The sequence below is a fragment of the Carcharodon carcharias genome, chromosome 20 (assembly GCF_017639515.1).
Source record: "Carcharodon carcharias isolate sCarCar2 chromosome 20, sCarCar2.pri, whole genome shotgun sequence".
NCBI lineage: Eukaryota > Metazoa > Chordata > Chondrichthyes > Lamniformes > Lamnidae > Carcharodon > Carcharodon carcharias.
This window is the reverse complement of record NC_054486.1, coordinates 74,157,197-74,445,554: the sequence shown is the minus strand read 5'-3', so window position 1 is coordinate 74,445,554 and position 288,358 is coordinate 74,157,197. Positions and strand designations below refer to the sequence as shown.

The 288,358-nt window shown below is 42.0% G+C and overlaps 1 protein-coding gene across 4 annotated transcripts; it reads left to right on the top strand.

Annotated features, from left to right (window-relative positions):
- The first annotated feature begins 88,800 nt into the window (after positions 1 to 88,800).
- rcor1 (REST corepressor 1) lies at positions 88,801 to 239,933 on the top strand. Of its 4 annotated transcripts, none has more exons than XM_041214393.1 (12): positions 88,801 to 89,271; positions 89,398 to 89,454; positions 140,729 to 140,809; positions 202,142 to 202,194; positions 206,961 to 207,122; positions 214,214 to 214,335; positions 217,515 to 217,599; positions 219,152 to 219,346; positions 223,704 to 223,781; positions 226,134 to 226,191; positions 226,304 to 226,533; positions 237,658 to 239,933. In XM_041214393.1, exons 1-12 carry the CDS (start codon positions 89,079 to 89,081, stop codon positions 237,697 to 237,699), a joined length of 1,356 nt encoding a protein of 451 aa, XP_041070327.1. In that variant the 5' UTR covers positions 88,801 to 89,078; the 3' UTR covers positions 237,700 to 239,933. The 4 variants fall into 4 exon arrangements, with proteins under 4 accessions (XP_041070327.1, XP_041070330.1, XP_041070326.1 ...); XM_041214392.1 differs by having other exon boundaries at positions 88,803 to 89,271; positions 219,149 to 219,346; XM_041214396.1 differs by lacking the exon at positions 140,729 to 140,809 and having other exon boundaries at positions 88,802 to 89,271; positions 219,149 to 219,346.
- The last annotated feature ends 48,425 nt before the right edge of the window (positions 239,934 to 288,358 follow it).

The window sequence follows — 288,358 nt, the reverse complement described above, 5'->3', positions numbered from 1 at the left end:
TGCCTGCGTCACCCGCGAATGTGCGGCGCCCCTTCCTTGATGTCCTATGGATGATGCTTACGAGCGCTGCGCAAGGCTGTGTGCAGTTAGCTCCGAATTCCTCTCAAAGTTCAGCTCACCAGGCGCACGCCTTTTAGAGGCAATTGTGACTCACAGCATTCTGAAGTCACGCCAACGTGGGCAGTAAATTTGACGTGGTGGGGGGGCTGATTCTGGCGTGAGGGCACAGTGGGGAGATGCAAATGCATTAAAATTAAGTTCCTGATGTTGGACGGTGGGAAACACGGCCCGCCATTGACAGGCGGTGCGGACAATCACAAACTGGTTTCACCACGGCATGAAACCGATTTTTGGCCTTCTCGCCATATTGCCTGCTCACATCTGCCATGAAACCCACCGCCAATGGAACCGGACGATTCCGCCCTATAACACTTCTAGCTCCTGGTTGTATCCAAATAATCATAAGATGATATTAAAGCCTGTGAAAGAATAATGAGATGAACAAAAAAGATAATTCTGGATAACATGCCTTTAAGTTATAAGGGAATATTACAAAAGTTCATTGTGTTCTCTTTGGCGAATTGGAGGTTTTGAAGTGAAGTTTTCAAATTTATGAAGTCACTTGATAAAATTGTAGCAGGAAAATGAATCACTATGGCAAAGGATTCAAATACCAAGGGCTGCTGTTAAAAATGAAAAAGTTGGGAATAAGAAAGAAGTGTCTGTTCCAATCACCTTAGATTGTGTATGGTGTTTACGAATGGTGCTGGCACTCTTATAAACTGGTTGTTTAATCTTCTCAAGATTTATCTTCAGCTGTTTGACAGCATAGCTCTATATAATGGGAATAAAAAACAAGCATAGCCTGAAATTCAGGAATGGGTTCACATCAAGAATCATACAGGCCAAAGTCAGACCATTGCAAACAGTAACTTCTTGTAGACGAGCTCACTGAAGTAGACAAGGCTAATGTACAATTTCTTTTGAAAACAGAATCAATGGGATAGATTCTGATTTTGTGTAATAGTGGATGACCTTGAATCAGCAGCCTCTTTATATTTATTTCTACTGAAGTCAGCATGTTCACTGAAATATATTTTATTTAGATTTTTTTTTGACAGCTGAATAATCCCTTACTGACAAGAAACCTCTGAGTGTATTGTATGCTCAAACCCTATCATCAGCTGCAAAACATTACTGGCTGTATAAAGAGTAAAACTGAGTGTTGGTAACAATGTGCATGTGTTAGGTCATTGACAAAAACCTGGGACTGGATTTAACTCTCCCCCGCTGGCAGGTTTGCAGGCAGCCACCTACCTACCCACCCCTGCCCCCACACAAATTTTACCAGTGGTGAGTGTGGCACTGAGTGGCCCGCCTGTCAATGAACCAATTGAGGCCCTTAAGTAGGCAATTAATGTCCACTTAAGGGCCTAATTCTGCCACTGCAAGACATTAAACCAGCTGAGGGAGAGACCTATACCAAGCAGCCAGCCCGACAAGCTTCCTTGCACAAGTGGGCAGGGTGGGGTGGGGCGCCATCTTAACTGGACCCCCCACCGGCTCCATCAGAGAGGGCTTCCCCCCCACCCCACAAGGTATAACCCCCCTCCCACCTGCAGTTTCCCCTCCCGTATGGCCTCTCTAATCCCGACAGCCACCCTCCCTCGCTGACACACCTCTCACCAAGTAGCTATTAAGTGACTGCGGGGCAGCCCTTCTTCCTTTGGGAGGGGCTTCCCCTTATTTTAGCAGGTGGCCCCCGGTTGCACTGTTTCAATCAGATTTTATTGGATATCTCAATTAACTCTAAATACTGATACATATTTGGTCACATGGTAATGGTTTGGTATTATTTGTGAATGGCTAAACTATGCCTCCAAAGCAAATGAGAATCAGGAGAGATTGAAACAAGCATCTGATCCAATATCACCTAAATTTAAAATTACCCCCATTGAGGGGAGATGGTGGCATAGTGGTAATGTCACTGGACTAGTAACCTGAAGGCCCAGGTTAATGGTCACAGCAGCAGGTGGAATTTAAATTCAGTTCATAAAATATTAAAATCCAGACCTGGATTTCCACCACAACCCAAAGGTTGTCCATCGTGTCGAAAATCCTGGAAATGAATGAAAATCCTAAGTCCCGCCCCCGAACCTGGCTTTTCCCATCTTTGCGGGGGCAGGACTGGAGTCAGGCCAGGGATCATGCGTGCGCAATTCCAGGAGGCAGCTGGCCATTTAAGTCACCAGCTGCCTCCACTGAAATGGGATTTTGAAAGACCAGGAGTGCGGAACCCAGAGTGTACAAATTAGAACGGGTAAGAGAGGGACTGATCTAGGTGGATGCATTTGAATAGCCAGAGTACCCCTTTGGAGAGGTAAAGTACCCTTCTGGATGGGTTCCGGGACACCTTTGGGAGACATAAGGCATCCTTTGGGATTGTTAAATGTGAACATGATTATGCACTTTTTACACCACAAACTCATTGGAACTGTCAAAATGTCAAAGAGCTGTTCAACTGTTAAGGAACTGTTAAAGAGCTGTTCAGCTGTCAAACCTGTCGAAGCTGTCCAGGAAGTGTCAAAGCTGTTAAGGAACTGTCCAAGGATACCAGGTGAGTTGGAAAGGAAGAGTAAGGGCAAAGGGTGGTGGGTGCAGGGCATGAGAGGCACTAAGTTGGCATAGGGGTTCTGGGGGCCATGGGGGTTTTGTGGGGCCGTGCATTGACATAGGTTGGCATGGATGGGGCAGAGGGAGCGTGTGGGGGGTGTGAGGGGGTGGTGAATTGGTGGTGAGGGGTGAGGGCTGGAGGAGTGTTTTATTATTTTTTTTAAATTATTTAAACACAGCGCTGGAGCATAGAGGCAGGCCCAGTGCCCAGCCCGCCTCTGCACCTGGCAGCCTGTGCCTTTGTTCCAGATTCACCCACCCCGACTCCTGTTTCACAATAAAACAAGACACTCCTCCAGCCCTCACCCCTCATTGGTTAACGGGAAGAAGCTTCAAAGCGAGAGATTCAGAAACTGCAGGGAGGCCAGGCCCCAACCCCCCACCTACCTTGGGGCTCAGGAACTGAGTGAATGGCTCCAGGATTGTCTCCCTACAGACCACTGACAGCTTAATTAAACAACCCTTTAACTTCCGAAAGTCTGCAAGCAATAAGTGCTCGATAGAGCAGACAGGTTTCGTAAAAAAACAGCAAAACTTTATTATGGAGACATCTAGGAGTGCTTGCACCTAGACCCAATCCCTTGTCCGAAAGACCCCGCCCCCGGAATGCCCATGCTAAGAGCTCACTGGTCGAAGCCCCCGCCCCCCCACCGCCATACATCACCTGACCCGCAATTGACAGGAGGGAGAGACAGTACATGCAGTTACCACAGTACCTTTAAACAAAATGCTTTTATATTTCATAAAACTTTATTTAAAAAGACGCAATGAAACCATTTCAAATTTCCTCTTTAAAAATGGACAATGCTGTGTTGATTTGAGCGGTGTCATCTTTTGTCCTGGCTGACTGGGTCGCTCTCAAGGATGTAATGCAGTAATACAGTCAAACTGCGCATGCAATGCATTGGCAGGAAATGCAGCCTTTGATGTGTGATTTGGGGAAGTTACTGTTTCAGCCTGTCCCAATAAAATTATTTCCCTCCTTTTGGTTCTGAACATGGAAGTTGATATCCAGAGAAAATTTGAATGAAGCTAGAGTTTGAGTCGGTGTTTCCCAACCTGTGCCTTGATTAAACGCTTTGTACAGCTGTAATTCATTTATTGCTGTTTATGATGCTTTGAAATCAGTTCCATTAAATAGTGATCAGTCTGCCAGCACCGTCGAGGCCTTCTGTGCCTGGTGGGCACCACAGGGGCTGGGGTTTTATCAACCCTCTTAATCACATTTTGGTTTGATGTTTGTAAGTTTTCTTTAAATTTTGTCTTTGGTTTTACAGTGACCCTAACTTAGGGGCTGTGTTTATTTTATCCCTCATTTTGTTAATTTAGTTTATTTGGTGGACTCTGAAAGAGTTAAATAGTGATCACCCAGAAGGAAAAAAATAGTTTGGATCAGTTCTCTTATTTCCCAGTTTTTACTGGTGTTCCATTTTAAGGTATACAAGACCAGTTCGGACCAGTTCTCTTATTTCCCAGTTTTTACTGGGGTTCCATTTTAAGGTGTACAAGACCAGTTCGGACCAGTATTCTTATTTCCCAGTTTTTACTGGTGTTCCATTTTAAGGTATACAAGACCAGTTCGGACCAGTACTCTTATTTCTCAGTTTTTACTGTATTTTCGTTTTGGGCAGTAGATGGCATTTTTAAAATTTCTTAAATCTAACCAGGAATGGTAATAAGAGATGTCATGAGAGAATAGACCCTCCATGACCCCATGGTTTGTTTCCCTTTCATCAGGAATACACCTACAAGTAATAGGCTTCTGCAGAAAGATCTGAAAATATTCAAGGTATGCTATCTTAAAAACATGGTCGTACAATTCAATCAGATTTAGTCACATCAGGTAATATTGATTGACTCTCCCTGTTTAACCACACAGATGATACTTAATTATGAAGTTGCTGGAAGTGCACAAGAATCGATTACCAAATGGTAAGGGAGTTAATGAGGAACAATATGTGACTCCTGTATTGTGTTGCTGTTCTTTCTCAGCTGCCTGGCAACTAATTTTATGTTCCCAAGGTACTTGGCTTGAATGATTCCTTCATTAACTCTCATTATGCCCCTTAAGGGAGTGAATATATTACATTTGAGGTTTTGTCTTTGTCAGCTGCAACTTTACCACACACTCATATAATGGCAGATTTTTAGAAATTACATAGATCTATGGTTCAGTGAATTCAATGATTAATTATTTCAAAGTTCACCAATTAACAAGCTGTGTTAAAAAACAACTACTGTGTTTCAGGGTGCAGAAGTATTATAGCATTAGTATCACATCCTCAAGGACTGGAGTACATCAATTAAGCTAGCCAAGAGAGTGAAACTAAAGCAATGGACAGTCTAAATAGGAATAGGTGTGTAAATCCGTTTAACAATGTTTGGAGATGATCTTCATCTAAGGCATATATTGGGCTGCCAGCCCAGCCAATGATATGATCTAGTGCTGGATGATAAAGAAAGTAATTGCGGGGGTGTTGTTGGAAGTGCTGGGGATGAAGAACTGCAGCCATATGTTGTAGGATATAGGAGAGACAGAGAAAGGTAAGGGCAATCAGATGATGGTTGTGGAGACAGTCATGATACCTTCATCTTGTGAAGTCCTCTGCCCTATATCCCAGCCAGGCTATCACAGACTTGTCAACCCTTTGTGACAAGGGATACCCCCTTCTGACATGGCTTATAGCTTCTGCCAGGAACTGGGCACAGGTGCAGAGTCACCTTACAATGAAAGCCAGTAGAAATCTTATTGAGTCGACCACTGGCATGTTCAAACAGTGTTTTCACTGCCTAGAACATTCAGAGGAACTCTTCAGTTTACCCTCCTTTTTCTCTGAGCTGATCTTGCTCACTCCTGTCTTCCTCGCTACTCCCCCCTCCCCCTACATCCACAACAGCAGGCCTACCAGATCACACATTAGTGAAATTAAATATTCCCGAGGCAAAAAAGCTGTCCAGCAGCAGCAAAATGTTGTTGCCATTATTTGCAAGTCAGTCATGAAATTAAACAAATAGCCAAAAGAACAGGCTCAGTAGTTGTCAAGCAGTCTAACAGGACAAACAATGCAACTAACCAAATATAGAGCAATGAGTCCTTCCCAGCAGAGCCTTTGCTGACTGAAAGCGCTATAATTTACCTGGTGATTTTATTACATGGCAAGTCAGGCATTAGGGCAGACCAGTGTAGGACCCTTATTTTAATACAATTAAAGGCTTTTTTTAAATACATCCAGCATGTGCCCTAGACATCTATGGCATGTAGTTCACCTTCGGCCAGGACAACCTCTGCCAGATTGGACCCTTAGGTGGCTATTTCATGTCTAAAAAATGGGCAGGCTCAATCCAATTCCTATGCCAACATGCCAGGGCACAAGAGTGCATCACCTCAATCAACAAGGATTAGAATCATAAAGCTAGTATGTACAGTGCATCAGTAAAATACAGGATAGTGTGTGAGTCAGAGATTTGGATTGTTGCTTTTCTTATACCTTTCTGCACTTCTCGCCTCCAGTACAGTGCAGTGTGTAAAGGTTTTAAACTAGGGATGGGCCAAAAACACTGCTCCTTTGGAACTTTGCCAACAGCATTGCGTTAAAGGATAATATGATGGCTCTGGAACTTTGTCATAGAATAATTGAAATTCAGTGGCAATCACAGTTTTATTGCAGCCAATTCTTCTTTACAGGAAGCAGAATTTTAACAGCAAGCGCTCTGGTCTTAATGGAAGTTTAGCACTTTCCAAAATTACTGATTGATTTTTTTTTAACAATGTGCGTATAGTGTGAATAAATTGCTCCGTACCTTTAAATGCTTTAAATTTTCAATGAGGTTTAAATCAATTGTATACCAGACAGAAAATGGGTTAAGAATTTAGGATTAAAATTGTCAGTACAAGCATAAATATAGGTTAATGCCATCTGTTTGGCACTGTTCATTTTTTCCTTCCTCATCTTATGAAATTACTTCTGGACTTTGCACTGTATAATTAAAAGGCGGGTGTTGTGAATATTTAGTTCATAATTCATGTTTTAGAATTTAACTTTTAGTTAAAAGCAAGGGGGACAATGGCTCCCTGGTGCATTTGCCATGGTAATGTGTCAACCAATCAGAGCCAACTTGCTAACCAATCAGCACCCCTTTTCTCATGCAGTATTCTTGCATCTGTTCTGATGAGCATGAGGCAAAAAGCTTCAGCAAAATGTCTCTTTTTTCAGCAATACATAACATTTAATTTCATGAATGTAACTTCTAAGTTGGAGGTTAAAGTGATAAGTGTAAGATAAGTGGACATCTGACTGAGAAACTGATAAACAACCCTAAAGTAAAGACAAATCAAACAAGCCTAGGTTTAATTAACCTGTGTTTATATTACAAGGTCAGAGTTGATAGTGAAAAAGAACTGAACAATGAATGATCCATCTGTAAGCTCCTAATGGATCCAGATGTCTGAAGAAACTCAAATTCCATTCGCAATATAAATTGTTCGTATGGTTTACAGAATCAAAGAGTAAAATGGAAGGTAAAATAATTTGTTTACATTTCTGTTTGAGGACATCCCAAAACATATTGCGTTCTCATAGAGATGGGCTAAGGGGGTGTAAGGTTCTTTTGTTTAATTTATCTGTGTGTCTGCTGACAGAAGCAAGCAGTTCAGTTTGGTGAACAGATAGATGCAGTTGCAGCTTTGCTTTGGTGTAGATTGCATGTTACAGGATTGAGAGAGCCAAGAGGAGATAGTCAAGTACTTCAAGCAGAGAAAATACTAACTTCATCGTGCTCCCACATGGAATATTGTAGGGCTCAATCTCACTTTGGATTTCGTGAGGGAAAAGCAGCTGGAAGATTTGTTCTAGCTTTCTGCCAGTGGAAGAAATCTACAGTGGTCCTCAAGAGCTTTGTGGCAGAAAGCAGTCAGCAGAGTTGGCTAGGAAAGCTCTGGGAAGGCAGTTGGGTATCTGCTGGCATCCCGAACAAGCTGCTGAGGCATTCACAGTTGTGAGGTCTGTAAATGAAAGGTGGAGAGCTATGTAGCCAAAAGAGCTAATGGAAGGACCCCCATAGAATAGCACTTTGGAAGATAGCTGGAAAACTGAGGAGAATTAAAGTGGAGTCCAGGGGGCTATGGCATACCTTTGGGTTGGTCTCTAGAGAATTGAATGCACTTTCAAGATTGTTATAATGTATAAAGGAATTCTTGGGAGAGAAGTAAAAAGTAAAACGGAGTTCATAAAATATGTAGTTGTAAACTATAATGTTAAGTTAATAGTGTTTACTTTGTTTAGAAATACAATCAGATTGATTTTTGTTTAAAAACGTGAAATCTTGTGGCGTATTCTGTTGGTTAATTGCTGGGTGTTCGGTTTTCTTCTTTAAACATTAACAGTACCTAACAGAATAGTAACACTGGATACAAATTCTTTATCAATCATTATGTGATGGCTCTTGGGATGTGCAAAAGACTGAACCAGGTGATTTCTTTTGCTTTGATTTTGTTCCACCCTGTTATTGGGTGTGAACCAAGCTTCTGATTGGTGCCTTGGAATGATATGATCAGATTCAGATTTTTGCCATGTTATGAAGTATGAACACAAACATGGATCATGTTTGCCCACGGTGGAGGTTACATAGGCCTGAAGTTTCAGCTGGGTGGGCAAGCGTGATCAGCAGACCCGGGAGCAGTCGGCAAATGGACCACCGACTGCGATTTCACGCTAGCTGGCCAATTAACGTCCAGCCAGTGTGAAGCAGGCACTGAAAAGCTCAGCAGTGCTGGGGTGGGGGCAAGAGGAGGGAAGGAATGGGGGCGAGCGCTGATAGAAAGCTCCCTGAAGGCAGAGAGCTGCCTCAGGAAATAAAGTTTTTAAAATGAGGAAAAAAATGTCCTAGCATCACAACCAGGCACCTGAACATATAGATTATAAAAATGCTGTCCACAGATTTCTATTTTTTTTTTATTTTATAGCAGAAAACTCATCCTGCCCTTGGATGAGGTTTCATGGAAAATATAAAGGCAGCCTGGCCGATTCGCCCATCCGTCAACCGTAAGGTCGGACGGGCTATGTAAAATGACAGACAATTGCGCTGTTAATAGAATTACATTGGACTAATCGGCTTCAGAGCTCATTACAGCCTTGACCCAAACATAGACATAGGATCTGAATTCCAGAGATAAGGTGAGAGTGACAGCCTTTGATATCAAGGAAGCATTTGACTGAGAGTGGTATCAAGGGCTCAATGGGAATTAGAAGGTAAACTCCACTGGGTGGGATCATCCTAACACAAAGCTGAATTGGTTAAAATAATTGTAGTTTCTGGAGGTCAATTTCTAAACCCAGGACATCGTTGCCCTGAGGAACTCCTGCAGTGTCCTAGAACCAACCATCTTCAGCTGTTTCATCACTGACTTCCCCTCCATCTTAAGGCCAGAAGTGGGGATATTGGCGGATAGCACAGTGTTCAGTAACATTCACAGGCCCTCAGATAATAAAACAGTTTGTTTGTGCACACAGCATGAAGTGGACAATTTTTAGGCCTGGGTTGATAAGTGGCAAGTAATATTCATGTCACACAAGAGAGAATCTACCCATCACCCTTTGATGTTCAATGGCGTTATCATCACTGAATCCCCCATTATCAACATCCTGGGGATTACTATTGGCCAGAAACTGAACTGTGCCAGACGTACAAAAACTGTGGCTACAAGACCAGGTCAGAGACTGGGAAGTCTGCAGTCCTCAAAGCCTGTTCACCATCTACAAAGCATAAGTCAGAAGTGTGATGGAATACTCTCCACTTTCCTGGATACGTGCAACTCCAACAACACTCAAGCAGTTCAACATCATCCAGGACAAAGCAACCTGCTTAATTGGCCCCTATCCACCACCTTAAACATTCACTTCCTCTACCATTGGTGCAGCTTTGTGTACCATATACAAGATGCTCTGCAGCACTTCACCAAAGTTCCTTTGACAGCACTTTCTAAACCCATGACTTCTACCACCTAGAAGAACAAGGGTAGCAGATGCAAGAGAACACCACGACCTGCAAATTCCCTTCCACTTCTGCATTTTGTTTTCGCAGGATACCATTCAGGTGTCCATTCATTTGGAATATTAAAGGGGAATTTTCAAAACGGTACATGCTAACTCTATTTGAGTCCTGGAAAGATAAGCTGAAAAGCTGAAATAAGGTAGATGGAATGGGAGGAGACACATGTGGTGTATAAACACCAGCACAAATTAGTTGGGCTGAATGGCCTGTTTCTGTGCTATATATTCTTTGCAATTCTATGAAAAGCCACAAACCATACTGCCTTGGAAATATATTACCATTCATTCATAGTCACTGGCTCAAAATCCTGGAACTCCCTCCCTCTCTAGGTGTACCTATCCTACATGGACTGGACTGCAATAATTAAAGAAGATGACTTAACACCACCTTCTCATGGGCATCTCGAGATTGGCAAAAAATGCTGACCTTGCCATTGAAGTCCACAACTCATGTACATAGAAAAAAAATCATGATTTTGCAATTTGAAAAAGATCACCTGATATGTCAACTTGTGAATATTGTTTACATATACGGAATGGAGATCATTCTTTTATAAGGTTAATATGCATCCTTAAGAGTCTTGCTGAGGAGATTTACTAGATTGATACCAGGATTGGGGAACTTCAGGAGACACTGGAGAAGCTGGGATTGTTCTCAGGAAGGTTGATAACCAAAGGCCACAGATATAAGATAATTGGCAAGAAATTCAGAAGGAAGATGAGAATTATTTTAGACAGCGAGTTATTATGATGTAGACAAAATTCATTTCATGAAAGAGGGATGGACGCAGATTCAACAGTAACTTTCAAAAGGAAATTGGATGTATACTTGGAAAGAAAACATAGCCGGGCTATGGGTAAAAAAGCAGGGTAGTGCAAATAATTGGACAGCTCTTTTAAAAAGCAGGTAGAATGGCCTGCATGGCCTCCTTCTCTATTGTATGATCCTATGATTAACAAGTCTGGCTATGAACAAAGGATGCAAAGGCACATTACAGCCTGTTTATACTGTGAGCTTCAGATGATTGCACGCACACCAGGTCATCATGACCCCAACTGAATGCGGTCTGTTTGGTTTTGTGCTGAGGGTTGGTCTGTGTCAGGAGGTCTATTGACACACCTGATGCATAAACTAGGGTGATTTAAAGCAGAAAAATCACCAGGAGTGTCAGATTGGACTATTTACACCAACCTGAATTGAATCTCCTGCTTCACTGCCCAGATCCATGTCAACGACAAAGGCATGAGAGTTATTTTTCTGATTTGCAATTGGAGTAAATAACCATATTGTACACACTGAGCTTCATAAAGCACGTCAACTGCTTCAATACAGCTGTCAATTAGCAGCTGTTACATTAATGGGCTCCTGTTTATATGGATATCTCCGTCAATGCTAAAAACCATTATATGGGTTGAATATTCAAACTCACATAGAAACCTTTTGTCAACTGCTCAGTTTATTTAAAATAGTATCAGAATATGCAGGTTGCAATGTACAGGCATTTGCTTTTTCTTTAAAAAGTCTGTTGCTACATGGTTCCAAAAGGCCCTTGATACTTTGCCCAAGTGATAATTCTTCAGTAAAATAAAAGCAAAATACTGCGGATGCTGGAAATGTGAAACAAAAACAAAAATACCTGGAAAAACTCAGCAGGTCTGACAGCATCTGCGGAGAGGAACACAATTAACGTTTCGAGTCCGTATGAATCTTCAACAGATGACTGGGAGGTTCTCTGATCAAGGGACAGTTGAACTTGATCCTTACCTCACTCAGTGGGTGCATGCACACACCTTTCACTCCTCTCCAGCTCTGGGAGGCTGAGGCGTTACCATCCCCCCACTCCACCACAACCCCCCTTCCCCCGATCCCTGTCCCAGTACAGACTAGGGATTGAACTTGCTTTGCATAAATCAGTGCAGGAGACTGTCAGGGAAGCCTTTTAATTTTAATGCTAAGATTAATATTTATGCATCAAATGCATAATGAATGTATGTTTTAAAGGAAATTTTCTCTCATACCTGCAACAAGAAACTGATGATGTTACAAGATGATGGAAAACGGAGAGGGGAAAATGGATTCTCAGACAATGTCACTTTTCTCTTCAAATTGTACATTGCGCCTGTAGGTAGCAGACATGTTGCAGGTGAATAAGTGATCAGTTGTCACTGTTTGGACTCAGTATAAATGCTACCTACTCATCTCATCACAGATCAGAAGATTCAAATGGAGAGGGGAAGCAGAAGCTATGTGTGTTATAGCAAATTATGATTTAGCTCCTGGCTTTGTTGAAGTCAACCATTGTTTCTGACTGATCAGCAAATCATAAGCAGTCCAAGTGGCTTTCCAGCACACCCAGAAGAGAGATAGTTTACCTGGAGATTATATCACAGTTGAAAACTTGCAATCAAAAGCAATCCTCTGTCTCAGATGATGCTTAGTATCACATAGAAAACACTTCATCGAAGACTTTACAGGAGTTAAATCTAATAATTCAATGTAAATCCTCTGGGGAAGAGTATGATGTGCACAGTCACAGAGAACAGGAGGATCCAAGGTTTGATCTGTGGTCTATGAGTTAGTTGACCAGGTAGGATGGGGAAGAACTACAGTTAACCTATTACCCCAAAGCTGGGAAAGGGAATACTATCCAGGATTCCCAGTCCTTTTCACTACCTAGTAGCCCATTCTAGAAAGGAAAAGTATTTTTGGCATGAAATTCTGATCAGTAACATTTGCTGTTTGGGCACTAAGGGTGTTATCTGGTGTCCAAAATATTGGCCTTGACACATAAACACTATTACACCAGGCACCATATTGGTGAGGGCATGCTCAGTGAACAGCCAGTGGTAGTTGAACCAAGGCGATAGTATGCAGTGTAAACAGATCATGATGTCATTCAGTGTGCAAAGCTCGTTTGACACTAGTGGTGCCATTTTGTAGCTCACTGCTCCAGCTGAACCCTCTCTTATAATCAAGTGAGGCTGAACACACATTCAGCCACGAGAAGTATTCCCCACCAGGGAATAATTAAAAGGAACATCAACTACCTCTAGCTTAGTTGCTGGTCAGTTTCTGGCTGTTGCTTCAATCCTACATGTACTTTGGTGCTTTTTGTAGTTGATTTAATTAGCAAAGGTCTACAGGGAGTGGTGTGGCTGGTGTTGAACAAGTTTTCACTGACTTCACGTATTCTGCACAAACCCGCTACTGCCAGATGTTGGAAGGGGGTTGGTTACAGAACAGACTCTTTTAAAAAAAAGTCTTCATAATCTTCAGTAGGTTAACTGTAAATCTTTATTAACAAGTAGAACTATTTACACATGTACAGTAAAGGGTGCAGTCTAGGAGCTATCTCCATGCTTAGGTCTTAACCCATTTCTGCTCAAACAACACTGACCCCTGGGTCTGGGTCATGTGCCCTCTTACATCACTTTGCAGGCGGTACTGTACTCACTCCCACATTAATCCTGTATGCGGCAGATCCTTATACGACACCAGACATGGGTGCAATGGTAGCCATTTCCCTTTGATATTCAATGGTATTACCATCGCTGAATCCCCCAATATGGGGTTTGACATTGCCTAGAAACTGAACTGGACCAGTCATACAAATACTAGGGCTACAAGAGCAGGTCAGAGGCTAAGAATCCTGCAGCAACTTTGCATCTCCTCACTCCCCAAAGTCTGTCTGCCATCTACAAGGCACAAGTCAGAAGTGATGGCATACTCTCCACTTGTCTGAATGACGGCAGCTCCAACAACGCCCAAGAATTTTGACACCATCCAGGACAAAGCAGCCTGCTTGATTGGCACTCCATCTGCCACCTTAAACATTTACTTTCTCCACCAACGATGCACTTGGCAGCAGTGTGTACCATTTTCAAGATGCACAGCAGCAACTCGCCAAGGGTCCTTCAACACCTTGTAAATCTGCGACCTCTATCACCTGGAAGGACAAGTTCAGCAGATGCATGGGAACACACCACCTGCAAGTTCCCCTCCAAGTCACACACCATCCTGACTTGGAGCTATATCACCATTCCTTCACTGTCACTGGGTCAAAACCCTGGAACTCCATCATGGGTATTCCTGCACCACATGGACTGCAGTGGTTCAAGAAGGCAGCTCGCCACCACCTTCCCAAGGGAAATTAGGGATGGGCAACAATTGCTGGCTTAGCAGCGATGCCAACATCCTGAGAAAGAATAAAAAAAGGAGCTGCATGCCTTGGAAAAATAGCAGGGTCTATGGAGAGCAGGAAAAGTTGCTGAAAGAGGGAAGAGGTAGAGAGATAGAATAGGTCTTAGCTGGAGGCCATATCCCACCTAGGGTTTTCAAGGAGCATGGTTCCTGCCCAAACCTCAGCAAGGAACACTGTGTGAGACATCTGTACATTTACAAGGATGACCACACTGAAATCTGCGACTTGCTGCAGTCACACCTGCAACTTCAGAGAGTGGCAAGGACCATATTACCAGTGAATGTGAAGATGATCATGGGGATGACCTTCTAGGTATCTGCCATCTTCCAGGCTGGAATTGGAGATATTTGCAACACCTGGTCAACCCCAGGTGCCCCAGGTGAACAGTTAGGTAGGCCAGGGGTAGAGGATGGTTTGTTTGCCAGCTCATCGGAGGGTGAAGTTACAGATGAGTGCAGCTACAGAGGATTCGGATGAGGATCTTGTTGGGGTGGCATACAGGAGAACTCAGATGGCATGCGCACTGAGATGCTAGGTGGATTGGTTGGCCTCCTGTCACTGTCAAGAAGAAATGAGGAGTCTGGCTCCAAGTTGGCAGTGAGCATCACTCACAGCTTGTCCTCCCTGCAGGTTCTACTGCATTTCCCTGTCGTGCTGCAGGCTTAAGGCACAGCCACTGCTGCACCCATATCTGTTGCCGCTATTGTGTACACAGGTCACCTACACCATTGCCATCTCTGTGGGGTTGAATCAACACTCTCTGGCAAAGCCAGTAACTCACCAAACCACCTCTCAAAACCATTCCAGAGCACTTCCGGACACTTTGCAATTTAAAAAAAATCTTATAATTGCTATCTGGCCCTCTAAATAACACTAGTGTAGATCCCATCTTGCAGCAGAATGCTTGTTATTTGTAGAGTGACTTTCAAAGAAGTTTTCTTGAGTGTTGTTGTCCAAATGTGGGATCCTGGCTTCACAATAACTGTGACGTCAGGATAGCATTGATTTAAAGCCTTCTGGGGAACACAGGAGACACCCCTATGTGCACCCTTCTCCATGTCAAACTCCGTGTGGACCACACAGGAAGCAGCTGCTGGCGAATGGTAACCACAAAAGCAGCAGCAAGCCTCCAAATGGCCCCCTTCAGGGTTACACAAAGGAATTTCACTCCCACCTGGTTTTAGCCTGCAATTTAAGGGCTAATTGATTATTACAATGATTTAAACTTGGTGCTAAAACAGAAACCTGCAGATGTAACACTAAGTGCTGGTTAGAAACAATTTCCCTGAAGCAATATATACACAGCCTCCTGTTCCATTGAAGGGGTGAAATGAGCTGGCTGACACACAATGGAACAATTCAGGGTGGCTCAAGGTTGGAGGGAGGAGGTGCACAGTTCTTAGGCATGGCACTGGGGGCCCTGATGGAGAAGGAGGGCCATCACCATCCTTAATAAGGAGGGAAGAAGCCCACCTGGCCCTGCCGTCCCTCTTGCCCCTATTCTGTTATCATCGCTCTGCATCTTAGATGGGGTCGTCCATGATCTGCATTTACAGATACTGCTGGAGGCAAGGCTGTTGGTAGACTCTATCTTTTATTGAACATAATACTCATTATGTAAAATACAGATTCAGCTTGAGGCTCTACATAGAACTATCTGTGTCCAGTCCATGCTCTGTTGTCATGTGATCTTACATCACTGATAATGTAGACTATATATTTAACGTTAACCCTTTATACTACACCTCTCTTCTGCAGCAATTGGTGTTGCTCTAACTGGCCTCATGCTCGCCTCCCATTCCTCCTCCTGACCAAGGGAGACCCTTAGGTGACTCCTATAAGACCTCCAATGAAGTAGAGAAGCATAACATTTACTTTCTTTAGTTGAAGTCCTCAGAATTTCCAAACAAATTTGTTCTTTTTTTGTTTTGTCAAATTTGTGCTGATAGAGTGTTGGTGAAGTCTTGAAAAGGTGTTTTTTTATTCATACGTTGGATGTGGGCATCACTAGCTAAGCCACCATTTATTACCCATCCCTAATTGCCCTTGAGAAGGTGGTGGTGAGCTGCCTTCTTAAGCTGCTGCAGTCCATGCGGTGTAGCTACACTCACAGTGCTGTTAGGGAGGGAGTTACAGGATTTTGACCCAGTGACAGTGAAAGAACAGCAGTATATTTCCAAGTCAGGATGGCGAGTGGCTTGGAGGGGAACTTGCAGGTGGTGGTGTTCCCATGTGGCTGCTGCCTTTGTCCTTCTAGATAGTAGTGGTCATGGGTTTGGAAGATGCTGTCCAAGGAGCCTTGGTGAATCCCTGTCTATGAGCCTCAATTTTGTTAACCAGCCTTTAATGTGGTACTCTGTCAAATGCTTTCTCAAAGTCCTGGTTTCTCTCATGATTTTACTTTTCAGAGATCGTGATTAATGGGCGGGCAATGCAATGATTCAGTCTGCAGTCTTCCTGACCCTCAGTCTAATATATGCCGATTAGGTACACAGGGATTTGACAGGTAGATTGTGGAGAAGGAGGTTCAAATTCCACATGATCTATTTTGAGGCAGAATGGCTGGACAGCAACACAAGTTGCCTTAAATTAATGCCACTTAACTGCCAGGATTAGCATAGCATTTTTGAGGCAATTATGCATATAAAATGAATGCAGCGGAAACTTTCCCCCAGGGCAGTTGGTGTTGTATTTCAAATAATAGTCATTTGTGCATAAGTGTAGGACAAATACTTGGCAGTAATGTTTATGTGGGTATTTTAAGGATAACTTGATTGGAAGGAAACTTGATTACCCTGGCATTCTTATTAATGCATTGGTTTGCATAACTGTTACTGCTAGTGAGCTTCAGCATTGCCACACCAGTTAGACTGGTTATCAAAGCTAACATTAGTCATATACCAGCAACATGCAAATGAATAATTGGCTGAGTTAAGAAGTAGTCAGTGATTCCAGGATTGTCAACTGGAAGATCAATAAGGTATAATTAAGGATTCAGTTTTAATTTTGAATTCCATCTTTTTTCCACTTCAGCTGTTGAATGTTGCTCTCAGCGCTCCAGCTGGTTCAATCTTTTGCCTGTTGGATATGAGTAAAATAGTTCATTACAATCTTGGCCCTTTGAGTAGCATTGGTACAAAGTAATATGCCTGCAATTGAGCATTTAGTGTGGCATATTTTCTTGGCACCTCCCCACCTTTCAGGCCTTCACCTTCGTTTCATTTTGCTTTCTTGTTTTTCACCATTGATCCTGTCCAGCCTGAGCTGAGGCAGGTACTAACTAAATGTTAATTGGCTGTAAAGTGCTTTGGATGTCCTAATGTTGTGAAAAGTGCTATATAAATGTAAGTCATTTTTGTTAATATCCACTGGGTTGCTACTTTGGTACTATGGGCTGGATTTTACATTTCTTGGTAGGCTGAGGGAGGCAGAATGGAAAGTGAGAGGTCCACTCGCTCCCACCCCCAGATCGTTGAATCAAGCACCAGATGGCCGATTAGTGACCATCCAGCGGAAAGGTGGCCAGTTAGACATTCAAATTGGGCTCCATGACCAATTGGGAGGCAAAGCCAGGACATCATGCGGCAGGAGTATTAAGCTGCAACTAATAAGTCTGCCATGGTTACACATTTAAAGGATCCATGTTCTCAGAATCTCTGGCCAGAATTTTTCACTCAGCATGTGGGCGTGCACCCGACACTCTCGAGCGTAAAGTGACGCGCGATGACGTCGGGCGAGTGTCCGGACATCATCACGCGCTCACGCGATATTTCAGTCGGCGCATGTGCACAGGAGTCAGCAGTACGCCCGCTGACAATTAAGGGGCCCATTAAGGCCCTTAATCAACTAATTGTTTGGAATTTTTCACTGCCTGTCCAACCATCCATGGGCAGGATGAGGTTACGACAGTGATTAAAAAAATAAAAACTTTTATACTCATATTTAACATGTCCCTGTTCATGTGAGAAAGTCACATGAGGGGACATGTTTTCTTTATTTTAAAAATCTTTATTTTTATTGGTAAAAATCTTCAGCTCCTTGAGGTGGCTCTGTGCCTCAGGGAGCTTTTCCTGCGCGCACCCACATGCATGTGCGAACTTCAGCGCTTGCACTCCTCCTGCCCCCACCCCGGCAGCATTGAGCGCTGTAGCGCGCGTTTCACGCTGGCTGGTTGTTAATTAGCCAGGCAACGTGAAATTGTGGTCGGGGCCCGATCATGGCCCGTGGTCAGTTTCCCGGCCGCTCCTGGGCCCGCCCGCCCAGCAGGGCAAAATTCCGTCTATTTTTTATTGGAGGCTCAAAAAAGATTTTTTTTCTTAAAGAGCTAAAAAGACACATAGATGCTGCCACCTTCATCAGCAGAATCTGCCACTACATTCAGCCATGGTCCTCATGACAGGCCTTTACTTGCGCTCTTGAGCTGCCTCGTCGTAACTGCTGTAAAATACTCCTATGTTTTTCAGGCCCAAAAAATATTGTGGACGATTGGGTTGTTGACAAGCTCAATAGCTTGTTAATTAGTCATTTCAAAATGGCGAGTGGGATTCCGAGACTGAAATTTAAGACACTGACGTGATGATGTTGTATTGCCGGCCTTTTTGCAGACGTAGACGTACAATCCAACCATATAATTGCTAAACTACTATACCTAATTAATTATATGCATAGTGAAGCCTGGTGAAATAGGCCATGTAAAAGTATTGTTGGAATTGGTTCCAGGATTTTGCAACATGCAAACCTGTAGCCTGGCATGTAGTTGCAACAAACCTATTTTCATTTTATCCTGTCCTGAATGTTGATTTTTCAATGAGGTTCCAGTAGTGTCGATTCCTATTCCAAAAACTCACACATGTAATCATTATTCATAAGTGTATCTTGACAGTGAGTGTAAAGCAAAGCATTCAACTCTAGCAGGCATCAAATATGTTCCAGTTTTTGCTTTGTAACTATAGGTGTGTACTTTCAGCAAGGGTTTCTGCATAGTAATCAGGAACAGGAACCTTTGTTATATCCCTCACCCTCTAATCAGCAGCACTAACTTCATGGTAGGTTTACAGACCAATTGTCGATTACTTTTAGTTTCCTTTTTCAATCTCTGTTGAACATTTACATATTTCTTTATGGTATGCCAGATCAGGAGGGTCTGGGGTTGGGCTTATTGCTAAATAGCAGCAAATTGCAACATTCAAGAATGAACCTAACAAGGCTTTTTGTAGAAATGTGCTAATGCTCAGTCTACTTGCTTAAAATTTTAGAAAAGAGAATTTACATGTACTGAAGATGAGTTGCTAACTTACTCAAAGGTATCAGTTTTTACCATATTACTGCCAATAAAAAATGTTGGGATCCTTTAAGTTTCCAGTGGTGAAAGTTAGGTTCCCTGAGTGGCTAGCTGATGGCTGCCCATGCCTTGTACGTTACCTGACAGCCATTTTGAGTTGGGTGATTTATACGTGCTGTGTTAACCACAATAGGCTCCTTTTACCTGTGACAGATATAAGAAAATCATTTCTAACAATGGGGGCAAAATTAACCCCACATATTTGGGGAACCTTCTACATGTATTTAATTTTTTAGTTTAAAAACAAAAATATATCTATAATTAGTATTCGCTATTGTTTTCTGATCAGGTTAATTTTAAAATATTCTTTGCACACTGAGTCTGATGTAAAATTACAATTATACTTAATATTTGTTTGTATCCTTATAAGCAGTCTATCTGCAATGCTGTTCAGCTTATCAGAATTTTAGCCTAAACCTATATAACAATGATTACATTCATTCAAGTATAGCAGGCAATTTTAGTCATAATAAAACACAACTCCTGCCTAATGAGATCTTTACTTAACAAACCAGTTAAATATTAATGTAGCCCTTAACAATGAAGCAAATAGTGTAGTAGCTGGTAATTCAATCTCCACCCCCCCAACCCCCGCCTCCCCTTTCCAGTCTGCTTTTCATATACATTTATAATATTAAAAGTTCCACTGTATTGATGTAGAGAGCAAAATTAAGTAAAGCTTTTGTCACTTAGTGGAGAGTGAAATATTCCTTGCAGCATCTGCTTTGAGCTTTATCCCTCACAGCTTTTCATTTTCATGTGGTCAGTAAAAGCAAGTTTAAAAGGCAGTACTCTCCTTTTTTCACTTACCTGATAACAGCCTGCTATCTCTCTGCCTTGCGGAAGTTGTTAATTGAACATCCTCACCAGATGATTCAGCTCTCAGCCCAAAATACATCAGGATTTTGAAAGATTACGCGGAAATTGATTTTCTCATTTATCTGGAACTGCACACAAATAGATTTCCCCATTAAAAAATTCTGAATTGCGTTTTCTTGGGATTTTCTTGAGCTGTACTGTGAAGAAATTGTTCAGTCACCAGTTTTTATGCACAATAAGTTGAGAGTTAACTATTTCATAAGCTACAAATTTAGGCAGATATTAAACTATGCAGGTGATTTCTTTCATATTATTATTGAAATGAAATGTTTTTGGCATGATAGACGTGAAGTATAATAGAAATATAAAATGTTTCAGGAAGCTGACTTTCCTGACCTTTGCCCTCAGGTAAGGATCAGTTCCTTGGTCAATGACTAACCTGAAGAACTCTTGCAGCAGTATCCTGGGGCTGAGATGATTGACCTCCAATAACAGCCAAAATCATCTTTCTTTGTGCTGCCATGACTCCAACCAGTGGAGTTTTCAAACAAAAACAGAAAATGCTGTGAAAGAGCAGAAGAAAAGTCATACAGACTCGAAACGTTAACTCTGTCTCTCTCTCCACAAGTGCTGTTAGACCTGCTGACTTTTTCCAGCATTTCCTGTTTTTGTTTCAGATTTCCAGCATCCACAGTATTTTGCTTTTATCTTAGTGAAGAGTTTTCCTCTGGCTCCCATTGACTTTAATTTTGCTAGGACTTTTTGATGCCATTTTCTGTCAAATGCTGTCTGGATGTCAAGGGCAGTCACTCTCATGTCATGTGTTAATTTTAGCACTTTTTTGTTCGTGTTTGGATCAAGGCTGTAAAGAGGTCTGATTCATTCAGAGTGGCCCTGGTGGAACCCGAATTGAGTAGTGGTGAGAAGGTTATTGCTGAGTAAGTGCTGCTTGATCGCATTGTTGTCAACACTTTCCATCACTTTTCTGGTGACTGAGAGTAGACTGATGGGCTGGTATTTGGTTGGATTGGATTGGTCCTGCTTTTGGTGGACAGAACATAACTGGGCAGTTTTCCACATTGTTGGACAGATACCAGTGTTGCAGCCATACCAGAATGGCTTGGTTAGGAGCGCAGCTAGTTCTAGAGCGCAAGCCTTCAGGGCTACTGCTACAGCCTTTGCTGTATCCAGCTATTTCTTGATAACAGTAGAATGAATCGAATTGGTTGAAGACTGGCATTTGTGATGCTGAGGACCTCATGAGGAAGCTAAGATGGATCATGCACTCGGCACTTCTGGCTGTATAGGGTTGCAAATGCTTCAGCCTTGTCTTTGGCACTGACATAGCATTTATCAGCTGAATTTATTGTCACAGCTACCGACACAGACACATCATTGCTACTAGACAGAATAGTTCCAGGTCAGTATGAAAATATCAATAAGAATAACTCTGCCGGGATGAAAGTGACATAGATAAAGCTGCATTGTGGAGGCCCAGTTGTTTGACGTTTTCCCTGTAAATTCTCTAGAAAGTGCTATTGCTCCCCCCCCCAAATTCTTTTCCACTGCATAATAACTGCCATATGCCTGGTGCAAAGCCAAATTAACAACTGCAGCACTCATAGACTGGTAAACACCATTTAGACGACCGGTTTTAATTTAACTACGACGTGTATTGACAAATTCACCAAATTAAATGCAGTATTTAAATGGAAATAATGTGGAGGACAGAAATCAAGAATTGGAATTTAAAAAGCTCCATTTTAGATTTGGAGGAATTTTACAGCTGTTTACATTGAAACAGAATATGGTCATACAGTCCCCTGTGCCTGTTCCACCAATCCAATAGATCACAGTCTAACTCACCTCAACTCAATTTTTCTTGGATTTGTTCCATATTCCTTGACACCTTTACCTAATAAAAATCTGTCTTCTCAGTCTTGAAAATTTTAACTGATCCGGCATCCACTTCCTTTCAGAGAGAGAATTCCACATTTACACTACCCATTGTGGAAAAAGTGCCTCATAGTTTTAATCCTAAAGGACCTAGCATAATCCTGGATTCTGGATTCACCAGATGATAATAACCAGTAACCTGCCCACAAATTATGTTAAGTTGACAAGTCTGTAGTTCCCTGGTTTCTCCCTCTCCCCACTCCCTTCTTAAATAATGGTGATGTTTGGAATTTTTTAACCCAATGGCTCAAATCCCGAATCTAGAGAACTTCAGGTACTGACCTCTGTCTTTTAAAGCTAGTATTGTCAACCTCTTCTCAAAGTCTAACCTCTCCCCTTGCAGCTTACTTGGACATCCCTAAGCTCTCTCTTTCTTCAATGTCCTGGAACAACTCCAGGTTTGATTTGCTCCAGTTTGAAACTCTCCTCAGGTTTCTGCACTTGCTACAGCTTTGAATTGATCCTAATCAGTCAAACATGACATCCTCAAAGATCGTAGGCATTGTGAGTTTCCCCTTTAACTCCTCCTTGGTGTCCCTGCAACCTTTGATACGGTGGATCAGATCATCTTCATCTAATGCCTCTCTACTGTTATTCAGCTTAGTGGGACTACCCTCACTTGATTCTACACTGACCTATTCAATAATAACTAGAGTCAGCAACAACTTCTCTTTCCATCCCAGCACCAGTAACTCCTGGAGTCCCTGAAGCATCTAACCTTAGCTACTATACCTTCCAGATTTAGATGCTACCCCGTGGCAACATCATGCAAAGACATGAAGGTCAACTTCCACATGAATGCTGATGACGTCTGACTCTACATGTCTGCCAACTGCCTCTGTGCTTTCAGCTGCTTGTCTAACATCCAGTATTAGATAAGCCACTTTGACTTCCAAATAAATATCGATAAGACCAAAGTCATTGGACAGAATTCTCCCATGACCCCGTCGGCAGGCTCAATGGCTGGTTGGGGGGCGGGGGTGGTGGTGGTGGTGGTGGTGGGGGGGGGGGGTGGGGGGGGCGGGCGGCTGTGGAGATGGTGAGAATTCAGCAGGAGGTCAAAAAATCGGTTTCACGCCAGCACAAAATGATAGCGGGACCTTCTGTTACTGCCCACCTTGGCAATTCCCACCAGAGGCCAGTGTGAAACCAATTTGCCCCACTAATGGGATGCAGATGAAAGCCCAACCAAAATTGCCCCCCCACCATTATGCGCTTCCTGTGCGGGGGGGCGGGGGGGTGATTCCCCAACTGTCAGAGTATGCTCTTTCACGCATGTGCGCGAAAGATTACACACCTCCCTGAGGCAAAGTGATGCCTCAGGGAGATCGCTGAAAGACTGGCAAATATAAAAAATAGAACAATAAAAAATTCATTAACATGTCCCCCTCATTTGAAAATGTCACACAAGATGGGACATGTCAATGAAATAAACAAAAATTTTATTAAACATTTTTAAAACTGCTATCAAACCTCATCCCGCCACTTGATGAGGTTTGTAAAAAAATCACTTACCCGCCTGCCCATTGGGCCCATGCGCCGAGCTGAAGTTCAAACAGGCCCCTCAAAATCATCAACGATTGGCAAGTTAACCGAAGCTGAGAAAACTCACTTTGAATTCTACTGTCCAGGGTATCATGTAACTTTGCCTGTATTGTTTAAATTTTTTTTAAACTATTGCCTTATTGGAGGTGTAACTGGGGGCCAGATTAATTAGGGGTTTTAGGGGTTATAGTAGTAGATCTATGTATGTACTTGAAATCTTTTCTTTTGTTAATAAATGTTTAATTTAGTTTTCTAAAAACCTCTGAAGTCGTGGTAGAAACTATCCAAACCCCACTATTGATATTGTTGTGATTTATTGTAAGGGTAGTTTATGAGAATTATTATATTTTCATGATACCCCCAGCTTAAGAGAAAATGAACCGTCATAATTTAAAAAGACTGCTTCATTTTCTTAACCCATCTTCTATTACCTCCCATGCTTATCTATATACTCACACCATTACATTACTAGATGCGTGCATTAACATAATATATATATATATATAAATCCTTGGTATCAACAGAAATCATTCAAGTCTAGTGTCCAGGTTTTTAAATGTCCAATTTTCCCTTTGAGCTTCAAACTCTTGACAATGCATCTGTGATTAGATTTTCTCATCCACCTAATCCGTAGATTAAATGGTTGCATTAATAAACTCCATATGAACAGCCTTGCACTTCTGTCTCAAAATTTGTCCAGAAACTTTAAAGGGTTGCGGTCGGTATAAACAATTGTTTATGACAAATTGTTTGCAATGTAAATCTCAAAATTCTGCAATGCTAATGCCAGACCCAGAGTCTCCTTTTTGATCATTGAATATCTTTTCTGTTGAACATTCAATTTCTGTGAAAAATGCCCTATCGGTTTCTCAATTCCAGTTTCATCTTCTTGTAACAGCATGGCCCCAATGCCTATATCACTTGCGTCAATGACCAACTTAAATTGCTTGGCATAATTGGCTACTGCCAAAACTGATGTCGTAGTCAATAAAGTTTTTAATCTGTCAAATGCCTTCTGATACTCCTGTGTCCATTGAAATTTCTTGTTCTTTTTTAATAGTTCAGTCAATGGAGCAAATTTCTGATACCCATTCATGCCCAGAAATCTCAAAACTTCTGGTTTTGTTGTAGGCACTGGAATTTCATGATAGCCTTGACTTTCACATCTCTCAGAGCCACCTTACCATGTCCAATTGTATGGCCTAGATATGTAACTTGTGCTTTTGCAAATTCACTTTTAGCCAAGTTCATCACCAAATTAGCTCCTTGTAATTGACTAAATAATTCTTCCAGATATTATAAATGCTACTCCGACATTGGGCTGAAAACTATCAAGCCATCAATATAAACAGTCCTGCAATTACTTTGTTTGTCAGTCTTTGAAATGTTGCAGGTGCATTTTTCATACCAAATAGCATGACTTTAAACTGATATAGTCCATCTGGTATCATAAAAGCCAATATCTCCTTTGCTCTCACCGATAATGGTACTTGTCAATTTCCTATTAGCAAGTCAATCTTTGTGATAATTTTTGATTGGCCCACTTTCTCAATGCAATCTTCCAACCATGGTATAAGCTATGAATCTGCTTTTGTCACTGCATTCACCTTTCAATAATCCACACAGTCTTTGTGTTCCATCCGGTTTTGGTACCATCACAATAGGCGAACTCCAGTTACTGCAACTATGGTGTCGTTTTGAAGCATGAATTCAATTTCTTTCTGTACTTGTGATAACTTTGTCAGATTTAATCTATAAGGATGTTGCCTTATCAAAGATGAAACTTCTACACACACATCATGTATTGCTAAATTCATCCTCTCCAGGTTATTCCCACAAATAGATCTGTGTGACTGCAATAGCTTCTCCAAATCACTTTGACATTTGTCTGGAAGGTAACTCAATATTACATTTAAATTTTCAAATACTCCCTTATTATCCAATTTGATTAGAGGAAAATCAATTTCAGAATCCTTCATTTCTATCTCTTTCTCTTTATCTTTACCAGCACTAACACATCCTTTTGTTCCTCTTCCCTGTCAAAATACTTTTAAGCATATTTGCATGACACACGCTCTGCTTCTTCCTTCTACCTGGAGTATTTATTAAATAATTTACTTCACTCAGTTTCTTGTCAAGCCTGCACCTTGCCTTTAATGAGTCACCCAGTACTGGTAACAGAACTAGCACTTTTTCCCCAGCCTCAAAAATATGGGCTGTAGCTTTCCTGTCTGCCTTCACTTTCATCATTTGCTGTGATATCTTTAAATGTTCCCTAGCTAACTCATATGCTCTGTCCAAACTTTTTCTGAAGTTTTGCATCATAATCTAGGAGAGTACTTTTGGAATTTTGACCCATCAATTTCTCATGAATCAATTTCAGTGCTCCTCTTACTTTATGACCATAGACTAGTTCAAAAGGACTAAATCCAGTCAATACATTAGGAGTTTCCCTAATGGCAAATATCAAGAATGGAATTCTCCATCCCAATCTGTGGATAGTCCTGACTATACGGGTCATCATAACTTTTAATGTTTGATGCCATCTTTCCAAAGCTCCTTGTGATTTAAGATGGTAAGCTGTTGACTTAAATGGTTTTATCCCCAAACTGTTCATTACTTTCTTAAACAGCTGTGACATGAAATTTGAACCCTGATCTGATTGTATTTCTTATGGTAAATCATATCTAATTAAAAATTTAGTCAGCCCTTACATTGTACTTGTATTATTTTTCAAAGGCATTGTTTCAGGAAATCTTGTAGAAACACCCATTGTCAGTAAGTACTGATTCAGAGTCATTGAGTCATAGAGGTCTACAGCACAGGAAAAGGCCTTTCAATCCATTGAGTCTGCGCCGGTCAAACAAGTACTTAACTATTCTAATCCCATTTTCCAGCACTAGGCCCATAACCTGTATGTCATAGCATCGCAAGTGCACATCCAAATACTTCTTAAATGTTATGAGGGTTTCTGCCTCTACCACCCTTTCAGGCAGTGAGTTCCAGATTCCCACCACCCTCTGGGTGAAAAAATTCTTCCTCACATCCCCTCTAAACCTCCTGCCCTTTACCTTAAATCTATGCCCCCTGGTTATTGATCCCTCCACCAAGGGGAAAAGCTCCTTCCTATCTATGCCCCTCATAATTTTATACACCTCAATCATGCCCCCCTCAATCTCTTCTGCTCCAGGGAAAATAACCCCAGTCTATCCAATCTCTCCTCATAACTAAAACTATCCAGTCCAGGCAACATCCTGGTAAATCCCCTTGCACTCTCTCTAGTGCAATAACATTCTTTCTATGCTGCGGATTCCAGAATTGCACACAATACTCTAACTGTGGCCTAACCAGTGTTTTATACAGTTCCAGCATAACCTCCCTGCTCTTATATTCTATGCCTCGGCTAATAAAGGCAAGTATCCCATATGCCTTCTGAAACCACCTTATCTACCTGTCTTGCTACCTTAAGGGGCCGGTGGACATGCACACCAAGGTCCCTCTGATCCTCAGTACTTCCCAGGGTCCTACCATTCATAATGTATTCCCATGCCTTGTTTGTCTTGCCCAAGTGCATCACCTCACACTTATCCAGATTAAATTACATTTGCCATTGATCAGCCCATCTGACCAGCCTGTCTATATCCTCCTGTAATCTAAGGCTATCCTCCTCACTATTTACCACCCCACCAATTTTCGTGTCATCCGCGAACTTACTGATCAACCCTCCTACATTCAAGTCTAAATCGTTTATATATACCAAAACAGCAAGGGACCCAACACTGATACCTGTGGAACCCCAATGGACACAGGCATCCAGTCACAAAAACACCTCTCAACCACCACCCTCTGCTTCCTGCCATTCAGCCAATTCTGGAACCAATTTGCCAAAATGCCTTGGATCCCATGGGCTCTTACCTTTGTTATCAATATCCCATGTGGGACCTTATCAAAAGCCTTGCTGCAGTCCAAGTAGAATACGTCAAATGCATTGCCCTCATCTACACACCTCGTCACCTCTTCAAAAAATTCAATCAAATTGGTCAGACTTGACTTCCCCTTAACAAAACCATGCCAACTGTCCTTGATTAATCCCTGCCTCTCCAAGTGTAGATTAATTCTGTCCCTCAGAATTGCTTCCAATAGCTTCCCCACCACTGGGGTTAGACTGATTGGCCTGTAGTTCCCTGGTTTATCCCTTCCTCCCTTCTTGAATGTAATTTAATTGAAATGTAATTTAATCTGGATAAGTGTGAGGTACCACATTGGTTGTCCTCCAGTCCTCTGGCACCTCTCCTGTGGCCAGAGAGATATTGAAAATTATTGCCAGTGCCCCACTATCTCCTCCATTGCCTCACTCAACAGCCTGGGATACATTTCATCCAGGCCTGGAGAGTTATCTACTTTTAAGCCTGCCAGACCACTTAGAAACTCCTCCCTTTCTCTGCTAATTTCTTTAATTATATCACAGTCCTTCTGCCTCATTTCCATACCCACATCATCCCTCTCACTTGTGAACACTGATACAAAGTATTAAGTTCCGCCCTACACATTCTATACTCCTCTGGGGCTTCCGCTGTTTTGTGCCCTCAGTATCTGCCATAAGCCTCCTTTTACCTTTTTATCTAATCCTGTATATCCCCCGACATCCAGGGTTCCCTGGATTTGTTAGTCCCACCTTTTATCTTTACTGGAATATGTTGGCCCTGAACTCTCCCTATTTCCTTCTTGAATGAGTCCCACTGCTCTGACACAGATTTACCTAAATATAGCTGCTCCCAGTCCACTCTGGCCAAATCATATCTGATCTTATTAAAATTGGCCTTCCCCCAATTTAGAACTCTGATTTCTGGCCCATCATTGTCCTTTTCCATAACAATCTTGAATCCAATGGAGCTATGATCACTATCTGCAAAATGCTCCCCCATTGATACCTCTAACTTGCCCGGCTTCATTCCCTAGAAAGTGGAACCTTCTATGTACTGATTTTAAAAGCTCTCCTGGATGCATTTTAAGAACTCCATTCCCTCTAAACCAATCACACTATGACTAACTGAGTTAATGTTGGGGGAGTTGAAATCCCCCACTATTACTACCCTATTATTTTTACACTTCTTTGAAATTTGCCTACATATCTGCTCTTCTATTTCTCTCTGACTGTTTGGGGGCCTATAGTACTTTCCACTTTAAGTCTTAGGGAGGGGTCCTCCACAATCAATCATGACCCTCATAAAATATTCTTCAAATGCTTGAATTGGAATGAAAGGTGCTGGCTTAATCATTGCTTGTGGTTTCCCTATTACCTGACTTGTGTGACATGTTCTACATAACTTGACTACATCTCTGTGTATTCCAGGCCAAAAAAATATTTTTGTAATTTTGCCTGTGTCTTTCTAATTCCTAAATGTCCCCCCATTGGAATTTCATTAGCTATTCTCAGGATCTCATTTCTGTATCCAATTGGTACAACAATCTGACGCACTTCCCTCCAGTTTTCATCTTCTGAAACATGATACGGCTGCCACTTTCTCATTAACACATTACCCTTAAGGTAATAACATTCTGGAATATATTCTGCCTCTGTTTCTGAGTAAGCTGTTTGATATAACTATTTTATTTGTGTATCCTTTTTCCTGTAACTCTACCAACTGCCTTGAGCCAATACCTCAGATGTATTATCCTCCATTCTTTCTTCCTGAACAATCTTATCAAAAACTATGTCAGCTGATTGGACTTCAACACCTTCTCCATACCTCTTAACTTCCTGCTTCAACCTGTGAGCCTGTGATCTTGTGACCACACAATCTGGAAACAATCCAGAGTGCTCTTCCTGCAACACTTCTGTTGAAAACACGTTTACAGGGTGCTCAACTACCACAGGCATCAACCATATCTGTGGCCCAACTATATCATTACCTAAAATAAATTAAACACTTGCAATGGGCAATTTTTCCACTATTCCAACAATCATCTCACCTGTTTCCCACTTACTCTTTAAATTTACCTTCCACAATAGAATAGGTTAAGTTCTCTATGAACCCCACTTATGAACCCTGCTCCTGCAATACTCCCTTTGAACAAAAAATGTCACTATCCCACAACATTAAGGATTGACTAGCCCTTGTGGCTCTAAAAATTTTAATATCTTTACCTACTCCACCCTGTACACATGGAAAGACTTAATCTTCACATGCAAAATCTTTAAACATTTCTGCAACCTGCTCCTTAGAACTCCCTTGATTAAATTCTGAACACATTCCCACTCTTTACCTATCATTGCTTCTTCCTGTTTCACCTGCACACAAAGCACTGGTTTTTCCTGTGTCTAAACTGTCTGAAGTTCAGATTTTCATGGGGTGACCTTTTAATTCATATGGGGATGAGTTTCCTGTGCAAATAAAGTGACTGGGAGCAGGAATAGAGGTGGGTTTCAGTCTCTCAAAGCAGCCATCACTAAGGCTGCTGGTTATCTTGAGGGAGAAAGTTTGGGCTGGATTTTCATCACCGAGGTGAGTAGCAGGTGTTGATAAAATTTCCGGCTCAGCCTACTCACCTCAGGAGAAAATTTCAGGAAGGATGGAATCTTCATTCCGTGGTGGGAGGTGGGAAGATGGCAGGTGCAAGCTACAGTCAGGCCAGCTGACCTGGTAGAAAGTCAGAGGCAGCCACAGGTGCTGCAGGCTGTGCAGAGGTTCTAAAGACCCACCTCAGTGCTTTTCTGTTAATGAAACCAATTAAACTAACCCATCAGTGCTGTGGGACTTGGTTCCAGTTATAATCAAAACAGAAATGGGCTCCAGCCCTGACCTTCCCCATGGTACCCATGCCCCATCCATGCCACCTCATGCCCCTCACCCACACCCCCATGGCCTTCATGCATTTCATGCCAAGGTATGCCCCCAACCAATCTCTATGGCTCCTCATGCCCCCATGCTAAGCTGTGGCACTTACAAGCCCATTCACTAACCATACACTTTATAGGACCAATGAACCCTATAGTGACAATATGATGTGCAAAAAGTGCTTTAATAACATAATCATTCATTGATAAGTCATTGTTTTCTTAAAAAGAACTCCTCTTTACTACAGCCCAATAAAAGTGTCAATCATCCAGACCATTTAAAGTATCAAAAGCTGAAACTGCAAGCACTTGAATCTCTTTATGTGGTGTAAATAAACATTGCGCAATTGACAGTATAGATCAGAGACCTGTCAATCAAGCAATATTTTCTCTGGGGCTCAGATGCTGCAGTGTCCTAATAGATGTCTGGGTCTCAGCCAGGAATGCATATTGAGGTTCAGCTGAGAGCACAATGGTAGTCACAGAGTCACAAAGGGCTCACTGGTGGCAGGTGTGAATGGTGGCATGCACGGAAAATATGGCGCAACCTGCTTCATGGTGATGTGAAGGCAGGTCGCAATCGTCCACTCAGCCATCTAACAGTGGGCCATGTTTCCTGCCATTGGTCGGTGGGGACCTAATTATAATACATCAGCATATAATTAAAAGGCCATTTCTCCAGACGCTTGGAGGCCCATTGTATCGTCCGTCCATGTCAGTGGGAAAGCACGCCAATGTGTTTCACAACAGCATGCAGGTGACGTGCACTTGGCAGCCTTCACTTTGGGGGAACTGAGGTGAGTGAGCAATAGCATTCTCCACAGTTCGCCTGTTGTTTACAGGCCTCAGCAGTGCCGGGGGTGGGGACAATTGATGCTCAGCCCTGCAGACAACAGCTGAGGGAGGCGGGGGGTCCGGGAGCAAGTGTTGGCCAGCCTTGGAGGCGACTGCTAAGGGAGGGTATCCGGGGGCAAGTGCTGGCCAGCCTTGGAGGCCACTACTGAGGAGGGGGGGTCAAGTGCTGCCCTGGTGCTGCATCCCATTACAGGCAATTGAGGTAGGGTTCAGAGTAAGCGAGGGAAGTGGCCACGCATTATGGACACCTGTTTAAACTGACCATGCCTCTGCAACTGAGACAGATCAGGCACAGCCACAGTGATATAATTGGGGTCGGGCTCCCAGCCTGCCCATCCATGCAAGCAACACAGAGGCACCAAAGGGCCACCAAGCACTCCATACCTTACCCCACCCCACCCCCCCACACCGCCCCTGCACAGACCTTCGAGTCCGCTACCACTTTATTGGACTGCGGAGCAGTTGGACTACACACGTTGTACCATCTCTTCGCCAATGCTGGCCATTTAGCAGTCACCGCTGGAGCCACTCAGCCCCTTGCAATCTCAGTATCCTGGTTTGGACTAGTGTCCTCCATGTTGTAGGTTGACAGGGCAGTCATGCAGGGCACTCATCCGAGGGGTGACCAGCACTCTCCAGGAAGCATTAAGGGGTGGTCACACAGAGCTAGGAAAGGTGCTAAGTACAGCAATGATAATCAGGTCTCTCTCTCTCTTTCATGCTGCAGGAGGGCCACATCAGGATCATGGATCCTGGTGACCTTGCTGTATGCCTGATGGCCTTCAGAGACCATAGAAGACTGAGGAGAGAGCGACTGAGGCTCCTGGCTGCGCAAAGGCAGGAGCAGCAATCTCATGAAGAAGAGGCAGCAGGGGCTCCGAGACATACTGCCCAGGAGCAACAGCAAGCTGTGACTGGTCGGTGCCTGGAGACACCCAGGGTCTATTGATGCCGCCTGCCATTCCTGCAGATGACTGAGAACCAGTATCGCTGACAACTGCGCATGTATAGGGACCTGGTGGCTCCCATTTGCCACTTACTGCAGGACTTGGCGCCAAGGAGACATGGAGGGCATCCACTGCCAGTGGCTGTGAAAGTGAACGCGGCCCTTAATTTTTATGCTAGTGGCTCCTTTCAGGTCTCCACAGGTGACCTCTGTGGGATTTCACAATCCTCCACCCACAAATGCATCCATGAGGTCACGGACGCCATCTTCTCCATGGCACACAACTTTGTGCATTTCACCCGAGACACCAGGACAGCCAGGATGCAAGGGCCATTGGATTCGCCCCAATCTCAGGATTCCCACAGGTGCAGGATACAATTGACTGCAGCTCACAACTTAGTGGAGTAGACCCTTGGGATGCTGAAGATGTGGTTCCGGTGTCTGGACTGGTTTGCTGGAGCCCTGCAATACAGCCCGCAAAGGGTGTCACGCATTGTCATCATCTGCTGCGCCCTTTACAACCTGGCGCTCCAACGGGGAGATGAGCTGGCTGAGGAGGAGATGGAGGAGCTGGAGGTCTTGGATGAGGAGGGCGTCAATGGGGATGAGGCTCTCGCACTGGCTAGACGAGGCAGGCGCGCTCAGGAGGCCCTATAGCTGCCAGATTTGTGGAGGATGATGATGACATGCAGTGAGGCGTCCCCATAGATCCTCACATTGCATCTGTGAATGTTTGACTCCAGTCTGGCTTATGGCAGCACAAATACCCTCTGAGATAATGCTCTAGTCATGGAGATGCAGTGGAGGTCCTAATAGTCACTCGATCGCAAGAGGATGATGACAACATGCAGTGAGGACACTCCATAGATCTTCACATGGCTTCTGAGAATGTCTGACTCCTGTTTGGCTGAGGGCAGCTCACTTGCGCTCCATGATCAGGGCCATCTCAGAGACGCAGCCATGAAGCTTTAGATACATCTGATGCTGTGTCCGCCTTCAGCACCTCAGTCCTACAGGAGCTGGTGCACAGCATCACTGGTCGCAGAAGCTGGTGTGATGGGGCCAGCCCCACCTTAAAGGTGCTGAGAGCACACAGAGAGAATGGGAGAACTCTGTGGTGCCTACCCACTACATTCTGGCAGCAATGACCAGCACCACTGAGGTGCAGGCATCAGTAATGTTTCCAGGGAGTGTGAGGTTGGAACATCACTGCAGTCTGAAGGCTGCACACAGCACAGGGTAGAGGTCCTGGACTGAAACACCTGCCTATTATAATGTGCAGAAAGGTTTCACATCTGAGTGACAAGAACACTGCTCATCACACAAGGAGCCATAGGCAGGGAGACATCCTAAGGAGTTTATTGACAATAGTGAACAGTTTGTACAACTGATCAACACCCATGCCCAGGCTGTGCAACTACTTTTACTTAACTTTCCTAACCCTGCCACTACATTTGGTGCTCCCTGGACATCCACAGCAGAGGTGGAGGCAGCCTGCTGACTGCAACACCCTGTCTGTGATGACTTTGGCCTCTGGAGGGCGGAGACTTGAAGGGCCCCAGCCTGTTTTTGGGTTCCTGCTGTGTGTCAGTGACGCCCTCTTCAGCCTGTGAACCTGGAGCTGCGGAGATCACAGAAAGAGAGTATTTGGATGCGTTGGTCACTCCGAGGGTCACCTGGGTGGATAGCCCAGAGCATACACCTGCTGATCCTCCTCTCTATGGGTGCCTGAGGGCTCCTGCCTGGCTCCATGAGTGGAAGGGTAGCTGGAGTGAGATCAAGCAGCCTAGCACCCCTCTCACGTACACAGTGTTGGAGGCCAACTATGGCATCAGCGATGAAGTTAAGCCCACGCAGCAGTGCAGGACCAGTGTCTTGGACCAAGGTCTCCATGGTGGGGGCCACCATCCTGCCAGCATTGACGTCGGTGCATTGCGATGCCGGCGCTATCACCTCAGCCCTGAAGATGGATGGACTCCTCCATCGTGCCTTGCAATCTGAGGAGTGCAGCGGACATCCCTTCCTGATGTTCCCAAGGTTGCCTTTGCAGCTCCAGCAACTGTGACATGACCGAGTCCAGAGGCTCGTCATCTGACTCGGACTCAGCAATGTTCTGGTCTCCAGCGGTCCTCCGACTGTCGGGAATCTGGGAAGTCCCTGCCTCTGCCTGCTGTGGATCAGAAAATGTGATGTTCTCACCAGATTGTGATCCTGAGGCTACTCGAAAGCTAGGTCCCACTGAGGTGTGTGTCTCTGTGCTGGTGGAGGCTGTGGGTGAGCGCTGTGATGGGAGGGTGCCTCCAGATTCCTCTTCGGGGTTTGATTGGAGGCCCTGGATCATGGACTCTGTTGGTTGTTTGGCAGGTGTGCCTGCAAAAGCAAGAGGAGATAATTAGTGCATAGCAGTGGCCTGTGAAAGAGGACACATCACTCAGGGCATGGTTGTCTGATAGATGTTGCACTGCTGGATCCTCACTTGGTAGAGCAGCGCCGACCTCACTGTCAGTGCAGGACCGGACCCAGGCATCGCCAGCTGGCTGGATGGCTCTGTTTTCGAATTCTGTCAGAACTTTGATCTCCGGCATCTCTCCACCTGCCTGCGTCCTTTCCCTCCTGTTGTGTGCCATTTATCCTGCATGGATAGAGATGGGGAGGGTGTATCAGGACACCTGCCAGGCGAGATGATAAGTATGTGTGGGTGATGAGTGGTCCCATGGACGGGAAGAGGACAATGATGGTATGTATGAAAGAGTGAATGGTGATGCCCCTTGCACTGGCAGTGAGTGAGATCCCTGTGGATGTGTGATGGGTTTGTGAGTGTGTGAGTTGGAAGTGATGAAAAGAGTGACTTACCCTTGAGGAACGGAAGAGATCATTCATCCTTTTGCGGCACTGGGCCACTGTACTCCTCTGCAGGTTGTTGATGCTGACCACCGCTGCCACCACCTCCCAAGCCGGGTTGATGTCTTTGCTGCCCATCCTACGGCCAAAGCCCGGTTAGAGCACATCCCAGTGGGCCTCCATGGCATCCAGCAATCGCTCAAGGGACCCGTCATTGAAATGGGGGGGGGCTGCAGTCTTTTTGCTTTGCTGGCCATGTCTCCCCGGCAGCAGTGGTGAGCTGGTGGCGATGTGCATGTTGCTGGAAGCTGCCTTTTAAAGATGGCAGCGGGCGTGATGTAACAGCAGGGTGGTGGCGGGCGGGCAAATGAAAGCTCGCCCGCCATGGGAACAGTGTGTTTCGCGGGAGTGAATAAATAATGAGACGGGTTCAGGGCGATATGGCGTGAAAACCTGCCATTTTCGTCGGCAAGTAGGATTCCATTTTATCCACTCGTTACTGCAATTAGTGCAATTCAGGGAAAATTGCGCCCAGAATCTTTACAGTGCAGAAGGAGGTCATTTGGCCCATCGAGCCTGCACTGGATCTCTGAAAGAGCATTCTATCTAGTCCCACTCCCCTGTCTTATCACTGTAACCCTGCACATTCTCTCTTTTCAGGTAGCAATTCAATTCCCTTTTGAACATCTGGATCAAAACTGCCTCCACCACCCTCTCAGGAAGTTTGTTCTAGACTCCAACCACCCTTCGGGTGAAAAAAATTTTCCTTGAATCATTTTTACTCTTTTTGCCAATTATTTTGAATCTGTGCCCCTTAGTTCTTAATGCTCTCTTAAATATGAACAGTTTCTCACTATTTACCGTGTCCATACCCCTCAGGATCTTGAATATCTCTATCAAGTGTCCTCTCGATTTCATTTCCCCAAGGAAAACAGTCCCAACCTCTCCAATCTATCCTCATAGCTACAGTTCTTTGTCCCTGAGTAATTCTTGTGAATTTCCTCTGTACTCTCTATTGTCTTCACATCCTTCCTCAAGTATGGCACCCAGAACTGGACGCAGTACTCCAGATGAGGCCTAACTAGCATTTATACGAGTTCAACATGACCTCTTTACTCCTGTACTCCTGTATTAATAAAGTCTAAGATACTTTATTATCAGCTCTCTCAACATGCCCTGCCACCTTCAATGACTTATGTACGTTCATATACACTGAGCTCCCTCTGTCTCCTTTAGCGTTTCTCCCTTTATTTTATACTGTCTCTCCATATTCTTCCTGACAAAATGAATCACCTCATACTTTTCTGCATTGAACCTCATCTGCCACCTGTCTGCCCAATCCACCAACATGTCCACATCCTTTTGAAGTTCAAGACTATCCCCATCACAGTTGACAACATTTCCAATCTTCATGTCATTGCAAATTTTGAAAACATGCCCTGCGCACCGCAGTCTAGGTCATTAATATATATAAGGGAGAGAACGGGTCCTAACACTGACCCCTGGGGAACTCCACTACAAACCTTCCTCCAATCTGAAAAACAACCATTTATCACTATTCCTTTTCCTGTCACTCAGCCAGTTTCTTATCCAAGTGCCTATTTTCCCTTTTATTCCTAGAATTTTGCTCACAAGTCTGTAGTGTGGTACTGTATCAAATGCCTTTTGAAAATCCATATACACCACATTAACAGTGTTTCCCTTATCAACCTTCTCTGTTGCCTCCTCAAAAAACTCCAGCCAGTTAGTTAAACATGATTCTACCTAATGAATCCATGCTGGCTTTCCTTAGTTATCCTGCACTTGTCTAAGTGACAATTGATTTTGTCCCAAACTATAGTTTCCAGAAGTTTCCCTACCACTGAATTCAAACTGACTGATGCGTAGTTGGTGGCTTTATCCTTACACCCACTTTTTAACAAGGGCGTAACATTTGTAATTCCCCAGTCCTCTGGCACCATGCCTGTGTCTGAGGAAGACAGGAAGATTATCACTAGTGCCATACAGGATTATCACTAGATTATCACTAGTGCCACACAATACCATGGAGGAGTGTTTTCAGTGTGAAGACAGGACTTTGTCTCCACGAGGTTTCTGTGACAGTCACTCCTACCAATACTGTCATGGTTAATACATCTCTGACAGGTAGATTGGGTAAGGATAGGGTCAAGTAAGTTTTTGCTTCATGTTGCTTCTCTCGCCAGCTACTGCAGGCCCAGTCCGGCAGACCTGTCCTTCATGACTCAGCCAGCTTGGTCAGTAGTGGTGCCACTCTTGGTGACGGATATTGAAGTTTTCCGACCAGATTGCATTCTGTGTCCTTGCCACCCTCAGCGCTTCTTCCAAGTGGTGTTCAATATCAAGGAGTACTGATTCATCAGCTGATGGAGGGTGATGGGTAGCATTCAGCAGGAGGCTTCCTTGCCCAAGCTTTATCTGATGCTATGAGACTTCATGGGGTCGGGAGTCAATGTTGAGGACTCCCAGGGCCATTCTGGTGGGTTTGTTCAGTGGAACAGGACATACCCAGGGATGGTGATGGCGAAGTCTGGGACTTTGGTTGATTTATGATCCTGCGTGTATGACGAGGTCAGGCTAGTCTATGAGGCAACTCTCCCAATTTAGGCTCAAGTCCTAGGATGTTATTGAGAAGAACTTTACAGAGTTTTCTGGGCTGGATGTGCCTTTGTCATGCCCAGTCTCTATATTAATGTCAGGTAGTCTATCCAGTTTTATTCTTAGATTTTTTTCTGTAGTGGCTTGATACAACTGGTGTGCTTGGCCACTTCTGAGTCAATGACATTGTTATGCGGTCCTGGAGTCACACATGGACCAGACAAGGTAAGGATGACAGATTTCCTTCCCTAAAGGACATTTGCAGACCAAATGGGATTTTACTATAATCCAATAATTGTGAATATTAGATTTTTTAAAATTTAAACTTACCAAACCTGTTGAAGCTTTTTTTCTGACACACCCTTTTTGTTCTTATGTGCTTAACTCTTTCTCACCCAGACCCAAGACAAGTTCAATACTTTCACAGCCATTTCTTGCTGTCTTAACTGAAAACGAGTTACGTGTGCATGTTTGTTATTTCTGTATTGTCACATCCCTGGAGGGAATGAAGTTGCCATCATTCAAATTCCTTGTCAGCACCTGTCTCCATGCATTTCAGATAAAAAGGGAAAACTGAAGATGTTGGAAGTCTGAAGTAAAACAAAAGGAAATGTAGGAAAAGCACAGCAAGCCTGTCAGTACCTGAAAAGAGAAAAGGTAGTTCAGCATTTCAGGTGTGGAACCGTCATGAGTATATTTTTCTCTTATGCTGAAGGAGGACTTGCAGTGAATCCATATTTAATAACCACCAATCAAAATGTCTGGTGTTCCCATTGGCTTTAGCCAATTTGAAAACACGGTTAACAAAAACCAGCCAATTACAGTGCTCTTGTAAAAATGTTCATTTCACACTTCTCAAGCAACTGAATTGGAAAGTAAATAACAATTTGTTTCAGTTATTTGCTTTTTAGCTTTTCACAGCATCAACAAAGCACGGAATAGCACAAAGTGGAACTTTTGACCTGGTTCTACTTCCAACTAGTCCTGCTTACCTCTTTACTCAACTCCACTTCCTCTTTCACTTTGCACCAATGAAATCTAAATTTTACTATGTTATGACACTAAAAATTACACACATTTTGTATAATTATGATGAATCACATGATCAATTTTATTGAATACACTAAAGCTACAATATTGTTGCAATTATGTTTTTGTAACACAACCATCTTTCTGGTTTCACATTATAGGCTAGAGGATACTTGTGAAGTTCTGTCAAACCAGGACTCTGGAGAACTGAGGTCTATGTGACAGAGCATGAGGGTAGACAGTGTGTGTGTGGGTAGAAATAATAAGGAACTTGGAGTCAGTTCAGAGCAGTTGGATCTTCAAGCCAGGTGAAAGTATTTACAGACAAAGTGCAATTGGAGATATTTGTGAACTGCAATGCTGGTTCTGCAGTCAGTCAGTTTCATCTGCTATTTTCAAATCATGGGGTGTATATCAATCATGCCATTTTTTCTCTTTATGCACAGATTTTCTCATACATTTTACACAATTAGTATGCCTCATTTTATTTTGTTTGGTGAATTTCAGCAATAGCAATTATGCAGCAGTGAATGTCGAAAGTAAATTGTAATAGCTGAGCATTAAAAAGTAGAGCAGGCATAAACTCTATATTTGGAATACACAGGATATGCAGAAATGACTGGGCACTTAATATGTTCAGAGTTCTCACTGTATGTGATTAATTGTTTCACTTTAGAAATGCAAAGGTGTGGCCATAGGGTGCACCTGCACAGAAATTCAAAGAAACAAAGATTATTTTATGAACATTGCACAATTTTCATCACTGACTCTTTTTTTTTTGAGAACATAGGTGTGTTTGCTTATTTTGGAATGTCGATCAAAACATCTGGGTAGCTAGTTATAAACTTGCACTTCCTGTGCATGCTAACTTCCAGCTTTTAGCTGCTCCATGTGCTGTGGCATTGTTTTACTTCCATATTCCATTGAATAAGGCTTGATCCAGAATCCTTATTTATTCATTGAATAACAGCTTTTGATGCATGTCTTATTTTCCTTACTTAATTGCACCTTTTTCCAATTATAATTTGTTTTTTCTCCAATTAAATGCCCTTGACTTTTTTTTTATCCTTTTCTAATCTAATAGTAAATGTATTAGTATTTTGGTCACTGTACCTCTCATAGATGGCTATATGCGTGTCTATGTTAGCAGGTAAACTCCTTTTCTATGAGCCAATTCTTTTTTTTTTACAAGAATTCTCCTATTGCACATGTTTCTGTTGTAACTTTTTCTCCGTATATGCGTATTTCTGTACGCACCATTCACTATGTACTCTCATATGTCTCTTTCCCAACTTGTGTCTTTTTTCATTGTGTTTTTCAGTTTTGTGTGAAGGAAACCACTTTTTCTCACATGCCCATGGATGGAGATTTCATGCCTTGAAGGACAACTGAACGTGGTTTGAGATGATTCATTGAAAGGGATCTGCTGCCTTGTGGTTTTATTGCCTTTGGTAGTATCCTGAGTTATACTGCCCCTTTTACCTTGGTGTACATCTAATATGACTGTGGCAATGTAACTTCATGAATGTACTACCCCTTTCTTGGGCTGGGTCTTACCAGTCCACTGTAGATGGGCTCAGAGGTGGGAGAGATGGTAAAGTGGCCCACTGTTTAAAAATAAGGTGTTGCCCATTTAGGACAGGGATGAGGAGAAAACTTTTCTCTCAGAGTGTTGTGAATCTTTGGGACACTCTTCCTCAAAAGGCAGTGGAAGAAGAGTCTTTGAATATTTTTAAGGCAGAGGTAGATAGATTCTTGCTAAGCAAAGGGGTGAAAGGTTATCAGGGTAGATGGGAATGTGGAGTTGAGGTTACATTCAGATCAACCATGATCTTATTGAATGGCTGACAAGCTCAAAGAGCTGAGTGGCCTACCCCTGCTCCTAATTCGTATGGTCAAGAGAAGTCTGCCTCCCAGGATACTCTGAGTGGCAGGACTGGCAGCAGCTTGACCACCTGCCAGCTGGTGCTGGACAGCCAATTAATTCAATTAATTGGCCTGCTGGTGGCAATTTTAACACAACACCAGGATTTTATCAGCATTGGTACAGCACCCCCCATCCCCAACCTGGGAAGTGCCATTTACATAAAAGCCTCCCAGCAGCTTCCTGGACAGGGCCTCCTTTCCTGACAGCTCCGTGGCCTACAGAGGCTCATGAATCCCTGGAATCCTCTGCCCAGGGAGCTGTGGCAACTGGGTCACTGAATATATTCAAGGCTGAAATAGATGGATTCTTGAACAATAATGGACCCAAGGGCTATGGGGAACAAGCAGGAAAGTGGATTTGAAATCATGATCAGATCAGCCAAATCTTATTGAATGGTGGTGCAGGCTCGAGGGGCTGTGTGGCCTACTCCTGCTCCTATTACAGACGTTCTTATGTTCTCTTAATTGGCTGCAGCCAGTAAAATTACTACTTGTGATCCTGCCGTCTTTGCATGCTAACTCGGGACCCACGTTTGGTCCAAGCAGTGGGAGGCATGGTGTGCCAGTAAAATTCCAGCCCTGGTGTTCCTTTGCTCTTTCCCTCCCTATTTCTTTCTCCTTCCTATAGCTTTGTCCTTTGCTTTCTCATTGTCATTCTAATTGTGATTAAATATCGTTCTCTGTGTCATTTTCACACCCGCAGTGTTTCTTTCTCGTTGTGTTTCTTTCTTTCACTGCATTTTTCTTTCTTAAGTCTCCCACTTTTCTTTGTATTTACTTATTCTTTTTTTCTCGCTGGGTATCTCTTTATCACTAAGACAGTTTTTCACTCGCCATGTTTATCTCGCTAATGTTCTCACTGAATATTCGCATGTGTGTCTTTCCCTCTCTTCATTCCCCTATATGTGTTTGTGTATTTCTTTTACTGTGTTTGTATGTTTCATTGTGTACACCTCCCACTTTTACTGTATTTGTGCAAATATACCTTCCTCTCCTCTTTATTTTTGTATATTTCTGTCTTTCTTAGTTATCACTGACGGTATATGTTCTTTTGATAGAAATAAATACTTTTTTGTTTTTATGCCTTTCATTTTTTTTTGTGCTTCAGTTTCCACATACAACACATTTTCTGATGAAAGGTTCATCTTAAAGCACAGAGCCATGATGATCTGTGACAATTATTAGTAGAACGTTTGATGTTTAAACACCTGAAAAATGGCAATCATTGTATCTCACTCTAAAATCTGAAGCACTCTTTCTTGCTGATTTGGGTTTTCTCTTGTAATTCTTTCTTCATACAGTGTCCCTAAATTGGATATGAATTCTTATGTGCTAATGGAGTGTATCCTGTGTTCCAAGCGCATGACTGAAGATTCTATTCACAGACTCTAGTATTAACATTACAAAAGAAATTGGAATAAAATTTTATTGACCTGCATAGCTCTTCTGAAAATCATAAAAATAGGACATTGAATTTCACTAAAATGCAATTTAGTCTTTAGAACATTCCAATCTATTTTAGCACGGTACCTGGCATGTTTGACCTTGCAAGTGGGACATGAAAGCCCTAAACATCGACTATCATGCCTGGGAGTCACTAGCTGGTGAAAGAGGGGAATAGCAACACCTCCTGTGAGCTGCTGTGCACTACCACAATAACCAATGGCTACAGCAGCTTGGCAACAGGTCGAATATCAAAAACAACAACGCACAATGTCACTTGGCGGCTTCATGTGCGACGCTTGTGGCAGAGCCTGCCTTTCGAGGATTGGCCTTTACAGTAATCAGCAAAGGTGCCCCAAATGAAGACACCCCACCCAAATGGGACTGTTTGCTGTGTATCCATTATCTCTCATAGATGAAAGGATGCCAACATTGGCAACTTCACCACTGACTGAACTGACTGAGTCCTGAAGCCACCAAACTGGGCTGTAGCAGGTGCTAAGAGGACAGACATGAGAGAGAAACTCACTTAAACTCATCCTTGCCAAAATACCTGCCACAGATGCATCTACCCATGATGATATAATTGGACTGACCATTGCACATTCCATCTGGAGACCAAGTCCAGTCTTCACTGTGAGGACACTCTCTGGCAAGGAATGTGACACTGCCACCTTGCTAAATGGGATAGATTAAGAGTAAATCTAGATTTTCAAAACTGGGCATGCATAAGATACTGTAGGCCGTCAGCAGAGGCAGAATTGTACTCCATCACAATATGTAACATTGTCACTTGTAATAGTGCTCAGTCCTCCATCAACATCAAGCTAGATGAACAACCCTGATTCAATAGGCAGGCTGGAATAAGCACCAGATGTACCTGAAAATGAGGTACCAGCCTGGTGAAGCAACAAGACGGGACTACATGCATTTTAAATAGTGCAAGAAACATATAATAAAGCTAAATGATCCAGGGATTAGGTCAAAACTGTGCGTTCCTGCCACATCCAGTCCTGAATCATTGTGGGCAATTAGACTCTAAAAGGAGGAAGAGAAGGCTCCACAAACATTCTCAATGATGGTTGAGATTATGAGTACAACAAAAAAAGCTGAAGTGTTCACAACCATTTGTGTGTGTATGTGTGTGTGTGTGTGTGTGTGTGTCTGCCTGTGGCTGCATGTGTGTGTGTTTTCAGGAAGTCTGTATCTCTGAAGTCATCTCAAATGAAGATGGTGACCTTCATAATTCTTGCTTGTTTCCCCCACAGGTAAAACCCCTGCAGCACCAGCCACCAGCCCTGAGGGCAGACCAATGTTAACCTCTGAGGTGGAGGAGGGAGTCTCAAAGATTGCACCGTCACATCCTTGCACAGCACCTAGCACCAGCACTGGTATATTCATCTCGGTGGGTATGAACAACTCAGCTGTAAGGGATCCACACAGTGGTGCTGTCAGAAACAGGGATAGCGCAGGCCCCTGGCGCTCGGAAGATTTCTGCAGGTGACCTAGTTACTGAGCTCCAGGCTGATGATGGATCTCTGGAGTCTTCTGTCAGGTGACAGATGTTAGATGTACAGGGGAAGCGGTGGCATTGTGGTATTGTCACTGGATTAATATTCCAGAAAATCCAGGGAAATGCTCTGGGGACCTGGAATCTCACCACAGCAGATGGTGAAATTTAAATTCAATAAAAATCTGGAATTAAAACCATTGCTGATTTCATTTAAAAAAAAACCCCATCTAGTTCACTAATATCTTTTCCAGAAGGAAATCTGATGTCCTTACTTGGTCTGGCCGACAAGTGACTCCAGACCCACAGCAATGTGGTTGGCTCTTACGTGCCCTCTGAACAAGGGCAATTAGAGATGAGCAATAAATTCTGGTCTAGCCAGTGATGCCCACATCCCATGAACAAACACAAAATAAATAAGTCACATGGAGATGTGACAGAGCTCCAAGGAGATTACATGAATTGGCATGGAGAGTGAAGGAATCTGTTGTGATATCACTTTCAGAGACAATAGGCTAATGATTAAGTAGCCAGAATTTAAACCATGCAACCAGCAGGTATTGTTCAGAGTAGCTTTCAGTTTAGCTAGCAGCATGTGGTATGAAGGAATTGCTGCTATACTTTCTTGTTAACAATAGCTGTTGAATCTTGATAGTAAATCTGTCTGCTGAGGAATCCTGTATTATATCATCAAATACACCAAACCTACAATTGGTAACTTTGTATTAAGCAGCAGTGGTTCCTATTAAACAAATGATGCAGATTTAAATATCACAGGAAAAGCCACAGACAAGTTTTTGTGCCATACAAAGGTTGTATATACATTGAAGAAACAGGGAGGCTGTACAGACAGTGTTTTACAGAGCAGTGAGTACCTGATTTGTGGGATAGTCAGATCAATGGTCAATCAGGCAGTCCATTTTGAATCGGCAGCTGATTTTGAGTCATGCGGTACAAGTTGCAGGGCCATCACAATGTTCTTGCGTGACATGCAACCAATAGAAAGCAGGCGAAACAGAAAAAATCTTGAGCTCCAGCCAAAAAAAAGAGGGGGAGAGGAAAAGAAAAACACGCAGCTTCTGCATTGCTGAGTTTTCCCACTGAGTAGAGAAGCTACAAATCCCCTACACATTGACAGCATTCATAAAAGACAGGAAACATCAGGAAGCTGACCAACAAATTTACCAGCACGAGTTGGGAGGACACAGATATCCTATCTGAATTTTGGCTTCTTAAACACATGATGGAGCTACTTTTTTTAGGTTTATTTGTTACAGAACTGGATAAACAAGCAGTGAAAATAAAGATAGCCATTGGAAACAAGGGGTTGTACAGAGTCTATCTGAGGAGGATCAGAAGGATCCTGCCAAGTTGTGGAACATGTTGGAGAATCAGCTTCGTCCTACTTCTCTTTCCCTTTCCCTTTTCTTTCTCTTTCTCTTCCAAATGAAAGTTTATTAAATTATTGCAGTACTGTAAGCTATTTTCTGTACAGCTACTCATGATGATTGCTGTTAAAGCTTAATAGACATTTTTTTTAAAAATGCATTATTTAGAGCTGATGGCTTACAGTCAACAGCCACAAGAATTAATCAATCGGTTCGTCAGCAAGTGCCATGATAAGGGCAAAGGCTGATTTCTCAGAGGCTGAGCTGTCCGAATGAGTAATGGATCTGGTTATAATTTCAAAGCCAGTTGAAGCTTTCCAAAAAAATCTGTTGGAGAAAAAGAAAGGTCATGATATTGATACACTGCTAAAAGATGGCAGAAAATATGAAGCCATTGTAGCTGGACAACAACTCCTGCAAGTATCAGGTGCAACTACCTGTGTTGGCACAGAGACAGGATGCAGAAAGGAAGCGAGTCTTGTGGGAAGTGCAGTCTGCTGCACTCACCACAAAGCTGTCCTGTATTCCAAGAGCTTTGAAGGTATGCAGTGTAAAAGGGCATTGTGCTTTTCTATGCAGGAAATCTGGCTCCAGAGGTGCGACAAGTGGTAAGATGCAACCAATCAAAAAATATGTGCAGTGTACTGGCAGCAACAACAGGGAGTGTGCCAGAGACCCACATAAGCACAAACACATACATAAAATTAGTGGCAAGACAGACCAGAGTGAAGATGCAGATTGGAAAGTTCTTCAACTGGAAAATGAACAGGCTTTCCACATGGTGAATGTGACACAACGTGTGGGTGAAGTCAAACGGTTAGAAGCTTTCGGTACTACCATATGCATCATATGCCCGAAGAAAAGCAGCAAGCATACGCCCACAGCCAAAGTCAACACTGGAGTGAGCATGAATATCTTAGCAGTCAGAATCCTGAAGGATATGTATCTGGAGCAGTGGAAGTCAATGATACAACCTACGACAGACAATCTAATAGCGTACAGTGGGACATCGATTCATTGCATAGGTACATTGACAGTGAAATGCAGCTACAGCAAGCCTGCATGGAAACCACAAGTATTTTACCTGGTGAACATGTGTGGACCAGCAGTAGCAGGGTTACCAGCGTGTACAGAACTCAACCATAGATGATATCTAAAACTCATTCTAAAGAGGTGCCCACATGATTCTAACATTAAAGGAATTGAATCCCAAATTCACAGGAACAAGGTTTTTCTCCAAATTGGGCACCAAACACTGATATTGGTGGGTTTGTTTGGTCTGTTCCAGCAGCTATTGAACAGAATTACTCAGTGAAATCCTCGAAGACCACCATGAAAACAATCAACACTCCGACAACACACAGGATACCAACACACTTAAAGGTCAAGAACATCCAAGTGATGAGTTTAGATCTCAGGAAGGTCATACCATTATAAGATTCAGGGGGATTGTTAAACCACCTTACATTACACAGACACTTCAACTCTTAAATTCTTAAATCTTTAAACTTCTGAACAGAGATTTATATTTTGTGTAAATAGTTTTCCCAACTACACTAACATGTATGCCCTTTCACTCTTAATGTATATAATGTTATCTTGGTGGAAAAAGGGGGATGTTGTGATATCGCTTTAAGAGGGAATATGCTAATGAGTAAGTAGCCAGAATGTAAACCATGTAACCAACAGCCATTGTTCAGAGGCTCTTTGAGTTTAGTAAGCAGCATGTGGTGTGAAGGAATTGCAACTGTGCTGCCCTGTGAACAATCTCACTCTCTGAGTCCATCTTTGGATGTTTTCTAGACACAGTTCTACTGCTAGGTGTTATAGGTTGTCCAGTTCTCTTAGCTGGCATCTGTTCTTTCTTAAGTTCACTCCATTCGGTGTTGTGACTTCATAGGATCTAGGCTCAGTGCACGCTTTGGATACTTCTGCGGTTAGCCAAGCTCCTTGGGTAGGATGTTGAATCTTTATAGTAAATCTGTCTGCTGCATTTTCAAATAAACTGAAACTGCGTTTAGTTTACCAGTCCTGTGTGAGATTGGCAAGTTTGTATTAAGCAAACATAGAAATACAACAGAGTCTGCAATCACCTGTTGTTCAAAACATGTCTTCCTCTGTTGAGGGACTGATAACTGTCATGGAGGGGCAAAGCAGCTCAGTGATAGGACACTGGGTATGCTTTCTGACCTGCATTCTATCACATTGTCTCTGAGCTCTGGGGCCCAGAACCTAAGCGAGACAAGGTTAAGGCACCTAATTCACAACCAGGTCCTGGTTCCTCTTAGGAAATCAGAGAAAAAAAAATTTTTTTATTATTCATGTGATGTGGCTAGGCCAGCAGTTAATGCCCATTCCTAGGAGGGCATTTAAGAGTCAGCCACAACCATATGTAGGCCAGGCCAGGATAGCAGATTTCCTTCCCTAAAGGCATTAATGAACCAGATGGGTTTATTTTTACAACAATTGACAATGGTTTCATAATCACCATTAGAATTTTAATTCTCGATTTTTATTGAATTCAAATTCCACTATCTGCTATAGTGGGGTTTGAACCTTGGTCCTCAGAGCATTATCAAGGGTATCTGGATTATCAGTCCAATAACAATACCACAATACCACTGCCTCCCCATTGACCTCATGGTGGCAGATGAGCAGCTGGTGTTGTCATTGGGACACTTCCCAGGGCACTTCTGATGGGGTCAGTCTCTCCTCCACCCCTCTGCCATTGACACAAAATGCCACAGAGTGTCACAGCAACAAATGAACCTCCTGCCACTTTGCAGCAGACCCCCACCTTACAGGGCCCCTCATGGCCTTCGGTGACCAGAGGACATCTGCCAAAGTTATCCCATGCAAAGGGTATAAGGGTCAACAGCCTGTCTCCCCACAGTTGGCAGCAAGGGGGGTGAACCACGCTGTAGTACCCAGAAAAGATTTAAGAAAACAGCACATTAGTCACACATGGGTTTACAAGGGTGATTGTGTGGCTCTGACTGTTATGAAAAATGTTTTAATTTTGTATTAAAATACTGTTGTTTGCACTTGCTGCTCCAGCTTCTTTAGTGTTTCAAGTGCGTGATGTGATGGTTTGGATTTGGATGGACTAAATGCTTTCAATGGAATTTGGGTTCAATGTGGGCCCTTCAGATTGGTCTCATTTGGTCCCTCACCATTAGAGTCTGCACAGGCAGCCCTGATGTCAAAGTTTGGGAGAGACGAAGAAGAGGTGAGTATGGCAAAGATGGTTTCATAGAGCAAGTTGCACATTGCTTGGTACATCTCCGCATTATTAGAGACTCACACATCTCTCTGGGATCTAAAGACTCCTGTGCACTGGCTTCCACAGCTGGCTGGCATGGCTCACCCTCCTCATAATCATACTCTTCCTCAGACTCCTCCTCATCAGAGAATGCGGCTTAAATCCTCCACTGCTAGGGGCTCCTCTCACTGGAGCGCCAGATTGTGTAACACGTAGCAGATGAGTGACACACGAGCAGGAGAGTGTTGCAGTGTGCCACCTGAATGGTCCAGACATCTAAATCTCATTTTGAGCAGAGCAATGGTTTACTCAATGATCACCCTGGGCTCTTGTTGTATCTCAGACTCTGTATGTGGATGTTTGATTGGGGCCATGAGCCAACTCTTGAATGGATATCCCTTGTCTCCCAGAAGCCAGATATCCAAAGGTTCAGATAGACAGAACATCCCTAGCGCCTGGAAGTGCCTAAGTATGTATAAATCTTAGGATACCATGCACACATCTGCATAATCCTCTACCTATGGTCAAACCCTTTTTTTGTTCACAAAGGCCCCTGGCCGGCCAAAGGGGCTTTGGTTGCCACATGCAGGTATGTCATCCATTGCCCTGTTGATTCTGTTGGCAAGATAGTGCCTTCACCTACCTTTGCCTCCACTGCAGGCCCTTACACAGCAGCAGGTTCCTCACTTTGTTGAACAACAAGGCGGAGATGTCCCTGGTCAGCTTCCCTCCATCATCTCCTTCCCCTTCTTTCCTCCTCACCAGAGGAAGAGCCTCCTCCAGAGTGGACTATGCCCATGGGGGATAGTGATCTCTGGGTCCTATACTGGAGTCTACAAGCTTCAGTCTAGTCTTCTCTGTAGGCTGTCTTTTCTGTCAATGTCTCCTATTGTAGTTAAAAAGATGAATTCTTGCACTTAAAGCACTAGGAAACTTTCCCACTTTCACCAGCAGACTTTTCTGCTGAATGCAGCCATAGTCCCACTTACAGCCTTTCTATCCGCCATTTCACCACTTCCTCATACCTGGCACAACTCACATGTGATAAATGGCATGCACAATATAAAATATGAGTCTAAAGGTGAATTGGCCTTAATGAGGTTTATTTAAATGGGGGAGGGGGTGGTGGGGGGCACCCAACTTCTGTATTATCAGAAACCAGTGTGATGTAGCAGTGTGTTAGCAACCCAACATCATGTTGTCGCATTTTACAAAAGCATGGTGGGGGGGTGGGGCAGCGCACCCAGCTTCCAAATATAAAATTCATCCCCAACAGACAGGTATTGAAGAGGATACAGCACAGTCTACAGGCCCTGACAATAACCTGGATATAGTACTGAAGACCTGTGCTCCAGAGCTAGTTGCTTTTCTATCCAAGCTGCTCCAATATAACTACAACAATGGTATTTACCTGCGGATATGGAAAAATTCCCATCTATGTCCTGACCACAAAATGCAGGACAAATTGAACAGGGTTAATTGTCTCCAATCGGCTTGCTCTCAATCTGCAGCAAAGTGATGGAAGGTGCCATCAACAGTGCTATCAAGTGACACTTTCTCAACAAATTGATGCTCAGGTTGAATCACTAGGTTCCGGGTTTCATTACAACCTTGATCCAAATTTAGCACCAGAGCTAAATCCCAGAGGCGTAGTGAGAATGACTTCCCTTAACATTATGCAGCGATTGACTGAATGTGGTACCGAGGAGCTCTAGCTGAAGGGGAAATCTCTCCCTGCCTCCAGAGCTGGCACAAATGAAGATGATTGTGGTTGTGGGAGTCCAATCATCTCAGCCCCAAGGCATCGCTGCATGAGTTCCCCAGAGAATCATCCTAGACCCAGATACTTTATCAAAGACCTGCCTATCCCAAGCTCGGAAGTGGCACTTCTAGCTGGTGATTGACAACAATCAGCTCAATCCACAATTTCCTGTGCTCACATGCAATAAGATAATAGACAATATTCAGGCTCAAGCTGAAAAGGGGCAAGTAGCATTCTAGCCACGCAAATGTGGGCAATGACCACCTTAAACAAGAGAGAACCTAACCACCAATGGCATTATCATTGTCAAGTTCCCTACCATCAACTCTTGTGGATCATAGCTGATCAGAAACTCAATTAGCCACGGCCACTAGAATAGGTCAGAGGCTGGGTATCCTGAAGTGAGTAGCTCACTGCCTCATTGTTCAAATCCTCTCTACAAGGTTCAAGTCGCTGTGTGATGAAATACTCCCCAACTGCACCATCCAGAACAAGCTAATTTAGTTGACTGAACCCTGTCTTAAATAACCATCCCTCCACCAGTGGCAAATCTTGGGTGCAGTGTATCCGGTCCACAGGATGAACTGCAGCAAATTTCCAAGGTTTCTTTCACAGCACCTTGCAAATCCAGGATCATGACCACAAAGGAGGATAAGGGCAGCAGATGCATGGGGACACCATCACCTGCAAGTTTCCTCCAAGTTACACACCATTTCAGCTTGGACATGTATCATCATTTGTTCATCATTGCTTGTTCAAAATCCTGGAACTCCTTACCTTTTGGAAGTACCATCAGCATATAGCTCTGGCTAAACCATAATACCATAAGACACTAGGAGCAGAAGTAGGCCATTTGGCCCATCAAGTCTGCTCCATCGTTCAATGAGATCATGGCTGACCTGATAATCCTCAACTCCACTTTGCTGCCTTTTCCCAATAGCCCTTGATTCCCTTACTGATTAAAAATCTGTCTATCTCAGCCTTGGATATACTTAATGACCCAGACTCTACAGCCCTCTGCGGTAAAGAATTCCACAGATTCACCACCCTCTGAGAGAAGAAATTCCTCCTCATCTCTGTCTTAAATGGGCAACCTCTTACTCTGAGATTATGCCCCCTGGCCCTTGAATCTCCCAGAAGGGAAAACAACCTCTCTGTGCCACCCTGTCTTATATGTTTCAATAAGGTCACCTCTCATCCTCTAAATACCAATGAGCACAGGCCCAACCTACTCAACCTCTCCTCATAAGAAAATCCCTCCATACCTGGGATCAACCTAGTGAACATTCTCTGGACTGCCTCCAATGCCAATATATCTTTTCTTAGATAAGGGGACCAAACTGTTCACAGTATTCAAGGTATGGTCTAACTAGTGCCTTGTATAGTTTTAGCAAGACTTCCCTATTTTTGTACACCATTCCCTTTGAAGTAAAGGCCAACATTCTAATTGCATTCCCTATTACCTGTTGAACCTGAATGCTAGCTCCTTGCGATTCACGAGGACCCCTAAATCCCACAGTGCCACAGTTTTCTGCAGTCTTTCTCCATTTAAATAATATTCAGCTCCTCTATTCTTCCTGCCAAAATGCATAACCTCACATTTTCCCACATTATATTTCATTATTGCCCACTTACTTAAACTGTCTATATCCCTCTGTAGACTCTTTATGTTATTCTCACCACTTGCCTTCCCACCTATTTTTGTGTCATCAGCAAACCTGGCGATAATGCATTCACTTGCCTCATCCGAGTCATCAATATATATTGTGAATAATTGTGGCCCCAGACTGATCCCTGTGATGCTCCACTTATTACAGGTTGCCATCCTGAAAATGCTCCCCTTATCCTAATTCTCTGTCCTCTATTAGTTAGCCAATCCTCTATCCATGCTAATATGTTACCCCCAACACCATGGGCTCTTATCCTTTTAAGTAGCCTTATGTGCAGTACCTTATCGAATGACTTTTGGAAATCCAAATATATCACAACTACTGGTTCCTCTTATCTATCCTGCTTGTTACCTCCTCAAAGAATTCTAATAAATTTGTAAGCCATGATTTCCCCTTCGTGAAGCCATGTTGCCTCTTCTTGATTATATTATATTTCTAAATTCTCTGCTATTACATCCTTTATAATAGACTCTAATATTTTCCCAATGACAGCTGTTAAGCCAACTGGCATATAGTTATCTACTTTTTGTCTCCCTTTTTAAATAAGGGTGTTACATTGGCAGTTTTCCAATCGTCTGAGACTTTTCCAGAATTTAAGGATTACCACCAGTGCATTCATTATCTCCGTAGCTACTTCCTTTAATATCTTAGGATGCAACCCATCAGGTCCAGGGACTTATCGTCCTTTAGCTCCATCCGTTTCCGTAATACCTTTTCTCTAGTGATAGTTATTGTATTTATTTCCTCCCAGCTTTTTGCCCCTTGATTATTTAATATTTTTGGAATGCTATTAGTGTCTTCTAGTGTGAAGACTGATGCAAAGTATTTATTCAACTCCACTGCCATTTCCTGGTTTCCCATTATTATTTCCCCACCCTCATTCTCCAATGGCCTCACTTTGGCCTCTCTCTTCCTTTTTATATAATAAAATAAGCTCTTACTGTCCATTTTTATATTACTTGCTAGTTTACCCTCAAAGTTTATTTTCTTCCTCTTCATTTTTTTGGGTCATTTTTTTTGGTTTTTAAAACTTTCCCAATCTTCTGGCTTACCACTAATCTTTGCCACATTGTATATTTTTTCTTTCAATTTGATATTATCCTTAACTTCCTTGGTTAACCGTGGTTGCTTTACCCCCTTCCTAGTATCTTTCTTCCTCACTGGGATATATCTTTGTTGTGAGTCACGAACTATTTTCTTAAACATCTGCCATTGTTCAACAACTGTCCTTTCTGCTAAACTCCTTCCCCAATCCACTCCAGCCAACTCTGCCCTCATTTCTTTGTAATCACCCATATTAAAGTTTAGCACAGTTGTTTCTGATCCAAGTTTCTCACTCTTAAACTGAATGCTAAATTCTGCCATGTTATGGTCACTGTTTCCTAGGGGATATTTTGCTCTGAGATCATATATTAAACCTGCCTCATTACACATTACCAGATCCAAAATAGCCTGATCTCTGGTTGGATCCACAATATACTGTTCTAGTAAACTGTCCCAAATACACTCTATGAATTCTTGCTCATGGCTGCCTCTGCAAATTTGATTTTCCCAATCTATATGAAGATTAAAGTCACCCATGATTAATATACTGCCTTTTTTACATGCCCCCATTATTTCCTGATTTATTCTCTATCCTACACTATAGCTACTGTTAGGGGACCTATAGATTAGTCCCACCAGTGTCTTCTTCCCCTTGCTATTTCTTACCTCCACCCATAAGGATTCTACATCTTCCAATCCAAGACTATTTCTTGCTTTCGTACTCACTCCACCCCTAACAAAGCTACCCTGCCATCCGTTCCTCCCTGCCTTTCCTTTCAAGAGGTCACATACCCCTGAATATTTAGTCCCCAGCTTTTATCTCCTTGTAACTATGTCTCCGTAATGGCTATAAGATCATACCCGTTAACCTTTATTTGTGCTGTTAATTCATTTACTTAATTCTGAATACTGCATGCATTTAAGTAAAAAGCCATTAATTTTGCCTTTTTACCATTTTTTTCCCCCTTTGACCTTATTTGCTGTTTTTTTTTAATGTTCGTACACTCTGTCCCTTCCTGTCACAATCTGGATATCATTACCTAAATAACTGCCCTGAAAAGCTGCCATATCCTTTTGCTTTTTAAGCCTAAGGATCCCCTTTCCAGAACCCTCTTCCCTTTATTTAGCTTAAAACCCTCTCTACAGCCCTAGTTATTCAATTCACCTGGACACTGGTCCCAGCACAGTTCAAGTGAAGCCCATCCCACCAGAACAGTTCCCTTCTACCCCAGTACTGGTGTCAGTGCCTCTTGAACTGAAACCCATTCCTCCCACACCAATCTTTGAGCCATGCATTTAACTCGTTGACTTGATTTATTTATCCTATGCCCGTTTGCCTGTGACTCAGGTAGTAATCCTGAGATTATTACCTTGGAGGTTCTGCTTTTTAACTTAGGTCCTAACTGTTCAAATTCTTTCAGCAGAGGCTCCTTTCTCGCAACATATCACCCATCCTGCCATCACTATTGTATTTAATTTAATTCATTTATTAATTACTCTAGTATCCCTGTTCTTTACAATTTATTGTAATTAATTTTTACACCAGTATCAATCTTATACTTACCAAGCTATTTTTAGGAAAGAAAAAATAAGGACTAGAAATCTAAACACAAAACTAAATACTTTAATTTTACTTTAAAGACTAGAAATACTCAACATGTCTACTCACCAATCAGCTACTCTGTGCACGCTTTTTAAAATGAACTCCCCTTGCTCTCCACTTGCTTTTTAAAATGAACCCCCCTTGCTCTTTTTTTAAAAGTTGGTTCAGTTGGTAACACTATTGCCTCTGAATCAGAAGTTTATAGTTTCAAGTCCCATCCCAGAGACTTGAACCCTAAATCTAGGCTGTCATTGCAGTGCAGCTCTAAGGGAGTGCTGCATTGTGGAGTTTTTCAGATGAGATGTTAAACCAAGGCCCTGTTTGTCCTCTTAGGTGGATATAAAACACCCCATGGCACTATTTGAAAAAAGCAGCTGAGGTATCCCTGATGTCCTGGCTCATACTTGTCCCTCAAGAAATACTTAAAAGAAAATAGATTATCTGATCATTTCACTCAATGCTGTTTTTGAGATATTATTGTGCACGAGTTTGCTGCCACGTTTCCTACAGTGACTACACTTCAAAAATATTTAATTGGCTGTAAGCACTTTGGAATGTCCTGAGGTTGCGAAAGGCCTGTAGAAATGCATGTCTGTCCTTTTTTTTGTCATGGACTGCAGCAATTCAAGAAAAATTCCCAACACCATCTTCTCAAGGGCAAGAAGAGATATGCAATAAATGCTGTCCTTACCAGTAATGCTGATGTCCTGAGAAAGAGCTGTTATAAAATAGCAAGCCTCAAGTATTTTAACTTAGCAACTATTCTTCACACTTTAACTCTAGGATGGAAGGGGTTTGGTAAATCGAGGGCCTTGTTGAGATTCAATGAGGTACTTATGTATATAATATTGCCATAATTCCATATTTAAATAGGGTAAATTTTTGGAGTTTCGGGCACTGTACAATTTATGGGCGAATGGCTAGCAGTGGCTAACAAACTGATTTCATGAAAGTGAACTATCCAAAACTAGAAGGATTCTGACTTCTTGTTAAAATCCGAGAATTGCACTTAGACACCAGTGAGTTTATTTTGTAGAGTTGCCAACCATCCCAAATTGCCCTGGAGTTTCCAGGAATTAAAGAGTAATTTCCAGATCACAGCTGCAAGCAACCGGGAGAAAAATCACAGGAGGTATTTTTTTAAAATGTTGATATTTTCGTTTTCTTTTATTATTCATAGAAGTATTGGAGAAGGGTTATAAAAGGCTGTTTATCGGTGGGGCAGTCTAAGTGGGACATCATCCAATGGAGCCTCTAGGAATACATCCAACTAGAGTTAACAACCCCAGATGTCAGTGAAATGGTCAATTTCCCTATTAACTTTGGAATGTGCAACAGTTCTTGTTAAGAAGCCTGCTTTGACTTTTTTAATTGGGCAGACAGATTCCAACTCTATTAAGTTTGTTATTTGTTATGGTTACCAGAGTCAGTTCAAAGCATCTGTGAATCCTGGTGTACCATGGATGTTCCAGCTTGACATTGGCCTTATGGCTGAGCCTTCTATGGTTCTGAGTTACCTTTTCAATCTTGCTAAGCTATAAAATGTGCAATGATCATCTGTATATGAGCTCTGGGAACAGAAGCATTGGTAGAGGGCAACAGAGGCTTGCTGATCATGGAACCGTTCAAAAGTTTCACAATGGTGGTTATGGATATATTTGGAATGTCATACATCCAAGATGGATAGCAGCAGACTTTAAGAAGATGTGAACAGACTAGTGAAATGAGCAAACATTTGGGAAATGAAATTCAAAGCAGAGAAGTGTAAAGTGGCGCATTTTGCAAGGAGAAATGAGATGAGGCAATATCAATTATATAGCAATTATATGGTACAATTTTAAATGAGTTGCACATATACAAATCTTTGAAGGTGACAGGATATGTTGATCAGGTTGTTAAAAAAATCATACGGGGAGTATAAGTAGAGGCATAGGGCAGAATTTTAACCACCAAAGGAAAATGGATTCAGGTGCGGGCCAGCATTTAAAATGGTGATGTGATGGGAACCTGACATGATCTTGGCCACTTTCAGGTTAACCAAGGCGGGTTTGTAAGCAGAACACAGATTTAAGATAATTGGTAAGAAAACTGGGTGGGGAGGGAGGGGGGTGGGGGGAGGGTTGGGAGGGAGCAGAGGGGGTGGGTCGTGTGGTGGGGGGAGGTAAGAAGAAATTTTTTCATGCAGTGAGTTGTTAAGATCTACAATGCATTGCCTGAAAGGTGGTGGAAGCAAATTCAATAGCAACTTTGAAAAGAGAATAGCGTATATGCTTAAAAAGGAGATATTTTCAGGGCAATGGGGAAGGAGCAGGCAGGTGGTTCTATTGGACAACTCTCTCAAAGAAGCGCCACAGACATGTAGGTTGAATGGCTTTCTGTGCTGTATGATTCTATGAATCTAAGATATATACACTAAACAACATAAGAAGCTAAGAAAGAAGAGGATCTACAACCCCCTTGGGTGGAGAATTAAATATTTCAGGATACTTGACCTTTAAGAGAGATAAGCTAAATGGAAAAGGAGGAGTAACCCTGATAATAACAGATGAGATAAAGATAGTGGCGTGAAATGATCTTAACTGAGAAAATCAAGAAGTAGAATTAGTTTGTTGGAGCTAAGAAACAGCAAAGAGCAGGAATAGGAGTTGTTTGTAGGCCCCCTGACAGTAGTTGTACTGTTTGACAGAGTATAAATCAGGAAATTAGTGGTGCATGTTACAAGAGAAATATAATAATCACAGAAATTTCATATTGATTGGACAAACCATATTTGCAATAATAGTGTGGAGTGCACATATTTGGAATACATTCATGATAGTTTTCTAAATCAATATGTCAAACAAACTAGGGAACAGGTTATTTTCAATCTAGTATTGTGCAACCAGACAGGATTAATTAATAACAAAATAACAAAGGGAAGAGTGATCATAACATGGTAGAATTTTATTTAGAGTTTGAGAGTGATGCACAAAACGAGGGCAAAGGAAACTACCTTGATATGAGGGACAAGTTAGCTAAGCTAGTTTGGGAAACTGGATTAAAAGATATGATGGTAGATAAGCAAGGCTTATTAATTTTTATAAATAATATTTTGAATAAATAATAATATATTTTTATATTTTTCCCTTATGGAATAAAAACCCCACAGGAAACGTGGTCCAACCATGCCTAACAAGAGAAGTTAAAGGTAGAATTGGATTAAAGAAAGGGCTTATAATGTTGCCAAAAAGAGTAAACCTGAACATTGGGAGGATTTTAGAATTCAGTAAAGGATGATCAAGAAATTGATAAAGCAAGAAAAAATAGGATGAGAGTAAACTAGCAAGAGGTATAAAACAGATTTTGAAGGCTTATATTTGTCTCTAAATAGTAAGAGATGAGGAAAAGTAAATGTGGGTACCCCAAAGGCAGAGACAGGAGAAATTATAATGAGAAATAAAGAAATGGCAGAGACATGAAACAAATATTCTGTATCTATCTTCATGGTAGAAAACACAAATCAATTCCAGATGTAGTGGGAAGACAAGGGTCCAGTGAGAATGAGAAAATTAAAGAAATTAGAATTAGTAAAGCAATAGTACTTGAGAAATTAATGGGAGCAAACACCCACAAATCTCTGAATCTATTGGCCTGCACTCCAGAATTTAAAAGAATTAGCCAAAGAGATGGTGGATCTATTGGTTTTTATCATCCAGAATTCCTTGGATTCTAAAATGGTCTCCTTGGATTGGAAGATAGCAAATGTAACCTATTATTCAAGAACAAAAAAGGAGAAACGGAGATTGATTGGCCAGTTATCCAGTTATTAGCAATAGGGAATATGCTAGTATCTATTATTAGGGACATGGTAATAGGGCACTTAGAATATGATCGGACAGAGTTAAAAGGGGTTTATGAATGGGAAGCTGTGTTTGACAAATCAACTAGAGTTTTTTAGGTTGTAACTAGTAGGTTGCATAAGGCATAATCAGTAGATGTAGTGCATTTGTATTTTGAAAAAGGATTTGATAAGGTGCCACACAAAAGTTTATTACACAAAATCAAGACTCATGGGATTTCAGGTAACATATTAGCATGGATTAAGAATTGGCTAACAGAAAACAGAGAGTAGGAATAAACGGGTCATTTTCAGGTTGTTAGTCTGTAACTAGGGGTTACCACAAGGATCAGTGCTTGGATGTCAGCTATTTACAAAATGTATCAATGACATAGATTAGGGGATCGAGTGTAATGTATCCAAGTTTGCTGACAATACAAAGTTAGGTGGGAACATGAGCTGGGAGGAAGATGCAAGGAGGCTGCAAAAGGATATGGATAGGTTAGGTGAGTAGGCAGTTGGAATATAATGTGGAAAACTGTGAAGTTATGTTCTTATGTTTTGTATGTACTTAAGTTCTTGTGAATCCGATAACTATTGGTTTCACTCATTATTTAGTTTTAAGTAATGTTTCATATTTACGTGGTTTCAATATTGAACCTTCAACATCTCTATCATATCATTGCTCAATTACCAGCTTTCAAGACTTAAAATCTAAGGGCTGAATTTTCCTATCAGAGGTGGGAATCAAAAGCCGGGACTGATCTAGCATCGCATTCCTGCCACCATCTCGATCCTGCTGTGAAGCATGATTTTGCAGTACCCAGATCCTTAATTGGCCCAGAGGCGGACCTGTCCCCCATTTCAGCCGGTCTGATCTGGAAATGGAAGTGGACCGATTCCAGAGTGAGCCTGATGAAAGGACCACCTTGGCTGCCATCTTTTCAGGGAATCTTGAAGTCATCTTGAACTGGTGGTAGAAGAGGTTGCCGAAAAGAGGCTGCAACTTGGCGTGTGAATACTGACCTTCATACTTTCTCTCTCTGTCCGATTTGGAATAGCCCTATGAAATATGACCCAGAATATGGAAACTCTTATAAAATAGTCAGGCGCCTTGGAGCCTTTACTCGGTTCCCTCAGAAGTATTCTGTAGGCCCTGCCCCCTTCCTACATGTGTCCACTTTCTGTCATGTGCTGCTGCAGCAGATCTCAGCGGTGTGCTGGTATTGAGCACAACAACCCATTTCAGGGGCTGTCCTTTCAGATATAAAGACATTGACAATACAATGCCCTGGGCACTTCCAATTTCACGCCATCCCAATGGAATTCGGAGCTCAAGGAGCTCTGCCTGCCAAGGACCTTGCCACACAGCAGGAACTCATTCCATGATAACCTGTAAACATGAACAGTGAGGCAACTATCACTTGTAAAGAACCGAGAACTCAGTAGCCCCTCACATTACTATAAGCTTTCCTAGCTGATGCTATACTCATCATGAGGCAAATGGCTTCATAGTGACTTCTGTACTTTTTGCACTCCACTACCAGAATGTCACAGTCAGGCAGCAGCTAGGCAAACCCATGTACATCAGCTCCATGGTCCATGGATGTGGACCTCCAAGTTCTCATTGACAAAGTCAGGTACAAGAGGGCCATCATCTTCCCACAGGGCCAACAACTGTCACCAACGATCTTGAAGAGGGCATGGATCAATGTTACTGACACAGTCAGTGCCATGGGAGCAGCACCGCACTTAGCTCCTGTAAACAGTTCAATGACCTTTGCAGCATGGAGGGGTGAGTCTAACCTCCATGATGTCGGCTAGGCCCTTTGCCATGCAGGCTGCAACATGCCCAGGAGCTCAGGGGCACAGGATATATGCTGTTCTTCTCCTTTGGGAGAGTCTGTGCCCAAGACACTCACTCAACTTTTGTAGAAACTTAGTAGCAGAGTGCTTATGGGGACAGGTGATGTTGCCATCATGTTGCCTTCATCCATCAGGAGGAGCTGCCCTTCTCCATGCAGGACTGCAGTGTCTTGTCCCCTCCCCTTCTTGCCCTTGCAGGATAAATGGGCACACAATAACCAGGAGATGGCCCGGACCAGGTGTGGGACCCAAGTGATGAAAACCAAGGGTAATCAAGGGGACAACTATAGAAATAGCTCGGGTTCCTCAGCAGGAGTAAGTTGGTGATCATGAGACCACCATCACAAGTACACATGGCCATTGAGATTGAATGCATGGTGAGATGGGAGGGGTTTGGCACCATGTAACACCTCTGAAAGCATGCTGAGCACTGGGCGATGTGAAAGATCTCAGCACTGCAAAGCCTTCAAGATCGCCAAGGCTAAATGTCATTCAGTTCCTCTTGTGTCTCCCACAGGTCCCAGCAGTCTCTGGCAACCCTGCTCCTTTGAAGAATTATTTGGACAGCAGAATGGGGAGGTGATGTCCAAGGATGTACCGTCATAGCAGATTGGCACATCATCCACTAATACAGACACTAGCACCTTGGTGGATCCTTGTATAGAAATTGTGGCGCTGTGTGAGGAGCACAGCACTTTGCACAGGAGGAGGTGTCGGAGGCAGAGGCATCTGTGGACAGTCCTCCTCACAGGGAGAGGACAGTCACAGTGATGCTCCACTGGGCAGTGAAGAAGGGCCTCAGGAGTCACACTTTGGGGCTCAGTACTTGGAACAACAGGGGCAAATGTCTGGTTATCTGTTGGAGTTCGCTAAGGCTGTGCGGGTCATAGACTGCGATTGGAAGAGTCCATGGAGCAGGTGAACTCAGCAATGTCTTGGAGCTTTGAGTGCATGAGCTATACCATGAGAGAGCAGCCACCCTCATGGAGAGCTATAAGTGACAATACCCAGAATGCTTGCAAGAACAGTGATGTCCTACACAGGGCGCAGAATGCTTTATGTTGCCTAGACCAGTCAGTACAAAATCTAAGGACTGATGCCCATGGAATACATGAAGCATGAGCAGCCTGGACAGGACATTTGAATATGTGGCCCAACAATGGCTGGAGGGAATGCCAGCAATGTCCCAGCAGCAGACTCCCTTGAGCTAATGAGAAAGCTTACCAAGGTGCTGAGGATGTTCTAGAGGAGGATACGGCACCCCTTTATCCTCAGCTCCCTTAGCCCCTCTAAAAGAGTACTGATCTGTGTGCCAGTTCCCAGGGACATCGGCTGTCCTTGCAAGGGCTCAGGCACAGCAATCCCTGGAAAGGCCCCAATACATCCCTGCAAGACAAGGATGGCCACCATGGTCTTCAAGGCTGCGAAACCAGTGATGTGAGCAGGCTGCATCAATCTCCTCCAAGGCAACAAGGGGAGAACAATGTAGGAGTGCCTAAATACGGAAGGAAGCATGTCAGGTAGATCACTAAGTGGGTCACTGTGGTGTGTTATAGATGTTGCAGGCAAGTATCATGCTTGTCTCACTATCTAAACAAATTCACTCTTTTGGGGGGCCAGGGGATGAGGAGTGGGTCCAAGCCTAGTGTGGTGTTGCAGATAGAGGGTGGACTAATAAATGGACCTTTGTCTGTACAGGAGAAGAGAAGCTATAATTCCGTGAGCACACAAGAACAGGTGGTGGGGTGGTCAACCTGCTCATCCTGAGCAAATGTGAGATGGACGCCCTAGAGCTCGAGGGCGAGCGCGCACCAATGTCATCAGGTCACGGAGAAGCAGGTGTCTCGAAGAAAGCTAAGAGTCCAGTGGACAGATGAGGGACAGGTGGAGAATGCAGACAATGTAGGGTCCTCTCAACTCAAAAGATAACTTCTAATCAAGAGTCCGCAGTGATCCAGCAATGATGATGCCACCATGAGGCTGTTGTCCATAGTCCCAACAGGCTGCCTAGCATGCACATTCAATATGTGATGATTAATGCCACCGACATATCGTCTTCCTCCTCAGATGCAACATCTTCCAGAGGCACCCGGGACCCTGGGGACCCTCAGTTGACACCGTAAGAGGAGCTACACACATATCCACCTGAGTCACACCCTCTCTTACTACCAGGCACAAGCTCGGATACAGGGATGTCAGTGGGCTGTAGTCTGTTGGTTCAGATGGTTGTGCACTGTGGGGACGGCACGGCACACTCACATGAGGAACTGGCAGAGGCAGAGATTGCCCAGGAAATCAACTGTTGGAGGACTGCTGGAGACCAGGACGAAGTGGAGTCCGAGGCAAATGATGAGCCCCTGGAGGCATCCATCAGGCAGCAGATGCTGGATGTCTAGCAGGATGCGCGGGAAGATCTGGCAGCGATCCCCGAGGGTCTGCATGCCATGGTCTCTGTCATGGAGGAGTCCATGAGGAAATTGAGCCCTGTGTTGACCCTGAACACCGAGCACACTGCCTCCTCCATTGAGAGAGTGGTGACTCTCATGGAGAAGCAGCTCCAGGAACAGAATCGGGGGTTCCAGGGATCGCGCCCTGATCTGCATGCCCTCAGGAGGTCACTGCCAATGTGGGAGATGGATGAGACACCTAGGGCGGAATCGTCCCAGATTTGCACTAAGTGCGGTAGCAGGCGGGAAAAAGCATGTCTTACCCACTGGCCGCAATGGCGGCTTTTCACGTCGTATTGTCCCTATCCTGACCTATTAATAATGCATTCCTGGGAAACACACCGGGTCGCTGGCTGGAACTCCATTGATTCGCCCGCCCTGCCTTCACCTCATGCCTTCAGTAAACCGATCGCCATATTTAAAAGCCACCCCTGCAAAGAGCTGGCACTCTTCAAGGGATAGGAAGCTGCTGCAAACTGATAACTGTCAAAAGGAGGAAACGTGCTGCTCCCAGATTTAGCAACACCTCCCTCGACCACCTACTGGACGCAGTGGAGACTTGTGTGAAAGTCCTCTACCCCCACTCTGGGCGAAGGCCAGCCAGAAGATCACAGTCCAGCATAGGAGGTGTTGGCAGCGATGGTCAGCACCAACAGCCTGCAAAAGAGGACAGCCACCTAGAGCAGAAAGAGGATGAATGGTCTCATCCGTTCCTCCAGTGTTAGTCACTCTTCTCATCACTCTCAACTCACACACTCACAAACCCATCACACATCCACAGGGATCTCACACCTCAAGGGACAACAACACTAACTCTCACACACACCCTCACATCTCCATCCTCTGGAGCTCGCATCCTCGCGTCCATGTCTCTACTCACCACACAAACATTGCATGCAGTGCCGTGCATCCTGCTTACTCTCTCTCCAGCTGTTTTCGTGCAGGAGAAGTTGGCTCACATCAGCAGGGAGAGGTCCCAGACCAGTGGTGCAGTGACCCACATTAGGCCCCTCACCCAGTTTGAGGAGTGTGCCACCCTCAATGGTTAGAATGTGGCCTGCACCTGTGGCGACAGTGAGATCGGTGGCGAACACCCAAATGTGGAGCCTGCAACACACCATCCCTCTGTCAATGCAAATGTGAGGGCCCTCTCTCCTACTTTTGACTCTGCTGCCATTCACTAATTATCTCTAACACCTGCAACATCTGCCCCTTTACCTCCTCCCTCCTCACCGTCCAAGGGCCCAAGCACTCCTTTCAAGTGAAGCAGCGCGTCACTTGCACTTCCCTCAATTTGGCCTATTGCATTCGCTGCTCCCAATGTGGTCTCCTCTACATTGGAGAGACCAAACGCAGACTGGGTGACCACTTTGCGGAACACCTTCGGTCTGTCCACAAGAATGATCCAGACCTTCCTGTCGCTTGCCATTTCAACACACCACCCTGCTCTCATGCCCACATGTCCGTCCTTGGTCTGCTGCATTGTTCCAACGAAGCTCAACACAAACTGGAGGAACAGCACCTCATCTTCTGGTCAGGCACTTTACAGCCTTCCGGACTTAACATTGAGATCAACAACGTCAGATCATGAACTCTTTCCTCCATCCTCATCCCCTATTTTCAAATATTTATTTTTAAATTTATAAAATATATATTTTTTCCCACCTATTTCTATTTTTATTATTTTTCAAATTTATTTCCATTCATTGTTTTATCCCCACCTTTTAGCCTATTTTGATCTTTTCTCCCACATTGTCCCCTCCCCCCACCCCACCCCCACTAGGGTCATCTGTCACTGGCTCATTCTGCTTCCTACTCTTAATGTCACCATTAGCACCTCCTTTAGCCAGTATCACTACCGTCAACACCCCTTTGACCTTTTGTTTTTGACATATTTTGCAATCTCTTCTTTGCCTCCAGCTATCACTGGCCTTCTATCCAGCTTAACCTGTCTCACCCGACCTTAACCAGTATATATTTCACCACATTTTTACTTCTCTTTAGTTCTGAAGAAGAGTCATACGGACTCGAAACGTTAACTCTGTCTTTCTCTCCACAGATGCTGTCAGACCTGCTGAGTTTTTCCAGCAATATTTGTTTTTGTTTCAGATTTCCGGCATCCGCAGTATTTTGCTTTTATCTAATTATCTCTAATTGGGTTCACAGGGAGCTCTGCCAAGCGAACTACACCTGCAGCCAGCCAGTCCCTCAGCTCCATCCATGTCCTCATCTCCAGCCAAGAGGACTCCTCCTCCATCGAAGTGCTGTAAATAAGTAGCCTGGAAGACCTGTCACCATGCTTACCCACACTCTGCACCAGCGCAGAGACACAGATTTCAGTGGGACCTAGATCTAGAGCAGGCTTGCGTTCACAATCTGCCGGTCACTGCACGGACACGTGTCCACAGCAGGAGGAGGCAGGTTCAGCCGAGCTCCCTGGCATTCGGAGGCCTGTTGGGGAAGAGGCATCTGTGAGGTCTGAGTCAGATGACGAGCCTCTGGATTCAGCCTTCCAACTCATTGTGGAGAGTCAGCAGGAGGCAGGGGAACATCACATGGAGTTGTACGAAGCCCCTCAGCAGAGTGGCATGCGAGTTGGAGAAGCATATCCACCTGCTTTCTGATGAAGTGGTGTCCACATGTGTGCATATGGAAGTCTCCATGGGAAGGATGGCGGACGCCATGGAGACCCTGGTCCAGCAGAACGTGGAGATGCGCACAGGCCTGCACTGCATCGCAGTAGCCATGGGTGAGTTCCCGCAGTGGCAATGCAAGAGGGCAACGGGGCACCTCAACACCCCACCAGGTGCTCCTTGCCCTCAAGGAATTAGGTCGGGGCCCCTGTGCACTCGACGGGAGCAGGAGCAGCAACTGAAAACCCCTGGGGCATTCACTCAGGAATCTCAGAGACTGTCCGCTCCCTCCGCATCCCCTTTGCCTATGACGCCCTCAACCTCGTCCTCTGTCACTTCAGAAGGAGCAGCTAGTCCACAGGAGAACAGCCAAAGCAATCCGGGGCCACAAGGCCTCGGCTCTCCAGTAGATGCACCCCAAGGTCATCAGAGGCAACAGGGCCAACCTGTCACCACCCATGCTGGGGATTTCAAGGCAGCACCTAGAAGTGTTAAGCCTAGAAAAGTTAAGAAATTCTGATCAAAAGTAGTTGCATGGGTGAACACATTTTCTCACTTTATAATCTGAAAATATATTCACTTTCACTGAATAATGAGTAATGGTATATTTCAGCTTCATTTACAGGCTTCACAAGTCCTCCCCCTGCATTCCACCCCCTCCCAGCCCCCGCAACTAGCAGTTTGGCTACATGCAGCCAGGCAATGGGCAATTCTGGAGGGAGAATTGTGTGTGAGGCAGGGCCCTTCGGAGCCTCTGGAAGCTCTCTCCCACACACAGGAATTCTTCCTCCATCCCACTCATCTCAATAACCTGAGCATTTTGACTGTTGCCTGCTGGGGTTCTCTTTCAGTTGTCCACCTGAGCTGACCTGCATCTCCACCCACCCACTGATCACATTCCCATGCAGCACCTGTTCCCGCCCAACATGAGACTCCTTTCACTTTCAATTTTAGAAGCATGATACTGGTAAAGTTTGCCTTTAGCTCCCCAGTCCTTTCCCCTCCCCCAGTCACCCATGTCCTTTCCCCTTTCACTGTTGATTCCCCCTGGTATCACCTTCCACTTCCTCACCATTACCTACTAACCAGAATCTTTTTCTTTCCAGGATGTCCCAGTGAACTTGTATGTTCCCTACATTCCTGGGAACCCACCCCATCCACATTAACCTCCCTGACCTCCTCCTTCCCACCCCTAGAGTCCATGTCTACCTCCGAGTCCCCACCAACCAACCTCATTGGCTCTTCTTCCACTACCATCATACCCTTGCCCTCCCAGCCTACTGGCTCACTCTGCCCTCTCTCATTCTCACCATTCCTTCTTATCACGTTCACCTCATTTTGCTCCCAAGGAGACAGTCATTGACTCCATAAACCCCTCCTTTGCACATTCACCTGGGGCTGAATTTTCTGCGCAGCATTCGGGTGCAAGCCCAACACGCTTGAATGTGAAATAGCACGCGATTTTTTTGGGCGCCCCAACATCATTGTTCACTTGCGCAGTTTTTGATCGGTGGGCACGTGCAAGAGCTAGTAGTGCATCTACTGACAATTAAGAGGCCTATTAAGGCCTTTAAAGTATCAATTGACTGCAATTTTTTGCTGCCCGTCCAATGTTATGGTTGGCGGGCGGGCGAATCAGCCAGGCCTTTGCATTTTTGAGGAAACCTCATCCGAGGGTGGGAGACACTTGAGGGGCCGGGGGTGGGGGTGTCTCGGGGGGGGCAGTTAATCTTGGGTCTGCACAATAGTTACCCAGAAATTAGAAATGGTTTTAATCCTTCCAACTTTTTCTGGGGAACTATTTGTGTAACCCAGTCGGAACCATCTGAAGTTTGTGATTTGAATCGCATTTTCGGATGGTTCCCAGTGTAGGGCAATTGCCCAGGTGCAGTTTGCACTTCTGGACAATTGCCGTGCAAACCTTAGCTGGGAAAATCTGACGGGAATTCCCCAGCACATCTTTGGGGTACGCTCACAATAGGACGCTGGGCTGCTCAGAAGTTACAGCCCTGTGGTCTCATCAATGCCCTATATAACTGAAGCATAGTCTCCCTAGTTTTGTATTCATCTCCTCTTGCAATAAATGATAGCATTCTATGAACTTTCCTAATTACTTGCTGTACCTGCATACTATTCCTTTGCTATTCATGCACTAGGACATCTAAATCCCTCTGCATCTCAGAGCTCTGCAATCTCTCACCATTTAGATAATATGCTTTTTTATTTTTCCTGCCAAAATGGACAATTTCACATTTTCCCACATTATACTCCATTTGCCAGGTCTTTGCCCACTCACTTAACCTATCTATATTCCTTTGTAGCCCCCTTACTATCCTACCTATCTTTGTATCATCAGCATATTGAGCAACCATACCTTCGATTCCTGCTTCCAAGTCATTTATATACATTCAGTTAGTTAGCCAATCTTCTATCTGTGCTAATATGTTACCCCCTACACTGTGAGCTTTTATTTTCACAATAACCTTTGATGTGGCACCTTATCAAATGCGTTATGGAAATCTAAATACAGTACACCCACCAGTTTCCCTTAATCCACATGTTATTTCTTCAAAGAGCTCAAATACATTAATTAAGCATGATTTTCCTTCTCAAAACCATTTTGACTCTGCCTAATTACCCTGAGTTTTTCCAAGTGCCCTGCTATAATGTCTTCAGTAATAGCTTCCAACATCTTTCCTATTACAGATATTAAGCTAACTGACCTGTATTTTCCTAAGGCGGAATTTTCCATTAATGAGACTCAGTGCAGTGTTGGGCTGTTTCTGCAGCACCCACGCTGCTGGCCGGAATGGTGGGAACTCTCGCCCGATTCTGCCCTTGGTGCATCATTAATTATGCAAGGGTGCGTATCGGTCCTAATCACCTGGCGGGTCGGCAAGCTGATTTGTCTACCCACCATCAGCTGGCAGGTTTGAAGGTCTGGACGCCATATTTAAAGGCCAATCCAACACATACAGCGGGATTTTCCGCACGCGCCCATCGCTGCAATCTTCCAGTCCCGCCGTAAGTCAAAGGACTTCTGGGTGGGGTGCCACCTCACCCACAGTGGGTCCCGCCCACCACAGAGCCGGAAAATCCCAGCCATAATCTCACCCTCTCCAGCCCACCAGAGATGTCTTGCATCCAGAAGGCCAAGAGCCTCTAGGAGACAGCAGCACTTAGCTTCACCAACCAGGCCCTCCAGGTCTTGATCAGAGGGGTTCAGGCACACAGCAAGTGCTCTATACCAGGGATGGCTGCAAGCAGCACAGCAGCCTTACCTCTCCGGCCTGGGAGGGCATCGCGGAGCAGGTCAGCGAGGCTGGCAACCGCGCCCGAAAGTTCGTCCAGTGCAGGAAGAGGCTGAATGATCTCATCCACTCTTGCCAGGGTAAGTCAACCTTTAACTCCTTCCAATATCCAAGTCTTATCATGGAATCATGCACTAAAACACTATTCTCTTCAGGGGTTTCAAACAAGCATTAGCATATCAACACTCATTCTCTCACTGAGACTTTCACATCACCAACATCCCATCGATCATGTTGCTCACACTCCATCCTCTGGCCCTTCTGGGAAGGGCTTACCACACACAGGGAACATGCATCTCACCCAACCTCTGCTCCATCCCTTCTCGTCACATGCCTTTCTTTCTTCGTCACACAGGCCAAGCTGGCACACAACAGGCACGAGAGAGCGCAGGCCAGAGGAGGAACAGCTGACATTATTGCCCAGTGAGTTTGAGGAGGCTGCAGCCGAGCTGGCTGGGGAGGGCAAGACACTCCTGTGGGGAAGGGGAGATCGGCCTTTCCCACCAACCCAGTATGGATCACAGATCCATCATTTCAACAAATCCTGACATTCATATTGAGCCACATTCAGTCTTATCTAGCTCATGGTCATTAACTGAAAATCTATTTTCTATTTTCTCAGCACGAACAGATCAAGGCCCCCAAGCCAGTCCAACACCAGTGGGAGCCCCAGACTACATCCAAAGAGGAAGCTCTGGAAGAACCATCACAGTACTCACTCGCACCCTCCACCAGCTCAGAGACACACACGTCAGTGGGGCACAGCTGTAGATTAGGCTCAGCCTCGCTTTCTGGGGAACACCTCACTGAAATATTCCCACAGTAGCCGGAGGCAGGTACAGTCTAGGTGTCCGACACTCAGAGGGCTGCTGGAGACCAGCCACCCGCTCAGTCCATGTCGGATGATGAGCTGTGGCTCCAACATGAGATCGCCTCGAGGTCAACATGGGAAGGCTGGCAACCACCATGGAGACTTTGGTCCAGCAGTTCTTGCCAGATCTGCATTTGGCACTGCACTCCATTGACCTCCGGGTGCACTATCTCCTGCAGAACATTTGATGGTTATGTGAAAGGTCTTGGCAACTGAAGGCATTGTGAATTTGTACTTTGGAATCCTCTTATTTCGAGGTTTAGCTTCCCTCTCATTCAGTGATAGTGTCCCCACTGTGAGGTGCACATTCCTGTGTTGTCAGCTTCATTTGAACTAGTCTCCGCACCCTTGTGTGATCTCAGGGAGATGTGTTTAAATCTTTTTTGGAAGTTTGTAAGCGGTGAAATTGGTGAATCTCGCAGCCTGGTTATCTTCATCCAGAGCAAACCTGACATAATGATGGGCCTTCCTGTAAAGGGCACCTATGACCTGCTTTATGCATTGATATGTTGCAGACTGAGAGATGCTGCACAGACCCCCTGTAGATTCTTGGAAAGAACCAGAGACCAAGAAATTGAATGCTACAGTCACCTTCAAAGCCACTAGCAGGAAAAACCCTCCAACTCAACATGGCATCAGGTCTTCAAAAAGAATGTGGCATATTTGATGTACCAGAGCTCAGTAAAGCGCATATGTGCATGGCATTTCCTCTCACTCATTTGTAAATAAGAGACTCTTCTATGATTAACCCTAGTTCTGGCAAATCACCCCAGTTGTCTGGTCTCTCCTCCTCAACCTCCTGTTCATGCTCCATGTGACCATGTCCCTCCTGCTGGAGCTGTGCGCAGAGTCGCCGCTCCCTTCTTTGCCTCCTCCATTGTATTAGGACCCTGACAAAGGCAGCATTGAGCCCTGAATCCATATCTGTTTTTGCCTTCTCTCTGAAAGGAAACATTAAAGACAATAATGATTCAAGGGGCAAGAAAATGAAGCTCAGAAGTTGACATGTTTGGAAACCGTAAGTGTCCATGGTTTTTCCTGCCCTACTTGTATGGTGGTTCATGCTGCTTTGTCTCTGAGACACTAGCACACACATCGAGGTGACCAAGCTGGCATCGCAAATATGTAACATCTTGAGCCCTGCATGGTATGCTAAGGTTTAATTGAGATGAGTGACCAAACCTAGCTCTGTGCTCCAATCTCTGATGTGGCATATTAATCACCAATCAGTTGCTCATGGTCAATGAGTGGATGCCCTTTGGCCCATTAGGAGTGTCACATCTAGTGAACATGTGACAGGCCTTCATTGATGGAATGTCATATATGATGCAGCTGTGCCTCCTTCACTATTTCCTGCATTCCCAAATTCAACATTCCTATATATTATTCTTGAGATGCAGCAACTGTGATGTGAAGCCACTAATTTCTGAGTAGCCCTTTAACAGTGCTAATGAAGCCATTGGCTTTCAGTGGTTTTCATTGCAAGGAGGTCTTCCTCCTTTCTTTTTAAGCAGATTCCTGTTCACTTCTGCAGCAGGGTGACCCCAGAAAGGCGCCCCTCATGTTTGTCCTTCCCCCTGACTGCTATTCCACAGCCCCTCTCCCCATTGCCCCCTTTGTGTTTGCCCTTCCCCCTAACTGCCATTCCGCAGCTTTCCCTCCCCATTGCACCCCCCTCATGCTAGTCAACCCCATCCTTGTCTCACCCCCGGTTAAAATGTTTTTGAAAGTGGGGGCCTACATGAGGACCAAAGCGCAGTGGTGTTCCTCAGGACAATGTAGGCAAAGAGCGGGAGCAGACCCACCCTACAGCCCCAGCAATGTGGTGTTCATCACAGCAAAGCTGGTGCAGCGCTATGGCAGGAAGCCTATGTATGTTCCCCTCACGACGATGTTACCAGAAAACTGAGGTCCGACTTGTGCATGCCACCCCTTTTCAAATTGATTTGAGGCCAGCATAATTTCCGACTGACGTGACAAGATCCTGGTAAGCAGATGTTTTATTGAGCGTTCACGACACGTTAATGAAGGCAAATGGAGTTTACGCCACCAGTCGGCGGGATAACTGACCTGTCATAAACCCGCCATTGGGAAAATTGCAAGCTGCTTTTACACCAGCGGATTTCTGACTTTTTGCCTTCCGCCCGCCACGAAACCCATCGCGGCAAGATGGGAAACTTCCGCCCCCACATTCTGTCTCTCTCCCTTTTTCAATAAAGGAGTTACATTCGCTATTTTCCAATCAATTTTCAGTTCATACAGTGAGGCCTTTCAGCCAATTTAAACAATTCAAATACAGTTTCAAAGATTTCCCTTGTCTGCTGACTCAACTTTGTTACTGTTCACACCTCCAATCACTGGATGTGCTTGCTGAGGGCTCCCAATTCCTGTCTGCCTCCTGCAGAATTGCTTGGCGTCTGAAGTTGGGCCTTTTAGTGTGGCCTCAATGGGCTTAACTGATTCCTCAGTAGGTATGGGTCTGGTTTTCCGCCCGTGCCCTTTGCTGCACTGTGCGAAATAGGGAGGGCGGAAATGGAGGAAGACTTCTGTCCTCCTCGTTTGGTGGCCATTTTGTTTGGCATTCCGTTTCTATTCTGTCCTGAATTTGGGCCCAAGTTTCTCCAATTTGCTCCTACAGATGGAGTATCGTTTATCCAAATCCCTTGGGGCCCATTGCATTTTGATATTCAGATATTTTCGGCTTTTGGATCTACGATATATATGGTAGGCCTAGGCCTATTTGAATTACACTAGCCTAAGCCTAGGCTAGCTACAGTCTACAAATACTAGCTTGTTTCTCCATTTGCCAGCTCTCACACTACTACTTATCTGTTAACACTTATTACACCTGTCATATAATATTACATTGCTTTATTAACATACAAATTAACTGCACAGCTGTTCAAAAAACGTTCATTTTTTTTCAATGTGTCCTTTCTCAGATGTACCGGATAAAGGATATTTGACCGGTGCTGCAGATTTCTGACACCACAGATTGATCTTAATTATTAGTCGCTCTCTGTACTACTTCAGAGGCTGCATGTTTTCCTTGTGTCTTGGTAAGCAGAATTTGATACAACGCTTAAGGCGTGGTCCGTCCAAAGTACTATATAGTTTAAGCATGACTTATTGATCTGTACTTTACCATTTTAGCTTCATTTTTTATTGTTGTATTAGATTGGTTGATCATTGCTCTAAAGTAGTTGAATAAGTTGTGCATCAAGTGCACTAAGTCTCTAAGATCACTTTCAAGTTCATACTGGATATTTAACACAATTCAAGGGGTGCTTATGTCACCCATCATTTCTTCCTTTATGTAATTCATTATATGAATTTTGCAACATTTGGCTCAATTACATATTTTGTCTAATGCATTTTGGAATATTCTACCTTCTTAGAATCAGCTGCCTTTTCTATTGCTCAGCTGCAAATTGATCATGTTGTATTAAATTTCTAAATTAAAGTTCAAATGCCGATCTCCAAGGCATCCCACTCACCAACTTTCCATTAATAACAGCAACAACTTATATTTATATAGTGCCTTTAATATAAGATGTCCCAAGGCATTTCACAGGCGCATTGTAAAACAAAATGACATTGAGGCACATAAGGAGATATTAGGTCAGATGATCAAAAACTTGGTCGAACAGGAATATCTTAAAGGAGGAAAATGAGGTAGCAAGGGGGGGGAGGTGTAGGGAGAGTATTTCAGAGCTTAGGACCGAGGCAACTGAAGGTTCAGCTACCAATGGTGGAATGATTAAAATTGGGGGTGCAGAAGAGACCAGAATTAGAGGAGTGCAGATATCTCAGAGGGTTGTAGAGCTGGAGGAGATTACAGAGATAGGGAGGGATTTAAAAACAAGGATGAAAATTTTATAATCAAGATGTTGCTTGACCAGGGAGCCATTTTTTTATGTCCTCCTTTATGAATGCTTATGCTTGGAGTAAATTATCATCCTGAATATTTACTATCCTCTGATCATCCCTTGTTAAAGTCCATTCATGTCTTTTATGGTTCTTGACCCTTATCTTTTCTCTCACTGCCTTCTTGCTGGTTAAGTACAGGAAAACATTTTTACTGTTATTCTTTGTGTGTGCAACTGTGCTTTTTACAAGGACCCTCTTAAACCTTATGATTATCCTTTGAACATGAATCTGCATATTGCTATATTTATCCCAATAAACAACTTCATTTTCCACCGTTTTGTAGAGCTTGTACTTGCTCCTTATTTCACTTCTAATTAAATTGTTAATCCATTTAGGCTTACACTTGTTTTGTCTGTTCCTTTTTGATTCTAGTTGCATACTTAGCACTGCTTAGCATGATTGCTGTGAAAATCCATAAGCTGTGATCTTGGCATTTATAGACCAGGATCACACCCTCCAGTGCCCTCCAGCACTGACCCAATTGAATTTTGCAAGTCAGTCTCTGTTCTTCTGTTTAAAGTGACTGCTGACAAATCTGTCAGGATACTGACTTCCAAAGGTCCAACTGTGCATAAAGGGGAATGCACACAAATTAAATCTGCAGCACCAAACTAACCATCAGATAACACGGGGTTTAATTCATATATCCTTCATATTTCCGTGACTTTTCCAAGCTAATGCACCTCCTCACATGATCATTGCACTTTAATGAAACATAGATTGTGTGGACCAAAGACACATTAATTGTGGTTCTTTGTACCCATATTAAAAATAATGGATAGGTGTTTTATTCACAAATGGAACAGGTTGGGGCTGTCAGTGCAGACTCGATGGGCCGAAGGGCCTCTTCTGCACTGTGTGATTCTGTGATTCTGTGAAATCAATATTTAGTGAAATCAAAAACAAAAGGAACTCAAATAAAACATAACTCCAAGAGATTATAAAGCTACCATTTCTCTGTAAATATGAAAATCTGTGTTTTAAAGTACTTTGCAAAAATGTTATTATTTTATATTTTCATGTAGGTTTCAGCCTAGCTCTCTATATTCCCTGGCGACAGAAGATTCAGTGAAGCCCTTCACACCATACACACACATGCCCCTCTTCCCAAACCTCTCCCCCACTCATTCAGTAGCTGATACTTGGGCCCAGCCCCTGTCTCCAGCCAAGACTTGGGTCCACCACCACCCCAACCCACCACGCCCCATCAGAGACTCAGGCCTGGGCCCGGGCCCACCCCCCCCCTCAGGCCTGGTCCAGCCTTGTTATCAGTGGAGACTGCTCCTCTTTTTTCATTTTCTGATTCTTCTCCTCGGCCTCCCGGAGGTTGTCCAATGATTGCTGATGGTGTAGCCAACAGTGTCCTGCCTGTTGACAGCAGGCCCAGCCAAAATAACTCCTCCAGCTCTTCCAACTACAGGTTCTCCCCCTTCTGCCCTTGCTGCTCCTCCAATCATAGATCATGTCTCTTAAGGAGCAGCAAGAGTGGCAGGGAGGGAACCTGTGATTGGAGGAGCTGGAGCAGTCAGCATGGGAAGGAGAAAACCTGTGATTGGTGGAGCAGCTTCTCACAGATTCTGTCTCTCCCATGTACAGGACACACTTTTCTCTCATTGCTTCCTCCCATCATTGCATTTTCATAGGCTTTTCGGGAGCAATCGAGGGCAAATTTGCCCACCACCCTGTGTATTTTGAAACCTGCTGGGACCGTGCCTCCACATTCTATGTGATAATAGTGTGTAAAAGCCATGTGACACTCTAGAAGTTGTTGTCAACACATAAGATGATAAGATGACAGCCACCTGAGCTCCTGTGGCAGCAGTGTGAGCTGCCATGTAGCTGTCAGAGTTGCAGTAGCTCTCCATCATGGTATATACCACTGCTGTGTTCATACTGTTGAACACAAGGTGCATTTTGGACAGAATGGTGAGAGGATGTTTCCCTTTGTGGGGGATTGAGATGAGGAGAATTTTTTTCTCTGAGAGGGTTGTTTGTCTGTGGAACTCTCTTCCCCAGAGAGCAGTGGAGGCTGGGTCGTTGAATACATTCATGGCTGAGTTAGATTTTTGATCGACAAGGAAGTCAAGGGTTATGTGGGGGCAGACAGGAAAGTGGAGTTGAGGCCACAGTCAGGTCAGCCATCATCCTATTGAATGGCAGAGAAGACTCAAGAGGCCAAATGGCCTACTCCTGCTCCTAATTTTTGTGTTCTTGTTACAATGACCTCCTTGTTCTGCAAGTAGCCCTGAGTTAGTTGGAGCTGAACTCCTCCATAGGCTGAGCCATTGTGTACAAGCTCACTGGCAAGCTGAGAAGTGCACCAAGCATTTCTTGGTGTATGCACAACAGCCTCCTTTGACTGCTTGGTCCCTTGAAGTCAAATCTGACTCATCTGCAGCAGCTGTAATGTAATCACGTCCTCTGGCAGGGTGGCATCTATAGTGTCCTATCACCATGCCCAAACTCTTGCTTGAGTGCCTAGTAATTCATTCAGTGAAGGCCACTTCTCTAGACTACTCTGTAAAGTACACACGGTGCCAGTCTCTGAGCTGGTGTTTGCTGGGGTCAGATTGAGTGACAGTGCATCTTCAGGAAGTGGAAGAGTTGTCTCCACATTTTCAGTACCTGAAATAGAGAAGGACAAAGTTTAACTTTTATTGTGAGAGGAATACGTGGCTAGTGGAAACATCTGAAGTTTGTCGTGTAGGTTGTAATAGAAGTAAGAAGCAGAAAATGTGTGTTAGTGATTATAATAATCCCAGCTGATGTTAGTACTGGACAAGTCAGATCCCAGTGTGAAACTAGACTTGATAGATCCTAACACTTTTTTTAAACTGTGGAGGAAAGTTACTGAACAAATTCATAGGATTCTGCTGATGAACTAAAACACAAAGAATAAAACGTTTATTAAACAAGAAAAAGTGAACCATATCACACAAGACCAAAGATTAAGAAGATCTCAACACAAGCGCAAGAAAAATTATTCAAATATTCACTATTCTTTCACTCCAGCTATATCTTTAAAGGCACATACAAATTCGGAAAGATAAAGCAACTTACTATATCTCGCTTATACTCTAATATTCAGGGTAAGCATGCAGTACGTGTGAATTAACAGATGAATGTGGTCAGACACACCACACTCCAAAGTAAATCACAGATATGAGCCAAGCAGATTCCATGGATTCCTCAACAACTCACCTAGATGTTCGACACACCGTGAGCCAACTAGTATCACTGAAACTCTATCTTTCTCCCGAGTGTTTCTAGTTTCCACACTTGGAGAACTTGCCCTGAAAAGTGTTAGGAACTATCAAGTCAGGTTTCACACTGGGATCTGGAAATTCTCTCCAAATGTTGCTCCCACTTGGATGGCTTCAACAAGGATCCACCTCCAGGGTTTCAATCTCACCTTCGAAGATCTCTTTCCTCTGGATCTTAGAGTACACTCAAGTCTCACCTTCGAAGCACAATTTTTGATCCTCACCCATGCCAAACAGAACACCACTATCCCAAGAAGAATCTTGGCCCCTACGGCCCACAACACGGAGTCATCAATCTTCAGCTGCCTCTCGGGTTTTCTGGGCCTCTCTCAAGTCTTTGCTTCAAGTCTGCACCCTGTAGCTCTGTCTTTAATTTGGAACCTATTTCTCTGTTCCTTACTTTTAACTTTACTTAAGGGACCTCTTTCTAATCCCTGTCTTTATCCCTGCCTAGGACTTTCTTCTGGGACCTCTTTCTGTCCCACTCCCTGGTTTGGGACCTTCTTCTTGGTTTGGGACCTTCACCCTGTCCCCCTCTCTGTTTTCTGATACCTGGCACACATTCTCTCTAATGCCACTCAATTTCCGATTACCTGACCTGCCGTTTCGTGCCATTTCATGTTCTTGCTTCTTTTGCTTATGCATAGGCGCGCAGGGTCAGTTCCCAGCCTAAAGAACATAAAACACTAACTATTTAGTGGCCAGCGCATGCATGACAGGTCCGGGCTATGTAAAAAAACCCCGAACTGTGCATGTGCAGCCGTACTCTGGCCGGCACATGCGCAGAGGCCCTAATCTCCAACTGCTGATCTCAAAACCAAGGTAAGTATTGGAGTTTGTTAGTGCTACATCCTTGTGCAATGTTTAGAGAAGGCGCCTGCCATGCAAAAATAATTGGTATACAGTGTCTAAGATGTGAGGGTTGCAACAATGTGTGAATATGAAGAGAAGAGGTGGAGTGACCTGTACTGCAGTAATTGTAGAATTGGTAGGAGTAGTGCGGCTGGAGGTGTGAACTAGGAGTAACTTTTTCTGAGACTCGAACCCAAACATGCGTGCATCTTGCTGGCTGCATGCCTGAACCGTTTTCATCAGTCCTCAGCACCAATTTCAGATTTTTGGAAACATTGGAACTCTTAGGCCAACAGCTTTTATCAGTCTTGAACCTGAAGATCATTTGAAGTTACTTAGATTTTGCTAACTGCTCCCTTTCAAATTTATATATATCAAGTCAACCTTTATATTCATTGCTCAGTCTTTGCCCTTTTGAAAATGATATTGGAATTAAATTTGCCACTAAATCAAACAAAATGGGAAGAATAATCCATTTATACAGTACGAAGAAATGGTAACATATATTTCAACAATCCCGAGTGTGCTAAGGAATACACTACCAACCACTTTAAGATTAACACTCTGGCTCACAATGTGGCTCACTTATGCTTGCTAGAAGCTACATATATTCATATGTAGGGTCCTGTCCTCTGCAGGCAAAAGGAACATGTCCAGTCATTGTGCCTTTTTTGAATTAAACAAAAAGGTGGGGGAGCAGTAGTTTTCTGGTACACTGTCCATGGTAATGCCTTGACCAATCAGAGTCAACGTGCCAACTAATCAGCACCCTTTTCTTATGTAGGATAAATTGTTGCTCCCTTTGAAATTTGGCATTCTTGAGTCTGTCCTGATGAGATGAAAAGCTTTGACAGTATGTTTCTTTTTTCAGCAATATTAAAATATATTTCTTGTTTCAAGTAATATTTGCTTATCAGTTCTTCAAATTAAAACCTTTGGCAGAACATATTGGGCAAACTTTTGTGCCCCCTGCCGGGAGCAGGCTGGCAGGCAGAGAGCATAAAAACAGGTTGACCGGTGTCGGTTGCCATGACCATCGTCTACCCACCTCTGTTGGTATTTTGCTAGTGATGGGTTAGGTGTCGGGTGACGTGAGACACTTTAGTGGCCTACTAATGATCACTTAAAGGTCTCCTTCCCCAGCCACTGGTCTTTTAGCAGTGGCCGGATGTGCTCACGCCACATGGCAAGGCTGCCAGGTAAACGCTGGTGACCTGGCTGTGGGTTTGTGGGGAGGTACCTCCCGCTTGGCCACCCTGTGCCCAATAGAGGGACCCACAGCCAGCAGAAAAGGCTGCCCTGCTTTAAACCAGCCCCAGCCTGTTGATCAAGGCCCTCATCCCTCACCATGGCCTGCCTGAATGGCCCTGGCAAGGCCACTCCACTTACCTTCCAAACCAGTCTTCCCCATGGCACCTTGTTGGTGACAGCATCTCCAAACCCACAACCACTGCCATCTAGAAGGGCAAGGGCAGCAGACACATGAGAACACCACTACTGTTGTGTAAGGGACGTCATACACAACCCTCTTTACTCAATGAAAGCTAACTATATTTCATTCTCTCTTACCAGAGAGAAACAGAATAAGCCAGCATACAGCTTGAGGATTGCAAGTTTCCCCATGGGTTCTGGGCGCCATTGGCTTCATGCATATCACTTTGCGGGCACCACATGTCAATTCTGCTCTTCGCCACATCCATATCCATTCCCTCAACATCCAGCACCATAGGCAGTCAATCATAAAGGTCAATGCCTAGTATCCTCCAGCTGTCAAGGTGCCATCACACTGTGGCAGTCCACTGTGCCCAGCTGCATTTGAGCAACCATGGAAAATCAAATGGTGGTTACTGGGCAACAATGGCCATCTGCTGAAGATATGGCTGCTGACACTGATGTACAACCCATGTGTATGTGTGTACTATACATAGAATGAGAGTGATGTTATCACACAAAATGTGATGAAGCAGACCATTGGCATGTTAAAACAACCCTTCAGTGGCCTAAATCACTCTGGAGGAGCACTTCAGTACTTGGCTAAGCGGGTGTCAAGATTCATAGTGGTCTGCTGTGTGCCTCACAACCTCACCATCATCAGGAGACAGCCTTTGCCACCAGCTGTGAGGTGAGCAGCTGAGGAGCAGGAACAGGAGGAGGGAACATGAGCTTGAGACTGAGCAGCAGGAAGAGGAATTGAGGGGGTAACCTAAACAACCCCTTTCTGGCTATGAGCTGTCCATGGAGAATGTATCTGAATATACTAGTAACTACATCCCCAATTCCCCATTTACCAACAGTCCCATACTTTTGATTCCCTCCGTCACTGATCATCAGTGTCCACTTGGTCACAATGTAAAAATAAATTCCACCACAAAATAAACATTCCAACCCAAATTTATGAATCAAACCATTGCCATATTTCATACAAATGCCATCTAATCACACTTGTTCATTCCTTTAGTATCTTTCTTCCATGTGCCTTTGCCTGTCCTAGTGCTATTTGAAGTGCTACCCTTATAGCTGTAGCATGGCTGGTGGAAGGATGCTGACTTTCAGTGGAGAAGACTGCACATGGCCTTGCGAGATGGCATGGGTGGCACCAGTCTGGGCTGGCTGGCTGGCTGTCAAGCAACAAGGGCACTGGGGGGAGTGGTATGGGTTGGAGGACGAATCCTGTCTTCCTGAGAGAGAACGGCAGGTTTGTGCTCCATAGAGACACCACCACCACTCCCTGGGTAGTGCTTCAGAAATTCTAGCAATCTACTGGAGGACAGATTGCTGGAGTGCTGTGAGAGTCTGCAAGATCTTTTGCACATGGTTATCCACAACCACAAAGGCAGCAGTCTGAGTTTACAAGATAGCAAACGAACCTTGCAAGACAGCAGTCTGAACTTCCCATGCAGTACTCAGGTGTTGGGTGGCTCTTGTAATGTAAACGGCAACACTGACCATCAGATGCTGCATCATGGTTGGGTTCACAAGTGTGCTGATGAAGTTGCCCATCACTTCCATGCTGGATAGGATAGGCTCCTAGCTCTGCATAAAGCCCTGTGACAAGTTGTTGCTGGACTCCTCCATGCTCCTTGATGTCAAATGAATGCTTTCTGGCAGACTTTCCAATGCAGCAAGCATTTTGTTACGCATTGCCATCAGCCTTCTTCTGTAGGCTACTTCATTAAAGTCCTCACCCATGTCCTCTGTAGAAGAACTCTTGTTTGACCTTGCCTTCTGGTGAGCTGGCACTTGTGCTATCCTTGTCCCCTGCCCAAGCTGCAGGCCACCTGTGCCCAGTGTCTCATGATGTGCAAATCCTGTCCCTATGCTATTGTGTAAATTACACGCAATATCATTATTGGGTCTGGCAGCATTGAGTGTGAAGGCGAGTGATGGTACATCTTCATCGTTACTATTTTCTTGCTGTTCCCCCACAGCCTGGTCAGGTTGCAATTCTTGGCATCCGAATGGAGAAAGGCACAAAGGTAAGGCTGTGGTATGTGAAGAGGGGGAAGTAAGAAGCATATTTTTGTACAATCTGAAGCATATAAGTAAAAATGAGTGTGAGGTGTGGGGGAGCTGGGATGTGAAAAGCAAGATTAGGCATGAGGATGACATTGTCTTTGGTGGTTTACCCATCTGTTGGCCATGACCTCAGCAATGGGCATCCTAATAATGGACAGCATAGTTTCCTCCATGGGAGTAAGAACATGCAGTCATACTTGTCTCTCTCTAGTTAGCTCCTGCTGCCTCTGATTGTGGACCACATTTTCCTGAAAGAGAGAAAGAAGTGTGTTGGTGAGCACTGTGCAATCTGTTTGGATGATATGCCTTGAACAGTGCATTCAAGCTATGAGATATATGCTTGAGGCTTTCAGCAGTGCTAGGTGCTATGTACATAAGGGTCTGGGGGAGCAAATAAATGTCAGGTACGTTTTGATTTACAGAGATTGTTGGCAGGTAAGTAATGGGAATGTGAGGAATTGTGCAGTGGCTGGGACTAATGATGTAGTTGGTAGGATATAGCATTTAAAGATGCAGTCACAGAACTTGACCACTTGTGTGAGGTCATTGAACTTCTTGCGACACTCTGTCCAGGTCCATGGGGCTTGACTCCTGGCATTAACTACCACGGCTATCCGCTCTCATTGAGCATATATCACGAAGGCCTCCTGTGGATACAGGACATCGCTTTTCATTTCTACCTCCTCCACCAAGGCCTTCAGCACAGCAGCAAAACACCATAGAGCCTGCTCTCTCCCAGTTTGTGCCATTCTTCAACATTTCCCAGGTCAGAATCATTTAGTGCAGGACCGCCAGCGCCTGCTGCAGCCACAACCCACCTCATGTTTAAGAGGTGCAAATTAGTTTTAAGTGGTGTTAGCCACTCTTGATATTGGCCCCTGGCTGATGTATCCAGCCAATCAACAGTGCGGTTAGTGCTGGTTGGATGCTGAAATCATTGAAATGAGCAGGCAGCCCAAAATTAGCACAGGATAATTGGTCATCTTGATCCCTGCGCCTGTTTTCAGGGGGCTTTTGAATTTAATCCCTGATGACAGCATAGAACATGATTTTAATCTGAAGACAATATTGGAGCCAGGGTATGGACTACAAAATATACTTTTGAACCCTGAGGCTTGTAAAAACAAAATGGGCTTTCAGGAACTGTAGAAGTGTGTTCTGTGCAATAAATTTAGATTATTTCAATGCTGAATCTTGCTGTTGAAGGTATATAGTTTAACAAAACAACAAAGTTTCATGTAATTCTGGTTCATATCCTAGTTCTAATATTGCAAAGGTTGATCATACCCCTGGAGTCTAATCATTTTAAAGTCATGCTGTATAATGTATTTTTATTGACAATCATAACAAATGTTTCCCAGACTTGTACTGCAGCACAAACGTGGTCTTTAAAATGTGGCCAAGCCAAAAGTTTAAGTCTAATAACTTCATGCCTAGTAAGGCCACGCTAAGAATATTTATCCAATCTCTGTCTTTATATCTTAAAATGGGTATTGATTCCTTAAGAATAGGGAAGAAAGACATCGACAAAAGGCAAATTTATATCAGTTATCAGAGCTGAGATTATTCTGTTCAGTAAAAAAAGCTGTTAACATGGACAATAGGTAAAATAACTTCAGCAAACTCAATAGTAGAGACAAACTAGTTATTAAAATCATTTTAACTAAAAATGTAAATACACAGAGGAAAATAACTTTCAGTCTTAAGAGAGGATGGAGAAACTGTAGCACATAATGTGACAATTAGGATAAAATAGGGAAATCAGGCAGAACAATGACAGGGAAGAACTCACCAGAGAAGGCTATTGAAGCAGCTAGTATAAATAGGTAAAAAGATAACGGGCGGAATTTTATGCCAGCAGGTCCTGCCGAAGTCAATGGAGTTTAGAACATCTCGCTGGATTTTACGGCCTCTCACCCGCCACAACAGATCTGTAAAATTCTGCCCTGGGAGTTTTTCTGCGGCACAGGCTGAACAGCTAGGAGATGCCAGACTGAGATGCTACAGTGCTATTCCTGATGGGAAGGTGTAATTACAACATGACAAGTTTACATAGCAAAAGCAAAATACTGTGGATGCAGGAAATCTGAAGTTAAAAACAATTAATGCTGGAAATATTCAGCAGGTCAGGCAGCATCTGTGCAGGGAAAAAGAGTTAATGTTTCACATCAATGACCTTTCATCAGAACTGAAGAAAGATAAAAATGTAAAAGTTTTTAAGCCGCTGGGAGGGGAGAGGGGAGAGGAAGAACAAAAGGGAAAGTCTGTGATAGGGTGGAGGGCAGGATAGATTAACTAACAAAAGATTTCATGGTGCAAAAGCCAGAGGGAGCAGTAATGGGTGTAATAAAGAAAAAAAGGTGATGTTCAGATGAGGCGCGAATGGCTGTATAGCAGCCAACTGAATGCAACATGAAGGGATAAAGAAACAAATCAGCAAAAAAGCAAAACAGGCTATGGAAAGAAAGGTCAGAGTGGGAGCAAAGTGGAAACTTAGAATGACAAGCGGCGAGAAGCTCAGGATCATGCTGGTGGACTGAATGGAGGTGTTCAGCAAAGCAATCACCTAGTCTACATTTGGCCTCCCCAGTGTAGAGGAGACCATTTGGTGAACAGTGAATACAATATACTAAATTGAAAGAAGTACAGAATAAGTAAATCATTGTTTCACTTGGAAAGGGCCTTGGATGGTGAGAAGGGAGGAGGTGCAAGGACAGGTGTTGCATCTCTTGCGCTTGCAATGGGAAGGTACTATGGGGAATATATTTACTGCAAATTGATGGATTCCCACAACTACCTGGACTACACTTCCTCAAACCTTGCTTCCTGTAAGGACTTCATTCCACTCTCCCAGTTTCTCTGTCTCCATCACATCTGTTCTGATAATGCAACCTTTCAGATCATCGCTTTTGCTATGTCATCCCTTTTCCTCAATTGTGGACTCCCACCCCGCCCCTTCTCACTGTGGTTGACAGGGCCCTCAACCGTGTCCATTCTATTTCATGCTGTTCTGCTCTCATCCCTCCCCCTCACTCCCAGAAATATGACACTGCTCCCCTTCAACCCCACCAGTCTCTATATTCATCTGATCATCCTCTGCCATTTCCACTACCTCCACCATCAAATACATCTTCCCCTCCTTCCCCTTTTCAGCATTCTCCGTTCCCTCTGTGACACACAGGTCTACACCTCAAACATCCCCAGCAACACTTCCTCTCCTTCCTACAGCATCTTTCCATGCAAATGCAGAAGGTGCAATACCTGCCTTTCACCTTCTTTCCCCTCACCATCCAAGGCCCCAGGCAGCCCTTCCAAGTGAAATAGCAATTTACTTACACTTCTTTCAATTTAGTCTACTGTATTCACTGCTGACAATGTGGTTTGCTTTACACTGTGGAGTCCAAACATAGACTGGGTGACCACTTTCTGGAATGCCTCCGTTCAGTTGCAAGCATGACCCCAGGCTTTCTGTTGCTTGTCATTTCAATTCTCCACCTTGCTACCACCCTGATATTTCTGTTCATGGCCTGCAACAGTGTTCCAATGAAGCACAACACAAACTTGAGAAACAAAACCTCATCTTTCATCTCGGCATTCTATAGCCTTCTGGACTCAATATTGAGTTCAGCAACTTTAGATCATAAATGTGCCTCCATCTTGTTCTGTGTGTTTCTTTTGTTTTGTTTTGCTGGCTTGTATTTTTATCCTTTCATATTGCTTTCAGATGGCTGCTATATAGCCATTCATGCCTCATCTGTACACAACCTTTGTTTCTTTACGATACCCATTACCACTCACTTTGGTTTTTGCATCATGAAATAATGTTAGTTAATGTCTCTTACCCTCCACCCTATTACTGATGTTCTATTACTTTTGTTCTTCCTGCCCCCTCCCTCCTCCTATTAGCTTAAAAACTCCTACATTTCTATCTTTCTTCATTTGGATAAAAGATCATTGACCTGAAACGTTAACTCTGTTTTTCTCTCCACAGACCTCTTATTTCCAGCATTTATTGTTTTTATTTAAATTTACATAGTTTCTGTTACGAATGGAGATATAAAAATCTGTAATGGGAAAAGTTAAACTGCAAGAATATTACAAAAACACAAGACTCATATCAAAATGTAACATTTTATTTTGAAATCAGGGCATAAACTTTTTGAAACAAAAATAAAAATAAAAATACCTGGAAAAACTCAGCAGGTCTGATAGCATTGGTGGAGAGGAATACAGTTAACGCTTTGAGTCCGTATGACTCTTCATCAGAACTAAGGTAAAATAGAAAAGAAGTGAAATATAAACTGGTTTAAGAGGGCATGGGACAGGTAGAGTTGGATAGAGGGCCAGTGATTGGTGCAGATTGCCAAAAGATCTCATAGACAAAAGGACAAAGGGGTGTTGATGGTGGTGATATTAGCTAAGAAATGTGCTGATGGTGACTTTAAGGGTAGAAAGCAGGACAAGCAAGGGACAGATAGCCCTAGTGGGGGTGGGGTGGGGGGAAGGGATCGAAATTGGCTAAAAGGTGGAGATAAAACAATGGATGGAAATACATTTAAAAATAATGGAAATAGATGGGAAAAGAAATATATATATATATATAAATTATTGGAAAAGGGGGTTTGGAAAGGGGGTGGGGATGGAGGAGAGAGTTCATGATCTAAAGTTTTTGAACTCAATATTAAGTCTGGAAGGCTGTAAAGTGCTTAGTTGGAAGATGAACTTTTTGAGCCTGCATTTAAACTTTTATTTAGGTGATGATATATCATGTGCCTTTTTCAGCTCAATAATAATGCGTCTCCAGATGCCTTCCAATAGTTTGGCACATCATTCTTCTCTGTGCATATTGCCTTGCTGCAAATTCTTTTCATATGAGTGTCTAGGTCATTGAAGTAAAACACAAATACAATTTTGAGAAACAGTTCTTGTGAACTCCAATAATAGCACTGAAGGTGTTTTTATGGAAATGGAGCTTTTGTTAGTGACGAAGGAAAGGAAATTCCTATCTGTTGTAGACTTATCATGTACTCAATGAGAAAAGGACCATTTAAAACAAACATAATTTCTATATTTCAAAGTATGTACCAAGCAGAATAACATCATGATCTGATTGCAAAAGGACTGCAATAGTTAAATGGAAACAATCAGTCTGAAAAAAAATGTTCAATATATTACAGAGTGTAGACTTTTAATGAACGTTATTATGTTGTTTGGATATCTCAGGTTTTTATTTAAAAGAGTGTACATGCATTCACACAAGTGATTGTTCACATCAGATGGCAAAGTGAAGTTGAGATCCACTACCAGATCAGCCATGACCTTATTGAATAGTGGAGTAAACTTGAAGGGCTGAATGGCCTACTCCTGCTCCTAAGTCCTATGCTGCTTTATATCAGATTGCAGATGTTCTTTCGTCCAAACTTAATCATAAGGAATTTGTAAGGATAAGCATTATTTGACATTTTGATTTTAAGTTTTCACTTTATTTCACAATGGTTAGATATATTGGTATTAGACATTCGATAAAGTACCACACATAAAGCTACTTAATAAGATAAGAGCCCATGGTGCTGGAGGTTACATATTAGCATGGATAGAGGATTGGCTAACTAATAGAAAACAGAAAGATGGGATAAGGGGGGACATTTGCAGGATGGCAACCTGTAACTAGTGGAATGCCACAGGGATCAGTGCTGGGGCCACAATTATTTACAGTATTTATTAATGACTTGAATGAGGGAAATGAATGTACTATCGCCAAGTTTGCTGATGACATAAAAATAGGTGGGAAGGCAGATGATGAGGATGGCACAGAGTCTACAGAGGGATATAGACAGGTTAGTGCGTGGGCAAAAACTTGGCAGATGGAATGTAATGTGGGAAATGTGAGTTTATGCACTTTGGCATGAAGAATAGAAGAGCTGAATATTATTTAAATGGAGAAAGACTGTAGAAAGCTGCAGCACAGAGGGATTTGGGGATCCTCATTCATGAATCCCAAAAAGTTAGCATACAAGTTCAACATGTAATAGGGAAAGCAAATGGAATGTTGGCCTTTATTTCAAAGGGAATGGAGTATAAAAATAGGGAAGTATTGCTAAAACTATACAAGGCACTAGTTAGACCACACCTAGAATACTGTGAACAGTTTTGGTTCCCTTATCTAAGGAAAAATGTACTATCATTGGAGGCAGTCCAAAGAAGGTTCACTAGGTTGATCCTGGGTATGGGAGGATTTTCTTATGAGGAAAGGTTGAGTAGTTTGGGCCTGTACTCATTTGAGTATAGAAGAATGAGAGGCAATCTTATTGAAACATATAAAATTTTTAGAGGGCTTGACAGGGTAGATACTGAGAGGTTGCTTTCCTTTGTGGGAGAGTCTAGGACCAGAGGACATAATCTCAGAGTAAGGCATCACCCATTTAAGACAGAAATGAGGAGGAATTTCTTCTCTCAGAACATAGTTAATCTGTGGAACTCTTAACTACAAAGGGCTGTAGAAGCTGGGTTGTTATGTATATTCAAGGCTGAGATAGACAGATTTTTAATCAGTAAGGGAATCAAAGGTTATGGGGAAAAGGCAGGAAAGTGGAGTTGAGGATTATCAGATCAGCCATGATTTCATTGAATGGCAGAGCAGACTCGATGGGCTGAATGGTCTAATTCTGCTCCTACGTCTTATATATCCAATGTATTTATTGATAAAATTGTAATGAGACAAGGGCAGCTGAAATAAATTCAGTGTTTAAAAAGATTTAAATGGGTTACTGATGCATCACAAGGCTTTCAATGAGACGATCAAGGTATCGTTTTTGTTTACTACACTCAACAGAGGACTGCTGCATCCCTGTTATGTTACATGAAACACTATCTTTAATTGCTTCCTCCATTGCAAGCAACTGAATGATGCTGGGGGACAGCCTAATGCTGAACTGAGGCTTTTTAGGCTTGCCCAACAGAAAGTATCAAATACCATATCACCCTTGTATGTCTCAACCGTCACACATCTAATGTTGCAACATTAAAATCTCCACTATGCTAAACTATTAGGAGTTTGCTCCTGGATATGATGTAACCAAATATTTGCATTGCAATATTAAAACCATCATGCATTGCGTGTTTTAACAAAGGAATGGGAATGATACACGTTTGACAAATATTTAATCCAGTATTTATTAGAAATTTTATTAAATTCACTCGTAGTTTGAACATGGGCGTTTTATAGTGAGACCCTGAGATGTAGGACCCTTTAAGTTACGAACAATCTTTCAGCATTTATGGACCTATAGTACATTAAAGTCCTCTTTAATGCCTTTGACTTTATAGATGTAGAGATGTCAAATAATAATTTATTATGTAATCAGCTTAAATAAGAGCAATGATCAAACACATAACTTTAAGCCTTTTAAAAAGCACTTCTTCGCGGCTACGACTTTATCTTTTGAAAGATAGCAAATGTTTCAGTTCAATGCTAACTCCCTGTTTATGGAATAATTTTATTTACACCTTTAACTGTAATTATAGAGGAATAGGTGAATAAAACTTAATATTTCTTTTAAATAAAGACAATTCCTCTATTAGGCAGCTTGTGTTCATTTTAAAGTCCTCCGCAAGAATAAATAGTTCTTAAAATATGACCAATATTCTTCGTCAAAGACGTGTATCGTACATTACTAACATTATACAGTTATTTTTTAATAAAATGTTTGATTCTTATCCGAGCTGGTGCATCATGTAAAACTACAACAAGAGAATAAAAAGTAGATTTGCTGAGTGTGTGTGTTGGTGGCGGAGTGATTGGAAACCACGTCCAGGAGTGCGCGCTCAACCGAACTTGACGACGGGAAGTCCAAAACGCCCGTTTGATGGACACGCGGACTGGCCAATAGCGTGAGGGGTCGTGCGCGGAGCGGAGAGAGATGTCCAATCGGGGAGGGATCGGTGAGCAGCAATCAGGTTGGGGTGTGCAGGGCCGTGTGTGGCGGCTGCTGTTTCGAGGGAAGCGCAGAGCAGCGCCGGAGGCTGAGGGGAAGAGAGAGAGAGAGAGAGAGTGTGTGTGTGTGTGTGTGTGTGTCTTAAAGCCGCCGACACCAGCACCGCTCACACACCAGAGGCGCTGACACTCACTCTGACAGGCAAGCTGAACCTGGGCAGGAGGAAAGTTCAGCAACAAGAAAGTGTTTCGCCGCAACAAAAGGGGGCATCGCGGCGGCGACGACGACGACCGGGTAGTTCTGGCCGCACAGGAGCAACAATGCCGACCATGATCGAGAAAGGGCCCGAGGTCTCGGGCAAGAGGAGAGGCAGGAACGGGGCGAAAAGTTTTCCTGCGGCGGCGGCAGCAGCAGCAGCGGCCCCGGCGGCGGCGGTGGTGGCAGCGGCGACGACGACGACCAACGGCAACAACTCGTGGGAAGAAGCGAGCAGCGGCTCGGATGACGAGCACGGTAACTGGCATTAGCCTAGAACTGACTTTCTTTAAAAGAAAAATAATCATCACGGTTTATTTCAATGCGCTGACATCGGTTTGTCGACATATTTTAATGGAAATGTATGTTGACTACTTGTTACAGGTGGAGGAATGCGAGTGGGCTCCCAATATCAGGCGGTTGTCCCTGACTACGATCCTGGTGAGTTTTGAATTGTGTGGCGAAATAGCCTAAAACTGTCGTGTTCATCCTCGCTCTTCCTCCCCCCCCCCCATATCCTAAATACTTTTATTCAAGGGCTTAAATTAATATAGGGGTCAGTGAAGGAGAGCGGTGATTGGAAGGGAAGTGGCTTCATTCTGAGTCGTCGTGAGAAGACTTAATAGAGCAGACACAAAAAGTACAGGCTATTAATTATAATAAAATGAGGGCAGATGAATAACATCCACCGCCCCCCCCCCCCCCGCCCTGCTGTTCATCTTGAGAATAGCAGCAACAGCAGCGTGTGCTGCAGGCGTGCTTTGCCTTAAATCATCATTTCCTACCCCACCCTGAATAAAATTGAAATATTGTACCGGTAGTGTTCGTGCGTTCAAAAGTTCTTAATGGTTTAAAAAATCTTCAGCTCCCGGGTTTGAATAATATTAATTGTTTTATGCGATTTATCAAACTCCTCTCTCCCCCCCCCCCCCTTCCTCTTCACGGTTACTTTCACATTCGCTATGAATTAGCACGAAAAATGTATTTGAACAAATTTTGTGATTTTTAAAGCCGCTTTGATTTTCATTTTCAAATTCGTTAAAGTTATATCGCTTTAGCTCAGATCGACAACGTGATTTAGAAACTAAAGTGTAATTTGAAGTCTGCATTATTTACCGCTGGGCGCATGTGCGAGAAATAGGAAATCAAGAGGGCACTGAAAACGATGCGAAAGGTTGTGAATGCATGCATGTGTCGGGACATAATTAAAAGTTGGACAGTTATATATTCTCGTGCTTATTGCGAGTAAGGGTTTGGCATTAAGGGGACTGTAGGAAAGCCCCTTGCTGAAAGACTTTGAAAACAAAATTTCAAGTCGACATTTTTAACGTAAATATACAATATTTACCAATTTTTCTTCATTAACGAGTAGTTTGCTCCTATTTAAAAGATAGGTGTTTATTGTGCTTGGATTTTGTAGCTTGGTCAACAAATTTTTAGATGGAAAATGTTTCAGAACCACACTATTTAAGTGTATTTTTATGATTTTTAAAAAAATGACTGCTTGTCATTTTGTTTATCATGGTAGTGAAAGATTTATCCTCATGTCGAAAAAATGGAACTGAGTGCCAAATTGGTTCTGTCTAAAATTAGAAATTGATCACAAAAGTGAATTAAACATTGAGGTTTTCCTGTTTAATTTATCAAGTTTCAGATTTTGTTATCTAGGTTGTTGTTGGAACATAGGGGATGTCATAGCAATATAAATCTACTTACTTTCCTTACTGTACTGTACAGTATGTTAATGGTTACGAACTCCAGTAAACTGATGTTTTCTGTTTGAATACAATGGGGCTGATTATTAAGAGCAGTGACCAAAAGCTTTGTTTTAAAAAATGGGTTTTATGCTGGGTCTTAAAGGAAGAGAGGGAGCTTAGGGAGTGTTGTATAACTGGCTGGAATCAGAGGAATATTGAGGTGGAGGAACTTTGTAGTACTGGAGGTTATAGAGATGGGAGATGCAAACCCATGAAAGGATTTATCAGAAAGGTAAGAGAGATATTTGGGGACTGAACTTTGATGCAAGTTGGTGAGGAAAAGGTGATGAGTGAGTGGAACGGTGTGAGATAGGATAGTAGTGGAGTTTTGAATGAGAGGAAGTGGTGGTTGGGATGCTGGCCAAGAGAGCATCGGAATAGTTGACAAAACCAAAAATACCTGGAAAAACTCAGATCTGACTGCATCTGCAGAGAGGAATACAATTAACCCTTCAAGTCCGAATGACTCTTCATCAGAACTAAGGAAAAATAGGAAAGAGGTGAAATATAAGCTGGTTTAAGGGGAGATGGGACAGGTAGAGCTGGATAGAGGGCCAGTGATAATTGGAGATTGCCAAAAGATGTCATAGACAAAAGGACAAAGAGCTGTTGATGGTGGTGATATTAGCTAAGAAATGTACTGATGGTGACATTAAGGGTAGAAAGCAGGGCCAGCAAGGTACAGATAGCCCTAGTGGGGATGGGGTAGGGGGAAGGGATCGAAATAGGCTAAAAGGTAGAGATAAAACAATGGATGGAAATACATTTAAAAATAATGGAAATATTTGGGAAAAGAAAAATATATATAAATTATTGGAAAAAAGGGGGATCGGGATGGAGGAGAGAGTTCATGATCTAAAGTTGTTGAACTCAATATTCAGTCCGGAAGGCTGTAAGGTGCCTAGTCGGAAGATGAGGTGCTGTTCCTCCAGTTTGCATTGAGCTTCACTGGAACAGGCCAAGGATGGACATGAGAGCATGGTGGTGTGTTGAAATGGCAAGCGACAGGGAGGTCTGGATCTTGCTTGCGGACAGACCGAAGGTGTTCTGCAAAGCGGTCACCCAGTCTGCGTTTGGTCTCTCCAATGTAGAGGAAACCGCATTGGGAGCAGCGAATGCAGTAGACTAAATTGAGGGAAGTGCAAGTGAAACGTTGCTTCACTTGAAAGGAGTGTTTGGGCCCTTGGACGGTGAGGAGGGGGGAAGTAAAGGGGCAGGTGTTACACCTTCTGTGGTTGCATGGGAAGGTGCTGTGGGAGGGGGGCTGAGGTGTAGGGGGTGATGGAGGAGTGGACCAGGATATCCTGGAGGAAACGATCCCTGCGGAATGCCACCGGGAGGGGTGAAGGGAAGATGTGTTTAGTGGTGGCATCATACTGGGATTGGTGGATTTGGCAGAGGATGATCCTTTGAATGCGGAGGCTGGTGGGGTTATAAGTGAGGACAAGGGGGACCCTATTATGGTTCTTGGAGGGAGAGGAAGGTGTGAGGGCAGACGCGCGGGAGATGGGCCGGACATGGTTGAGGGCCCTGCCAACCACCGTGGGTGGAAAACCTCAGTTAAAGAAGAAGGAAGACATGTCAGAGGAACTGTTTTTGAAATGGCATCATCAGAACAGATGCGACGGAGGCGAAGGTGCTGAGAGAATGGGATGGAGTCCTTACAGGAAACGGGGTGTGAGGAGTAGCTGTGGGAGTTGGTAGGCTTGTAATGAATATTGGTGGACAGTCTATCACCAGAAATTGAGACAGAGAGGGAAGGGAAGTGTCAGAGATGAACCATGTGAAAATGATAGAGGGGTGGAAATTGGAAGCAAAATTAATAAATTTTTCCAGGTCCAGAACAGAGCTTGTGGCAGCACCGAAGCAGTCATCGATGTACCGGAGAAAGGGTTGTAGGAGGGGGCCGGAGTAGTGAGGTGATGGCTGAGGTAGAGAAGTGGAATTCGTGGTAAGGATATATTTTATGCCTGGATCCTCGGAGGACCTCCCAAGCTATAGGAGATGGTGAGAAAAGCCACCTCATGTTTTGCACTGAGCTGCAGTTACTGTCATGAAGTTGCTCCTTATTGGGTGAGCTTGACTTCATTTCATCCCATGCGCCAACGCACAATCCCATGTAAATGTTCATTGCTTGCTAAGGTGTAGCCTCAGATGCTGATTAGCTGTTCCCTTGAATGTTGCCCAACTAGTCACTTTTGAAGTGTGAAGATTGGTGTGTATTGGTGCTCTGTTCAACAGCAGGCATCACAGGCCCAAGTCTGTCTTTGCCCAATATCAAGATGTCAAATTCCAGTCAGGATTGCTCAATAGTCATCAGGAGCATAGACCTTAATTGTCTTTCTTCTACTGTCTTAAAACAGAGGAGAGGGGCTTGGGGAATGCAATTTGAGAGCATGGGGTACAGGCAGCTGAAGGTAGAACCAGGAATGATGGAGCGATTAAAATCAGAGATGTGCTGATGTATGGGAGGAACAACCCCATGGAGGAATTTGAAAACAAGGGTGATATATCCATAACTCAGCAGTATTGAAATTGTGAGTTGCACTTGGGATTGTTCTGGCCTATGTCACTTGTTACTGATTGCATAAATTCTTTGAACCATTTGGATTGCAAACCTTCATTTCAATGCATGTCAAGTGTAAGTTACAATTACTTTCTAGGCTAAAGAAGGCTAGCTAGGACTTTAGGTTGTTACGTTGATGACCTAGCCAAAGAGTATAATTTATTTTACATTGAAATGGCTTTGTATGAATTTGTTATCTTGAGTTTAGTTTGAATTTTTTAGAATTAATTTTAACCTGTAAAACTAGAGTGTGGAATGTGTTTGCATTTTTCAAAACTAAATTATGGTATCCATTTACTGTTTTCCTCTTACAACACCCTGGTTTCTGGGGCTAAAGTTTCTTTTAAAAATGGTATTTTGGCCTTCACTGTTGTACATTTTAATAAATGATTAGAAGTAGTGTTCAGTGGACTTGTGTAGTGAAAGTTTGGGACACATGGAACCAATAGATACAGCATGTCTGGATATTGCTTTATAGATGATTGCAGATGGAACAAACCCAAGTGTTCTTTTCCTGCTCCAATGTATTGGTAAGCAGAAGTTTACATGTAACAGTTCGTACCACAGAATTATTATTTTTGTGTGTGTGATGCGGTGTTATTGAATAAAGCAAATGTCAGTCTTAACTTTTGAAAGGAACACAGTGAATTCTAGTTTTAAAATTCTTTTTATAAATGTTAAGTGAATCATTTATAAAAATAGGAGTGCACTTAAAGTCCAAACTTCAAATATTTCTTGGGTGGGGGGGTTGGGAATCTGTTAATTAGTTGACCTCTGAAATGAAAAGATTGACAGTTGAGGGGAAGAAGAATAAGATGTAACAGTGATCTAAGTTGATGTTTTTGTTTCCATTGTGCTAAACTATCCAACCAAATGTGAAGCTAGGATGACTAGATGTATTGCTGTGAAGAAAGCTGGTTTTATTCCAAATCTATTAACTGCTTGCATTTAGTCATGTCTCCAAAGATATTCAGCTTTTGGGAAGCGGAGGCGAAAGACAGAAATTGAAGGAATTACTATGGACTACAGAAAGGATTCTTTTAAATGATGAAGCCAAGATCCTGAAATGTTGGCTGTTTTATTTTTGGAGAAAATATTGGAAATAATTATAATATGTAGTTTGGGGAATCATTTTCTAAGTGGAACAAGTGGTTTAAGGGATATATCTCTTGAGTCTATTTTTAATTCTTTCTCAAAAGTGAACTAAGAAGGACTTGCATCCGCAGTTTTTTTGTTTTTATTAAGGACTTGAGTGGTATTTGACAGGTAATTTTAATGTACCTTGGCAATATTTTTATGAAGGATATGCTGAGATTTGGAATAAAAATCTCCAGGTAATAGAAGATTGGATTTATATAAATGCGTAAAATACTGGTTCATCTGGGTCTGGAAGTCAACATAGGTGCTGTAGAAAGAATACAGGAAAGAGAAATTGGGTGCAGCTCCAGGAACTATAAGGCTAAGTGAAAAAAAATGTTATTTTGCATCAAAGGAATAAATAAACATTGGGGTGTGAGAGAAACAAAGTTCCATTAATGTGTTTATTGTTCACTTTTTCCAGTAGAGTGGTGGATAAAGTAAAAAGTTAGTTAAGTATTTGGAATTTACAGCCAGCATATAAACTGGGACATGGAATACAATGGAAATGTGTGCATGTGTCTGGTTGACTCTGGATTCTTAAAACACTACATTACGTTGGTGAGCTAATTTTTAGTTTCAGGATAACACTGTAAAAAAAATTGAGTTTGAAAATTATTACTCTTAATAGTCACTTTGTGCAATTTGTGACAAATGTGAAATTGCAGAGATGTATTTGGCTAGAGTCACAATCTTGTTTGGAAAATAAATAGTTCACTTCTTAGTTTAAACTAGTTGATGCCATCATCATTTGATGCGAGAAATTGTGTTGATTGTATGGTAAAAAAATTGTGTATCCTGAAATTCAAAACACTAAAAACTGGAGGCATCTCAATAATTCAGGGTGCATTGCAGTTTACCCAGTGGTAACCCTCACGCTTCTGAGCCATAAGGTCATGAGTTAGTTAAGTATTTGGAGTTTACAGCCAGCATATAAACTGGGTCATGGAATACAGTGGAAATGTGTGCATGTGTCTGGTTGACTCTGTAAGGACATGTGCTGTACTGAAGGAGTTCTGCATTGTCTTGTGCAGTTTTTCAGATGAAACGTTAAGTCAAAGCCCCATTTGCCTATTATTTTGGACTTTTTAAAACAAAAATCTCATGGCAGAATTAAAAAAATATTTTCTTGTGTCTAGACCCACATTTATTCCTCATACCATAAGCAATAGTTTAACTGGTCATCTATTTCATTGCTGTTTGTGGGACCTTAGCACAAACTGCTCATTTTAACTACATAAATAGTTCATTTCACTTCAAAAGGAATTCATTGTTAGCAAAACCTCATGTGAAGGGCACTTATATAAATGCAACTGTGTTCTTTGTTTCCATAGTTTTGGTGACTGAGTTGGCTAGTAGAAAGTGCAGCTTCTTGAAGGGAAATGGTCTATTCAAGACCAATTAATTATGGAAAAAGAAAACTTAATTTTCAGAATTTTAAAAATTGGGTAAAGCTTGAACTTCATCAAAATGTGGGGTTTGATATGAAACTGACTTCAACAACAGTAACTTTTAACATAATAAGTTGTCCCAAGGTGCTTCACAGAAATTTTGTAAAGCAGAATTAGCCACCAATCTGCATAAGGTGATTTTGAAAGCAGATGTCCAAAAGCTCAGTCAAGGAAGGGAGGGGTGAGGTCATGGAGGGATTTGAAAGCAAGTGAGATTTTTAAAATCGAAACATTGCTTAAAAGGAACTATTGTAGGTCAGGGAGCATTGGGGTGTTAGGTGAACAAGACATGTTGCAAAAAAGGGCATGGGTAGCAAATGAGGGCACAGACAACAGAGTTTTGAATGACCTCACGTTTAGGGTGGGTAGAATGTGGGAGGCTATCCATGAGTGTATTGGTCTCGTCAAGTTTAGAGCTAATATAGGCTTGGATCAAGGTTTCAACAGCTGATGAGCTGAGGCATTTGCGAGTTGGACGATGTTGTGAAGGTAGAAATAGGCGGTCTTAGGGCAAGTATGTTGTTGGAAATTCATCTCTGGGTCAAATGCGACCCCAAGGTTGTGAACACCCTGGTTCGGCCTCAGACAGCTACCAGAGAGAAAAATGAAGTCAGTAGCCAGGGAATAAAGTTTGTGCCATTGGGACTGAGATAATGGCTTCAGTCATCCCAGTTTAATTGGAAGAAATTTCTGCTCATCCAATACTGGCTGTTAGACAAGCAACCTGGTAATTTAGTGACACTGGAAGAGTCGAGAGGTGGTGGTGAGTTAGAGTTCAGTGTCGTCAGTGTGCATGTGAAAACTTGATGTTGTTTTTGGTTGATGTCATCGAGAGGCAACATGTAGATGAGAACTTGGGGACCAAGGATAAATCTTCGGGGAACACCAGAGGGAACAGTGCAGGAGCAGGAAGAGAAACTACTTCAGGTGATACTCTGACTACGATTGAATAAATAGGAATTAACATGGTGAATGCATTCCCACCCAGTTGGACAGTGGTGGAAAAGCATTGGAGGAGGATGATGAGGTCAGCCGTGTCAAAGGCTGCAGGCAGGGTGAGGACATGTAATTAAGCTTTGTCATAGTCACATAGGGTGACTTTGAGAGCAGTTTTTGAGCTGTGGCATGGTAGAAACTTGATCTGAACAATTGAAACATGAAGTTCCGGGAAGATGGGCATAGATTTGGGAGGTGACAACACGTTCAAGGACTTTGGAAAGGAAGATTGGAGATGGGGTAGTAGTTGGCAAGGACAGTAGACACAAGGGGTTTTTTTTTCAGAGGAGTAGTGGTCGTGTTAGATTTGCAGGAGACAGACAGAAACTGAAGAGAGGACTGTTAATATCATGAGGACTAAGGAGGGAAGTTGTGGTCAGAATTTTATTGGGAGAAGGTTTGAGGAAGCAGGAGGCAGATCTCATGGATAAGAGGTAGGAGAGAAGCTCAAGAACCACAGTAGACAATGTGTGGGATATAATCCTGTAGGTGATTTCTGCCTCTGATGTTGGCTATTTAATTTACTTTGTTCACTTAGCAGCTTCTAGTAAAATTTGGTAATGTTTTCAGACAACTGTTCCATTTTATTTTAGGATTTTGAGTTCTGTTTGTCCTGCGAGAAAAATAAAATGGGTTTCACTTTTGGCTACAGTTCAATTTGGTTTGTTTAGGCACCAAATCGTCCTTTGAGCATCACAGATAAACAGCTAGGCAGTTTGCAGAGCAATACAACAAACAGTGAAATGTAAAATTGTAATTTTCTTACATTGTCTGGAAACACTTTAAAATTTAAATTTACAGTAAATGCTCTTAGAGATGATTTAACTGTCACCAGTTCAGTACCAGCAGCAATCAGCATGGCAAAATATGTTTTTTGTGTGCTTGTGGTGCAACTTTCTCCCACTGAACCACTGTTGTAATGGTGCTGTCTGTCTAATATTTCACACTGCACGAAAACAGTCAGCTTCTCTAAGTGGTTCAAATTGTCACCAGTTTTGAGTTGTGGGGCTAACATTCAAATAGTTGCAACAAATTTTTCTGAAACCTACTAATTGCCATGCTCTTTGTTTACCAACCAAAGACTTGTGTTGTACGATTTTTCTGGAACGTCCCTATCAACATGTCCCTTTGCAGGCCTAGTGATCCTGTCATTGTCTAATCTGACCCATTCCTGAGTCCTTCTGGACATGTGACCCAAACCATCCTTAAGTTCTTCTTGGCCATTTCCATCCTGCCTTCAGAACTCTTGCTTTGCTTCCAGCCTCACTATCAGGTTTGATCTGATGACCCCTGTGGCCAATTACTTTATTCCTCCTCCCTAGCAGCCACTATGTGGCTAAATTTCTTGTTGTCCTCAGCCTATCTACAGTAGGCCTCATTTAAGGCTGAGACAGGAAGGATTATGGGAAATAAGAAAATGGCAGAGACGTTAAACAAATATTTTCTATGCCTGCACAGTAGAAGACATAAAAAGATACCAGAAATAGAGAGGAATCAAGGGTCTAATGAGTGAGGTACTTAAAGTAATTAATATTAAAGAAATAGTACTAGAAAAATTAATATCATTAAAAATCAACAGATCCTTGGAATTAAGTACCTATATTCTAGGGTTCTAAAACAGGGTGGCTACAGTGAAGTGGATGCATTGGTGATCTTCCAAAATGTTCTGGATTCTAAAAAAAATCCCAGTGGGTTAGAAAGCAGCAAATGTAACATTGCTATTCAATAAAGGAGGGAGAGAGAAAATGATGGGGCTGCAGACCAGTTAACTTGACATCAGATTAACCTGGAAAATGCTGAAATCCATTCATAAGGAAGTAGTAACATGGTTTTTAGAAAATCATAATATGATTAGTCAGAGATGAAAGGGAAATAGTGGTTGACAAATCTTCTAGTTTTTCGAGGATGTATCCAGCAGGGTGGATAAAGGCGAACCAGTGTATGTAGAATATTTGCACCTTCAAAAGGCATTCAGTAGGGTGACGTAAGAGAGGTTTTTTTTTACGAGATGAGGGTTCGTGGAGTTGGGGTACTTCATGGATAGAGGATTAGTTGAAAGACAAAACAGTAGGATAAACTCAGAGATAAAAACAGAGATAAAAACACAGTTGCTGCCAGACCTGCTGAGTTTTTCCAGGTAATTCTGTTTTTGAGTAGGATAAACTGGTCATTTTCAGGTTGGCAGGCTGTCACTAATGGGGTGCTGCAAGGATCATGCTGGGACTACAGCCATTTACAATCTAAGTTAATAACTTAGACGAAGAGACCAAGTGTATTGCATCCAAGTTTACTGATGATACAAAGCTAGGTGGAGAAGTAAGTTGAGAGGACACAGTCTGCAAATGGATACAGATAGGTTAAATGAGTGGCAAGAAGGTGATAGAGTAGAATGTGAGGGATAGAAAAACAGAATATTTTTTTAAAAATGAAAAACTGTTAAATGTTGGCATTTAAAGTAATTTGGATGTCCTTTCACACAAAACAGAAAGTTAATACAATAGCAAAATACTTCAGTTGCTGGAAATCTGAAATTTAAAAAAACCCAGAAAATGCTGGAAATGCTTGTGCGTGGGAGCATCTGTGGAGAAAGAGCTAACGTTTAGAGTCTGTGACCTGAGAATTGAGAAGAAAGTTAATGCACGAGTACAACAATTAGGAAGGCAAATGGTATGTTGACATTTTATTGTAACAAGTTGGGGTAGAGAGTAAAGAAGTCTTGCCCAAATTGTACAGGACTTTGGTGAGACCACACCTGAGTATTGTGTACAGTTTTTGCCCCTGTTCCTAAGGAAGGATATATTAGCCTTAGATGGGGTGCAATGAAAGATTCACTAGATGGATTCCCGGGGTGAAAGGCTTGTCCCAGGGTGAAAGGCTTGTCCCAGGACAAGAGATCAAGTAGAATAGGCCTATATTCCTTTAGAGTGTAAAAGAATGAAAGGTAATCTTATTGACAGTTATAAGATTGAGAGGCTTGACAGGGTAAATCCTGAGAGCCTGTTTTCCCTGGCTGGAGAATCAAGAACTGGGAGCAGAGTGACATGATAAGGAGTCAGCCATTTAGGAATAAGGTGAGAAATATTTTCACTCAAAATTGTGAAGCTTTGGATTTTTTTTACCCCATATGTCTATTGATGCTTAGTTGTTAAGTAGGCTGAGAATGATTAGATTTTTGGACTCTGAAGAGATCAAGGAATATGGGTATTGTTCAGGAAAGTAGAGGTAAGGTCAAAGATCAGTCATGGTCTTATTGAATGCTGGAACAGGCTTGTCGGGCTGTATGACCTAGCTGTTAAACCCTTAAGTCAACATGGCCCCAACCTGTTAAGTGTAATAGACTCCAAGCTGCTTTAGTTGTATTTACCCTATTTTCTACAGTTAAATGTTTAATCTTCCCAGAACTAAACATTACCTTAAAAATGTTAACATGAACCACGAACTAGATATTCATGACACAGGTACAACATTTTAATTCCAGGTATTTTAAAACTGAATATAAATTAGCAAACTGCCATTGAAGAGGTTCTCTGGAGTAGTCCTGGTCACTGGAACATTTACCATCATGTGATTTTATGAAGGTAAGGTGCTTTTGCTATAGGCCTGCACCAAGTTGTAGGCTCCATTTTGGAACTATTTCAGCTACTGGCTATCTAAAATATTTTATTCTGCCATCAAGGTAACAACTATAATGTCAAAGATGCATTTATTCCTTCTAAATTAACATGTTAAGACAGAATGCTTGGAAGTGCTCCTGGGGTGTGAGTGGAAAGTATGGCTTTGCTTTGTACAGGTGTGAGCTTTCACAGTTAACGCTTTCATCTAAATCTAGAGAGAAGCACAAATACTCCACAGGCAGGGATTTGGTCCGTTATTTATTGAAGCAAATAGTAATCCATTAGTAATCCAGGGACCGGGACTATTCCAGAGAATCTCTTCAATGACAGTTTGTGAATTTATATTTGGTTTTAAAATACCTGAAATTAAAATGCTGTAACCTGTCTTGAATATCTGGTTCGTGTTAACATTTTTAAGGTGATATTTAATTCTGGAGAGATTAACGTTTAACTATAGAAAATAGCAGCTTGGAGTCTACACTTAACAGGTAGGGGCTAACGGGGCTTAAGGGGTTAACAGTTAAATAAGTAAGATCCTAAAACAGCAGGTGGACCTACTTAGCTGGAGAACTGGAGACGTGGTGTCTACACTGCTAACAAAAAAATGCAGTCCAGAGGGATGTTTTGTCTTTGGAGTTAGAGTTAAATTAATTGAAAAGCATTCAGTGAACCCTGAAAGGCTCTGTCATCATGAAGATGGGTGGAGCTTAAGAAGGTTCCCTGGTTTCAGTTCAGCTGTGTGTTTGTTGGGAGTGTATGTTCGGCAGCAGGGGAAGACGTTCCATACAGAAGAGATGCTACTGTTAACAAGCTCAGGCAGTTAGGGCTCAACAAAGCACTGGGGGCTATTTGGTGTAGCTGAGGATTACAGTTTGGACCTTCTGTCGATTGCAGCTCACAGGGTAGCCTTGGGAGCCATTTGATGTTTTTGGAGCTCAGGAGAAGTCCTGGGGAGCTGAGAAGATGGAGAAGGTTGCTGGTTCCATGTTGGAGAGGGTTAGGGCTCAGAAGCCCAGGGAGCCTTTTATAGCTCCTTGCAGCCAGGAGATTGGCGTTGGGAGAAGCTCAGGTGCAGTGCCAGCTTAGTGAAGCTAATGGCCTGTGATAGAGTTGGAAGTGTGCCAGTAAATAGAGGAGTGAGTGCAGCTATGTCACTCCAGTGGAACGCAGTCTCAGGAGAAGAGATTGAACCATTGGAAGATGAGCAATTGTTGAGGCAGTCTGAATCAGCGTGGTTTTTGGAGGAATTCAGAGGCTACATCTTCGAAAGTGAAGAGTTGAAATCCCTCCTGAGTGTGACAGAATTTTAACGAGATTTTGTGAATCACAGTGGGCACTGACATCTGGGTGGGTTGCTGAGAAATCCGTGGGATCTGTGTTGGCTGCATCTGCCCTTTTAATGTCTAGTGTGGTGTGTTTTGCCACAATTTGTCTGTTAATTCATAACTACCTCATTGTTAATTCTGAATGTTAGCATGTCAAAGAGATATTGACCCAAACCGGATCATAATATCTGTGAAAGTGACATTGAGCTGTTGAGTTGTAAAAACTTAACTGATTTACTAATGTCTTTAAAGACATCCTGGTGCCCTTTTCTGGTCTGATCTGCACTGCCATAACAAAGTGATTGACTCTGAAGTGTTCTAGCAAACAACTCCATTGTATTGAACTACTTGAAGAAGATAGGGATGGAAAATAAATGCCCCTCTGGCCAATGGCCCCTGTATCCTGCGAATACTTTTTAAAAAAAAATGTTAATGTCTCCTTATATGGCTGAGGAAGATCAGCTGATACTTTTTCTCTTGCGGTTCCAGTGTTGTTCCAAATACTTAACTCTGGTAAGACCACAGGTATTTGTCTTAGTCTGGGACTTTATATTTACTTATTTCTATTGCATACACTTTGATTCATTCTACTGCTGCAATGTTGTGGGAGGTCTTTCTACCAAAGACCCTTGAGTGATGGAAAGGAGAGATGTAGGTGACGTATGGTGATCATTACTTGATGCCTTTGGACAGATATCTGTTATGTATTTTTGCACAGTGCAAAATTTGGGTTTACCTAATAAGGGGAGGCGGTGGCATAGTGGTATTGTCACTGGACTAGTATTCCAGAGACCTAGGGTAATGTGGCAGATGGTGAAGTTTGAATTCAACAAAATTGTGGAATTAAAAGTCTGATGGCCATCATTTGGTTCACCAATGTCCTTTAGGGAAGGAAGTCTGCAGTCCTGACCTGACCTGGCCTATGTGTGACTCCAGTCCCACAGCAATGTGGTTGACTCTTAAATGCCCTCTGAACAAGGGTAATTAAGGATGGCCAATAAATACTGGCCTAGCCATCAACACCTACATCCCATGAATGAATTTAAAAAAAAAACACTTGCAGCCTATGAACCTATCCTGAAACTTTTTCAACTTTCTATGACCGGTGATTTCTGAATTTCACACCACCTTCTTTGTTATCTGTCACATGTTTAGTTTGAATTGTCTTGGGTTAACTTTTCACGAGCATAGCATATGTAAGTGCCTTGAAATGGAGATATATGTCTCGAGAGGATTCCAAAGAACGGAATGAGCATCAGAAGGGTTTACTTCAAGGGACTCTCAAAGTGAGTCTACAGCCCAAACATATTGAATAAAATTTTGACCACCAGCCTGTAATGCAAACTGGCTCAGATTTTCCAGTGATTAGAATTGGCCAGTTAAGAGAATTTCACTTCTGACATTCTATAGATCGTTTAATGAAAACAAGAAACTGAGTGAGGTTTAAGGCTCTGAGGACTTAAGTCCTCAGAGAAGCCTCTGTGTGCCAAGATGATAGAAGCCATTATATTTCAACTTTCTGTGCCCTGTGCAGAAGTTGTGTGCCAAGTTCAGCTGTTCAGCCAGAAATGTACCAAAAAAGTCAGCATATTATTTGAGGCCTGGAACCACACTCTGTTGAGGACCTAAGGTATTTAAAACTGACCTTTTTGATTTTATATAGATATTAAGAGAAGCCCTTCACTTTCAGGTTAAGAACATCATGAATTGGCTCTGAATTGATGATATACCAGGTTTTGATTATAGTTATTTGCTATATGTGCTCCATAAGCTTAGACATGTTTGTTCTGTGGATACTATTGTAGTTATCAGGGACTGACACTTATTAATGGATACAATGTTTAATATTTCACATTCAGTTGAAACCATACTTGTTGATAATACGGAAACAGCTCAACTGATTCATCATGGGGATTTAATAGCCTGAACTCATTTATATCAATTCAGTAGTTATTTTTGTCTGGGATCAAGCTTTCAAAATCCATTTTCAACTTCCTTGTACCTTTATCACAATTGTTGGTCGAACTTTTTAGCACCTGCCCTTTTATTTTTAGGTGTCTCCGCTAATATGTTAAATGTAGCTTTATCTTCTGAGGTAGTGGGTTATGGAAGTAGCTTTGATTAACTTCCATCAGCTTGTGGAGCTTTCTGACAATTTGAATGACTGGACCATTGAGTCCTAATTATCCAAAATCTTGAGTCTTACTGATGTAAGAGATATGGCTAAGCTTTTCGTCTTGCACTCATCAGGACACTCGCAAGAATATCAATACCAAGACAACAATTTATACTGTGTGAAGAGAGTGCTGACTGGCAAGTGGCATTGCCATGGAGAATGCACCACTGATGGTGACTTCAGTTAACAGCCAAGCATTGTTTGAAATTTAAACCAGGCAGCTTGACCCTGATTGGTCAAGGCATTGCCCTGAGGGATGAGTCAGCGAATGGCTGTCACTTATTTTTGTTTAGCTGAAACAGGTACAATGTGTGTACATATTCTTTCTGTCTGCAAAGAACAGGGCCCTGTGACCAATCTTATATCATGTGGACCTGTAATAATCCCAACATGTATATTGACCAGTGAAGATAAGCTACAGCTGCATGTAACAGTTTCCTTACTTGTCTTAATGGGCTCCATCCTGTGCTCAAATTCAACTATGAAATGGAGCAGTCAAATGAACTCCCCTTCCCTGACGTACTATCTGAGAAATCTGCGAGGAGATTCTCTACCACGGTAAGCCTACATTCACTGGCCAGTATACGCGTTGGGATTCTTACAGTTCCACACGCTATAAGATTGGTCTTATCGGCAACCTTATAAATTGGGCCCGAGCCATGTGCTCACCATGCAAGCTTGATGCTGAAATAGGGTGCATCAAAGGCACCCTACAGGATAATGGCTACCCCGATCCATATTTGCCACTAACAGGATGCCTCCCTCAAGCCAAAAAGATATTCTGCCTATCGCACAAATGAGTAATGTGGTATGAGTTTGGGTGCCAGTGTGATGCTAGGCTGTATGTCCCAGAAACTGGCGGATTGTATCAAACAGCATATACCAGCCGCTGTTCACAATGGGCAGGGTAAAGACCGTACCCAAGTAGGCCTGTGCTTGCAAAACTCAAAACAGTGTCCAACGTTAGATGTGATTCTGCGATTGGACAACATTTGCTAAATAATCCTCAATATGCTAAGAATTACGCTGACAATCAGGTAGTCAGTCAGGGCTTGCGCTATGGCGCATTGGAAGCTACATATATTAATACATAGGGCCCTGTTCTTTGCAGACAGAACATGTGCATACATTGCGCCTGTTTCAGCGAAACAAAATAAGTGACAACCATTCGCTGACTCGTTGGTCAAGGCATTGCCCTGAGGAATCGAGGTCAAGCTCTATGATTTAAATTTTGACCAACGCTTGGCAGTTAACTGTCAGTCATTTTCCATGGCATCGCAACTTGCCAACCAATCAGCACTCTCTCCACATACAGTATAAACTGTTGTTTACCCCTTATGTAGGTATTCCTAGAGTGCCCTGATGAGTGCAAGATGAAAAGCTTCGACAAACCTTTCTTTTTTTCAGCAATACTCCAGTTCTGTATGACCAAATGACTATTTATCCAAAATCTTTTAGTCTGAAAACAGGGAATGATCTGAAGGCATTCCATTTGCTCTGGATTCTTATTTTAGCACATAATTTTATTTTGAAGCGATTCCGTAGTAATCCTGTTTTATAAAAGCCTAATTCTTGGACCTGTTAAACTTCTGTTAAACAGCTGTGAGCTGTTGTTTAAAAATTACCAGATCTGATTCATTTTCTCTCGGAACTGGTTCTTGAACATTTGGCTAATTATTCCTTCCCCATCAGTGGTAAATAAACACACAACATTCAGGAACATTTTTCATTTTAGTAGCATGTGGAAAAGATAATTTTATTTGGTTCAGAGTCTCAATAAACCTGATTACAGTTCACATAGAAGCTGTGCTTTATTGCACACCTGTAGGAGGAAAATGTACAGCTGTGAAGTTGCTTCTATGTGAAAGATCTGGGTAAGTAGGCATTTTGACTGAGTTTTTCCCCAAATGGGACTGAAAATGCTCCTTATAAGCGTTACTATGCTCTTGTTTAATTTTCATGTATGGGCCTCTTAAAATCTTAAATTTCTTGTTCTTAAAATCATATAATTTTTGGACTTAATTTTGGTACTTGGCATTATGAAGCTTGAAACTTGGCGGACTGAATTTTATCATTTAATTGTTGAGCTGTCTGAATTCATCTGAAATTTTTCTTGAAACTTGAGTTCTGTCCACTTATGAGTGCATTAATTCACTTGTGTTTGCATCTCTCAAAAGTTACCCAATTGCAGACTCATGATTAAGTTCAGAGCCTGTGGAATCAAGACAAGCGTCAAAATAGATAGCAAGCTGGCTAAAAAATAGATAAGTGTTGGGGTTAAGGGTAGTCACTAAAACTTCAATAGGTGGGTAGTGGTGCTTAGCAAGGGTTGATGCTGGGGCTGTTGTTCACAATTTATGTAAATAATTTGGACTCTGGAATCTAAAGTACAATTTCAAAATTTATGGCCAATACCAAATTGGTTGGGGCAAGGTGGGGGCAGTGCAACATTGTTAATACCGAGGATGACTGCCACAAAATCCAAGACGTGAATAACTTGCAGATTGTATCTGTAATTGGCTTGGTACATTTTGGTGGGAAGAATGAGGAGGCCATATTTTCCTTGGGAAATAAAAGTCCAAATGAAATAGAGGAGCAAAGATCGTGGTACAGATTCCATTGTTGCAATAGAACGTCACAAGAATTATACTAGAACTGACAGGCTAGCATTCATTTCTCTAGAAATGAGAAAGCTGGAAGGGTTGGTGGGGGCTGACCTATTAAAGGTCTTCAAGATTATATGAAAGGATTTGATAGGGCAGATATAGAGAACTTGAGAGAGACCAAAACTAGGGGTCATAAGTATGGATAGTCACTAATAAATCCAGTAGAGAATTCAGGAAAACTTCTTTACCCAGAAGAGTGGTTAGTGTGTGGAACTTGCTATTGTGAGGAATATTTGTGATGAATAACAGATGTGTTATAAGGGGAAGCTAGATAAATACGAGGGAGAAAGGAATAGAAGATTAGTCGCTTGATAGTATAGAACTCAAGCTTTGCTTAAAAAAAGACAAGCTGTCGAATCTTTTTGTCTTTCATTCATCAGGAGAGAGGAAGAATACCAAATCTCAATGGGAACAACAATTTATACTGCACGAGAAGAGGGGGCTGATTGGTTGGCAAGTGGATTCTGATTGATAGAGGTGTTGCCATGGAGAATGCACCAGGGAACAATTAACTGCCAAACTTTTGTTCAAACCAGGCAAGTTGACTCCTGTCAAGGCATTGTCATGGAGAATGAACCAGGGAGTGGCTGTCCCCCAAGCTTTTGTTTAGTTGAGAAAGGTGCAATTCGTGGACATGTTTATTTTGTTTGTAAAGGACGAGGCCCTGTATGAGTTTATGTAGCTTCTAGCACGTGTAATTGAGCCAACTGTGAACATGATTGGTGATAAATTGGTTATTGGTGTAATTCTCAGCACAATCAGAATTGTTTAGGAAATGTTGCCCAGTTGTTGAATTACATTTGATGTTGACGCTATGTTCTGAGTTTTGCAAGCACCGGCTGGTTGGGTATGGTCAGTACTCTGCCTGTTACGAACAGCTGAAGGGACGTGCTGTTTGATACGATTGACCAGCCGTTGGGATATACGGCCTATATATCTGGCATCTCACCAGCACTGAAATTCACCTACTACAAATAAGTAATGTGGTGTACAGATGTTTTTTGGCTTGACAGCAGCATCCTGTTGGTGGAGAATACTACTATGCATTCTACATAGAATACTGCTGCATAGAAGCGTTGTGAAATGGCAGCTTCACCTATTGTTCAAAGGTTTTGAGACACCTTACCCTACCAGAGTAATGAGATGGGCTGGGCACTTTACAGGTCTAGAAGTTTGCACGATATACAGCGAGCAATAATCTGATTGGGGCAGCCGTTATCCTGCAGGATAGCTTCGATGCTATTTGGTACTCTTGTGTCTGACCTGATGTGTGCAAGATGAAAAGCTTCAACAGCATGTCTCTTTTTTTCAGCAATACTCGAATAGAAGATTAATTACACTGATATGGCTAGATGAAGAATTATAGGAGGAGGCTAATGTGCACCATTACGTTGGCATGGGCAGATTGGGCTGAATGACCAGTCTGTGTTGCAATTGTATAAAACTGATCTGCCATGAAAAGCAAAAGTCCATTTAATGCGAGCCAACTTGAAATTGGCTTAGCCTTAGGAATGCTCGTAGCAAATATAAGTCTACCTTGATGTCCTGTTTTGGCTCCAAGCCCTTAAGGTCATCATAAATAGCTATTTTCCCCACAGCTGTGAAAATACAATTCTTGGGGACAAACGAATCAAACACAGATTATTTGCTTCAGGGATAAAAACAAAAAAACAAAAAAACAAAAAAAAACTGCGGATGCTGGAAATCCAAAACAAAAACAGAATTACCTGGAAAAACTCAGCAGGTCTGGCAGCATCGGCGGAGAAGAAAAGAGTTGGCGTTTCGAGTCCTCATGACCCTTTGACAGAACTTGAGTTCGAGTCCAAGAAAGAGTTGAAATATAAGCTGGTTTAAGGTGTGTGTGTAATGGGCAGAGAGATAGAGAGACAAAGAGGTGGAGGGGGGGGTGTGGTTGTAGGGACAAACAAGCAGTGATAGAAGCAGATCATCAAAAGATGTCAATGACAGTAGTACAATAGAACACATAGGTGTTAAAATTAAAGTTGGTGATATTATCTAAACAAATGTGCTAATTAAGAATGGATGGTAGGGCACTCAAGGTATAGCTCTAGTGGGTTTTTTTTTTAAATAATGGAAATAGGTGGGAAAAGGAAAATCTTTATAATTTATTGGAAAAAAAAGGGAAGGGGGAAACAGAAAGGGGGTGGGGATGGGGGAGGGAGCTTACGACCTAAAGTTGTTGAATTCAATATTCAGTCCGGAAGGCTGTAAAGTCCGTAGTCGGAAGATGAGGTGCTGTTCCTCCAGTTTGCGTTGGGCTTCACTGGAACAATGCAGCAAGCCAAGGACAGACATGTGGGCAAGAGAGCAGGATGGAGTGTTGAAATGGCAAGCGACAGGGAGGTTTGGGTCATTCTTGTCCGCAAGAATGACCCAAACCTCCCTGTCGCTTGCCATTTCAACACTCCATCCTGCTCTCTTGCCCACATGTCTGTCCTTGGCTTGCTGCATTGTTCCAGTGAAGCCCAACGCAAACTGGAGGAACAGCACCTCATCTTCCGACTAGGGACTTTACAGCCTTCCGGACTGAATATTGAATTCAACAACTTTAGGTCGTAAGCTCCCTCCCCCATCCCCACCCCCTTTCTGTTTCCCCCTTCCCTTTTTTTTCCAATAAATTATAAAGATTTTCCTTTTCCCACCTATTTCCATTATATATATATATAAAAAAAACCCCCACTAGAGCTATACCTTGAGTGCCCTACCATCCATTCTTAATTAGCACATTCGTTTAGATAATATCACCAACTTTAATTTTAACACCTATGTGTTCTATTGTACTATTGTCGTTGACATCTTTTGATGATCTGCTTCTATCACTGCTTGTTTGTCCCTACAACCACACCACCCCCCCACCCCCCCCACTCCACCTCTTTGTCTCTCTATCTCTCCGCCCATTACACACACACCTTAAACCAGCTTATATTTCAACTCTTTCTTGGACTCGAACGCAAGTTCTGTCGAAGGGTCATGAGGACTCGAAACGTCAACTCTTTTCTTCTCCGCCGATGCTGCCAGACCTGCTGAGTTTTTCCAGGTAATTCTGTTTTTGTTTTTTTATTTGCTTCAGGCATTGTTATCAGTATTTGTTTTTCATATTCTGCATACTAATTCCTTACCTTAGTACCCAGATGTTCTTGTTCCTGTTTTTATTTATTTTCCATATATGCAAGCTTGAAAAGCTACCTGTATTGTTGAACTAAGATGGAACTTCAGCTTTTATGCTGTGTAGCTGAAAGATCCTATTTTTTGTTAGCCTCATAAGAAAAAGCTACCCTCATGCCACCTTGATGTATATGGAGGGTAAGCTGTCCCCCAGGGTTGTGATCGGTAATGTGTTTTTGTGTCTTAGAATTCTGAAATGTACAAGACCACAGGAAGTGGTTGAGTTAAATAGCTTGGGTGTTTTCAAAAGGAAATTGGATGAATACAAGAGAAAAAGGAATCAAAATATATGAAAGGATGAGATACGGTAGATGGAATGGAAGGCAACTTAAATGGAATGTAAGCATAGCCTAATGGCCTGACTTTGTGCTGTGTTCTGTAAGATATGTGTGATGAGTTCAAGATGTCCCTTTTTGAGCAGGGTGGTGAATGCAATGACATGCTATGGTGGGCAACAATTCAACTCCGTTACTGCTTCAGCACTTTTCTATTACAGAATGGACTGTGGAACACTTTGGTCAGTCAAGTAGTCTAAGGTCTGAAGCATGAAGGAACCATGAAACTGTTCAGAAATGCTCATCAAGAATAAATTGCTTCTCTGGTACAGGTGTGCAGCAGATGTTTGCATTTTCTGATTAAGACAATTTCAATCATGGTCATAAATCTAATACTCGGACCTTGTGATGATCCCATGAAAAATGGCTCCTTTTACAATAGTCATACTGAGTGAAATACTTGTCTGTAGCTAATCACTTCTGGAATGCTTTTTTTTTGCAGAATTGAGCCTCTGCACTCATTGTGAATTTTATTCCTATTTCGCCTCCTCAGTTATCTCCAGCAACACTAATTGGTACTTTATAGATTTTATAAGGTGAAGATTTGCATTCAAAATTGTTTAAGTCTCCCATTATTTATGGATAGGCATTCTGTAAGTCTAACATTATATACTTGTCCTCTAACCATTTCTGCAAACTTTTTCCTTTCTATAAGTTTGCTGAAGTGATAGTACATTTTGCTTCCTGTGATGAGAATACTATACTTCGAGTGTGGAACACAGTGCTTGGGAAATGAGTGCTTCACAGAGTGCTGAAGTAATTGGTGCAAGTGGGAAATCATTGCAGAGAGGGAAAGTGGCAGTCATTTTATTCTTTGTCAGATTCTGATGAAAGGGCATCAACCTGAAATGTCAACTCTGTTTCTCTCTCTACAGATGCTGTCTGACCTGTTAAGTATTTCCAGCATTTTATTAACTTAACTAGGTAGACTAACTACAAGTAGAAATAAATGGGTTTGATATAATTCTAGGATCTAGGTTTAAACCCAGTAGTTGTGAGGTAATGAGATAGTTATGCTGACCTGATTTTGAGTTTTGATACTTAAACAAGATTCTGACTTTGGAGCAAAAATGTAATTGGGTCAAATGTAATTGGTATCAAATTTGGCGGGGAAAGCTGCAGTATAGGCTGATCTGGCTTTTACTGATCTTAGAACTGTTAAGTATCATTCAGCTATGTTCCATTTGTTTTTAAACCTAAGGCTGTTTTACTGTAGTTTTGATCATTGAACGACCTTGTTGCTTTGAATATTCTTTTGTTGGTCGTGTGACCTGCTGCATTATCAGATTTTGTTGTTATCCAAGTACTTTGGAGGGTATGCATTTAAGTAAATCTATTTTTACTTTGGAATTCTGCATTTGGAATTGTGCCTTCAAAATATTCAATCACCCAAATGTCAAAATCCAGCATAATATAGTCTCTGAGGTTTACAGTGCGTTGATTTTTTGGTTCATTTGACACCTGCTTAGAGAGCCAAATTGGGAACTGATCAATACCTATTTGTTAGCAATCATTAAGAGGTGTAGCAGCTTCAGGAGAGGTAGGAGGAAAAACTTGCCCCTTAAAGTAAGTGATGGGAGGGCAACCTGTATTAGAATAATACAAGGCCTCTGAGTGGAGTGGACCTGAAGGACCAAAATTGTGTTTTCTGAATTTGGATTTTCTTTTCACATTCTTCTTTAAAAAGTACATTTCTCTTTTGACAATACTCAAACTAATTATTTTTTTTCTGGAATAAATAATATAACTTCAGCTATTTTATCTCCATGAGCTGCATCACACAGAAAATCCAAACTGAAACAACACTCAGCAAACACCCCTTTAAATTGAAACCAGAGAATCTCCCTAACTCCACCCATCTCCATGATGATGTGGCATTCTAGGATGTCCTCAAACAGACCTTTAGGTCAAGTATCCCTCATGTAAAATTTCTTCCATTATCTGAAGAAACAGATTTTGCAACCCTTCAGGTTTTACTGAAAGCTTTTAAACCAACTTCGCTCTAACTCACAAAACAAAAAATCTCTCTGGACTGCTCTTACTACAAGGATTGCAGGCGTCATGTTTCTACCAAAAGGCCCAGGTCGTCCATTGTTTAAGTTTCTCCACCTGCTGTTTTATGACTCTTGCTCTTCTAGATGTTAGCCTCTTGTCAACATGGCCCCTGAAAGGTCTCTTTCAATTTTTTTCACTCCTGAAAGATTAATTTCTAATTTTTAGACTCTGTTGCAGGTCCTAGACTCCTCAATTAGTTGAAATAGTTTCTGTCTATCTATCCTATCTTCCTTTGAATATTGTGTTTGAATTCCTCCAGTCAGGTTTCTGTGCTGCCACAGCCCCGAATCTGTTTTTCGTCAAAGTTACTTATAAGTTTGTGACTGTGACAAAAGTAAACTTTCCCTCCTTGAACTACAGCCTTTGACATGTATGACTATATCAACCCTTTCCAATGTCTCTTCACTGTCAATCCAGCTAGAGGGAACTGCCCTCACCTGGTTCCAATCTCACCTAATATATTTATATCCAGAGCATCATTTAAAATGGCTCTCTTCCTATTCCTGCACTATTATGTCTGGTCCCACAAGAACCTATCCTTGAACCCCTCCTATTTCGCATTTACGTGCTGCCCCTCTGCAATATCATCTGAAAACGCACCATTGGTTTTCACATGTAAGCTGACAACACCTAGTTGTACCCGATCTGCCCTGCACACACACAATTGCTGAAGTTATACCTAGCACAGCTCATTGAATGTAAACTCTCACTATCACCAGCCTCTTCTAACAATAAAACCCCTTTCATAGTACCAATTTTATTAGTAATATAAATATATTGCTTGATCTCTGCTAGCTAGGTGCCAGATTTAGGGTTCTGGAGTGCAGGAGTTGCTTCCTTTTCATCCCTTCTCTGCAGTTCTGCTCTGCCACCTCATTAAGACAATGTAACTCAGTGTGATGCAACTTGATGGACAGGTTGTCACCATTCTAAACAATTGGTAGCAAGTTCCGCCCAACCATTAATGTCAATGCTTTGCTGTGCTTCAAGGAGAGCATCAGAATCTTTGAAGCATTTCCTTTGTCCTTCTCCAGAATGTTGGCCATTTGAGAGTTGAGAAAACAGGACCTGATGGGGGGGATGATTTTTGGCTATCCAGGCATAGTATGCAGTCCATCAGAGTTCATTTTACCTGAATGTTTATGGAATTGGCTTAAAGGAGGACAGTGGCTTCTGCTCGATGGTCCTCCCATTGAAACCAGGGGATGTGGAGAGGCATTGCTGGTGGAATTTTTCCAGCGCTGTAGTCTCTGATACATAGTCCAGGACTCGCTGCAGTACAGGGGTGTGATGATGTCAACTGCTCTGTGCATTAGGGCTGTGATTTTTCTATGCCCATTGGCACAGGCATGTTTGGTGGCATAAACAGACATTATGGGGCGACCGGTTTCATGGCAGTGTAAAATCAGTTTGAGATCGTACGCTCAGCCCGCTGATGGTGGGCCGCATTTCCCGCCATTGGACGTTGGGAACTTATGAACAAGGAGCAGAAGTGAGCTATTCAGCCCCTCGTGTCTGCTCCGCCATTTAATAAGATCATGGCTGATCTGGTAGTAACCTTAAATCTGCATCCCATCTATCGCCGATAACCTAGCACTCCCTTGCTTACAATGAATCTATCCACTTATGCCTTAAAAATATTCAAAGGCTCTGCTTCACTACCATTTCAGGAAGAGAGTTCCAAAAACTCTCAACCCTCTGAGTGAAAAAAATTCACCTCATCTCTGTTTTAGTGGGCAACCATTATTTTTAGTGACCCCTAGTTCTAGATCCTCCCACAAGAGAGAACATCCTCTCCACATCCATCCTGTCAAGACCCCCCTGGATCTCCTATGTTTCAATCAAGTCATCTCTTACTCTTCTAAACTCCAGTGGATACAAGCCTAGTCTTTCCACATAAGACAATCCACCCATTCCAGGTATTAGTCTGGTAAACTTCTCTGAACTGCTTGTACATCCTTCATTAAATAAGGTGACCAATACTGTGCACAGTGCTCCAAATGTAGTCTCACTACTGTCCTGCACAACTGAAGCATAAGCTCCCTACTTTTGTATTCAATTTCCCTTGCAATAAATGATATTTCTATTAACTTTCCTAATTACTTGCTGTACTTACATACTAGCCTCTTGTACCCAGATCCCTCTGCACCTCAGAACTCTGCAATCTCTCACCATTTGGGTAATATGCTTCTCTTTTATTCTTCCTGTCAAATGGACAATTTCTCATTTTCCCACATTATACTCCATCTGCCAGATCTTTGCCCACCCACTCACTTTACCTACATCTGCTTGTATCTTCATGATGTTCTCTTCACAACTTAATTTCCAACCTATCTTTGTCATCAGCAAATTTGGCAACCATCCTTTCATCCAAGTCATTTATATGAATTGCATACATTGACACATCAGCACTGATCGCTGTGGCACACCACTTGTTATATCTTGCCAACCTGAAAAAGACCCATTTATGCCTACTCTCTGCTTCCTGTTAGCTAGCTAGCATATCTTCTATCCACGCCAATATATTACCCCCTATACCATGAGCTTTTATTTTCCGCAATAACCTTTGATGTGGCTCTTTATCAAATGCCTTCTGGAAATCTAAGTACAGTACATCCATTGGTTCCTCTTTATCCACAGCACGTTAGTTCCTCAAAGAACCTCAATAAGATGGTTAAACACAATTTCCTTTTCACAAAACCATGCTGACTTTGCCTGATGGCCTTGAGCTTATCTAAGTGCCTACTATAACTTCTTTAATAATAGCTTCTAGCATTTTCCCTATGACACATGTTAAGCTAACTGGCCCGTAGTTTCCCTCTTTCTGTCTCCTTCCCCTTTTGAATAAAATAGTTACATTTGTTATCTTCCAATCTAATAGGACAATGTTGATGACTCCCAGGGCAACTTCTCCCGACTGTATACCATTGTGCTGCCTCCTCTGGTGGGCCTGTCCTGCCGGTGGAACAGAACATACTGAGGGGTGGTGATGGTGGTGTCTGGGACGTTGTCTGTAAGATATGATTTGGTGCCTGGGATAGTGGGACCCCCCTGCGGAAGATGCAGTGGTCCAGCCAAAAGTCCATTGATTTTCGGTGGGACCAGATGACCCTGCTGATGGGCAAAGCCAGAAAACGCTGCCTGGTGAGTATGACTATCAGGCTGTTGCTTGACTAGTCTGTGGGATAGTTCTCCCAATTTTGGCTCATGCCCCTAAATGTTAGTAAGAAGGACTTTGCAGGGTCAACTGGGCTGCATTTGCTGTTGTCATTTCCGATGCCTAGGTTGCTGCTAGGTGGTCCGTCTGGTTTCATTCCTTTTGGACTTTTGTAGTGTTTTGATACAACTGAGTGACTTGCTAGGCCATTTCAGAGCAATCACATTGCACTCGGCCTGGAGTCACGTGTAGTCTGGACCAGGTAAAGATGGCAGATTTCCTTCCCTGAAGGACATTAGTGAACCAGATGGATTTTTATGACAATTGACAATGGTTTCATGGTCACTCGCCAGGCTTTCACTCGATATCCTGTGTTAGAATCTGTGGGTAAACCACTGTTGATGGGAGAGCTGCAGTAAGTGATGAAAGACAACAGAGCCTGCGACCCTGGTGGTGCGCTTTTGCTCACATCAAGAGTCCTTAGGGCTATAAACTGACTTTGTATCACCTTAAGTTCTTTTCTGAGCACCTCCCACTAATCTTCTGTAGTTCTATTAGCACAATTGACCAGTTTACTGTGGCGATTTGTCTCGTCGCATTGAAGTTAATCTTACCCAAATCTAACATCTTGTCTGTTTTGTGTTTTAAGCATGTAGACTGAAATTTTCAAAGCATAAATTTCATGATTGTGTATGCACTGGTTATTGACAAACTGAAAGCAAACCCCTGAACAAATGCTGGCATTATAAGAACATGAGAAATAGGGCCAGCTCCACCATTTAATAAGCTCATGGTTGTTCTGATTATGGCCTTAACTCCACCTTCCTGTCTGCCCTTCATAATCCTTATGCCCTTAACCATCAGAATCCTGTCTAACTCAGCCCTGAATATGTTCGATGACCCAGCCTTCGTTGCTCACTGGGGAAGTGAATTCTAAACAGTAATGACCCTCTGTGAGAAGAAATTCCTCCTTATCCCTTTCTATAATGGGAGGTCCCTTATTTTTAAACTGTGCCCCCAGTTCTAGATTTCCCATGAGGGAAAACATCCTCTCAGCATCTACCCTGTCAAGCCCACTCAGAGTAGGACCATCTCTCATTCCTGTAAAGCACAATAAGTATAGATCTAAGCTGCTTAACTTTTCCTCTTAAGACAAGCCCTGCATACCAGGAATCAGACGAGGGAACCTTCTCGGAACTGCTTTCAATGCAGGTATGTTCCTCAGGTAAGGTGACCAAAACTGCACACAGTCACCTAAGTGTGGTCTCACCAATGCAAATTATTCCCCTCAAATTTTGATTTTTTTTTAAGCGCACCTTTCCCTGTGTTGTATATTAGTTTGCAGTCTTACTTGGAGAACTGCCTAATTTGTACTGTAGCTTAGTTTCTATAGTAACTGGATTCAATTTAAGAAATGTTTTAAAAGATTTGCAAGGATGATACCAGAACTGCGAAATTATACCTATCATGAAAGGTATATTCAGAAAGAGATAGGTGGACTGGATTTTTTATGTCTTGAAAAAAGAAGGCTGAGGGGGTTACCAGATGGAAGCTTTTTAAAACTATGAAAGGTTTTGATTGAAACACATTTACTGTATTGGTGGTGAAGCGCAAAACTAGAGGCTATCAATATAAGATGGTAATTAGCCATAGTTCACAAAGAACCACAGGCATCTCTCTTCATTAGGCAGAGACTATTGGTTATATAGCTTGAGGGGCACCACTCCACATCAAGCAGGGACAAGGTAAAGAGGCACAGGCCTCCATCAATGATATAAGAGAGTCACCATGAAATCAAATAAGGAATTTGGACGAAAATTCTTTACGCAGGGAGTGATGATAATGTGGAACTCGCTACTGCAGGAAGTAGTTGAGGCAAATAGTATAGATGCATTTAAGGGGTAGCTAGATAAGTATGAGAGAGAAGAGAATAGAGAGCTATGCTGCTGGAGTTTGAGTTGAATGTAGAAGGATGTGAGGAGGCTGGAGTAGAGTATAAACTGCAACATGGACTGGTTGGGCTGAATAGTCTGTTTATTTTAGCATTGTATATTCTATGTAAAATTGTAAATGGCAATCAACAGATCTACGTACCTTTCTTGGTCCATGCAGTTATGCAGTTCACCAACAGTAAATACCCAGCCAACTTATGTGAAGTGTAGTCCCCTCATCACTGCTCCCCCCATCCCTGTTTAAGATTGAACAGCTGCTCATATAGATTAATATAAGGAAAGTACTGTCGATTGTTTGTAGCATACCAGTTGACCTTCAAAACCTCCAAAAATCCTCCCAAAAATGGGGGTCAACTTGGATGCTGAGTATAAAATTTGAACTCCTGGTGTGGGTGGTTGTCAAAAAAAACCCAGCAATTCATATTAAACTAATGTGGCACGGTCTATTGAATTAATTAATTGTACAAAGATAACTTTAACCACAATCAAAGCATTTTAAACTGTCAAATTCATTGTCTTAGGCATCTTTCGCAAAGAGTTATGAGTTATCTGAGCAATCTTGATCATCTGCAATAATAGACTGTTTCATTCCAAAAAGTTGTTACTAGCTGGTGGTCTGAAATCTTTGGACTTGGTTTGATTTGGCCCACTTAAGTGTATACTCATTGCATTTCTGGTGACGATGTAATCATTCTGACGATTTTCAGGGACCCTTTCTGATGCATGCTTCTCAAGATCAGGTGGCTGGTCCTTGTTCTGATGGCTCATTTGGTCCTGGGCGTCATCTTTAGGATGGATTCCTTCTTCCATTCTCTTGGTAATTTTTCACTGACGCTAAATTCCCTCACTGCAGCTCGGTTATTTGAGGAATTAGCAAAGGTTACGACTTTTAGCTTGCCAGCAGCTTCATTTTTTTTCTTATTCATGGGATGCAGGCGTCGCTGGCTCAGCGAGCATTTATTGCCCATCCCCAATTGCCCTTGTTCAGAGGGCATTTTAAGAGTCAACCACATTGCTGTGGTTCTAGAGTCATGTAGGCCAGACCAGGTAAGGATGGCCTTCCCTAATGGACATTAGTGAATCAGATGGGTTTTTATGACAAATGGCAATGGTTTTATGGTCATCTTTAAACTTTTTAATTGCAGATTTTTATTGGATTCAAATTCCATCATCTGCTGTGGTGGGATTCTAACCCAGGTCAGAGTATATTACCCCTGGGTTTCCGGATTACCAGTCCAGTGGCAATGCCACTACGCCACCTCCTCTCCCAATACTTCAAACTTAATTTGTTTTGCTGGGGGGACCCATTTCTGTTTGTCACTTGCCATGCAGTCTGCTCTATGTGGGCTTGTCTTAAAACGCTGTGCATTATCTCCACAACACAGCCTGTATGGCCTGCTTGATCCCATACTCTGACTTACAGCATAAGGTTAGTAAAGCATGTGTTTCTGGGGTGAAAAATTGAGGCCAATTACTAATGTGAATATAGCACTTTGTAGCAGGGGTGGGGGTCCACTTAAATGCTGATTATATGCAAAAGCATGATTTTGGCACTGAAAGATGGAGTCAACTTATATACCAGGTCGACTTGTATGCTGTGATCTATGGCAAAGAATAAATTGTCTTCTGCCACTCATGGTTACAGTTCTTCCCAGAGTATAACTTTACATTGTTTCAGAAGTTGGGGATTGGGTTAGATTTTGAAACTCCTGATCTGCAACGGATCCAGAGTTTGTAAACCAGCCCATTTTGTCACTCTGCAACATAGAAAAATATAAAATGGCATTGCATTTGCTTCATTACACAAGTAAAGATTTAAGCTATTGAATGTACTGAAAATATCTAATTTTGCGAGTTTCTGATATGTTCTTGTGACACTTAAGAAACTCCTTATGATGAGGTGTGATCTCTAACCTGCCTCAATGTCTGCCAATATCTTCAGCTACAAACTTCATGAAAACAGCAAGGTGGTGAAAGAGCCTGATGCTTGTAACTTTGTAAAACTGCCCCCCTCCAAAGTGATACGAAATGCTATGATACCTGACAGTGGTGCAGCAGCTGACTGTTTATGGCTGAGGGACAATCACCCAAAGCACTTGTTACTTAGGTTTAACAGAAAACAAAATTTCAGTGGTTTATTCCTGAAATGTGGAGGAAGTACTATCCTTTTTTACAATTGTTTTCAAGTGTTTTTAATTGAAAGAAAGACCAAGCTTTGTATGTTTCAAAATATAATTCGATCAAAATGCTTGCAGAATTTAAGGCTTTGTTACAGATTCTGCCATGGCCAATGCAAGGTTTTAAGCCAAAGCATTTGATATCTAGTTTTCAAACTTTTTTTTAATCACAAACTGAATATTGCACCTGTTGTGCCTGCAAACAAAACATGTTAAATTTGAAAAGACTCAACAACAGTGCAATTGCAGCTGCTTCCAGTGACGAGAACTGAGCATGAGTTCAAATCTTGTGCAGCAGTGAACAATTGTGTTCCAAAGGCTCTGTTGAGCATAGCTGTTTAAAAATTACACTTATGACTTGACTATAATCTTTGTGTGAGGACTAAAAATAAAGACTGCTGTGCCAAAATTAATGAAGTTGTTGCTATTGGATGATTTGCTGACTATTTCAGTTTTTCAGTATTTCATTTTTAAATGGTAAGCTATTTGACAAAATTGAAAAGCATTTTGTGTTTCAAAATTTACTTTACAATTGGCTTTCTGTGGCTAAAAGCTCTTGGACATGCTTGGATTAATAAAGAGACCTAGCATGAATTTATTGAGGGCAAATTGTTTGAATAACTTGAGATTTTTGATGAGGTATCTGAGGATAGGTGACGGTGTTGCCTTGATTTGCATATGGCTTTCAAAAAGCTTTTGGCAAAGTACCGCAGAATAACCTTTATTAGCAAAATTGAAGCCAATGCGATTAAAAGGGTAGTAATAACATGGATACAAAAATTGTTTTCTTTTATATTCATTCATTTGTGGGATGTTTGTGTTGCCTGGAAGGCTAGGGATAGAAAACAGCATTTGGTGAATGGCTGTTTGTATGGCTTGTTGCAGTCCATAAGTGGCGGAACTCCCCAGTATTTGGTATTAAGACCAGTGCACATTTGATATGCATTAATTAATGACTTTGACTTGGGGGATACAGAGCATAATATCGGAATCTGCAGATGACATGGAACTTGGTAGTGTAGTAAACAGTGAGGATCATAATAGACTTTAGGAGGATATGGCAAGTAGAATAGGTGGACACATGGCAGAAACTCAATGTAGTGGAGTATGAGGTGATACATTTTAGTAAGAATGAGGAGAGACAATAGAAGCTGAATGGTACAGTTTTAAAGGGGGTACAAGAACAGAAGATCTTGGAGGTGCTTGTTTGCAAATCTTTGAAGGTGGCAGGACTGGAAAGTAAAGAAGTTAATAAAGCATATGGTATCCTGGGCTTTATTGAATAGAAGCATAGAATGCAAAAACCAGAAAATATTGTCTCCAATTCTGGGCACTATACTTTAGGAAGGATGTGAAGGCTTTGGAAATGGTACAGAATTGTTCAAAGGATGTGGGATTACAGTTATGTGAATATGTGAAGCTGGGATTGTCTGTGTAGGAGCAGAAAAGGCTTAAGAGGAGCCTTAAGAAATTTTAGAAGAAAGTGAGGATAGAGAAAAGGCAGAGTAGATGTGATATTTAAAAGGGTTTAAAAATAATTAATACAGTACCAAATAAGAAATCAAAGGATAAAAAGGAATTGATGAATGTGTTCACATGGATACAGAAGAGAGTTGAAGTGCAGAGAGCAAATGCTCGGGTCAAAGAAAGCTCTTTGGAATGTAACGGTGTATAGCTAAAGTGGTACAAACAGGGGGTCGGTTTTCTGGGTGCTCTGAACTGCAGAATTTAACTGATGACACCAAATGGGGAGCACTAATTTTCTCAAAATAAATTTTAATAGGTGTTTGAAAGGATTTAAATAGAGTAAATAAAGAAAAACTGTTTCCAGTGGGTGAAGAATCAATAACGAAAGGGCACAGATTGAAGATGAATAGCTAAAGAATCAGTGGCGGCATGAGGAAAGACTTTTGAGCTGCAAGTGGTGAGGATTTGTAATTCACTGCCTGATAGGGTGGTGGAAACAGATTCAATAGCTTTCAAAAGAGAATTGGATAAATACTTGAAGGAAAATAATTGCAGAAATATGTGGGAAGAGAAGGGGTAGTAGGACTAACTAAAATAAAAGCAAAATACTGTGGATGCTGGAAATCTGAAACAAAAACAGAAAATGTTGGAAAACTTAAGGTCTAGCAGCATCTGTGGAGACAGAAACAGTTAACATTTCGAGTCCTTCCTCCAAATAAAAGATGTGGCTATAGGTACTCGCATGGGTCTCAGTTATGCCTGTCTTTTTATAGGGTATGTGGAACATTCCTTGCTCCAGCCTGACTCAGCCCCCTCCTACAACTCTTTCTTCGGTACATCGATTACTTGTTTTGGTGGTGCTTCATGCTCTTGTCTGGACCTGGAAAAGTTTATCAATTTTACTTCCAATTTCTACCCCTCTATCACCTTCACGTGTTCCATCTCTGACACTTCCCTTCCTTGACCTCTCTATCTCCATTTCTGGAGATAGACTAACCACCAATATTCATTTCAAGTCCACCGACTCCCACAGCTCCTCACATCCAGTTTCCTGTAAGGATTCCATCCCATTCTCTCAGTTCCTTCGCCCCTGTCGCATTTGTTCCGATGATGCCACTTTCCAAAATTGCGCTTCTGACATGTCTTCCTTCTCCTTTAACCAAGGTCCCCCCCACCGTGGTTGACAGGGCCCTCAGCCATGTCCAACTCATCTCCTGAGTCTCTGTCCTCATACCTTTCCCTCCCTCCCAGAGCCATGATAGGGTCCCCCTTGTCCTCACTTTTCACCACCAGCTTCCGCATTCAAAGGACCATTGTCCGCCATTTCCACCAACTCCAGCATGATGCCACCACCAAACTCATCTTCCCCTCACCACCCCCATCAGCATTCCGTAAGGACTGTTCCCTCCATGACACCCTGGCCCATTCCTCCATCACACCCAACACCTCATCCACTTCCCACGGCACCTTCCCATGCAATCGCGGAAGGTGCAACACCTTCCCCTTTACCTCCTCCCTCCTCACTGTCCAAGGGCCCAAACACTCCTTTCAGGTGAAGCAGCGCTTCAGTTGTACATCCTTCAATTTGGTCTACTGCATCTGCTGCTCCCAAAATGGTGGTCTTTACATCGGAGAGACCAAATGCAGACTGGGTGACCACTTTGCGGAACACCGCCAGTCTGCCTGCAAGTATGACCCAGACCTGGTCATTTGCCATTTCAACATGCCATCCGGTTCTCATGCCCACATGTCCGCCCTTGACCTGCTGCAATGTTCCAGTGAAGCCCAACGCAAACTGGAGGAACGAACAGCACCTCATTTCCCAGTTAGGCACTTTACAGCCTTCTGGACTTAACCTTGAGTTCAACGACTTCAGACCATGAACTGTCTCCTCCATCCTCACCCCCTTTTTTTCTACATTCATTTATTAAAATCCATTTTAATTTTTATTCATTTATTAGTGGTTTTATTCCCATTTTATTCCATTTTCTATTTTTTCCCCACCTTACCCTAACAGGGCCATCTGTTACTTGTTCCATGATGTTCTTTCATACAATGCTACCCTTGTTCTGCTGTTATCACGTTCTGCTTTCTTACCATTATGCCACTATCAGCTCCTTTTTTAGCACTAACCACTACCATTAACACTCCCTTTGTCCTTTAGTTCATGACATCTTTGTCAATCCCTCCTCTGTCCCCACTTATTTCTGGCCTTCTATCCAACTCCATCTGCCCCCCCCACTTAGCAGTATAAATTTCATCATGTTTCCACTTCTTTTCACCTCTGAAGAAGGGTCATATGGACCCTAAATGTTAACTCTGTTTCTCTATCCACAGATACTGCTAGACCTGCTGAGTTTTTCCAGAATTTTGTTTTTGTTTGAGCATGACTAACTGCCCTTTGAAAGAGTCTGTGCAGGCTTGTGACTGAATGGTGTCCAACTATGCTGTACAGTTATGATTTTTAAAAGACATTTGATGTACCTAATGTGACAGTTTGTCATTTTGTTAACAGCTCCAGCTGTTTTTTTTAATTCAGTTGTTTGGGAGATCCTTAGGACTGGCGGGGTAAAGGGAATAAAATCATATTTGGGGCTTTACCTGGAGGAGATGATTCACTCTTAAAGCAAATTGTTACAGATTGAGTTTTATGAATTTCTGTTTTGGCTCTTGTTTCAGTGGGTTAGCAGTTTAATGATCTGGATTCAGTTTTCAATCCACCTGGGTACATTCTGCTTTGTTTATACTTCTGGGCAGCTTTATGCATGAACAATGGGTACAGGTTACGATGCAGAATATTCAAATATGGACTGGGGCAGCGTAAGTGCAAAAGGGATTGTTTGATGGCAGCACACTGAGCTATTACTTGCACCTCCTTCAATTTGGTGTATTGCATCCGCTGCTCCCCATGTGGTGGTCTGTACATCGGAGAGACCGAAAGCAGACTGGGTGACCACTTTGCGGAACACCTCCAATCTGCCTGCAAGTATGACCCAGACCTTCTGGTTGTTTGCCATTTCAACGTGTCATCCTGTTCTCATGCCCACATGTCCGCCCTTGACCTGCTGCAGTGTTCCAAAGAAACCTAACGCAAACTGGAGGACCGAACAGCACCTCATCTTCCAATTAGGCACTTTACAGCCTTCTGGACTTAACATTGAGTTCAACAACTTCAGACCATGAACTGTCTCCTCCATCTTCACCCCCTTTTTGCTATTGCTTTTGGTGAGACATTCCTTAGTGGCCAGATATATACCTTTCCTTATTCAAACTTTGTAGATTGACTGATCTTTATTGTAGTAAGATTCCTTTTGTGAATAATCTAATTTGGTTGGTACTTGAAATGTGGTTTTGCATGAATGTGTACTACCACATTAATTCCATAGCAATTCTACAGTTAAAAGCCCTAATTTTGAGCGCTCAGACAATACGATTACAACAAAGATAATTTCTAACTTTTTGAAAGGATTCCATACAATCTATATTTAACAAGTGGGATTCATTTGCGATTCAATGTATACAATTTCTACTTGCAACAAATTTTGAGGCAAAGAATGTTGAGGCCTTGTAAATCTCACCCATATACTTTACTAGAATGAGATGAGAGATGAGGGACTTCTGTTATGTGGAGAGACTAAAGAGGCTGGAATTGTTTTCTTTTAGAGAAGAGAAGATTAAGAGAAGATTTATTAGAGATGTTCAGAATTATGAAGGATTTTGATTGGCATGATCTTTGAAAAATACAGCAATGGGTTGCCAAAAACTGCTTATAGTGCTCCTAAATGTGGTCTTGTAATACTTAGCCTTCTCTCATTGACTTTGTATTCTATGCTTTTAGTACAAAAGCACTGATTTCCCTAGCCTTTTTTATGGCCAGATCAAATTACTGCGCCACCTTTTAAAGACCATATCTTCACATTTGAAGTCATTCTGCTGCTTTACTTAATTTAAAACTTCCATTGTTTATGGAGCAATTCCTGAAAACATGTATAGTTCAATGTAGAAAAAATGTGAGGCAATATCTGCCTAACCTGCACAGATATCTCTGTCCTCCGTTAGCATTTTACGATCTTTGTTACAAATTACAGTGCTCCCCATTTGGTGGCATCAACTAAATTCTGTAGTTCAGAGCATACAGAACACTCATTCCCTGTTCAATACCACTTAGCTACACCTCTACATTCCAAGGAGCTTTCTTTTACCCTAGCATTTGGTCTCTGCACTGCAATTGTTTTTTTCTGAATCCATGTGGACACATTCCTCTTAGTTAAATTTTATTCTTCAATTTCTTATTTGCATCTTTTTCAATTTAAAAAAAAATCTATTTAAATCACACCTATTTGGTCTTTTGTCTAATGTTTGTTTTTTTCCTAAAATTTCTATAAGATTGGTCAAACATAATATTTCCTATATAATTCTACCTTGCCCTGATTAGCTTATGTTTCTTCAAGTATTTAATAATTATATACCATATTATAGACTTCAGTAATTTACCAACAACAGAATTATGGCCACCTGCTCATGCCTTTGTCACATCAAGATTTGGTGATTCTGCTGTTTTCCAGACTTGCCTTCAATCTTGGACCCTCCATAAAATTGTGCTCATCCAAAGGTTTGCTGCCTGTATCCCAACACACTTGAGTCCTGTTCATCCATCGCCCCTGTAACCTACCTTGATTTACAAATTTTCATCCTTGTTTTCAAATTGCCTGCAAAGTCTCATTATCCTTACCTCTGGATCCTCCTACTGAGATTTCTGTACTTCCCTAATTCTGGCTTCTTCCTCACTATTGCCAGTTATGTCTTCAACTGGCTAGTCCCTGGCAAGTCCCTTGAGCTCTGGAATTCCTTCCTTAAGGCTCTCCATCTCTCTTTCTCTCTCTTGGCTTGCTGCAAATTTAATTTTAACACTTCTGTGAAGCTCTTTGAGACGGTTTAATACGTTAACTGCAATATATAATACAAGCTGTTGTGCATGCCTGTCTTCCCTTCAAGTTTTCCCCCCATTAATTTTCTCCAACAATGGCCGGGATTTTCCGGCCCTGTCGCAGGCAGGTATGGAAAATCCCGGCCATTGTTGTTACTCTTTATTTTGTGGCTTACCCTGTCTTCCTATTTTGAAGAGCATTTTAATTTTAGGACCCTTGGACCATCCAGCACAATATTACTTTATGCATATTTTTGGAATATTTATAGTGTTGTGTGACTCTGCTATTTCTTCGCTAGCTTCTACTGATCTTTCAATCTGAACAGTCAGTCCCCAATGATTATCTACCTTAAGTTTGAATAACTTGGTTTAGTCCATCTCCTGGACAAACAGCCTTCATTAACCTTTCCATATCCAACTCTGCTGGACCTATAATTTTAATATCCACTTTCTCTGAAAGTGAAGCAAAATTCTTAGTCTTCCTAATTTTCTGCTAGCTTTCCTGAATTTACCCTGGTTGTTTTTATCTATTCTGTAAGTATTTTTTGATTTTTTTTAAGAATAAAAAAGCAGAGTGGTATTTAAACAGAGAATGACTGCAGAATTCCGAGGTGCAGAGGGATCGGCTTGTCCTAGTACGTGAGTCACAAAAAGCTAGTATGCAGGTACAGCAAGTAATTAAGGCTAATGGAATGCTATCCTTCATTATGAAAGAAATTGAACATAAAAGTAAGGATGTTATGCTACAGTTATCCAGGGCATTGGTGACACCACATCCCATATACTGTGTGCAGTTTTGATCTCCATATATAAGGAAGGATGTAAATACATTGGAGGTGGTTCGGAGGAGATTTAAACCATAAGACATAGGAGCAGAAATTAGGCCATTCGGCCCATCGAGTCTGCTCCGCCATTCAATCATGGCTGTTAAGTTTCTCAACCCCATTCTCCCACCTTCTCCCTGTAACCTTTGATCCCCTTACCAATCAAGAACCTATCTATCTCGGTCTTAAATACACTCAATGACCTGGCCTCCACAGGCTTTTGTGGCAATGAATTCCATAGATTCACCACTCTCTGGCTAAAGAAGTTTCTTCTCATCTGTGTTCTAAAAGGTCTTCCCTTTACTCTGAGACTGTGCCCTTGGGTCCTAGTCTCTCTTACCAATGGAAACATCTTCCCCAAGTCCACTCTATCCAGGCCTTTCAGTATTCTATAAATTTCAATCAGATCCTCCCCTCATCCTTCTAAACTCCATCGAGTATAGACCCAGAGTCCTCAAACGTTCCTCATAAGTTAAGCCTTTCATTCCTGGGATCGTTCTCGTGAACCTCCTCTGGACCCTCTCCAGGGCCAGCACATCCTTCCTGAGATACGGGGCCCAAAATTGCTCACAATATTCTAAATGTGGTCTGACCAGAGCCTTATAAAGCCTCAGCAGCACATCCCTGCTTTTATATTCTCGTCCTCTCGAAATAAATGCCAACATTGCATTTGCCTTCCTAACTACTGACTCAACCTGCAAGTTAACCATAAGAGAATCCTGGACTAGGACTGCAGACATCTGAATTCTCTCCCCATTTAGAAAATAGTCTGTGCCTCTATTCTTCCTACCAAAGTGCATGACCTCACAGTTCTCCACATTGTATTCCATCTGCCACTTCTTTGCCCATTCTCCTAACCTGTCCAAATCCTTCTGCAGCCTCCCTGCCTCCTCAATACTACCTGTCCCTCCACCTATATTTGTATCATCTGCAAACTTAGCCAGGATGCCCTCAGTTCCTTCATCTAGATCATTAATGTATAAAGTGAAAAGTTGTGGTCCCAACACTGACTCCTGTGGAACTCCACTAGTCACTGGCCGCCATCCTGAGAAGGACCCCCTTATCCCCACTCTCTGCCTCCTACCAGACAGCCAATCTTCTATCCGTGCTAGTATCTTGCCTCTAACACCATGGGCTCTTATCTTACTGAGCAGCCTCCTGTGCGGCACTTTGTCAAAGGCCTTCTGGAAGTCCAAGTAGATAACATCCATTGGCTCTCCTTCGTCTAACCTACTCGTTACCTCCTCAACGAATTCTAACAGATTTGTCAGACATGACCTCCCCTTGATGAAACCATGCTGACTTTGCCCGATTTTACCATGCACTTCCAAGTATTCTGAAATCTCATCCTTAATAATGGACCCTAAAATCTTACCAACGACCATGATCAGGCTAATCGGCCTGTAATTTCCCGTCCTTTGCCTCACGCCCTTCTTAAACAGGGGGGTTACATTAGCGATTTTCTAGTCCTCTGGGACCCTCCCTGACTCCAGTGATTCCTGAAAGATCGCCATTAACACCTCCACTATCTCTTCAGCTATCTCCTTCAGAACTCTGGGGTGTAATCCATCTGGTCCAGGTAATTTATCCACCTTCAGACCTTTCAGTTTTCCTAGCACCTTCTCCTTGGTAATGGCCACCGTACTCACCTCTGCCCCCCGACTTTCTTGAATTTTGGGGATGTCACTCGTGTCTTCCATCGTGAAGCCTGATGCAAAGTACCTATTCCGTTCCTCCGCCATTTCTTTGTTCCTCACTACTACTTCTCCAGTGTCATTTTCCAGCGGCCCAATGTCCACTTTTGCCTCTCTCTTACCCTTTATATATGTAAAAAAAACTCTTGCAATCTTCTTTCATATTACTGTCTAGTTTACCCTCATATTTAATCTCTCCCTCATTTCTTTTTTAGTTGTCCTCTGTTGGTCTTTGTAGGCTTCCCAATCCCCTGGTTTCCCACTGCTCTTTGCCGCATTGTATGCTTTCTCTTTAGCTTTTATGCTGTCCCTGACTTCCCTTGTCAGCCATGGTTGCTTTGTCCTCCCTTTAGTATGCTTCTTCTTCTTAGGGATGAATTTTTGCTGTGTCTCCCAAATCACTCCCAGAAACTTCTGCCATTGCTGTTCCACTGTCTTTCCTGCTAGACTCATCTCCCAGTCAATTCTGGCCAGCTCCTCCCTCATGCCTCTGTAGTTGCCTTTATTCAACTGTAATACCGTTCCATCTGATTCCAGTTTTTTCCTCTCAAATTGCAGGGTAAATTCTATTATATTATGGTCACTTCCTCCTAAGGGTTCCTTCACCTTAAGCTCCCTTATCAAATCTGTCTCATTACACATCACTAAATCTAGAATTACCTGTTCCCTAGTGGGCTCCACCACAAGCTGCTCCAAAAAGCCATCTCATAGACATTCCGCAAATTCCTTTTCTTGGGATCCACTACCAACCTGATTTTCCCAGTGTACCTGCCTATTGAAATCCCCCATGATCACTGTAATCTTGCCTTTCTTACACACCTTTTCTATCTCCTGGTGTATCTTGTGTCCCACATCCTGACTACTGTTCGGAGGCCTGTACGTAACTTCCATTATGTTTTTTTTTTACCTTTAGGTTTACTAGATTGATACCTGGGATGAGTGGGTTGTGTTGTGAGGAAAGATTGGAGAGACTGGTCTTGTTTCCACTGGAATTTAGAAAATTGAGGGGTGACTTAATTTAAGTATGTAAGATCCTGAACGGTCTTGACAAGGTGGATGTGGAAAGGATGTTTCCACTTGTGGGTGAGTCCAGAACTAGGGGCCACTGCTTTAAAGTTAGGTGTTGCCCTTTTAGGACAGAAATGAAGTTTTGAGGGTTGTGAGACTTTGGAACTCTGCCTCAGAAGACAGTGGAAGCAGGGTCATTGAATGTTTTTTAAGGCGGAGGTAGATTGATTCCCAAGAATCCAAGGTTATCGGGGGTGGATGGCAATGTGGAATTCGAAATGCAAACAGATCAGCCATTATCTTATTGAATGGCAGAGCAGTCTTGAGGGGCTGAATGGCTAATTCTGTTCCTTTCTTGTATGTTCGTATAATCTTCCTTCTGGCCCATTGAACTTAAACCTTCAATGAACTTCTTTTCCTTACTGAGTAGTTGTACCCTTTGCACCTGTTGAAATAATTTTGTTGCCAGACCTTAGTTCTAATTTCCAGTTTTCTTTCCATTTAATCTCGGCACATTCTGTTTCATCTTATATTTTTTTCCCAGTTAAGTACATTTTGTCCTCAACTTCTAGTTATAAAAATGAAAAATAAGTTAATCTTGTGATGACTGCTTTTAAAATGCTTTTAGGTCACACATTTGCTCTGCCTCATTACCCAGGACTGGGTCAGATAGTTCTTCCCTAATGGAGCAGCAACATATTGACTAAAAAAGCAGCCCTGCATGCACTACGAAAAGAAACCTTGTTTTTATCATAAACATTATTCCAGCCTATTTTGGATAGTTAAAATCTTTAATTTGTCTGCAGTTTCAATTAATTTATTTGCTTTGCGTTAGTCTAGAGCATGTTCCCACTAGTATGATTGATTCCTTTTCAGTTTTCCAGTATGATCATTAGAATTTCACCCTTTGCAGTGTTAATGCCTAATAGTTGCATCTTAATCTAGTGAAATTGCCAAATAATAACATGTAGATTTACGAAAAATTACCATGTGCAGCTTTTTAAACAAATTAAGTTCTCTTTCAGCATGTACAACTAATATTGGATGTCCCAAGTTCAAAATCATTTTCAATATTTTGCATCCTTGTTTTTGTATATTATTTTAAGGACTGGGGCATGGGGTAGAATTTTAATATCTTGGTACACAAGTAGGTTTAACTAAATGTATCTGGGTTATTCTGGATTATTAATTTATCTGGGCCATTTTATTAAATGTTGATAACGTGAACGGTAGCAGAATTCTATTTTTCCTTAGTTCTGTTGAAGAGTCATGCGGACTCGAAATGTTAACTGAGCTCCTTTCCACGGATGCTGCCAGAAATGCTGAGTTTTTCCAGGTATTTTTGTTTTTCATAGTGATTAATCTAGTTCTGATGGAAGATCGCCGACCTGAAACATTGTGTTTTTCTCTCGATAGATGCTACCAGACCTGAGTATTTCCAGCATTTTCTGTTTTTACTACAGTGATTATTTAGAGTGAATGCTTATTGCATTTGGAGTACAAGTAATGAGCTTTCCTGAAAGGTGCTTTTACGTTGCACTTTTACCTCTGTTCCCAAGCACAGGAATCAAGTTAAAAACTGGTTTCCAAGCCTTGGAGAGTCCTGATGCCTGAATGTAAAACTCTGCTTTGCAAACCTAGTCTGGATCTTCTGCAGTTTAGAAGTATCTGAGGTGACCATGCCATTTTTTTTTTACATTTAAAGCTGATCCCTTAAATTTGGGATTTGGATTTTATTTTAATGGAATGTTCATCTGTGCCACTTTTGCTGAACGATACTATCATGGCAGGATTCCAAATCTGATATGTAACGTGGATCAGGACAGATTTTGGGAAAATATTACTTTATATCAAGTAGAAATTAGACTTTTGAGTATGGCTGCTGAATAGAGTCTCAAATTTTTTTTTGTAATGAGATTGATTTTTTTTTTACCCTAAAGAAATCTTCCAAGGCCATATCCTACCTGTAACCGAGAGGAAAGGCAATCAGCTCCCAGGCTTCTGTCAGTACCGGATTTCGGCTAGCTGTTTGGCTAAGGTGCACAGGACAGAAATCCTATTATCTTTAGTTTTTCTCTTTCCTGTTCTCTTTCATCACATCATACTGTCTGTTCTCTGGCCCCACATTGTAACAGTGTAGTTAAGGTTGGGATGTCAGGGTGGTTGGATTTTCACTTATGCTGACTTCTGCTAATATTCATATGGCTGATGCATAAAATGTGTGACAAATTCATTGCATCTCATTTGTTTTTTTTCTTTCCAGTCAGTGACAGTTTGAAAGTTTGCACTGGGATGGTGCATGCATTGTTTCCGACCTCCAACAGCAACAGTAATGTTCCTTAGCACAGTGGATTAAGCAGTTGAAGGCTTTACAGCCTTCCTAGACAGGCTGGCAAAGTGGTCTTGTTACTAATCTGTATTGTACTTTTCTCCAATCATTATCAAAGGCATTAAAAGAGGCAAAATCTCTGTATATGTAAAAATAAACAAGTGTATGGAAGTTTATGCTTGCATAATTATTAAATCTAGATTCAGTGTTGTAGAAATTACCCTGCATTATAAACACAGCTGTTTCTATGGCATTTAGAAGTTAATTGCAGAACTGCTTCCTGAAATGGCTCTATAAATGCAGCATTAGACTTCAACTTAGAACAGCAACAGCAAGCTATATAGCACCTTTAACATAATGCAATGCCCCAAGGTGCTTCACAGCAGCATTATGAAACGAAGACACTGCAAAAGGAGTTATGGGGTCAGCTGACCAAAAACTTGGTCAGAGAGGTAGGTTTTGAGGAACGTCTTGAAGGAAGCGAGATAGAGACAGAAAGATATAAGGATATAAGGAAGGAATACCAGAGCTTGGGGCCGAGGCAACCGGAAGCATGACCACCAGTGGTAGAGCAGTTATGATTGACAATGCACAAGAGACCAGAAATAAAGGAATGCAGGTAAATGAGGGTTGTGAGGCTGGAGGAGAATTTTGAAATCGAGATGTTGGTTGATCAGGAGCCAGTGTCATTGAGCGCTGGGCTGATAGTGGAACGGGACTTGCTGCTCATCAAGACATGGGCAGTAGAGTTTTGGATGACCTCAAGTTTATGGAGGGAGCCTAGCTAGCTAGGAGTGTATTGGAATAGTTGAGTCTAGAGGAAATGCGGGAATAATTGAGTTTTAGCAGCAGATGAGCTGAGAGAGGGATGAAGTCAAATGATGTTATAAGAGGTGGAAATAGGTAGTTTAAAGATGGCATGAATATGAAGTTGGAAGCTCCTCCCAGGAGCAAGTATGTCACCAAGGTTGTGAAAAGACTGGCTTAATCTCAGACTGTTGCCGGTGTTGAGACCCTTGGCCAGGCCTCCAAGTTGTTGGTGGGATCCAGTTAGGGGCCAATAACATTTTGTTTAAAGTAGATAATGTTTGAGGTTTAAGACACCTTCTAATAAAATAAAGCCACAAGATTCCACGGGTTTTGAACAAACAAAAATAAACTTTACTATACAGGGTCAGAAAGGTAAAACAATTTACACTATCTAATATTCTAGCATTCAGGATAGGTATAAGGTACATGTGAATTAACAGGAAAACTGGTAGAACACATCATGCTACAGAATAAATGTCAAATATGAGCAAAACAGATTCCATGGATTTCTCAACACCCACCCAGACATCTGTTACATTGTGAGCCAACTAATCTCTCTGAAACTTCATATTTCTCACAAGGGTTTCCAATCTCCATCTTTGAAGATCTTCCCTTGGAATTCTCTCCAAAAGTCACTCCAACTCGGATGGCTTCAATGATAGCCAACCTCACATGGTTTCAATCTCATCTTCTGCAACTACGTTTCCCTGGATTTCTGAATACACTCGAGCATCAACTTATATGCACAATTTTGCATCTTCGGCAGTGCCAAGCAGAACAGCACTGCTCCAAAAGGGTACCTTTGCCCCAGCAGCCCGCAGCACGGAGTTACCAGCCTTCAGCTGCCTTCTTGGATCTTCAGGGCTTCACTTGAGCCCTCTTTGACTATCGGGGCCTCTCCTGAGCCCACTTCACTTAAGAGTCTGCTCCCCGCAGCTCTTTCTTTAATTGGTGACCATTTCTCGTTTTTTTTAACTCATTGGGACCTGTTCCTGACTCCTTTCCCTTGTCCCTGCCTCTGGGGCACTTCTTGGGATCTTCTCCTTGTCCTCCCCCCTAGTCCCTCTCTTTAGGATACTTATTTGACTATGGTGCTCTGCACCTGGCCACCTGACCTGGGTTTTCTCCTGTTCTTTTTTCTCTATGCGCAGCAGCTCAGGGCCTGTCCTGACCCTGAAGAACATGAAATATCCAAACTGCGCATGTGCAGCCAGCTCCTTGCTGGCGCATGCACGGGAGGCCCGAAGTTCATCAGGACTTGGAGTACCCGACCTCCAAGGTAAGTTTGGGTTTCTTAACACCAAGGAGAGGGTAGGAACTGGTAGTTAGGGAATGGAGATTGGAGTGGGGAACAAAACAATGGCTTCAGTCTTCCCCGTTTTTATATGGAGGAAAATTTTGTTCATGCAGCACTCAATATTGGATAAGCAATCTGATAGTTTAGCAACAGTGGAGGAGTCAAGTGAAGTGGTGGTGAGGTAGAGCTGAAGCAGTTGTAGAGTACTGAGTGGAGGTTCCCACCATCACAGTTGTCAGCCTTCAGCCAGTTCAATTCACCCTGTGGTATCAGGAAATGGCTGAAGACTATGGATACAGCAAAGGCCATGGGCCCTGACAACATCCCAACTGTAGTATTGAGTTCTTATAATCCAGAACCAGCTGCGGCCCTAGTCAGGCTACTGCAGTACAACTATTACACCGACATCAGCCTGACAATGTGGAAAATTGCCCAGGCAGGTTCTATCCACAAAAAGCAGGACTGATCCAGCCCGTCCAATTACCGCCCCAAGAGCCTTCTCTTGATCATCAAAAAAATGTTGGAAGGTGACCATAATGCTATCAAGCACCACTTCACCGATAACCTTGCCAATGTTCAGTTTCGGTTCCACCAGGGCTACTTGGCTCCAAACCTCCGTTACAACCTTGGTCCAAGCATGAACAAAAGAGCCAAAGGCAATACATGACGTGAGAATGACTGCCCTTGACATCAAGGCAGCATTTGGTCAAAGAGCCCTAGCAAAAATGAAGTCAGTGGGAACCTAGGTGAAAATTATCTATTGTTTGGAGTCATACCTAGCACAAAGGAAGATGCTTGTGGTTAAGATCATCAACACCCTTGGGGTTGCCATTAACCAGAAATTTTAACTAGACTAACCATACAAATACTGTGGCTAGAAGCAGGTCGGAGTCTGGGATTTCTGTGCAAGTAACTTGCCCCCTGACTCCCCAAAGCCTATCCACCATCTACAAGGCATAAGTCAGGTGTGTGGTGAAATACTCCCCACGTGCCTGGGTGAATGCAGCTCTACCTAAGAAACTTGTCACCATCCAGGAAAGAAACTTGATTGGCACCCCATCCACCACCTTTAAACATTCTTTCTCTCCACCATCACTGATGCAGTGTGTACCACCTACGAGATGCACTGCAGCAACTCGTCCAATCTCCTTTGACAGCACATTCCAAACCTGCGATCTCTACCACCCAGAAGAACAAGGGCAGTATGTGGAAGAGAACACCACTCACAAGTTCCAGGCGCTGAGTTGGAACTGTGTTGCTGTGTTTACACTGTTGCTGAGTGGAACACCCTAACACAACTGTCAGTTTATTTGCATCATGTGGACTGCAGTGGTTCAAGAAGGTGCACCATTATCTTCTCAAGGTGAGTTGAGGAAGGCAATGAATGTTGGCCATGCCAACACCACTTTCCTTCCTTGAACGAAAAATTGGCTGTGTAGTATTTTGTGATATCCTGGAATAGTGAAAGACATATTAATGGAAGTTCTTTCTATTTCCTCTTTTACTTTAGTGTGTTCTCAGGAACATACTTTACTTTAGCTTCCCCAGATTAAAGTCAAACTGTAATCCTGACAACTGGAACATACCTAGTTGGAAAACCTGATTGGATAAAGTGATATACAATTTTATTTATACAGCTTTTCTACCTACCACTCCAGTTTTGTTGAACAATTAAAATTTCTCAAAATAACACATCAGATTCCTGAGGAACTTTGCCTTTTCTAATAATTTTTTACATAATTTTGAAATTACTAAACTTTTTATATGGAAACATTTTATTTTTCTCAACAGTGCTACAGATGGAATCAGTTTGTTTGGCCTTCAGTATTGCCCAGTTTCTCTTATTTTTCTTTCTGTTCCTGCATCCGTCATCATTTATCATCTTTGTATGTTTTTTTTGGTTCTGTGTATCTTCCATTTTATGGATATGATGGAATGTTCTTTTAACTGGTTATTTTACAGAATTTAGTTGGTTCAATTTTCTCATGCAAATCAGCAGCTGACATATAAAGCTCACAAGGGCAAGAGAACAAGTATTTGTTGCCAGGTACCATTGCTATATTGGTTGAATGGGGGATGGGTGAGATACATGAGATGCACTCCTCAGGGTCCTAGTGTGTGCAAGGTTTGTATTCATTTGTTGGGTTTTTGTAACCATTCGCATGCTTGACAATGTAGCATAATGTAGACTGTTTCCAACATTTAAATACCCCAAAGCTATTAAAATAGTTGCTGTAAAATGTTCACAAATTTCAATTTCTTGTACATTGATAAAATGTCAAGCATAAACAATATGTTTTGATGTCTCACCCTAGTGTTTTATTTGTCTCAACTGTCTGCTTTAGATTTTGTAAGCTTTTTAAATATTTGGTGTTTTATATTGGTGCTTATGTAGTTCAGATTGTTGATGTGTGAAATTGATACATCAGATCCCCAGGTTTACATTGAGACTGGCATTCTTATCATAAAGCATGGGAAATAGGAACCACAAGCATGGGCGATAATCCTCTCCCTTCCCCTCATATGGTATAATATTGGAGAAAGCCACCAGTTCTGCTCAGGGATTTGGTTTACGCATGTTACCTGAATATTATTCTGTCAACTGGTGATTCTCTCTAAAGTGCTTTCTTTCAGTATCTGTATGGAACTTTAATTTCATCAGTGAAATCAGAAGTAAGATGCAAGGCAGGGTATTCACAAATACTTCCAATAGTTGTATTGGCTGGGAATGGGACTCTTGGATGATAAGTCTGGAATTTTCTGCAGGACTTTGACCAAGCTTAGCCTGGACAATAAATAAACTATGAAAAAATGTAGTAGTGGTTAGTTTATGTTTATGCCAGTGTTGAGTTTACCATTTACCCATCTCTTGGCTGAATTGTTGTCTCACCCTAGTGTTTGAGTTTTATTTGTCTCAACTGTCTGCTTTAGATTTTGTAAGCTTTTTAAGTATGTGGTATTTAGCTTTTTGTTATCCCGTACAGGATCTGTTTTTATTTTGCTATTTGTTCATACTGTGATCCTGTGTAGGATTAATTCTTGTTTATTTCTACAGCGTATGTGAAACGACTGTTGCCAGAAGAAATGTTTATTGAAAGGAGCTAGCTTGTGTCCTTCAAGTCATTGCTTTTAACACCTAATTCACAGGGGCATATTTATTGGGGTGGGGGTGGGAAATATTGTCGCTCAGCTTTATAGCTTGTTCATTAACAGTTGATGGTGTATTCTTTTTCTTGCTAGACTGTACCACAAAGACAGCTATCACCCATGTTTGTAAATGTTCAAACAGAAAACTTAGATTTCCAGACAGGCTTTGATAGGTACGCATAATAGACTGATAAATAAGATCAGAACATGCAGAGTCAGGGGACAAGTAGCAGAATGAATAGCAAGCTGGCTGCAAGACACATTGCAGTGTAGATAAAGGGTAGCTATTCAGAGTAGCACAATGTGGAACATGTGGTCTCACAAAGATGAGTGCTGGGACCACTAGTGTTCGTAATTTATATTAATGATTTAAACTTTGGAATCAAAAATAATTCTAAATTTTCAGATGATGCCAAATGGGAGATATAGGCAATTCTCAGCTGGACTGCTACAAATAATAAGATGACTAATAAATTTGCAGACCTGGCAAATGAATTTCAACAAAAGGTATTACATTTTGCTTGGGAAGTAAGAATCAAAATGGGGTAAAGGAACAAGGGAATCTAGAAGAACAAATATATAAACCGCTAAAAGTAGCACTGCAGGCTAATAAGGCCATTAAAAAAAATCAAACATTAGGGTTTATTTGTAGAGGGATAGAATTGAAAAGTGAAGAAGTTATGCTAAATGTGTACTGAATTTTCATTAGCCCACACATGGGAATGCTGGAAACAGTTCTGATCATATTACAAAACGGACATAGAAGCTTTGGAAATGGTGCGAAAAAGATGTGGAACAATTATATCAAACTGAGTATATACCTATCAGGGAAGGATGAACTGGCTGGAAGGGGTATTTTTTTCTCTTGAAAAGAGAAGACTGACAGGTGACCTGATAGAGGGCTCAACATTCTGAATGGCTTTGATAGACTAGATACAAGAATGTCTCCACTTTGTAGAAGAACAAAACTAGAGGTCATCAATTTTAAAAGTTAGCTAGATGATCATATGAGGGAGAAGTGAATAGATTGTTTTGCAGGGAAATTAATGGCACAATGACCTTTCCAATCTCTAACTTCCAGCCATACAACTACCCCTGCACACCCCTCCCCAATACTACTTCACACTATGCCCTTTTTTTCAATCCCAACCTCCCTTTGCTGCTCCAATGGTGGCCTTGCTTTCAGTAATTTAGGCTTCACGCTCTGAATTTCTCACCTTAGACACCTCTGCCTCTCGCTCTCCCCACATCTAACCTATCTTTAGGTTACCTCTCCTTGTGTCTATGTAGGCTTGATAGCCACTTGCCTTACTACAGCTCTTTACATTTTAATTTTTATTTCATATCTTTCCTTTCTGTCTCTTCCTCCTCAATCCACTCTTTCTTTCCCTCCTCGTCACTTTGTGTCTGTTTTGTCTCTGATTTGCCCTTGTTTCTTTGTCATTCCTTCATTCGTTTTTAGTCCTCAACTGTTTTTTGCTAAATGAGGTACATTGATAGCCATCACTCACCAAGGTTTTGGATTCACTGTTCACAATGTGGTCTTTTCTACATTGGGAAAACCAAACGCAGATTGGGTGACCTCTTTGCGGAGCACCTCCAATCAGCATGACCCTGAGCTTCCGGTGGCCTGTCATTTTAATTCTCCACCTTGCTCTCATGCTGGCATCACCATCCACCACCGCACAGTGGCAGCAGTGTGTTCCATCTGCAAGATGCATTGCAGCAACTCCTTTGACAGCACCTTCCATTGCCAGACCTCTACCACCTAGAAAAACAAGGGCAACAGACACATAGGAACATTACCATCTGCATGTTCCCCTCCGAGCCATGCACCATCCCGACCTGAAACTATATCGTTATTCCTTTAGTGTCACTGGATCAACATCCTGGAACTCCTTTCCCAACAGCACCATGGGTCTACCTGCATGATATGAACTGCAACATTTCAAAATGTCTCACCACTATCTTAAGGATGAAAGGGATGGGCAACAAATGTTGGCCCTGCCAGCAATGCCCACATCCCATGAACGAATTCAAAAAATGCAACATGGGCTAGTCTGCCATTTTGGGTGATGTGGCTTGGGAATGGTAGCTTTTAGATATATAACCAACACTTAATTGTGCTTCTGTAATTTTTTTTACATGGTATTAATCTGGATAAGGTTTTGCTGTAATACTGCTGGTCTTAGTGAGAGCCACTTGAGTCTATTACTGTTTGATGAGAGAGTGGTTAGTGCTAATAGTCAGAACCTGAGATGAGTTTTACCATTGCTGGGGGAGCACAAACTATTCAGTAGCTTTCGTTTTTAAAAAAAGTGAAGAGAGATGGACTTAAAAGGGCAGTAGTTAAGGAGAATTATTTAGGTCAGAGTTGCACAATAGTACTTTTTGGGTTTCACTGATCCCTTTCATAGGTAAGCAAAAAGGATGCTTCAAATTTAATAAAATATGCTTGTGTTGATCAACAATTCTAGATGTAAAAAATGTATAACGTTATTTGTGGTGCAATAGTGTGATTTAATACTATTATTTAAAAAATGCACAATGTATCTTGTTAAAGCTTGCTTATTTGGCTTATGTAAAATTAGTTGTACAGTGGAAATTTTACTGATTTCCTTGATGCTCAATACATGATGTCAAATGTGATTTGAAAGAAAATGAAATTGAAGCAATGTATGTTTGGACATAGTTCATTCTTTATGTAATCTGTCTAGAAAATAACCTTCAAAACCATGTTTATATTTGTGTGCCTAAGATCTCATTTGAAATTACTTCTTAAATTGTGGAGACTGACACTGATCAGTATAACTTCAAAAAATCATTTTTTGTGCTGCATGCAGATTGTAGGCTAAACCAGGACACAAACCTCCAGCATATTTTGCATTACTGTGGATTTGTTAAGATGGTAACATACTGCATTGTAGTGAGATTTTCCCAGTGCTTGTAACCGGCCTTATTTTCAACATGTTTTCAATATTGCCCTTTCAAATGATGAAAGTATAGATTCCAGTATACTTCTTGCACCTTTCCAATTTTGTGTGCAATTATTCAGATTTTGACATGCTTTTAAAGGAGCAAGTTCACAATATTATTTACGGCGTTGATGTTTGCAAAAAGATGGAGTTTAACATTGAGTGACTTCTGCAAAGATTGTACTTTTCACATGGATCTAATGTTTGTCATTATACAATTATTGCTAAATTGTACTAACTGTCAACCTATTCCGACACGCAGATACATGTATACTCATGCTAAGTTAGAAATGGGATGGTTAATCAGCTTATCACAGTAACCTTGAAATAACTTTTGCATGGGGGAAGGGAGAACGAAGGGTGGAAGAGAAAATTGAATCTAGGAATTGTGGACTGTTTAATATTGTGTACTATGCACAAATGCTTGATCCTTCGGAATTAAAAGGGAAACCATCTGGCCTTGGCATTGTTTCCTAAATTTATCCCATCTCTTATTTATATATATATACACACATACACACACACACCCCACCCCCACCCCTGCCGCCAGCCTGGCCTAATTAGAGTTGAGTATGTAGTTATAATGTAATAGCCACTTTTTAAAGTTAAATATTAAAATACCAGAGCTAAATATGTGTAGCCAATATAAACTATATTTTAATATTTGTTTTTATCCTCCCCACACAGAGGTTGCAAAGCATTGTCAGGAAAGGGAGAACCTTGGAATGCTGGTCTGGTCACCTAATCAGAATATCTCAGAATCTAAATGTAAGTTTGCATTTCATTTTATATTTTAATTTTATATTTATAGTCTTATTTTCTTTTCAGAAACCTTTTAGAAAATTTAAGTATAGAAGTTTTTTGCCAATTTTCAGTGGTGGTTTGCAACGAATGTTCGATTTTTCAATATACACCTCTAATTGCTAGTAAGTATATTTGGAAGAAAGTAATGGGAAACACTATTTTGAGGTATTCCAAAGTGAGACCCTGTAGATTTTAGACTCTAACATCTAGCAGAACAGGCAAGGGGAGGAAGAGAGCCCATGTTTCATTACATACTGTGTGCAAGCATGCCTCAGTTAGCACTCATATATATGTAAAAAGTGAGTTCTTGACCATGTATGGAGGCCTGTGCAAGAAAAAGGGATGTATCTTTGTTTCATTTTTCCAATGGGGATGTACCTAATGAAGAGTCAGATTAATTTGAACCAGAACAACTTTAGCATTTTTGTATCTACTCTAGTGATCCTTTTGTTCTTGTAATTAATTTACAAAACATTGGCCTGAACTTTGGTCAGCGGTGAAGTGACATTGTTTACAAATGATCTCAAAAGTGTTCCCTGCCCTAGAGTGTCAATATTCCTCTATTCTGATGTGACCTGGAATCTGGCGCCATCTATAGGGATCTGTGCTGTCTATGATCAGCCAATCAGAGTAAAGAATTCTCAGACCACAAACCAGGTAGTAAAAATCATAGATTTCAGTTAACTTTACAAACATTTTATAGAAGGCATAATAACAAGAAAAAAGTAAGAAAAAGTCCAAGGGACGGACACACTATCCGTCGTTAACTAGAAAGGTTATAGTATCAAACTTAAACTTAAAGAAAAAGAATATAATTATGCAAAGATAGGGAGGTCAGAAGATTGGACAGAATACAAGGAACAGTAAAGAATGACTAAAAGACTAATAAGGAGGGAAAAAGGAGAGTACGAGAGAAAGCTAGTCAGAAATGTAAAAACAGATAGTAAGAGTTTTAGAAATATTTTTAAAAAGAAACGAGTTAACAAAGTGAGCGTTGGTCCTACCAAAAGTGAGTCTGGAGAATTGATAATGATAAACAAGGAGATAGCTGATGAATTGACCAGGTACTATGCATCAGTTTTCACTATAGCAGATACAAGTAACATCCCAGAAGCAGCTATAAACCAGGTAAGGGAAGTGGGGAAGGAAGTCGGGAAAATTACAGTCACCAGAGAAGTGTTACTGAGTAAATTGTTGGAGCTGCAGCTGACAAGAGCTCGGGTCTTGATGGACTTCATCCTAGGGTCTTAAAAGAAGTATCTAGTGAGATAGTTGATGCATTGATTTTAATTTTCCAAAACTCCCTAGATTCAGGGAAGGTCCCATTAGATTGGAAGATAGCAAATGTAACTCCTTTATTCAAAAAGGGAGTGAGACAGAAAGCAGGAAACAACAGGCCAGTTAGCTTAACCTCTGTTGTAGAGAAAATGTTAGAAACTGTTATTAAAGAAGTTATAGCAGGGTACTTGGATAAGCTAAGGTCATCAGGCAGAGTCAACATGGTTTTGTGAAAGGGAAATCGTGTTTAACCAACCAACCAAAGAACTGGAGTTCTTTGAGGAAGTAACGTGTTGTGGATAAAGGGGAATCGGTGGATGTATTGTACTTAGATTTCCAGAAGGCATTTGAAGTGTCACATATTGTAGAAAATATTGGCATGGACAGAAGATTGGCTGGCTAACAGGATACAGAATGTAGGCAAAAATGGGTCTTTTTCAGGTTGGCAAGATGTAATGAGTGGTGTGCCACAGGGATCAGTGCTGGAACCTTAACTGTTTATAATTTATATAATTGACTTGGATGAAGGGATGGATTGGATGGTTGCCAAATTTATTGCTGACACAACGATAGGTTGGAAAATAAGTTGTGAAAAGGACATAAGGAGGCTACAAAAAGATATAGGTTCAGTGAGTGGGCAAAGATCTGGCAGATTGAGTATAATGTTGGAAAACGTGAAATTGTCCAGTTTAGCAGGGAGAATAAAAGAGAAGCATTTTACACGTATGGTGAGAGAATGTAGAGCTCTGATGTGCAGAGATATCGGGGTGTCCTAGTGCATGAGTCACAAAAGACTGGTATGCAGGTACAGCAAGTAATTAGGAAAACTAATAGAATGTTATCATTTATTGTATAGAAAATTGGATACAAAAGTTTGGAGGATATGCTTCAGTTGTACAGGGCAGTAGTGAGACCACATTTGGAGTACTGTGTACTGTATAGGACACCTTATTTAAGAAAGGATGTAAATGTGTTGGAAACAGTTCAAAAGAGAAGGTTTACCAGACTAATACCTGGAATAGGTGGGTTGTGTTATGAGGAAAGGTTGGACAGACTAGGCTTGTATCCGCTGAATTTTAGAAGAGTAAGAGGTGACTTGATTGAAACATATATGGTTCTGAGGGGTCTTGACAGGGTGGGTGTGGAGAGGATGTTTCCCCTTGTGGGAAAATCTAGAACTAGGTGACTCTGTTTTAAAAATAAAGGGTCGCCCATTTAAAACAGATGAGGTGTAGCTACAGTGTAGTTAAGAAGGGAGTTCCAGGACTTTGACCCAGCAACAGTGAAGGAACGGTGATATGTTTCCAAGTCAGGATGGTGAATGACTTGGAGGGGAACTTCCAGGTAGTGGTATTCCTGTGTATCTGCTGCCCTTGTCCTTCTAGATGGTAGTGGTCATGGGTTTGGAAGGTGCTGTCAAAGGAGGTGAATTCCTGCAATGCATCTTGTAGATGGTATACATTGGTGCTACTGTGCGTTGGTGGTGGAGGGACTGAATGTTTGTGGATGTGGTGCCAATCAATTGGGCTGCTTTGTCAGGGATGGTGTTGGTGGTGCCTGGGACATTATCTATAAGATATGATTCCATGAGGATGATCATGTTAGGCTGTTGCTTACAATTTTGGCAATAGCCCCCAGATATTAGCAAGGAGGACTTCGCAGGGTCGACAAGGCTGAGATTGCCGTAGTTGTTTCCGGTTCCTAGGTCGATACCGGGTGGTCCGTTTGGTTTCATTCCATTTTTGTAACTTTGTAGCAGTTTGATACAACTCAGTGGCTTGCTAGGCCATTTCAGAGGGCATTGTGGGGCCTGGAATCACATAGTAAGGACAGCAGATTTCCTTCTGTAAAGGGCATTAGTGAACCAGATGGGTTCTAACAACAATCGACAATGGTTTTGTTGAATTCGAATTCCAATTCCACCATCTGTCATGGCGGGATTCGAACCTAGAGCATTATCCTGGGTCTCTGGATTACAAATCTAGCAACGATACCACTATGCTATTGCTTTCCCCTGATGTAGTCTTTATTTACAGTACCCCTGGTCTGTTGGTTAAGCCATCATTAGCACTGACAGCTTCACTCTGGAGCACAATCTTCCTTAGATTTTTCTGAATAAGCATGGAAGTCTATTTTTCATTATTGAGAACATGTTGCCTTACCCTTGTCTATCCCAGTCTGAAGTACATACTGTAAACCTGCACAGAACGTATTGTCAAAATTAGAGTTGAGAATTGAAAAAGTTGATTAATAATTATTCCTCCACTTAACCATATAGGACCTTCAGTGTCTACCAGAACTTCAAAAAAAAAATTACAAGCTTAGTACCTGTTGTTTTAAGGGGTCATTTTGACCTCATTTTAATTTGATCTAAACTTTATAATTGTCAGTGTTTTTTTTTGATTGTTTGATTTTAATCAATACTATTTTGAACAGTGAGGCAGAACTATAAGACTGATTTTCACCTTTATAAGGAACTTTTATTTAATAAGTAGCTCCTTCATTTACTTTTAAGAACATCTAATGTCAGGGTGACGAATGGCCCTGTAATTATGGGATCGTCTCATAATTTTGCCCACGTCCTGTCCTGTGTTCTGTACCATTTCCTCCCAAGGTACCATTTGTCCCATGTTTCTGGGGAAGCAACCGGGAGACTGCTTGGAAGTCTTCTCTTGTTTCTGCCCATGTATCTTTTGGTGCTTGTGCATACACTGCTGTGACGTCAGCCCATTCGGCCACAGCACACGAGGAGGCCTGCAGCCTGTTTGCCTGCCCTTGTATTGGAGCCAAGGTGCCTGGGGAGGAGCAGAGAATTCACTCAAAGTTAAGTTAAGGGGAGCCTGCGTTTGGCTGCCTCCAGCTGGTGAATGGGCGGGTGAGTAATGGTGCAGCCTGAGTCTGAAATGGTCAGGCCAGAGTTTCCGGTATGGGTGGGGCCTCAGGCCTGAGTTGCAGGTAGGGCGAGTGGATGCTTTGGATGCTCTCCCACATTCTTGGGTTGGTGTCCAGCAGCAGTCACAAGTTGTGGGGGAGGTCCGCTAGGGGGGTTGGGAGGAGGTGTGTATGTTTGTGTGGTGAGGAGCAGCATGTGGAGCTTTATTGAGGTTGAGGAGGCAGGCTGTAAGTAAAGTATATTTGGAATGTTGCAAGGGGCCTAGCACCCCTCCCACTCTGGGTCTCTGGTCCTGCCAGCGCAGCACCACCATCTCCTATTGAGATGTCCCTTATTTTATTTCCTCACCCTGAATAATGTAGCACATGGACAGTTGGGAAACAAGCATAGTTTCTCCAACTAGGTGCTGAAATGTGTGTTGTCTTGAAGCAGTGAGGAATTGAGATTGTAGTTAATTAAGTATGATTATTAGGCAGTTTCTAATATACAAAATATCATCTCTGTGAAAATGTGCATTTTGATGGAAAAATTATTCATTCAATGTATCTGTCGATGTAAATCAAAATCATGAAAGAAAGGTTTCCTGTACTGTATTACTGACTTCCACATTAGATGGGGTCGGAATAAGCGGGAAAGTAAAAAGCCTAAATCGGGGCTAACGTGCATATATGTGAATGCAGAGATGTGATCAAGATTGGTGAACTGCAGGCACAGACTGACAAATGAAATTATGATATTATTGCTCTAACAGAGACCTGGCTTAAAGAAGGGCAGGACTTGGTGTTAAACACCTTGTACCCAGGAATATTTAGGAGAGTCAGGAAAGGAGGGAATGGTGTGGGGCAGTGGTAGTGGCAATATTGGTTAAAGATGGCATTACAATACTGGAGAGAAAGGATGTTCCAGAGAAGTTAAGGACAGAATTTCTCTGGCTAGAGGTAAGGAATGGGAGAGGTGCAATAATGTTCATTGGCGTAGTAAATAGACCACCAACTAGTGGAAGAGATGTGGAGAAACAAATTTGCAAAGAAATTAGAGAGTTATAGAGTAATCATAATGGGGGGCTTCAATTATCCAAATATAGACTGGGGTAGGAATATTACAAAAGACAAGAGGGGCGAGAGTTTTTGGAATGTGTTCAAGGTAATTTTCTACAGTATGTTTTCAATCCAACGAGAGGACATGCACTTTGGGACCTGGTTCTGGGAATTGAGTTGGCGCAAGTAGATCAAATCAGTGGGAGAGCCTCTAGAGAACAATGACCATTGTATCATAAAGTTTAGGTTAATCATGGAAAAGAACAAAGAACAGTCCAGAGTAGGGATAATTAATTGGGGGGAAACCAACTTCAAAGGGATGAGAATGCATCTCAGTCAAGTGAGTTGGAATCAAATGTTGGCAGAAAAGACAGTGGCTGAACAATGGGCCACCTTCAAAGAAAAAGTATTGCGGGCAATTTAAGGTATATCCTCTTGAAAGAGAAAGGTAGGGCACATAAATCCAGAGCACCCTGGATGACGAGAGCGATAGAGGTATAGATGATAAGGAAGAAGTGTGTGTACGACAGAAATCAGGTAGAAAATACAATGGCGAATCAGGCTGAATATAGAAGGACCAGAGGGGAAGTGAAGAGATTAATAAGAAAAGCAAGGAGAGAGCATGAAAAGAGGCTGGCAGCAAACATAAAAGGGAATCCCAAGGTCTTCTGTAAGCATGTAAATAATAAAAGGGTGGTAAAAGAGTAGGGCCAATTAGGGACAAAAAGGGGGACTTGCATGTTGAGGCTGGAGAAATAGTGGAAGTGTTGAATGAGTAATTCGCCTTTACAAAGGAAGAACTTGCTAGCCAGGCCAAGGCGAAAGAGGAGGTAACTGGTACACTTGAAGAACTTGCAATTGAGAGGATGCAGGTGTTGGAAAGGGCTATCTTAAAATAGATAAGATACCAGGACTGGATGAGGTGCATCCAAGGGCACTGAGGGAATTGAGAGTGGAAATTTCAGAGGCACTAGTGATTATCTTCCAGTCTTCCTTAGACACAGGGAAGATGCCAGAGCACTGGAGAATTGCAAATGTTAGAACTTTGTTCAAAAAGGGGTGCAAGACTGAATCTGGCAACTACAGATGAGTCAGTTTGGAAACTATAGTACAGGATAAAATCAATAATCACTTAGACAAGTGCAGGACAATTTAGGAAAGCCAGCATGGGCTCATCAAGGGGCAATCATGTTTAACTAGCTTGCTGGACTTTTTTGAGGAGGTAATAGAAGGTTGATAAAGGAAACGCTGTTGATGTGTATATGGGTTTTCAAAAGGCATTTAATACAGTGCCACACAACAAACTTGTGAGCAAAATTCTAGGTCATGGAATAAAAGGGAAAGTAGGTGCTTGGATAAGAAATTGGCTGAGTGACAAGGAACAGTAGTGTTAAATGCTTATATAATAGCAAAATACTGCGGATGCTGGAAACCCGAAACAAAACCAAAAAATGCTGGAAAAACTCAACAGGTCTGACAGCATCTGTGGAGAGAGAGACAGATAACGTTTTGAGTCCGCATGACTCTTCTTCACATCTAAAGGGAGGTAGGGATGTTGTGAAATATATACTGATTTAAGGGGGGTGGAACTGGTGTAGCTGGATAAAAGGCCAGTGATAAGTGGAGGCAAAGGAGAGATGGCAAAAGATGTGATAAACAAAAGGTCAAAGAGTTGTTAATGGTAACTGGCTAAAGGAGGTGCTAATGATGACATTAAGGAAGCAAGATATGATATTGGCCGGACCAGGGTAAGCACTCTGGAAAGCGACAGATTGGGGTGGGGAGGAAAGATCGGAAATAGGCTAAAAGCTGGGGATAAAACAATGAATTAAAATGGAAATAAATATAAAAAATAATAATGATGAAAATAAGTGGGAAAAGATAAAAAAAAAATTAAAAAATTAAAATAAAAACGAATATGGAAAAAAGGTGGGTGGGGATGGAGAAGAGAATTCATGGTCTGAAGTTGAACTCAATGTTAAGTCTGGAAAGCTGTAGAGTGCCGAATTGGAAAATGAGGTGGTGTTCCTCCAGTTTGCGATGGGCTTCACTGGAACATTGCAGCAGGCCAAGGACGGACATGTGGGCATGAGAGCAGGATGGGGTGATGAAATGGCAAGCAACAGGAAGGTCTGGGTCATGCTTGCGGACAGACTGAAGGTGAGACAGTATAAAATAAAGGGAGAGCCACTAAAGGAGGTGCAGGAACAGACACACCTCGGTGTATATGTACATAGGCCATTGAAGATGGCAGGGCATGTTAAGAGAGCAGTTAATAAAGCATACCTTATCTCAGGCTTTATTAATAGGGCATTGAGTACAGGAGTAAAGAAGTCATGTTGAACTTGTATACTGGAGTACTGTGTGCAGTTCTGGGTGCCATACTTGAGGAAGGATGTGAAGGTATTAGAGAGTACAGAGGAGATTTGCAAGAATGATTCCCAGGCTGAAGAACTGTAGCTATGAGGATAGATTGGAGAGGTTGGGGCTGTTTTCCTTGGAGAAATGAGGGCTGAGAGGAGACTCGATCGAGGTATTCAAGATCATGAGGGACATGGACGGACAGGGTAAATAGTGAGAAATTGCTCCCACTCAAGAGAACATCAGGAATTAGAGGTCATAATTCAAAGTAATTGGCAAAATTGACATGTGATGTGGAAAAAATATTTTCACCCAGAGGATGGTTGTAGTCTGGAACAAGCTTCCTGAAAGGGTGGTGGAGACAGGTTCAATCGAGGTATTCAAAAGGGAATTGGATTGTACCTGAAGAGAGAGAATGTGCAAGGTTACAGGGATGTGGCAGGGGAGTGGAGAGAGCCAGTGCAGATTTAATGGGCCGAATGGCAGCCTCCTACACTGTAAAGATACTGTGAAATTGAATATCCACCACAATGAATTATTTTGGATTGCATTAACGGTTAATATTACAGGAATCCAAACTATGAACCAACATCTCAAAGCACTGCAAATTGGCAGAAAATGCAAAACCTGGTTAGAGGGAAGGAGTTTTGTGGAACTATCTCTTGGTTAATGGCATTATCATCCCATCTCTTTACTTGTCAATGACATCTTTGGCAATCTCTTCTTTGCCTCCACCTATCACTGACCCTCTGTCCAGCTCTGTCCCACCCTCCCGTCAACCAGTTTATATTTCTCCTCATTGAGATATCTCCTTAGTTCTGATGAAGAGTCATACGGACTCAAAACATTAACTGGATTCCTCTCTGCAGATGCTGTCAGACCTGCTGAGTTTTTCCTGCTGTTTTTGTTTTTGTTCCATCTCTTTACTGCCTTTGTATAGAATTTATAAGCTGAAAATCCCGTCTTTGAGAGTCATTACCAAATTTCCCATCTCCAACTGAAAAGTTTAATCCTAATTCTTTGTTACTATTTTGGAATAAGGGTGATTCATTAGAATTTTTAAATGGACTCCTAAGCAAAGCTATGTTGGTACATGTGAGAAGCTGTTGTCTGATACAAATTGCAAGCAGCAACAACAAAAACTGAAATGTATTACAAGGTTCTGGTTAATTTTCTTCTCTGATTTCAAATTTCAGGTTCCTGAATATCGTTCGGAATGAATCAGTAAAAATGACTGCAAAAATACTGGCAATTAAGCTAATGGTCACAAAACTGGCAGTGCTAATACTCATTTGCCAATATTTTAGGAGAGTGCAGGTTATTCTTAGTTATCTTGCTTGTGGCATGGATTTACTTGAAGTCACGATCAGTATTTTAGATCAATTTTGATGTACAGACCTGTATTGTTTAATTTCTGTCACAATGCTATCTTTTCGTTACGTGATATCATCTCCATTAAATATCTCAGTAAATAAAATCACATTGGTGTGAATGTTAAAAGAAAATTTTTTTCAAATTAATTACAGCAACTACCTAGACTACACTGAGTAGAAGTCACTGTCAGCATTAATAAAAACAAAAAAACTGCGGATGCTGGAAATCCAAAACAAAAACAGAATTACCTGGAAAAACTCAGCAGGTCTGGCAGCATCGGCGGAGAAGAAAAGAGTTGACGTTTCGAGTCCTCATGACCCTTCGACAGAACTTGCAAGTTCTGTCGAAGGGTCATGAGGACTCGAAACGTCAACTCTTTTCTTCTCCGCCGATGCTGCCAGACCTGCTGAGTTTTTCCAGGTAATTCTGTTTTTGTTCACTGTCAGCATTGGTTAACCTACAAAGGAGAGTTGATGTTAATTTCCTTCATAGCTATATACTGCTGATATCAAATATGTATGCAAATATATTTGATATTTTGAATTCCTAATTCTGCAAAGAACAAGAATTAATACTTTTTATCCTAAAACCAAATACACTTTGATTTGATGTGCTTTACTAGTTACACTTAATCTTGCATCTTATTTGATATTACTGTTTGCTTCAATGTCTCCTATATTATACCATATTTCCCAGTCCATACATCATTCCACAATCAAAATGCAGAATGGATTTGAGTTGACTTTCTCCCTTTTACAAAGGATTTGAACTTCAATTGCTGTACATAGAATTACATAGTGCAGCACAGAACCAGGCCATTTAGCCTACCTGAGTCAGTGTTTATGCACCACATAATCCTCCTTCCACCCCTCTTCACCTAACACTATCAATATAACCTTTCATTCCTTTCTTCCTTGTATGTTTATCTCGCTTTCCTTTAAATGCACCTGTGCTATTTGCCTCAACTACTTAATGTGGCAGTGAGTTCCACATGATAACCATTCACTGGGTGAAGAATTTCCTCACATTCTCAATTGGATGTATTGATCTTCTTTATATTTAAAGCCCCAATTTTCTACTTCCCATACATTTTCTACCCCATCATAATCTTATAGATCTCTATCCAGTCACCCTTCAGTCTTCTCAAATAAGGCCCCCAGTTTGTTCAGCCAATTCTCTTTGATATAACTTCTCAGTTCTGGTAATGTCCTTGTAAAATTATTCACGTCTTTTCCAGTGCCTTTTTATCCTTTTATAATGTGCCAATCATTCTGCAAGTTAATTATTTTTAATTTGTTAGCCTGCCTTAGTATTATCTGTACTCCCATTTTGATGTCACCATAAGTTTTGCATTTGTATCTCTATGCTTGATATGGGACATTTCTGGGTGAAACAATTGCACAAGTTTGTATCCTACTTTTCATTTTACTGAGATGCCGTGCTGTCAGTTGTGCTTGTCATTTGACCAAGCTTTTGGTTATCTGGCACATCTCCTTGTGTGGCTTGGTACCAGATTTTATCTCTTAATGCTCCTGGAAAGCACCTTGGAACATTTTTTACTTTAAAGGTGTTGTTTAACATTGCTTTCCTTCAAATATTTTATAAACACTAGTGCACATTCCAATCTTGTGGTTTTTTATAGAGGATAAAGTGAACTTATCCCTTCTGTTATCTTCATGTTCCTGCTTCTCTTTTCTTTAAACTGTTGATTTTCTTTTCCCTCTCTTTTTCACTTCATTCCTATTTGCTTTCCTGCCTTTTTTGGTTCATAGGTAATAAATAGTTGGTTTCCTGGAGAAAAATGAGAAATTTTGGGGAAATATGAAGAACCAGAATTTGTATAGTGTTTAGCATTTTTAGTGATGTGCTAACTGGAGATTTTGGAGGGATTATGCTAATTTGGAATAGAACTACTGTGGAAGTTGCATGGGGGAAAGGACCCAAAGTTAAATGCAGTTTTTAAAAAAAAACTCATTCAAAGCAGTGCAAGTTTACCTGTAATAGAATAACTATTCTAGCTGGCTATATTTACCTTTAGGCATGCAATTTCTAATGGTTAAACAAATTACTTACAAAAGAAGACTTGCAGTTAACTATATCTTGTTTAGATAGTTTGTTTTAAGGTAATAATAGTGGCTATATTACTGAGCTAATAATCTAGAAGCTTGGACTAATGACCTGGAGACATGAGTTCAAATCTCACCATAACAGCTGGGGAATTTAAGTTCAGTTAATCTAAGTTTTAAAAAAAAATCTGGAATGCAACGCTTATATCAGTAATGGTGACCATAAAATTACTGGAGTGTAATAAACATCCATCTTGTTCACTTATGTCGTGTAGGGAAGGAAGTGTGCTATTCTTCTGGCCAGAAGCACCAATGTAGTTGACTCTAAACTACCACATGAAATCCTCTAGCAAGTCGCTTAATTGTATAAAGCCACCACAAGAAATAATGAATAAAAAAAATGAAAAAGTGACAAACAGATCTCCTAGCATCGACATGACAAGCACACATCCAACTCGCAATTATACAAAGTCCTTAGTAATATCTGGGGATGGGCAAAAATTAGGAGACCTGTCACAGACTAGTTGAGCAGCAGCCTGACTGAGTAATACTCATCGAACCATATCTTTCAGCCACCACCCTGGACCCCTCCATCACCATCCATGATTATGTACTGTCCCACCAGCAGGACAGATCCACCAGAGGTGGTGACACGATGATATACAGTATGGAGGGAGGGTCCTTGGAATCCTCAACATTTGACTCCAGACCCCATGAAGTCTCATGACATCTGGTTAAACATGGACAAAGAACTTTCCTGCTGATTACCACCACCTGCCCTGCCTCAGCTGGTAAATCAGTGTTCCATGTTAAACATCACTTGGAAGATGCACTTAGGGTAGTAATGTATGCTAGATGGGGAACTTCAATGTACATAACCAAGAGTGGCTTGGTAGCATTATTACTGACTGAAATGACTGAGTCCTGAAGGACATATGTCCCAGAATGGACTTGTAGCAGGTGGTGAGAGAACCAATAAGAGAGAAAAACCTCCTTAACTTTATCCATGCCAAACCACCAGTTGCAGACAGTATTGGTAGGATTGACTACTGCATAGTTCTTGTGGGAACAAAACTCCATCTTCACACTATGGACTTCCTCCTGTATCAGTAACCTGCTCGTCGATGCCCAGTTTGGTTCCGCAAGTACCACTCAGTTCCAGATCTCATTACAGCTTTAGTCCAAACATGAATGGAAAAGCTGAATTCCAGAGGGGACTGAGTGACTGACCTTGACATCAAGGCAACATTTGACCGAGTGGGCCATCAAGGAGTCCTTTAAAATTGAAGCCAATGGGAATTGATGAGGGGAATCTCTCTTCTGGCTAGAGTCAAAGCTAGCACAAAAGGTGGTGGTTGTGGTTGTTGGAGACCTATCATCTTGGCACCATGACATCGCTGCAGGAGTTCCTCAGGGTAATGTCCTGGCCCCATCAATCTTTAGCTGCCTCATCGGTGACCTTCCCTCCATCATAAAGTCAGAAATGGGGATGTTCACTGATTGATGCAATGTTCAGTGGGTTATCTGCAGTGAGTAACTCATCTCTTGACTGCCTAAAGCCTTTCCACCATCTCCAAGGCACAAGTCAGGAGTGTAATGGAATAATTTCCACTTGCCTAGATCACTGAAGTTCTAACATCATTCAGGAAGCACCACACCATCCAGGACAAAGCAGCCCACCTGTTTGCAATCCCATCCACCATTTTAAACCGTCTCTTCCTCTAACACTAGCGCACCATGGCTATAGTGTGTACCATCTACAAGATGTACTGCAGTACTCGCCAAGGCTTCTATGATAGTACTTCCCAAACCCGTAACCTTCATCACCTAGAATGTCAAGGGATGCAGGCTCAGTGAAACGCACCACCTGCAAGTTCCCCTCCAAATCACGCATCATTCTTGGAAATATTGCCGTTCTTTCATCATCGCTAGGTCAAACTCCTGGAATTCCCTATCTAATAGCAATGTGGACCTCGCATCACCACACAGACTATAGCAATTTAAGAATTCACTGTAATTTAGAAGAGTAAGATGTAACTTGATTGAAACCTTTAAGATCCTGAGGGGTCTTGACAGGTGGATGTGGAGAGGATGTTTCCTCTTGTGGGAGAATCTAGAACTAGGATTCACTGTTTCAAAATAAGAGGTTGCTCATTTAAGACAGATGAGAAATATTTTTCTAAGGGTTTTTTCTTTGGAACACTCTTCCTCAAAAGGTGGTGGAAGCAGGGCCTTTGACTACTTTTAAGGCAGAGCTAGATAAATTCTTGATTAACAAGGGGGCAAAAGGTTATCTGGGGTAGGCAGGAGTGTGGGGTTGAGGTACATTCAGATCACACATTATCTTATTGAATGGGAAAGCAGGCTTGAAAAGCCAAGTGGCCTACTCCTAATTCGTATGATCGTGAGGTAGCATTTTATTGTGAGGGAGGGATCTGGCCAGTGCAGCAGGCTGATAAAATGAATGTCTTTTGAGGGAGGGCAAGGATGAGGGGGAAGAGGAACAACAATAGAAGATGGAAGACCAATAGGATAGTGAGGGGTAAATGGAACAAGTGTTCATGATGGGAAGAGGGGCTAAGCGCATTCATTTTCTCCCATTTAAACTCAGATTGTGGTAATTCCTGTTGTTTGAAGCTTTGCAGTTAAGCAGTTGCAGTGGTGGGTGGGTGGGGGCACAGTGGGGATATGGTTGGGAGGGAGTACAGCAAAATTGAAATGACCAAAGTCATGGGGACGTCTTTAAGGGAATCCCAGTTGAAAAAAATTGTTCCTGACCTTAACTGGAAACTGACTCTTGAATTGTGGGTCACATTCCATACTTCCCAAAATTTAAATTGAAAGGCTTTTTTAATTTGTATTTGGGGAATCCTGCCCCCATACTTAAAAAAAGTTGGTTTCTTAGTCCAGGAATGGGCTTTTAAAATGCAGCAAGGATTTTGGTCTGTGGGAACAGTAGGAGTAGTCGTGGGTTGGGTAATTCCAAAAAAATTGAAGAGCAGGCAGCTCAAGGGGAGTGGGTGGATGATCGCATCCTGTTGGAGGATGGGATCAGATGATACTTTAGTTTGCTAATCTTTTTTAGCAGGCTTTGGGTTGGGGAGTAGACCTAGCAATTGTCTGGGAGGCACACAATGGTGGGTGAAGCTGGACGATTTGCCCCAAAATGTCACCAGAGGAGGGAAGACTGAATAGAAGGCATCAATGTTAATTTAAAATAATACAGGCAGCAACAGTTTTTTTATTTTAAGAAGTCCCTAGACATATGGAAAATTTGCAGGCAGTTTTGCCTGAGGAACCAGAGGTGTTGAACTTTAAGTTGTTGTTGGCCGCCCCTCGATGGAAGGGATGTCTACTTGATCGCGAGTTTCTGCCATGGGTCTTCATGTGACTCAATAGGCCAGTTCTCAACCTGCAGATCTTTGGGCCTATGGGGCAGGACGTTCCATGAGGTAGCGGGATCCAGAGTGCAGGATTTGCATCTTTTTTCTTTCCTTCTCTGCTACTGCTCTGCCTCTTCATTAAGATGTTATGACTGAAAGCATGATGCAGCTTAATGGGCAAGTTATCACCATTCTGAATGATTAGTAGAAAGCTCCTCCTAGCCATTAATGCCAATGCTGCGCGCTTCAAGGAGCACTTCAGAGTGTCTCTGAAGCATTTTCTTTGTCCTTCCCTGGAGCAATAGCCATTTGAGTTGAGAAACGGGACCTGATGAAGGAGAGAGTTCTTTGGCCACCTGGGCATACTATCCAGTCTTTTGAAGTTGATTTAGCAGGATTTTTTTCTTGAATGCTTGTGGAGCTGGCTTCAAGAAGGACTTTGGCATTTGATTGACGATCCTCCCGATGAATCTGGAGGATGTGGCAGAGGCATTACTGATGGAATTTCTCTAGCGCTCTTAAGTGTCATTTTTGCATAGTCTCACTGCGGCACAGGAATGTGAACACAATTCTGTACACTAGAATTTTGTTGACATGCAGAGGTCGTTGTTGCCAAACACTCACTGCTGTAGTTTGTAGAAGGCTGGCACAGCTGACCTTTTTACTCGTTCATGGGATGTGGGCATTGCTCACTACGCCAGCATTAATTGCCCTTGAGAAGGCAGTGGTGAGCCCCCTTCTTCTGCAGTCCATATGGTGTAAGAACACCATACATGCTATTAGGCAGGGAGTTCCAAGATTTTGGTCCAGTGATGGTGAAGGAACAGTGATATAGTTCCAAGTTAGGAATGTGTGTGGCTTGGAAGGGAACTTGCAGGTGGTGGCGTTCCCATGCATCTGCTGCCCTTGTCCTTCTGGGTTGTAGAGGTTGTGGGTTTGGAAGATGCTGTCCAAGGAGCCTTGGTGAGTTGCTGCAGTGCATCTTGTAGATGGTATTCACTGTTCTGCGTCAGTGGTGGAGGGAATAAACGTTGAAGGTAGGGGATGGGGTGCCAATCAAGTGGGCTGCTTTGTCCTGGATGGTGTCAAGTTTCTTGTGTTGTTGGAGCTGTACTCATCCAGGCAAGTGGGGAGTATTCCATCACACTCCTGAATTGTGCCTTGTAGATGGTGGACAGGCTTTGGGGAGTCAAATGGTGAATTATTCTCTGCAGAATTCCCAGCCTCTGACCTGTTCTTGCAGCCACAGTATTTATATGGTTGGTCCATTTCAGTTTCTGGTCACCGGTAACTCCCAGAGGGATTATAGTGGTGGTTCAGCAATGGTACTGTCATTGAATGTCAAAGGGAGATGGCTAGATTCTCTCTTATTGGAGATGGTTATTGCTTGTTATTTGCCACTTATAAGTTCAAACCTGAATAATGTCCTGGTATTGCTGCATATGGACATGAACGGCTTCAGTATCTGAGGAGTTGTGAATGGTGCTGAATGTTGTGCAATCATCTCCACTGTGAACATCCCCACTTCTGACCTTATAATGAGGACAGTCATTGATGAAGCAGCTGAAGATGATTGGGCCCAGGATACTACGCTGAGGAAGTGCTACAGTGATGTCCCAGAACTGAGATGATTAATCTGGTTTTGGACCTCTGTCAATGGTAGCCTTTTGAAAGAGGTGGTTGTCAAGATATGGGAAGTGCTTAACATATTCCAAAGTCGTCTCTTCACATGAGGGAGATGGAATATTTGGCTGACCAAATATGGGTTGATATGATTTTGGTAATATTCAAGGACACGCTGAGTTTCTTGGAATGAACATTTACAGAGATCGAGAGTAGCTTACAAATCTGGTGCAGAGTGGGCAATGACATTGCAGTCATCCCCAAACTGTAGATCACGTATATCTCTACGGTCGTCAGTTTAGTTTTGGCACAGACACAACTGAGTTTTCCATCTGGACAATGTTAATACTGATCCCAGAGGGCACTTGATCTTTTGAGGTGAATATCCACTCAATTGATTGTAAGTAGTATGAGGGCTATTACATTGCCTTGTGATTCAGATTTTGAAGGTGTTTGTTTCAGATCTCCCGCTCCTAACAGTTGCAGTCATGCATCATCATGAAGCAGTTGCAGTATTGTGATGAAGTTTCTTGGGCATCCAAATCTTTGGAGCACAATCCATAGAGCCTCATGATTTACTGAGTCAAATGCTTTGATCAGATAATGCAATGAAGAGCTCCTGGTGCTATTCTCGACATTTTGCTTGGATGTTTCTGGCAACAAAGACCATGTCGAAGGTTCCTATAGAAGGTCTAAAGCCACACTGTTTCTGCGACCATTGCCTCAGCCATGTGAAGAAGGCGATTCAGGAGAATGTCAGGATTTTCCTAGCTAAGGACTAGAGGGAAATATCTCAATAGCCTCCACAGCATGAGTTATCTTCCTTCTTGAAGATAGTTACAGTTGTTGCATTCCTGAAGGAGAGGTGGGTGGGGTGAAGGAGGATTTAGTTTTCTCCCTAAATCCATAGGATGAATGCATGGAGTCTTGATGTGAGCAAAAGTCTGGCACCTTTAAAGACCTCAGCTGATGTACCATCAGGGCTGCAGGCTTTTTTATTTTTTAGATTGCTTGTTGCAGCTCTCCCATTGATGGTGATTCATCCATGAATTCTACCACAGGGTACTTGGAAATAGAGTATCAGCTGCCACTGTGGCATATGAAACAAAACAGTGGTTAATTCCTGAAGATAAGCACAACAAATAGAACAACAAAATCTTGCATTTATGTATCACCTTTAGCATATTAAGTGTCACGAGGTACTTCACAGGAGTATTATGAAACAAAATGTGACACCAAGCCATGTTAGGTAATATTGGGTAAATGACCAAAAGCTTGGTCGAAGAGGTAGGTTTTAAGGAGTGTCTTAAAGGTCCTAGAGGTAGAATGACAAAATAATTTTAATGTTATCTAGATTGTAGTTGGAATTCAAAATGTTGAATTTCTGGAAAGTTTTATGCTACAGAAATCTAAATAGTGTGCTTAAGATAAAACATGAATAATATACAGGAATTTCATAGGTCAAAATGCACCTGGTGTTTTCAAGATGGCTTCAATATTATTTATAGACAAAATTGGTGTTTCTGGTGCATATAAGCAATACGCCAGCTAATTGTACCAACCCAACTCAAGTCTGCTAACTTGACACAGACTGGGAATTGAACTTATGACTTCTAATCTGTATGGTACGGTTTAGTGCTACAATAAATAGTCCCCTTGCTGGAAATGTGAGACCTTGCTCTCTGTAAGCAGGAGCCATTTTGTACTAATAGAATCATAAAATGATTACAGCACAGAACCAGGCCTTTTGGTCCATTGTATCCATGCTGGCTGCCTGCAAGAGCAGCTCACCTCGTTGCTTTTGCCCTGTGGCCTGGCACATTTTTTATTTTCAAGTAATTGTCCAATTCTCTTGAAAGCCATGATTGAACCTGTATCAACTACACTCGCAGGCAGCGCAATCCAGATTCTAACCACGTGCTGTGTTTAAAAAATAAAGAAAAATTCCTCATGTTGCCATTACTACTTTTGCCAATTGCCTTAAATTGGTGCCCTCTGCCAACGTGAGTAGTTTCTCCCTATTTACTTTGCCCAGACCCTTCAATTTTGAACAACCCTATCAAATCTTCTCCTCTACTCCAAAGAAAATAGCCTCAGTTTCTCCAATCTATCCACATAACAGGTTCCAGGGATAAGCAACTTCCTTCTTTTGAATCTTTTCTGCACCCTTTCTAAGGCCTTCATATCCTTCATTGTGCGGTGCCCAGAATTGGACACAGTTCTCCAATGGAGGTCGAACTAGTGTTTATACAGAAATAAAAACAGAAACTGCTGGAAAAGCTCAGCAGGTCTGACAGCCATCTGTGGAGACGTTTTGAGTCTGTATGACCCTTCTTCAGAGCTAAAGAGAAGTAGAAAGTAGAAGGTGGAGCAGATGAAGCTGGAAAGAAGGCCAGCAATAGTTAGGGGAATAAGGCGAGATTGACAAAGATGTCATGGACGAAAAGACAAAGGAAGTGTTAATGATAGTGGTAAGGGCTAAAAGAGGGGCTGATAGTGGCATAAAGGTAAGAAAGCAGAATGTGTTAATAGCAGAACAAGGATAAGCACTCTGTGAAAGAACAACATGGAATAAGTAACAGATGGCCCTTTTGAGGGTGGGGTGGGGATGGGGCAGTGTTTGGGTTTCATCCATTTTTCCCAACCACTATTTTTATTTCAGATTTTCAGCATCCGCAGTATTTTGATTTTATCTTAATGTTTATACAGGTTTATCATAACTTATTTGCCTTTGCACTTTGCCCCTAGTCATAATGCCTGGATCCCACCTGCTATATTAACTGCTTTCTCAACCGGCACTCCCACTTTCAATGATTTGTGCACGTGTGAGCATGCATGTTATTTTAAAAAATATTTTTAGGGGATATTGTGTCATCCTGGAAGGGATATGTGTGTGTGTGTAAATGATTTGATTAAGTTGTGGAAAAGTTACTAGAGATAGGTTGCCTGGGAGGTTAGGACATGAAACAATAGCGGTGTGCATTCGTGATAAGATATTACGGTGGGTTTTAGGTATAAATAAATATGTTGGACCTAACATTTGCATTTTTAGGTAAGTTGAGAGTCCAATTGAATATCAAAGGTAAATCAGAGGCGACAAGAAACATTTTTGCATCCCACAGGAGTTCCGTGGGTAAACAGAAGAGGGTATATTACATTTTATTGATTCGAGCAGAGACAAAATAGAAACATGAAAGATTTTATATTTGGAAGGATTTGCGTTTCAGAGGTGTGAGAGCAATGGGACCTGAGATGAAAGGGAGGAAAAAGTATTTGAGTTACTGTGGAAAACTCAGTTGGCTGTTGATTGCTAGCTGTGTGATGAAGATCCTCTAAATCAGCCATTCAGTCAAGCCAGAAGAGTCTTGGGCTGAAAAACGCAGTCTTGTTCTGAAGTCTCGGATTTCCACAGCAGAGTGGAGGAGTGTTTGAGTTTATTAAAGCTACAGCAGTTTGCCTTGGGTAATATTACTGGATTTTTACAGTTAAACATAGTAGTGTTGCCTAGAAGATGGTTACTTGTGGGTCTGACCAAGTAGGGAGTCTTTTGGGGAACGTTTTGTAAGACTAATTTTAACTGTGTAACAGTAATCTTGTGTGCTTAAGTTTTCTTTTCTTCCTGTTAATAAAACTTCTACTTCTAATTGTTAAAACCCCAAAAGTGTTACTGGACTTCTTGCTGCTGAGATCAATATGTTTTCTTCTAGTTTTCAGAATACAAAAAAGGGTATGGCTTGTAAGCCACCTTTCCCTCTGGGATTTGGTTTGTTCAGCAATTGACATCTGCTGTGATCATAACACACACATCCCCATCCCCTCTACTTCTGCATCCCCTTTAGAATTGTACTGTTTATTTTATATTGCCCTTCCTTGTTCTTTCTAACAAAATGAATCACTTCACACTCATCTGCTTTAAATTTCACCTGTCATTTGTCTGCCCATCCCACCAGTCTGTCTGTGTTCTCTTGAATTCTATCACTATCCTTCTTGCAGTTCACAGTACTTTCAAGTTTTGTCATCCACAGATTTTGAAAATATGCCCTGCACACCCAAGCCTAGATCATTAATATATATCAAGAAGAGTAGAATTCCTAACACTGACCCCTGGAGAACCCCACTGTATACCTCCTTTCAGTCTGAAAAACAACCATTCACTACTACTCTGCTTCCTGTAACTCAGCCAATTTCATATCCACACTGCTTTTTATTTCATGCGTTCTAACTTTGCTGAAAAGCCTGTTATGTGGAATTGTATCAAATGTCTTTTGGACGGCCATGCAAATCATATCAACCGCATTATCCTCGTCAACCCTCTCTCTCCCATATCACCAAAAGACCTAAGGAAGTTAGTTAAATATGATTTACCCTTAACAAATCCGTGTTGGCTTTCATTCATCCACATTTGCCCAAGTGACTGTTAATTTTGTCCTGAATTATCATTTCTAAAAACTTTCTCACCATCGATGTTAAACTGGCTGGCCACAAGGTTGCACAAATGGCAATGAAGTAAATGGCCAGTTAAACCTTTTCTTTAGCGTTGGTTAAGGAATAAGTATTAGCCTCAAATTATCGGCCAAAATTCTGGGCTTGAGCCCTGAAGTGGGGCATGATCAGCGATGAGAGACTTCAGCCTGAGTGAGACAGAGACCAAGTGAATGTATTTGGTAATTTGGTTCAAAGTGGAAATTTGGTGCATAGAGGAGGTGCTTTAGGTAAGGTTTACTGCAAGAAGTGCGACTTAGAATAGAGTGCTGGGAGCTGGGTAACTAAGGTAGTTGGGGAAGGAAGAGAAAGAGATGCTCTTGGTTCTGCTTTCTAACTTTCAGCCTTCAGCAACTGGTCGTATTCTGCTACAAGAGAAAAAAACTAGTTATTTGGTGAGTATCTGGTAAGTGACTGAGCTTTACTCTATTCCTAAGCTTCAAAATAGTCTAGCAACTGGTGGTAAGGTTAATAAAATATATAAAAACAAAAGTAAAACGTATAATTGAATAAAAATAATTAAGTAGCTAATTAGGACTCATTAAGGGTGTCAGGACATGTGACACAGCTGCAGCATGTGGGAGCCTCTGGTTGTCAGTTTGTTCCAGAGCAAACACGTTTGCAGTAAGTGTTTGAAGTTTGAGCAGCTTCAGCTCAAGAGTTTGAGCTGGAGTCTGAACTTCAGACACTGCGACGCATCAGGGAAGGGGAAAGTTACCTGGATTCTTTGTACCAGGAGGTAGTCACATCTCTTAGGGCAGGATCTTCTGATTGGCTAGTAGTCAGGGACAGAAGAGTGTGACTGAATGAGGCAGGTAAGGGGACTCAGAGGGCAGGAGCCTCAGGCTTTACAATTGTCCAACAGGTTTGAGGTTTTTTCAGCTTTTTTGGGTGATTGTGGGACAGCAGGGTGGATGAGTGGCCATAGCACAGTGGTACAGGAAGCCATACAAGTGGGGGGAGCAAAAAGGAATGTAGTAGTAGTGGGGGATAGTATAGTCAGATGGATTGACATTGTTCCCTGCAGCAAAGAGCGTGAATCCGAGATGGCTGTGCTGCCAGCCTAGTGCCAGGGTGCAGGGCTTCTCAGTGCTAGAGAGGAACTTGCCGTGGGAGGGGGAAGACCCAGTCATTGTGGTCCATGTAGGTACCAATGACATAGGCAGGACAAAGAAGGAGGTTCTGCGCAGTCAGTGTGAGGACCTAGGTATCAAATTAAGAAGCAGAACCTCAAAGGTCATAATCTCTGGATTATTACTTGAGCCATGTGCAAATTGGCATAGGACAAATCAGATTAGGGAGATGAATGTGTGACTCAAAGACTGGTGTGGGGGAAGTGAGTTCTGGTTCGTGGGGCGCTAGCACCAATACTGGGGAAAGTGGGATCTGTACCATTGGGACTGTCTACACCCAAACTCTGCTGGGACCAGTGTTCTTGCAAACTGCATAACGAGGGAAGTAGAGAGGGTTTTAACTAAATAGTAGGGGCAAGGATCAAATTTGGGAAGATGTGGTAGATCAAAGAGCAGAGACGAGACAAAAAAAAAAGTATTATTATGGGAAATGAAAAACTGTGACAGGAAGGGATAGAGACGACAGATCTAATAGTAAATCAACAGATGAAACTAGAGGTTATAAAAAGAATAAAGGAATAAAACTAAAAGCTCTGTATCTGAATGCACATAGCATTTGAAACAAAACAGATGAAGTGGGAGCACATGTAGAAATAAATAATTACGATTTGATAGCCATTATGGAGACATGGCTGCAGTAGGGCATGGATTAGGACCTGAATATTGAAGGGTACAGGATATTTAGGAAGCCCAGGAAGTAAGGAAAAGATGGACAGATGGTCCTGTTGGTTAATGATGGTATTAACACAGTAGAGAGAGATGACCTAAGTTCAGGAAACCCGGATGTGGAAAAGGTTTGGGTAAAGATGAAAAATGGTAAAGGCAGGAAACCACTTTCGGGCATTGTGTACAAGCTGCCTAACAGTAACCACATGGTAGGGTTGAGCATAAAGGAGGAAATAATTGGAGCTTGTCAGAAACGCATAGCAATAATCATGGGAGATTTTAATCTACATATAAACTGGAAAAATCAGATGAGCGAAGATAGCCTAGATGAGGAGTACATTGAATGTTTTCCAGAAACATTCTTTGAATAGCATGTTCTGGAGCCAACCAGATAGCAAGCTATACTAGACCTGGTATTGTGCAATGAGATGAGAGTAATTAATGATCTCACAGTGAAGGTGCCCCAAGGATGGCAGTGACCATAATATGATTGAATTTTACATTTAGTTGAGGGGGAGAGGAGTGGGTCCGAGACGAAGTTTTTAAACTTAAATAAGGGCAGTTATGAGAACAAGAAGGCTGAGCTGGTTAAAGTGAATTGGCAAACTAGGTCAAGAGAGATCAATAGAGATGCAGTGGCTAATATTTAAGTGGATATTTAAGAATGCACAGAATAAATACATTCCATCGAGTAAGAAAAAAGTCAAAGGGACAGATGCCATCCGTGGTAACAAGAAAGGCTAAAGGTAGTATCAAACTGAGGAAAAGACATATAATTGTGTCGAGATGGGTGGCAAGTCAGAAGATTGGACAGAATGTAAGGAACAGCAAAGAATGACAAAGACTTATAAGGAGGGAAAAATTAGAGTATGAGAGAAAGCTAGCCAGAAATATAAAAACAGAAAGTAAGAGTTTCTATAAATATTTCAGAAAGAAACAATTTACAGCGAGCATTGGTCCTACCGAAAGTTAGCCTTGAGAATTGATAATGAAAAACAAGGAGATGGAAGATGAATTGAACAGGTATTTGGCATCACTTTTCACTGTAGCGGATACAAGTAACATCCCGGATGCAGCTATAAACCAGGAAATGGAAGTGGGGAAAATTAGAGTCATCAGAGAAGTGGTACTGAGTAAATTGTTGAAGCTGCGGCTGACAAGAGCACCGGTCCTGATGGACTTCATTATAGGGTCTTGAAAGAAGTGTCTAGTGAGATAGTTGATGCATTGGTTTTAATTTTCCAAAACTCCCTAGATTCGGGGAAGGCCCTATTAGATTGGAAGATAGCAAATGTAACCCCTTTATTCAAAAAAGGAGGGAGACAAAGCAGGAAACTACAGGTCAGTTAGCCTAACATCTGTTATAGGGAAAATGTTAGAAGCTATTATTAAAGAAGTTATAGCAGGGTACATGGATAAGCTCAAGGTCATCAGGCAGAGTCAACATGGTTTTGTGAAAGGGTAATCATGTTTAATCAACTTGCAGGAGTTTTTTGAGGAAGTAATGTGCTGTGGATAAAGGAGAGCCAGTGGATGTACTGTACTTAGATTTCCAGAAGGCATTTGTTAAAGTTCCACATCAAAGGTTATTGTGGAAAATAAAAGCTCACGAGATAGGGGGTAACATTGGCATGGATAGAAGATTGACTGGCTAACAGGAAGCAGAGAGTAGGCATAAATGGATCTTTCAGGTGTAACGAGTGGTGTGCCACAGGGATTAGCGCTGGGATCTCAACTGTTTACAATTTATATAAATGACTTGGATGAAGGGGATGGTTCCCAAATTTGCTGATGACACAAGGATAGGTAGGAAAGTAAGAAGAGGACATAAGGAGGCTACAAAAAGATATAGATGGGTTAAGTGAGTGGGCAAAGATCTGGCAAATGGAGTATAATGTGGGCAAATGTGAAATTGTCTATTTTGACAGGAAGAATGAAAGAGAAGCATATTACCTAAATGGTGAGAAATTGCAGAGCTCTGAGGTGCAGAGAGATCTGGCTTTGCTAGTGCATGATTCACAAAAAGTTAGAATGCAAGTGCAGCAAGTAATTAGGAAAGTTAATAGAATGTTATCATTTATTGCAAGGAGAATTGACTAAAAAAGTAGGCAGGTTATGCTTCATTTGCACAGGGCACTAGTGAGAGCATATTTGGAGTCCTGTGTACCATATTGGTCACCTTTTTTAAGGAAGGATGTAAATGCGTTGGCAGCAGTTCAGAGAAGGTTTACCAGACTAATACAAAAACAGAATTACCTGGAAAAACTCAGCAGGTCTGGCAGCATTGGCGGAGAAGAAAAGAGTTGACGTTTCGAGTCCTCATGACCCTCCACAGAACTGAGCAAATATAGGGAGAGGGGTGAAATATAAGTTGGTTTATGGTGGGGGGGTTGGGGAGAGGAGGGGAAGAGAAGTTTGGGGGGGTGGTGGTGGTGGTGTGGTTGTAGGGACAAGCAAGCAGTGATAGGAGCAGATAATCAAAAGATGTCACAGACAAAAGAACACACAGGTGTTGAAGGTAGTGATATTATCTAAACGAATGTGCTAATTAAGAATGGATGGTAGGGCACTCAAGGTACCGCTCTAGTGGCGTTGGGGTGGAAAGACTAGCGGGGCATAAAAGATTTAAAAATAATGGAAATAGGTGGGAAAAGAAAAATCTATATAAATTATTGGAAAAAACAAAAGGGGGAAGAAACAAAGAGTGTGGGGATGGAGGAGGGAGTTCAAGATCTAAAGTTGTTGAATTCAATATTCAGTCCGGAAGGCTGTAAAGTGCCTAGTCGGAAGATGAGGTGCTGTTCCTCCAGTTTGCGTTGGGCTTCACTGGAACAATGCAGCAAGCCAAGGACAGTCATGTGGGCAAGAGTGGAGTGTTAAAATGGCAAGCGACAGGGAGGTTTGGGTCATTCTTGCGGACAGACCGCAGGTGTTCTGCAAAGCGGTCGCCCAGTTTACGTTTGATCTCTCCAATGTAGAGGAGACCGCATTGGGAGCAACGAATGCAGTAGTTGGGGGAAATGCAAGTGAAATGCTGCTTCACTTGAAAGGAGTGTTTGGGCCCTTGGACGGTGAGGAGAGAGGAAGTGAAGGGGCAGGTGTTGCATCTTTTGCGTGGGCATGGGGAGGTGCCATAGGTGGGGGTTGAGGAGTAGGGGGTGATGGAGGATTGGATCAGGGTGTCCCGGAGGGTGTCCTGGGCATCCTTAAACCAACTTATATTTCACCCCTCTCCTTATATTCGCTCAGTTCTGTGGAAGGGTCATGAGGACTCAAAACGTCAACTCTTTTCTTCTCTGCCGTGCTGCCAGAGCTGCTGAGTTTTTCCAGGTAATTCTGTTTTTGTTTTGGATTTCCAGCATCCGCAGTTTTTTGTTTTTACCAGACTAATACCTGGAATGGGTGGGTTGCCTTATGAGGAAAAGTTGGGCAAACAAGGCTTGTATCCGCTGGAGTTTAGAAGAGTAAGAGGTGACTTGATTGAAACATAGAAGATCCCGAGGGGTCTTGACAGGGTGGATGTGGAGAAGATGTTTCGTCTTGTGGAAAAATTTAGAACTTGTGGTCATTGTTTAAAAATAAGGGGTCGCCCATTTAAAATAGAGATGAGGTGAAATTTTTTCACTTCCTGAAAAGGTGGTGGAAACAGAATCTTTGAATGTTTTTAAGGCAGAGGTGGCGGATAGAAGATTATTGATAATTAAGGGGTGATAGGTTATTGGGAGTAGGTGGGATGCAGCTTTGAGGTTGCTATCAGATCAGCCATGATCTTATTAAATGGGAAGGCTCAAGGGGCTGAATGGCCTGCTCCCCCTTGTTCTTATGTCTGTATGACCTCCTCAGGCGAAAGTCTACCACTGAGACCAAGGTTGTTAAGTAGCTTTTTGTTGGTTCTTGATAATTTTGTATATCTCGTTGCTTGAGGTTTCTTTTTGCAGCCCTACCTGTTCAGTAATATTTCAAGCATTTAGCAGTAGTTCTTAAAATGAATGTTATTTTTGCTACACAACAATGCCCTTGGTATTTTAGTTGAACACTTCACACATTGTGACAAGCTGTGGTTTTATTGAGTATGGTTGATTCATTTCAACTGGTCTGGAAGCGGCCATGTGGTTCTGATAAGCTAGTGTTTGAGATGGGGGGAGGGGTAAAGAAGAAGGGCAATTTAGTTCATATCAGTAGAAGTATGCATATTTATTACAGGAGGTATGTTTTCTGTGGGTGTCTTAATTAGTACAGCATTTATGCCTCAGTAACTGGAAAGCCATATTAAATGTATCCTATAATCACAAGCCTTGTATGATTATGTTGTATTTTCTCATCACTGTTATATATTAATCAGTTCCCAGAATGACATCCACTTTATCAGCATTATTTTCAACTGGGGATTTTCATGAGAACTCACTTTTCAAGTCAAAATTTAATAGGATGTGGTAAACCAACTCAAAGCAAACCAATCAAAATGCACCACCATTTGCCTCTACTGACATCTCTAGAATAGAATGTATAATGGATTGTCAAAAGAAGAAAATGCTGAACATGTTTTATTGTGCTTAAAAAGTGCTGAAATAAAATGTTATGCTGGTAGTAAAATGTCTTGTAGGTGGCTTATCATTTCAGCTGTGATGACCTGAAGGATAACTACCATCTTTTGGAAAACATAACTACAATATATTCTTGTACACAGGATTTCAATCTAGACTTGCCTTGGTTGAATTTAGTGGCTTTGCAGTACAAATTTAAAACTTGGGGCCCTGTAACTAGCAGAAGATACCTAAAGCAAAGCTTGTATGGACTATGTCAACATCTGTAGTAACATTGCACACAGTGTTAAATGCTTTTTATAGTTTGTCTTTTTTGTAATTGTGCTACTGAGCAGAACCTATTTAATGAAAAGGCAGTGTTGATTGCTTCACATTTTTTGTTTTTTCTATCCATCTCAAATTTTAGCTCATTCTCATAAGTGAACCCCAACTCTCCATGCCTTTTGAGTGACTTTAATAGCCTTGATATCTATCAGGGCTTTTAATAATTCACCCAGGATGACTAACAACCATATTGCATTAGATGCAAAATTCTCTTGAAAATTCTAATTGTTTCTTCAAAAGTAGTACAGCATCACATCAGACCCTGCTTTTAGTTTTAAAGTATTAAGCAAATTAAATGAAACCAAAATCACAATTTAAAAGCTGATACTTAAACATTGTCTGTGTGTGTACATATATAAAAAGTAATATAATTTTAATATAAAATATGTCTAAATTCCTTTTGGCTTAATAGAGCTCCACTCAGCAATTCTGCTCTGTTATCTCTGCTTAATGAACAATTCTTGCTGCTAGAATTCCCTTTGGTTAGCTGTCAAGGCTTGTTTGTTGATGATTAGAATAACTGACTTAGATTCGACAATTGGGCTAGGACATTAAAAGCTGGTTTATAAATTCTAACTAGCACAAAATTAAAGGGGCAGCTGCCACACCAGAAACAGAACCACTTCGTTTTTGGCATGCCGCATTTTCCACGCAACACCAGCTAATTATTAGCTTATAAGGAAATTGTGTGTTGAGCACAGAAAAATGTAGCCTTGATGTTGAAGATGGGTTATGTCGCATGTAGTCTGCAACTCCCACTTGTTTAAGACCCTGCTAATGTACTGGCTAAAGGCTTTGCTTATCAGACCTCCTGCAGTCAATCGTAGGGACAGGAATACTGTGTCTTTATAAGAATAGGTTAATTTAGAATTAAGAGCATTATTTATTTTTAAATCCAGTTCGTCCAGTATTATTCTTTTCAGCTTTTTTAGGTGCCCAGGCTTTGACAGCAGTTGACATCAGCTGATGAATTCTTGAAAGTGTACTATATTGCCCTCTCAGGACAAACATACAAAAGAGAGAATAACATTTATTTGTGTAGTTTTGAATGATGAGAAGCCCAGTTATTCCTTACATTTTCAGTTCCTGAAGCCAAGGCTCATTGACAAGTCACAGTATTCCCTTTTTGCAAAAAATATTTAATGCAAAAATTGCAAATATCAACCATTGTGAGAGACATGCTGCATTTGAACAATAAAGACTTTGGTAAATGTTGGTCCAGGCATGCTCAGCTGTCTAAGTATTTACTTGTTTTTTGATGCAGGTAATATTTTGTATGAGTTAATGTTGGTCAGCATGCCATATAATCCCTATTTAGCTGGAACATAGGACTTAGGCACAGGAGTAGGCCATTCAGCCCTTTCAGCCTGCTTTGCCATTCAGTAAGATCATGGCTGATCTGGTTGTGGTCTGAATTGCAGTTTGCTGTCTGCCCCTCATAACCCTTGACTCCCTTGTCTAGTAAAAATCTATCTAACTCTGCCTTGAAAAAATTCAGTAACCCAGTCTCCACTGCTTTCTGGGACATACTGTCAGTGTAACCTTCGAGCAATAAAAGCAGGCAAAAGCAGTAAGAGTGTGTGCAAAGAAGCTGAAGTACAGACCAGAATTCTGAACCCAATAGAGACAACATGATCCAGACAGTGAAATTTCCATGCCACATTCCTCTTTGATTTCAAGCCACTAAACCTCATCACATTGGATGCATAGGAATTAAATTGCTATTGGAGGGATTCATATTAAGGATGTCTTCCCAAAATTTAAACATATATGTTTCCTCAGCTAATGGAAGAAAGAAACTTTGCATTTATATAGCATTTTTCACAACCTTGGGAGAATCCCAGTTAGCCAATTAAGTAGAAAAAGGTGGTAATCAGTTGGCATACAGCAGAAGTTCATAAACACAAATGGGAAAAATGACTTTATAATCTTATTTTATGGAAAAATGTTGGTTAAGACTCTTGAGAACTCCAACTGCAGCTGTTTGAATAATGCTGTGGGATCTTTTGTGCCACCTTGAGCAATGAGATGAGGCATTGGTTTAATGTCCCATCCAAAAACGCAGCACAGTGTGTCAGTCTAGATCGAGATGTCCAACCTTTTCACGTGAGGGATCGTGTTTCAATTTTTTTTGTCACTCTTGCAGCTGGTAAGCAAGTTTCAGAAGGATAAGGCATCACTCTTTCCCTCTCTCTCCTCATTCCCCCACTCACCCTTACCCTCCTTCCCACTCTCACTGACTTCCCTTTACCACTCTGTCTCTCTCCTTTCTCACTCTCCCACTCAGTGTCTCCTTTTCCATTACCCAGCACGCAGTAAAAAAATTAATGCCTGTGACCTCCCAAAAATTTACTACCAGCACAATTACGCTCGATTATCTCACAAACATTTCGCATTGTCAATTTTTTTTCCAGAGCTGATTTTTGTCCCCACACAGCACAAGCAATGAAAGCAATTTTCATGTAGTTTGATAGTAGGTGATTTTTTTAGTGAAGCAAATTCTTCCAAGCAGGAAGTCCATTGCACTGCATGCACACCAAAGTGCATTCAAACTGAGTGTGTCCATAGAATCCCTGATTAACCAATTGGAGCATTCTGACAGAATGGCCATTCAGGTCATTGAAAGCTGAGTCAATGAGTGCAGTGAAATGCTGCCCCATCGAGGACCATTTTGCAAAAAAAAAAAAAAAAAAATTCTCTAGTGGGCCGAATATAAACGTTTGGCCGGACTCCAGCCTGTGGGTCGTATGTTGGACAACTCTGGCCTAAATTATGTGCTCACGGTTCTAGAATAGGCGTTATGATCGCTTGAGATTTCTACGATTAAGTTGAGGCTGAAAACTTAACAAAAATTTGACCAATAAAAGTACTATTTCCAGGATGATATGAAAGGTGTCAATAAAATTGGACACTTTCTACTTTGTAACTAAGGCAACTTGTATTTTTAGCATCAGTGAACATTCTGGGACATGTTTAAGATGTTATATAAATGTAAGTTGCCTTAGTTACAAAGTTGAAAGTGCATGATCCTTATTGTCACCTCTCCTATCATCTAGTGCATATACTAGAGCAGGGTCAGCAGCCTTTCGGAAGTGGTGTGCTAAATCTTCATTTATTTACTCTTAAAGTTTCTGGTGCCAGTAATACATTTTAACATTTATAAGGCCGTTTTTAATATATATTTAAACTATTGTTCTATGTAAAGTAAATAAGTTTTTAAAAGTGCTTAAGAAGCTTCATTTAAAATTAAATTAAAATACAGATCTTACGAGTTTAAAGTGATTTTTGCCTTTTTTCTTGGTGAGTTTCCCCAATGTCCAGCATGTACTTGGATACTTTAAGCTGCACACAGGCTTCTGAGTGACCAGTTGTTAACTGGCTCTGAGAGGGACAGAGGACTGACTTTATGTGTGAAAATACCTGTTCACATATAGGTATGTGAATCCAAATGCTGAAAGCATTGCAAATGCAATTTTCTTCAAACAGTTAAATTTCACTGGTAGGGATGTCCAGCACGTCACACTAAAGGCCCCATGATCTCTCTTGGTAGCTTCAAGTGCATTCTGCAGATCTCTAATCCCATAATTCTGCTTCGTCAAGAAAGGTTTTCTTGTGCTTCGTTTGAAAATGTCATCAAAATATTTTGTATACGAAGTTTCATGTTGGAAAAGACGAGTGGGCTTTGAGTTTTGTGTATGCAGTAGCCTGGATTTTCATTCATTGTATTTGTTGAGGCAGGAGTTTAGATTTTTATGCAAAAGGTATGCAGTGCATTTACCAGTGTGACATGTGTCTAACCTCCAGCTTAAAGGTTGACCATCTAACTGTACTATGGGATGCACTTTTATGGCCGAAGCTGAGTGAGATTGCAGCAGAGTAGAGTGAGCTTTGCCTTTGATGTGTGACAAACAACACTTTCACAACAGAAAATCATAGACATTCCTTCAGTCTTGCTTTTGAATAAATCCAAATTTGCCTGACATGTTGTCAAATGTATCCCTCAATTAACAATGACAAAAAAATGACAGCAGACAGTACTTGCAACGTCAAACACAGTGCGCTGTTCAGTGTTACATGATACATGGTAAGCAGCAAGCCAGGACTTAATAATATCCCAGTAATGAATAAAACACAAGCATTTACTACTTAAATTCTGTACATCTCTTATCAATGTGACATACCTTTTGTGACAAGTAGCTGACCAAATATTTTTTTTCTTAAAAACTTTTTGTGCTGTTAGTTGGACCAGCAGTGTGAGCGCCACTCAAAATCATCTCTCATGGAATGCTTGCCAACCCTACACTAGAGCAAGGGTGTTATGGCTCAAGCCAAATTCAGCAGATGAGCAGCCTTTAATCCAACCCTGTGGTTTCCTACATGTTGTTTTTGTCTCTTGTGCTGAAGCTGCTTCTGACTTTTATTTAGCTGTTGCTCTTTAAACTTCCTGGGCCAAGAGTTTGCCCCTTGATTTGATACATTTAGACCTTTGGGAATCAGCCTGTCAAATTCTGTGAAGGTCAATGAGTTATAGCTCAAGTTTCATGTTTTCATGTTGGAAAAGATGATTGGGCTTTGAGTTTTGTGTATGCCGTAGCCTGGATTTTCATTTGTTGTATTTGTTGAGGCAGGAGTTTAGATTCTTATGTATAAAATATGCAGTGCATTTACCAATATGGCACATCTTTCTAATCTCCAGCTTAAAGGTTGACCATCTAACTGTACTATGGGATGCACTTTTATGGCTGAAGCTGAGCAAGATTGCAGCAGAGTGGAGCGAGCTTTGCCTTTCTTGGAATCTGATAGCCTACACAAAATATTGGGGAACAGAAGTCATGACAAGAGAGTCTCTCCAACAAGAGAGAATCTAATTATCTCCCCTTGACATTCAGGGGCATTACCATCGCTGAATACCCCACTTTCAAAGCCTGTGAGTTACCATTGACCAGAAACTGAACTGGACCAGCCATGTAAATACTGTGGCTAAAGAGCAGGTCAGAGGCTGGAGAATTCTGCGGAGAGTAACTCACCTCCTGTCTCCCAAAAGCCTGCCCACCATTTACAAGGCACAGTTCAGGAGTATGATGAGCTACTCTCCACTTGCCTGGATGAGTGCAGCTGCAACAACACTCAAGAAGCTTGACACCATCCAGGACAAAGCAGCCTGCTTGTTTGGTACCCCATCCACTACCTTCAACATTCATTCCCTCCACCTCAGAAGCACAGTGGCAGCAGTCTGTACCTCTGCAAGATGCACTGCAGCAACTCACCAAAGCCCCTTAGCCAGCACCTTCCAAATCTGCAACCCATTCCACCTAGAGGGACAAGGGAGCAGATGCATGGGAACACCACCACCCACAAGTTCCCCTCCAAGCCTCTCACCATTCTGACTTGGAACTATACTGTTGCTGGATCAAAATCCTAGAACGCTCTTCCTGACAGCACTGTGGGTGTACCTACAACACATGGACTGCAGCGGTTCAAGAAGGCAGATCCACCAGAACCACCACCAGGGCAATTGAGGATGGGCAATAAATGCTTGCACTAGCCAGCGCAGTTTGCATCCTATGAAAGAATACATTTTTAAAAATGATGGAGATTGTGTTCACTGGACCTCCACTTCGAATGCTTGTGGGCCGAATGCTCCTGCTGAAAGCAGGCCGGGATCTACTTTTTGGTATATATGAAGTGATGACAGATCATGCAGTTATCAGTCCTAATAAAATGAATTTTCACTTTTACTCTGTTTTGTGCTGAAAGGAAGAGGGCTTAGAAGTGAATAGGCATTTGCATTCTTGAAATTCATGTATTGCAGTGCAAGACTGTTTTGGTCTCCACTTTTAATTGTCTTGCTGTTTGTGCCCAGGATTTTGGGATTGCATTTACTTTGATGCCAAAACATTGGGAACATGGGTTTTCCAGTGGGAATATCTATATGGAAGAGAAAGAGGAATGCCAGGCAGTTGAATTCAGAGGTACAATGTATAGTACATTGTCATTTGTCAAGAAACTTGACAGTGACATTGCTAGCAATGTCAAGTTATTTTCATATTTCATTGGCTTTAAAGTACTTTGAGACAACCAGTGGTTGTGAAAGGTGCTATATCAATTCAAGCCTTAAGAAGTTTCTTAAGCCCTCAAGATTTAAGTCTCAGTTTCTTTGCCTAGTGTGACAGAGACAAAAGTAAAAGTCAGCAGTTCACAGGTATAAAAAGCATGTGATGGATTCATCATTTGCAAGAGCAAATGAGCTCATCACATTCTTGGACAAATAGCAGCAGTGACATGAGGAAAACTGTCTTTTTCAAATATCTAGCTCAGGGGTAGAAGATTATGTGTGGCCCATCCACTGCAACCTTTACTCTGATAACTGGTGGAAGTGAACTAATCACTAATAGGGCAGCTGTAATGGAAAGATGAAGTGAGCTCTCTGCCATAACCCTCAACAGGAACACTGGCATCTCAGCAGATTCCCTGCATGAAATTGAGCAGTTGTCCAAGAAAGAAAACCTGTCCCTTCCTCCTTCCACTGAAGTGGTAACAAGGCATTTAAATCAACCAACAGGGCAAAACCCCTGGCGCAGTTCCCAGGTGGTAAAGATTTGGAAGTATAATAGTATAGAGCTTATTAACAAACTTACAGGTATTAAGAGTGTTTGGAATCAGGAAAATGTTCCAAAGGACCTCAAGGATGCCAACATAGTCGGTACCTAGAAATGGAAAGGGCCCAAAAATGTATACAGCCAGGGAATAAGTCATCTCTCAATTGCAGGAAAGATCCTTGCAAAGAACCTATTAAACTGCCTACTAGACAGTCTAGTGGATGGTGTCCGCCAAGAATCTGTGGTTTTAGGGCTAACCACAGTTGATATGATGTTCGCAGCAAAACAACTACATTAAAATGCAGAGAGCAGCCTCAGAATCTGTATATGCTGTACATAGACCCAATTAAAGCTTTCAGCAGTGAGAATTGACCTGGTCTATGGCACTTGATCTCCAAGTTAGGATATCTGGACAAGTTCGTCAAAATCCTGCACCTGATGCATAATGGTTTGTGCTTGTGGCAAGATGTCTGGTGCCTTTGTGAGCTTGTGGATTCCCAACTCTTCCATCTCCTCTTTTCTATAAAGCTTAAGGAAGCCACTAGAGACGTCCATGCAGACATCGGCATTAGGTTCCATTCAGGGAAGCTTTTCAATCTCTCCAGACTGCTTGTTTCCAAAGTCAGAGGCAGTAATTGGAGAACTTCTGCATACACCCATTTGAGCGGGATGGTGGCAGAGTCTAAATGTTACCATCTAGTATCCCAGCACTAATTTCACCTTACAGAGTAAATGAGGCCTCAATTTAACACCTCATTCAAGAGATGGCATGTCTGACAGTGCAACACTGAGGGAGCACTGCACTGAAGTGTCAGCCTAGATTGTGTTCAAGTTTGAAGTGGGACTTCAACCTGTAACCTTCTGAACAGGTACAGGTTGCCCACCCTACCTTATTTGAGGCAATGAAGCCTCTAAGTTTCAAGAGTTGAACCAGCTCCTCTTGAGTGTCGATCTCTATATCTTGTGCAGTGTCACCTCGTATTCTTTGCTCCATTGTGTGGACATCGCCCTTTGCTTCTAAAGAGGCCCATTCGATCTTGCAGTAGCAAAACTTGCTCAAAGGATCTGGACATTCATATCCATGTGGTGCTGCAACACTTCTGTTCCTATTGGTCTACAAAATGCTTGAAGTGTTAAGTTGTGCAACTGATATTGCAGCTTCTCTTTGAGTTGATGTTGCAGGGCTTGAATTCTGCAGCAGCATAGGAAATCCAAAACCATAAACAATGAGATCCCACTGGCAGGTGTTGTTTTTGCCAGGAGCTTACTAGGGAAGATTACATCAAAGCAAAACTGGATGTTCCAGCATAATTGTCATTTACCCAATGTGGGTGCAAAACCTGCCACCGCAGCTTCTATCTTCTCAGGCAGAAAAATTCATATTTGACCGTCCAAAATGTAAAGTGCTGTTTCAGCATCATTTAACTTCAGCATAGCTGGGAAGGGGAAGGAAAATTTTCTTCTTCCTAATTTTTGAGAGAAAGAAATGGTGCTATGGAATCTTTTACATCCATCTGAGAAGGCTTAATGTTTAATGTCTTATCCAATAAATGGCCCCTCTGACGGTGCAACATTTCCTGAGTACTGTATTGAAATGCCAGCTTTGATTTTTATGCTGAAGCCTTAGAGCCCTTGCCACTGCATTATCAGCTGAACCAAGGCTACTGAGTGACAAGATGGCCGAGAGGTTAAGGTGATGGATTACTAATCCATTGTGCTTTGCACGATTAGTTCAAATCCCGCTTTCGTCGTCACTTTAACCTGTACAAGAAGGATGGGTTGCATCTAAACTGGAGGGGCACCAATATCCTGGCTGCGAGGGAGGGTTTAAACTAGTATGGCAGGGGGTGGGAACCAGAGCAATAGGACAGCAGGTGAAATAAATGACTGGGAACCAGTGAATATGGCCAGTAGGACTAAGAGGAATGGCAGGCTGGGAGAAATTACTGAGCACAGAGGGACTGGGGGTCTGAAATGTATAACAGGCAAGGCAGATGAGCTTAGAGTATGGATTAGTACTTGGGACTATGTTATTGCTATTACAGAGACTTAGTTGAAGGATGGACAGGATTGGCAGATAAACAATCCAGGATTTAGATGTTTCAGGCAGGATAGAGGGATGTAGAAAAGGTGGGGGAGTTGCACTGCTGGTTAAGCGGTTATCACAGCTGTACGACAGGAGGGCACACCTCGGTGGGCTCATGCAGCAAGGCAATATGGGTAGAGCTCCGGAATAGGAAGGGTGCAGTCACAACGTTGGGGGTTTACTATAGGCCTCCCAATTGCTGGCGGGAGATTGAGGAACAGTTATGTAGTCAGATTTTGGAAAGATATAAAAGCCTTAGGGTTGTTGTGGTGGGTGATTTTAACTTTCCCTATATTCACAAGTGCAGAATTTGTAAGGTGCATCCAAGAGGGCTTCCTGAGACAATATGTAGATAGTCCAACTAGGGAAGGGGCAATACTGGACCTGGTATTAGGGAATTACCCAGCCAGGTGGTCGAAGTTTCAGTAGGGGAGCATTTCGGGAAAAGTGACCATAATTCAGTAACTTTCAAGGTACTGGTGGATAAGGATAACAGGAGTCCTCGGGGTAAGGTGCTTAATTGGGGGAAGGCTAATTATAACAGTATTAGGCAGGAACTGAGGAATCTAGACTGGAGGCGAATGTTTGAGTGCAAATCAACAACTGACATGTGGGGGGGGTTTCAAACATCAGTTGCTAAGAATTCAGGACTGGCGTGTTCCTGCTAGGATGAAGGATAAGCATGGCAAGTTTCAGGAATTTTGGATAACGAAGGATATTGTGAGATTAGTCACAAAGAAAAGGGAAGCATTCGTAAGGGCTAGAAGGCTGGGAACAGATGAAGCCCGTGGAGAATACAAAGAAAGTAGGAAGAAACTTCAGCAAGGAGTCAAGAGGGCTAAAACGGGTCATGAAAAGTCACTGGCAACCAGGATTAAGGAAAATCCCAAGGCCTTTTTTACATATGTAAAAAGCAAGAGGGTAGCCAGAGAAAGGGTAGGCCCACTCAGGAGGAGTCTGTGTGTGGAGCCAGAAGAAATGGGAGAGATACTAAATGAATACTTCTCATCAGTATTCACCAAAGAGAAGGACTTAGAGGTTGATTTGTCTAGGGAAGAGTGTGTAGATAGCCTGGATCATGTTGAGATCCTGAAGAATATTAAGGTGGATAAGTCCCCAGGGCCAGATGGGATCTACCCCAGAGTACTGAGGGAGGCAGGGGAGGAGATTGCTGGGGCTTTGACAGAAATCTATGTATCGTTACTGGCTACGGGTGAGGTCCCAGAGCACTGGAGAATGACCAATGTTGTTCCGTTGTTTAAGAAGGGTAGCAGGGATAATCCAGAAAATTGCAGGCCGGTGAGCCTTACGTCATGGTAGGGAAATTATTGAAGAAGATTCTTCGTGACAGGATTTACTACCATTTGGAAGCAAATGGGCGTATTAGTGAGAGGCAGCATGGTTTTGTCTCACGAACTTGATCGAGTTTTTCGAGGAAGTGACAAAGATGATCGACGATGGAAGGGCAGTGGATGTTATACACATGGATTTCAGTAAGGCCTTTGACAAGGTCCCTTATGGCAGACTGGTACAGAAGGTAAAGTCGCACGGGATCAGAGGTGAGCTGGCAAGATGGATACTGAATTGGCTTGATCATAGAAGACAGAGGGTAGCAGTGGAAGGGTGCTTTTCTGAATGGAGAGCTGTGACTAGTGGAGTTCCGCAGGGATCAGTGCTGGGACCTTTGCTGTTTGTAGTATACATAAATGATTTGGAGGAAAATGTAACTGGGCTAATTAGTAAGTTTGCAGACGACACTAAGGTTGGAGGAGTTGCAGATAGTGAAGAGGATTGTCAAAGGATACAACAGGATATAGATCGGTTGGAGACTTGGGCGGAGAAATGGCAGATGGAGTTTAATCTGGACAAATGCGAGGTAATGCATTTTGGAAGGTCTAATACAGGCAGGAATTATACAGTAAATGGCAGAACCCTTAAGTGCATTGACGGGCAGAGGGATCTGGGTGTACAGGTCACTGAAAGTGGCAATGCAGGTAGATAAGGTAGTCAGGAAGGCAAATGGCATGCTTGCCTTCATTGGCAGGGGTATTGAGTATAAACGCTGGGAAGTCATGCTGCAGCTGTATAGAACCTTGGTTAGGCCACACTTGGAATATTGCGTGCAATTCTGGTCACCACATTACCATAAGGTGATGTTGGAGAGGGTGCAGCGGAGGTTTACCAGGATGCTGCCTGGTCTGGAGGTTATTAGCTATGAGGAGAGGTTGGAGAAACTCGGATTGCTCTCACTAGAGCGACAGAGATTGAGGGGCAACTTGATAGAAGTTTACAAAATTATGAGCGGCATGGACAGAGTAGATAGAAGCTTTTTCCCAGGGTGGTAGAATCAGTTACTAGGGGACATAGATTTAAGGTGAGAGGAGAAAACTATAGAGGAGATGTGCGGGGCAGATTTTTTACGCAGAGGGTAGTGAGTGTCTGGAATTTGCTGCCAGAGGAGATGGTGGAAGCAGGTACGATAGTGGTGTTTAAGAGGCAGCTTGACAAACGCATGAATAGGATGGGAATAGAGGGATACGGACCCCGGAAGTGCAAAATGTTTTAGTTGACGGGCAATATGATCAGCGCAGGCTTGGAGGTCTGAAGGGCCTGTTCTGTGCTGTACTTTTCTTTGTTCTCTGTGTGGTAAATGTGTACATAGTCATGCATGAGCCAAGTCTTATTCCAGTTTAATTTCAGGATGTGGGTATTTCCTAAAATGTCACTGTTGTGTGTTACCAGTAGAGGGTGCACAGTGCTTTGGGTAAGAATCATCTGGAAGATTGGAGTGCAAATTCAAAATTTAAGAAAAATGTCCTTTATTCCACAAAAGCTCCATTAAGTGTTTAATGAATGCATAAACATTTTCAAATTACTTGATATCGAAAGTTTCCATCTCTAGGACAGACGATTTGCAATGTTTACACTTTCTCATAGACATTTATTTGTTTTGTGCGATCCAAGCATAGCAACATTGAAAATTAGCACACTAGTTCTGCATATCTGAGTGCATGCTCAGTTTGAGCATACCAGGGCTATAAGTGTATGTGCAATGACCAAATAATGGGGAAACGTTGTTCTCTGCAGCTATTCAGTGTTGTTGTGGGCACTATGTTCTTTCCTCCCCTCCTAACTTAATTTTGCTGTTGTTTAGACATGCGCAAAGTGGAACCAAGTGTTAAATAAAAGCAAAAAACTGCAGATGCTGGAAATCCAAAACAAAAATAAAAATACCTGGAAAAATTCAGCAGGTCTGACAGCATCTGTGGAGAGGAACACAGTTAACGTTTCAAGTCGAATACGGACTTGAAACGTTAACTGTGTTCCTCTCCGCAGATGCTGTCAGACCTGCTGAGTTTTTCCAGGTATTTTTTACAAGTGTTAAATAAGTTCCATAAGAACCGGTCAGGTGCACATGGAGCCTGTGAAAGTTTATGTTCTCTCATGAAGGTAGTGACTAGTGGGCAGGGTTTGGGGGGTGGTGGGGTTGTGCGGGGGGAGGGGGGGGAGGGGGGTGTTGGGGGGGTCATTAGGCGCAGTTCCCACTTCATTCAACTGGCTGGAAATCGAACTAACCACCTGTGGGAGAGACCGGGTGAATCTACTTGAATGACATCCCCAAGCTATGTTACCAATTCCTTTCAACTTCATAGTGGTGTAGTGGTAATCTCACTGGACTAGTAATCCAGGGGCCCAGGCTAATACTCTGAGGATATGGGTTCAAATCCCACAACAGCTGGTGGCTGAGGTGTATTCTAACATCACTAAAGCTGAGATCAGCCAACTCTGCGTTGAGCATGAAGTCTTTTTGGTTTGCATAGCTCAGTTTGACACTGACCCAGATCTTTACTGATGGATGTAGGACCGTTGCCTGATAGGTTTTAGGGAAGAAAATCAAATCCACCCGGAAAGTTGAATTTTGTTTTTTTAAGCCTAAACACAAGCCAGGTATGTTTTAGTAATTTGTTAGGAAGTCATTTTCTAATGTACGCCTAATTATTTAACTATTCAGGAGAATGGTGGTACCAGTTTCCTCACCTCATTTAAAAGGAGCAGGTCACAGTATCACTTAACACAACATTGACAGATTAGATACTCATTTTTAATGGTGGCTTATACATATAGTGGGGCAGTACTTCAGTTGTCAGATTTGTTTCATCTAGGGGTAGGGACTTTTGCCACTTTTGCTTGTAGATCATAGTTTACTATTGAACTAAAAACATCACTCCATTTAGGATAAATCATTTGTTTTCCTGGTTTAGTCGATAAATACTGCCTGCAATAATAAAATGCCTTACCAACTTTACTAGAAAATAGCACAGCAAGACCCTGATTTATTTCTGCATGTGGGTGAGGCTTTGCCTGTACTTATCCAAATATATATCTGAATATGGATATAATGGCAAATGAAAGCTTTTATATTATATTAGTTCCTGCCAATGACTGGAGTATAAATATATTTTCAATAGGTGGACTATCAATATCTGACTATAGCTTGGCAACAAGAGTGAGAGGCTTCATATCTTTTTTATGATCTGTGGAATCGCCACTGTTAATGTATATGCAAATTTTTTGCATTCCGGGTAAACCAAAATTTTGAAAATGAACAGAAGCCTCTACTTTTAGAATGCAAAAGCCCCAAATGAAAGTGATTAAAATATATTAGTTTCGTGCGCATGATTTGGTTGGGGCGGGGGGGGGTGAGTTTAAAAAAAAATTCAGTCTTTCAAATTATATGGCATCAATGGTCGGGCCTGCAACCTAATTTGTGCTCAGTAGTAGCTTCTGTTTTGGAGCTGCCTGGCACTTGGAAGCTCAGTAAGTTTGAAAATCCAGGCATCTGACTTGTTCTCCAGTCCCCATCCTTTATTTGATTCACATTGCAAAGCTAAGAAAGAACTTGAGTATGATGTTGAGCTTGTTGTGCAAACAATTTGAATTCTCCAACTTTGTTTGGTTTGCATTTCTGACTTAAGTACAGAATTTTTCCTTTAAAAAATGGCTTATTTAAGGTACTCAAAATAATTTTACTGGCAGGAAATGCACTTTGTTCTACTGAGCGCACCTTATTCATATTGAATAAACTAAACTTCACTTTGTGGTCCTTTAATTGAGAAAAATGAGAAAGAAAGACAGTGCAGCAAACTGGTGCTATCCTCAAAATATATTCCAAGTTTAATGTAAAAAGGAGCTAAAAATAAGACAATATTGGAAAACTGACTTACTACCTATTAAAAATCTACCTTACATCACGTATGGTTTGCACTCCCTGTATTAGGCTTTCTTCATATCGGTCAACCTTTTCTATAAATCACAGCATATAAGTCAACCCCATTTTTCTGGCCTCAAAATAAATATTTTTGTATATATTCTGCGTATAAGTTGATCCTCCTTTTCTGCTACAACATGCTATACTTGCATTAGTAGTCAGCCTTAATTTTTCACCTCCTAAACCCATGTTTTACTTACTTATATACCATATAACCGGGTGGAAGGGATCAATCAGGCAATGTGGGTGTCGTTGGTAAGATGTGTGGGAGTTTAAGATGCGCCTACTTTTTGCATCAAATGCTGATGACATTTCAAAATGGTGACCAGCCATGCCTACACTGGCGGTTCACTTTTAGACTTGGTGTATAAGCCAACCCCTGTTTTTGGAGCCATTAGATGTCAACTTGTATACCAAATCTCAGGCATACCTGCTCTGTACCTCTTCTAATATTGGCTTGCTGTTTTCAATTCTGGTGTCCCATGACATCCATTTTTTTGCCTACTGGAGGGCTATTCTATGAATAGAACTTTATTCTACCCCTGGGGGTAGTGTGGGTGGATGTGGGCTGGGATATTAACCAGGGAGGAAGGGTGCTGGTTGCAGACTCTGTCACCTTCCTAATTGGCCCTGATTAAGTCTGCAGTGGGAAGGCTGATTGAGGACCTTTAAGTAGCCACATATGGTTGGTTTAAGGGCCTTATCCTGCTGCTGCTGCTGATAGTCAACCAGTGGCAGGCAGGGGCCATGCCATGCCATGTGGGCAACCCACCAGGTAAACCCTGGTGATATACCTTTGCCGGGGCCTCCCTGACTAGCCTGTGCAGGGGCCGCTTTACCTACCTTCACTTGAGCTCCGACGATGATGCTGCAGCCTCGGCCCACTGCAGTGCTGGCAGTGACCACTGCTCCTGATGGTGCAGACGGCCTCTGATTTGATGGCGGCATTCCAAAAGCAGAATATCTGCTTTGAGGATGATGACAACGTGGACTCCAACCAGGTAAGTGCCTGATTAGTATTAAATCAGGCCTTGGGAGGGAGGGGTTGGGGCGCAGAATGACCATTGTGTGTTTACATATGAAATAGCAGAAGTAGGCCATTCGACCCCTTGAGCATGTTCTGTCATTCAATAAGATCCTGGTTGATCTGTTTGTTTCGAATTCCACATTCCCATCTACCTCTGATAACCTTTGATTTTTGTTTGGCAAGGAAATCAATCTATCTCTGCCTTAAAAACATTCAATGACCCCACCTCCACCGCCTTCTGAGGCAGAGTGTTCCAAAGTTGCACAACCATTTGAGAGAAAAAAATTCTCCTCATCTCTGTCCTAAAAGGGCAACCCCTAATTTTAAAACAGTGCCCCCTTGTTTAGGACACATCCACAAGAGGAACCATCCTTTCCACATCCACCTTGTCAATACCGTTCAGGATTTTATACTTCAATCAAGTCACCCCTCACTCTTCTAAATTCCAGTGGAAACAAGCCCAGTTTGTCTAACCTTTCCTCATAAGACAGCCTGCTTTTTCCAGCTATCAATCTAGTAAACCTCTTCTGAATCACCTCCAACACATTTACATCCTTCCTTAAATAAGGTGACACACGTGCACACTATTCAAGATGTGGTCTCACCAATGCCCTGTATAACTGAAACATAACATCCTCTCGTAAAAAAGGATAGCATTCCATTAGCCGCCTTAATTACTTGCTGTACCTGCGTACTAACTTTTTGTGACCCATGCACTAGAACACCTAGATTCCTCTACACTTCAGAATTCTGCAGCCGTTTAAGTAATAGCCTGCTTTCTTATTCTTCCTGCCAAAGTGAACAACTTCACATTTTCCCACGTTATATTCCATCTGCCAGATCTTGTCCACTCATTCAACCTATCTATATCCGTCTGCAACCTCCTTATGCACTTTTCACAACATACTTTGCTACCTATCTTTGTGTCATCTGCAAATTTAGCTACCAAGTCTTCACTCCATTCATCTAAGTCATTGATATAAATTGTAAAAGTTTGAGGCCCCTGTGGGATTCCTCTCGTCAAATCCTGCCAATCAGAAAAAGACCCATTTATGCATACTGTTTCCTGCCAGCTAGCCAATCTTTTATCCATGCTAATATGTTACCCCCAACACTATGAGCTTTTCTTTTCCACAATAATCTTTGATGTGACACCTTATCAATGCTTTCTGGAAACCTAAGTACAGTATGTCTACTGTCTTCCCTTTATCTGCAGCATATGTTACTCCTTCAAAGAACTCCAATAAATTGGTTAAACATGATTTCCCTTTCACAAAGCCATGCTGAATCTTCCCCATTGCCCAGAGTTTTTCGAAGTGCCCAGCTATAATCTCCTTAATGATAGATTCAAACAGCTTCCCTATGACAGATGTCAAGCTAACTGGCCAAGAGTTTCCCATTTTCTTCCTCCCTCCCTTCTTAGAGAGGAGGATTATATTTGCTACTTTCCAGTCTGATGGAACCTTTCCAGAATCTAGTGAATTTTGGAAAAATTAACAACAACACATCTTCTCATTAGCCACTTCTTTTAAATCCCAAGGATGAAGTCCATCAGGACCCGGAGCTGTCAGCCAATAGCTCCATCAACTTACTCAGTACCACCTCCCTAGTGATTGTAATTTCACCAAATTCCTCCCTCCCTTCCGCCTCCTGATTTACAGCTATAGCTGAAACAATTTTGTATTCTCTCTGGTGAAGGCAGAAGCAAAATATTTGTTCATTTCATCCGCCATTTCCTTATTATGCACTATTAATTCCCCACTGTTACTCTCCAGAGGACCAACACTCACTTTACTCTTATCCTTCATAAATACCTGTAGAAACTCTTCTATTTTTACATTTCTTGCTAGCTTCCTCTATACTCTAATTTCTTTCTCCTGATTAACCTTTTAGTCATTCTCTGTCGTTCTTTATATATGGACCAATCATCTGACCTGCCACTCATCACTGCACAGTTGTATGCTTTTTCCTTAAGTTTGATGTTTTCCTTAACTACTTTAGTTAACCATGGATGGTGGGCCCTTCCCATAGGAATATAGTCGGAATATACTTATTCTGAGTATTCTGAAATATCCCCTTAAGTGTCTGCCACTGCTTCTCTATTGATCTATCACCTAGTCGGGTATCCCAGTTCACTTATGTTAGCTCAGCTTTTAACCCACATAGTTGCCCTGAAGTTTAAAACTCTGGTCTTAGACCCACTCTTCTCCCTTTCAAACTGGATGTAAAATTCAATCATATTGTGGTCGCTGCTATCTAGGGGTGCCTTCACTCTGAGGTCATTAATTAACCCTGTCACATTACACAATACCAAGTCTAGTATAAAACAAAAACAAAAATACCTGGAAAAGCTCAGCAGGTCTGGCAGCATCTGTGGAGAGGAGCACAGTTAACTTTTGAAGTCCACATGACTCTTCAACAGAACTAAGGGAAAATAGAAAAGGGGTGAAATATAAGCTGGTTTAAGGGGGGGGCTGGGACAAGAAGAGCTGGATAGAAGGCCAGTGACAGATGGAGATAACCAAAAGATGACACAGACAAAAGGACAAAGAGGTGTTGAAGGTGGTGATATTATCTAAAGGAATGTGCTAATTAAGGATAGAAAGCAGGACGAGCAAGGTACAGATAGCCCTAGTGGGGGTGGGGTGGGGTGAAGGAATCGAAAAAGGCTAAAAGGTAGAGATAAAACAATGGGTGGAAATAATTTAAAAATAATGGAAATAGGTGGGAAAAGAAAAATCTATATAAATTATTGGGAAAAACAAAAAGGAGGGGAAAAATCGGAAAGGGGGTGAAGATGGGCAAGAGAGTTCATGATCTAAAATTGTTGAACTCAATATTCAGTCCGGAAGGCTGTAAAGTGCCTAGTCGGAAGATGAGGTGCTGTTCCTCCAGTTTGCTTTGAGCTTCGCTGGAACAATGCAGCAAGCCAAGGACGGACATGTGGGCATGAGAGCAGGATGGAGAGTTGAAATGGCAAGCGACAGAGAGGTCTGGGTAATGCTTACGGACAGACCGAAGGTGTTCTGCAAAGCAGTCACCCAGTCTGGACTTGAAACGTTAACTTTGTTTTTCTCTCCACAGGTGCTGTTAGACCTGCTGACCTTTTCCAGCATTTTCTGGTTTTGTCCCCTACTACCATGACATTACTGTTCGCTCCCTCCCCTTGACTGGCTCCCTGTACCAAGGTGCCATGGCATCTCATCTGCTCCTGGTTCTTTATCAACTCTTAAGGAAAGACAGCCTATACAATACCACTTCCTTATCAATTTTTAATAAACCCTTCTAGTTACTGAATTACCCTTTTTTTTAAACATGGCCTGAGTAGCAGCTTTTTTCTTGGTAAAGCCAGATGCAAAGTATTCATTTAATACCTCAGGTATGCCCTCTGCCTCCATGTATAAATCTCCTTTTTGGCCTCTAAATGTCCGTATTCTTCCTCTTAACACTCTTTTACTATTTATGTGCCTATAGAAGACTTTGGATTCTCTTTTATATTAGCTGCAAGTCTCTCTTCATATTTCCCCTTTGTTTCTCTTATTTGTTTGTACACTTCCCCTCTGAACCTTGTATATTCAGCATGGCTCTCAATTGTATTTTCTACCTGACATCTGTTATAAGCATACTTTTTCTTCCTTATCTTAATATAATTTTTTCATCCAGGGAGCTGGATCTATTTGCCTTACCATTCCCTTTCGAGGGAATATACCTTGACTATGCCTGAATGATCTCTTGTTTGAAGATAGCCCACTGTTCAGCTGCCGTTTTTCCTGCCATGACTCTAGTTTATTAGGCCCAGATCCATTCTTACCTCTTTGAAGTTGGCTTTCCCCAGTTAATTAGTCTTCCTCTAGATTGTTCATTGTTCTTTTCCATAGTTAGCCTAAACCTTATATAATAATTGCTGTCCCCTAAATATTCTTCTCCTAACACTTAATCCACTTGGCCCACTCCATTCCCAAGAATCAGGTCTGGCAGTGCCTCCTTTCTCATTGGATTGACTCATAGACGTCTACATCATAGAAGGAGGCCATTCAGCCCATCGTGTCTGTGCCGGTCAACAAAGATCTGACTACACTAAACCCATTTTCCTGGAGGCTATGGCAATGCAAGTGAATATCTAAATACTTCTTAAGTGTTACAAGAATTTCTAACTCAACCACCCTTTCAGGCAGTGAGTTCCAGACTCCCACCTCCCTCTGGGTGAAAATTTTTTTTCCCAACTCCCCTCTTAACCTTCTACCTCTTAACTTAAATCTATGTCCCCTGGTTGTTGACCCCTCTGCTAATGGAAGAAGTGCCTTCCTATCCACCCTATCTATGCCCCTCATAATCTTATACACCTAACAGGTCCCCCCTCAACCTTGGCTGTTCCAAGGAAAACAACCCCAGCCTATCCAATTTTTCCTCATTGCTCAGACCCTCCAGCCCAGGCAGCATCCTGGTAAATCTCCTCTGCATCCTGTCCAGTGCAATCACATCTGTCCTATAATGTGGTGACCAGAACTGCATGCAATACTCCATTTACGGTCTAACCAGCGTTTTATACAGTTCCGGCTCTTGTATTCTATGTGTCAGCTAATAAAGGCAAGTATCCCAAATGCCTTCTTAACCACCTTATCTACCTGCCCTGCTATCTTCAGGGATCTATGGATATGCACACCAAGGTCCCTCTGATCTGCAATACTTTCCAGGGTCCTACCATTTATAGTGTAATCCCTTGCCTTGTTAGCCCTCCCCAAATGCATTACCTCTCTTTTCTGGGCTGAATTCCATTTGCCACTGCTCTGCCCACCTGACCAGTCAATTGATGTCCTCCTGCAGTTTATGGCTATTCTCCTCACTCTTTACCACCTCACCAATTTTTGTGTCACCCGCGAACTTCTTGATCATACCCCCTACATTTAAGTTCAAATCATTGATGTATACCACAAACAGCAAGGGCCTCAGCACCAAGCCCTGCGAAACCCCCTTGGAAAGAGACTTCCAGTCGCAGAAACATCCTTCTCCCATCACGTCCTGCATGCTGCCTCTCAACCAGTTTTGGACCCAATGTGCCACTTTGCCTTGGATCCCATGGGCTCTTACCCTCTTGACCAGTCTGCCTTGAGGGACCTTATCAAAAGCCCATTATCAAAACCCTAAAAAACATACTGTTGTAGAAAATGTTTCTGAACATACTCTAGGAACTCTTGCCCCTCGCTGTCCTTTACAATACTACGATCCCAGTCTTTATTTGGGTAATTAAAAACCCCCATTATATCTACTCTATAGCTTTTGCAGCACTCCATAATTTTCTTGCAAATTTGTCCCTCTGATTCTATCCTTGACCCCTCTGTGATATCCTCCCTTTCCAGCACTGCGATGCTCTCCTTAATCAATACAGCCCCCCGCCACCCCACCCCACCTTCCCTTTTTCTTTTCCTATCTCTCCTCAACACCTTGTTTCCAGGAATATTTAACACCAGTCCTGCCCTTCTTGGAGCCAGGTCTCTCTTCTGGCCACAACGTCAATATGCACCTGTAACTCACCAATCTTACCTGCCACGCTCCGTGCGTTCACATACATGCACTGTAATCCCTTATTCTGAACCTGCCTTTTAATTTACTATTCCCTACTCTAGAACTATCTCCCAGCATCTTGTGCGGCTTGATGTTCCTCTGTGATATTATCTTGTGGTTCTCAAGCCCTGGCAAGTTAGTTTACACCTTCCCCAATAGCACTAGTAAAATGCTCCATAAGGAACTCAGTTCTGGCTCTATTTAGATGCAACCCATCTGGCATGTGCAGGTCCCATCTATCCTAGAGCCTGTACCAATGCCCCAAGAATCTAAAGCCCTTCTTCTTGCACCATCTTTCCAGCCAGGCACTCATTTGCTATATCCTCATTTCTGTACTCACTTGCCTGTGGCACTGGGAGTAATCCAGTGAATACACCCAAAGTTTTTTTTCATTTTTGCTGCTGCCATTTCTAACCTCAGCTTCCTTGACCAGATTTGTGGGCCACTGTCCCTCCTTTTCTTCCACGCTCGCCATATACTGTTTCAAATATTTAACCATAGCCCACTCCTGGTTCTGCTTCTGAAAGGCTTATTCCATTATACATACAGTATTATACAATAACCATAAATACTATAGAACAGTGAGGGAAAGGGGCTTGGGAGTGAGTTGGGAAAGAGTGAGGAGAAGGCCAACTGATAGGACGTGGGTGATGGGAAATATGATTTAAGGATGAGAAAGGGGTGAGCTGCATTAAGTGAGTAAGAAGAATGGATGAAACAATTGAAAAATTGGTGCATTGGGTGAATGGAGGAAGATGAGGAAGTAACCATAAATTGTTGGAGGTGTAGTAACTGAGGGACAGAGGATACAGGTACAAGACACTGTGAAATGATAGGGCCCTACCCTCATACATCATTCATTGAATTTGTTCGTAGTGAGTGGAAGACTTTATAACAGGAATTCTGAAAGCTTATGCTTCTGAGGCCCCCATGCTACAAAAATTTCCCAAACCACCTATAATACAACAAGTATCTTTTCCAGCAGTATACTACTTGCCTGAATATGGGATTTTAAACGCACAATAGTTGCTCTCCAAGGAAGGCTATATATTGGAACTTTACACTTGAAAATCAAAGATGTAACACCTACATCATGAAAAGAGATTAAAATTAAAAGTTATGAAACTGAGACCTATAAATCTCACGCATTAGAAGTCACTCACTCACATTGGTATAAGAATGTGAATTGCTGCGAATGCCACTGAAGATTAAGTACCATTTAATGTCTTGAGAAGGACTACAATCCACCACACTCCTTGATAAACCTGACCATCTCTATTGCCTGAATGCTTACTAACCACCAATCCCTGCTGCCAGGATGGTCCAATTGCCTGTGGATCCAAACCCTGGATGCTGGACACCACAGAGCATGGTATCCTTTTGTCCTGAACTGTTTAGCTCTAACCTTGCTGAGGCCAGTGTTACCTGCCCTTTCAAGGGTTGCTATCTGTCTCTGGTGCTGCGAATATGTTATCTCATGGTGTGTTTAGACCTTGAAAGCATGCAGACATCAGTTTACTACTATACGTGCATAGCCGGGGTGAAATGACAGTGGCCGAAAGAAGACAATAAAAAAATTAGATGATAAATTGCTTTTTAGCAGTGACAGTAATGGGAGTGGAGGACAGATTTTCTGCTTTTGGTGAAAGTGGCACTGTGCAAGTTACTGTATTTTTGATGAATATTGGCAGACTGTTGAAAATCTTGCAGACCCTTGGTTGAAAATTCCTGCTTTAGAGTGCATTAACAGCTGGTATCCAGAAGAATTTGGAGGCAAGCTAGAGTCAGGTTGTCTTGGAATATGATCTTGAAATCGAGCAATATTTTGAGGGGTTTCTTGAATCACTGGGAGGGCAGAAGTGGGAGCATGGGGGAAGAGATAAAGTTGGGTGTCAAAGCATTATGGATTTGGTCAGGGTACAATTGTGAATGTGATCACAAGCTGGGACGCTCAGTGTCTTGGGAACGTCATGTGAAGGATGATCTTGAGGCCCAACAAACCTGAGGAGTGGGTTTTGGAGGACTGGGGCCTAAAGTCAGGCACTGAAAGGTTGCTGAGATCTCGGTAGCATTAATGAGAGCTTGGCCTAGCAATCTGTGGGGAAAGAGTGATTAGGAGAATGGAACCGAAAACTGTCCTTGCTCCCCTTCTAAAGCTTGAAGTGCACTTTATATCCCCCCACACCTATTCACTTATAATACCGTGTTTCCTTGGGCACTCTTCCGCAACTTTCCCTGTTATCTGCTGGTTTCCACCCTTGCATTTTGATTTAAGCATTTTAATGCAAAGTTGTTCATGTCTGGACTTGTAGAATAGAATCATAGAAAGTTTATGGCACAGAAGAGGCCACTTGGTCCATCATATCTGCACCAAACTAAGCCCACTTTGCAGCATTTGGCCCATAGCCCTGCTGGTTACGACACTTGAGCTGCATATCCAGCACCTTATAAATCAGTTGAAGGCTCTTTGCCTCCACTACCCTTTTCAGGCAGTGAGTTCCAGACCCCTACTACCTTCTAGGTGGAATTGTTTTTTCTCATCTCCCCTCTAATCTTTCTACCAATCACTTTAAATCTATGCCCCTTAGTCACTGACCTCTCTGTATTCTAGCCTGTGACTTCCTCACCATTTATGGGCAGAAAATCACTGGCTGGGGTGGTGGGATATTTCAATTTGCAACTTAAGTGCAATTAGTGCAGAAATGAAAAAAATTATCCTTTGGTGTGCTGTTGGTGGAGTTTGCTAATTTATAGTCTTTCACAAATGCAATGCTGAAATGACACAAATCACTTGATGTCATGAATTCATACTTTGGTATGTGAATTCCTTAATGCACAAAATAGTGCTGAAGAGGGAATTTCAATAATTAAAACAATTCATTCATGATATACAATCTTTTACTTTTAAATTCTGCCAGGAATGGTGTCAAGCTGTCTGCCAATATTCATCAAAAATACAGCTTACTTGCACAGTGCCACTTTCACCAAAGCAGAAAACCTGTCATCCACTCCCAGCATTGCTACTGCTAAAATGTAATTGATCACCTAATTTTTTTTACTGTCATCTTTCGGCCACCGTCATCTCACCCTGGCTATGGATGTGTAGTGCTAAATGAAACATCAGTGGTGCTGCTGATGTCTGTGCACTTTCTGCCAGCAAAAAATTGCAGGTGCTGTCTGCCTGTAAAGTGTTAAACAACAGTTAGTAAATTTAAATGTCAAACCTGACTGAAATAAACCTTTCATATTGTGATAAGTCAGGAAATTCTCTCAAACTGAGAATGAGGGGGCATACCCTTTGACATCAATTCATGCTGGTGAAGACTGCACGCTGGAAAATGTTTGCGTTACTGTCCAGCTGTTGGGGCAAAAATATCCAGCTCAAGCCCAGACTTGTGTTTTCTCCATCTTGTCCAATCCCCCTTTGTCAACCAGTGTCCTGTGTTTGGCGATACATTTTTATCGGATAATAGCTACCATTGACAGGTGAGACTTCAAAGTACTCCCATAAACCTGTACTAATTGAAATAAAATCTAAAGTTTTCTATTACATATGATTCAACAAAGTATCAATACAGTTTGCTGCTCTTACCTGTCTTTTCGACTGCAACTTGAAACCTGATCTTAATACTGAATTTTATTTTTTAAAATCATGCTCTCCCTTCTCTGAGACTTCATTAAGTTGCCCATGATCAAACATTAGGTACCTGTCAAGTAGAAGGGAAAGCAGATTGTTTTTGACATTGTACTTGATATTCAGTTTTAAAAGCATATGGTATTCATCTTAAATTGTCTTTAATTGAAAAACCATAAACTAAATGCAAGCCAATGGCAATAAGGCCATGCAGATTGCAGTTTTGTAAAACTTGTCCATCTTTGTATAGATTATAGGAGCATTGACCTAAAAATGTTTAATGGAGGCATTAATAGGCATTCAAGACATTCCTGTGGGTAAATTTAAAAATATTGTGCAATACTTTTTATTGGAAGTTTCAAATTGTCACTTCGTAGTGACAATGCCTAGCTGTAGTGTAGAACTTGAATATTGCTTAAAAGAGAAACATGTTGTCAATGTTTTCTTACACTCATCAGGACAAACTCAAAATGCCAGACTTCAAATAATCACAACAATTTCCACTGCAGGAGAAAAGGGTGCTGATTGGTTCCCCAAGCTCCCCGGTAACTCAAAAAAGGCACAAGACTTGAATATATTTCTTTTTGTTTGCTTATGAATGAATATCGCTTCTAGCAAGAGTAAATGAACCATGTTACAACCTCAACTGATCTTAAATTGGTTGTTAGGCTAGCTATGAGCACATTCAGGAATCTTCAAGTGTTACCCAATCATGGAATCACATCTAACAGTAGACTTTTTATTTTGGATTCTGCGAGTGTGGGCTGGTTGAGTATGATATATGTTCTGCCTATTGCAAACAACCAAAGGAACGTGCAGTTTGATTCATTCAGCCACTAGGATGTACTGCCTAGTACTTGGCATCGCATCACAGAAATTCATACCCAACATTTCCCAATTGTGTGGTCGGCAGAACTTTATTTTTTTGGATTGGCAGCATTTTGATAATGGAAAATACCACTCGCCTAGCATAGTAGCAGCGTGAAACAGCTTGCTTCACCTGTTGTTCAAATTTTTCTTTGCCTTTCTAGGCATTTTAACGTAGACTGGGCACATTTCAGTTCTGAAAGTAGCAGCCTTTAGCCCATTTGCAAGTTGATGCAATACACAGTGAACGATGACCTGACCAGGATAGCTTTGATGCACTCTATTTCTGTGTCAAGTGTTTGGCTCATTTATTAGAGATCGTTGAGGAGATAACAAGAAACAAGGGAAATATGTAGATGTGGCATACTTGCATTTAAGGTGCCACATCAAAAGGTTACTACACAAAAATAAGAACTCCTGGTGTTAGGTTATAACATATTAGCATGGATGGAGGGTTAGTTAGCTAACAGAAGACATAAGTGGGTCTTTTTTCGGGTTGGCAAGCTATAACTAATGGAGTGCACAGGGATTAGTGCTTGGTCCTCAATGGTTTTCGATCTGTGTCAATGATTTGGATGAAGGGACCAAATGTATGGTTGCTAAATTTGCTGATGACACAAAGAGAGGTAGCAGAGTACGTTGTGAAGAGGACATGAGTTTCCAAAGGAATATAGATGGGTTAAGTGAGTGCGCAAACATTTGGCAATTAGTGTACGATGTGGGGAAAATGTGAACTTGTCCACTTTGACAGGAAGAATAGAAAAGAGGTATGTAATTTAAATAGGGACAGATTGGAGAACTGCGGTACAGAGGAATTTGGTTGTGCTGGTACATGAATCACAAAATGTTAGTATGCAGGTACAGCTAGTGATTAGGAAGGTAAATGGAACGTTGACATTTATTGCAAGGTGAATAGAGTATAAAAGCAGGGAAGTTCTGCCACAGTCGTACAGGGTGTAGGTGAGACCACATCTGGAGCATTGTGTATAGTTTGGGCCTCCTTACTTGAGAAAGGACATAATTGCATCAGAAGCAGTTCAGAGAAGGTTCAGCTGACTCCTTCCTGGATGAAGGGATTATCTTAAAGGAGACTTTGGACAGGTTGGGCCTTTTCTCGTTAGAGTTTAGTAGAATTGGAGACCATCTTATTGAAACATATAAGATCCTGAGGGGACTTGACAGGGTGAATGCCAAGAGGATGTTTCCCTTTGTGGGAGAGTCTGGAGCTAGGGAACACAGTTTAAAAATAAGGGGGGGTCTCTCATTTAAGACGGAGATGAGGAGGAACGTTTACTCACAGAATCAATGGGGAGCCTATAGTTCCCCATTGCTTTCTCCATGCCAACGCTTCAGCCAGTCAGAGTTGACTTGCTAACCAGTCAGCACCCTTTTCTCCAGTAATAGAAATTGCTCTGATTGTTTGGTATTCTTGCGTTTGTCCATATGAGTGCAAGACAAAAAAAAAATTCAGCAACATGTCTCTCTTTTCAGCAATATTCAGTTTTCACATCCTGTTTAGCACCTTATTTCGGAAGCCTTACAACTACTTTCTGTGGTAACGAATACCATAGGCTCACCACTCTCTGGGTGAAGAAATTTCTCCTCATTTCAGCCCTAAATGGTCTACCCCATATCCTCAGACTGTAACCCCTGGTTCTGGACTCCCCCACCATTGGGAACGTCCTTCCTGCATCTACCCTGTCTAGTCCTGTTAGAATTTTATAGGTTTCTATGAGATCCCCCCCTCATCCTTCTCAACTGCAGCGAATATAATCCTAATCGACTCAATCTGTCCTCATATGTCAGTCCTGCCATCCCAGGAATCAGTCGGGTAAACCTTCGCTGCACTCCCTCTATAGCAAGAACATCCTTCCTCAGAGAAGGAGACCAAAACTGCGCACAGAATTCCAAGTGTGGTCTCACCAAGGCCCTGTATAATTGCAGCAAGACATCCCTGCTCCTGTACTTAAATCCTCTGGCTATGAAGGCCAACATACCATTTGCCTTCTTTACCGCCTGCTGCACCGCATGCTTACCTTCAGTGACTGGTGTACAAGGACACCCAGGTCTTGTTGCATATTCCCCTCTCTCAATTTAAAGCCATTCAGATAATCTGCCTTCCTGTTTTTGCTACCAAAGTGGATAACCTTTGTCCACATTATACTGCATCTGTCATGCATTTTCCCACTCATTCAGCTTGTCCAAATCACACTGAAGCATCTCTGCATCCTCCTCACACAGCTCACCCTCCCACCCAGCTTTGTGTCATCTGCAAATTTGGAGATATTACATTTAATTCCCTCATCTAAATCATTAATATGTATTGTGAATAACTGCTACTGTTGATAGTGAAGGTTGGTTAGATTCTCCCCTGTTAGAGATGGTCACTGCCTGGCACTTGTGTGGGGCGAATGTATCCTGATATCTCTCCTCATGTCCACTTTGAAGCTTGATTTTATTTCATAGTACGACCAAGTGCTTCACAGGAACACTATGTAAAAGGTTTACAGCTACAAGTTATTGTTTAATGAATCCTTAGGGGTTTGATTTGTTGGTTTCTGCCACTTGAGTATTCCTTGTCTCTAGTTCTTACTGGCTGAAAGCATATCAGCCAAAAATCAATAAGGCGTGATGGTATATGGGCTTACAATGCATAACTGAAAATGATGACAGGATGTGTACAGGAAATTTATGCTACAAGCAAAGCATTTTTGCAAATTTGAGTGGTTATTGTAAAATATTTTGCACCAATTTGGTACATAAACTCAACGGAAAAGTAAAGATTATGCCTACAGCTAAAGCAAGCAACTCCTTGTAAACTGTATCAGGACAAAACTACTATTCTTTTGGAAATAAACTACAGAAAAATATGGTTAACATTTTAAGATTCTAAGAAGAATGCTTATAAAAAGCTGCTTTGACCTAGATCTAATAATGGGTCTGTATAGAGGTAACAGAATTTACTTATCGTATTATGCCTAAATTTAAGCCCGTGTCTTAAATGTTATTCAATTGCTGTGTTCATGAGCAGCAGGAGAATTTAATTTCTTATCAAGATATACCTTGGCTGAATGCCATCCTGAGACCTGACCCCATCCATTCCCAACATTGAATGTGCATGGAATGCAGATATCACAGCTCTGAGCTTTTTCTAAATTGCTGTTATAGTCGAGCGCTAATGAGATCTAAATCGTTTTACATCTAAATTTACATTAATATGTTTATAAACATATTTTTCATATTTTTAAAAAATGGAATAGATAAAAGTGTTGTGCCACTCCTTGTTCTGGCTTGCAGTATTTTCCATGTATTTAGCACAGATCCTCAAGTTTGATGTGAGCTTCTTGGTATTAACAGTTCTCGTTTCTACTGCGCTGCAAAGCGAGAACAAACGTAAGTGATAGGATCACCTAAAGTACTTACATCCTTCCCACACTTCACAGTCCTGCATTTTCAAAGGCTTGAAGGATAAAACCTAGGTGATTCGACGCTGGAATCCTCTCTTTAAATAGTCTTATTTTGTCTCTGGGTGCATAGAGAAATGTATTTGCCTAAGCTGCATGATCTGTTCCAGGTCCTTGCTTGGCCTTTTCTGGGTTATGCTCAGCTCTACTAGATATACTGATGGAATGAAATTGAACATAAGGGCAATTTAAAGGGGAGGGGCCTCAGCAGAGCTGATAACCTGAACATTTGAGCAAACTGGAGAAAACTGCCAGGACAGTTGGCGCTTAGTGAAAAACCTGGACTGTCCCAGCCAAATTGGGATGCCTGGTCACACTAGATATAAATGAGTACCGATACTACAACTGAACTCCTCAGAAGTGAATGTTCCCAAGTAGATAGAAGGGTTGAATTAAAGTTTAACGTGTATTCAACTCCATAGTTCACCTAACGCAAACCCTTTATCACAACATTAGATTGAGAATTGATTTTTGTTAGGTCACTGGCAAGCATGTAAATAAAACGTTTCAATTTTGTCAATAATTTTGAATTTTGAAAATGTATTAAAACTGGTTGTTTGAATTATTATGGTGTTCACAATGGGTCATGTGCCAAAATGTCATAAAAACCTTTAAAATTATGTTTAAGAAAGCTCTACAAAAGGAAATCAGGGTTTTGGTAATAAAGTTAACAAAAAATTGAAATCTTCAGGCAATTGTTAGCAAAGCTCAAAACTTTTGAAAAATATCCACCTGAAAGTGAAAGAAAATGTGCCATTATGACTCTCCAGGAAAAAGTTAATAAAGTGGAAGTAGGATCAAGATTCAAGTTTGAACACAAAAATAATGGCTTTTGCCTGTTACCGGGATGTAGGAACTGGATTCTTGCTCGACCTATAAGATTGAAATTACATGAGGTTTAGTAATAACTGCGGTCATTCTTATAGACATTAAAAGTTAAGCAAAGGACTTCTACTGCATAAAATAAGTGCACAATGTTCCTTAATTTCTTGATAAAGAATTGTTTCCTCTTAAAATATGCTCATGCATTTACTCCATGCTTTAATTTTTTTTGTCTTGCAGCTCCCAATAATTTTTAGACATTTTTCGAAAAAGGCTGTTAATATAAAAAAGGTTACTGACCCCTGCAATAGAAAGAGTGCAGAAAAGGCCAGCATAAACTAGTTGAGCCGAATGGCCTGCTTTTGTGCTGTGTATTCTATGTAGTTCTAGTGCAACATTCATCTTGATTTTGAAAAGAAAATTGCTAAGTATTACAGTCATATATGTTTCTTTGCAACAAAAGCTATTTGCAATTCTCATTTTAATGCAATCACTTCCATAACTCCCATTCCTTTCACTGCACTGCCAAAAACCTGGCATAGGTGATATTGCAGAATTATAACTTGACCAATGTTCCAGACTTCTCCATCACCATCCCTGGGTATGTCCTGTCCCGCCACCAGCATAGACCCACCAGAAGTGGTGATTCATTAGTATGCAATCGGGAGGGAGCGACCCTGTGATTCTTCAGCATTGATTCCAGACCTCAAGAAATCTCATAGCATCTGGTCAAACAAGGAAACTTTCTGCTAATGACCGCCTACTGCCCTTCCTCAGGTGCTGAATCTGCACTCCTCCATGTTGAATGCTGCAAAGAAGATGCATGGAGGATAGTAAGGGCACAGATTATATTCTGGGTGGGAAACTTCAGTGTAAATCACCCAAGAGTTGCTTGTTTGTACCACCACTGATTGAGCCCTGAATGACATTGCTGCTAGAATGGAACAGCTGCAGGTGGTGAGAACCAACACAACAGGAAAACCTATTCAACTTGGTTTTCACCAACCTGCCTGTCACAGGTGAATTTGTTCATGATATTGGTAGGAGTGATCACACAGCTCCATCCTGGTGGAGATGAAGTCCTGTCCCCTCACTGAGGCCACCCATGTTGTGTGGCACTACCACCATGTGAAAAGGGATAGAATTAGATCAGAACTGTCTGTCAAAACTGGACATCCATGAGATGCTCTGCGCCATCAGCAGTGGCAATCTGTAACCTCGTGGCCAAGCATATCCCTCACTCTGCCATTATCATCAAGCCAGGGGAACAGCCTTGCTTCAGTGAGGTGTATAGGAGAGCATCAATAGCAGCACCAGTTGCACCTTAAAATTCAGCACCAGCCTGTAAGCTACAAGACATTTGTGCTAAATAGTGGAAGCAGCATGCTATAAACGGAGCATCAATTGCAGAGCAGGCAGATCAGATCAAAACTCTGTAGTCTTTCTACATCTAGCCTTAAGTGTTGGTGGACAATTAAACAACTAACAGGAGGAGGCTCCAGAAATATTTCTATCCTCCATGCTGGCAGAGCCCAGCAGATGAAATACTCTTCACTTGCCAACATTCGACGTTCAACACCACCCAGAACAAAGCAGCCAGCTTGATCTACATCCCATCTACAAACTTAAAACATTCACTCCCTCCTCCACTGGTGTACCATAGATACAGTGTTTATTATCTACAAGATCCATTGTAACAACTTGGTAAGGCTTCTTCGACAACACCTCTCCAAACCTCTAACATCTAGAAAGACGAGGGCAGCACCTGCATGGGTACACCACTGCCTCTAAGCTCCTCTCCATGTAAGGCACCATCCTGACTTGGAAAAATATCAATGTTCCTTCAGTGATACTGGGTTAAAATCTTTGAACATTAGAAAAAGGATTGGAATAGGCCATACAGCCCTCAAGCCTGCTCCACCATTCACTGAAATTATGGCTGAACTTCTACATCAACTCTACTGTATCCCTATGTCACTCGATTACCTTAGAGTTGACAAATGTTTAGATCTCAGTCTTCAATGTACTCAATGAGCATCCATTGTCAACTGGGGTATAAAATTCCAAAGATTCACAGCACTTAATGAAGAAATTTATCCTCACCTCACTCGTAAATGAGTGACCACTTAGTCTAGACTTCTAGCCTTTCCAGCCAAGAGAAACAGCCTTTCAGTATCTGCCCTGCAAAACCCTCCCATAATCATGTTTCACATCTCATTCTTTTAAACTCAAGCGATTATAGGCACATTCTACTCAAACACTTGTCATAGGACAGCCCTCCTATCCCAGGAATCAATGTAGGAAAACTTCATTGCACACTCCTGAGGTAAATATATCCTTCCTTAAGCAAGGAAACCAAAACCATACATAATATTCCAAATGTGATCTCACCAAAGCCAAATTTCTTCTCCAACCCAGTTTGCAGTAATGGCTAACATATCATTTGCTTCCTGACTGCTTGTTGCATCTGCATGTATTCCCTACCTAACAGCACTGTGAACGCTTTCACCACATGGGTGGCAGTAGTTCAAGAAGATGGCGCACCACCACCATCTCAAATGCAGTTATATACAGGCAATAATGCTGGTCTCACCAGCAATGCCAAATGCTATAAATGAACATCTTAAAATTCTGAAATATTTACTTTAATGCAATTTCACTTATTGCAATATCCGCTTATATGCAAGCATGATGAGACAGATTCCTTGAACGAGACTTTCCAGCTTTGATTCCAAAACATTTAGCTCGCAGGATTAGATTCATTGGTCAACATTGCTGTAAAATGTTTTTTCCCTGTTTAGATTCCTCTCATGTTTAATTGTTGTATGTGTAAGGAAGGGCTAGAAGCCAAATTTCAAAATGGCTCAACAAAATGAATGCTGTGATATGTTGCCGTGGTAGTACATGGGTGTTATAAACATGGCATTTAAGATTCAAAAGTTTTTTGTACAGAAATGCATGGCGTTGATTAATTTCTGGTTTCTAGTTTTCTGAAAGTAAAGCAAATGTCTTTGAAGGATTGGGAAAGGAATAAGAACTGGGATAGGAAACAGAAATATGCCTGTGAGATTAGAACACTAATGCAGCTCTGTTTAGATGATTTAGGCACAAAAGAGGTCAAAGTACTGCTTAATGGTTGCCTCTTGAAAGCTAACAAACATACCAAAGAACACATTGTGAAAAGTTTGAAGCATCAGTGGGTTACTGTGCTGCTGGAAATTGAGAAACAATGTTTATAAAAAGCAGACAGTGGCAGCACCTTTTCTGGTGTCTAGAATAAGGGGGTGTGTTGCTGGATTTGCTCATGAGTATTCACTCATGTACAGTTGCAAGAAGAGCAGATTTTTATATCTAGTCCTTTCTGATTAAGGATGCAAAGCCTGGGCAACATTTCACTGGCAAAACTGTCATTTCACAGGTAGTACTTGTAAGGCTTGGAGTACAGACTTTCAGCTACATCTGTGGCTCATTTAGAAACTGCTTCTTGGCTTCTAATGAGGAATCCAATCACCCAGTCAAAGTTGGAATTGAAGGAGAGATTCCCAGAGCTTTGACCAAGGCACAGTTCTACTTTTTGGTTTCAATGATGACCTTGATCTCTGTGAAGAGATGGAAAATACAGAAATAATTTTTTCTTCTTTGAGACACTCTGTGAAGCAGAGGCTACAAAGAAAAATGAAGATGTTCCAGAGATGGAAATTCCCAAAGTTAAGTAAATTCAGTACTCCGCATTTTCTGTCGATTCTTTGAGTCAAAAAATATTTTTTATGCTTAGGAAGGAATAGGCAGCAGTTATGACATTTGATCAACAAAAAAAAAAATCACGAATAAAGTCCTACATCTTTCTTCTAGATTTTTATAACATTTTACAAGATGAACAGAGTAAAAAAAAATTAGCCAAATAAAATTGATGCACTTCAGACCGATTTTAATTTTTGTTGCTTCCTGCTTTGTGGAAAAGTCTCACTTTATTGTAACCTGTGAGATAGTTCTGAGCTATTGCATTTGAGTTTATTTAGCTAATGACAAGTTTGTGATTTTGAAGCTCGTAGATCACTGGTTGGAAGGAAATATTCAACAATGCTTTGAATGATTAATCTTTGACCGTATTCTCACCAATTCTGTTTATGATAGATCATTTGGCAGTAATTTCTGTTCTACAAACTTTTTTTTATCCATCTCATTAATCCATGCTCTTAAGAGCATAAGAAATAGGAGCAGGAGTAGACCATATAGCCTCTTAAGCCTACTGCACCATTCAGTGTGATTGTATGATCATGGCTGATCTTTTCCCTCAATTGCACCCTGCCTGCTTCCCATATCCCTTGATTCTCTGCTGTTTATTTCAGCCTTAAATATATTCAATGATGGAGCATCTTGGATCAATATCTTGTTAAAAGGAGGAAATTCTTATTACTCAAGGATGTAATTCTTGGCCTTAGGAGCAAGGTTTTGAGTAGTATTTTAGTTGTCTTATAGCTGCTCATACATTGAGATACAGTACTGTACATGCCACTGAGTCTAGGTAGTCAATAAGATGATATACTGGTATAACCTGAAAGATGTGGGGTAAATTTTTCTCTTTACTACAAGGGCAGTAATCTGATGGAGTGGATTCTTAAAAACTGCCTAATTTCATTTCATTGATTTAGGTGGAATAAAAATTGGGTGGGTTCTATAGTGGGATGGATGATTCACTCCATTAGGTTAACATGCAGGTGATGGAGACTTTTTTAAAAATTGTCACTAAATATGCTAATTTGAAGTTGTAAACTTTTAAACTTTTTTCTTTGCATTTTCAGTGGATGAGTACATTTCAATAGCCAAAGAGAAGCATGGCTACAACATGGAACAGGTAATAAAACTTTAAGATCTAAGATTTAATCCTTGACCTGATTCTGACAAATCTGCTGGCCACCCAATTTCCCTTGCTGCCCTCATGCTAACTGACATTGAAGGCTCCTTTGACAGAACCTTCCAAATCCACGATCTTTAATACTTAGAAGGACAAGGGCAGCAGATGCATGGAAGCACCACCATCTGCAATTCCCCTCCAAGCCACACACAATCCAGACTTGGAATTATTTCACCATTCCTTCACTGACACAGGATTGAAATTCTGGAACTCCCTTCCCAGCAGCACAGTAGGTGTACCTGCACCACAAGGATAGCAGCAGTTCAATAAGGTGGTTCACCACCACTTTCTCAAGAGCAATTAGGAAATAGCAATAAATGCTGGCCTTGCCAATGATGCTCACATCCCATGAAAGAAAAAAAATGAATCTCAGCCTCTGGACCACTCTTGTAACCACAATATTTCTATTGCTGGTCCAATTAAAACCCTGATCAAGTATTCATCCACTTCCTTTTTATGATTTCCCTTCCACTGTTTCTGGTTCACGTTCTAACAGCTGCCTAATTTGAAATATATAATAAATCTGCTGGCCATTACTTTTGTTCTTTCAGTGCTCTTAAATTCATGCCCTCCATGGAGTCACCAATGTATCAACCAATGGAAATAGTTCTTCATGATTTACCCTTTCAAAACAATTATAATTTTGAATAATTCTGCCTGCTCTCTTCTTGACCTTTTCAGTTCTAGTTTAAGAAGTGCTCAGTTTCTCTAGTATTCTCTCATAACTGAAGCCTTTCACCCAGTATCATTTTTAGTGAATCTCTTCTACACCCTCTATATGACCTTCAGTTGACCTTCATGTAGGGTGCTGCAAACTGATTATAATATTCTAGCAATTGTCTAACCAATGATTGCAGAAGGTTTGGTTACTTGCCTCTCCTCTGGCACAGCTTCCATTTCTGGACTTTGAAAAGTTGTGACTAGAATTTTTGCTTTCATCACTTTGACTACCTCAACATTTTAGAATGTCCCCCATCAAGTTTTTCTACCTTTTGAGTTCTGCTAACCTTTTGAGTATTATCTCTCTTTTATAATTATTTAGTCTAACGTCTTCAACTCATTGTCTCGTATGATTTTCTTCTTGCTGTCATACATCTCTGAGAGAACTGAGGCAATGTACTTTTTAACTATCTCCACCATTCTTTTTTCCTTCTTGAAGATGTACTTTTTAGTCTTCCATTTGTGTGACCATTTCTTTAACTATTAAAGTTTGTAAGTATTTTACTATTCCCACTGTGTTTACCTCCTTTGTGGGGGCAATTTTAATTTTCCTGCCTATCATAAGAAATCCCCGCAGCTGCTCCTTTAATTCTTCTGAAAGTCTGTCTATTTTAACCCATTCATGTTTCAATTTCCTCCAAAATCTGGTTGGTTCTATTTTTATCTTGCTGAAATATATTTTTCCCCAATCTTGTTTTTGTATAGTCATATCAATTTTTGAAATCAAAGCAATTTTTCTTGTACATAGGACAGGCCCATTATTCAACAATGAAAAGTCAAAAGAACAGTGCCCCTTTCCAGGGCTTTGCTTACTGTAGACTCAAAGCTGTGATAGCTTTCTTGACTCCATTTTGTAAAATATCAGACCTCGTTTTGCATGCACTTTTGTTTGGGAGCAACAACTTATGACTGTTCTTTCTCCCTGTTAAAGACAATGCATTTCTGTTCCTCTCCTAGTAGGAAAAGTTCTGAATTTCTTTAAATTAGTCATCCATTCTTGTTATCGCCTCTTTTTAATGATATGAGTGTGTTTCTGGAAAGGCCAGCATTTATTGCCTTTGGAGATGGTGGTAAGCTGCCATCTGGAGTCACTGCAGCTTGTTGTTGTGGTTTTTGATGCAGCATAATTGCTCAGTAGGCCATTTCAGAGGACAGTTAAAAGTTGACCGTTTTGCTGTGCGACTGAGTTACAAATAGGCTAGGGTCTCCTTCCCTAAAGGACATTTGTGAATCCATTGGTTTATTTTTACGATTATCTGGTAGTTTCATGGTTGCCGTTATTGATGGTAGCTTTTTATTCCAGATTGTTTAATTAACTGAATTTAAATATCCTAACTACATGGTGAGATTTGAACTCCCGTCTCTGGATTCTTGTTCTAGGTCACTGGATCAGTTGTCCACTAACATAACCACTTCTCTACCATGCCCGACATGTTTTGCTGCTCTGCCCCAGGGCAATTTTTTTTGATTCAATGCTAACTTTGTCCTTTGAGCTCTGATCTTTTTCACACTAATTGATATGTAATAAATATCCTCTTGTTTGCATGGGGAGAGATATTTGAGGAAAGGAAAGTTAATTTCCATTGCTGCTTGAAAGTGATCCTTGAGTTTGAAGAATTACTTGACTGTAGTTCCTCCTCACCACAATGAGTAAGCCATTTGAATTATGTATGCAGCCAGAATCTAAAATTTGCAAGTACCTCAAGTCAAAAAAAAAGACAATTGTTAAAATGACAGCTTGCAGTAACGTACACAAGAGAATTGATCAGTCTTAGCACAGCCTCACCATTGGCTGGAGGATGTAAGGTACAGCGATAATATGTTTACTTGGGTAGTTTTCATCCTAAATGTGAGTATAGAAATTTATAGGGGAAATATATAAGTTTAGAATGTGCAGCTTTTAAAATGGAGACTGAATTATATTTGTGCAAGCTTGTCTAACTCTGTCAACCGTGAACTGTGTCCCCCCCCCCGCCCCCCAGCTATCTGAAAGACTAGATTTTGCTGTGGAATTGAACTAATCCCTGTAATCCTTTATTTCTCTCCCCCCCCCGCCCCTCACTCCATTGGATGATTAGTGTACCCTAGTGTATATGGAGAATAAACTTCAAAGAACAAGACCATACCTCATTTTCAAAGTTGCTTTATTGAACAGATGGCTTGAGCTGCAGACTGCCTTGTGGGCAATGTTAATTTCATTCTCCGACTAAGATGCACTTTTGTACAGTGGAGCCTAGCACAGCAACTTTCACTTCCCTGGAATTGGGATGCCATGGCATCATGTAGGAACATTGAGAGCTAATAGTGAATTGTAAAAATTGCCATGCTACTTAGAATTGTAAACATTTTTATTTACTCGTTTTGATTGGAAGAACTGTTTATATTCTATTCTGCTTGACTTTTTTGAAGCAATATTTGGGCTGACTGCCCAAAAAGATATTTTTGTTGTAAACTTTCCATGCTAATTTTGATCACTTGTTTCATTCTGATATGTAAAGTATAGCTTCAAATATCAAATTAGCCTAATGCTGCAGATTGGACGTCCTGACCTTCTGATTAAGTACTAATAGATAACACTTGTGGATAGCAAACAAAATTATGTGTCTAATAAAACTTGAAATGCAGCTAAAAATCAAAAATAATTCTGTAATTGGTAAACGTTTACCAGAGCACAACGTTTGAAAATATAGGGTTTAGCTATGTCATATCCTAGCTGTAAATATACTTCATTTTATACAGAATAACAATGTAATAGGATGGCACCCAGGTTATGCACAATTGTCCAAAACCCATAGAATATGAAGTCTGCTCCTTGTTTGTTTTAAACCAAATGTCTGTAACCTAAATAATTTGGCACAAAAAAGCATTTTTGTGCATTTGGGAAAGTTAGGGGAGAGATTGTTTGGTTGAATTAGCCCTGTGCTGTTTCTAAAAGACAAGGATTGGCCCTGGCTAGCTTCCAATCAGTTTCAGTGTAACACATTAAATCATAAGACTTTAGTAAACAAATTTTGCAATACAGTATCACTTGTAAAGAGTTTGAAAATGGCAAAACTTGTTTTCATTTAATCTGCTAGTCCAATTTCACTGCTGTACATATGTTGATGTGTCTCGAGTTTGCGAGTGACAGAACTGTTCTTTATTCTGCCCACTATCTCATTCTGAACATGAGTATGTTCTCACTCAGTTGTGCCTTTCTGAATAGACAATACCTGCTGTTTCAACTGTTGAGATTTGACCAGCCAGCTGTAACTAGCTGACAGTGATTAGATGAAACAAACAAGTTATGAAAGAAAACCTTACATTTATAAAACACCTATCATGACCACATGAGGAAATACTTCAGAAGTGTAGCTGCTTTTGTAATACAGACAATTTGATCACTTCAAGGTCCCACAAACAACAATGTGATAATGACTGGATAATTTGTTTTTGCTGATGTTGATGGAGGGATATATTGGCCAGTGTACTGGGAGTAACTTCCCTGCTGCTCCTCAAAATTTTACATCCAGCTGAGAGGGCAGACCAGGCTCAGTTTAACCTCTTATCCAAAAAGGTAGCATAGCACTCTCTCAGTACTGCGCTATTACTGTACTGCTTTTGATTTATGTGCTCTAGTCCTGGAGTGGGACTTGAGCTCACAACCTATGGCTTCGAAGCAAGAGTGCTGCCAGCAGAGCTATTACTGACATGGGAATCTTTTCTAATTTAGGATTACAGTTGAGTGAGTAGACCGATTATAATTAGAAAGTTTGGTTACCCAAAAAGCTACCACTGAATGTAGTACATCTTACCAGTGAATGACCAAACTCTTAGGCCACTGTCCATGCAGATCTGCAATTATGACTGCCAATTTCAACATCTGTTCTGTTATTTGTCTTTCACTGTAGGATTTTGTTCCAACCCCCTCTTGCTTCAGCATACAATGTATTTAATTTTAATATCTTAAGGATTTTATTTTAACTCATTAAATGAATTTTCTATAGGCTTTAGGTATGCTTTTTTGGCACAAACACAATATTGAGAAGTCCTTGGCTGACCTTCCAAACTTCACACCATTTCCAGATGAGTGGACTGTGGAGGACCGGGTCCTCTTTGAACAAGCATTTAGTTTCCATGGGAAAACCTTCCACAGAATTCAGCAAATGGTAGGAAGAAATGAATTAATTAAAAACTTTTTTTTAATAAACTGAATGTATGACAATAGTTGTGAATTGCGCTTTGTAATTATATTTAGTTATGTCTGTTGGGCAGAGCATGTGTATTTCCTTCTGTGACCTTTACCTGCTGGAACTTTGTGGCCATGTTATGCTAAACATAAATGATCAGAACATTGATATAGTTCAAAACAAAAACAAAAAAACTGTGGATGCTGGAAATCCAAAACAAAAACAGAATTACCTGGAAAAACTCAGCAGGTCTGGCAGCATCGGCGGAGAAGAAAAGAGTTGACGTTTCGAGTCCTCATGACCCTTCGACAGAACTTGAGTTCGAGTCCAAGAAAGAGTTGAAATATAAGCTGGTTTAAGGTGTGTGTGGGGGGGGGGGAAGAGAGAGAGAGAGAGAAGTGGAGGGGGGGTGTGGTTGTAGGGACAAACAAGCAGTGATAGAAGCAGATCATCAAAAGACGTCAACAACAATAGAACAAAAGAACACATAGGTGTTAAAGTTGGTGATATTATCTAAATGAATGTGCTAATTAAGAATGGATGGTAGGGCACTCAAGGTATAGCTCTAGTGGGGGTGGGGAGAGCATAAAAGATTTTAAAATATTTAAAAATAATGGAAATAGGTGGGAAAAGAAAAATCTATATAATTTATTGGAAAAAAAAGGAAGGGGGAAACAGAAAAGGGGTGGGGATGGGGGAGGGAGCTCACGACCTAAAGTTGTTGAATTCAATATTCAGTCCAGAAGGCTGTAAAGTGCCGAGTCGGAAGATGAGGTGTTGTTCCTCCAGTTTGCGTTGGGCTTCACTGGAACAATGCAGCAAGCCAAGGACAGACATGTGGGCAAGAGAGCAGGGTGGAGTGTTAAAATGGCAAGCGACAGGGAGGTTTGGGTCATTCTTGCGGACAGACCGCAGGTGTTCTGCAAAGCGGTCGCCCAGTTTACGTTTGGTCTCTCCAATGTAGAGGAGACCACATTGGGAGCAATGAGTGCGGTAGACTAAGTTGGGGGAAATGCAAGTGAAATGCTGCTTCACTTGAAAGGAGTGTTTGGGTCCTTGGACGGTGAGGAGAGAGGAAGTGAAGGGGCAGGTGTTGCATCTTTTGCGTGGGCATGGGGTGGTGCCATAGGAGGGGTTTGAGGAGTAGGGGGTGATGGAGGAGTGGACCAGGGTGTCCCGGAGGGAGCGATCCCTACGGAATGCCGATAAGGGGGGTGAAGGGAAGATGTGTTTGGTGGTGGCATCATGCTGGAGTTGGCAGAAATGGCGGAGGATGATCCTTTGAATGCGGAGGCTGGTGGGGTGATAAGTGAGGACAAGGGGGACCCTATCATGTTTCTGGTAGGGAGGAGAAGGCGTGAGGGCGGATGCGTGGGAGATGGGCCGGACACGGTTGAGGGCCCTGTCAACGACCGTGGGTGGAAAACCTCGGTTACGGAAGAAGGAGGACATGTCAGAGGAACTGTTTTTGAAGGTGGCATCATCGGAACAGATGCGACGGAGGCGAAGGAACTGAGAGAATGAGAATGGGAAGCCGGGTGTGAGGAGCTGTAGTCGAGGTAGCTGTGGGAGTCGGTGGGTTTGTAATGGATATTGGTGGACAGTCTATCACCAGAGATTGAGATAGAGAGGTCAAGGAAGGGAAGGGAAGTGTCAGAGATGGACCACGTGAAAATGATAGAGGGGTGGAGATTGGAAGCAAAATTAATAAATTTTTCCAAGTCCCGACGAGAGCATGAAGCGGCACCGAAGTAATCATCGATGTACCGGAGAAAGAGTTGTGGAAGGGGGCCGGAGTAGGACTGGAACAAAGAATGTTCCACATACCCCATAAAGAGACAGGCATAGCTGGGGCCCATGCGGTATTGATATAGTTAAGCCTTTTGTGCAATTTTCCCTCATCCTTTAGTGCAGTGTACCTTCCCCATCGAGAGACTGAGTTTGAGACATGCAGATACCTGTTAAGCGGTGTTGTATAGCAGGACAGCACAGCAGAATCTGTTTTCTGCATTTCTTTGAAGTTCCCAGCCTACTGCATCACCAGGACACTATTAAATCATCAATAAATACATAGTCTAGTCAGGGTTCCCAACAAAATCCAGTGTGACTTGTTTGAAGTTATCGGATCCATTTTGAAAGCTTTTTAACGCAGTAAAATGGAAGCAAGATTTACTTTCCTGCACACTTAGCTTTTAGCATTCTTCAGTTCTGAATAAAGATCTCATGTGCTGAGGCTGATAATTTCAGCTATCAGAGAAAAGAGAGTCCTTGTATTAGTATCAGCATCCAGAGTCCACTTGTGAAAGTGTGCATCAGATAGGGCAGAGCTGGGGTTCTCTGTGATCACTCCTGCAGTTATAAGCCTACCAACAATCATTAATCTAGTATTGCGGGTGAAGACTAGTTGCTTGGATGAATTATTGGTGAATGCATGGCATCTGTTGAGCCACACCATAACGTGTTTTGGTTTTCAGGAGAAGAGGGAGTCTAGTGAAAATTGATTGAAGGCCTTTCATTTTGGAGCTCAAACTTCTGTCACCATCTGACAATGCAACAGCATTAACTGAAGCCTGCTCTCTGAAACCCAGGGAACATCCATTGCTTTAGAAAGAATAGGAGAGCATACACAGGACTGAACTGCCAAGATTGTGATCCTTTGAGTTTGGAACAGGCAGGCATTTAAATTTCAACAGATAAGAACACAAAACAAATTAAAGAATGACACAAACATAATCAATGCAATTGCTATATCTACATGCATATATATATGAAAGACATATAAATAGTTTAATTTGGACTTCTTGGTAGAAAATATGTTCAAATAAAAATGCAACTGTATTTTTCCAATACTTTAAATTTGTAATTTTATTGGGACTTTTTAATATTTGCTACTTAATATTTTGGAAAAAAGGAGTTTTAGGAAATATGTTTCTTTTAAAATACAACTTAAGTTGCACCTCCACATTAGTTGATTTTTTATTCTTGCCTATAATGTGACGATACTTTTTTTACTTTGAAGTATTCATCAGCAACTACAAAAGATAATGGACTTGGAGGAAACAATACATTTCAGATAGGGTATCTTCATATGGCCTACCTTTGCTGATGGCTTGAGTGGCAGGTTCTGTACATGAAGCTACCAGGTGTCATTGAGTGTTGTTTTCCGTGTTGAAGCCTATTGCCAAGTTGCTGTAGCACTGGTCATCGTGTTGGTGCATACAAGCCCACAGGAGGTGTCACCATTTTCCACTGTCTTCAGCTCATGACTCTGATGTACAACAATCAATGTTTAGGGTCTGCATGTCAACTTTCAAGCATCCTTCAAGTGGAGCTTAGGGCGCCCTGCTGGTAGTCTGGCCCCGCCTACCTCACTATACAAAAAAATCTTTGGATATGCGGTCATCATCCATCCTGCGAGCGTCTCTGAGTCAATGAAACCGCCTCAGATTGATGAGTTCCAACAAACTTCTCATGCTGACCAGGTCTAGGTGCAAATGTCCAGACTTTGGGTGACTTCATGATGCCTTGTGGCGATATCTGCCCTGAAAGGAGGTGTTGGTGACACACAGTTCATTCAGAGCACAAAGCTCAAGAAAGTCTTGTCCGTTATAGTTTATTTTGTTCACCCCATTACCAGCAAGACATGTTGGCCATGAATCTCACTCTTTCCTCAGACATACATTGAAGTCGCCCAGGATAAATAGCCACTTGCCATATGGAATATTCCTCAGAATGCCACCTAAGGAGTGGTAGAAACATTCTTTATCTAAGATGCTGGCATACAGAATTGGTGCGTGGACGCATATGATGCTGACTGCACCTCGAACAAATGATAGCTGCAGGGAGGTGAGGTGCTCAAAGGTTGCCACTGGCAACTCAACTAACTATCAGTTGGTTGTTCACTGCAAAGCCTACACCATGTTTAATTTGGTCTTCAATGTTCTTTCTATGCTGGTAGGAGATGTAATTAAGCTTACTAATAGAGCCTGTGTCAGCCAATCTGGTTTCTTGTAGAGCAGCAATGTTGGCCAAACTTGCGTAGCTCATGGTTAATCAGGGCTGTCTTTCGTATGCTTGCCGTGGAGTGTTGTTGTTCATGCCAGGGGACACAGTCCTCACGGTCCAGCTTCCAAGCTGAAAGGTTACATTTCTTTGTTTGCTGGTAGCTTTAGCATGGTTTTAGGAGGTGTAGACTTTCCCAGCATCTGTATCCCACTCTTGGTCTTGTAGGCTGGTATCTGGTTGCAGGAGTTGCCAAAAATGGTAAATTGAGGGAAACGTCAGCTGCCTAATGGGATTCCAATCCAGATTTTAAATTGGATTTACTCCCTTAGCCATTCACTCTTGCTGTTGATAATGTTGGAAGGCACCAATCCGCAGTGCTCAGATCGTCAGAGAGAGGAGCCAGGGAATGGTACATCCAGAGGACAAGATCACATCTATTTTGACGTATTGATGTTACTAAATTGTGCGGCATTTACAGATTAAAATAATGCATTTTAATATCCACCATGGCATTAGTTTATTTTCATAGAAATCCAAGTATTTTCATGTAGTGGGGTTTTGAGAAACCTAATAATGTTATGTCATAACTTTGATGTCCTGTTTGTTTCATTGAATGTTTTCTACCATTTGACTCAGTAGCAATATTCTTAACCATCTTCAGCTGCTTCATCAATGACCTTCCTTTCATCATAAGATCAGAAGTGGGGATGTGCGCTGATGATTGCACAATATTCGGCACCATTCGTGACTCCACAGATACTGAAAAAGTCCATGTCCAAATGCAGCAAGACTTGGACAATATCCAGGCTTGGGCTGACAAATGGCAAGTAACATTTGCGCCACACAAGTGCAAGGCAATGACCATCCCCAAAATGCCTTGACATTCAATGACGTTACTATCACTGAATCCCCCACAATCAACACCTTGGGGGTTACCATTGAGCAGAAACTGAAGTGGACCAACCATATCAATACTGTGGCTACAAGAACAGGTCAGAAGCTAGGAATCCTGTGGCTTGCAACTCACCGGCTGGCTCCCCAAAGCCTATCTACCATCTACAAGGCACAAGTCAGGATTGTGATGGAATACTGTCCACTTGCCTAGATGAATGTAGCTGCAACAACACTCAAAGCTTGGCCCCATCCAGGACAAAGTAACCCACTTGATTGGTATCCCATTCACAAACGTTCGCTCCCTCCACCACCAACGCACAGTGGCAGCAGTGTATACCATCTACAAGATGCACTGCAGGAAATCACCAAGCCTCCTTAGACAGCACCTTCCAAACCCAAAACCACTACCATCTGGAAGGACAAGGGCAGCAGACAAATGGGAACATCACCACCTGGAAGTTCCCCTCCTAAGCCACTCACCATCCTGACTTGGAAATATATCTCAACTTCTTCAGTGTTGCTGGGTCAAAATCCTGGAACCTCCTCCCTAACAGCACTGTGGGTCTACCTACACCACATGGACTGCAGCGGTTCAAGACAACAGCTCACCACCTCCTTCTCAAGGGCATTTAGGGATGGGCAATAAATGCTGGCCTAGTCAGCGATGCCCACACCCCATGAATGAATGAATAAAAAGGAATTGGACCAGCCAGATCGATAGTAAATTACTGCAGATTACCGAATGGATGTTTTTCACGAGACCTTTAAAAGCCTGAACTTTTTTTTAAAAAAAGTATTGATTGATGGCTAATAGGCTGAGTAGAAGTTAAAGATAACTGGTAGAGTGAGACTATTTATAGGGATTCAGTAAATGATCTGATTATTTTCATCTTTTACGTGATAAAACTGTTGCAAGGCAGATTCACTTTTTTTACTTATTGGGAAGCGTTCTGAAGATATGTCATATTGGACTAGAAATGTTAACTGTTTCTCTCTCCACAGTTGCTGCCAGACCTGCTGAGTTTTTCCAGCACTTTCTATTTTTATTATACTTTTTATATTTACTAGTTTGATTGTAACACTGAAGTGTAAGCTCCAGCTTCTGAATGCAGATATCTACATCTGTATGCGTCTATGTACATCTTAATTAAAATTTTCAAACTCTGATGTATGGCTTGCTTTACACAATATAAGGATCAAGCTGTAGTGGAACAGTGTTATTTTTCATTGACCTTTCTAAGCCTTCCATTTTGTGATAAAGTCCTGCCAATGTAGTTAGTCAATTATCTCTCAGATGACATAAGTACATGATTATGGAATCTTTTTAATATATAAAAAAAAATCAGTGATTTGTTTAAAATTGTCTTACAATAAATCTGTTTGGGCAAATACTTGTTTAAATGGAGGGCACTTTTTGGAAACATTTTCAAATGCAGGGATGAGGTCTTCATTGCACAGAATGTGCTACAATCTAATCTCAACTCTACTTGTCTTCCATACTAGTAATTTTTCTGCTGAACCTTTTTGAAGGTCGTGTCCATGTTGGGACACCAACAATCCTATGGTACACTCATACAAAAGGCAGTTCTTTTCATCCATGATCATGGACAGTTAGTGTTGATGGCTAATTTGACACTGGGAGCCAAATGCTTAACTTATGTGCAATTTTCAGATGTCACTGGAGAGAAACTTTGGTTATCTTAGCCACAGCCCTTCACCAAGTGCAGGAGTACCAGGACTAATCGCAATACTCCTGCGGCTGCCCTGGTTGAGACCAACTAAATTAGCACAAACTAGGAATTGTACCTAAGATTCTTCTGGGTGCCTGGCTCAGTAGTGCAGCTAAAGGTAATGTGTTTGCCTGTTGAGCTGTTGGGTCACTTTCATGTGTATTTTTACAGGGCTATGTAGAATTCTACAAGAGCATAAAAAAATATGAGCAGGAGTGGGCGATATGGCCCCTCAAACCTTCAGTATTATTATTCCTGTCCTATCCCCATATCCCTTTTATTACATTAATGCCCAAAAATCTATCATTCAGTCTTGAACATACTTGACTTACTTAAGTCTTTTTGCTTGATTAAAATCACAACTGAGGTAGGTGCATTGACTGGATTTTTGAGATTTGATTGCATTTCACAAAATCTTGTTAACCATGTATGTCTCTGCAGTTGCCTGACAAATCCATAGCTAGCCTGGTAAAGTTCTATTACTCATGGAAGAAGACACGGACCAAGACCAGTGTAATGGATCGTCATGCTCGTAAACAGATGAAAAGGGATAAGGAAGGGAGGTAAGTAAATGTATACCAGCTCAGCTGGTTAGCATGAGCTGCTGGAGGCAATGAATCATACAGTAACTATTCTCTTGATGTAAAGCATTGGAATAAATAAATGCTTTACAATGTTGTTGTGTGAATGACCAATTTTTAATTCCATTTTAAAAATAGCTGCCAATAAAGAAGTGAGTTTGCTTTCTTAATGAAATATATGTAACCTACAAAATAGGTCTTAGGGTAAGTGGGTGGAGCTGGTCAATTTATAACTGAGTAACATATATCTAAAGTGTGAAATGGCTAACCTGCCCTTTAAAGTTCAAAGTTCTTCTCTCCAAAAATGTAATTTTCTATAATCATTCCTACATGGATGACTTTTTTTGCTTTTTAAGGTTGGCTTTCATTTATTTACTTGTTTACTATTTTTCTGTTAAGAGTTCTGAAAGTAATAGTTTCCAAAATTGTGATAGTTTGCGAAATGATTTCAATTTCTCGTCACGGCAGTTGCCAGTGTAAGTTAAATGTCCAAATACCATTAATTCAAAGCTTTTTTTTGGCAAGGGAGAATGTAATAGTTCAAATTAAACAATTTTAATGGGGTTAAAAAACACTATTTGGGCACTAACCATAAGACGTTAGAACAACTATTAAAGTGCACTGACTGCTGCGCTTGAGGTGCTCAAGTTTTGATTATAACATTCAGCCATTTTGCAAAATACAGCAATCTGATTTGATTCCTGTTGATTGCATTCATTACCAGTGTTTAATGCAAAAATAAATTCCATTGGAGCATCCAAGTTTTAAGCCATTTCCTCAGTTGTCATATAGCTTATGGCCATTGTCATGAGGATGGGTCCCTCTACCTCCAGCATGCTGGAACCAACTGTTTTGAGCTTCATCTTTAATCTCACCAAGCATCATTATCTTCCATTCTAGCATCAGTATCTGAATGTCGAGACTTCCTTGTGAATGCTGGCAAACAACAGAGAATAAATACTCAAGAGTTTTGCTCCTTCAGAATTTTCTATTGGTGCTCATGCAAGATCCTCAATAATTAGATCCTGCTGCTACCTCTGCCAGCAGGTTGAATTAGTAGTGCCTAAAGAAAGTTGGCAGTGTATTTTACTTCAACATGCAGGTATTCATGAGGGCTCAGCAGTTGTCAACTATCGTGGTGATTTTTCTGTTTTGTGATGCCATGCTTTGATCAAACTTATGCATTCTCTCCTAGTCATCCGCGTTTTTGATTTTTTTTAAGGTTACAGTCAGAATAAGAACACTACATTGCGTAATTCTCAATTACCAGCAGCTTTTTTTTTTCTTTGCAGTTGTTCTACTAATGTAGGCCATGAGGATAATTTTACTGTTTAGCTTTTTTCTCCCCATAATGTTTTTATTCATGAAAGCTAGCATTCTCCTTGGTTGAAAATGTAATGGGGAATAGCTTTATCAGTGTTAAATAAGTTTGACTGATAGGGTAGCATTTCAGAAATTTTATCACTCACTCAGTTGTCAATGCTTTTTGTCAGAACATTATTTGCTTCCTTGTGTGTTAATGTTATGACCATAGTAATAATTGCTATTCAAAGCAAATCAAGAGGGAAACTTGGTTTATGGGCCGTACCCTTTTTTTTGTATTCCGAAAGCGAGATGAAGTCGTACTGATCTCAGCAGCAAGAAATCCAGTGACATTTCTGGGATTTTAAAAATTAAAAGTAAAAGTTTTATTAACAAGAATAAAAGAAAACTTAAGCACACAAGATTACAGTTGCACAATTAAGGTTTCTCTTACAGCACATTTCCCCCAAAAATACAATCTCCCCACAAGTAAATACCTATCAGGCAACACTCCCTTGTAGATGCTTAACTATTAAATTCCAGTAATATCATCCAAGGCAAACCGCTAAAGCTTCAATAAAGGCATACCAGATGACCTGTAACACTTCCACTCTGCTGTAAAAATCCAAACTTCAGAATAAAACTTTTTTTTCTAGCACAAGACTTTTCTGGCTTGACTAGGTGATTAATTCAAACTGCATCCTTCCTCAGCCCACAGCTCCAGCTGCTACACTTCACCAACTTCAGCCACAGTTCAACAGCTCAAACGGCTACATCTCACAGCTCCAGCTCAACACCAGCTTAGCTCTAGCCACTGCAGCTCAAACAGCTCCAGCTATGCTAAGCTTTCCACAGTAACTCTAAAATATCTTTTTTTCTCCCTTTCAGGTTCCACTGTTCTCACAGTTCTTTGAAACTTAAATCCTTCTTTTATGTTTCAGCCTTGTCTTTGCTTCCAGGTCAATAAAATATTTTTTAAAAAACCTTCTATTTACCTATGGAACTCCTGCAAAATGCAAACATGTTTCTTGTCAATCCTGACTTCCTTTTGATATTCAAACAAACTCTCAACTTAGCTAAAAATGCAAATATTAAACCTAACCTATTCACTTGTACCTCAGACCTAACACCTCTATCCTTCTCATACTTCAAACCCTCCAGGCAACCTGCATCCTATTAATCTCTGCTCAATTTAATTAAATCATGTACACAGACGCACACAGCCTTTTTCATAGAAAAGCACAATATTCCTCAAATATTTTTCTGTTTTTAAAATAGCATCCACTTTCACAATCGATCTAGAATTTGTTTGGTAGTTTCTGATGATGTTGACCTAAAATTGAATAACAAGACCCATTTCAAGTTTTTAGCATATTTACTGCTTCCAGTAAGGTAGCCAAGAAAGGTGTGCCCCACTGGCCTAAATAAATAGGGTTTGAATCTGAACTGAATAGCAGAATTCACTGAAAAGGACTAATTTGTTTGGGAAATGCATATTCAAATTAATAGAGTGCCAGTTATTTGAGGAATAGATATGATCGGCTAAATGGCCTATTTCCAGTTCCTATGTTTGTTCGAACTAAACATAAACTGTCCATGTATTTTGAGTGTGATTTATTTTTGCATAGTTTAATTTGAGTTAACGTAACCTTAAGTTTATATTAAAGAGCGAACTTATACTTGTGTATATGGAATTGAAAATTGTATGGTTTTCTTTGAAACAACTTTTCATTTGTAAAGGTTTTCTTGCAATTTTTCTGTTTAAGGCAGTTGTGTAATGTGGGTCTGCTAAGTATTGTCTTTACATAGTAACTTGCCCAGTTTGGTGATTCATCTGCAAGTCTTGTTTCTTTTTGCAGTGGTGATGAGATTGAAGAATCCAATGCAAATACAACCAATATTGTTGACAGCGAAATTGAGCCAAGCAAAGAGGCAAAAAAAGAGGTGAGATGGCTTCATTTTTCACTTTCAAATGAACTGTACACTTGACAGAAATACTATTACAGAAAACCAGTGAAGGTAGATGAAAATAGATTTTAGGCACGAGTTTCCAATTTTTACCAAAATACCAAATGCAGAACTACGTAAATTAATGTTATTGTGGATTATAAAATCTGAATGAATGACCTTATTTGTGTAATTTCTGTTTATAATCTGAATCAATTCCTAATGCAAGAAAACTCCACATATATTTGAGTTGGAGGTCCAATTTACACTTCTAACTGCTGTTTTTCAGAATTTATCCCAGATATCCCTCACACCAATAAGTGATGACTCATTTACGCTGCCTTCACAGCATTACTATCCAATTACAAAGTTACAATTTTGGCTGCATGTCCAAATTGTACTCGTTAGTTGCACATCTAAGCTTCTGACTCTATATTGTTTGTATCTGATTAGAAATACAGTTGTATTTTTCTTTCTTTATATTTGGTCGTGCTTATATGTTGTCTTTCTTTATTGAAAGCAGCTTTTAATGAGTGTGCTATTGTTAACTTTGGTTTCTGCTTTGGATTTGCCCTTGGCCACCAGTGCAAATATGGCTAAGATGGCAAAAGGAAATGATACAGGATAAAGCAGTTTGTTCAGTGAGTTTGCCCGGATTAACTACTTGGCATTTATTAAGACGAGGAGAAGGTAGTAGTTTTAAAAAAAAAGCACGTACCCTCATTGTGAAAGTATCACTTACTCAAACGTACCTATAAATTTGAACAAAATATACTTAGAATTGTGAACAAAATGTGTCAGGGAACTGGCCATATCAGAAATCTAGTGATTTCCCAAATGCCTCTTGAATAAGTTCATAGTGCTATATTATGTTCTCCTCCCTGTTCCCCTTTTCTATTCCAAAGAATCTCTCATGTTGGGGAGCCAGTACACCCCTGCTTGACATTAACATTTCACTGGCATTCAGACTTGTATACAGGTGTATATTTTGGTTAGGTCCTTGATGATGATCCACAGTGGGCAATCTTTTCTCATTATAATGACTTTGCAGCAGCTTTTGTACTTAAAAATAAATGCATCATTCTGTACTGGACATGGGTTAAGGAATTATGTACAACCTATACCAATGTTTAAAGTTGTATAAATGGAACATGTAAGGAAATGGTCAGATCTAAATGATGTTTATATCTGATTGTGTTGAAGCCTTTTTGAAGGTAAGGATTCAGATCCTGGATCGTGCAAAGTACCACCGGTACGAATAACACTAGTGATGATCAAAGTCATCCCTAACACTAGTTATCTACACTTGGTGACTAAGAGTGCTGCAAGCCTGGTGATTCCATAAATAATACATTTCAAGAGGAATTGGTCAGTTAGTTGAAGAGTTGAGGAGCTTAAGAGTTACAAAAAAGTGGAACTGGGGGACTAAGCATTGCTCTTTCAAGAAGCCAGCACAGGCACAACTGAATTAATGGTTTCTACCTGTGCTGTAAGGTTCTATGAGTTTACACCTGGCAACTTTAATGTGTACCCTTTTATCTAACAGCAGGGATCTCAAACTGTGAAAAGTGTCCCACCCAAGAAAGAGACACGTACTGTCCAAGGAAAGCAAAGAATAAGTCAGAAGCCTCCAAGAGGGATGTTCCTGATTCAAGAGGATCTTGATGCATTGTCCACAAGTTCTGGTGCTGCTAGCACTGTTCTCAGACAGCTTGATATGGAGTTGGTCTCACTTAAACGTCAAGTAAGCTCTGCAGCTTGTTCATTTCAGTTACATTCAGCAGCATTCCTTTCTAGTTGCTTTTTGGAAGTTTTTGTAAGAAAACTTACTTGGTTTTCTGCTATACTTCACATAGTACCGTGCATGCAATATTAGAAATGCAGCTGTCTGTCAGCTAGGATCTTTCCTCTCCTGGCTATTAAACTGGACCTTAATGCACAATACCTGCAATATCATTTGTGCATATCATTGTGATACTTCATGATTTCTATGCTTGCTTTTCCTAACAAGACTACAAGTTTAAATGAACAAACAAACATGCAGAAAATGGGTGAAATATTTAGGAATAGCCAGATCATGGTTGTGAACTGTTCTTGACTTGATTAGTTGTTAATAACTATTAACTTGCATATCAATTCCAGATGAAAGATCCTTAAATAAAAAAGAGACCCCCTCGTAGCTTCTGCACTTGTCTGATTCGAGGCTGGAATGAGACAAATTAATATATAAACAATGATTGCTTTCTCAAATGCTGTCTGTGAATTTTAAAAAGGTGAATCTGGTAGAACTGTAAATTAAATGCTGAGCTAGTTCCATGCATGGATTGTTTTATAAAATTAGATTTATGCTAATTATTTCTGATTTAGTTTATGCAAGAAATAGCTTCTGCTGCAGAAGTGTTTGACTTTATTGTCTTTTTGACACCAATATTTATAAAAAATGCTTTTACACAATATGCTTCCCTGCAAAATGTGATTGCAATGACCACAAGAATCGCAATTGGTACAGTGCAGGAGGAGGTCATTTGGCCTAGCGTGTCTGCACTGACTCTCTGAATGAGCAATTCACTTAGTGCCATTCTCCCACCTTCTCTCCATAACCCTGCACATTCTTCCTCTTCAAATAACTGTCTAATTCTCTTTGGAATGCCTCAATTGAACCTGCCTCCATCACACTCTCAGGCAGTGCATTCCAGACCTTAACCACTTGCTGCGTGAAAGAGTTTTTTCTCAGATCGCTTTTGCTTCTTTCGCAAATTGCTTCAAACCTGTGCCTGCTCATTCTTGATCTTTTCATGAGTGGGAACAGTTTCTCCCTATCTACTCTGTCGAGACCCCTCATGATTTTGAATAGCTCTATAAAATCTCCTCTCAGCCTTCTTTCCTCCAAGGAAAACAGTCCGAATTTCTTCAGTCTGTCTCCATACCTGAATTCCCTCATCCTGGAACCATTCACGTGAATCTTTTCTGCACTCCAATACCCTCATATCTTTCGTATAAAGTTGGACACAGTACTCAGCTGAGGCTGAATAGTATCTTATACAAGTTCAACATAACCTCCTTGCTCTTGTACTCTATGCCCCTAATAATAAAGCCAAGAATACTGTGTGCTTTTTAAACCACTGTTATCAACCTGCTCTGCCACCTTCAGTGACATGCACATATACGCCCAGGTCCCTCTGCTCCTGCATCCTCTTTAAATTTGTACCCTTTGTTTTATGATGTCCCCATGTTCTTTGTACCAAAATGAATCAGTTCAATGTAAAGAAATGTGAACTTCATCTGCTCCCTGTCTGCCTATCCCATCAATTTGTCTGTTCTTTTGAAGTTCTATACTTTTCCCCTCACAGTTCACGATGGTGGCAAATTTTAAGGAAGAGGCAGGGTCCCAATGCTAACCCTTGGGGAACTCCACTGCAAACCTTCCTTGAGCTTGAAAGCATCCATTAATCACTTGTTATTTACAGTCACTCAACCAATTTCATATCCATGTTCCAACTTTCCCTTTTATTCCATGAGCGATAACTTTTCTCACAAGTCTGGTGTGTGGCATTGTATCACAAGACTTTTGAAACTCTGTGTACACCACATCAACTGCATCACAACCTTTAATATTACCTCTTTTAAAAAAAAACTCCAAGTTAGTTAACATCATTTTCCTTTGGGAAATCCACGCTGGCTTTACTAATTAACCCATATTTGTCCATGTGACTTAATTTTGTCCTGAATTATTGTTTCTAGAAGTTAACCTCCACCGAGGTTAAACTGACTGGCCTGTAGTTGCTGGCCTTATCTTTACACCCTTTTTTGAACAAGGGTGCAACATTTGCAATTCTCTAGTCCTCCAGCACCACCCCTGAGTCCAAGAAAGATTGAAAATTATGGCCAGTACCTCTACAATTTTCACTCTCCCTTCCCTCGCTATCATTGGATGCACCTCATCTGATCCTGGTACCATTTCAATTCTTTAAGTATAGATAGCCTCTCCAATACCACCACCTTACCGATTTTAAGCCCTTCTAGTGTTTGAATTACCTCCTGTTTCACCATGGCCTGGGTAGCACCTTCTTCCTTGGTAAAGTCAGATGCAAATTATTCATTTAATATTTCAGATATGCCTTCTGCCTCCATGCATAATTTCCCTTTAATTTTTGCACACTCTGTAATTTCCTTATACATTTGTTCTACATCCTTCCCACTAGTTGGTGGCCTATAGACTACACCGAGTAACCTAATCGCCCTTTTTTTGTTCCTTGGCTCAAGCCAAATAGATTCTGTCTTTAACCACTCTAGGGCATCCTCCTTCTCCAGCACTGCACCTCTCACCCTTTTCTACCTTTCCTATCATTCCAGAACACCTTGTATCCAGGAATATTTAGCACCCAGTTCTGCCCTTCTTTGAGCCAGGTCTCTCTTATGGCCACGACATCATATTTCCACATGGCCATCTGCACCTATAACTCGCCAATCTTATTTGCCACATTCAGTGCATTCACATACATGCGCAGTAACCCTGATTTAGACTTTATTACATTCTCCCTTACTCTGACCCCATCTATTAACCTGCTATTCCCTATTCTAGTGCTATCTAACTCTCCCAGTATACTGTGCAAACTGGTTTGCTCTCTGATAATGTTGTCTGGTTCCCACACCCCTGCCAAGTTAGTTTAAACCCTCCTAATGATGTGAATTCAAACCCAACCTAATGATGTGAAATGACATGTAAACTTCATGAATTAAAGAGCAGAAATATTTAACAGCAACCTTTTTCTTGCCCTTCTGCAGTGCAGTCAAACAAGGAAAAGGTGATTTGCAACTAGACCAAAATTCTGCACAGGACAGAACATGCCGAACATCAGTCTCTAGAGGTGTCAGTCACTTCCATGAGCAATCTTGCATATCTTTGGTTCTTTGACTCTACATGCCCTGTACTTACTCTCTTGGATTCTGCATTGTACAATTGTAACAATGGAACTCCTGCCCCCCATGTGACCTGAAATATCAATATCTCTGACATGTATTTCTTCAATCTCTGAGGCGAGACTTATGTTGAATCGTTCAGCTACTTTATTTCAAGGTTAGGTGAATATACAGAGCAATAGTTATGATCAGGTTCACTTGGTCAGTTAGTACATGTTAGTGTAACAACATAAAATAATGTACACATCATACTACCCTGCTTCAGTGGGTCACTTTGTTTGACTTAAACAGACAGCTCTGAATATTACTTTTGAGTGTTGTTTTTCTGGAACTTTACTGCTTCAACTGTAGCTTCTATTGCAAAGGCTTTTTAGGTACCTTACCTTCTTTTAAATGCCTGAATATCTAATCATGAGACCAAAAACTTTTTAATTCAGTGGGTGTGAGGTATTCATCAATTATGGAAACAAGCCACCAAATTGCTTATTTCCTCAGATTGTAATTAATATTAAGTCAAGTTCATGATGTTATTTCAGATCTTTTTTTAAAAATTGTTGTACAGTAAAAATACATTTAAAGTAACTGTTTCCTAAATTTGTTCATTAAAAAAATGGTCAAAAATCATGAAGCACGTGCAGCCCATTAAGCTGTCTGTGTTGATGTCCAGTGTAAACTGAGTTCATAGAATGAAAAAGCACAGAGGAGGCCATTTGACTGATCATGCCTGTGCTGTCAGATAGGAGAGAATTATGTCTGCTATCATCCATGCCCTGGAATTAGAGGAAAAAAAATAGCTACTGTTCATACCACTGATGTACCATCCAGCAAACTCTGCATAAAAGTGTTTGTGTGTGATGTCAGTCAAGAGCAACAGAGTCACCTTTAGCTCTGAGAACCCTAAAATCGAATGGCCTGCCAACATTCTCTGTTTAGGCTTACACATGAAGAATGATATGGTGCCATAGAGTGCAAGATATCCTTAGAAATGTACACCAGCAAGGAGTTAATGGTTTCAGAATATAAGGAGGGGAGAAAATAGTCATGCTTTATCTGTCTCCTGCTAATGGGAGAATAAATTCTGTGGCAGGGTTTAAAATATATAAATTAAATCTCTTAGTCTGTCTTTGACAGTTTCATCAGTGACTCTATGTTTACTGGGTCATTAAAATCTAATATTCTAGATCCAAAATGTGAAACAGATAAATGGTGCTCTCAAACAAAAATTAGACGGTGGGATAGAGGAATTCAAGCCACCTGAGGTAAGGAACTATTCACCTTAATAAATAAAATTGGGGTATGATATATATTGTCTTTGGTGTCTGTGCCTGCCCAACACACTGTGACATTTAAATAATAGTACAGTCCATTTTTTAGTCCATATTATCCATGCACCTTAAGATTACAGGGTGGGTTGATGGCACTTTTGAACATACAAATAGGCAGTGCCACATATTGTATAAAATCCCATGACTTCTGCATTGTTTCAGTTAATATTATCCTGTTACAGATTTTTTTCTTGTCACAACTTTTGGGACAAAGTTTCATGACTACTTCAGATAAGCTAGTTCTGCCAGTGATACTTATGCCAAGATTGGCCAGTATCCTGGACCTATATGGTGATCACTGGTGAACAGTGTATTGTAAAGCAATCCTTTAGAGTGCTTTTCCATAATTGACAGCAGTGACAGTAGTAACAGCTGTGCACTTCATAGGATGATGCATTCATCTGCAAGTTAACTATGCTCAGGGCAAGTCTGCAAAAGAGTAATCCACCTCTTTGGCTGTAAGTTTTTTTTTTAAACTTAGGAAGTCAAGCTATTCATGTTAGTTTTATCTTTCAAAATAATTGAACCGTGGCAACTACTTGCACTTGTATAGTGGTTTAAACTTGGAATAGTACCCAAGCATACACATTTCAACCACCCTTTTTGTGAAAGTGCTTCCTGCTTTTGCTCCTTAATGGCCAAACTCTAATTCTTTTAACATTTTAAACACCTTGATCAAATCTACTGTACTCGAGAAAATGAGCCAAATTTATGCAACCTGTTCTCATCATTTAACCCTCTAAACCTGGCAGTATGGTGCTGAATGTGCGTGGCACCTGCTCTAAGGTCAGTCTATCCTTTCGGAGGTGCGCCACCTAAAACTGAATACAGCCTTTCAGATAGGGCCTGACCAAGGCACTATTGCAATTGAAGCATAATATTCTCCCCTTGGTGTTCCAGCCCCATTGTGATAAAGGCCAATTTGATTACTTTTTGCCTCTGTTTATAGGCATTTACTGATTTGCATATCTAGATACCTAAACCTCTTTGCTCCTCCACAGATCCTGGCGCTTCACCATTTAGAAAATACTGATTTATTTATCTTTAGTCAAAATGGATGTCCTGACACTAGCCCGTATTGAACTCTTATTTGCCGTGGTTTTGCCCACTCACTGTAATCTGCGTATACCCATTTTGTAACTTGTTACTCTTTTTCTGCACCGCTTGCTGTTCCTCCTAAACTAGTGTCATCTGCAAACTGTCTAATCCTTCATCCAAGTCATTGCTAAATATGGTGAAAAGTTGAGCTCCCGGAACTGATCCCTGGGGAACACCACTTGTTCCATCCCACCAATCTGTCTCCTAGTTCCCTATCTGTTTCCAATCCAAATCTACCTTAGTAGACAACCTCCTATTTTATGTGCTTTCATTTATGATGATCTCTTGTGTGGAACTTTATTGAATGCTTTATGGAAGTGTAGATAAATAACATCCCATAGGAATATACTTTTGGAAGAGGAGGAGGGGTTAGTCGATTTAGATTAACTCCTGGTAGAAATGAGCTGTCACAGTGATAAAAGTCCAGGAGTTTTACAAAATATAGAAGTAGAAGAGACTGTGTAGAACCTGTCGGAAACTTAGTTTTTTCATATTTATGCTCAGCATGTTTTTTTCATCAGAATATCAAGTTTAGGCTAGACTGGTGTGGGGAAATGCACATAATTTGAAGAAATGAGAGGACCTTACTAGGTAGTTAATTTATTTTGCAACATCTCAATTAATATATCATCACCCACTTAATAAGGTATGTTGCAGTGTATTTATGGGTTAATGTTGACCAGTTTACAGATTTACAGTAAGTAAAAATTGTTCAAAATATGCTGTTGTATTTTAAAACAAATGGCTGATGAAGTATTTTGCTTTAGTATCCTTTTATTTTGGAATCAAAAGATTGCAGGTTCCATCCCCAGTTCACTCTAACTCAAATGCAGGCTAATACTTGAGTGCAGTACTGAATAAGTTTTTCATTTTCAAATCTTCTGTCTTTTCAGCTGAGATATTAAAACAGGACCCTGGCAAGATTCCTTGTTTAGGTGGACTTAAAAGATCTTGTAATATGTAAATGAGAGCAAAATGTTCTTGTACTGTACTGGCCAACTTTTATGCCTCAACCATCATCACCAAAATAAACTAACTGGTCCTTTATCTTGCTTGTTGTTTGTGGTATATTGCTGCACTCAAATTATTCTGTTACATTTGCCAACAAAATAACAGTGATTATCCTTTAAAAGTAAGTAATTGATTGAAGAGCACTTTTGGGAGACTAAATTCAGGTTTGTTCTTTAGGCAAATCAGAAAATTAACGCTCGTTGGACAACTGAAGAGCAACTACTGGCTGTGCAGGGTGAGTAACTATCCCACTTGGGTTTATTTTTCAGCTTGAAAAGAAAACGTAAAAATGGTGGTTAAAATGCAGTAACTTTTTTGTTGATCGTAGGATTTTTTTTCCCCCACAGCAATAAGAAAATATGGCCGGGATTTTCAAGCCATTTCAGATGTAATTGGCAATAAGACAGTAGTACAAGTGAAGAACTTTTTTGTGAATTATCGCCGTCGTTTCAACCTTGAAGAAGTTCTGCAGGAGTGGGAAGCAGAACATGGTAGCAGAGAAGAAAATGGAAGCATTGCTGATAAACCCCAAAAGTCTCCAGATATTGCTACTAAACTTTCTGAGGAGGAGGAAGAGGCAAGTCTCCATCCTTTGCCTTAAGCATTGTTTATTAGACTTTAAAAAGCAACTATGCAGTGAAGAATAACAGGTTATTTTTCTGCTTGGGTTTCCTTTTCCTACTTGGAGCACAAGCATTTAAAAAAAAAGTTGATTTAAGAGAATAGAATAATGTGATAGCACACTCAGTGGCAAAAATCTTTGTCAAATTTTACTGGCATTATTTTATTAATACAAACTAAATACTAAACCAGTATTGGCAAGGGCTTGGGCACCAGTATATAGAAGTAGAAAAGAGGAATTTTTAAATTCATTCATGGGAAGTGGGCATCATTAGCTGGGCCAGCATTTATTGCCTATCCCTAACTGCTCTTGAGAAGGTACATAAAGGAGTGAGTGTTGGATAGTCTTAGAGAATAGAGTAGTACCATATTAGATAGGAGCAGACTAAGAAGAACTATAAGGAATATAAGGGCATGTTTGAAATGCATAATTACAAATGCACAAAGTGTGGTGAAGAAGGTTGATGAGCCACAAGCATAAATAACAATGCAGGAATATGATGCATTGGCAATAATGAAAACGCGGCTTAAAAATGGTGAAAACTGGGCACCTAATATTCAGGGATACAAAGTGTTCAGAAAAAGATAAGGAAGGAAAAAAGATGGAGGTGGAGTGGCAATACTGATGAGGAAAGTCATCGTAGTATTAGAAAGAGAGGATATTTGTGAGGGCCCAAGGACAGAATTCATTTGGCTAGAGTTGAGAAATAAAAATTGGCTGATCATGCTGCCTGGGTATTCTATAGGCCTCCAAATAGTGAGAGAGAGAGGAGCAAATCTGCAGGAAAATCGCAGAGATGTGCATGAATTATGGAGTGGTAATATTGAGGGACTTCAATTAAACAACTCAGTTGGGATGAAGTTAGAGTAAAAGATAAGGAGGGGGATAAATTTCTGAAATGTGCTCCGGAGAATGTCCTTGACCAGTATGTCCTTTGTCCAGCTAGGAAGTGGACATTGCCGGATCTGGTGCTGGGAAAAGATTTGGGCCAAGTGTCTGAGGGAGAACACTTGAGCAAAAATGATCATCATATCATAAGGTTTAGATTAATAATGGTGAAGAGCAAGGAAGAATCTAAAGTAGAACTTCTAAATTGGAAGAGGGCCAAATTCAGTGAGATGAGAGGGGATTAGCCAGGGTAAAATGGAACGAAAGACTAACAGGAAAAGCTGTAACAGAACAATGGGTGGCCTTTTGAGGAGATGTTTCGGATGCAGGCTAGGTACTTTCCAACAAGGGTGAAATGTTTGGAACCAAAGCCAGGTCCCCTTGAATGATGGGGGAAATAGGGGATATGATGAAACAACAAAACGGTGCATGATGCATGTCAGGTGAATTTTTCAAGTGAGACCCAGGCCAAGCATAATAAGTTGAAAGGGGTGGTGAAACGCAAAATAAGACTGGCAATGAAAGAATATCAGAATAGAATGGCAGTTAACATAAAAGGGAACCCAAATATCTTCAACTGGCATGTAAATAGTAAGCAGGTAATAAGAGGTGGGCTAGTCCTATTAGGGACAAAGAAGGTAATATATGCTTGGAGGTGCAGAGCAAGGGTTGAATACTTTTCATTGGCGTATAGTAAGGAAGACAATCTTGACAAAATATTGGTAGAAACAAATGGTCTAGGTAATGGATGGGGTGAAAATTGATGGGCAGGATGCACTGGAAAGTTTGGCTGTGCTTAGAGTGGATAAGTCACCTGGTCTGATGGTTTGCATCCTAGGATGCTAAAGGAAATGGGAGTGGAGATAGTGGAAAAGCTTGCCATAATATTCCAATATTCCCTTTATGGGGAAGGTGCCAGAGGATTGGAGAGTGGCAAATGTGACACCCTGATTGGATAAAGGGTGTAAGGACATTCCTAGTGCCTACAGGCTAGTCAGTTTAAAATCAGTGGTGGGTAAGGTATAGAAACAATCGGTGGGGGAAATCAAGAGGTATTTGGAGAGGTTTGAGTTGATTAAGGAAAGCTTGCATAGACCTGTAAAAGGCAGATCATGCTTGCCTTTTTTTATTTGAGATGTGGGAATTGCTGGCTAGGCCAGCATTTATTACCCATCCCTAAGTGCTCTTGAGAAGGTGGTGGTGAGCTCCCGCATTGAACCGTTGCAGTCCATGTGGCGTAGGTACACTCAGTGCTGTTAGGAAGGGAGTTCCAGGATCTTGGCTCAGCGACAGTGAAGGAATGGTGGCATATTTCCAAGTAAAATTTTAAAGTTTGCCAATGATAACAAATTTGGAGACATGGTGAACAGTGAGGATGACACAAATCGACTGCAGCAGAATATAGACATGCTAACAGAATGGGCAGACAAGTGGCAAATGGAATTTAATACTGTGTGGTGATGCATTTTAGCAGAAGGGTTAGGGAGAGAAGAAATGGACTTAACAGTACAGTTTGACCAAGGGACCTGGAGGTGCATGTGTACAGCCTTTTGAAGATGGTAGAGAGTAGTTAGCAAAGCATATGGGGATTTCGGCTTCATAAATAAAGGTATTGAATACAAAACCAGGGAAGTTATGCTGAACCTGTAAAAAGCTCTGGTTAGGCCTCAACTAGGATATTGCATCCAGTCCTGCTCACCACACTTTAGGAAGGATGTGTGTGAGTCCTTGAGAGGGTGCAGAAGAGATTTACCAGAATGATTCCAGGGATGAGGGATTTTAGCTAAAAGGTTAGGTTGGAGAAGCTGGGGTCATTCTTGGTGCTAAGGAGGTTGAGGGGAGAGTTGATTAAAAGTATCCAAGATTATGACAGTTTTAGTTAGGTAGACTGTGTGCTTGGAAGGGAACTCCCAGGTGGTGGTGTTCCCATGCATCTGCTGCCCTTGCCCTTCTAGGTGGTAGTGGTTGTGGGTTTGGAAGGTACTGTCTAAAAAGTCGTGGTGAGTTCCTGCAGTGCATCTTGTAGATATTACACACTGCTGCCACTGTGTGCTGGTGATGGAGGGAGTGAATATTTCTGGATGGGGTGCCTATCAAGCGGGTTGCTTTATCCTGGATGGTGTCGAGCTTCTTGAGTGTAAGGCAAGTGGAGAATATTCCATTACACACATAACTTGTGCCTTATAGATGGTGGACAGGCTTTGGGGAGTCAGGAGCATACGAACATATAAATTAGGAGCAGGAATAGGCCACTCAGCCCCTCAAGCCTGCTTTGTAAATCAGTAAGATCATGGCTGATTTGACTGTAACTTCAACCCCATATTCCTGCCTACCCCTGATAACCCCTTGTTAATCAAGAATCTATCTAACTCTGCCTTAAAATATTCAAAGAATTTGCTTCCACCACCTTTTGAAGAAGAGTTCCAAAGACTCACCACCCTCTGAGAGAAAAAAAAATTCTCCTCGTCTCTGTCTTAAATGAGCAACCACTTATTTTTAAACAGTGACCTAGTTCTAGATTCTCCCACAAGAGGAAACATCTTCTCCACACCCACGCTGTCAAGATCCCTCAGGATCTGAAAGGTTTCAATCAAGTCAAATCATACTCTTCTAAATGCCAGCGGATACAAGCCTAACCTGTCCAACCTTTCCTCATAAGACAACCCACCCATTCCTGTTTTTAGTCTAGTAAACCTTCTCTGAACTGTTTCTAATGCATTTGCATTAAATAAAGAGACCAGTACTGTACACAATACTTTAAATGTGCTCTCACCAGTACCCTGTACAACTGAAGCATAACTCCCTACTTTTGTAATCAATTCCCCCCATAATAAATGATAACATTCTATTAGCTTTCCTAATTACTTGCTGTACCTATATATTAGCCTTTTGTGATTCATGCACTAGGACACCCAGATCCCTCTGAATCTCAGAGCTCTGCAATCTTTCACCATTTGGATAATTTTTTTCTTCCTGCCAAAATGGACAATTTCACACTTGCCCACATTACACTCCATTTGCCAGATCTTTGCCCACTCACTTAACTATGTCCCTTTGTAGCCTCCTTATGTCCTCTTCACAATTTACTTTGCTACCTATCTTTGTGTCTTCAGCAAATTTAGCAACCGTTCCTTCGGCCTCTTCATCCAAATCAATCTATCCATTTTTCACATTGCTTCTGGTGAGGGTCACGGTGGCAGTAAGCTGAACAGGGCTAACCTGGCTTCCCTTTCCTCAACCACAGATTCCAGCGCCTCCTGGGAGATTCCCAGGCTAGCCGAGAGATGTAATCCCTCCCGCATGTCCTCGGTCGACCTTGAGGTCTCCGTCCAGAGGGCCGTGCCAGGTACAGCTCTGGTGGGAGCCTACCGGGAGCATCCTTAGCAGATGCTCGAACCACCTCAACTGGCCCTTCTTGATCTGGAGTAGCAGTGACTCTACTCCGAAGCTCTCCTCGATTGCCAAACTCCTCACCCTGTCCCAAGAGATTGCCCAGGAACCCTGCAGAGAAACCCCATTTCCACTGCTTGGACCCACAGCCTTATCTTTATAGTCATTACCCACAGTTCATGACCATAGGTGAGTATGCGGACGTAGATCACCCGGTAAATTGAGAGCTTTATCCTAAAACTCAGCTCCAACAGCTAGCTTCTTTCCCTGTAGTAGAGCAAGAACCAACTCCTATAGGGTGATAAGGTTAGAAGCAAAGGAGCAGTTTCCTTCTCTTCCCCCCCCGCCCCCCTCACCAAACTCCCTCAGCTCACCAAACTCTCTCATTCCATTGAGCTTGCACTGTCAAGTGAATTACTTGCTTCAGGATTCCTAACCTCTGACTTGGCTCTTGTAACCACAATATTTATATGACTAGTCTGCTTCCTTTTCTGGTCAACGGTAACCCCCAGGATGTTGATAGTGGGGGATTCAGCAATGGTGATGCCATTGAATATCATGGGGCAATATTTAAATTCCCTCTTGTTGGAGATGGTCATTGCCTGGCACTTGTGTGGCTCAGATGTTACTTACCACTTGTCAGTCCAAGCCTAGATATTGTCCAGGTCTTACTGAAGCCGTCCTTGTCCAAATGCAGCGTCTGAGGAATCACGAATGGTGCTGAACATCGTGTGATCATCAGCGAACCTTCCCATTTCTGACCACCTGATGGAAGGAAGGTCATTGATGAAGCAGTTGAAGATGGTTGGGCCGAGGGCACTACCCTGAGGAGCACCTGTATTGATGTCCTGGAACTGAAGACAATTGACCTCCATCAGTCACAACCATCTTCCTTTATGCTAGATATGACCCCAACCAATGTAGACTTTCCCCCTGATTCCCATTCACTCCAGTTTTGCTTGGACTCCTTAATGCCACACTTGGTTAAATGCTGCCTTGATGTCACTCTTGCCTCACCTCACTAATCTGCTGATGAAGTGAATGCACTGGATGTTGTCAATATGGGTTCTAAGAAAGCATTTGACAAAAAACACATCAAAGGCTGGTTAACAAAATTGAGGCTCGTGGAAGAGGCGGGTCATTGCCAGCTTGGATAAAAATTTGGCTTAAAGACAGAAAACGGTAGTCAAGATAGATGGTGATTTTTCAGATTGGAGGATGGGAGATGGGTGTTTTCCCCCAAGGGCCAGAGCTAGGCTCACTGCTTTTTTGGTGCATCATAAAGATAAACGACTTGGATATTGGAATACAGTAAAATTTTAAAGTTTGCCAATGATAACAAATTTGGAGACATGGTGAACAGTGAGGATGACACAAATCGACTGCAGCAGAATATAGACATGCTAACAGAATGGGCAGACAAGTGGCAAATGGAATTTAATACTGTGTGGTGATGCATTTTAGCAGAAGGGTTAGGGAAAGAAGAAATGGACTTAACAGTACAGTTTGACCAAGGGACCTGGAGGTGCATGTGTACAGCCTTTTGAAGATGGTAGAGAGTAGTTAGCAAAGCATATGGGGATTTCGGCTTCATAAATAAAGGTATTGAATACAAAACCAGGGAAGTTATGCTGAACCTGTAAAAAGCTCTGGTTAGGCCTCAACTAGGATATTGCATCCAGTCCTGCTCACCACACTTTGGGAAGGATGTGTGTGAGTCCTTGAGAGGGTGCAGAAGAGATTTACCAGAATGATTCCAGGGATGAGGGATTTTAGCTAAAAGGTTAGGTTGGAGAAGCTGGGGTCATTCTTGGTGCTAAGGAGGTTGAGGGGAGAGTTGATTAAAAGTATCCAAGATTATGACAGTTTTAGTTAGGTAGACAAAGAAAAAGTTTTACATAGGATAATATGGCACAGAAGCAGGCCATTTGGCCCAACCAGTCAGTGCCTGTTTATGCTCCACTCGAACCTCTTCCCATATTCTCTCATCTAAATCTGCTATTGTAACCATCTATCCCCTTGTTTCATATTCTTGTCTGGTTACCCCTTAAATGTATCTTTACTATTCACTCCAATCACTCCCTGTGGTAATGAGTTCCACATTCTCACCACTCTTTGGATGAAGACGTTTCTTCTTGCTTCCCTATGGGATTTCTTAGTGACTGTCTTATTTTAATGGCTTCTGGTTATGCTGTTCCCTGGAGGAGAAAACATTTCTGTATCCATTCTGTCAAAACATTTTGTAATCTTAAAGACCTCTATTAAGTCAACCCTCAGCTGCCTTTTCCCTAACAAACTTACTGTGCAACTGCCATTAACAGGCAGCTGGTCTACCCCTGACAGAAAATTGAAAAAAACTACAAGTTAAAGTTAAGCTAAATGCTAGACTAGACTAGTTTTAGAAAGAGATCAGCCTTAAAATTTCCTCACTCACCAAATTCCCTGAGTTAAGTAAGTAGTCTGTCTAGCAGTGCTCTGTCAAGCTGGACTTGATGCTACTTCCTTTTGCCATTCACTGATGGTGCAAAATCTAGGGGTCACAGATTTAAAATTTAGGGCAAGAGATTCGAGGAGGATGTGAAGAAGTATATTTTTACGTAGTGCATGTTACTGACTTGGAACTCGTTCTATACAATTGTGTTGGAAGCCGAGATGGCTAATGATTTCAAAATTAAATTGGATGAGCATAAGGGCAATAAGCTTGCAGGACTATGGGGATAGAGCAGGGGGAATGGGACTGACTGACTGTTCTGTAGAGAACCAGCATGAACTTGATGGAATACTAAACTGATATATATTGAACAGGATAAAATCGATAGTCACTTAGACAAGTGCAGGATAATTTAGGAAAGCCAGCATTAAGGGGAAATGTTGATTAGCTAAAGTTGGAGTTTTTTTGAGGTAACCAAGAAGGCTGATGAGGGAAACACTGATGATGTATATATGGATTTTCAAAAGGCATTTGATATGGTGCCACACAACAGACCTGTGAGCAAAATTCTAGATCGTGGAATAAAAGGGAAAGTAGGCACTTGGATAAGAAATTGGCTGAGTGACAGGAAACAGCGAGTAGTGATAAATGGTTGTTTTTCAGATTAGAGGAAGGTTTGTAGTGGAGTTCCCCAGGGGTCAGTGTTGGGATTCTTGCTCTTCCTGATATATATTAATGACCTAGACTTTGGTACTCAGGGCATGATTTCAAAATTTGCAGTTATGAAGATTGGAAATAACTGTGGGGATAGCCTTGAACTTCAAAAGGACATAGACATGTTGGTGGATTGGGCAGACAAGTGGCAAATGAAATTCAATGCAGAGAAGCGTGTGTTATTCATTTTGGCAGAAAAAATATGGAGAGCTAGTATAAAATAAAGGGAGAGCCTCTAAAGGATGTGCAGGAACAGAGGGACCCCAGTGTATACGTACATACATCATTGAAGATAGCAGGGCACGTTGAGAGAGCAATTAATAAAGCATATTTTGTCTTAGGCTTTATTAATAGGGGCATTGAGTACAAGAGTAAGGAAGTCATGTTAAACTTGTATAAGACACTAGTTAGGCCCAATCTGGAGTACTGCATCCAGTTCTGGGTGTCATACTTGGAGAAGGATGTGAAGGCTTTGGAGAGAGAACAGAGGAGATTCACAAGAATGATTCCAGTGGTAAAGAACAGTATTTATGAGGATAGATTGGAGAGGTTGGGACTGTTTTCTTTGGAGAAAAGAAGGCTGAGAGGAACTTGATAGAGGTATTCAAGATCCTGAGGGGCTTGGACAGGGTAATTAATGAGAAACTGTTCCCACTCAAGAGAACATCAGGAATTAGAGGGCACAATTCAAAATAATTGGCAAAAGGAGTAAAAGTGATGTGAGGAAAAAAATTTTCACTTAGAGGGTGGTTGGATTTTGGGACAAACTGCTTGAAAGGGTGGTGGAAGCAGGATCAATCGAAGTATTCAAAAGGGAATTGGATTGTATTTGAAGAGAGAGAATGTGCAAGGTTACAGGGATAAGTCAGGGGAGTGGGACTAAGTGGAATGCTCTTTCAGAGAGCCAGTGCAGATTCGATGGGCTGAATGGCAGCCACCTGCACTGTAAAGATACTGTGAAATTGAATACCCACCACAATGAATTGTATTGGCTTGCAATAATAATTGGCACCTAGTACAATAGGTGCATCTGCTGTAGACTCAAGGGTAATAGAAGGATACAGTTGTAAATCAGGCCTACAGATTAAGCCTTTCATAGGTCACAGACCTGAAATGTTGACTCGGTTTGTTGTCTCCACAGACACTGCCAGATCTTTGAGTATTCCCAGCATTTTGTTTTTATTTCACACTTCCAGCACCTGCAGTATTTTGCTTTTGTCTAAAAATGAGACTAATTTGTTGGACTCAAAGGCAATGTATGATAGCAGTGAAAGGAGTGATTGGTATGGTTGTCTGCAAGTTTAATCACTGAAAAAGCTTACACATCAGCTATAAAAGATTGATATAAAGAATTATAATGTGCAGCTGAAATTTATTAAATCCAGTGTGTAATTTCCTTAAGCTGAAAATTAAAAGTTGAACGTGCATATAGCTATATAATAATTACAGAAAACATGGGAAATGGCAGCAGGTGAAGCAATATCTGTGGAGAGAGAAACAGTTAATATTTCAAGTCAATGACCTTTCAGCAGAACTGGAGGAAGTTACAGCTGTAACTGTTTTTAAGCAAGTATGGAGGCAGGGAAAATAAGCAAAAGGTGAAACTTGTGACAGGATGGAAAGCAGAAATGATTAAATGACAGAAGGCATGATCATGCAAGGCGAAAGGCGATGGTAAAGTAGAGAGAGAGAGAGTGTTGAATCTAGAGGAGCTGCAAGTGTAAATGGACAGAGCTATTACCAGTAAATCTTTCCAAGTGAAATAGCAATTTATTTGTACTTTCAATTTGGTATTCTGTATTCATTGCTCACAGTGCAGTTTCCTGACCAAACCATGAAGCACATAATAACATCTTGTCCCTGACTTGTTTGAGGGCAGCATCCCGGAGTTAAACTTGCTCTCTAACAGGGCATTGTTCTGTTTAGGGAACTTGACATTAAAACTGTGACGACAGCTCCTTCTCCTAGAGCCATAAGAAAGCAGAAGATCTTCAATACACTGGGGAGACCAAATGCAGATTGGGCCATTTGCTTTGCTGAACATCTCCACTCAAACCGTAAATGACATTGAGCTTCTCATTGCATGTCGTTTAATTCTCTGTCTCACTCCTACTCTACTTCTTCAGCCTCCTACACTCTTCCAGTGAAACCCAGCAGCCCTAGGAATATGGCCTAATTTTTCAGTAAGGCATTTTACAGTCTTCCGGACTCAACGTTGAATTCAACAATTTTAGATTATAACCATGGCTCCCATTTTTTCTCTACAGGAAGTGCTGGTAATGGTTGTACTGTTGCTATTTACAGCTCCTCTAAACTCAAGTTTTGTTTCCTTATTTGTCCCCTTTCCTCCCTATTTTGCCTTGCACCATCATCCCTTTCATCATTTAACTATCCTGTCTTCTACTATATCAAAGACCTTTCCTCTTGATCTCTGCTGCCCCCACCCCCCTTTCCCTGCCCCTCTGCTTGCTTAAAACCCATAAAAGAAACACAAAGTTAGCATGCAGGCACAGTAAGCAATTAGGAAGGCAAATGGTGTATTGACCTTTACTGCAAGGTGATTGGCGTAAAAGAATCAGAAAGCCTTGCTGCAGATGTAAATGGCTTTGGTGGGACCACACCTGAATACTGTGCAGAACTTTGGTCTCCATATATAAGGAAGGATATATTTGCTTTGGAGGCATTGCAGCTAAGGTTCACTAGATTAGTTCCTGGGATCAAGGCTTGACGTATGATAGGCTGAATAAATTTGACCAATACTCTGAAGTTTAGAAGAATGAGGGGTGATTTCATGAAGTCCATAAGGTTCTGAAGGGACTTGATAGGGTAGATATTGAGTAGTTGTTTCCCCTTGCTGGGAAATCCAGAAGACGGGGACACAGTCTCAAGTAAGGGGCAGATCATTTCAGACCAAGATGAGAAATTTCTTCACTCAAAGATTCCGTGTGAATTTTTGGAATTCTCTAGCCTAGAAGGTTGTGGATTTTCCATTATTGAATATGTTAAAGGTTGAGACAAATTTGTGATATCTCAAGCAATCGAGTGATATGGGGAATGGATGGGAAAGTGCAGTTAAGGCCTGACAATCAGCCATGATCATAGTGAAAGTGGAGCAGGCTTGAGGGGCAGTGTGGTTTACTCCTATCTCTCATAGTAATGTTGTTAAAACTGTTACATTTGTAAAGATAGTAAAGGTAAGGTCATCAGCCTGAAATATTAATTCTGTTTCTCCGATCTCTCAGATGCTGCCTGACTTGAATATTTCCATCATCTGTAGTATTTTGCTTTTGTACACTATAATTACAACATGACATATGTATATGTAGATGCCTGGTTAGGGCAAGTCAATATGGCTGTGATGCCCCTGACCCAGTGGTCAAAGAGCCTAAAATCAAACAAAAAATTCTGGAAATTCTCAGCAGGTCTGGCAGCATCTGTGGAGGGTGAAACACAGGTCATAGAACTGAAATATTAGCTATCGTCAGAACTGAAAAAATGTGGAAATGTTCTGACGAGGTCATCAATTTGAACCATGACTCAGTATTATCAGGTTTCTGTTACAGTTAAACCATCAAAAGCTGTTAGATGTTTTTATAAATGTCTTAAAATTTGTGTATTTCTGAAATTCTGTAACCTCTTTTAACAATGTTTTTCAGGCTCCTTCTGTGCTTGATGTAAGATATCATTCTGCATCATGAGAGTGATGCACAATAGGTGATCTGAACATGCTATGTTGACTACTGTTTAGTCCAGGTTATCCAATGATGCCAAACTTCAACCAACCACCTCCACAAACTCACCAGGACCAGCTAGCTTAACACCAAAAAAGCTACAATGTTCACAAATGGACGCTTCTGCCTTACCCTGCCTCTGCCACCAGGACAGCTTCCACTATTCATGGAAGTCATAGAAAAACCTTTGATTTGACATCCTCCTTCAAAAACAAAATGGGAATTCACAGAAATGTTTGTGAATATCTATTTTCTTCACTTAATCAGTTCATGACTAATGTCTCCAGGGCATTGATAATTTGTATATTTTTGGAACCGTGACTGCCATCAGATGCATCTTTTATTATTTTCCTCACGGATGTTTTATGATTTAATGTGAATGCCATGATTGTATAACATATAACTGGCATACAGGAAATGGACGTCTGGACTGCCTCTAAATTATTGGGTACTTAAACTGTATTTTGGACTGTGTATTGTAGACTTTAAACATACCTCCCAGTCTGAGGAAACTTGAAGGTAAAATAGGGCCTTTTTATTAGCATATTCATGAAAAGAAAAGGATCTTTTTTATTTAAGTTGCATCTTTTTTTGCTGTACAGTATTTTAGAGTAATACTTCTGCATCATGTATGGAGAGACTTTTTACTTGAATATTGCAGTTATTAGATTGAAACTGATCATATTCAGGTACTGTAAATGGTGGCACAGCTAAACTGTTGAACTCGTTGCATAATCTGTTGTGCTGACCATGTGGAGTTCTTGCTTATTTAGCATGGTATGGGTTAAGCACAACATGCTATACAGACCCACTGGGTTCATTAAAGTCATTTGAGTCTATGCATGTTTCTGTGTAAGAATGGGTGTTTACAATTTCTACATTAATATTTACCTGAAATTCAAACCCTTATTAGTCCTTTCTGGGAGTAATCCCAGTATTTAGAATTTTCTAAATTAAGTTTGTTAAATTTGCTTTATGGGTTGCTGCTGATATATGTAGTGATGTTTGCCAGAATTTAAAAAAAAAATAAGGATTTAGTTTGCAATAAATTGGGCATGTTTTTTATATAGCCTCTTGATGTGCTCAATAGGATGATGTTCTTTTTTAAAAAAAAAAGTCAGTGTGTTTATATTGCAGATTTATATTTTATTGCCTGTTACTGCTAATTTTAACTGAGATAATTATGTGACTATTTCTAAGGTTTTAAGCATTATATACCATGGTTCCACATTGAGAAAAGGTAATATTACATACTGCTTTGAATATTGTGCAGGATTCTTGTTAACCTTAAATTTTTAAGAAACTTTATTATTTCAACATTGCATCCCTGCACCCAGGAAGAGTGGGAGAGATGTTAATCATAGAACAGAGAAGAAACAAAGAGGAAAATGGGAAAATTGTAAATGCCATTTGTATAAAATTGTACTTCTAACTTCTCAAAATGCACACGAGTTTTGCTACAGTAAAACAACATTGAAAATTTTCAGAAAGGAGAGTTAACTTCTTAAACCCCTCTATTTTTCTAAGACTAAACTTGTAAAAATGCTAGTAAGATTCTGACATGACTTTTTCTGCTTGTGAAGATTGGAACAGTAACATAATAGCCATAACCACAAATATCGAGTAGCCAACTAATCATGTTTTATTGATTGGGAGGGGCAAGAATTGTGAAGCATTTGACCTCAAATGGAAAATTGGTCAAAATTTACATTTTAATTTGCTTGAAATAACTTCTTGGAGTAAAAAAAACAAATTACATCATTGAATAAAACATTCACATTAGGTACTTGGACAATTGCTGTGCTACAAACCACATTAGACAAAACAAAATTCTGTATTGCACGTCATGAAAATACATAATTTTCCAAGTCAGAACATACAGTAATGCATTAACTAAAATGAAGGCAATTGTTCAAATGCTATGAAAAAAATGATTTAATATGGGCAAATTGTAGGGATAGAGTGCCTTGTGTGCTGAGAAGTTTGAGGAACAAATGGTCACCTCACAAGACACAGCATTGTTTTTAGAAGTTCTGTTATTTGTTTCACCTTTAAATTTGAAACCCAAGTGGCTGTTTAATTTTAAGCAAGCTTACAATGGTTGTTTTTATTCTTTCTAGATTATCTTCTTTGACTTGACAACCAACTAAAGTAACATGAAAAGAATGATTAAAGATAAATAAACTATTGTTTGAAACAAAGTCTCTCCGTACGACCAGATTTATTAAATCTTTACACCTGTGTGTAAAAGAAATCTTCAGAGGGCCTGAAAAGCTGATAGAATTAAAGTCTATGCATACACATTAAGTGAGAACATGGAAATAATGTCTATCTTGATAAGAATATCGTACCAGGAGGATTTGGATTAATGTGGGAATTTAATCCAAGTTTAATTCAATTTGATTTCAATAGACCTTAAATAATCTGAGCAACTCATAACAGTGATCAGGAGTGCTAACTCTGTAATATCCGAATCCATCCTGATAACTGAAGTTCCAAGAGATTTCTAATCTGAAAAGACAAGAGCCCAATAGTATAATTTCCCTTCTCCGGACACATTAAATGTATTTTTAGAAACTCATCAGAAATAGCATGACTAAGCACTTGGGCAATCATCAGCTGACCAAAGAGAGTCAGCATGAATGAGTTCCAAGAAGGCATTTGATAAGGAAATACACAAGCATATCAGCAAAATGAGAACACCCAAACTCAGAGATAACCTTGTGAAATGGGTTGGTAATTGGCTATATTTCCTTGGGCTCGGTATCAAATTTTGCTTTATACCTCCTGTCAAGCATCTTGGGATGTTTTACTACATTAAGAGGTGCTACATAAATACAAATTGCTGCTTGGGAGGTAGGAGTGTGGAGATAAAGTGAATGTTCTTAGATTTACAGGATTTGATAAATGGTGTTTCCCAGGATCTGCTCTAGGGTCACAGCTATTCATCAGATATAAAGGATTTGGAAAAAGATAGAGGATTGTGTAGCCAAATGTGCAATGAGATTAAAGCAGGAAGTTGCATAGGAACATCAACGGGTTTAAACAGATTGAACTCCATATGTCAATGGTAAGAGTCTAGGAGCTGTTGAAGAGCAATAGGATTTAGGTGCCCATGTACCTAGTTCTCAAAGCTTTTGCACAGGTTAATATTGGAATATTGGCCTTTAATCAGAGTTTTGTAATGCAAAAGTGAAAAAGTATTGCTCCTCTGTACAGTTGTTCTTCGGGCCAGAACCTACATGGAGTAAGCATTGCATTCCGTATTGGGCAATAAACCTTGGGGAAGGTACTAGCCGTTGGCAGGGATAAAAAAAAAAAGAGTTTCACCAGAATGATTCTGGGGCTTGAAGGGTTAAATTAAGAGTAGGGTACATAAACTTGAATTGTATTCCTTTGAGTTTACAAGATTGGGTGATCTAATCAAGGTGTTTAAAATGACAAAGGGATTTGATAGAACGAATACTAAGGAGCTGTTCCCTCTGGTGGAGAATACAGAATGAAAGGCTATAATCTTAAATCAGGACATTTTAGAGTGAAGTCAGGAAGCATTTTTCATGTAAGAGTAAAGTGAATCTGAAACTCTTTTCCATTCCACCCCCCACCCTCTGATCCCCTGCCACCACCACTACCAAGACTGTGGCTGCTGGATCAGTTGAATTTTTCAAGACTGAGAGATTGATTTTTGGTGGGTCATGGTATCTATATTTTGATCTGCACTACTTCTCGGCCTGGGGCTATCAAGTAGCAGATCTCTGCCTAAATGCATTTGGTAAAATGGTCAGGATATTCTGCAAAGTCCATAGCTCTGAACATTCATGAGTTCCTTGAGGAAGCCAGTATTAGCACCCCTCATTCCAAAAGCACATTTTTTCTACTGTATATTCCTTTCAGTTTAGCACAATATCAAGTGCTAAAACCAAATGAATTGGGCTGTGACTGCACTGGGAGAAGATGCACCATTTGGATTCACTTTGAGCAGCCATTATTGAACAAACTTTATTTTCATCTCAATAGAGGGCAGCAGAGATGGTGCTACACTACACACCCCTTCCACTTAAAAACAACTTCTACAGTAAAATATAAAATGGCACAAGTGAATAAGCTCTCAGAATATAACTAAACCATTATCAACAATACTTGAAATTTAACAAGTTCGGTTGCATATTTGTTTTCACAAATCAATTAAAACGCATATGATCAATACCACCAGAGTAATTTACATGTAAAAGCAAATTGCTTTTCTTTAAGGCAACTGTGTTTAACAAAAATATCCTCATTTGGCAAGAAATAATGAAACTAATAACTTTTTTCTTCCTACATACTTTTCATATAACCAATCTGGCTTCTTTCACTTCCTATCTGGGTATCTTATATTAAGATCTGTGTATCTTATTGAAACATATAAGATCCTGAAGAGACTTCACAGGATGGATGCTGAGAGGATGTTTCCCCTTGTGGGTACTAGGGGACTTTTTTAAAAAGGGGGGGTTGTCTCCCATTTAAGACAGAGATGGGGAGAAATTTTTTCTGAGGGTCATTAGATTGTGGAATTCTCTTATCCAGAGAGCAGTGGAGACAGGGTCATTGAATATTTTTAAGGCTGTTAGTTAGATTTTTGATTAACAAGGAAGTCAAAGGTTATAGGGGGTAGACAGGAAAGTAGAGGAGGCCACAATCAGATCAGCCATGATCTTATCAAATGGCTGAGCAGGCACAAGAGGCCGAAAGACCTATTCCTAATTCGAATGTTTGTTCTGTCGTTTCCATTAGCTTAACTCTGCTCTCTCAATATCTGTCAACCCTGAACTTTGCCAATTCCACTTAATGGTTAGAACTGTGGCCTTTGAAGAATCTGGCTCACTTTGTTCTACAGTGGATTATGTGATACTAGCAAACTTTCAGTTTTGTTGTGACTTTCACTTTGGACTGCCGGAGGAATTTGGGCTACGTGAGGTTTATCATGCTCTCCTTTTGTCAGATTTACCCTTTCAAGCAAATGATCTACATGACACTGACAGGGTCCCTCTCTAATCTTCACTAAATATGTGAATGCGACTTGTGTCTTTACAACAACCCCAATCACATCTAATCACCTCAGTTTTTTTACCATGACCTTCTGACCAATACTGAACTCCCAAGTTTCATGCCTGGTTTATCATGACTCTTCATTACTTAGTCTTGTTTTTTTCTTACTTTGCTATTGACAGGCTTAAGCAAACTAAGTCTTGCCCTAGTGACATGTTTAAACACTTAACTCGTAGGGTGAGCAGCATGTTGTAGACTGAGTAGCTATTCTGTAAGAAAACGGAATTATCTAGCCTATGTTGAGGAGAAACATGGAAATTACTGCCTAGCTTAACAACTAGAAAATAGTTCTGCAAAGACCGCTTCATAATCTGTACACTTTCTGCAACACTATTCAATGTTGGGTGATTTGTGTTTGACTCCATTCTTACTCAGAAATATTTCAAGCTCTTCTAACATGAACTGTGGACCAATCTCTGATACCATCACCTCTGGCAAACCAATAAATTGCAAACCAACTTCTCAAAACCTCAATAGTTTTAGCACTTGTGGCATTGGACAGACCCAACATTTATTCACTTGTTATAGCTACCAACCATTGGAAAGTGGTAATCAAAATAATTTGTATTATTTAAGGCTCCAGTGCAAGCAGGCTACCTCAAGTATGATCTGATGTAAAAAAAAACACTTTTAATGAAATTATTGTTCTAAGTGTAAAATAATCTGCTAACACTTAAGTGCTATAATATCAGAGGTGCCATTTTCAGGTGTTACTTTAAATCAGGGCCTCTTAGCCCTGTGAGAGGTGGACACTTTTTTTTTATAAAAAGTCCTAATATGCTATTTGGTGTATTAAAAAAATCCTATAGCATTTCTCTCATGTTCTGTCCAAAGTTTATGTCTCAGTAAATGCCAGTAAAAACAGATTAACTTATCATTCTTATTGCTGTGTGCACAATATTACTTTCTGTATAACTGGCTGCAACATTTGCCTACAAAACTGCACGTCAAAATTAATTTGTTGACTGCCAAGTGATTTGGGATGATTTGAGATCTGGAAAGTGCTTTATACATGCAAAATTATTTTTGTACCTGGATGTTCAGCCTTGTGACCTTTCAAGATAACCTGGCTCTAGGTAACCCCATTAGGCAATGTATTGTGATTCGATTAAGTACACCTTAATCACGAACAAGTAAATTCTCAGCTTCCTATGAAATAAAAATGCATTCTACTTGCTGTGGCCACTTTGCGTCACTTCATTATTTGTAAAGCAATCTCCACAACTTAAATATTTAGTATTGCCTGAACAGTTTCAAAGAAAATTTTGTTGTCAACTATGATTGGGTATTAAAATCTGTGCTCCTTTCAGCTATTAAAGTGGGTCTTAGTTTTGGTAGAAGGTTAACCTTGATGCTATGTTCATAAACAGAGTGCTCTCTCAAGTAGTCTGCAGTTGATGACTTTCCTTGTCATTTTATCATTGTTTAGGAGTTCCCCAAGTGCTCAACCTCCTGTTCTCTTATATTTAATGGTGAAATAGACACACAAAGTCTAATCCACTTAGCATTTACCTTTGATTGCACCTTTAGTGAGTCAACCCCTTTGACATGAAATGAAACTCCCATTTCCATTACTAAAATTGCCTTGAGGATAGGCTTCCTTTTTTCATGTCAAATGTGTCCTTATCCATCAACAGCTCTTAATTCTTAAAATTACCAAGTCTACCCAAAGCATGCAAATTGCTTGCACATCTGGAGAGGCTCTATAACCTTTCCCATTCCTGGATACAATGCAAAAAAAGTATGATTTTCCCTTGCCATCTTCCACTCTGATCTCTCTGGTAATTTTACTCACCTCAATTTTATTTATACTATGATGGTCAGCATTGTTCTGAACTACCTTCTTGTTCTTTAAAAGATCCAAGTATTCCATGCTACATTTTCTGCTTCCGACATCTTCGTATCAAGGCTTATCACACAATCTACATTTTTTGGCAGGACTTGTAAACAGGAACTTCATTGCTCCCTCAATCTTCTTTTCTGCAATCCTAACCTGGTGTTATTTAATCACCTGGTTTTACCTCTTCTGGAAATCTGAAATAAAAGAATTCTGTAAATACTAAGCAGCTTCTGCAGAGAGGGAAACAGTTAATATTTCAGGTCAATGACTTTGCATCAGAACTGGGAAAAGTTAAAAATCTCATTATATTTCTAACTTTTCCCAATTTTATGAAAGGTCATCAACCTGAAATGCTAACTCTGTTTCTCTGAAGATGTTGCCTGACCTGCTGAGTATTTCCAGCATTTTCTGAATCTATTCCTCCAGGCTGCTTTTAGGAAGTAATGAGCCTCTTAAACAAAATTTGTGGTTTGTAATCGCATTACTTCATCCAGGAATTGTTCAGGGTTATGTTGCTGCCGTTTGCATAGCATTGTTTAGGTAGTAGAATTTTTTACAATGATGTTGTGCCCATGACTCTGCTCTGTACAATCACAAATATACCCTGAATGTGTAAATTATAAAAATCTAGAACATTTACATCTCACCATGCAATAGGCAATCCAATCTAGTCATTAATTGTTGAAAAATGTGTCTCTCTTGCCGGTCGGTCTCGGTTTCCCCTTGAGCATTAATTCCTTCTGAATTTGTCTTTGTTAAACAAATACTTGTCTTATAAGGTTTAAGGCTCATATAGGAATAAGTTGGTACATAACTAAGTTGGCCAGCTTTGAATAGGACAGAATTTAGAAAGATTATTGAGCTAGTTGGGTTAGAAAGCGATTTTGAAGAACTGATCATAAAGAGATATTGAAGTCATATAAGGCCTGTAGACACAAGAAAGTAGGAGTAGGCCATTTGGCTCTTCGAGCCTGTTCCGCCATTCAATATTTCATGACTGATCCTCTATCTCAACGCCATATTCCCAGTTATTCTCCATACCTCTTTGATGCCCCTAATATCCAAACATTTATCCATTTCTTGAATATAATCAGTGTCCTGGGCTCCACAGCCTTGTGTGTAGAGAATTCCACAGGTTGACCACCCTGAGTGAAGAAATATTTCTTCATCTCAGTCCTAAATGGCCTGCCCTGTATCCTGAGACTGTGGCCCCTGGTTCTAGTCTCCCCAACCAGGGGAAACATCCTCCCTGCATCTAGTCTGTCAAGCACTGTTAGAATTTTATATTTCAATCAGATCCCCTCATTCTTTTAAACTCTAGTGAATACAGGCCCAGTGGAACCAATCTCTCCTCATACGACAGTCCTGCCATCCCTGGTATCAGCCTAGTGAGCCTTTGCTGCACTCCCTCTATGGCAAGTATATCCTTTCTTAAGTAGAGAGACCAAAACTGCACGCAATACTCCAGGTGTGGTCTCATCAAGGCCCTGTATAACTGCAATAAGACATCCCTACATCTGAACTCAAATCCTCTTGCAATGAAGGCCAACATACCATTTGCCTTCCTAATTGATTGCTGCACCTGCCTATTTACTATCATTGACTGGTGTGCAAGGACATCCAAATCCCTTTGTACATCCACATTTCCCAAATACCACCATTTAAATAATACTCTGCCTTTCTGTTTTTCACGCCGAAATACATAACTTCACATTATCTACTTTATACTGCATCTGTCATGTGTTTGCCCACACACATAACTTGTCTAAATCGTCGTGAAGCTTCTTTGCTGCATCCTCACAACTCAAAACTCTGCCCACTGGGAAAAAGAACCATTTGTTTCCAGTCTGTCAGCCAATTTCCAATCCGTGCCAATATATTATCCCCAGTTCAATGTGCTTTAATTTTGCCCACTAGCCTATTATGTGGGACCTTACCAAAGGTCCAAATACACCACATCCACTGGTTCTCCCTTATCTATTCTACTATTTACACCCTCAAAAAACTCCAGTCGATTAGTTAAGCATGATTTCCATTTCATAAAGGGAATGCTGACTTTGTCTAATCACGTTAATGTTTTCCAAGTGTTCTGTTACCACACCTTTTATAATAGACCAGCATTTTCCTCTCCACTAATGTTATGCTAACTGGTCTGTAATTCTCTCTCCCTCATTTTTTTAATAGTGGGATTACATTTGCCACCCTCCAGTCCGTAGGAACTGCTCCAGAGTCTCTAGAATTTTGAAAGATGACCACCATTGCATCCAATATTTCCAGGGCCACTTCCTTAAGTACTCTGGGATGTAGATTATCAGGCCCTGTGGATTTTTCAGCCTTTACCCCCATTAATTTCTTTAGCACCATGTTTTTGCTAACACTTCAATTCATCCCTCTCACTAGACCCTTGGTTCTGGGAAATTGTCCTCTTTTTCTGAAGACAGAACTAAAATGTGTGTTCATTTCTTTGTTCCCCATTATAATTTCTCTTGTTTCTGATTGTAAGGGACCTACATTTGTCTTCGCTAATCTTTTTCTCTTCACATATAGAAGCTTTTAGAGTCTGTTTTTATGTTCTTTGCAAGTTTACTCTCATACTCCATTTCCCCCTTCTTGACCAATCTTTTTGTCCACTTTTGCTGAATTCTAAACTACTCCCAATCCTCAGGCTTGCCGCTTTTTCTGGCAATTTTATATATCTCCTCTTTGGGTCTAATACCATCCCTAATTTCTTTTGTAAGCCATGGTTGAGCCACCTATCCTGTTTTATTTTTGCACCAGACAGGAATGAATAATTCCAGGGCCACTTCCTTAAGTACTCTGGGATGTAGATTATCAGGCCCTGTGGATTTTTCAGCCTTTACCCCCATTAATTTCTCTAGCACCATGTTTTTGCTAACACTTCAATTCATCCCTCTCAACTCAACCTTGGTTCTGGGAAATTGTCCTCTTTTTCTGAAGACAGACCGCCATCCCATTCTCTCAGTTCCTTCGCCTCCGTCGCATCTGTTCCGATGATGCCACCTTCAAAAACAGTTCCTCTGACATGTCCTCCTTCTTCCTTAACCGAGGTTTTCCACCCACGGTCGTTGACAGGGCCCTCAACCGTGTCCGGCCCATCTCCCGCGCATCCGCCCTCACTCCTTCTCCTCCCTACCAGAAACATGATAGGGTCCCCCTTGTCCTCACTTATCACCCCACCAGCCTCTGCATTCAAAGGATCATCCTCCGCCATTTCCGCCAACTCCAGCATGATGCCACCACCAAACACATCTTCCCTTCACCCTCCCTATCGGCGTTCCGGAGGGATTGCTCCTTCCGGGACACCCTGGTCCACTCCTCCATCACCCCCTACTCCTCAACCCCCTCCTATGGTATCACCCCATGCCCACGCAAAAGATGCAACACCTGCCCCTTCACTTCCTCTCTCCTCACCGTCCAAGGGCCCAAACACTCCTTTCAAGTGAAGCAGCATTTCACTTGCATTTCCCCCAACTTAGTCTACTGCATCCGTTGCTCCCAATGTGGTCTCCTCTACATTGGAGAGACCAAACGTAAACTGGGCGACCGTTTTGCAGAACACCTGCGGTCTGTCCGCAAGAATGACCCAAACCTCCCTGTCGCTTGCCATTTTAACACTCCACCCTGCTCTCTTGCCCACATGTCTGTCCTTGGCTTGCTGCATTGTTCCAGTGAAGCCCAACGCAAATTGGAGGAACAACACCTCATCTTCCGACTAGGCACTTTACAGCCTTCCGGACTGAATATTGAATTCAACAACTTTAGGTCGTGAGCTCCCTCCCCCATCCCCACCCCCTTTCTGTTTCCCCCTTCCTTTTTTTTCCAATAAATTATATAGATTTTTCTTTTCCCACCTATTTCCATTATTTTTAAATATCTTAAAATCTTTTATGCTCTCCCCACCCCCACTAGAGCTATACCTTGAGTGCCCTGCCATCCATTCTTAATTAGCACATTCGTTTAGATAATATCACCAACTTTAACACCTATGTGTTCTTTTGTTCTATTGTTGTTGACATCTTTTGATGATCTGCTTCTATCACTGCTTGTTTGTCCCTACAACCACACCCCCCTCCACTTCTCTCTCTCTCTCTCTCCGCCCCCCCCCACACACCTTAAACCAGCTTATATTTCAACTCTTTCTTGGACTCGAACTCAAGTTCTGTCGAAGGGTCATGAGGACTCGAAACGTCAACTCTTTTCTTCTCCGCCAATGCTGCCAGACCTGAGTTTTTCCAGGTAATTCTGTTTTTGTTTTGGATTTCCAGCATCCGCAGTTTTTTTGTTTTTATATAGGAATGAATAATTGTTGTAATTCATGCATGCGATTCATGCATAAATGCCACAAATATTAGCCATTGCTTATCCGCCGTCAACCCTTTTTAGTAAGGTTCCACAATCCATCATTGCCAACTCGCACCTCATACCCTTGTGGTTCCCTTTATTTAGATTCAGGGCCCTAATTTTGGATTCAACTTCTTCACTCTCCATCCTAACGAACAATTCTATAATTTTATGGTTGCTTTTCCCCAAGGGACCCCACACAACAAGATTGTTAATTAATCCTTTTTCATTGCACAATACCCAGTCTAGGATAGCCTGCTCTCAAAGTAGCTCCTCAACGTATTTGTCTAAAAATCCATTGCGTACACACTCCAGGAAATCCTCCTTCACAGCATTATTGCTAGTTTGGTTTGTCCAAAGTATATGTAGATTAAAGTCACCCATGATTACAGTTGTACCTTTATTGCATGCTTCTCTAACTTCCTGTTTAATGCCTTCCCTTATAGTTGCATTACCGTTTGGGGGCCTATAGACAACCCCTACCAATGTTTTCTGCCCCTCGGTGTTTCTTATCTCCACCCAAACAGATTCCACATGATCTTCCAAGCCAATATCATTCCTTACTATTGCATTGATTTCCTCCTTAACTACAATGCTACCCCACCTCCTTTCCCTAAATATCTGTACTTCCTCAATATTGAATACCCCTGGATGTTCAGTTCCCATCCTTGGTCCCCCTGCATCCATGTCTCTGTAATTGAACTATAGCATAACCATTTATATCTATTTGCGCTGTTAATTTATCTAATTGCGAATGCTCTGCGCATTAAGATACAATGCCTTTAGACTTGTCTTTTTAACTTTGTTAGTCATTTTAGCTTTATTTTGCACTATAACCCTATTTGTTTCTCACCCTTGTTTTTCCTGCCTTCCACTTTTGCTTCTTATTTTTCTGTCTTTCCTTTCTATCTTTGTTTCCCCCTCTTCTGTCTCCCTGCTCAGGTTTCCATCCCCCTGCCATTCTAGTTTAAACCATCCCTGACCGCACTAACAAATACTGTCTCCCCCCCCCCACCCCACCCCCGCAACCCCTCAAAATGCCCCAAGGATATTGGTCCCGGTCCTACCCAGATGCAACCCGTCTTGTTTATACTGGTCCCACCTTTCCCAGAACAGGTCCTAATGTCCCAGGAATCTGAAGCCCTCCCCCCTACACCATTTCTTCAACCAACAAGTCATCTGATATTTGCTGTTATTTCTACTCTCACTAGCACATGACACTGGTAGTAACCCTGAGATTACTACCTTTTGAGGTCCTTTTTAATTTACGTCCTAACTCCCTATATTCAGCTTGTAGGACCTCATCCTCTTTTTACCTATGTTGTTGATACCAATATGTACCACGACCACCAGCTATTCACCCTCCCCCTTCAGAATGCCTGGCAGCCTCTCCGAGTCATCCTTGACCCTGGCATCAGGGAGGCAACATACCATCCTGGAGTCTTTCTTGCAGCTGCAGAAACATCTGTCTGTTCCCCTTACTATTGAATCCGCTATCACTATAGCCCTGCCACTCTTCTCCCTCCCCTCGTGTGCAACAGAGCCAACCATGGTGCCATGGACTTGGCATCTGCTGCTTTCCCCTGAGAAGTCGTCTCCCCCAACAGTATCCAAAATGGTATATCTGTTAGGGGGATGGCCACAGGGTACTCCTGCACTACCTGCCTTCCTCTACTCTGCCTGGTGCATCCATCCCCTCTCTGCCTGTTCAGCATTTACCTGCGGTGTGACCACGTGCTGTCCACGATAATCTCAGCATTGCAGATGCTCCACAGTGAATCCACCCGCAGCTCCAGCCCTGAGATGTGGTAAGCCAGTAGCTGCAGGTGGACACACTTCCTGCACACATGGTCGCTAGGGACACTGGAAGTGTCCATGACTTTGCATTGTGCAGGCGGAGAATATCATGGGTGCGAGCTCTGCTGCCATGACTTCCCTTTAGTTTAAGATCATTAGTTACTCCCTTTAAAGAATACTAATTACGCTAGTGGCCTTATTCCACTCCAAACACTCCCACTACAGTCCAAAGTCCTCACCTTATTTTGTTTAAGCTAATGGACTGCAGCAGTTTAATAAGTAGAAAAAGTAGAAGTACTCACCTGACCATACTTTCAAATCAGCTGCCTCCTCTGCATCATTTTTTGAATCGTGACGTCACTTCGAACTTTCGAACTCCACTGCCTGAAGGTCCTGAGGGTCCGCCTCTCCTCTCTGGTCTTGGCCTCTTTTTCGCACCCTTTCATACCACTCTTGCTGACCTGTCCTCTCCAGTCAGCCCGCGCCTCCTCTGAACTCTTGTTCTGTCCTCATGCCACTTTCAGCCCCGAGTCTTCCCAGAACTCGATCTGTCCTGGCGCCGCTTTCAGCCCTGCGTCTCCTCTGAACTCTCATTCTATCCTTGCGCCACTTTTAGCTATGAGTCTTCCCAGAACTCTCGCTCTGTTCTTGCGCAGCTTTCAGTCCCGGGTCTCCTCCAAACTCTCACTCTGTCCTCGTGCCACTTTCAGTGGCAGGTATACTAAATAGTCAATCAGTAGTGCAGACTTGATATTGCTGGGAAAAGGGACATGCTGGACAAATGCAAGAATGCCACTTTTCTAAGGGAGTAACAATTTGTACTGCATGAAAAGAGAGGTTCAGATTGGTTGATATGGTAAAAATAAGAGAATGTAAAGAAAAATAATAAATAAAAAAGATTTAGGGCAGAACAGGATTAGAAACTTTGAAACAGGGTGCTAATTTCTATCTAATTGGTGAAGGACCCAAGCTGAACTGACGCTAATGAAGTTCAGGTTGATTTTGCTGCCTCCCATTATTCATGTCATCAAGCTGTGTTGTACAACTTCAGACCTAAGAGATATTGATTCGATTAAATTATTATAGAGTGCGGTAGGAATTTCTTAGGTTTTCAATTAATTAACAATGTGTTTGTGTTCCCAGGGGTTTTCAACAGGTGCCAGTGTTGTTGTTCTTCTGTGGCTTGTAATGACATACCTACCCCACCTGGACTATCTGCTTATTCAGATGAACTTGTAACTGCGGAATACTTCATCAGTTGAATTTAGTAAAGAAGTCCCAGAACTTGGGACATTTGCCTGTGAACCAAATTTAAAAAAACATTCCCCTCCACAAAAATGCAGAATTCTGGATATCTTAGCTTCAACCATGGATAGCATTAACCATGCATTAGCAAGATTTCTGACATCACCTAGGCTATTTGTTCAGTCTATAATATGGGCCTTCAATTAGAACCTTTCAAATTATAAGGCAACTGTTAAGTAATCTTTTTACCTCTTTAGAAGGTGCTTGACTTTGCTACTGTATGAACTTACAAACTTCTGACTCAACTAAAGCCTCAACTAAAAAAAAACAGTTTTATGGGCAGAATCCACTAAGTGTCAGTTATGGGTACTGAATAATACTTAATGTGGCATGATTCATTAGCCTTCGTTTTCTGGTATCTAATTTCCATCCAACTTACTGTCTTGTATCATATTTGAAAGGTTTCTTTTGAAAAATAACCCTATAAATGCCAGACACGCACGCTAAGTGGTGAATGGATTGGAATTTTCAATATATGGCACCGTGGAATATTGAAATGTGGATTCATAATCTGTGCTTCCAATTTCCAGAAGAAAAATTTGAATGTACCATTACAAAAATGGCAAGCTCTGCTGTTATAAACATGGGCCAAAAGCTGCCTTTGATTTATGGAGTGAGGACTCTGATGCACCCATTAGCAGACAGTACTGCTTCTTGGAATCTTTGACATTTGGAGCTCTAGCAGTTATTTTGCCAACAGTCTGCCACTGTACTCACTTTGATTAATCCATGTAGCATTGGAAAATATTACTGCTACAAATTGACAGTTAAGGTGGGCATGTGGTTTAGTACTGTTATGCTTGCATGCTTACTTTTGCAGAGACATAACGATTGGATGTTTACCTGCAACTCCACTGCTCAGTACACCTCTTAGACTGCTACATGTAAATAAGAACAGCCAGCCTCCCCTTAGCTTGTGACATTGGCTCAAATTACAAATCCTGGCCTGGATTGAAGATCGTCCTGGAAGATTGCCCTCCTGGAGTGCTCATCAACCTGCAAGTTTTAGAAGCTGCAGCTCTTGTGGATTGCAATTACAATTAAAAGCTAATATCACTTAAGAGTTGACCATTTAGGAAGGCAAATGGTAATGGCGACAAGTGCTGGGCATCTGTTGGTGCAGATTGGAAGAGGAATTTTTGGTTAACTGATGGAGCAGTGCCCCATTTAATGGGTTGCAAAGTCAAGGTAGTGGGTGAGAGGATGATTATACTGTTTTGGCACACCAAGTAATGCAGTGTGGCTGACAGGAGGTGATGGGCAAAGTCAGCTGTGTCAACTAACCACATGAGTAGGGAATAGTTGTGAAAGAATTTGTCGGACTCTAGAGAAACTACTCTTTATTTAGCTGCCTCCTAGTTTTGTAAAAGCAATAATTGGTTAAGTAGACGCTACTGTTAACTTTTTTTTAATTCATTCAAGGGATGTGGGCTTCGCTAGCTAGGTCAGCATTTATTGCCCATCCCTAATTGCCCTTGAGAAGGTGGTGGTGAGCTGCCTTGAACCACTGCAGTGGTGTAGGTACACCCACAGTGCTGGTAGGGAGGGAGTTCCAGGATTTTGACCCAGCGACAGTGAAGGAACAGTGATATATTTTCAAATCAGGATGGTGAGTGGCTTGGAGTGAAAATTCCAGGTGGTGATGTTCCCGTGTATCTGCTGCCCTTGTCCTTCTAGATGGTAATGGTTGTGGGTTTGGAAGGTGCTGCCTAAGGAACCTTGGTTTCTCAAGTGCATCTCGTAGACAGTACGCACTGGTGGTGGAGGGAGTGAATGTTTGTGGGTGGGGTGCCAATCAAGCGGGCTGCTTTGTCCTGGATGGAGGCAAGCTTTTTGAGTGTGGTTGGTGCTGCACTCATCCAGGCAAGTGGAGAGTATTCCATCACATTCCTGACCTGTGCCTTGTAGATTGTGGACAGGCTTTGGGGAGTTAGAAGGTGAGTTACTCTCCACAGGATTCCTAGCCTCTGATCCGCCCTTTTAGCCACAGTATTTCTAAGGCTAGACTTGATACACAGTTACTGGTGGTCAAGCCAAGTCCTTGGGAAATAAAGCAGAAAATGCTGGAAATACTCAGAAAGTCCGGCAGCATCTGTGGAGAGAGAGACAGAGTTAACATTTTGGGTTGACGGCCTTTTTTCAATCCCTGGGCAGTCTTGTAGCTCTTTCTCTGCTTACCATATAACCAGCCTATTCACAACTGACGTAGGGCTTTTGAAAGCAAATGATGTAGCGGAATCAGTTACTGATGGAGAAGATAAGCTGCAGCATTGGCATGTCTCACTGTATATGTTCTTTCAGTTTTGCAAAAGCTCAAGATGATTATTCTGCTTGCAGGGTATATTGGCACATAATGCAGCTGCAGCAACACTCGAGCTTGACACTATCCATACACCGCTGTTTATTTGGACCGTGACGACAGAATTCAATATCTGTCTTCAATGCACCGTGGCTGCAGTGCTATCTACCAGATGCGCTGCAGCAACTTCCCAAACCTGTAGCCTGTACCATTGAAAAGTCACATGGGTGAGACCAAAATCACATTGTCTCGAGGTGGAGATAGATTGCCATTCACTATTGCTAAGTCATAATACTGTAATTCTTTACCAAACTGCAAGTATTCAACAATATTGTCCTCCACCATGTCCTCACAGCACCCAGGATGTGCACTACCCACAGCTTTTACAGATTCAGTTGTGAATAACTTCTCTGGTTCCATGACATCAGGCCCATCCATAAAGAAATGCTGTATCCCTAACATTCAGGAGTTAACTCATACCCTCATTATCTCTTGGAGTGAGGCCAGATTGAAACATTAAGCTGTTTCATTTCTCAGAAACCAAATGAACATACAAAACAACTGTCATGATTGGACTCAATTGCTTTAATTGTTCGTACTTGTCATTTGCATAATAATACAAAATAATGAATGTGTTACACTTAATATCAGTTATTTTGACTTTAGCTTCTGATCACCCAACTGCTTTCTAGTCATCTTGGAACCAGAGAAGTTATCCACAACATAACTGAATTTATAAAAGCATTTGGACTACCAGCTTTGTCTGAGGACAACGGCTGGGTGATGTCCCTTAATTCTGCCAAGGCTTTTTTCTGTCCTGCTACTATCCAACCAAAACAGTTGTGCCCAATGCATAGCCTTTCCCCCAGAAAGGCATGCAGCCTCTCTTGTTCCCTCTGAAGTCTGTGCAAGTATAACACAAGACTATTCAAAACTGCATGAGGTAGTATGCAAACCTACCTGAACACCTGTTGCTCACCTGTGCTATTGAACACTGGCTGAGAATTTGGTGCTTTTTTTAAAAACTGTGTCTGAGGTAAGGAGGCGCTTTGTGTCTTACTTTCCCTGAGCCCATTGTGTGTTCAGGTAGTTGCACCTCCTTTATTTTTCTCCCAACCTAAGCCAGTTATCTCGACCTCCTTGGATTGGGTAGCCCATGGAATCATTTGGTGCAGGGAGCCTACTTGACAGATCCTTCTATGCGGCCAGACTGCAGCTACCTGCCTTGGATCAAAAAGGTCAGGCATGCCCTGTGTTGCCCTCACCTAAGTTTCCTTGACCACGTTGGCATTCATGTCATTATTTATCAAATGGCATATACAGGCATTGTGGATAACCATGGTTCCAGTACTCGATTTAATTGCCTTCAGATACTTGGCTTTGGCTTTTATGCCCCACTCATCCAAGGCAGGATATGTTTGTTCTGAGATTACTTGAAACATTTGGTCTCTCATCCAAGGCAACAACTCACCAACTGTCTGACCAACTTAGGACAATAGAAAAGCTGAACTGCTGACACAGGCAAAAGCAACTTTTGCCCTTAAGTAATTTGAGTTCAGTCACTGGCCTGAGCTGGCTGGAACCGGTTTGAAGTAGCTGAGTTTCATGAAGAACAAAGAGAATGTGATAAGACACAAGTCCTTATTTAGAAAAGGAGTAAAGAGGTAATGCTACCTAAGTCCTTGGGACAGAGCCAATGAGAAGATGCCACAGACTAGGCAAGCAAGCCTAAACCAATGGGAGAGAGACAGCACAGCTTGAAGAGATAAGATTCAGAATAAGAGTGGAGAATCTCAGGCATGGAGCCAGCGGAGACTCTGGAGAACAACCAATCGCGGAAATGGAAGAATCTATGTCAGCAACGTAGAGACGACGTCGAAAGAGAGAGAGAACAGAACGCCTGGCCAGCGCCAGCTCTCCTTTTCAGGTATTAGCTTTTAGATTCTGTGACTACTCAGGGAGTGTCAGCGAAACCTAGTGGGTGTGTGTTTAGATCTTAGTATTGGGTATAAGACTGTATAACCTGCTGTAACCTGCATATCTATATCTAACCAGATGTATAAGCTATATGTATATGATCTAATGATGTGAATAAAGCGAATTTAGAGTTAAGGTAGAATTGACTCTTCTCCTCTTTGTACTAAGCCAATAACCGTTACCGGTGACCTCTGGTCAACAATGGAAAGAGGCCATTCAGCCCATTGTGTCTGCGCCAGCCAAAAGGAGAGAAAAAAACCTAGCTGCTCATTTTAATCCCACTTTCCAGCATCTGGCCCAAAGCCTTGCAGGCTACTGCAGATCCAGATATAGATCCAGGCATCTTTTAAATGTTGAGCATTTCAGTCTCAACCACCAACTTAGGCAGTGAATTCCAGATGCCCAACATGCTCTGGATGAAAAAGGTTTTTCCTCATGTCCCTCTAATCCTTCTACCAATCACCTTAACTCTATGCCTCCTGGTAATTGACCCCTCAGCTAAGGGAAACGAGTCATTCCTGTCTACTCTATTTCGGCCCCTCATGATTTTGTATACCTCGATTAGATCACTCCATAGCCACCTCCGTTCTAATGAAAACAACCCTAGCCTATCCAATCTCTCCCCATAGCTACAATTTTCAAGACCTGGCAACATTCTTGTAAATCTCCTCTGCACTTTCTCCAGAGCAATTATGTCCTTCCTGTAATGTGATGACCAGAACTAGTACACAAAATTCCAGCTGTGGCCTAACCAGCATTTTATACAGTTCCATCATTACGTCCTTGCTTTTGTATTCAATACCTCTCCCAATAAAGGAAAGCATTTCATATGCTTTCTTGATCACCTTGTCCACCTACCCTGGCACCTTCAGGGATCTGCAGACATGCACTCTAAGGTCTCTCACTTCCTCAACCCCTCTCAATAACTTCTCATTTATTGAGTATTCCCTTGCTTTGTTCACCCTCCCCAAATGCTTTATCTCGCACTTATCCGGATTGAATTCCATTTGCCAATTCTCCACCAATCAACCAAACCACTCCATTCTGGAGTCAAGCTATTCTCTTCACTATGAACTACATGGCCAATTTTTGTGTCATCTGCAAATTTCCCAATCATGCCTCCCACATTTAAGTCTGAATCATTAATATATACAACAAACAGCAAAGGCTCCAACACTGAGCCCTATGGAACACCACTGGAAACTGTTTTCCACTCGCAAAAACATCCATTGACCATTACACTTTGCTTCCTGTCACTGAGCCAATTTGGGATCCAACCTGCCAACTTTCCCTGTATCCCTTGATACCTCACTTTCCTGAACAATCTGCCATGTGTGGGATCTTGTCAAATGCCTTACTGAAATCCATGTAGACAACATCCACTGCACTCCCTCATCAATCCTTCTTGTTACTTCCTCAAAAAATTCTACTAAGTTAGACACGATCTTCCCCTAATAAAATCAAGTTGACTATCCCAGATTAATCCGTACCTTTCTAAGTGACAGTTTATCCTGTCTCTCAGAATTGTTTCCATTAATTTACCCACCACCAAAGTCAGACTGACCGGCCTATAATTTTTTGGCCTATCCCTCACACCCTTTTTAAGTAAAGGCACAACGTTCATAAACCTCCAACCCTATGGGATTTTGGCTGTATCGAGTGAGGATTGGAAAATGATCCTCAGAGCATCCGTCATTTCCTCCCTGGCTTCGTTCAACAGCCTGGGATACAATCCATCTGACTTGGTGATTTATCCACTTTCAGATGCCGGTCCTTCCATCACTTCCTCTCCCCACTATGTTTATTGTGTCTAATAGTTCACACTCCTCTTTAACTAGGATATCTAAATCATCCCTCTCCTTAGTGAAGACAGAGACAAAGTACTCATTGAGAACCCTGCCCACATCTTCTGCATCAACCCACAAGTGACCATGTACATCTGTGATGGGCCCTACCTTTTCCTTAGTTATTCTCTTGTTCTTAGCGTACTTGTAAAACATCTTAGAATTTTCTTTGATTTTACCTGCCAATATTTTTTGTATCCTCTGTTTGCTTTCCTAATTTCCATTTTTATTTCACCACCGTACTTTCTATACTCTTCTAGGCTTTCTACAGTATTAAGTCTTTTGTGACATAAGCTTTCTTTTTCTACTTTATCTTTGCCTGTATCCTTCTGGATAACCAGGGGGCTCTAGATTTGGCAGTACCACCCTTTTTCTTTGTGGGAACATGTCTACACTGTGTCCATAGAATCTCACATTTGAATGCCTCCCACTGATTTGACATTGTTTTTCCTTTTAATAACTGTATCTAGTCCATTCTCGCCAACTCACCTCTCAGCTTTGTAAAACTTGTATTCCCTCAGTTTGAAACTTTGACTCCTGTTCTATCTTTGTCCTTTTCCATAATAATGCTAAATCTAACTGTATTGTGGTCACTATCTCCAAAATGGTCCCCCGCTGTTACTTCATCCACTTGACCAGCTTCATTTCCTAAGACTAAATCTAGAATTACACCCCCTCTCATTGGGCTTGTTACGTGCTGGCTAAAAAGGTTCTCTTGAATGCAGTTCAAGAATTTTGCACCCTCTGTGCCCTTCACATTGTTCATATCCCAATTGATATTAGGGTAGTTGAAGTCCCCAACGATTATTGTCCTATTATTTTTGCACTCAAAAATCTGTCTAGATATTTGCTCTTCTAACTCCCTTCCATTAATTGGGGGTGGAGGGAGGGTTCTATAGTACATTCCTAGCAGTGTGTCTGCCCCCTTTTTTTATTTTGGAGCTCAACCCATATGGCCTAATTTGACGCTTCATTTTAGTATATCATCCCTCCTCACAGCTGTAATTGATTCTTTAACCAATAATGTTACAGCCCCACCATTTTTATCCCCCTCCCTACCTTGCCTGAAAACTCTACATCCGGAGATGTTGAGCGGCCATTTTTTGCCCCCCATTTAAGCCAAGTTGCAGTTATAGCGATGATATCATGCTGCCATGTATCTGTCTATGCCCTCAGCTCAATGTCTTCATTTAGTATGTTCCTTTCATTTACATATCTACCTTTTAACACTGCCAAATCCCTGTGCTGTACAATTTTTAACCTGTGCTGCTTCTGTCTTTGAGTCACTCACTAATTCTCCACCTCCCGCTTCCTGTCTGAATTTGCCCCCAGGTTCCCAATCCCCTGCCAATCTAGTTTAAACCCTTCCCAACAGCACTAGCAAATCTCCCTGCAAGGATATTTGTCCCAGTCCTCATACAGTGTTTTGAACAGCTGGCATGACAAGCTTTGTTTCGATCCGTATGACTCTTCTTCAGAGGAAACAGGATGCTGGGTTATACTGCTGCATCAGTTAATGTAAATCCCCAGAAGTTGACGCTGAAGCTATACAATGCTTGTCAGGCCACGCCTGAACTATGATGTCACCATGACATAAGATGACCATCCAGGCACAGAGACATTGCAGCAGCGAAGAACTATAAGGCTGATATCAGTATTAGAGGAATGAACCATGAAACGCAACTGGAAAAGTTGTGGGCTCTTCAGTTTTGAAAATATGTGTCATAGGTGATTTTATAGAGCTGTGTAAAATATTTAATGAAATGGTGTACCCAGAAGAATAATTTTCAATGTGTCAGTACAAAGAGCACAAATTCATACCATCAAAAGGCCGGACTCCATTTCAAAACAGATAACTGCTCTGATTGAAATGAAATGCACTGAAAGGCCTTCCTCATCAGAAATTATCTTGTAAACGTTTTGTGGTTAATATTTTCACTTTTATGTGGAAATGCAACATTTAAATCACTGGCGATCACTTTTTAAAAAAATGTCAGTACTGCATAATTACAGCAACATTATCTTCAAGTTGTGGCAGCGGCCTCCGCACATTCTTGGAAGAAAACAACACAGCTACCTTGACACGCCATGTTGCCCATTCAATTTCACCAGAATGCCCATTCAGTTGTCAACAGAATTGACATAACAGAGAGGATGCTTGTTTAAAGACATGGCCAGAACTCCTGTTTTGTGATGCTTTTTAGACCACTTCACCACAATCCACAGTTCGATTGCGCAGGAGTGGGTGCTTTTGGTTAAATCCAAGTTTTTAATGCACATTTTGGACTTGTATTTGCATTAAGAGAACCGATGTTCATTCTGTTATTTTCGTTTTCATGCATTTGCAGTTTGTTGCTCAATAAAAGCACTTGATCATGTTAGGGTGATAAATTTGCACAATTCACTTATTACCATTGATTAAATTTACTGGTAGTTATAAATTGTTATATAGAAATGAGGATAATGCCATCCAGCTCCCAACAACCAGTTGTTAGAGTCAAATACCTCAATAAACCCCTAGTTCTTTGTTATATATTTAAACTGGGTTTCAATTGACTGGATTAAAGGCAATTTAGGATTTTTAATGAACACTTAATATTGCTTAAGTGGGAGACAACAGCTTTGACAAACCACAGTATAATGAATATCTTTCAATACAAGTTTAGGTAAAGATAATGTAAAATGAAGGAGGCTATTGATGTCGAATTATACCTCTTAAGCAGCAGCTACAGAGTAACCAACTTCTCTTAGTTTAAATAGTTTGTAGAATCTTGCATTCAGTATAATACTAATTATATTGTTCAGTTAATCCAAATAAATTGAATTAAAAGTCAATTATGTCTGAATGGTTTGCCCTATGAGATTAAAATTCTGAGCCTTACAAATGATGGGTGAGGAGAGCAATTTTTTTAAGCCATCCTTGGGTTAAGAGGGATGCTGGCATGTTCAGCATGGATAGCCCATCCCTAACTTTCCATTCCCAATTGCCCTTGAGAAGGCGGTGGTGAGCTGCCTTCTTGAACCGCTGCAGTTCTTGTGGTATATGTACACCCACAGTGCGGTTAGGAAAGGAGTTCCTGGATTTTTATCAAGTGACAGGGAAGGGATAGTGTTATCTTTCTAAGTCAGGATGGTGCAACAATTAGAGTGAAACTTGCAGGCGGTGGGTTCCCATGTTCCTGCTGCCCTTGTTCTTCCAGGTGGTAGAGTTGTGGACTTCGAAGATTCTGTCAGAGGAATCTTGGCGAGTTGCTCTAGTGCATCATGTAAATGGTGAATGGGGTGGCGATCAAGCAGGCTGCTTTGCCTTGGATGCTGTTGAACTTCTTGAGTGTTGTTGGAGCTGCACACATTCAGGCAAATGAAGAACATTCAATCACGCTCCTGACTTGGAGAATCAGAAGGTGAGATACTCGCTGCGGAATTCCCAGCCTCTGACCTGCTCTTGTAGCCATAGTATTTATGTTGCTGGTCCAGTGAGGCTCCTGGTTAATGGTAACCCTCAAGCTATTGATGATGGGGGTTCAGCAATGGTAATGCCATTGAATGTCAAAGGGAGATGGTCATTGCCTAGCACTTATGTGGAACAAATGCTACTTCTTACTGGAACATTGGCTGCAAGGTATGATTTGATGGATATGATTATGCCAGACTGACAAGTAACAATTTTGGCACAGATCCCCAGATGTTAGCGAGGAGGATCTTACAAGTGTGTTTTGTCATTCCCAGTGCCTAGATTGATGTTTGATGGTCCATCCGGTTTTATGCTATTCAACTCTTATGTAGCGGTTGATGCATGAATGGTTTGAAGAGGCATTTTAGAAGGCAGTTAAGAGTCAACCACATTGCTACTGGTCAGGAGTCAAATGTAGGCCAGACCAGGTAAGCACAGCAGATTTCCTTCCATGAAGGGCATTAGTGAGCCAGATGGATTTTTTTACAACAATCTGGTAGTTTCATGATCACTATTAATTAAACCGACATTTTATTCCAGATTTATTAATTGAATTTAAATTCCCCAGCTTCCGTGGTAGGATTTGAACTCATAATTCTGGAGATTTAAACTGGTCCTCTGGATTATGAATCCAGTAACATTACCACTAGCCTATCATCTTCCAGTGCTCTTGATTGGTCAGATGATCAGTGGCAAATGGAATTTAATCCGGATAAGTGTGAGATGATGCACTTGGGCAGGGCAAACAAAGCACAGGAATACATGATGAATGGTAGGACCCTGGGAAGTACCGAAGATCAGAGGGACATTGGTGTGCAATTCCACCAGTCCCTTAAGTTAGCAGGACGGGTGGATAAAGTGGTTAAGAAGGCATATGGGATACTTGCCGTCATTAGCTGAGGCATAGAATATAAGAGCAGGGAGGTTATGCTGGAACTGTATAAAACGCTGATTAGGCCACAGCAAGAGTATTGCGTGCCATTCTGGAATCTGTATTATAGGAAGGATGTGATTGTACTAGAGAGAGTGCAGAGGAGATTTACCAAGATGTTGCCTTGGCTGGAGAGTTTTAGTTATGTGGAAAGATTGGATAGCCTGGGGTTATTTTCCCTGGAGCAGAGGAGATTGAGGGGGGACATAATTGTGTTTAAAATTATGAGGGGCATAGATAGGGTAGACAGAAAGGAACTGTTCCTCTTGGTGGAGGGATCAGTAACCAGGGGGCATAGATTTAAGGTAAGGGGCAGGAGGTTTAGAGGGGATGTGAGGAAGAATTTTTTCACCCAGAGGGTAGTGGGAATCTGGAATTCACTGTCTGAAAGGGTAGTAGAGGCAGAAACCCTCATAACATTTAAGAAGTATTTGGATGCGCACTTGCGATGCACTTGGCATACAAGGCTATGGGCCTAGTGCTGGAAAATGGGATTAGAATAGTTAGGTACTTATTTGACCGGCGCAGATGCGATTGACTGAAGGGCCTTTTTCTGTGATGTAGACCTCTATGACTCTAATTAATAGGGGTTTGAACCATCACAAAGATAAACAGAACATGGTGCTATCAAATATGACAGTTGGTTAAAATTAACTCCTAAATTCCTTCAGATGAACGACTAAAATTTACAGTGAACTGTTTCAGCATCTTAAAATCTTTCCCACTGAATTAACGATGTAGCTGTCAAGTAAACCAGCTGAGCATTATACTTTTTTAGTGTAGAGTTCTCTCAAGTGATGTTTAATTTATAAGTCGGAATTTAAAAATAAAGTTTCTATTGTAATACGTTAGATATATAGTGATATCTCAGTATATAATGCGTATATAAAATCTCATATTTTTCTATTTCCCCAATTATTAAATATTGTCAAAGAAATATGGTAGGTAACCTCATTTCACAGAATCACACCAATTTAAATTGTGATTGTGAATTCCTCAAACAATACAGAAAGTTACTCCTTTTTGCATGAGGAATTAAAATAATACATTTCAAGGTACTGCCATGTTAATCAAAATCATTTTAATAATTATAATAAACCATAGATATAAAAACAAAAATAAAAACAAAAAAACTGCGGATGCTGGAAATCCAAAACAAAAACAGAATTACCTGGAAAAACTCAGCAGGTCTGGCAGCATCGGCGGAGAAGAAAAGAGTTGACGTTTCGAGTCCTCATGACCCTTCGATAGAACTTGAGTTCGAGTCCAAGAAAGAGTTGAAATATAAGCTGGTTTAAGGTGTATGGGGGGCGGGGGGGGCGGGCGGAGAGAGAGAGAGAGAGAGAAGTGGAGGGGGGGGTGTGGTTGTAGGGACAAACAAGCAGTGATAGAAGCAGATCATCAAAAGATGTCAACAACAATAGAACAAAAGAACACATAGGTGTTAAAGTTGGTGATATTATCTAAACGAATGTGCTAATTAAGAATGGATGATAGGGCATTCAAGGTATAGCTCTAGTGGGGGTGGGGAGAGCATAAAAGATTTTAAGATATTTAAAAATAATGGAAATAGGTGGGAAAAGAAAAATCTATATAATTTATTGGAAAAAAAAGGGAAGGGGGAAACAGAAAGGGGGTGGGGATGGGGGAGGGAGCTCACGACCTAAAGTTGTTGAATTTAATATTCAGTCCGGAGGGCTGTAAAGTGCCTAGTCGGAAGATGAGGTGTTGTTCCTCCAGTTTGCGTTGGGCTTCACTGGAACAATGCAGCAAGCCAAGGACAGAATGTGGGCAAGAGAGCAGGGTGGAGTGTTAAAATGGCAAGCGACAGGGAGGTTTGGGTCATTCTTGCGGACAGACCGCAGGTGTTCTGCAAAGCGGTCGCCCAGTTTACGTTTGGTCTCTCCAATGTAGAGGAGACCACATTGGGAGCAACGAATGCAGTAGACTAAGTTGGGGGAAATGCAAGTGAAATGCTGCTTCACTTGAAAGGAGTGTTTGGGCCCTTGGACGGTGAGGAGAGAGGAAGTGAAGGGGCAGGTGTTGCATCTTTTGCGTGGGCATGGGGTGGTGCCTTAGGAGGGGGTTGAGGAGTAGGGGGTGATGGAGGAGTGGACCAGGGTGTCCCGGAGGGAGCAATCCCTACGGAATGCCGATAGGGGGGGTGAAGGGAAGATGTGTTTGGTGGTGGCATCATGCTGGAGTTGGCGGAAATGGCGGAGGATGATACTTTGAATGCGGAGGCAGGTGGGGTGATAAGTGAGGACAAGGGGGACCCTATCATGTTTCTGGTAGGGAGGAGAAGGCATGAGGGCGGATGCGCGGGAGATGGGCCGGACACGGTTGAGGGCCCTGTCAACGACCGTGGGTGGAAAACCTCGGTTAAGGAAGAAGGAGGACATGTCAGAGGAACTGTTTTTGAAGGTGGCATCATCGGAACAGATGCGACGGAGGCAAAGGAACTGAGAGAATGGGATGGCGTCCTTACAGGAAGCGGGGTGTGAGGAGCTGTAGTCGAGTTAGCTGTGGGAGTCGGTGGGTTTGTAATGGATATTGGTGGACAGTCTATCACCAGAAATTGAGACAGAGAGGTCAAGGAAGGGAAGGGAAGTGTCAGAGATGGACCACGTGAAAATGATGGAGATTGGAAGCAAAATTAATAAATTTTTCCAAGTCCTGACGAGAGCATGAAACGGCACCGAAGTAATCATCGATGTACCGGAGAAAGAGTTGTGGAAGGGGGCTGGAGTAGGACTGGAACAAGGAATGTTCCACATACCCCATAAAGAGACAGGCATAGCTGGGGCCCATGCGGGTACCCATAGCCACACCTTTTATTTGGAGGAAGTGAGAGGAGTTGAAGGAGAAATTGTTCAATATAACCATAGTTTGCCTGAAAAGTGACTTACTGAGATCAGGAAAGCTTCAAATGAATATTATACTTTTTTAATAAACTGCTGCAACCTGTTTCAAACTATTACTGTTACTTGCTTTAAATTAGTGGGAGTTGTTGATAAGCAGGACGCTGGGATATATCCTCTTGACAGACCTTGACCTATTTTGTGAAGTCTGGTGTTTGTTAGTTAATCCGGCCTTATAAACCTTCCATAATACAACATTATGCATTAGGGTGAGATTTTGGTGTCTAATATTTTGGGAAGATAGTTGACTGATTTGGAATTTCCTCAATTTCATACTTAACCAGTTACAGAAAGGTGAATACTATACCTTTTCTAAAGTGTCAGTTGTTCTATTGACTTCACAAACAATATAAAGGGGCTTTCCTGCATCAAGCCTCAGCTGTGATAAGCTGCTTCCTGTTCTAACCCTTCAGGTTGCATGCAGCACCCTTGCAGAATCATGATTTGTTTCTGATTCATCCACAATCATTGTGTGTGTTCATATGAAATGGACTGTAAATTCATTAATGAACAGGGACAGAAATTGTGTCTGTAATTTCTAGGGAAGGGGAGAGAAACTGTTCTGGCATTGGAGTGTGTGTGTGTTTATGTATCCTAAGTGTTTGATTTTCCTCTTCTGCAAAACTGTCCATCTGCTTGACTGAATTAATAACTTGATGAATATTTGGCCACCAGTCATATAAACATGCACAGAGCAATGCAGCATTCCAAGATTTAAATTTATAATATTCATACAAATACTGTATTTAATTTCAAACAATTGTTAGATTGTTCTGAGCGATCCTAATTTACGAAAACTACCAGACCTCCTGTTGTGTATTACTATGGCACCATACTTCTGTCATTATAAAACAATGTCTTACTTCACTGTTAGAATGAAGCTGTGTTTCAACAGCTGCTTGGAATTTACACACACTTCTTATGGTAGATTTCCTTTATTTTGGCATCTGATACAGCGCTGTGCTCTCTACAGGAGGCCTGTGGTGACGGTGAGCAGTGAAAGAATTAGCAAGGCTCTTCAAATTGAAGAATCCTCACTGAGACATGCAGATCCTAAACTAGGAAGTATGAATTAACTTTAAATCATGTACAGAAAGCAAAATAAAGGATGGGAAAGACAGATCAGATTAAAAATAGATGAGACAGTCAGAAAAAGAAAGCAAAATATATTTTTTTAAATCTTCAACACTAACTCCTGAAGAAATGAGGTTTCACATTTTCAGGACTAAAGAGGTGGTTTGGCAGGAATGATCAGTTATCACACCACTAAAAAATTGTTAATTCCTATATGCACCAGCCCTGATGACTTCTGACGTGTTTCGTGGAAAAGTGTTCAGCAACTACCCCAAGCGACAACACTGGCATCAACCTGGCAATGTGGAAAATTGCCCAGGGATGTCCTGTACGCAAAAAGCAGGACAAATCTTACCCAGCCAATTACCGCCCCATTAGTCTACTCTCGATCATCAGTGAAGTGATGGAAGGGTTCATAATCATCAGTGCTATCAAGCAGCACTTATTTACCAATAACCTGCCCGCTGATGCTCAGTTTGGGTTCCACCAGGGTCACTCAGCTCCAGACCTCATTAAGCCTTGGTTCAAACATGGGCAAAAGAGCTGAACTCCAGAGCTGAGGTGATAGTAACTACCCTTGACTCAAGGAAGCATTTGACCGAGTGTGGCATCAAGGAGCCCCAACAAAACTGGAGTTAATGGGAATCAGGGGAAAAACTCTCCACAGGTTGCAATCATGCCTAGCATTAAGGAAGATGGCTGTGTTTGTTGAAGGTCAATCATCTCGGCTCCAGGACATCACTGCAGGTGTTCCTCAGGGTAATGTCCTAGGCCCAACCATCTTCAGCTGCTTCATCAATGACCTTCCTTTCATCATAAGGTTAGAAGTGGGGAAATTCTCTGATGATTGTGCAATATCCTGCGTCATTCGAGACTCCTCAGACACTGAAGCACTCCATGTCCAAATGCAGCAAGACCTGGACAATATCCAGGCCTGAGCTGACAAGTGGCAAGTAACATTTGCACAACAAGAGAGTATCTAACCACCACCCTTGATGTTTAATGGCATTAGCATTGCTGAATACCCCTCTATCACCATCCTGGGAATTACCATTGACCAAGAACTGAACTGGATTATCCATATAAATACTTTGTCTACAACAGCAGGTCAGAGGCTGGGAATTCTGCAAAAAGTAACTCACCTCCTAACCCCCCCCAAATCCTGTCCACTATCTACAAGGTACAAGTCAGGAGTGTGATGGAATACTCTCCACTTGCCTGGATGAGTGCAGCTCCAACAACAATCAAGAAACTTGACACCAAACAGGACAAAGCAGCCTGTTTGGTTGGCATCCCATCCATTAACATTCACTCCCTCCACCACCAATGCACAGTAGCAGTAGTGTGTACTATCCATAAGATGCACTGCAGGAACTCACCAAGCCTCCTTCGACAGCACCTTCCAAACCCACAACCACTACCACCTAGAAGGACAAGGGCAGAAGGTGCATGGGAACACCACCACCTGGAAGTTCCCCTCCAACCTACTCATCATCCTGACTTGGAAATATATCACCATTCCTTCACTGTAACTGGGTCAAAATCCTGGAACTCCCTCCCTAAAAGCACTGTAGGTGTACCTACACCACATGGACTGCAGCGGTTCAAGAGGGCAGCACACCACCACGTTCTCAAGGGCAGTTAGGGATGGGCAATAAATGCTAGCCTAGCCAGTGATGCCCACATCCCATGAGTGAATAAAAAAATGTTCACACCTTTACCGTGATTTCAGTGCTGTGTCTATCAGCAAGAACTGTTACATCACATGCCGTGGTGGAGTGGCATACCCCTAACTGGGTTTCAGTGTTTAACTGCGCATGTGTGGATGCCAGAAGTTGATGTCACATTTTCTGCATTGTAACTGTGAGAGTTGTTGTTATTTCTAATAGAAAACCTAGGCAATTTTGCTTGTTTTCTTCAGATGTTGTTCAGTTTAGACCTTGCTCTTTTTAAAAAAAAGAAACAACTAAAGTTGGCTGATAAATTTAACTGCAGTGTTGCCAAGTTGTTTTGCAAATTTTGCTGCTTGGGGCTGTATAAAGAACTGTGAACAATAAATGCATCCTGGGTACTTTTTTTGCACAACATTACAGGAAATAAAATCAAGTGGGGAGGCAGGATTTATTTTATTAGCAGGATTGGGAACTTTCCAGCAGGACATCCTCCCTCACATTACTACAGAAAGTCTTGAAAATAAACTCAGGAAGCTGTTCTATTAATGCCTGGAGGTTAACGTTGAAATATGTCTCAGAAATGGGATTTCAGCCCTTTCTTTAAGCTGGAGGGTTTCTAAGGTACATAGACAGAGGATGGGGTGGAGATGGACATTATTGGATGTTGAAATAGAATGGGAAATCAGAAACCCAGTTCGGGGTGAGTTTCCTTGTCATAAAAAGAATCGGATAAGTCTGAAAATTGTAAGCCAATTATTTCAATTGGTGATAACCTACTGGAATCTACGCGATAGGATCAAATTAACAAGTGCTCAGAGAACTGGGAACTAATAATGGTCAATCAATAAAAATTTCTAAAAGGCAGGTCATAACTAAACAACCTCAGAGCAAATATCAAAGAAGCTAAATAAGATAAATCAGTGGATGTGGTTTGCATGAATTTGAAAAACTTTTGATAATGTACAACACAACTGACTTAAGGTAATGAAGAGCAGGAGGGCTTTTCCCAGCTCCACGTTACACCTGGTGGACCCCCATCTTGCTGCCCTTCCTTCCTCAACTCTTCCCTGAACTTACCTGAGACAACTACCAGTGAAACAAGTGGTTGTCAAAAAAACTGGCTGTAATGGGTAAGCTGCCTATGGCTGAATACAGACATAGGCAGCTCACCCAGGTTATTTAGATAATCCCCGAGATAATTTTTTTAGGGGAGATATTGGGCCCCCTGAATCAGATGTGCACTGCCTATGCTGCATCAAGTCTAGAATTGAAAGTGGACAGATACCAGTTTGTACTCCATGAACTTTTGTCTCTGTAGTAGGTATGAAAAGATGGTGTAGATTGTGGAGCATCTGCGATGCTGAGCAAGTCGTGGATAGCACGTTTAGTGAGGTGATCGCACTGCAGGTGAAGATTACACAGGCAGAAAGGGAATGGGTGACCATCAGGAACAGTAAAAGACTCAGGAAGGTAGTGCAGGAGTACCCTGTGGTCATCCTCCTCTCTAACAGATATACCGCTTTAGATTCTGTTGGGGGAATGGCCTCTCAGGGAAAAGCAGCAACAGCCAAGTTCACCGCACTGTGGGTGGCTCTGCTGCTCAGAGGGGTGGGGGGACATAGATTCAAGATAAGTGGCAGAAGGTGTGGGGGGGACATGAGGAAGAACTTTTTTACGCAGAGGGTAGTGGGTGTCTGGAATTCACTGCCCAAGTTGGTGGTACAGGCAGAAACTCTAAACTCTTTTAAGAAGTACCTGGATCTGCACCTTAAGTGCTGTAAGCTGCAGGGCTATGGGCCGGATGCAGGAAAATGGGATTAGAAAGGGCACCTGGGTGTCCTCGGGCTGGCATGGAAAAGATGGGCCAAATGGCCTCCTTCTGTGCTGTAACTGTTCTAAGGTTCTATGGCTGAAGCCAATGGGAGACTTGGAAGCTGTTCTGTCAAAACTGTGAACATGAGTTTACAGCAGCTGGGCAGCAGTCAGAAAGTCAGGTGTTTGACTGCCCATTTCCCCCATTGCAAATCATGTGGCACATTACTTCCACGCTGGCACTTGCAATGAGAAAGGGAGAAACCAGACAGGGTGCAGCTAGCAGTCTACATTCACTGCCAGGAATGGATAGTCCCTGAACAGCAGCTTGGCAGAGAGATCTCGTTAAGGTGATGAAGGGTTATCAGAATCACAGGAATGTTACAGTGCAGAAGGAGGCCATTCAGCCCATCGTGCCCGTCTCCGAATGAGCAATTTCCTTAGTGCCATTCTCCCCATAACCCTGCACATTCTTCCTTTTCAGTTAATAGTCTAGTCCCCTTTCGCATGCTTCCATTGAACCTGCCTCCACCACATTTTCAGGCAGTGCATTCCTGACCCCAAACACTCAAAAGTTTTTTCTCATATTCCTTTTGCTTCTTCTGCCAATTACTTTACATCTTTGCCCTCTCGTTCTCAATCATTTCATGAATGGGAACAGTTTCTCCCTATCTACTTTGTCCCGACCCCTCATGATTTTGAGTACTTCTGTCAACTCCCCTCTCAATTTCCTCAATCAGCCCTTAAAGCGTGGCTGTTGCTGACAATAGTTAGGGCTGAGGGTACCCATATGTGGAGAGTCCCTGCACAGTGTGGTGTCAACAGTGGCTACACTGGGAATCCCCTGTTGTGTTCTTTGTGAGGGGATTTGCATAATTGCCAGAGATTTAAATATTGGTTTTGGACCGGTACTGAACGGGGGCGGGGAGAAGCAGTTAACTTGAACTGCGGCCTAATGATGCTGAGATAATGGATCCTTGCATTTGGAAGCCATGTAAAGAATGGAGGCATGGCTTAAAGCTGCCAGTGCTGATTTCTAGCATGCTCGTGGTACTACTTTAAAAGGAACAGAAGAACTTTCAGATTTGTGAGGCCAATTATGTCTCTTTGATAGGACAAAGGCCAGTGCCTTTGCAAGTTCAACCAGTATAGAGGAGCTGGTTGCAGGCAGCCAAGTATGCTCAGATAAAAGTGCTTGTGATGCATCCTGTAATTGAACATTGTTGAACATTGCCTATAGGAATTAGGGAATTTCTATCTACAAATCCATGAGTAAGGACAAAATGGAGGCAATGAACAAGCTCTCATAATCATGGACTGAAAATACTAACACGTTTCACATTTTAAACTTATTATACCCATTTGCTGAGGAAAAGACACCTGAGTGCTTAAAGCCAAACATTTTGACTAAAAGTCCAGGGCCATCATAGTAAAGTAAAAAATGGTGCCAGTAGAATAAGCTAATACAGAGGACCAACAGAATACTATAGTTATGAAGTTTTTTTTCCACAACCCTATAATCCAATAGGTGTTACATGTAGAATATTTTTTCTGAACTGGAAATGGTGACCTGAAGCCTCAAAGGCAGATCTTACTTTTATGGAGCATGAGAGTAGAATGTGGTGATATGGGGAACGTCTCTGATGTCATAATACCATGACATTACTGACTTCTAAAAAGAGCTCATTCTTCTACCCCTCCCCCTCCCACGGCAAGAAAAGGATGACCCTGTGTCAGAACAACAAGAGATGCATGAAGAACACATACTTCAGAAGAAAAACCAACTACCGTTTGTTCAAAATACCTTTACAATGGCTTCAATGTTTTGATATAAATATCTTGGCATTTAATAAGCTCCAAGTTCCCCCTCCTGTATATTCCAAACAAATGGAGGTTAGTTCTAGTCATGAGTTAATGTGTTGTGTGATGTAATTGCCAAATCCATTATGTCTAAATGATTAATAAATCACTGAAGGACTGATGCAGATCAGACGCAGACTTGTGCTATAGATTCTTCAATGTTTCCGCTGTGTTTTTGTTTTTTGTACGTTTTGATTTGAAATAATTGAAAGCAGTTTAATATAATAGTTTACACCTTTTAATTTACAAATCTAAGTGACCTGGGAGCTGAAACGGTATTTCTTTCTGCTTTCCATGTGTATGGAGCATTGGGAGTCTGTGCAGTTGAGGCATTTATAAACAGCTCAGCTGTGAGATGATGCAAAGTGAGATTTATTTGGGAGGAGGAGGTCATCGGTTGTCCTTATGTTGATGTTACAGGAAGTTTAGGAATCTGCTCTTTCTGGATCTTGCTCAAAGTGGAAGATAAGTGTTCTGTGTGATGCGTAAAAATGGCTACTGCCCAAAACTTTTATTTACTTAAAATGACAACAGGAATTGCACGGATGACAAGTCACAGTTTACAAAGGTATTTATCCAAACATCCTGCTTTTTATAAGAATAAAATTTGTATGCCCATTCACAAGTTACTCAACATACATAGTCCATAAAGAAAATGATCACACAAGAACAAAAATCTGTTTGTTCTTTCTAGTCTGTTCCAATTTCATCTGTCCCTATACACCCACTGCACACACAATCTTTAAAGCATTCTAATGGTACCCGTGTGAGCTGTTGTTGGCTGTTTGGTGTCTGCTGGTTCCTGGGGTGACATTTTCTCTCTGGGGAATTTTGCTGCTGCGGTTAGTGTTGTTGTGGTAATTGTTTGCTGCTGATCAGTTGCATTTGTTGGGAAACAGCTGACCTCGAACTGATGGTCATTCAGTTCCTTGTTCAGGTGGTGAAATCATATCTGTCTCATCAGCTGTCTGCTGTGAAGGAACAGCTTTTCTGTTGCAAGTAGATGTCTACAGTTGAAATGATAGATCTGGTTGTTCACTTTCACCATATATGATTAAGGTAACAACTTTTCTACATGGATCCTAAGCTGCCATGTGGACTGTCTTTTACTGAGTACATTGAATGTTTGCACTCTGACCCACTCTCCAACTCTCAGTTCCAGCAACAACGTGGCAGCTTTATCAAAATGGCTTTCTGTCATTTCACTTTGATTTTGTCGTTCACGCCTGTTACTACTTTGGCCTCAGTGGATTTTTAGCTGTTGGAAGAGTAACCTGGATGTGGCGTGACGTTAGTCACTACTTTCCATGCCTTCAGTAGGACTGTTTCTGCTCTCTAAGATTGCCCTGTACACTTCAGTGCTGGATCTAATCGATTTTTTTGTTCAATCGAAGCATTCAAGAAGGAATTAGACTGTTATCTGAAAAGGAAGAATGTGCAGGGCTGTGGGGAGAAGGTGAGAGAATGGCACTAAGTGAATTGCTCATTCAGAGAGTCAGTGCAGACACGATGGGCCAATGTGCAGTAACAATTCTGCTTTGGCAATTTTTACCATTGCCTAGTCCTTTTCATTTGAATGGGGATAGTGTTGAAACGATGGGTGGAATCATCCCAGATTTGCACAAAGTGCAGTAGCGGGCGGATAAAACGATGTTTTACCTGCCAGCTGGGATGGTGAGTTTTCACGCCGTATCGTCCCAAACCCGCCACATTACTTATGCATTCCAAAGTAACACGCTGTTTCCATGGCGGACAGGCTCTCGTTCGCCTGCCTGCCATCATCTCGCCATTTCATCAGGCCAGGTGCCATATTTAAAGTCCAGCTGCGCACACACATCTCAGAGCTTCCAACCCATGACTGCTGCAGGGAAGATATGGCCCTGAAAGGCAAAAAGACTGCAGCCCCCAGGTTCAGCGATGTGACACTGTTTTTGGAAGCCATGGAGTCCTGCGGGTATGTCCTAACTCTGGCTGCAGGATGGGCAGCGGCGTGACCAACCAAGCTTGGGAGGCGGTGGCAGCGGTGGTCAGTGCCAACACCCTTCAAAAGAGGACAGCCACCCAGTGCCGCAAGAGGATGAATGATCTCCTCCATTCCGCCAGGGTAAGTCACTTTTCTCATCACTCTCAACTCACACACTCAAACCCATCACACATCCACAGGGCCCTCACTCACTGCCAGTTCAAGGGACATCACCATTCACTCCCTCACACTCACAATCACCGTCATTGGCCTCAACCCATGGGACCACCCACCATCCACACAGGCCAGGCATACTTACCACCTGGAAAAACTCAGCAGGTCTGGCAGCATCAGCGGAGAAGAAAAGAGTTTTGAAACGTCAACTCTTTTCTTCTCCGCTGATGCTGCCAGACCTGCTGAGTTTTTCCAGGTAATTCTGTTTTTGTTTTTGTTTTGGATTTCCAGCATCCGCAGTTTTTTTGTTTTTATACTTACCACCTGGCATGGCACGTCCTGTTTACACTCTGTCCATTTCTATTCATGCAGGACAAGCTGGCACACAAAAACAGGGAGAGGTCCCAGACCGGTGGGGAATGCCTGAAATCAAGGTCCTCATGGACTTTGAAAACAGAGCCATCCAGCTGGCTGGTGAGGATCTGGACTGGTCCTGTGCTGACGGTGTGGTCAGCAGTGCTCTACCAAGTGAGGATCCAGCAGTGCAACATCCATCAGACAACCATGTTGTGAGTGATGGGTCCTATTTCACAGGTCACTTCCATACACTAATTATCTCTCCTTGCTTTCACAGGCACATCTAAGAAACAGCCAAAAGAGTCCACAACCCAGGGCCTCCAATCGAGCCCCAAAGAAACCTCTTAAGAGGAATCTGGAGGCACCCTCCTTGAAGTCCTGTCACAGCGCTAACCCACACCCTCCACCGGCGCAGAGACACACAGATCAGTGGGATCTAGCTTTAGAATAGCCTTGGGATCACAATCTAGTGAGCACATCACTCTGTCCGATCCACAGCAGGCAGTGGCAGGGACTTACCAGCTGTCCGGCACTCGGAGGACTGCTGGAAGCCAGAAATTTGCTGAGTCCAAGTCAAATGACAAGCCTCTGGACTCGGTCATGTCACAGTTGCTGGAGCTGCAAAGGCAAGCTCGGGAACATCAGGAAGGGATGTCCACTGCACTCCTCAGATTGCAGGGCACAATGGAGGAGCCTGTCTGCCTTCACTCTGAGGTGATAGTACTGACATGCCAATGCACCGAGGTCAACACTGGCAGGATGGTGGCTGCCATGGAGGCCTTCGTCCAGGACATCGCTCCTGCACTGCTACACGGGTTAACTCCATTGCTGATGCTATAGTTGGTCCCCAACAGTGTGTACGCAAGAGGGGTGCTGGGTAGCTCCATCTCCCTCCAGCTACCCCTTCTCCTCAAGGAATCAGCCTGGGGCCCTTGGGCACCCATAGGGAGGAGGATTAACAGGTGTACCCCCCGGGACCATCCACCCATGTGACTCCAGGAGTGTCCGGTCCGTCCGAATCCACTCTTCCTGTGACCTCAGCAGCTCCAGCTCCACAGGCTGAGGTGGGTGCCACTGCCACACAGCGGGACCCTGAAAGCAGGCCCTCCAGAGGACGCCCACCAAGGCCATCACAGACAGGGTGTTGCAGTCAGCAGGCTGCCTCCACCTTGCTGTGGAGGTCTGGGCAGCACCAAGATGTAGCAACAGGGTTAGGAAAGTTAAGATGTAACTCTTTTGGAGTCAACCAAATAACAAAATCAGGGACAAAAGTTAAGATGTAGATGCACAGCCTGGGTGCGGGTGTTAATCACTTGTATGTACTGTTCACTCTTGTCAATAAACTCCCAAGAATGTCTCCTTGCCTGTGGCTCCTTGTTCTGATGAGCAGTGTTCGTGTCACTCAGATGTGAAACCTTTCTGCACAAGATAAAGGCAGTTGTCCCAGTCCAGGGCCTCTTCCCTGTGCAGTGTCTAACCTTCAGACCAAAGTGATGGTCCGGCCTCACATTCCCTGAACACATTACAGATGCCTGCATCTCGGCGGTGCTTGTCATTGCTGCCAGAATGTTGTGGGCAGGCACCACAGAGTTCCATCATTCTCTCTGTGTGCTCTCGGCAGCTTTAAGGTGGGGCTGGCTCCCATCACTTCTGCACCTGTGACCAGTGGCGCTGTGCTCCTGAAGGGTTCAGGCGCTGATGATGGACAAAGGATCAGATGCTTTTAAAGCTTCATAGCTGTGCCTCTGTGATATGACCCTGATCACAGAGAGCAAGTGAGCTGCCCTCGGCCAGACAGGAGTCAGACATTCTCAGAGGAAAATCTATGGAGTGTCCTCACGGCATTCCATCATTATGCTCCTGAAGTTGAGTAGGTCTTAGGGCTTCCACTGCGTCTCCTTGACAGGAGCATTTTCACAGAGGGTATTTGTGCTGCCATAAGCCAGACTGGAGTCAAACGTTCACAGATGCAATGTGAGGATCTATGGTGTCTCCTCACTGCATGTGTCATCATCCTCCATAAATCTAGCAGCTATGAGGGCCTCCCGAGTGCGCCTGCCTCGTCTAGCCAGTGTGAGGGCCTCATCCCTGTCATTGTCTCCTTCAAGGACCTCCTCACCCTCATCCCTGTCGGCATCCTCCTCTTCGGAGGAGACACGCAGCTCCTCCATCTCCTCCTCAGCCAGCTCGTCTCCTCGTTGCAACGCCAGGTTGTAAAAGGCGCAGCAGACGACAATGATGCATGACACCCTCTGTGGACTGTATTCCAGGGCCTGACCAGTCCAGGCACTGGAACCTGATCTTCAGCATCCCGATGGTCTGCTCCACCAAGTTGCGAGTTGCAGCATGAGCCTGGTTATACCGTCACTCTGCTGCAGTCTGAGGCCACCGCACGGGTGTCATCAGCCATGGCCTCTGCAGGTAGCCCTTGTCCCCGAGGAGCCAACCCTGCAGCTTCTGTGGACCCTGGAAGATTTCAAGGATCTGTGACTGACTGAGAATGTAGGTGTTGTGCACACTTCCTGGAAACTGTGTGCACACCTGCAGTATGTGTTTCTGGTGATCGCACACCAGTTGCACATTCAGCGAATGGAAGCCCTTGCGGTTGACATAGTCCACCTCATGTTGCAACGAAGATCTGAGCGCCATGTGAGTGCAGTCAGTCACACCCTTCACCTGTGGGGAAACCCGAGATCTGGGCGAATCCAATCGCTCTTGCATCCTGGCTGTCCTGGTCCTGGGCGAAATGCACAAAGTTGTGTACCCTCGCAAAGATAGCATCCATGACCTGTTGGTACATTTGTGGGTGGAGGCTTGTCTGATCCCACAGGGGTCACCTGTGGAGCCCTGAAAAGAGCCACTGGCATAGAAATTGAGCACCACGGTCACTTTCATGGCCACTGGCAGTGGATGCCCTCTACCTCCCCGTGGTGCCAAACCCTGCAGTAGCTGGCAGATGTGACCGACCAGTTCCCTAGACATGCGCAGTTTTCGGCGACACTGGTTCTTGGTCATCTGCAGGAATGAAAGGCGGTGTCAATAGGCCCTGGGTGTTGCTGGGTGTTGCTATGTGCTGACCAGCAATGGCGCGCTGTGGCTCTTCAGAGGTTTGTATGGGAGCCCCAGCCGTCCCTTCTCCCTGAGGTTGCTGCACTTGCCTCTGTGCAGCCAGGAGCCTCAGTTGCTTTCTCCACTATCATCTTCACTCTCAGTAGGCCCTCAGGCATACTGCTAGTTCACCGAGCTCTATGATCCTGATATCCTCCTCCTGCAAGATGAAAGAGAGAGACATGTGAGTTAACATGGTTGTATGCAGAACCTGTCCTGGGTAAATGTGAAGGCCCCTTAACAGTTCCTGGAGAGTGCTGGCCACCGCTTGGCTGGCCAGAGTTTAGTGCGCTGCACGGCTGCCTGAAACCCTACCGTCTCCACCCCACTCCACCTGATCGATTAGAGGCAGCTTTACCCATTGTACTGCATGCTGTGCTCTCAGCTCAGGCGCAGGCATTCTCCTAACCTGCATTGCAAGGCATTGTTAGCTTGAACCAAGGGGGAGACTGGTCCAAACCGGGATGATGACATTGCAAGGGACTGTGAGCACCTCCAGCAGTGACTGCTCCATGGCCAGCTTTAGCGAAGAGATTGTACAATGTGCCCAGTCATCCAACTGTTCTTCAATCCACTAAAACACTCATGACTTTGCAGTCTGTGTTGGGGTGGTGAAAAGCTCTGGAGAACTTGGTGGCACTTTGATGCCTCTGCATTGCTTGAGTGGGCAGATAAGTTAGAAGCCCAACTCCAGTCATATCAATGTGGTTGCGCCTCAGCTACAGAGGAATGGGTACTTTATACAGGTTTCCCGAATGCATGGCCACATCCCTTGCCCACCCCACCCAGAATGCTTGTGTGCTATATTCAATGGCAGGGCAGCTCTTTCCGCCCGACCCCCCAACAAGTTGCCTCAATGGCAGGGCTGCCCTTAAAACCCCCAACGCCCCTCAAGTTTGAAGTCCAACAGGCGATACTGGCGAGCGCTGCACATAGTTACTGTGCACTCACCTCCAAATTCCCCTCAAAGTGCAGCCCGCCAAGCGCACGCCTTTTACGTGCTGCTGTGAAACACGATGCATGCTTTCCTGCTGATGTGGACAGATGATCCAGTGGGGGGAGACGATTCCGGCGGGCTGTTTTAATAATGATATGCAGAAGTATTACAATGACGTTCCCGACACGTGATGGCAGCAAACACAGCCCACAGGTGATTGCGAATTGGGTTCACACCGTTGTGAAACAGATTGCGCCATTTTATCCATTCATGCCACCGAACATGCCTGATGCTGGTGGGCACAGAAGATCCCGACCGATGTGTAGCACTGAATTTCCCAATCATTCATGAGGTACCTGAATTCACTCATCAACTGAGGGCCATTGTCACTCATTACAATGTTGGGAATGCCATGACAACTGAAGTTTGCTTTCAGGCATTCTACAATCCCATCTGTAGTCACTGGGAACCGGCCTAACTCCCAGGTGTCTGAATGTAGTCAACTGTGACAAGATAATCAGTACAAGTGAGAGTGAAGTGGTCTACTCCAAGCTTCACCCATGGTCTGTCTAGGGTGTCATGAGTCAAAAGCGACTCTTTACCTTGTTTAGGTTAATGTTCATCACAAGCACTGCACATAGCCCGAGGGGTTCCACAAATTTTCCAGCCCCTTGGTGAATTTGTAAATATCAGGAGTAGTGAAATTGTTTCAAGAGGCCTCAGAAAGGAACATGGTGTATGGAGAAAAGTTAAATTCCATTGCACTTTCTGTAAGTTTTCAATTTGAAATGCTTTTGACTTCGAGCTACATGCCTGAAATGGAATGTATATTGTAAATATCATGAGTATCACAATTGTATAAAGGAGAACATACTGTATGGAGCCGAGTCGAATTTTATCGCACTTTCTAGAAAATATTTTACAAAATTTATGAATTAAGTATATTTTTGGTGATAAAAAAGTTCATCACAAGCACTGCAGTGGCTGATGTGGTCCTTGATCTCATTGCTCATGTTTGGCCAGTACAGCACTTCCCTTGCCTTCCTCAGATTAGACTTGATTCCTGCATGGATGCCCATTAGCATTTAAAAAAATATTTGTTCATGGGATGTGGCCATTTATTGCCCATCCCTAATTACCCTTATTCAGAGGACTCTTAAGAGTCAACCACAGTGCTGGTGGGTCTGGAGTCATATGTAGCTCAGACCAGGTAAGGATGGCAGATTTCCTTCCCTAAAGGGTATTAGTGAAGCAAATGAGGTTTTATGACAATCAGCAGTGGTTTTGTGGTCACTATCACACTTTTAACTCCAGATTTTTGTTCGATTCAAATTTCACCATCTGCCGTGGTGGGATCCAAACCCAGGTCCCCAGAGGATTACCCTGAGTCTCTGGAGTACAAGTTCAGTGATAATACCACTATGCCACCACCATCTCACCCCTTGAGGGGAAATGAGTCTAGTTCCTTTGTACAAAATGTCATCTTGGGTGATCACTTCATCTCTGTATGTCCAATACTCCCTTAGAAAAACAGCTGTGTCCTTGATGTTTTCAGGCCATCCTTTCATCACTACATCCCTTAGCATTTGGAGACTTACATCTCGTTGTGTAGTTTGCTTGATCTGAGAAAGACACTTGTTTCTTTTTTAAATCTTTCACGGGTTGTGTACATTGCTGGCTAGGCCAGCATTTAATGCCCGTGCCTAATTGCCCTAAGAAGGCGGTGGCGAGCTGCTTTCTTGAACCGCAGCAGCCTGTGGTGTACATCCACAGTGCTGTGAGGAATCTGTTAGAATCAATGGCATAAATTTTACCCTTGGCAGGCGGCGCAATCAGCGGGCCCAGGCCAGGCACTGGTCAGGAAATGGGCCCCCACCCGAAATTGGCCCCCGACCGCGATTTCACGTTGGCTGGCCAATTAAGGCCTGCCCAGCGTGAAACGTGTCTTCCCAATGGTCGAGAAGGGCTGGGCAGATGTGGGGGCCTCTCAGGCGCCAGGTCCAATGGTGACCCAGCAGGCGGTTTAAAAAAGGCACAAGCAGCTCCTTGAAGGCTGCCAGGGAAGAACATACCTTCTGCGTGCTGAAGACTGAAGCTATGGCCTCGACTGTGGCTGGAGACACCAGGCAGCAGGGCAGGTCGGGTGGGCACTCGGCCCCCTAGTTTTCGGACAAATGCCTTGCAGTCCTCATGGAGGATGTGGCTGCCAGGAGGGACACCCTCGTCCCCAGAGATGGAAGCAGGAGGCCACTGCACCAGACAAAAAAAACTTGGGAGGAGGTGATAGCCCAGGTCAGCAGCCACAACATTATGAGGCGCACAAGGGTGCAGTGTCACAAAAGGTTCAGCAACCTGCTGCACTCAGGAAGGGTGAGTACCGTGTTGGCATGGATCAGTGTGGTGAAGCGTTAAGGACTGGCCGTCCCCCTGTGGAGCTCGGGGGTGTTAAAGAACTCTCAATGATGCTGGAGCTGGCCGAGGAGGTGAGCCCTGACCACTTGGGCTGAGGGCCTTGACTCGGGTGTGCTCTGAAAGGTGTTCTTCAGGTGGGATTGGCCAGGCTGCGGTGGCGCTGCAGATAGAGAGGGGATGAATCAATGCTCCTCTGTCCTTTCAGGAGAAAACATCCCATAACAACATTGAGAGGTCACAGACAGGGGGAGGCCCCCCCAAACCGCCTACTCCTTACAAGATTTGAGCAGGATGCCTTGGAGCTGGAGAGGCACCACGCACCTTGGTCAGCCGGTCATGGAGAAGCTGGGGTGTCACACGTAGGTAAGCGTGCAGTGCACAGAGATGGGAGTTTTGGACGGTGCAAACATTCTTGTGTTGTCTCGTCATTGTCGGGAGCCTTAAAACTGGATTTGCCATTGATGGACGTTGGCACCATGATGCAGATCTCCACTGTCTCATCAGGGTGCCTGGCATACAGAGTGACAGTGTGATGACTTAAACTGATGATGTGTAATTGTTCTCTTAGATTCGCCAGCATGCACTCAATCACAGGACCCCGAAGAGCCACCCCTGATGCCGGAGGACCGCCAGGCTTCACATGCACCTGCATCACACCCGCTCTCTGACTCAGGTACCAGCGCAGATACCAGTACCTTGATGGGCTTTAGATGTTCAACTCGAACGTCAGTGCACTGTGGTGAGGGCCCTTCACACTCGTTTGAAGCGCAGGTGGAGGCAGAGAGCGCCCGGGGTGCCAGCAGTCGGAGAACTGCTGGAGACCAGGACAATGCTCAGTTGAAGACAGATGATGAGCCTCTGGAGTTGTCCATTAGGCCGCAGATGCTGGATGTCCAGTGGGGTATGCGGGAGGATCTGGCGGAGATCCAGGAGGGTATGTGTGCCACGCTCTCTGTTGTGGAGGAGCCCATGCAGAGTGTCAGCACTGCGTTGACCCTCATAGCCAAGCGCACTGCCTCCTCCATTGAAAGAGTGGTGACTCTCATGGAGAGGCAGCTCCAGGGACAGAATGGGGAGTTCCTGGGGTTGCGCTTGGACCTGCAAGCCCTCACACAGGGACTGACCTCAGATGGTCAGTGCCAGTGTGGGAGATGGATGAGGCACCCAGTATCCCAGCTAGGTGCCCGTCCATCAATGGCAAGCTGGGCGGTCCAAAGCAACCTCGCATTGGCGCACGAGCTGCTTGTTGTCTCTAAGTCTCCTCTCAGAGCGCCCCCAGAATGACGGCATTCTCCTCATTGCACTCTTCTTCTGACACACTACTGGATTCATCTTCTCTGACCTATGGAGCTGGGTAAAGACACTCTTCCTCCAGTGGGTTCCCCCCATTGCCAGTGCCAGATTGTGGCGAGTACAGCATGCAGCCACTATCAGTGACACCCACTCTGGGGGTATTGCTGTGCTCCCACTGAACTGTCCAGGCATCGGAAGTGCATCTTCAGAAGGCCTATGGTCCTCTCTATCTCCGCCCTTGTGGAGGCATGACTCCTATTATAACGCTGCTCTGCCTCTGTTCTTGGGTGGTGGAGAGGTGTCATAAGCCACCTTTTCAATGGATAGCCCTTGTCACCCAGCAGCCATCCATCCAGTCGGGTTGGAGCACTGAATAGCCTTGGCAGCTGGGAGTGTCTCAGAATATAAATGTCATGGGAGCTGCCAGGGTACCTCGCACAGACTTGCATAATCTGTATCCTGTGGTCACACACTATCCAGATGTTTATTGAGTGGAATCCCTTCCTGTTGACAAAGGCACCCGGCTGATCCACTGGTGCCTTGTGTGCCACATGTGTGCAGTTGATAGCACCCTGGACACGGGGGAACCCAGCAATCGCTGCAAACCCTCTGGCTCACTCAGCCTGGCTGGCCTCATCCATATGGAAATGAATAAATTTCATTACCTGCCTGACAGAGCTTCTGTCACTAGCTTGACGCAATTGTGGATAGCTGATTGGGAGACTCCACACAGATCCCCCACTGACCCCTGGAAATACCCAGAACCATAGAAGTTGAGGGCCACTGTGACCGTCAGAGCCACTGGCATGGGGTGTCCACCTACACAGTCGGAGCTGATCTCAGGCCCAATCATATGACAAATGGAGGTCACACTGCCCTGGAGAGGCGGAGCCTCCTTCAGCATTGTACTTCGGACATATTGAGGTAGCTGCATCGCTATCTGTAAACCCTGGCAGCAGGATAGTGGTGTCTTCTGTGGCCCCTTCTGCCTTGGACTACCTGCTGGCCCTGTGCCCCTTGTGCCTGCACCTCTCCTCCCACAGGTCACTCCCCTGGAAGCTGCATTGGGACACCTGGCCTCCTCTCCCTTCTGCTCCTCTCTTCCTCCTCAGTGGAAGTGCCCCCAGCGGAGACCACAATCCCCATTACCAGGGTAACAGAAGGCGGCCCGATACCCGGAAGTGTCCACGCGGTCAAAATCCTCCAGGGGTCATGGAGACACCAATGAGTCCTGAAGTGAAGCCTGGAAAAGCTAAGAATGAAGCTCAGGACAGAGCTGAAGCTGTTAAGTTCAAATAAGCAACCAGCAGCAAACTATCTCCTAAGCTCCTCACTATTCACAATGGCAATGATGCTGACCCTTTTTATCCTGCCCTTGGATGAGATTTTGCAAAATGTGGGCTGCCCACCTACCCGTTATGCCCATATGACAAGCGCAAAATCACAACATTGGGATCAATTGGGTTTTTAATGGCCTTAAGTGTTCTTTTAATCGATGGTGGGCGCAGCTCCAATACCCATGTGCGCCTGCCAGCCTGAAGATTGTGCGCGTGCAGGATGAGGTCGGGCGCTCACCCGATCAGGTTGGGCATGCGCCCACCCACCCACGAGGCATAAAACTCTGCCCAATGTCTCTGCTGGTCTGATGAATTCCAGCACATGTTGTGCTGTTGCTTCTTGTTGAATCTGGAAGATTTCACACTCTGCACAAGCATCATCAAGCTCCTTCAAAGGGAGTGCAGCTCTCAGCAGCATCTCAGTGATATATATCTGTTTCCCTTGCTTGTACTTCAATTCCATATATCTTTACGAACTAGGTAACATCCTTTGCAATCGTTTTGAAGCAGATAGAAGCGGTTTGAGAAAGATGCTTTGAAGCAACTTGTGGTCATACCCCACCATCAATTTCCCTCTCCCAAGCAGGCACTAATTGAAATGCTTACAAGCAATGAAAATTGCCAGTCACTCTTTCTGTGCATCACCTCATTCGGTTTGTTTTATCGCTTTGAATGCAAATTCAACTGGTTGTCCTTGTCGCATGAGGATTGATAAAATCCTGTTTTGGTGGCATCATACTGCAGGATGACTTTATCATTGACATTGTATTACCTCAGCACTTGTGTTGTTGTCACTACTTATTTGATGTGAGCGAAATCTACATCTTGTTCTGTACCCCAATACCACTGAACATCCTTTGCAGTGAGCTTGAGCAGAGACTCACATTCTGACCGCAAATTGGGCAAGAATTTGGCTAGTTTGTTCATAAATCCTACAAATCAATGAACCCCCTTCTTATCTGTTGGTTGCTGCTTCTCTGCTACACCTTATCAGGATCAAGGCAAAGTCTTTTCACTGTCACTACAATACCTACATACTTGACTTCAGTCATCTTCAGATGCAGTTTTTTTCTTGTTCAGCTTCAGGTTCATCTGACGAGCTCTCTCTAGCAGTCTCACTAGATTCTGATCATGGTCTGTAATGGCATCTTCCAAGATACCTCCACATCTATAGTCTAGCAGATTATCTGCCTCCACTCCTGGAAGATCATTGACTATCTCATGCTGTCTGCCTTCATGTTCTTCCGGAACACTAGAAATGCCAAACCATCTGTACCCCACAAATGGTATCCAAAATGTAGACAGAAAACTGCTGCTTTCATCCAACTTCACTTGCCTGTATCCATCCTCCGCATGTCGGGTAATAAATACCATTGCCGTAATTGCCAAGTTGTGGCATAATTTCTTGAATGGTTGGCATGGGGTAATGAGATTCCTTCAAAGCCTTACTGTATTGAGATCCCTTGGATCTACAGACACTCTCAGCTTTCCAGGTTGTTTCACTGTTACCATTCTGCTAATACAGCCTGTAGGAGTTGTCACTTTCTTGGTTACTCCCATCTTTTTAAGATCCTGTATTTTGTCTTTCAGGTTGGACTTGAGGGCAGCTGGAACTCTCCTTGGAAGATGTTGAGTTGGTCTCACATTCTTATTGACTTAGAAATGATATTCACCAGGGAGACATCCAAGACCTGTGAAAATATCTTTGTAATTTGTCAGGATCTGTTCAGCACTCAATGGCTTGGTATCATGCAAAATATTGCAAATCTCTTCTGGTACGTGGAAAGTTACCAGCTCAAAATTTTGACTTATTTTAGCTGAGATGAGGGGATTTTGCTTAGTGTGTACTATATGGATCAGTAGATCTTCTTTCTTCCTATTGTACTGGACTCTCAGCTCATTTTGTTCTCTTGGGGTGAGCATCACTCCATCATAGAGTCTCAACTTTACCTTCAACAGCTTAATTTTCAAGTCACCATCTTGAGCGACTTCACACAGGTCTGTGAAGCTCATGACGTTGCACATAGCATCAGTATCTCTCTGACACTTCACATTAACTTCATAATCTCCTTCTGCTGTTGTCATTCCAATGGTCACAAACCATTTTTTAACTTGTGTCAGGAAGATATAATAACTTGCATAATGTTATTGGAATTTATTGTAAAATAGATCAATAGTAGCGTGTGTGTGTAAGACATAAGTGAATGAAAGGCAGCTAGCCTGGGTGCTTTTGATGTTAGAAGAGAAGTTAGGTTTGAAATGTTATTTAGATAAGCATGGGAAATGTAAAGGGAACATTTGCATTTTCAAACAAACTATAGTGGCTTGAATTCAAATGAAGGGATGTCATGTATACCTAGTCAGCAGAAATAGTAAGAAATAGTGTTTATTTATTTTTCCCAAAGATTACTGGTAGAATTGGTGCTATGATAGATTTTTTATTAGTAGAGAGGTAAAATTCAAAAGACATAGTGAAACAACGGGAATTTATATTCAAAGAGGAAAATATGTATAAAGGAGAGAAGGCTCTTTGTAAGGGAGGCATTTTGAGATCTAACAAGTGTGAAAAGTCATCAGCATCTATGCCTCAAGCTACTGTCTTAAAATGTTAAGAAAGCTCACTTTGAACTTCACTTGTTTCTTTGGTTGGGTCTTATAAAATCTATGTGTCTTACTGTTGCCTTAATGAAAGCGTAACTGAGAGTTTGATTGATTAGGGAATTTAGAAGTAATCATGGTAGTAATTTGTAGATCTATGTGTATATTTAAAAGCATTTCTCTAGTTTTGTAAAAACCTATAAGACTTGGTCTTATTACTACTGAATTCCAAGGCATGCATCTCGAAATTTATACAAACTGCAAAACAAGTTGTGGTAGTTGTTTCAAGTTTCCCTTTGGGATTTGAACAACTCAGCATTTACTATCAGATGTGTCATAACACTTGAGATTTGATGGTGCCAAACTGTTCTAGAGTGTAGAACGATTCTTCTGAATCATCAGCCAACACCTCTCCAGCAACCACCTTGCTTTTCTTCTTCCCAGCAAAACACTTGCGTGCAAAGTGGTTCAGCTTCTTTCAATTAGAACACTGCTTTTCCCATGCTGGACATGCTTCCTTTTCTTTTGTGTGGTAACACCTGCAATATTTACATCCAGTACTCTGGCCTTGATCATTTTGTTGGCCCTTCTGTAAATTGTCCTTTCTTTTCTCCATTGTCTTGTGCTTGGAAGGTCTGCACTGCCCCTCAGTATAGTGCATAGCCTCATCAGTTCCTCCATCAATACTCTCCAGCTGATGATTGGACACCTCAGAGCTTCGGCATGTCAATAATTTTCTTGAGAGTAGAAGTCTCTTCTCCTAGCAGATGTGCACTTAGAGGGTCTCTGGTTCCTAAGATAATCATATCTCTGATGAGATCATCAATCTCTCAAGATTCAGCTGGACATCTCAGTGCAGTCACATACTGGTCAATATTCTCCCTCTCTTCCTGAATCCTAGTGTTAAACATATAGCATTCATAAATAGCATTAGTAGATGGTTCCAAGTAGGTCTTCAAGGCTTCCAAAATTTCACAAGTCTGGCTTTTCTGCTCCTCAGCGAGGTCTAGGGTGCGTAATAGCTTGTAGCATTCTTTCCCCAGCGCTGATTACTACTCTTATTTGTTCAAGTTTCTTGCTCAAATCTGTGGAAATCTCCTAATTCTGCCGTTAAGAATTTCCAATTTACTCTCAAATCCCCCTTCACCCCCATAGGAACAGGTACTGGAATATTCAAAGCCATACTGACTCACCTAGCAGTCAATGTGCTGTACAAAGTTGCAGACTGGGGTTCTAATTACTCCGTTTTTCACAGCTGCTGGGTTCCCTTACAGCTATCAAAATCCACTCAATTCCAGCTATACACTTCTGACACCATGGACTAGATCTTACAGCCCCTGCCGGACATGTTTCCATTAGGTGGGGGCAAATGAGCATGTAAAATGTGACAGATGGCTAGCCCACTGCCATCCCATCCAACACCAATCTGGTCCCCATAATACAGGGCTGGGTAAGGCATCCACTACCCTGCCTGTCTTAAGCTAGTGAGGCCCTTATGTGGCCACTTATTGCTCACTTATGACCATCAACCCACCTCTACTGCCATAATACACTGGGCAGTGACAGGCAGGTGAAAATGAAAAGGACTGTTTTTAAACAAATCTGTTGAAAAAGTGGGAAGGAAGGGCAGTACATCATTCAAGGCTCCCGTGTGCATATTGGGTGCCCCTCCCCAACATGTTACCCACCCACCTTTGTGCTTCCCTGCCTAGCCTCCAAAATCCACCCCCATCCCCTTCTTAGGCTCCCCAATCCCTCCCATTTGAAAACTCTGGATTTGCATCTCTCTGGTGGCCATGTCCTCTTCATTGCAGGCCCTCCTTGCAGTCTGAGAAGCACCCACTTCTGAGTTCAGATTGGTCAGCAGCTTTCAAGAGCAGAACATCCTTTGACTGGGGGAGCAGAAGTTCAACCCTCAGTTTGCTTAGGCTGCGCGGAGTGTTACTGCTGCAGGACAACCTCACTTAAAGTCCGTCGGTTAGAAACCGACCTTTCTTCTGGGGTTGGGGGCACAAGCACTACACCCATCTGTAAAGCAGCCCCGTGTTCCATGTGGTTTGTAGAAATGGCTACTGCCCAAAACATTTACACAAAATGACATCAGAGATCACATGAGTATGACAAGCTACAATTTACAAAGATATTTATCCAAACAGTAAGCATTACAGTGGCAACAGTTATGTGCGTGAAGTGCATCTGCCAAAGGAAAC

Excerpts from the sequence above, each read along its gene's own strand:
- rcor1 (XM_041214392.1), top strand. The coding sequence starts at position 89,079 with ATGCCGACCATGATCGAGAAAGGGCCCGAGGTCTCGGGCAAGAGGAGA. Across the intron at positions 140,810-202,141 it reads GAATATCTCAGAATCTAAAT|TGGATGAGTACATTTCAATA; the intron begins GTAAGTTTGCAT and ends TTGCATTTTCAG. Across the intron at positions 217,600-219,148 it reads GCAAAGAGGCAAAAAAAGAG|CAGGGATCTCAAACTGTGAA; the intron begins GTGAGATGGCTT and ends TTTATCTAACAG.